General features: G+C 38.5%; 1 protein-coding gene across 3 annotated transcripts; it reads left to right on the top strand.

The window, feature by feature from the left end:
- The first annotated feature begins 77,364 nt into the window (after positions 1-77,364).
- Positions 77,365-188,926, top strand: CCDC91 (coiled-coil domain containing 91). 3 transcript variants are annotated; one of them, XM_079303807.1, is made up of 14 exons: positions 77,365-77,682; positions 79,181-79,324; positions 99,755-99,797; positions 99,902-99,980; positions 104,581-104,735; positions 107,380-107,547; positions 109,516-109,620; positions 128,214-128,291; positions 137,944-138,051; positions 151,261-151,353; positions 151,530-151,598; positions 152,877-153,053; positions 164,825-164,938; positions 188,236-188,926. In XM_079303807.1, the coding sequence occupies exons 3-14, from the start codon at positions 99,768-99,770 to the stop codon at positions 188,353-188,355; spliced, it is 1,296 nt and encodes a 431-aa protein (XP_079159933.1). In that variant the 5' UTR covers positions 77,365-77,682; positions 79,181-79,324; positions 99,755-99,767; the 3' UTR covers positions 188,356-188,926. The 3 variants fall into 3 exon arrangements, with proteins under 3 accessions (XP_079159933.1, XP_079159932.1, XP_079159931.1); XM_079303806.1 differs by lacking the exon at positions 79,181-79,324 and having other exon boundaries at positions 77,365-77,731; XM_079303805.1 differs by lacking the exon at positions 79,181-79,324 and having other exon boundaries at positions 77,369-77,682.
- Positions 188,927-268,555: the final 79,629 nt, after the last annotated feature.

Below are 268,555 nucleotides of genomic sequence, written 5' to 3'. Positions count from 1 at the left end.
GATTTCTAGGGCTTGGTTTTGTTGGTTTTATTTTTTTCCTTTGGTGTTGCAAAAGTCACACAACCTCCTTTGCAGGGGGAAAGAAATGGGAATGTTGTCAAACACGGGTTACTTAAAGACAGGAAAACAGCATGTTTAAAACAATGTTGTGACTTTCTTTGTCTTGTTTCATCCCATTGGTGTAGGACAGAAATATTTTGCCAAGTGCAAAGTTCACAGGTAAGTCATTCTGCTGGAACTGTAACTCTTATATGAACCTCAATCAACTTCAGCTGGGTTACAACACAGCAGATTTGAGTCTTCCTGTTCCTGAACTTTCACCTTAGTATGAAAAGTAGGTATTTTCTCAGATTTTTTTTTTCCTTTCTTTCTTTCTTTTTTTTTTTCTTTTTTCTTTTTTTTTTTTTTTTTTTTTTCTAATCTCTCAAGTCTGTCATTGCCCTTTGTGGCTGCCTCTCTTTTGTAATAAATTACCTCCTACAGTCAGTTTATACCCTGATTCCCAAACTTTTCCATGTTGGCTTTTTTATTTTTCCGTACAGTCTGATCACACCCTTCTGTTATCAGAGCTGTTTTAGAAACATCTCAAGTTTTACATTACCTGCTGAAGTAATTCACACAGAAAGTACCAAGTCTTTCAAGTTTCTCCAAATAACCAAACCAGGTCACCCAGTCCACTGACCTGAAACCATTCTCTCAAATCCCATTTCAAGGTGATTGCTTAATCCACTCTCAGTACTGGTAGGTTCCCCAATAGTATTGGCATGGGGACATAGCTGAAGTTTTTTCTGAATTTCTCTCATGGTTTCCAGGGCCTTGCTGGAAGCACATTATAAATAATGCAATCACACCTTTAAGTCCCAAAATTTCTATGTACAAAGTTCCATGAAATCACTACTCTGTGAAGGAATACATTTTATTCAGCCTCTTTCACAGAAGTTTCACTACAGGTTTCATGATCTTCTGATGAGTCATGTGAATAGAGTGCTTGGTAATAAAAAAAAAATGTGAATTTGATGTATTTATATTATCTTGTTAATTTTGCTATCTTTTCCATGCTACTGTGCTTTTTGTTCTACTTCCACCACCACAGAACAGATAAGCTCCATCTTCAATGATGTGAGAAAGAGTGAATGAATGTTTACTGAAATGAGCAATAGCAGTGGAGCTGGCCTTATTGGAATAAAATATTCAATTATATTTTATGTGAAAGATCAACAAAACCAATCCAAATAGCAGTCTTTGCTTTACTTCAAAAGTTCTCTGTCTCCCCAAGTGTACTACAGCACAGACAGCATTGTTGTAGCTGTGTGATTTGAAACAGTTTCCCCCAAGACTTCTTTTGACTTTAGCAGTTGAAATCTGGTTTTATTTATCATCTATAAAAGCTCATTTCTGTAACGGAGGCTGTTTTAAAGCATCAAGCTGTGTATACTTAAATCCTGAAAGTTAAATAATTTAATTATTATTTATAACATTGTCAACAAGTTGATTATTTAATCAAAACAGCTATTTAGTAATGATAGGAAATATAGCAAGGGTCACAGTAAGGTACAGCAAATTCTTAGCTATAAAGAAAGAAGTCTATTGAGATGGTTTCTTTGATAATCAGGGGCATGCCAAATTTTCAGGCTCAGGAAGTTCATTTAGGTTGCAACAAGGCAACAGTATATGGATATATTGTTCAGTTTTCTTTTTTTTTTTTTTCCCACAAGCACTTACAGAATCCTCAGTCACAGTATGGCAGAATAGGAGGGAAGATGAGAGAAAATGATTGTACAAATGCCTGGAACCAGAAATCTATTTATTATTAGAATTTATGAGTTTAGAAGTTAAGGATATTTTTTTCTCTATGATTTCTATGTGACTACCCCTTTGCAAAGTAATGTAAAGTGTTTGGAGATGTATAGTTTGAGCTGCTGACATAATTAATGATTTCATTAAGAGCATGAAAGGAGGCTCTTGTATTTCTCTGGCATTAGCAAGCCAAGTTCGTGTCCCAACTCTAATAACCAAAGTTGCTTTTGCCGATTGAGACTGTTGGTCCTCTTGTTGCAAAATAAAAAAAAAATTGAAAGCCAAATATTATACTGGGCTGAGATACTTCCCAACATGTCAGGAGTGTGACATGTTTTAAATATGAGCATCTACTATGGATTTCAGGCTGGCATAACATCCCAACATTTAAAATAACAATGCAAATGGGAAGATGATAAACAAGATCTGCTTCTAGAAATTCTAAAAGAACTGATTTAAAAATTGCTGCTATCGCTCCCAGATTTCATATAGAATCCTTGCTTAGGTAGTCTGCACTCCAGAAATAATGTTGATCCTTGAAAATCTTCTACCCTAAGAAAACTGCAGTAGGATTTGTTAGGAATGAACCATGACTTTGGGACATTGGGGTGCCCTTTCTGTTCTGCCCTGAGTGGCTTTTCCTCCCTCGAGTCTCGGGCTAACGTCCTGTGTAAGATTACAGGAGTTCAGTTTCCTCACCTTGCTGCCTAATGAACAACAAAGATACAGGTGCTATGAAATCCATCCTTTGAAGGAAAGGAAAGAAGAGGAGCAAAAGCCAGATTTGTGCTCTGGACCCACCAAAAGCACACTGGGAGAAGAAGCATCCCAGGAGAGGGAGACCCACGTGCTCAAGGTAAGGACAGGCTGCTGAGCTCTTCTGGCTCAGAACCAAGCACAGCAGGGTTAAAATATTAAAAGGGCTGAAACCTGCCTAAGGATTGAAAGGTATTGCAGGACTGCATGGAAAACTTCTGAGGTTTGCCTGGCCTCAGACAGTGTTAGCTTCTTCAATGAACATTGAAATCACACAGTCCCTTCATTAGGCTTCATCATATATTCCTCAGTTTTATAAAACCACAACTTGTTGATGATGTTATGGTTATTAAATCCATGTGAGAAACCATGCTGAGATTATACCCTCAAAAACTCCTTTTAAGAAGAGCATTCACATGCTAAAACAGGAGCATGGGCTCAAAGCAAGCCAACAGTGAGACTGGGTAGAGATTAAGGAGAAAAACAACCCTGTCTCTTATGTATTTTGCTGGTTTCATGCTAACATGTATGCTCCCTTCATCTCTGCTTAGTACCAATTTGTGGGTATTGCATTTCTATGAAAATAAAAGGCAAATGTGGTAGTTCTCTGCATGTGCATTATTTTGTAGGACCTACACAGCCTTGACACTTAAAGTCTTCAGAAAGCCCTATTAAATCAAAATCAAGGTGCAGCACTAAGGTGCAGCTACCCCCTTGGATTTCCTGTGGCAGGAGCCAACAGCAGACACAGACATTAATATAACCTGAGTCATCTCCCAATTAAATTCTCCTGTGTCTCAATAATTGCTGATTTAGAGAGGGATTGGTGGATGCATTGCACCATCAATAAAGCTTATTCTTCTTGACTTTTTACTTCAAACATTTTCTGGACTTGGTTAAAGTGCTGGCCTCCACAACATCCTGTGGTTGACTTCCACAGTTTAATTACGTAGTGCGAAAAAGTACTTCCTTTTGTTTGTTTTTCATACAGAGGGAACTGAATTCTCCCTCATTTTTTATGTCATGAGAAAAAGGAAACAGTAATTTCCTGCTCATCTTCTCTTTGCCATTCAGAATTTTGAACATGCTATTATATTTCTCTTCTGTCATCTCTTTTCTCCAACAGGGAAGTTGTAGTCCTTTTCCTTTCTCTTCCTTCTTTGATTTAAGTTGTTTTCCTCAGCAGAGTTATGCCCTGCACCTTTCCACTTCTACTCTGTCAAAATTAACAAAGGATAATTGAAATTAGGAAACTATTCAAAAGAGTGCAAATACACCTTGAAAGAACATGCAGAACTCAGCTTGCTTTTCCTCACACTTTTACAGGATTTCTTTTCTGTGGCAATGTCCAACTACTTGCTGCTGTTCTGCAGGTTTTGTGTGCAGCTTTCTGTGCTTCTGGTCCCACATGGTTTTTACATATCCTGTCCTGTGGGTGTATTTATAAAGAAAATCTCAAATTGCTTTTCCCCTCTGAGCTATCAAAAGAGAAGAAAAAATATGGATTTTTTACTTATTTGCCTGTTAGATCTAAAGAAGAGAAGGTAGAGAAAATGGAAAAGTGGAAAATATGCCTGCAAAATCTTAATGAAATTTTCAAAGCTCTAGAAGGACCATTGTCAGGCATTCCCTTTATGAGGAACTTAGACTCCAGAATCTGTGTTTACTAACTTTTCCTTGGAAACCCTGTTTTTAAAAGTCTATCTTTCAGTTTTTTCTTGGGTGTGTGGTTGCCTGTATATATATGTGCATGTGTGTGTGTGAGCTCATTCGCTTTGTGCTGGGGTTAATAAAATATGAGGTCATTCTTCCTTGAGAAAGAGTTTTGTGGTCTGGCTAGAGGGAAAAAAAAAGCCATGTTCAGCATTTTAATCTGTCTCTTGCTGGGGGAAGCTCAGCTTTCTTGAAAAGCTCACTTATCACAAGAGAGATCTGGGCATGGAATGGAATCCCCTGCTTCATGGTGTTCAGTCCCAATCTTCTGCATTTATGGGACTGTTACATAGGAAAAGAAAATGTGATTTGTCATATATATGTGGGTCTGGATGGGCTGTGCTTTAAAAGTAACAGAAAAAAAAAGTTTATTGTGTGTTTTCCATGTATAAAGTATATATGGGGATATGTGTACATATGTTTATAATTGTTACATACATTATATATACGTTATATATATTTATATATAGATCTATCTATCTATATATATATCTAGATCTAAACAATAGTAAGTCTTGGATGAAACAGGAAACTCTTCTGTCTAGGAACGCCCTCTTGGAGGTAAACAATCAAGGTAGGGTGTTTATGCTCACTTCACTTCTGAGAATCTGACAGAATTTCACATATTGCTCAATTCATGTTATGCTTGCATTCCCAGCTTCTGTCTCCTTAGGGTGAATATCAGTTACACCACCTCTGTGAGAAGCCCTTTGAGATCTGTAGCTATAATTGCAGCAATAATGTTATTATTTGATGCCATTATTCACATCAGCAGGAGACTCAGGACCCTTTCCACAGGTCCACATGCAAAAGGTGCAGCTTGGGTTGTGATTTTGAACTGTGTGAGTGCAAGACCTTCCTCAGAACAGATGGGAGGTGTATGAGTTCAGAGATACACATAAATAAGATTTGCTCAGATTGGAACCCAGCTAGAGAGGAAATTCTCTAGTGGTAGAAAGTGGGCACAGAGTGATTCTTCCTGAAGTGGATGGTTTGGGAAAGTTTTAAGCAACTGGAAGTTGAAGATTAAAAATGTGTAGAGAAGAAGAGGGCACAGGACTGATCTGGTTAGTGAGAAAGGGCTGGCAAAGAGTTATGAAACCTCATGTCTGGGACTGCATCTTGTGGTAAGGAAACATTTACCACAGCAACCAATGTGTACTGGAGGTAGCTGGAAGTCCTTTCTCTCAGTCAATCCACTTGAAGGGAACTTTTATGATGCGAAATGCTAAACTGTACTTGTGTAAACTGCACGTCTGCACCTAGAAGGCATCTATTGTGAGGTTTTCCTGGTTTGTCCCAGGGTACCACACACCTAGCAGTGCACTGCACTGGTGAGTGAGAAGATCGGCAGGTGTGACTGTAATGCAGGATTAAATAATAAAACCTTAAACCAAACCGGCGCTTAATGGCGAAGCAGACTGATAGAAAAATAAATCTATTTTTACCATATTTTTCTCAGCACCATCAGGCTCTGCCTACGTGCCTCTTTCCATTTGCTCTGGCTTCAGAGCTGGGCTGCAGTTGCAGCAGGCTTCTTTTCAGTTGACACATCCAAAAAGAAACACCTCATGCAACCACACGCTGAGTCAGTGCTAGCTTTAATGGGAAAATAGTAGTTGATGCCCTTTAGGTATTCAAACAATAGCTGAAGTATTAATCATTCTCCTTTTAATGCAGAGATGAACAAGCCCTTTCCTTAAATATATTTATTTGAGCATTATTTCCATGTTGTTACTGATTCAGTTTTCCCGCTACGCTCCAACTGCTAAATGGAAAGTAGGAAACTATTAATTTAAAATCATAAAAATTACTGTGTTGTTAGGTTGTCTGTGATTCATGGGTGTTTTAACAAAGTGTTTGCAGTTTTAAAAAAAATTTTTGTACACAATTCTACAAGAATTGTGTTATATATTCTGTTCTTGAAGAATAATTTATCCTGTAGGAACACCTTAGAATGACTTTTCTTCTTTATGGAACATCTTCCTTCTGGTGTCTTCCCAAACACCATACAGACTTCAAATATAACTTGGAGATCTTAACATGAGTTTGCTTTGAAGCCCAAGGAATTGCTTCCATTAGCTTTGATGGCTCTACATATGCCCCAGATTCTGTAACTTTATTCATTGTTGAAATGGGATGGTATCAAAAAGCATTTCAACACTGCCACTGTGTCAGTACTCAATATTATCTCATGGAAATGCACACAGGAAGGGAACATAATACCCTTCAAAAGCTGCAGCAAAACTAAATGCATACCTTGAGAAAAGTTTGAGTGGGATGTGAACATTATTATTTTGCCTAGTCCACTTACAGGAACTGTGGAATTTTGGTATCAGAAGAGCTTTCCTCTACCTCCTCAAATCTTTGTGTAGCCTTTTTTTGGCATATACTGACCAAAATTAGTTAAGGATGGTTATATTAACAGGGCTTCTTGGGAAAAAACTTTGGAACACTATCTTGAAATCATTAATCCATGGGCATTGCTAGAAAGTGAGTAATCCCAGAGTTAATCCTAATAGTCTCAGCCAGAATGGGAATTATTTATTTCCAGACCCTTCTTTGCAGAATTCTTCCCTTTTGTCAGATGGATCATGGAAGTTCAGAAGTCCTCACAAGATGGCCTTTGAATGTCTGGTGCTCCAACTTGGTGAGTTTGAGATTTTTACACAAACGGGTCTCGAGATGACACAGAAACCATGGGAATTGTGCTTTCCTTTCCCCTGCCAAAGCAGGCTGCTGTTACTCCTGCCTTGTTGGAATGTTTAGAGCTGAACAACTGCAAAACCTTGCTGTAACCATACCTCAGCAGCCCTGGCCAGGCTGGATGTAGCACTCAATTACTGCAGCTCCTGTTATATCAACTCTGCCGGCACAAACGCAGCTCGGGACCATAGCTGCCAAGGTTTGAGGAGAGCAGCAGACAAGCACCGTGTGCAAGAGAGCTGGGAGCACTCCCAGCACAATCACAGCCCTTGCTGGGATGCTGGAACACAGAGGATGCAGAAGTGCTCTCGGGCAGGAGGTGGGTGTGTGTCCCCAGGGCTGTGCTGGGATGCTCAGCCCAAAAGCAGCAGCTCTACCTAATCCAGAGCAGACCAGATTGCAACTCTGCTTCCCATGTCCTTAAGCACAGGCTTTCCTTCATCATGCCTTGTGAGTTCTTCCAGTAGCAACAGGGCCTCAGTTCACTGATTTCTCAGAATCTCAGTTCACTTCTTTTCGGTAACCTTGTGCTGCTCGCTTGCTTCCCATCACTCTCGTGCTGCTCTGAGGGCCTGCTTCAAGCACAAAAGTAAATTAAGGGAACTATACCATGTGCCTGACCTTAGGAGGTGTCTGGTTTTCCCCTCCTCTTCCATCTTTTTTTTTTTTTTTCCCAACACTTGGTGAATTAGGTCCAGATTGATTTGGTGTATTTATTTCAAGCTGTCAGATCTTCAGGGGGACCAGGAGCTGCCTCATTTTCCAGATCAACACAGGGTTCCTGTGACAACATAGTAATGTTTTCCTGCCACTGAGTTCTGCAATACATCAAAGGCAATTATGAATTTGTAGGTTCTCTACCTTTGTAAGCCTTGCAATGGAAACTAAACCAGGAGCCTTCTCTCATTAGCTATAAGTAAGCAATTTCATATTAGTTACAGACATTTAATTAATAGAGGTTACAAAAAGAAGGTCTAATCTAAACAGTCATTTTTAGTTCCTCTTTGATAACAATTGACCTCCAGGCCTAACAATGTGAGCAATTTTCAACTGTCAAGGGATAGAAAGAGGTTATTCAGTCCAGTGCAAAACATCATTCCCTTTGTGAACTGGACATTTGCAGGAGATGTACAGTGAGCTCTAATTCTTCATTTTGCTTTATTACATGTCTTTATTACATATTGCTTGTAATCCTCCCTCTTCCTTTCATTCAATTCTCTTTTCATTGTCAACAGCTCCTACACCCCAGATACTTCATCCCAATGACTCGTTCTTCCTTCCTTGTTTCCTGCCACCATTCCATGACCCCACACTGGCTGCTGTAATCCTGTGGCTATTACATCAAGTACCCTTAGTGGACTGGCAGAGGGGTTTTTCCTGTGCCAGCCCAAGGCGTTGCCATTCATGGAGATGTTCAGGGTGCAGCATGAAGGCAGACACATAAAATCTCTGGGGTTGTTTGCTACTTGGCAAAATAACTCTGGGTTCTGGAAAATACAGAGCAAAAATGATGATTTTCAACACCTCTGTTACTTGTCCAAATTTGAATTTATTAACAGTACCAGTGAAAGGCATGACACTGGCCCTCAGGCAATCCCCACTTCTGCCAGATTTCAAAGACAAACAATGGAGGTGTTAACGTTATTCAAAAATTGATTGAAAGAATCTAAGGATGGAAAGCATTAGGCAACTTCCATACAGGGGCTGGTGTAAGTTCCCACTACAATAACAGTCTCGTCTGTCTCACCATGCCCAGGCACTACAGGATCAGATTTGGGGCAAAGTGTCAACTGCAGCCTGACTTTGATTCCTTTTCAGCTTTTCTCACTCTCTCCCTTTGCTTAACCCAATGGTTTTGATCTCACAGAGGAGAGTGGGCAGTTGGGGGTGGGGACAGCTTCAGGTCAGCACCTCGGAGGGATGGGCACTAATGGGGGGTTGGGAAATAGGATCCCCTTGCAGAGAAAACAGCCTCAAAGGCTGTGTGGGCTGCATGGGGTTTCTCCTCATGGATGTTTTCTCCTCTCTGACACATTAGGGTCTCATTGCAATGGCACTAATTAGTCTCACTTCTGCTGTGGGGATGGATTCTCTTCCCATTTGTTTCAAAACCTGGCTGGTGTCTAGCAGGGCTTTCAGTCAGCCTGGGATGCAAATGGGATTAAGAGAAGAGATTAGGAAAAGCAATCCCACTCTACTTGAGCATCTCTAAAAGGCATAAGAAATGCCCCATAGCACATACAGTAAATTAATCCCTTCACAGCTTTTTTGGGGATGAGTTTCACTGGAGGGCTCAATTTGGCCAACTGTCTTTCAGTTTCTATTTAATAATCTCATCTAGTTTAATGACAGGAAATGACTAATGAAATTCAGCAGTGACAGGCTGCTTATTTAGGCCAAGTGATTAGCATCTGAACTGAAAGGGGCCCAAACCATTGCTTTACCATGAGATTTGCTCTGCTGATGGCTAATTCAAGCAATTTTAGAAAATTTTTAAAAAGCCATTTAATGACAAGTTTAAAGTATGAATGGGAGGCAATACTAGAGAGTGTTAGCTCTTTTGAGTCTCCCACAGTGGGTTCTGATGGCCATGTCCACTGCTAGTGGCAATGGGATGGTGTTTATAAGCTGGCCACAGTTTGCAGCAAGATGTGCAGAGGTGAGTTAGCAATATTTTACTACTTCTCATAAATTCCAAGAAAAACATGCACACCTGCTGGGGTAATGTCTAAAATGGTGATTTTCAGTTTGTTTCCATACTCCTTCATCTGTTGTATGTCATCTCCGAACTACAATGAGGGGGAAGGAGGAACAGAAGAAGCCAGATGAAGTGAGATATTTTTTTAATTTAAATGTGAAGGTATTGCCTGGAGGTATTTTCAGCTACAACCTGAGGTTTTGGAATAGAAGTTTAATTGATGTGATGTCATAAAATAAATAGAATAAATTTATGAATTGATGGTCTCTCAGTCTGGCTCTCAGTGGGTGGCAGGTATCTACATTAAAAAGACCATCAGGACTGGCACCTCTCTTGGCAGTGTCGGCCAGGAACCTAAGCATTAATTTGGCATGGGGATTACACTGTCCTTCAAGGTGGTCTGGCCAGGTGATGGCTTCAGCACCATGTTGCCTTCATGAGGGGAGGTCTGGGGGTGGCACAGGAGGCAGAAAGGGCTACCAGTGCCCCAGCAGGACCTGTGCATGCACCACTGAAAGCTGCGTCCTGTCAATCCAACATCTGTCACCACCACTAAGTGAGCTATTAAAATTTCAAGGAAATTGTTTGTTTGTTTGCTTTTAATGTTAGGGCTTTTTTTTTTTTTTTTTTTTTTTTTTTTTTTTTCCATTTTGAGTGCTGAAGGGCCCCTTGTTAAGGGAGTGCTGGTGAGATCAGAAGGGTTTGCTGTGCCATGTTAAACAGGGTCCCCGTGCTTCGGGACCGAGCTCTCTGCCGGTGCTGAGCACTGCGTTAGTGCTGGAGGGGTGGGGTGGTCCTTGGGGAGGGTACAAGGGGAACTGTCTGAGAACTCACAAGCAACTTGCTGAAGTTACAGTTAAGCCTTGAGGGGGACAGGAATTCATCTAGAAGGACCATTGCCAGAACATAATCTGGAAATGTAGGTCCTGCAGTTGTCTCCTAACACAAGGATACAGGTAACAGGGCTTATCCCCACTTTTGTAAGATGAAACTGGCCCTGTGTGGGTGGGGACAGATGTTGTGAAAGCTGAAGGGCTGTAACCAAACCCAAATAAGCATTTGCCTTTATGGTATTACATTATAACTCCAAATTAGGGTCTGCAATTCCAGCTGCTGTGAATGTAATAGCAGGCTACTGGAACTCTGCATCCCAATGAAGTTCCTGCCAAGATCCTCAATCCAGATGTACAGGGTGAAGCTGATTTTTAAAAAATTACTATATTTTAGATTTCATTTGGCAGAGAGTGAAATCTACACCTTCAAGCAGAGAGAAATTTTCCAGCACTACCCCTCAGTCTCCTGGGGCTTAGGTGAAACACTTAGGTAACAGATGGTGAGGAAGGGGAGGGACACCATTTCCAACTAACTCTTGGTGCCGTAATGAGGGTTTGTTAGAAAAATAACTATCTACACATGCCATCTTTCCTATGTTAAAAAAAAAGCAACTTTCAAGCAACACGTAGCACAAGAATTTCACGTAGCTCTGTTGCATTAAGGTACTTTGCCCAGGCAAGCATGATTGTAGGGAAAACTCTGTCTGCCCATGTTCATTCATGGATTCCTGTGACTATATACATTATTATTGCTAAATATAAACTGTGTCCTAACAGCAGTTTTGATTTAAAGAGGTGATGGAGACAGAGGAATTGTATGGTCTGGGACATTACTCACTGTTTAAAAAAAAAGAAGCCTCAAAATTAATACTTAACTGAAGTAGCAATTCTCATAATTATGCCAGGTCTGCATTATTATTTTACACCTCCTCAATACAATGTGGAATTATAGGATTCCAGTGAATGCTGCTACAACCATTTCATCACACAAGTACATCCCAGTTGTTATTTTTTGTTATTTTTGGTATGATCATTGCTCCCAACAGTTTGAAAAAAAGAAAATTAGTAGGAGTCAGAGAAAGCAAATCCTAGATTCAGTAGTAGAGCTCTCACTTCCCTGCCTTCTTCCTCTCATCTCATGTCTTTATATGGTTAATTTTTGAAGAATCCTCTTAAAATGCCAATTATAACATCCTTTGACATTTTCACAATTTAAATAAAATCTATCAAACTCTATTAACAGGAAAAGAAAAACAGCATGTGATAGTCTTGTTAAACCGTGCTAATGAATACATGCTGAGTCTTGGTTTCTGTTAAGGTATTTTTTATTTCAGAAGAGGTTTTGTGGTTTGGGGATTTTTAAGGAGGAGAAGGAGGAGGTGGAAATGGCCATGGTCTGCCTACATGAAAGTCTGAGAGAATTGTTTTATTAATTCCTTTTTGCCACACATCTTCTGAATTACATTTTTGTCTTCCCAGGTCTTAATCTTTGCATCAACTAATTACTCTTGAAACTCTGCTTTGTGGCCAGAATTAAGAATTTAAGAATTAATCAGAGTATTTCCTTTAATGCTTGGCATTTGCTAAAGCTATAAATGTGTGGGTATTAGCTTGTGTATATGAAGACAAATATGTGAAGGAAACCATTTTATAAACAATATATTTGAATAGCAGTGAATAGAATTGCTAGCACTGAGAAAAGAATTCCTATTTGTGCTAGAAGTCAGAATAGGGCTAATGCAACACCCAAGGCTCAGAATAATCTTAAGGTAGAATTCCTAAGATTTAGCAGTATAAATACAGAAAAAAAAAAAATCCAGACTGATTTCCTCCCTTGCAATGAGTTAGGCTGGACTAGTCAGAAATATTCTAAATTCTCTGGAAGGTTATCCAGCAGAAGCTCTGTCATCAAAATAATATCTTGTATTTGCAGCAGGAAGAATCCCTTGGTGACTGATAAGGACTCTGTGTTTCACTGTGATTCCCAGGCAGCGTAGTGCCTTAGTGTGTTTACTCATTTTGAAAGGATAAGAGACTGGTACACTACATGAAAGAGCAGTCAGAATCTCCAGATAGATAAACATAAACATTAAAATAGGTGAGACTTGAAACTATACAGATCCATGCTGTCTTGACCAGAATTCTGCTTGCATATTCACTTCCCCAGCCTTTCTCTCTCCCCCTTTTCCCCTCCTCTCCCCTTCTGTTCCCCTTTCACTTTTCTTCCTTTTTCTTGCTTTCCCCCCATTTTCTCTCCTACTTTTCCATTTCTGCCCTTTTCTCCCTTTTTCTCACCCTTCATCCCTATCCTCATGATTCTCCTCTGCCCTGATTATTTTTTTTTTTCCTTAAACCTTTTTAATATCCCTTTTCACATAACTTTTTTTTTAAGTTGAGCATGCCTTAAATGAGTTTGTGTCCCTCAAGTCCTCAGGAAACTGTGCCCAGGGTCCCCTTCCACTGATTTACTGAAGAGCATGGAATGTCAGAATTCAAAGGACAAGGACAGTGAACACATTCCTAAGGTGATGGAACCCACTCTGATTTACATGGCAGACTTGGCAAAAGTAACTATTTAACTCCCTGCCCCTGGGGAAGGGTGGAGCAGTTGTGTTATACTTAGTCCAGAGCATGTTCAAATACAAAACTGAGCATGTTGGAAGAGGGATGCTTCCCAGTTTTCATTGCTGTTCATCTCCAGTGTTGAAAAAGTGCCCAGGTATGTGTGGCCCATCTCATGAGAGAGTCCAAAACACCACATTGTGGAGCAGGTCCTCCTGAGTGCCACCACACAACACACACAGGACAACCAGGTGACCAGCCCCAGCTGGCCTGGGGTTATAAAAACCTGCTCTGATCCCATTCTGTGGCAAGATGTTCCACTGAGTGGATGAGGGAAATGTGGATGTTGCTTACCTGGACTTTGGTAAACCTTTGACACTATCTCCCACAGAACTCTCCTGGCTGCTCATGGCTGGGATGGGCCACTGGTGCTCCCAGGGCCCTTTCTGCTTAATGTCTTCATCCATTATCAGGATCCTGGATGGGCTCTGATGACCTTCTCCAACCCAAATGATTCTATTCTATTCCATTAGAAAGTAAAGGCCTTGGAAATGAGGAGTATTTGATAGCCCCAGAACCTGTTGGATAGCCAGGAGCAGAGTTCCTGAGGGTGGGAAGGGAGCTGTCCACCATCCTTTAAAGTCCTTATCCACAATGTGCCCATGGTAAGTGATAGAAATTCAGAATGACATTGAGCTGGCCTCCAGATGAGGTCTGCATTCATTTTGAGAGGTTTGCTTTTAATGGCAATTAAGAAACTTCGGTGAAATATGTATGAGGGAAGTGCTGGAGGTCACCTACAACTGCCCTTCATTGTTTGCACTTGAAAAAGCCCTAGAAATTTCAATATAGTGGTGACCACTATCTGTAGTGAATTCTTAATGGATATTTTTCCATTCTTGAAGGGCTTTATTAGTTGTCACTGAACCAGTTTTGTTAATTAAATTCTCAAATATTTCAAAGTAATGTCTTTTTCCTTCACCTCCCATGTTTCTCTTCATGAGATTCCACAGACACACTCGATTTCACTGATTTAACTTAAAGACATGACAGAAAAAAAAACTCTTTTTTTTATATCCTACTATGACAATGGAAATGAGGACAAATATTTTGTGTGTAGGCAAGCCCAAGTGCACTTTCTCTCCTCTATTAAATCTTTCTGGAGGGGTGTAAGCAGGCATGGTGTTCCCTTTGTGACCCTACAGTGGTGCAGAGACCCTTGTGAAATATTTATTTCCTGCAGCTGAAAGAACCAATGAGGTCAACTGAATTAGAGATGGCAGTAATAAAAATAATGAAATCTGGTCCTTGCTGATCACACTAAAAGTGTTTTGGAGAAAAAAGGGAAGGGGAACACCTGGGCAAAAACTATATTTGCTCATCCCAGTCATGTTTATGTGTCCTCTGATGGTCTGTTGTAGTAATCCCTGTTTCAGCCCCCATATAGAGGGCTCATTAAGTAAAGGTATCTTTTCTGTTCGTACTGAATTTAAATATTTAATAGAACTTAGATGCATTGTGTTGGTGCATTGCACAGGCACACATCACACCTAAGCATTTTTGGATCATTTTTGCTAAACTGGAGTATAATTTGAAGGATATTTCCCAGATTTCTAGAGCCAGTGGTGTTAATTTGGCTCTGTGACATGAAAAAACATCATTGCTGTGTTACAGATGCATGATCAGGTTTGGCTCTCAGACACATAAGGGCTAACTAAAAATAACATCCAAAGCATCAGTTTTGCTGCACGTGGCTGAGAAGAGCTCTGCTCTTATCAAGCATTCCAGCAACAACGAGCTGTGCTCATGGCAGTGACATGAGTGTGGTCCTTTTGAACTCCAGAAGCTGGTATCAAAACAAGTGTTACTTTGCAAAGAGGGGCTTGGGTCAGTGCTGCCTCCATGGGAAGGCTCCAGTCACACTTCCATTGGAGCTCCACTGGCTGAGCTGCACTGTCTACTACAATAGACACTTTCCCAGGGATTAAATGTGTTTACATTTGTGGTTGCTTTGAAAGCACTGTGAAGCCTTTTTATTTAATTAAATTAACATGTATTCTCTTTAGTGAAACATAATGTGCATTCTCCCTTTATATTAATTCTTCACCTTAGGCAATTTGGATAACATTGTTGGGTTGTTAGCAGAGATTAGCTTCACATAGGATTGTGCTGGCTTTGCGAAATGTATTCTTTCAGATCTTTTCAACTCTTGGGTTTGTTTGGTAGTGAATGAATAATATGTATCATCCTTTAGGCTAGAACTCACCTAATTGCCATCTATCATATTTCAAGGGAGCTCAACCAAATAAGTTATTTCCTTACACATTAAATATATTGCTTAATCTTTTAATTCCTTAAAACAAAAGAAGTATCCTGACAGTTCTTTGTGGTACAAAGTAGACAATTTATTTTTCTTGCATGGCCCCTATGTTTGTTATTTTCTCCCTTTTATAAAATAATAGTGTTCAGACTTCATCAAGCTGATACAAGGTGAGTTCAAATGACTGCAAGGAATTAAAAACATTGCTTATTGGGTATTTATAATAGGCAGAGTTCATAACTGTCCTGATTTATTGCAGGTTTATTATCATTTTTGCATTTTATATGTCTGTTTCTCTCCATATAAAATATAGACTTGCAGTATGGGTTTGCTCTCACTGTTTTACTTCATCTCAGTCAGAGCAGATAGAGATGCCATTTCCTTGAATGAATAAAAGGACATTAATTATGCTTCACATGATGTTTCATTAAGAACACCTCTGTGCAGTATCAAGGGAGAAACCAGTTGTAAGAACCAAAAAAAAACTTAGAGCACCTCTTTTTTTTTCTCTCCCCCTGTAGTACAAGAATTAACAAGAAAGGGAACTGAGAAACCAATGTATGGGCATTTCCTAGGGATTGATAACTAAAAAACACAAAAAAAACTGTGGCCAAACATGAGGAACTTTATTTGGAAAATGAAGGCTTAAAAACTGCTTTTATTTTCCAGTTTGTCCAGTGCTCAAGTGGCTGCCATACAGATTGAAGGGGTAGCGTTTTTTGAAGTAACGCAGTTTCCCTTTAAATTTGTCACAGTGAAAGCGGTTTTCAAGAAGGTCTTGCCAATTTTTAAAACATCATGATGGCTATTTTTCAAGAAATGGCTGATGTCATTGCTATTCTGAGTGATTACAGGACAGTGGTATGGGAAATCTCACAACTGACTCAACGTCAGTTTAGGTACTTGTAAGAAATGGGATTTCTAGGTGATACATTTCTGGTACTATTAGCTAAACCCTGCTGGGAACTGGATGAATATAATCCCAAGGATTTGGTGTCCTTGCCAGATTTCCTTCTATTCTTCCTTCTCTGACACTGTCACTGCCTCTTGCCAGCCTGCCCATCAAAAAACCCAAACAAACCCACTTTTGTTCACCTGCATGTTCACCATTTGTTGCTACTTCCTCTTTCTGCACGGCACTTGCAGGAAGAAGAAAAGAAGAGATGTTTCCTTGCAGCATTGTTTAAGGTTGAGGAGAAGGAACAAATGTGATCTGCTGGCTCATGGAGACACTGTTTATTCTAAGCTGTGGTTGATATTATTCAAGAGAATCAAGTACTTTGCTGCACACTTCCTTTCCACTCTCCTGCTTGGGCCAAATTCTGCTCCCATGCTCCAGTTAATTGTATGAACTAAACACAGATCTTCTCTCCCTGGAGTCACAGGGATAGGATATTTTATCCAGAAATAGATATCAGGAGAAATACTTACAGAGCTAGTGGAGAATTATCTGCCACTAGTTATTTTATTGTTTGTGGGAACTGCTGACCTGCTGAAGTGATTCTTTCTGTGGAACTACATTTGTTGCGAGGAAATTAGAGTCGGGAACAAATTCTCGGAAACTGAAAGAAGAATAGCAAAAGGGATTGAAAGAATGAGATGCCTTGGCCTACGTGGCTCACTTTAAATTTGACACAGATGATGCAGGCTCCAAAGATTCATCTGAAGGAGGCAAAGCAGGGATCTGCTCAGGGGTCCTGCAGTGTCTGTGTGAAAGTTGCAGTTTCTGAGCAAAGCAGTTTTCCAAACATATTGGAGCAATTCCTGGCTCTATCCTACTGAAACCTGGAATAAGAAACAAAGCAAAGGAGAGAAGAAGGGCAAGAAGGAAGATTGACTGATTTTCAGGACATATTAGATGTTTCCTATACTACTTATTTTCTATGCAGGTGTCTCTCAGTAAGGGTTTAAACTTGGAGTCATAACAGGTATGACAGGTCTGTGTGCAAGTAAAGTTAATTAATTCCCATTTCTCTCACCTTCCAAATCATCTTCTGATGTCAGATCTCTGTCAGTAAAGGAAACACAGTATGTGCCAGGATTGACAGAAGTAAGGTAGCACATTTCTTTCCATCTGAGAGGTTTCTGGAGATGTCTTTGAGCAACTGTTGGTTACACCTGATCTACTGCAATGAATTCTTTCTTTTACTGACCCTAAATGTTCTTTGTACTCAAAAGAGCAAACTGTTATAGAGCTCATATTGTAGTACTGTTCCAAAACACTGTTAAAGACAGAAGAGCTGATTTGCATCTCGGTATCCATCAAGGATCAGATGAATTATCCTCATAGTTGTTTGTGTTTTTCTATTTTCACCTTTCTTTGAAAGCAAACTCAAAAGAAAAAGCCAAACTAGGAGTTTTTCTAATCTTTGGAAGAGAGTACTGAACAGAAAGACTTTAATAACTTCAGTGCTGCTGCTCAGGCTGAGGAAGTGGAGACCTCAGAACTAAGAGAAGTCACTGCACAGATACTTCGATTTAGTCTGTGCTTTCAAAAGCCAGATGTGCACTGTTCTAAACAAATCTTTTGCTGCTTAAAGAGCTTTTTAGTATCATTTAATATCTCAAACTAATTCAGGACATCTGGAAATTGTTAGTTTTGCTGTACAAATTGCTAACATTACCGTGGGAGGAAAGGGAGGTGGAAAGTAAAGACCTAAAATGTCACAGAGGTAGAGATCAGATCAGTACAAAGGTGGAAAGTTTCATTGTAATTGTTAATAACTTTTGTACCTGTATGAATAAGTAGTGCTCATGCAGAAGTGACCTAGACTACACTAAAAGCAATTTGAAGATGACATATCCCAAAAATGGGAAACATTTTATATCTAGTCTGGCATGAGACAGGTTAAAAAGACAATATAATTTAGTTGTAGGGCTTCCAGAAGATTCAGTCCACAAAGAAGTGCTACTTGAACTTGCACATGTTGAAAATTATTGGATTATGTTTTCAAAATGTTAATTCAGAAATTTTCACCCATAGCACATCAATTCCCTGTATCAACTGTATACCTGAATATAAAATATTTGCCTATATGTGGTGATCAAGTACATGGGTAAATCTAGGATTGGATCAGGAAGAATAAGCAATAGTAAATGTGGAGATAAAGTTAACTCAGATAAGTAAATAAAAAAATTGTAAATACATGCACAAATTACAAAAATTAATTATTAGAAAGCTTTGAAGTACCTTTTTCCTTCTGTTTTAAACATATAATATCCTATCTATTGTAAATACATGTGAAACTCAAGAGCAGAATAAAATAGTACAGACCTTCTAGGCTAGGCTATTTTAGGCTATTTTTTTACAAGAATTTTACTTACACTGGTCTTTGTGTTTAATTAGTTTTGTTTTGGGCTCTGACATAGCTAGAAGCAACAGTTCTGTGTTTCACTGGGATGCTGGGAAATTCTCTCTTCCAAATAATATAAAGTTCACTTATCTAATCCTTGAGGGCTTCAATTTATCAAACTTTAAGATAGTTACCTGTTTATATATATATTTGTACATGTAGGTACAAAACTGTGGTCTATGACAGAACCCTGCCCAAGCTGAGCCTTCTGCAAGAATATCAGATTTTTTGTGGTTTCCATCTCCTATATTAAAGAAGATGGATTATTGTGTTACAAGCAAATTATATGGCTGAAATTTAATTAGAATATATCTTGCAACCCTTTCTGAAACAAAGGAGAAAATTTTCAGAATGTCTTCTCAAGAAGGAGATAAAGTTGGCATTTGAAATTATCACAGAGGCACTATAGACAAGAGGTTACAAACTGAAAATAAGTCAATAATAATTCAATTTCAAAAAGGTCAAAATTGCTACTAGGCTGTGTGAACCATTTCCAACTCTGATTTTTCACAGGCTGAAAAAGTCAGCAGGACAGCAGCAAAAATGATTGGAGACTTAAGAAAAAGATAATGTAGAGAAAAATTGAATGAAATATGGATGAATAATCTGCAGAAAAAAAAGGAGGCAGCTGACTTTGATAGATACAACAGTTGCTATAAACACAAAGAGAATAACTTATTTCCTTATGTCTTTTCTGGATAGGACTAAAAGTAATAGGGCAAACTGGATGGGGGAGTGTTTAATCTGGATACTTGGAAAAAACATTCCTAATGTTAGGAGGAATTGCTTCTGGAGGTTACTAACTGTGAGATGTCTAAGATGAGTTGAAGTTGCTTGGTCCTGTTTGGGCAGCAGGATATACTCCACAACCCACCCAGGCCTCTTCCAGGACTCTTTAGTATGACTTTACTGGCATTTTGACATGTAAATTCCTGACAGTTTTTCCATAAAGGGTTTTGCAGTGATTTGGTCCCAGGTAGTGAGATTATGCAGACTCACTCTTTTATGACCCATTTTTAGTATTCCAGAGATATGAAAATTAATACTCACACCCCTGTTGTATTTTCTTCACAGAAGGTTCTGTGTCCATTAAGACAATATAAAGTGAGTTTAATATCTGTGCTTATGCAGAGCACAAAAACAGGAGGAGAGGTCAGTTAAGATGCTGTCTTAATAATAAAACTTTGGCTGAAGTGTTTGGCCAGATAGTTTATAGCTGTGACATGGAGTTCCAGTTCATCTAACCATATGTAAGTGCTTCCACTGGCTTCACTGATGTTCCCTAAGCTTAAGGTGAGTTAAGCTTTGTGATTTGACTCCATAAATGCATCTCCATGCTTGCATGGTTTTGTTAGCTCTTAGGAATTTGATAGGAACATGCTCTTTTTTCCTTGCCTGCCGGACATAAATATTGTCCCTACAGTTCAAGACATAGTCATACCTGCTTCTTGGCCCCAGTGAGACTCATGATTATGAGTTTCCTTGAGCTGGAATGACATAAAGACATAAATGAGAAATATTGCCTTTTCATTTTATTTAATGGAAAACATCCAGAAGTGGTCCTTTGGGAGACAGCAGTGAAATGGCTAATTTTACCTAGTCAGTTTCTAGGACTGAAAAATAAGTGTGTACAGCTCCAACTCTTGTAACTCTGGGAGGAAAAAGAGATGCTAAAACCTCTTTCTTTCCTAATTTTTTACCTCCTTCTGGTATCATTCCTTAACAAAGTCCCAGGTTACTTTCAGTTGTGAGCATAAATAGGCTGCGCAATTGAGATGCAGGCAGAAAAAATAGTTCCTGATTCCCTGAGAGTCCTCAGATGTGCATGCTGGAGTGTTTTAAGTGTAGTCAATAACAGGAAATACATGACTGCTGGAGCAGGACAGAGCTCAGACCGAGGGACTTGGTGTGCATCTTACCTGCTAAATGGAGAGTGGGGTGGCATGTGAAGACTCTGCTCTTCCATCCCTAAACACACATATTTCTTGCCTCCTTTGAAAGCTACTCTGGGTTTATTTACATGGTACTTTCCAGGCTGATGAGAGTCTGTTTGGGCTGCTGAATGAGCCACCATGGATCTTCCATGAGCTCGTCTGGAAGAGAAGTGTTGTTATCTTTGGCACAGCAGCCCGAGCTGCGCTCAGCACTGGCCACACTCTGGTCACTGGCTGCCTCTGCTCTGGGCAGCTGGGAGAGCCAGCAGGATGGGCTGGCAGCTGCTCAAGGCACATGCAATCCTGGCTCTGGCCTGCAGACCAAATGGCATGTCGGCATTCCCACCATGCTAGGTTAGGACACTGGGAAAAGAAAAAAAAACAACAAAAGAACTAGGCTGTTCAAAGGCTTCAAGAAGCAGCTGAGTGTATGTGACACTGCTGTGAAAAGGCACAGGAGGTGAATGCATGGTTTCACAGGCTGAGTAATGGTTTACTGAGGTGTACGTAAAAGGTAGGGTGGATTTGTGTAACTACAAGCTTACCTTTCAGATCTTGTCCTCCTTCACTTGAGATTTCCTCAGCTCAGTACAAAAGCAATTGTTCATTGTGTGGTTTCTGTATTGTCTGTTGGCATGGAGCAGAGCCAAGCTTCCTCAGGTTTGCTGGGCAACCAACCACAATTCTATTGTTCTTTCACCAGTCAAGGAGGATTTTCATAACCCTTGGTGTGTTAGATATCTATGTGTGAAATCTGATTTTAATCTGTCTCTATAAACACACCAATATATCTCTCATGGCCCTCGGGGTGTTAATGCCTGAGGTAACGTCTGGATTCAGTGCTCCTCCCCTCCACTGCTCACTGCTTCCTCTTTCACACAAAAGCTTCTTGGCTCAGAGGCTTTGGTCCCTCATCCTCACCACATTCTTAGGCAATTTCTCTTTGCTTACACGTGGTGAATGCTGCCCATGCACCTGCAGAAGGAGCAGATGGGAATTTTTCTGATGTGCCCTTGTGGACCCATGGCAGCACCTCTCACAGAGAAGGAAGAGCCTTTAGGGTCCTTGGCAAGATTCTGGCATACTGAGTTCCAGTGCCCTGGTGGCCAAAGCTGGTTTGGAAGCAGTCAGGAAAGAGTTGGTCACCCTCCTAAAAACAGTACCAATGTGCTGATTGGCATTCAGGAGTCAGAAGTTTGGCAAAGCTAACCACAGTGTGAAAAAAAAGAGCTTTACCACCTTAGGTCCTTAGGTCCTTAACCTAAAACTTCACTTGATGTTACCAACCCTATTAGAATCCCTTGAAGTATGAGAAACAACAAAGTTGCCTTGCTTGCCAACACATCTTATTTCAGCTGAAATACCTTCCAGTTTACTTTTTGTCTCTTGCTGAAAACAAAGACGAGCACATAGGTCCACTTACAGACAATAAAACAAAATGGATCTCTACTTTTGGTAGCTTTATGCTACAAATTTCCCTTTTGCCAATATGCAGGTGGTATGGCTGTGTTACACTCCCCAGCTTTCAATCCTGGATCTTTAATTAGTGCTGTACTTGCACAAGCATCACGTTCTGTAAATCTACGAGGTGGTGACTGAAACTTGGGCCCATCGTGCTAATTAACAACTCACTCCTCTGTTGGGGAGGGGCTAGATTGTTTCCAGTGAACCTGGTTAGTCCTTCTGTCGAAACAAGCAGTGCCCAGTCTTGCAGCCGTGTGTTGTAACACTTTATCATCACCCTCTCATTAGAGCAGGAGGGCACAGAATGCAGAGAGGTTTATCCCGCCTATTGTGTAACCCAGCGCTGACGGACGCCTCATCGTCCTCCCTTGGGGAGGGCAGCAGAGAGGAGCTCCTGCTGAGACACTGGAATTTGGGCCACCTCTCCAGAAATAAAGTCCCCTCTGTTTCACATCAGGCAGAGAATGAAGGTTTGGCTCTTTCAGTGAATAGCTCAGTGTTAGAGAAGAAATCAACAAAGGGCAGCACGTGCGAACCAAGAGTTAGATCATAATAAAAGACCTCAAAACTGCATTATGAGCCATGGAGGGGTTCAAATTTGCTTCAGGAGTAAAAATACAGTGAAGATAATTAACTAGGCACCTTTAAGTCCTCTGAGAAAGTCTTTCCTGCTTCGCTAAGGTTAAGAAAGTTGCAAGTTTGCAGATGTGTACAACTGAGAGAGATGATAGAACTCCTAGAGAGTTACCCTACACAAAGAAGCTTTTGCAGCTGATGGAGGTTCTAGCCTCTTTCTCATTGAACTTTCCAGAATTCCCCATTGATTTGAGTGGCAACAAAATTTGGCCCTAACTACTAAAGCAAGGCAGACATTTAAGAACCACAATGTCACTTGGTCTAAGCTACACTTTATTATAATAATTATTGTGTTGCTTAATGGCAAATGAATAGTATTGACTCTTACAAAATGTGTTTTTCTTTGGAAATGTTTATATTCTCATACAGAAAAAGGGTTGCAAAAAAGATCTGCCCTATAACTGTTGGTGTTTCTTAGGACTTAACAGCAGCTCAGGGCCTAAAGTTGAGCACAGCTGTATACATTATAAGGCAATGTAGAAAAACTTCATTGTACAATAGCAAAAGACATTTAATGGGGCCACTTTCATCACACCTTGTTTCAAATACATTTTAAGGAATGGTAACCCAGGTTGATCTAACCACACAATTGAAAATATTAATATATATCACTTTGCTTTCAAATAAGAAGCAAAGTTAATCAATATGCAAATTCTGTGTGACTGAGAACAGGATGAGAGAATCCTCTGGAATTATTTTATTATCTGGCAGTTATGTAAGATTCTACCTATCTTGTGGAATGTTAAACATAAGAGAAGACCATGGCTTTTCCTTCCCCTATCCATGGTTATGGCTACCAGGAAGGCATGTCTGAAAGAATTCCACCAGTATGATAGGAAGGAATTACACTGCTGGGATACCTGAATATTTTGGGTGTCAATGTGATGTGTTGTCAGGCACATTCTCTAAGCTGGGGATGGCAGTGAGAAGCAAAACCTTTTTCTCCAGTTTAATCCAAGTACTAAGAGACCAGGAGGGGACAAACATTCTTCAAAACATGAGTAATTTTGATGGAGTAAGCATGGAACTCTGGCATGAGCAGGGCAGCTGCTTCCCAACATTGTGGCAAGGGAGGATTGATTTTGGAGAAGCTTAGGTAAATTTGCAGGGGGGCAGGAGAAGGCAATAAAGGAGTCTGGAGGTGAGGCAGAACAAACTCACAGGGCTATGACACCAAGGTGGAATCAATCCCACCAGACACAGGTTTTGCTGTCTTGAGCAGAACCTCTAGCAGAGGAGACCAGACACAGCCCCTATGTCTGGGCCAGAAAATAAAAATGTTATGTTGATAAATCAGGTGTTTCCCAGAGGGAACATGAGAATAATAAATGGTAAACAGAGAGAAAAAGAATGACATGGAAAGACTTGTTAGCAGATTATATGGACCTAACTGGAAAGGAGATATACGCTAATAGAGAGAACAGGATCTTAATGTGATGAAGCTGAATATGAATGAATGAACCCTGGAAATGGAGTGTGAATTCTGGAAACGGTGTATCAGAGATTTCCATGGGTGGAATTGTGTAAATCATCAGATAACAATCAGTCAAAAACCCTTACAAAGACAGACAGAAAGGTGTAGATTGCTGTCTCATTCCTCATTTCACATGGCTATTTAAAACACCAATATTACAGCATTGCTTTTTTTATCAGCCTCTAAAGATTGATGTGAAGAAGTGGAAAATGCTTGCTAAACTTGTCTAAAGAGTTACATTCTCACTAGCTCCACAGAAGCTGTGCCACTATGAGGAAAATGCCTTTTCCAGATATGTTTTCCTTCAGCAATCCTGTGTAGGAAACACAGGTCTATACTCCAGAAAAATGGATAATTTATAGAAAAGGCTGATTGCTTTACAGTATGAAACTGAAAGCCACATTTCATTGAAACAAGCTGGCTGCTCTGGGAGTGGGGTGCTACAGTGATAAATCCTAAAGAGCTGTGGTAACTGGGGTCTGCTCTAACAGCTGTTAGGTTTTACTGTGTTTACAGGTAGCACTGGCCAGTGAATCAAACAGAGCCCTTTATGCTGCCAGCATTTTCACTGATCTGGTTGTTAACTCAATTTTTGGTTTGTCAGAGCTATTTCAGAAGGCTGAAAACAGTGAGGGAATATGTCACTAAACAAGGCATGAAAGGCTTTTCCATCAGAGTAACATTTATTAATCTTAAGAATGGTCCAAGCAGAATCAAAATATATTATCTTGTTCCACATAAGTGAGAGATGACATGAAACACATCGAAAAATTGTCTTGCTTTTGAGAAGAAGATAAGATCACATACTTGTATTCCTCAAAAAACATTTTCTTGGTCTGGAGAGCCTTGTTACCTTGAATGGCAAAGCCACTTTTTTTTTTCCCCATGGTTGCATTCTAGAAGCACTTGATCACCTGCAGAGACCTGATTGCAGGGCTAGGATCTTGGTTCAGCTACTTCTGTTTACACTCTACCAAAATGAAGCATTCCAGGTGATTCAAGCATACAACCAGTTAATAGGGATACCACCCTGTAATCACACAGGACCATTTGCAAGTCAAAGAAAAAAAAGCTTTTTTTTTTTTTTTCTTTTTTTTAGCAAGGAGGAAAGTAATATTTTCCTATAAAACTTCTGAGGAGTTATCATCTGGGACATAATCACAAATAAATGCTACTTTTCCCCTTGAGAATCTAAGTTGGTTATGCTGGCTCATGAAATTGAGTATAGAGAGTGTTATTGTTTGTGTTGTCTTATATGGAGAGGATTATACATTATATACTGCACATTGTATAGGATTCTATTATGTATTTCTTTTGTCCCAGATGTCCTTAAAGCAGAGGAAAGAACCACAGCCTTTTCAGGTATTTAATCTGTGCCAGGCAATCTATTGATCTTTCAATCTTTACACTTCTTGCTCATCAGCAATTTGCACTGGGCCGAGTTGTGGTTGATATAGATGGCAGTCATTACACACCCAGTTTAATAGAAAGGAAAAAATCCATACAGATTGAAAGGAATCCCATAGCAATTAAATCTAAGCAATACACAAATAAATACTGCACAATCTTTTCCCTTTGACCCATTATCAATTCAGATTGCCTCCCTATGTGAGTTTGTATTTGTCCCAAATAAACAAAATTCATGCCATATGCAATAAACATGCTGAAGAAAACCTACCTCAACTGGAGGAAACTGAGAATATGATATTCCGCTAAATAAACAAAGTCTCAATTATGGCTATTCACTTCAAAGGAGAAAGCCATTTCTAGACAATTTAAAACAATCCTAACACCTTCCCTGGCATTGTTTTGGAAGGAAAGCAAGGAAAGCAAGCAGCACCTTTGCAAAAGAGATTTAGTGTACAATTAGAGACAAAAAATAATTGAAAGTAGCTTTTAAAGACATTTGATTATGTATCAGAAAAAATGTGTTTGTGATGCATCTGGGTCTATTTCTGCTCTTTTGCAAGTAGACATCAAAGATAGTGTCTCTTCATCCATTGAGCAAGAATGGTAAAACCTTTATAAGGTTTAGATAACATTCCCTGAAGACCATTGGCTTCATCATGTATTGTCACTAAAACTAAACAAGAATATTTCAGCATCTAGAGTCTTTACAAAATACAGGAGTGAATTTCTAAATTACAGGTTTATCTCCCTCTCTATTCTGTTCAAATTCATACTGCTTGTCTCCTTTTCTTCTCTTTATCTTTCATTTTACCTCTGATCTGCTCTCAAGGTCCACAGGAATTTAAATGGGGTGGGGGGGAGAAAAATGGTTCCTCTGCCCAACAGATGAGTGCATACAAGCAAACTGAATGAGCCTTCCTTACCCCAAAGTTATGGAACAAAGGGATTGAAAATTGCCATGTGGTCAGGATTTCTAGCCAGGAACTTTTGAAATGCTAGGCAAACAAATGCAATATCTAATGTCAGAGCTGATGTTGCATCACAAGTCATTGAGATGACATTTAGTGCTCTTTTCCCCACTGTGTTTGTTGCTAGAAGAGTGGTATTTACTGTTGCACCTTCATGCCTGCAAACACACATAAACTCATCCCTTTTTTATTATCCTAATATTTCTATCACTCAAAGTATGATTGAAAATTTCCTGGAAGGATAAATCCCGACTTAGGGAGGTGCCTTTTGTGGCTTCCAAAAATGTCAGTTTACATTTGGTTGATCCATAATTGTGGAACAGGCATTTCTCAGCCCACAATTTGAATAGTATAGGAGGTTAGGGTTGGGGTTTTTTTAGGGGAGGCATTGGAAACAGGTCAAAACCCTACAGTCAGTAGCACAAAGCATTGTGGTGTTTCACATCCACGACTTAGCAGAGTCCAGACTCTGTGGCTACATGAAAAGCAGTCCCTCCATTTCCTTCTGTGTGTGTGTGCTGTGGAGTGCTGACAAGCATCCAGCAGAGGGGATGACACTTAGACCCCATCCCAGGGTGAGACGTGGGCTATGCTGGCACTTGGGCTCAGGAGCCCCTGCAGAGGGTGGTGCCACCTGCCTGTCCCACCTCAGCGAGCCCAGAGGCAAAAATCCCAATTTTACAGATGTATCTTCTGAAAAAACAAAAAACCCACCGTGGTTTTCTCTGTGGGTTACCCAGAGAGGAGAGAACAGCTGTTGGAAGGTGCTGAGAAGTATGGAATGGTAGAAATAGTCCCAGAAGAGGGAGGTGAGCAGGGAAAAGCCAGATGAGGTTTACAGAAGCACATAATAAATTGTGAAGCCATGTTATAAATATTATGTAGTGCATGGTTCTTCACTTTATCTAGCTGGGGGGATAACACCACCCATACATTCATGCATAGGCTGTATATAACATTTACAGGGACACATAAAACACTCCTGTAATTAGGACCCTTTTTATAGATACATGTCCTGCTGTGTTTTGAAGTGCTCCTGGCTTTTTCTTTTTCTTAGTAATTTGGTATTGTATTTATTAGTATAAAGATAATATTGGAATGAATAAACGTTCCTCAGCACTGGAATAGCTCCATCCTTGGCTGTTTACAACTTTTGCACACTTGTATAAACCAAAGGGTATCAAGTTCAAGAGGAATCATATCAGTGACTGAGAAAAATAAAAACAGATGCTCATTACATTTGTCTAAGACAAAATTAACTGAAGCTGTCATATTTTGTGGGCAATCCTAACATCTGCAGAACAAAGCAAATACACTTAATTCACTACAGCCTTTAGTTTATAGGTCAGATATGGCCTCTCAGGGCTACTGTGTTTGTGTTCAAAAAGCTTAGAGTTAAGTTTGAAAACAATAAAGCTGGAAATGTTTATTTTTGTGGCCTGAGATAATCATTCTTCCTGAGTTTCAATTGTCTAATTCAAGGTTTACTCTTGGATGGAATAACCAGACTCAGCACAAATAATTCATATGGGGAAACAGAACTCATGAAGGATATTGATGAATTTAACTGTTGCCTCCTGATCCTGAAAATGAACCTCTGTCTTAAACAGACTTGTTCCAGGAGAAAGACATGTGTCTCCAGAAAAAGCAATCCTCTTTGTTGCTGTACAGTTTTACTTGATTGGAGAAATTGCTCTTTCTGCCCTGAAAGATAAAGGTGTGTTGACAGGTCTGTGGCAGTGGTTTTAGTTCTTCATGCCTCAAATTTTCCAAGCAATGCAACAACCCAAATGTTTATCTCTTATCAGGTATCTCACCATTGCCTGCCACCCCCACATCAAATTTGGGGTGGTACCCCTGTGGCTGAAGTCCTTGAGATGACGAAATGCAAACACATCCAGGGATGTATGAGCAAGAGTGTTTCCAGTGGGTGATTCCTCCCTTCTGCCCAGGCCTTGTGAGGTGACTTCTGCACTACTGGGTCCAGTTTTGGGCTTCCCATGCAAGAAAAATATTGGCATATTGTAGTCAGTACCTGGAGCACATGATGTGTGAAAGGGGCTGTGAGAGTTGGATTTGTTCACCTTGAAGAAGAAAAGGATCAATTGAGGAGGGGATGGTTTTTTTCATTTTGTCTTTGATTACCTAGAGAAGGATTGTAGAGAACACAGAACTATTCTCAAACTTGGGCAGTGAAATGCAATATATTTCAGGAGGTCCTGCTTAGACATAAGAAAAAAGTACTTGAGAGAGGCAGAACACTGGAAAAGGTACCCACAGAAGTTGTTAGGATTCCTTAAATATTTAAAACTCAGTCAGACAAGTCTCTGAGCAACTGAATCTATTTATAAAACAGGTAGCAGGAAGCTAGAGACTTCCAGAGGCTGTCCTGTGACCCTTTGGAAGTGGCCCTGGGTTACTGTCACACAGTTCTTTGGGAATTTCCCGTCTTCCTCTTATTTATCTTTACTTCTTCTAAATTGGGAATATTCCTCTCTCCAATGAAAAAAACCTCACATTCAGAGATTTCAAGTCTAAGAAATTAGAAACCAGGTATTTCATACACCACTCAGATCCTAGAAACAGCAGCTACATCTTTGACCTTTTTTTACAAATTTCTGACTATTCATAGACTGTTACCACATCACTGTTTTACCCAGTTCTACAATCCACATAGTTAAAAAAAAAACAAAAACAACTTTCATGACTTTTTTTTTAATCTTTCAAAAATGCACCAGATTGTGCTTCATTGTTTTGAGCAATGGAAGAAGGTGACTGAGATGAATATACTCAGTGTAAGACTGCTTTGCAAGAACTTTCTATCCTTGGGGAAAAGCCAGAGAGGGTCAGAAGAGAGGTGGTTCTGACCTTTAAGTACTTATATTTTGAAAGAAAAATCAGGGATTTAAAAAAAAAAATTATTCTGCATGAGCTGGATTCTTAATATGAAATCATTCTTTAAGTACAATCTATACAAGGTATGGGATATTGTGCCATTTTTATGGCACTCAGTTTTAAAGCAGAATGGTTGGGGTTTATTAGACACACAGGCCTTCAGGGCTCTTTTCTGGTAATTAGACACATAAGTTAAATCCATAAAAGTGCTTTCTTGGAACCACTGCAGCTAAAGGGTGACACAATTTACTTTTGTGTTTGGCACGAGTGCTTGAAGCAATATATACTGTTTTATTTCAGGATGTGTAAACTACACATTGTCTACAGTAGAAGCAATTATAACTAGACTTGCTTATTCATGCTAACTCATAATATCATTATAGAATGATTTGAGGTTTAAGGTGAAAACACCAAAAAGGTACTTTTTATTTTTATACAAAAATCCATAAAAAATACTGCCACAAAAATATCTGCAGAGAACCAATGGCAAGATTTAATAAGGAGGGTAAAATTTCTGTGTGCAATCAGAAATAAGAGGTTTGTCCTATACTGTGATTTGAGAGGAAATGGAAGAGCATGAGTCAGTTATGAGAGAGAAAAGGACACCTCCAGCTTACAAAGCTGTTGTTAGTCCCACCAGAGCTTTTAGAGGTACATCTGAACCCTGAATTTGCCCTCCTGGAATGAACAACAGTAATAATTTTTCAAGGACCAGTGTGCCTCATTTCCCTGTGAAGGCACATGGCTGTGAGATCACATTTCAAAATAAAGCAAGGAAAGACACTGCCCTTTTGAACCAGCATCTTTATAAACTCTGAAGTGTTCCTTGTAAATAGCAGCACTCATGTTCATGTCACATCCATGTGCAGAAAGATCTCGACTTCTAACCAGCTGCAGATCACTTAAACAAGTGCTTGGCCATTACTTACTTATTGTAAACAACTTGACTTTTCTTTTTTAGGACCTATAAATAGAGACAGGCTCCAGGTTCAAATCAATTTTCCAGAAGCTCACACAACCTTTGCAAAGATGCTGAGCACTGCACTCTTAAGTTAGCTGAACCATTTCAGATTCAGACCATCCAACTAAGATGTCAATCCAATTTAATAATCAGCAGTGGGATTGCAAATTCAAGGAGGAAAGGTATCTAAAACAGCATTTTAGATTTTACATATTAGAAAATGATGGAATATTATGTCTATCAAAAACAGTGCTTTCAGCTCTGTTTTGATAATTCCTTTCTCATGCCAAATACTTCCCAACCATTTGGAAACCTGTAAGAATTTATTCAAGTTGTAGTAGAAGTCTATCTGTACCATTAATAAAATGATCCATGCTAGTTTTACCTCAGGTAGCTTCAGAGAAAACAATGATTTAATGAATGAGAGGAATAAATTACTCTTTTACTCTTTGGATAAGGTTTTTCAGGGCAAATTTCAGCTGTACTGTCAAAATAAAGTTGAGAGAATGTATATTTCTGCTTCCCGTGTCACACAGTTCCTGTGAACATCCAGAGATGGTCACTCTTGGGATTTCCTAGATTGTCCTTTCACTGGGAATTAGATTAATTTTTCTCCTGCAAGACCCATTGGAATATCAGTGCTCAAATTGCCAATCTCTGTTCCCTGAAGTGGATAGTACTGCTGAAAGATTCTCCCTAAGGCAATCTGAGTTCTGCTCAGGGAGCAGTAGAGAGCAATTAAGGTCACTCCTGAGCCTCTTTTTACCCAGGCTGAGCCCCCACAGCTCCCTCAGCTGCTCTTCAAAGGACTTGTGCTCCAGAGCCTCCACCAGATCCATTGCTCTTCTTTGGAAGTGGAACAGATGAAGCAGGGATCATAAAGCATCTGAGCCTGGTGTCACAAGCCAGAGTCTGAAAGTACAGGAGGAGCCAAAAGCTAAGGATGAAGGCTTGAAGCACCAGCTAGCTGGGGAACAATGTGGTCTGCTTCAAAGTTTACCTGTGGTTAGGTTGTGGTTCCCAAAGCTCAGGCTGGAAAGAGCAGTCCTTTGATCCTTGCTAATGAACCCCAGACAGTGGGAAGTGAGGCCAGACCCAGAGACCTCAAAGCAAGCCACAGCAGAACAAGCTCCTGGTTTGTTTAAGGGCATATCTGAATGCAGCTGAGGTGAGCTGCAGGGTTTGGAGGCTGGCAGTGGCACACTTGCTCTGTGCTAGGTGCAGTATTTTGTTCAAGTATTTTGCTATTATTCTGTTTCTCCAGTAAGAACAGATATTGGAGAGGATGTAAATATGGGTACAGTACTCCCCATCCAGCAAGTCATGGAAAGGATTTTGTTCCTTTCCATGGAGTTTGGATCAAGTTCATGAAGTCTTTAGGAGCTCATTCAGTGTGATCATGAATCATTTTCGTCCTTCTGCTACAGGTACTCTGCTTTGGCAGATTGGCTGCTGCTGTTTTCCAACAACCTTGAGAAACAGAATGACAGGAAGTATTAGACAGGGTAATTTTCATGTGATGAATTAGGGTGGGGCATTCATTTGTTCCTTTGAGAAATCTTTGATCTGCTTTTATATCTCCACTGTCCTTGCTGGGAAACAAAAACTGAGGCTGTGTCAGGTAGTCACGAGTGGCTTGATGCCCGTGCCTTAAGTCTTGCCTCCTCCCAGAAGGCTTCATGATCATCTGGCTCCCTCAGACTCCTGACAACTCCTATAGTAGCCATAAGGGAGGGAAAGCAGGAAAAAAGCAGTCTAGGTCAGCATTTTAGCCATGTTATAAACTGTGCGGTAATTTGGACTGCTGCATTTACAGCTCAGTTCTACCAGATGACACATAGAGAATGAATCATAACATGCCTGAATCTGCACACCCTTCTCACTGCAGCAAGCCCAGGGCAAGAAGGGACAAAGAGATTAACTACTCTGTTGTCTCATTCCCCAGGATGCCAATTCAAAGACCTGCTTTCTGCTCTTTGCATCTGCTTTTTGCCTTGCCACAGCTCACTTCAGTCCAGAAGCCCATTATCAAAGGGTTTATACATATTTACTTATATATTACATATATTTAGACACACACTGAGTCCAACAATACACACACACTGATTTCCATGGTTTCAGCATGGTTTGCTTAGGTCAGATGTGTGACCAGTGTTAGAAGGATCATCAGCCATATGAGGGAGTGAGCTGGAATTGCAACAAGCTGGTGAAAGTTGCTTCTTCACCTCCCAAAAGCATATGGCCCAAAATGATGGAAAGAGAAAGCTCAGGAGACTTTTCCTTAGATTTTTCTGAAATGACACTGTTTCCCTTTCTCTGACTTCTGCTGTTCTTGAGGAACTGGCAGTGCCTATTAGGAAACAGGGCATGCATGTTGCACCCAAAAATCTCTCACAGACACCTGTCCATCGTGGCTCCTTAGCAGGAAAATGCACTTGGTTTTCTAACCTTATCACTTGGGTCTGGCTTGGTGAAAACAGAACATGGTTCAGTCCAGAACATCTCCCATCGGATCTTTTTTCCTTTTTTCTCTTTGTAAAATGTTACCCAGAAAGGTCTTCCATGAGTAAATGCTTCCAGCATTCCGACAGTCTCATTCAGCTTTTTTCTGTAGGTCTTGTTGAGACAGGAAGGTGAAAATAAGCACACCTCTGGTGAATGAATGGGTGGCTTGGAAATATGTAGTAGGAGGTAATAGATTTATTTTTTCTTTTCCCCTGTTTTCAGTCCTGGCTAGACTTCTGTTGCATTTATAGCAATTGCCTTCTGCATAACAAGGTGGCATCAGCATCCAGGAGTAATTTTTTCTTTCACAGGCTACAGAGTGCACTTCAAATATTATTTTGAAAACAAAAACTTTGTCTTTGAATTATACGAAACACAAGAGTGAACCTGCAAGCAATGAAGTTTTGTTCTCTTCAGCTGAAAGTGCACTGGGATGAAAAGTTGAAGTCTTGATCTTGGCAAAAGTACCTGATGGATGCTTTGAAGGAGCTCCTTTCTTATCCTGCTCTTCCCACAGCTCCCACCAGCTGCCCTCAGATGGTGATTGCAATGGGCAATTTCTCCCATAGAGAGAGAAAGGGTATTGAGGGAATTCAGTGAGCTCACTTAATACCCTCATATACTCCCAGTAAAGCCTGCCTGAGGCCATTTTGGAAGGACTCAGTCTAGCCCAGTGACAGCTGTTTCTTTCATGATCTGCTTTTTAGGTTGCATTTCTATTCAACATTGCTGTCTGTTAGGTCTAATCACTCTTCTTTTGAGGAGAAGCTTTCTGAGAGGGGCTGAAGAATTTATTTCTTAAAAATGCTGCATTGGAAAAGACCTAGAGAGAAGCTTTTTACCCTGAGAGAAAAGTTTTGGTTTGGTTTTAGTGCCTGAAAATGTGTTTGCAGAAATGGAGGTGAACACCTTGTTGGAATTAGTCATTTACTATTTCTCTACTTCCCCTCTTACAAGAAGACAGGGAGCTTGGGGCAAGTCCCTGGCAGTAATTGCTAAGCTGGGTGGGGATTCCCTTCCACAGCAGAAAAAGTGGATATTCTCTATCACTGCTTGATCCTTTCAGCTGTCCTTGGACATGTATTTTACAACTCATTTTCTCTCCAATGGCAAGAAGCAGTCCTGCTATTCTTTCCTCCTGTCCATTCCTCTGAAAGCCACCAAGTCTCAAACACAGAGGATCATCACCTAATAAGGATGGAACAATTATAAAAATAACAATTAAAAAAGCTAATTTGTATTAAATTCAAAAATAAAGACTTGAAATTTCAAGTCAGTGTTTGAGCAAATTGAATTCATAGATGAGACTTCCCAGCCATTCAATACAATTTAATTCTACACCAACAGAAATTATACTCAATTTTTGTACTGAGAGAAAACCAGGGAGGTTGAGGAGAAAAATAGGAGGCCAGGAAATCTGAAGAGAGAATTCAGCAGGAATGGAGGTAGTTAACAAGAAGATAAGAATCTAGGGCAAGGTTTTGCTAAGGTTTGATATATTGGTTTTATTTGTAAAGGCAGGCTAATTTTGTGTCAGAATGACCCAGAATTACAGAAACTTTTCCATCTATGTACTAAGGGGCCATATTTCATGCAACTTTCATGCATTAGAATACTTGTATCTCATTTTAGTACCAACTTCTGCATAAAATAAACTTTATACAAAGAAATGGTTGATATTTCTGTATTGCTCTGCCTTTTCGCAGGTCTGACAGTGCCCTAATCATGAAAAGAAGGTAATGATCTTCCACCAGTTTTTTGCACCATCATTAAGAAAGAATCCCAGCAAATTTCACAGATCTGAGCTAATTAAAACCAGCAACAAACACACCTCTTCAGTTTTGATTTTAAAGCCAAATTGGATTCTGATTTCCTCTATATAAAAAGAAATCGGATTCTGATTTTCTTGATATAAACAAGAGGCTGATTCCATAGCTGTGCAGCACAAATACAGCAGGCTCCAGCTACCAAACATTTTCAATTTTTATTTAGGGCAAGTTAATAAATCAGGCTCTGACCTCAGAGCACAGCTGGAAACATCAAATGAAAGGCAGTTGTAAGGGTATTGTGGAAAATGTGAAGAACTGGGTAGGTAAACATAAATACTTTAAAATACTGTTGTGAGCTGAGGAAAGGTTTTCAGGTCTGAGGTGTTTTATTCCAAGACTTCTCCAGACTTCTTTTTGCTTTACAGCAAAGCAGCTGTGCTTATGCAATCTAGCATTGTGTCAGGAAATGAACTGAAGCTGTTTGCAGGGTACCAGTTGTGGGAGTGCTTCCAAACCAGCTCACAAACATCTGGGATCTCAAAGCTCCTGATTGTGCCTGTCCTGAGTGGTGCAAACTGCAGCCAAAGGTCTGTCCCAGCAGTGCCAACATGAGGATTGCAGGGTGGTCCTTCATGGATGGCATCTCCTGTGGTCTCCACACATCCTACATCAGAAATAGATTTTTAATCCATTATTTAGGAATTAATTTCCAATCTTAGCTGAGGCATGCAGAGTACCTTCAGACCAAACTCCCTTATGATCATTCTTGTATCTCAGGCATGGAATTCACCCTTGTTTTTCTATTGTTCACTGACAATGCAAAAAGCCCTGCTAACTTACTTCATTTTTCCTTTACAGTTCTCCAAAGGGAAGAAGGAGTTTCTTGCCAAACACTGCTGTCAGTCTGACATAACTGTGGGCTTGATCACATGAAAATTGAAAGTGTTTCTCTTTTCAATTGATTAAATGACTGAGTACAGACTTCTTTAATAGAACAGTCAGCATAACTCACCCATAAACTCAGCATGGAGCCCTGTGTTCACCATGTTCTAAATTGCTGACAAACAGTTTATGGTTTGTCACATTTGGCAATCTCTGTACAGGAAAAGGGCCAGTCTTCAGCTGAAATAAAAATAGGTGCTTTGACCAGAACTTGGAAACAACTAGTAGGAAGAGAGGTCGTGCAAATATATATAAAAATGTTCAGCTTTTTGTTTCCACTTTACCAGCTTCAACTTTCTACATCATCATAACTGTCCTTTTCAGTCACCTTCCCACTTGTAAATAATGCAATGTAAATAATGGTAAGATTTTGCATTTTGCAATTAGATATAATTTCTAGCATATTCAGTAAATGCTGGGTGTTAGCGAAATAGAATGGCAGCTAAAGGAGCAAGGAAGGTGAATTTCAAACACATCTTTATTATTTTGCTGTCATAAATTTTGTAGCAGGTGACACAGACTTTAGGAGGTTTGGGCTGTTTCTTCCTGCTCTCTTCCTTCTGGCAATGTTTTGAAAGTCAAAAATTGTTTTTTGGTATTTTTTTAAAGAGTTTTGTTTTGGCTTTTTGCAAACATCTAGTATAAGGGAGAAAAAAAGTCATGCCTGATAATTTTAACAGGTTTTTGGAGAGGTAAATGGTTCCATTTCTGTAACACTATAACTCTGTCACAGCAGGGCACATGGAACCATCCACTCAAAGCAGTTCATGGCACCATAATCCAAATGGCAGCAAGCAGCAAAAAACAAAGTGCAGAAAAACCTAGGGGAAATATGGGTCAGATGGATATATTTTTGTATAAGCTGTATAGTTTTGCTTTACAATGTAAGAAAGAGTCATCTGAGAATCCACAGCTGGTATTGGCCTCTTCAATAGCAGCTGATTTATTTGTTGGTTAAAATTACAATGATTTAGCAAAGCCATATGGGGATTAAATATTAGAATAGCAGAAGTGTCACAGATCAGAATTCAGCAGCTTCTTTAAAAAGCTCAGACATTCTTGACCTAATTTCATCTGATCTCCAAAAAGCACTCAAAGTCTGCATGGCCTGCAACTGCCCCACAAATAATGTTCCTGCAAAGACTTGTCTCCACTTAAGTAGAATATAAATTCAGGGCAGGATTGCTGATTTTATTTCTCTGTGTTTATTTAAAGCAATCACAGCAGAGGTTATTTTAAACACTGACATTCAGTTTCTGACCTGGATGAAGAAGAGGTTCCTCCCTAGGAGATGGTTGGCACTGCATGTGGGGAGCCATCAGGGACACAAGGAGATCACAGGCTGGGTGAAGTACTTCACCCACATATTTACTGCCGGCTCAAGGATCAAGATGACAGATGAGGAAGTCAGGAGCAAAGTCAAGACAAAGAAAGGTCTTCACCAATTTCTCCTCTCCTCTTTTCTACCTTTAAATCTGAAGAATATCTTTTGCATGCACGACTGCCCTCTAAGCTTCTAGAGATACCAGAAAGTTGTGGATCTCCAATGATAAAGGGTCTAAAAAATCCTTCCTTTTCTGCCTCCTGTTTTACCTTTTATGCAGCAGTAGCCATACAACAGAAATTTCTGTGTTGGGAATATACAACTGAACATCTAGCAGGCTGCAATGTTTCAAGAAGCTGAATGGTACAGGAATATTTGCAAAATGCTTAGTCTTTCAGAAGATCCTATGATTCTCAAATGTGCCATAATACAAAATCAAATGTCATAATTAACCTAATTTTGCTATTTTTTTGTACTGAACCAGACTGTATTTATACCATTTAGTGCAACTTGTCCATCCAGTCACAAATAAACCACTTTCTGTACTGTAATCCCTGATTTGAGAACAGTACAACTCCTTTGCTTTTTAAAACCTTTGTTCCATCTGCTCCCACATATGCTAATAAAACACTTCCCAACACAGAAATACATTCTTTGCTTCTGACACAAAGTATGAGAAGGAAAAACTCCATAACTGACAATTTTCCTGACATCATTTATTTTTAAAGCATTTTATACATGCTAATAAAGTGTTATGGGTGTCATCCAAATTTCAGTGACATAAGGGAAAAAACTCCCACACTTCAGTGACTTCAGTGAGCTGTGGATGTTACAAGAGTAACAATCATTGCAAAGATCTGGACAGATATCATTCTGGCAGGATTCTTGGATTTCAAACTCTACTTTTTTTTTTTTTTTTCCAATAATCTTTTTTGTAGTTTGTTTCTATTTCACACAGAATTTTGACATGGTTTAGTTTCAAATCAGAATGAAGTCAAAAAGCTTCGATAATTTTACAATACTGGTAATTTTGTCAGTGTGATGTAAAGAACTACCACACATCAGGAAACCAAGGTCATCCAAGACACAGACACTGGAAAGATTGAAATGATGACTCATTAAATAAATTACTGCATTAAAATGTAGAAAATACAAACACATCAACACTCAACCTATTAATATTAATTCAAATTTGCTTAATTTGTTAATCCCTTATTGAAGAGTTATTAGAGATTCAAAAAAGGTCAAACCCACAGATGATGAAAAGAGTCTAGACTAATTTTGAAGTTAACCAGCTTTATTTAAATGAAATAAATACCTGTTTGCTAAAGAGTTTTCAAATAGTGTTCATGGTAAAAGATATTCTAACAAGCATTGTGCCTCATTTGCAGATTCTTCTCACTTGTTAGACATCCCTGAATAACAGAGAGTGACAAGAAAAAATATTTGGTTTAAAATGTTCCTGGGCCAGGCCATCCTCTGGATAGTGAATTTAAAGAGTTCAGAAAGTGTTTATGACGTTTGAGGAGAGCCTTTAATAAATAAAGAACCAGAGGCATATTCTGTTTAATCAGGTTTTCAGCCATAAATCTTTGGGCAATCTAAGGAAGTTAGTAGATAATAATACCCCTGAGAAATGGGAATTATTTTTGTAAATGGAGATATGAATTAATTTAATTCTTTATATTTATGATTCTGCATTCTCTATTCACTTTCTAGAATAGCTACAGAAATCTTGAAGAAGGAAATTACATACAAAAGCATTGTCATACAATTATGAATAATTGCAAGTGAAAACAAAAACACATTTTGAATATCCTTCCATGGAAGTTGATGGAGACATGTTGGGTTTTTTTTTTTAATGTGCCACCTTGTAATCAGTTAATTTTATAGAAATACAGACTTCAAGGTAGTCCAGGTAAAAGAAGCCTAACATGGTTGTCAGCACATCATGCTGTGAACAGAAATCTTGAAGGAGTCATGGATCACAATCATACAGGGTATGTAGGACAGATGGGAATGGTTGGGAATGGATGGGAATGGGTGGGAATTAACAACTGTTAAAGGCTGACACCAGAAATTACATCTAAATGCCTTCAGGGTACTGGACCTCCAACAACAGCTCCAGTGCCATGGACATATCCAGCATCCAGAAGGTCTGAAAGGAGAGAATATTGTGATTCCTGTGAATACTTTCTCAGCACTACAAATGCTTTGGAAACACTGGTCATAGAAAGGCTTCAGCATTGACAGCTGAAGTGGAGCTTCAGAAGGATCAACTTTCATTCCATATACTGGATTTCATACACAGTTTGCTTTTTGTTGTTGTTGTTGTTTTTAACATAATAATTCTGAGCCAAAACTTTCTTCAAATTTGGCATTGCTGCTTCCATATGTGATGTATGTAGATGGCAGAATGGCACATGGAGCTGAAGAGCATTTCTACATCTCCTTCACTTGCTTTGCAAATGAGCACTCCCAAGCAGTGAGTACTTAGCTCTTGGCAGGTGACTGTATAGTTGTGCCTCAAGGCTTTCCCTTTCATCCAACAACTGAAGCACAAGGACACAAATCACAAAGGTGAAGTTTTATTCAGACTTTGTCATTTTTCTGCTTTATTTGCTATTTTTATAGTATTCCTATTCAAAATCCTCAGCAGGTTTTACATGTTGAGCTTTTTGTTCCAGATTTGCTTTGTGGGCACTATATCATGAGCTTCCTCTCTTTATTTATTAGGATTCAGTATTCCTAGAGAGGAAGGAAGCTAAAGGACATGAGATGAAGAAGGGAGGGGCAAAATAAGAATGTGTATCACTGTGGTGGGTTCTCTCCCTCCCTATCTCCAAGGTGGAAAAGCTTATGGGTTGAGGTAAATACAGAGAGCACTTCCCAGTCGCTGACAGTAGGTAAAACAGACTCAACAGAGAAAATCAATTTATTGCAGGAAACAGACAAAAAATTAAACACCGCGACTTCCCTTTTTTCTACACTTTAATCTCAACTTCTGTCCTTCAGCCCCAGTTTCTCTATATCCTTCCCCTTAGCCCCTGGGTGGTGAAAGGGGGCATGGCATCCTCCATGAGCAGCAGCATGGAAATCTGCTCCAACACAGTCCTTTCCATCAGCTGTGGGGATTATCTGCTCCACTGTGGTCTCTTTCCCAGTCTTCAGAAGAATCTCTTGTCTGCTGCCTAAAGCACCACCTCTTTCTCCTCCTCCTCCTCCTCCTCCTCTTCCCCCTCCTTCATCTCCAACATCGATTACTCATTGATAAATAGGAAAGTGAGAAAAAGCAGTTGAAAATCCCATAAAAATAAAAAAAATCTGATGATAAGGACAGCATGAATTCACTATCTGCCCACGTGACTTTCCTAATATATCTCCAAAGAAAAATCAGCCACATGAGACCTGAATGTTTCTGACTCTCTCCAAGCAGAAATACACAGAGCTGCTTTCCACAGACTCATCTTAGTCTTCTGTAGACATTTAAAGCACCCAGGTAAGAATATAATTTTGTTTTCCTGTATGGAGTTAAAGACAGCATACAACAGCTGTGGCAAGACATTTTTGTGCATCCTCTTACCTGATTTCAGGCATTTCTTCTCACCATGCCCATCTCCTCCTGCTTCTTCTCAGCTCTGGCTCTCCAGGAGGCTTTCCTCATCTCTTCACTTTACTGCCTGGTCCAGCTATGTCTTTGTGCTGCCCTTGTTATGTGTGCTGGCTCCTGTACAGGCATTTCTGTTCTCTTGCTCCTATTTGACTGTTTTCTGGCAAGTCTTTTGCCTTTTCTAGCTCTTATCACTGTGCCTTCCAGCCTGCACTACCTGCTAGCCTTGGCAGAGGCAGTGGCAGCAGCACAAGATGGAAAACAGGCATCAGACATTCTTACCCCTATATGGCATCCCTGGTGGGATGGTCAGTGTGTTTATCCCAGCCTTGCTGTGGACTGGTCAGCATATGTGTTTACCCTGGCCACTTGGTGTAAAAATAAAGCAAAAACAAACCTCAGGGACTGTAAATTAGATTAATACAATAGGAGTGCTCCTGACCTTGTTTATGTCAGTTGTACCAAGCTGACGTAAGTGTGATCCCCCCTGCTTTACCTGGTTGTTTGTGCAATTTCAGCAAATTGCTGTCAAAATGAACTGTCATGGAAGGATAAGGTGAATTTTGGCTTAACTGCCAGCTCCAGTATTACACCAGTAAAATGCTTCAGAAATCAGTGGCATTGCTCTAACATAAAACTGCAATAAGCTGCAGGGAATTAAATCCTGTTTTCTTGCCTCTGAGAATTTTCAGAGTCTGCCTGATACGGCATGAGTCAAAAATATTTTGTTATTCACTGCTTTTTCTAATTATCAGATTTGTCTCCAGTCCATTTTGTGGTGTTGGCCAGGCACTTGATCTGAGTCAAATTTTCCATACAATCCACACTGCTTTATGTTTCAGTTTTTTTTTTTCTTTTGCCCTAAAACCAGAACAGAAGAGCTAGCTAAGCATGTACAAACCTGCCTTAAGAAAAGACTTGTTTTTCCTTTTCCCTCACCTCTTCTTTTCTATTTAATGTTAGTACAAAGACAAAACACAGATGGAGTAGCACAATGGTTAGAATTTTGATTAGCAGATTCTCAATCTGTTCACTTGTCAGTGGACCACTTTATCCACATAAGCCATCCCCATTGAAGAATCCAGCCTCTTGGAGGTAACATTAAATTTTGTAAGGATCTGTTTTACAATAAGGAGCTGACACTGTTTTGAGAACACTTCTTCCAGCATTCTTTTACAGCTGGGGTTTTCCCATTGAGAGTTATTCAGGTTGAAAACCACCTCTAGTTACATAAAAACTTATGAGAAACACAAAAAATTGAATGAATAGCCACAAATCCTCTCATTCCTCATCACTGAGGGGTCTCATCACTTGGCCCAAGATCCTGCTATTATTCTTCCCATTATGAACATGATGCTGGCATTACTTTTCCCAGCCATTTCTCCAGCTGGATGGAGGCTGTTCATTGCTGAGATTTAAATGAAATTTAATGTGTAAGTTGCTTGCTGTCAGTTTTACAGTCTGAATCTGTGACAGACATTTTGGTGGAAGAAAGGGATTATTTTGTCTGGGTAATATGATAGTTTCACTCAATTTTCTTAGCATGGAGTAGACCTTAGAGGCATCACTGCAAATATTGATTCAGACAAATCTATTTCCTGCTGAAGAGCTCAGCCACAGTGGCTCCCAGGCCTGTTATGTTGACTTGCTTAGTGAAAATATGCATAAAAACCTACTTTGGTTTACAAGTCATGGCTGAAGGAGCTCCACAGATGAAACTGTAGCTTTTGGACAAAAAGAAAATAGTTTCTTGTTTATATATTACACTAAAAAATTTCAGCGTTGTTGGCTTTGCTGGAAAAATCCCACTGGCATTGACTTTGGACATCAGAGATTATCAGAATCCTGGCTGAAAACCTCCTGTTCTAAACTCGCTTTTCCTGAAATTTCCAGCTCACCAGGAATAAAAATTTTTAAAAAAATTAAAAATTAAAAAAAAAAAAAAAAAGCCAATAGCTTCTGTTGCACTTCAGTTCCTCCTATTTTTCTGAGTGTCTTTAGGTGTGTGTTGCCTTTGTCTAGCCCAGGGTCAAAGACATCCAAACAAAATAAATGTTTCTGAAGATGAAAAAAGCAATAAGCTTTTGGTCCAGGTGGAACATCTTTTTTTTTTTTTTCACAACACCAAATAGATATGGGCGTTACATCCGGCCTTGATTCTCTGTTTTAGCTTTACACTTTTGAACTAATATCTTTTTCTTACTCTGACTGATGTCAGCTGAAGGAAAGTTCCAAGTAAAACGCCCTTTACAGTGCTATTTTAGGGCTGAGGCCATTCTTTCTCTCTTCTCTTCATCTTTCCATTTTCCTGATGCAATCCTCAGTCTGGCCTTGGGCTCACCTCACAGACATTAAAAATCTAAACCAAAAACATGTACGACCAGAGGGACCCCTCAAACCTCAAAATTTTGCTTTCAGAATGGGCTTAGAAGTTAGTGATTAGCTTTTCTGATTCCCCAGTTTGGAAAATTGGGATCATCAAAAGGCCTGGTGGCAGATATGTATCTTTTCCTCTTTTTTTTCATTGAGCCTATAACTCAATCTGGCAATGAAGTCTAGAAAAGAAACAGTGCAGAGAGAGGAAGTAGCTCTGCAAGGCTTGGCAAACACTTCCAAAGAATAACTGTTTTTCCAAGTTTGATCACTACAGACACAAGCAAACACAAAGTGATATATTACTTTATCTAGGATTTCTCTGATGAGCAGGAGGGGTGCTTTGGGGGTACTATCCTGCCATACTGACTCAGATCTCTTTGCAGCAATTAATCCTCTCTGTTTGGTTTTTACACTGCTTTACACTTGGCCTCACCACAGTGCCAAGAGGTCAGTTTGCTTGTCCAAGGTCACCAAATGACTCAGTAGATTAAGTGAAAACTGAACTCAGAGGACCACCCTGCCTTTTAGCTTTTGTTTTTGAGACTCAATCTACACAGCTTCTCTGCTATTTCATACATTCCATTAATCCCACTGGCTACCAGCCACAAAGATACAGCAGAAAGATTGAATACATGTAAATGTGCATAGTGATATACAGCTTCAAGCTGATGGAAAATACATTGGACAAGCATGGTTATGTTCCTCTGCATTAAAAATACCCTTTAGGCCCATGGCTCAAAAACAAAAGATGAGAATACTATTTGTGGCTTTCCCTGCATTTATTAAGATGAATAAGATTAACCTTTCATCTTATTTCACTCTTGCACTAACCACACATACTCAAAATCCCATGTTTTTGCATCCAGCTTCTCAACTTACTCCTATCTGAAAATGAAATTAGTAGCTTGACTGTTATGACTAGTCTCCTGTTGATGTTCTCTGGATGCAGAATAGATAAATTCCAAGTTTCAGGATAAGATATTTGTTTATAGTTTTCCCATTTGTGGAAAACTGAGAGCTGAAGATTCAATGAAGTTCTCAGTGCATAAGTAGAGGAGGTGAGGCAAACTTTCACATGAGAACTTGCTCCCTAGCCAATAGTGAAAATCTTGAAAAAGTGAGAAATTGCCTCATTTTAAAGGCCATTGTACTCTGAAGACATTGTATCTGGAAATGGAAGAATTAGTGAGCAGCTACTTGTTATTTCTTTAGGGAGCTACAGTAGGACCTGACCCTTTGTGAAACTGGGCAAGTGCATAAAGCCCTGTGCTGCTACAGCAAGGGCCCAACGATGTCCCACAGCATTGCAAGGTGGATCACCAGCAAGAAAAGCAGCTTGTTATCACTTCCTTCTTTAGGACAGCATCCTTTGACTTCTTATCTTAAACACTAAATGCCTCCCTGACCCATTGGTTTGCATAAACTTCAAAGAATCTTTTGAATTAAAGAAATCTGTCAGCTGTCTGAGGTTCTCTGTGTGTCACTTCTCATATTCCTCTGCAAAACCAAGTCTGACATCATTGGTAAGAAGCCTCTTCCCTTCAGAACTTTGGTAAGAGTCTCCCAAGACTGGATTTTCTGCTGTCATTAACAGTATTTTAAGCCTTTTTACTTTAGGTTCTGAGGGAGTTACTAGAAAAGGTACAGGTCATTTCATGTTTTCTGATACAGTTTGGTGCTTCTTTCCTTCTGTAAAAATACTCCCATCAGCCAATGGTGGTTATCAGCTTTTGAAGACCTTTCAGTGAGTTTTTCTTACCTTCAGGTGTCCTTGCTGAATGATGAGAGGGCAAGGAAAACAGTACAAAAAGCATTTCAAATATTTGGAAGGGAGTGAAGGTAGTTACCTGTTAGCCAGAAAAGGGAGTCTCTACGTGCTGCATGACCAGCCTATGACTATCAAATGGAATAGATAAGTTCCTACAGGGCAGTAGTCAGGACTGCAATCAGAGTTCCCAATTCCCACAGTACTCTTGAAACACCTGTAAATTGTTTCCTTCAATTTATGTCAGCTCTGTTTTTCTGGAAACCCCACATCTCCATAAGGAAACACTGCCATTTTCCCTTCCCTGAAATCTCCTCCTGTACTCCCCAGCCCCATCTGTAAGTCAGATGTGCCCAGGGAGCACAGGAATATCTCCTGGGAGGATCAGACTTGCATAAAACTCTGCTGTGAAGTTGTGTGATTTTCCTTACTGATGGATCAGAACATCTGTGCAGAAGTGCTGCAGGAACGTGGTGTGCAGTGAAAGCCGTCCTGTCAAAAGTTCACAGGGACTTGTATGATTTACCAGGAAACATTTCACCCTTCAGAGCTCTTGTAAGAGGTCAGGGAGTACAGCCCTGTTCCATGTGATGTCAGCCAGCTAAAGGGGGAACATTCCAGTGTAGTTTCTTCCATGGAGTTCACAAGGTGGGGGCAGAAACTCAATCTTCATTACTATAGATCCTAACTCTCTGCTCCATCCATTCCCTCTGCCCAGTTTTACCCCTTCTTTTATTTTGTTCCATCTGCTAGGTGGCTTGGAAGACACTTGCATAATTGTCTGCTTGGTACAAGCATTTATTTTTAAATGGAGCCAGTTGCAAGACCAAAAGGTGAGTTACAGTGATTTTATTGAGCAAGTAACACTTGCTTGGAGATGGTTTTCCCAAAAAGCTAAGTAATAGCTTGTTAGAAATACCGTGACTAAAAACCAGCCATGTTAGAACTGGGCTCACCTGCATGTGGGGGTTTCAAGGTTTACTGTGAAAGAGTCCCACAGAATTTGTCCATTCATGGCTTTACTGGACTTGTTTAGATTTTATTTCTTGGTAGCTCTGGAAAAATGCTTTAGTAGCCAAAAAATCTGCACTTAATTAGACACACAAAACCAGCAGACAGGAAGTCTATTTCCTCACAGAGATACTGTGGTTTATACATTCTGCCCTAATATGAACAAGTCTACTATTATTTTCTGTTGTCCCCCTTGTTTAAGGTGCTCTGAGTAACATGAAAGCTCTATTTTTGCACACCAATCATGAAAGATGCTTGTCAAGATCCAGGCATGGCAGCCATGGCAGATTTGGATGGTTCCTGATTTCACTTGGAAAAGAAAAAAAAATGTTCCTGTCAGATTTTATTTTCTAGAAATTAGTATCATTTGAGATTATTTAAATGTAACTGTGGATGTGTGTGCAGGCTTGGGGCAAAATCTGATAATGACTCTGTACCAGTGCTCCCACCCTGAATTTTTTCAGGGTTATAAGTGGTGGTTTTATTTCCTTGTTACTTGGGGTTAGTCCAAATATCCAGTGATTGGAAGCTGTTCAGGACAAGGGCTCTGTGTTCTTGAAGTGTGTCTCACAGAAAGGGCCATCAGAAAACTGCTGTAACATAATAAGCAATGAAAAATAATAATATCTGCAGCCAAAAAAGGAGCTGAGGTCTTACCAGGGATGTTGATTATCCTCACTTAAATTTAGAAATTGTGTGGGAAAAGTAAAGTTTGTACCCAAGAAAAGTGTTTTAGTTTACCTTAGAACTCAAAGCAGGTGTCAGAAAATCCATTAATTTCACTATTATTTTTGATACTGTTCAAAAAGAATTCAGATCTTAAGTGATGAGTGGCTATACAACATTGAAGTAATGGAGGAAATTGTGGGTTAGAAACCAGCACTATTTCTTAAATATTAAATGCAAACTAAGGTATGCAGCATGACTAACATGGCAGGACAGCTATAAATAACCTACTCTCTCTGTTATTTGTCCAGGTTTTCTGGAGGGAGGATGGGGTTGTTTTGGTTTTGGTATTGTTTGTTGGGTTTGTTTTCCTTAGGATAATTATTAGTATATAATTACTTTAGTCTTTGAATATTTCAAACTTCTTGATTTTTGAAATCCTTTCTTGTGAACCCACAGAATTCCCACTCCACTGTGAAAGTTTCTTGAATCCAACATTTGCTCTACTTTTCCTCCTCACTCTACAGATTCCATCTTTGTTTCCATATCACTCCAGTCTTCACTGTTCTGATTTTATCTTCCTCCCACAGAGCGAGTAGTATATTCCATGATCATCATGAAGGCACAAAGAGGATTAAAAAAACCTTGAAGGTGGTGCCAATGTTGACCATGCTGGAACAGGAACTTATGAAAATCGGATCAAAGCTGGGAGATGTGGAAACAAAGGGGAGTCTCTCAGTAAGATTTTATCTCACTCCATGACTCTTATGAACATATCTGAACTAGAACTGGAGTTAAAAATAAAAACATTGAAGGTAACCAATCAGATTAGAGCAAATAGTGAAGCAGATAAAGTCTTGTGTCTTCTTTCCTCTTACCTCTGCCTGATGTGGCCATCTGTGGTGAGATCCCCACCAGACACAGGGTAGGAAGGATGTGCATGTGGAAGAGTGCAGGTCTCTCAATGTCTCTGCTCAAACCCTTTTGGGGTAGGCACCAAAAGCTCTCAGAGAAACTTTTTCCTAATAACTTCTCCAGGTAGGAAAAAATTCATTAAGCCCATTTATCCAGCAACATTCCCATCCATGTGTAATGGTAACTAATGACTTCAGAAGAAAGCCAAGCCCTCACTTACTAATGGTGAGACCTCTCTGCAAGGCAGCAGACAGACTGATAATGTTTGGACTGTATAATCCCCTTTCTTCATGTGTTTAGATCCAGCATGTCTGAGGAGACTTTTAGTATTGCAAAAGTATTCAAATTTTCTTGACATCTCCAATATTCACCATCTCTCTTTTTCCAGAAAAAGCCCTAATGCTTATTAATGGCATATGAAAATATATCCCTACCTTGCCTGACCACTCATGATCCCCCAGTTCTCTTTTATCATACGAGAGGGAGAGATGGGAAAAAGGTGGAACTTTTTTTCATGTTTTTTTGGACAAAGGATGAAAAAATATAGCTGTCAAAACACCAGTAGGCTCTACAGTTCTTAACTTCATCGAGGCAACACAGAAGAGGGATGTTTTTCTCCAAAAAAGAAGCATGCTCTGAGGAAGTCCCTCCAGATTATTTTGTGATTTAGTGCAGTGCAAGCTGCTCTGAGAGACCTACCTCTGTGGTATGTCTAAATTCTAGTGTATTCTTTGCTACAGGCAAGATAAGTGATGTGGAAAAACCAGACCCAGTGGTAACATTATTGGAAAGCAGATTCCTGTTCAAACAAGATCCAGATTAGTAAAATAGATTTCTAGTGACGAGACTCATCCCTGGCTTTTGTCTTCCTGCAGTGTGAAATAGAAGACAGATAGTTTGATAGAGGAAAGTCTGGCAAAGGTAAATGGCTATGATGGAGCAAAGGAGTCATAACATTCTCCTGACAAAGCCTGGGTGTCTGAATAGTGAAGCACAGAGGGAAGATGATTGAGGGACTGCCAGGCTCCCCACAGGCTGCCTGCAGTAGCTGCAGAGCCCTCCCAAAGGCATCACAGCAAAGCCAGGTCAGACCTTCCTTTTCTCCCCCCAGACTTCTGTGAAATGCAAATACCCTCTCTCACAGGAGGCTGTATGAACATCACCTGCTTCCCTGCATTTTGCAAAGCATATTACTTGTTGTGCCTACTTCTTGAGGCTGAAGCTTTCGGTAGCAATTTTCACATTTCAGAGTCCTCTTGGGGAATTTAAATCTATCTTTTAATGAAAATGCCATGCCCTGGCGTTACAATTAAAAAAGCAATAATTCCAGCTTCTCTCTGACTGTGCAACAAAAAATAATATCACAAATTGTGTAATATATTTTTAAAATAAATACTAGATTGCTTCTTTCCAATTAGAAATAATATTTGGTAATTGCAGGAATAAAGACAGCAGAATTGTCTTTCCTAAGGATATCTTCAGGTACAGAGGTAAAGCCCTAAAAGATGCACAGCACTAGTTCACTGTTTTACAAAGTCAAGCTGTACAACTTTTACTGCTAGAAAGAAAACAGATCTAAAATCTATAAATGCATTTTTTGAGAAAACAAAATGTGCATCTAATATTGGAGAGACTGCCAAAACAGCATAGAAAGAGATAATGATCCAATAACCCAGAATTCTTTTCCAATGGTAAAAAAAAAATTTAAAAAATCAATACACTTGGAACATCTTGACTTGATCTTTAAATTACTTATTAAGTAACCTTTTCTTTCTCTTGTTGGTAACCATTGGTGATGTGAACAGGAGAATAGTTCCCTACCCAAGTCATTTACATGAACATAAAGGATATCCTGAGCCATAGATTAGACTGAACCAGGGCTAATATGGGTTAAAAAAGGATGTTTCTTCCTAGGCCTATGGTAGCCATTTTCTTTCTAAAACAGGCAATTTTGTTACTTGTGGCAACTATTTTAATGCACTCAAATAGCAAAAGAGAAAAATATGGAGAATATTCCTTTTAGACTGGGTCTTGCTCACCAAATGAGGGTTCAAATGAACACAATTGCTTCCTATTAAGCAGAAGCACAGAATGGCAGAAGCTGTTAACTTTTCATTCAGAACCTCTGAGTTCAAATTTGAATCCTGCTTGTAAGAGCCACAGCAAATGATGTTGCCTCTGTGAATATCAAATCACACCTTAGGAAGGCTGCAAAGGGATCCACAGCTCCCAACATCCTCCAAAATGCCTTGAATGTTATTTGGTTGTGGGAAAATAAAATTCCTGCCCTGCAAATATTTTTTTAGTTTTTAAATAAACCTCTGAGTTGCATCATCTGGGACCAGGTAACATAAATGAATCAACTTATGTGCTCACAGCTGAGCATCTGCAGAAACATTACAGCCCCAAAATCTAAGGTGTCAGTGTTTTCTTTTAAGTGGTTTAGTTACCCCAAATTTCTAGAGTGAGACTCTGAGTACTAAAGGGACTGAGGTGCCTAACTTCCACTGAATCAAAGTGCTGGGATGCCTCTAAAAAATGGGAAACTTCCTGGTACCCTTTCATTAACCCTGAGCAGGACCTAATTTTTCAATAGCTCCTCCAAGTTGTCAATACCAGGGTTATAGAACACGGCCTAGGGATGTCAAAGGTCCTCTCCAGAACATCAGAAGAGGAAGAAAAAGGACTGAGACTTATACATTGACCTCTGCAATAATATCTCTTCTGGAAGAATTCTCTTGCATTATTAAAACTGTTCAGTATTGAAAGGTTTGGTAGTTTATGTTCAGGAAAGTACTTAAGCAAGTACACATTGCCCAGATTTCTTGAGCATGTAGTTTTTAAAATTTAAGGGGGGGGGGGGGGGGGGGGGGGAAATCCACATGATTTCCTCCCTGAGCTCTTTCAGTGTGTATCAGTACTTCTGCTTCTAATACTAGATGAAAGCAGGAAGCACAGATGCTTGCAAAACCAGGGATCAACAGAGAAATGAGGAAATTAATTGCTCAGAGCTTGTAGGTGAACTGAGGCTGTGCTCAACCCCATGACAATTGGTTGATATTTAAATCTCAAGTGTAACACACATATGGTTCTTGGGATTCTTTTCCACTGGAGTAACAGCAGGAGTGCACCCAAAGGGCAGTTTAAACTTGGGTGCCATTATTAAGAGAAAGCTCTTCAATAAAAATCAAGCAACTTTGTAAGGTATTCATAAGAATTACATTAATTTCACTAAAGGTTTATAATTTGACCTTAGCCTGCAGTCACCAGCATGGCTTCTATTCAGATGTGCATCTTGCACTTCCCAAACACTTTCAATAAGGTGAGAGGCAAGCTAACCTGGGAAGAGAGGAGAAACAGAAAACTTTGCTCATAAAATAAAATTAAAACAACATTTGAAACAAGTTTAAGTATATGCAAGTTGCAACAGTTTCCCTTAGGCACATAAAACCTGTGTGCTTACAAGAGATAACTCAAGCTGATGATCAATTTGCCAGTTTATTGCAATGGTGATATTTTGACTTGTATTAAAGAGTCTTGACTGATGACCTCTCTAATTCGTTGGGTGCAAACATTTTCTTTCAACATCAGATACTAATTTTTCTTTTTTTTTACCAACTATTTATTTGAGAATCAAATCTATCATGGCCTGTGGAGACAATCCAGCTTTTTAATTGTGTTTAAGGGGTTTTGGAATCTGCTAGACAATGCCTGAAAGTATTTGGTGATTTGATCCATTGATTAACCTGGAAACATGCTTGTTTCCCAGGCTTGGTTCTAAAGAGTTTTTGGCTCTTCTTTCAATTAGGATTTGCCAAAAAGCAATTACTAGGAAGAGGCAGAAAAACTTGCCTTATGGATCTTAAATTCACTTTCTCCTTTAACATATCTGAGCATGCTGCCTCCTGCTTCTTATCAGTTAAGTATTTGCAGTGACACCAGAAAAAGCAACTGTGAATTCTGCAATTCTAGTTCATTAGAAGTCATCATATGGGGAGCATCTCTAAAAGCAAATGGTGCCAAGCCAGCTTTTAAAACTATTCATCAACTCAGGATTTAATAACTACCTTACTTATATTCCACATGCTAGAAAAAATACAGTAATTGGGATGGATTGTATAAAACATGAGTAATTGATGGAATAATTGAAAAAAACCCACCAGTCTGCTTTGCTTCTAAGATATTTGTTTGAGACTTGTTGATTCGGTGGTAACAATGGAATACCATCAGTGTCCAATTCCTTTTGCATTTCTAGGTGACATTAGTGTTCAGGAGAGAGCTTTTTAATGGAGGACAGTGCTGGAGTATATTCCCCTCTGTCCCCTCTGTAGGTGACAAGGGGCATGTCCAGCTTGCTTCAGGACTTTGTCCCTGAGTGCCCATCCCAGAGGCTGGTTGCAGCAGGGCAGCTCAGAACACATGCACCCCATCCCCTGAAACTCTCTGAGAGCATCTGTGCAGCAAAGCAGGGCAGAAGGGTGATGCCCTGACTTCCTTTCACCCTGCCTGGGCTTTGCAGGTTAAGGAAATGATGTGTCCCTGACTGCCAGTGAGCCATCTTCTGTCAGCACTAATCAGCCCCAAAACAAAGGGGAATTCAATGTGTTAAGACTTGCAGGTATCTGATGCAATCTGAAAGGGAGGCAGACCTGCTGCATTACCTAACATGTTTAAATGAATGTCCCATAACCCATATTTTTGTGCTGGGGAGCTGCTGATTGCAGCAGCTGTTCATTACTTACACCTCTACACCTCCAGATCATAATCTAGCAAGTGAAGGCCTTTCTAATCTGACATATTTAATACACATGCTTCATGTTTAAGGACATCAAGAACATTGAGAGGTTTTCCAGCAAAGGGGGACTTGTCCTGAAGTTCAAAGGTTGAACTTCAGCTGTGCAGGGAGAAACCTTGCACCATCAGGTTCCTCCTTTGTCTTGCAAAAGGTCGCATGAAGATTTTCAGTACAAACAAGAGCCATATCCTCATTCTGAGTAGCAGCAAAATATTATTTTACAACCTAAAATAAAACTAATTAAAACAAACACATTACACACTTTAATTGTTTTCTTGGTTATTTTTCATTTTTATCTTAAAGAGAAGAATGGAAATAGCTGATTTAAATAAAGACATAAATAAACAAATGAATAGATAAAGAAAAAGCTCACCTCCACAAAAAACGAACAGCAAAACAAAACAACCAAAAAAACAAGAACCCTCCACCCACCCACCCCCCAAAAAAACAAAACAAAAAAACCCAACCCAAATCAATCAAATCAAACAAAAAAAAAAAAAAAAACAAAAACAAAAACAAAAACAAAAACAAAAAAACAAACCAAAAACAACCAGAAAACCCAAATCTCACATGTGGAGATACATGGCTATGCAATAAAACACTTAAAACATTCACTGACCTCCCTTATTAATATGCTTATCAAAACCCTACATTTTGTAATGTAGCTATCTGGAATCAAGTCTTCACTTTTTGTTGTAGGCAGAGTATTAAAAAAAAAAGCCCAACAAATTAGATATTTGATCCTGGAGACAAAATAGCAGAGAAAGTAGTGTGTGTGCACATTACAATTATATTATCAAGGCTTTCTGCAATGTTATTATAGGCTGTTCCAAGTTACCATGTATGAAAACAAACCACACTGATTCCAAGCCCCAAAATGAGAGAAGTTAGAGAAATATAATCAGTGCAGCTGTGGCAACAATGCTATTGTTAAAGTACAGGGAGATTTTATAAACAGTGAGTAAGAAGTCAAGAAGGAAATAGTTGCAGACAAAATCATTGCTAGAAAACATGAAAGCAACTCTTTCTTTCCCATCCCATCCCATCCCATCCCATCCCATCCCATCCCATCCCATCCCATCCCATCCCATCCCATCCCATCCCATCCCATCCCATCCCATCCCATCCCATCCCATCCCCTCTCCACCCTGTGAAAAGATTATCCATGGAAGGGGAAAAAAGGGTGAGGTTGTGGGTGGTGTCCCACAGAAGGCCATAACACACAAAAAGTATGTGTACTTTTTTTCTCTTGGAAGAAGATGAGGGGAAAAAAAGAGCTTGGAATTTCTTTTGGAACACATACTGTACTTTCAGGTGCCATCTGTGGACTATGAAAAAAAGTCAATGTTAAAACAAGAATAAAAGAGATAAAGCACAATCCATCACAGCCATTGCCTGCAGCAGGACAGGGATCTTCCCAAGCAGGTTTGGAACAGCTCTGCTGTGAGCACTGGTGGCACTTCAGCTTCTCTGCCAGCAATGTGTAGCATAGGGAAGCAAATATTTCAACAAACACTAATTTATCTTCCCCCTTATTGACAAAACTGCAGATGCCTTAGCAAAAAAAACCCAAATGCCACTGAGTCAACAGCTGTGCTTTGCAGTGGTTTCCATCCACTTTGCTTTGGCACTGTGTGAAGAACCTCAGTGGCATTGCTCCTGCTTTACATCACTGCACAAGAACCACTCAAAGCCTGACCCTTTGATAAATCACATTTCAAAAGAAATTGATGGTGCAACTCCCCTCAGCATGAGAGACCAGGCTTTAACCCCCAAATTTTTAAGTGCTTCCAAGAGACTTTGGTGGAGTGATGGAAGAAATCAGAGAGATGAAACTTGACTAGTACATCATCTAAATATACATTACAAAAGAGAGAGCTTTCTCTCTGTAGGAAAATTTACTTCATAAGAACTGCCAATATATTAAATGTGAGAGCAGTGTTTCCTGATATCACCAAAAGTACAGGTATATGGAAGGAGCTTTCCAGTCTAGACAATTTTCACCTTCCAGTCTTTAGCAGTGTTTGGGTCATGCACTCGTTTTAAAGCAGTTCTAGATTGTAGCTGGGGAGTATGGCAGTGCTGCCTTTCTTCTCTGCCAAGATAAAAGATTTTCACCATTTCTTTTGAAGTTTAGAGTCCATTAAGCAGCAACATAACATTCACATTCTGGAAAACCGGTTCTTGTGAACTGGCAGGAAGCATAACATGACTTCCTGGTAATTATTTCCATGATATTAAGTTATTCCCTTTTGAGGTTTGCTTAGAATATATGTATTTGGTGGAGCTAGGAAAGTTTATTGAGCAAATGTGCATGCTGATGAGTGACAATGAAATTTTCAAAGAGCTGAGACTGTTTCTTGAGACCACTTTGATATGATGCAGATATTTGAGGCCGGACCTTTCAGGGGAGATGTGCAATGTGAATTCATCTCTGGAAATGGAAAGGCTCAGTGGAACTCAGTCCCATAGACATTAGGAATTGTCCCTAAAGACTAATGTATCTCTTAGCAACAAAGGTAATACCATCATTCCTATCTCACATCTTATTTTTTTCAGAACCAGGTTACTTTCCCTTAGCCCCCCTCACCAGTTTAAAAACTCCCCAAAAATCATTTCATCCCTTTTTGACTGCACTTTCTCTGTAGTACCTTCAGCATGTTCTCTGTCTTCTCCCTGCCAAAAACTCTTCCTGTCCCCCAGACACAGAGAGCTGCCAGTGAGCAGGTTGGGTCAGCTGTGAGAGCTTTCCATGGAAGCAATTAAGGTTTCCTGGCAGTGGGAAGGCAGACACCGTGGGATGTGATGGGATTCTCTTCACACAGAGTTTTGACTTCATCCAGTCTCTGCAAATGCTCCTTGACCTCCAGCCCAGCATCTCCACTGCTGCTACTGCCCAGAACACAGAGTTCCCAGACAGACCAGGTGTGCAGTGAGAGTTCTGTGCCTCCCTCTGGTACCGGAAATTGTTTGGGATTCAGCGGAATCCCAGAGCTACAATTAGTGCTACTAATTTTTCTGACAGGAATCTAAATGGCTTAGAGCCAGTCACAGCATCAATAGAGTTGCTGCCAACTACTAAAAACAAGCAAGTCAACCATAATTTACTAGCATTCCTGACTCTTTTTCTGAATTAGATTAATGCATTTTGAGAGTTTTCAGAGAACATTTGAAAGAATTCAGCTGGATGAGGAACAAGAATTGTTTCACTGACATAATTTATTGGGATTTTTAAAGCACTTTTGACAATATACCTCACAAGAGGCTAGTAAGGAAACAGAGAGGTTTTGAAGTGGGAGTTGTAGTTGTGTGTTGATCACAAGCTAGCTAGAAGAGAACAGCATGGAATGAAAAGCTCAGTTTTCAATATGGCAGAGGTTAGCAGCAGAGCACTAACAGAACTTCAACATGGTGGCATGATTTGCCATGGAAGTGTTTTGTTAAACAAGGAACAATTATTTAACTGAGTAGTTATTTAAGTTAGTCAAGACAAACCTAGGCAATTAGGCAGCACAATGGCAGAGGAAGTCACAATGGAAAATTCAAAATAAGGTGTGTTGGAAGGATATTACTAACGCACATTGTTGAGTTTTGAATTAACAGTAACCACCCAAGAAAATGACCTGTGTGTCACCTTGGAGAGCTTAATAAAAACATCTGCTTAATGTGGAAAGGCAATCAAAAGCAAATGAAATGTTACCACGAACAGAGAAAAGGGTGGGGTCCCCCTGAACCTGCTCTGGCCAAGACTGCCCAGGATGTGCAGTAAATGGGGACGTGTTCTCACTCTGCTGAGCAATTTCAGGGATGAGCTGGCTGCTCCCCCAGAGGAGAGGAAAACACTGAGTACCTTTGACTCTCTTCCCCTTCTCTGTCCCCTGCTCTCTCCAAAGGGCCTTCCTGTGGCAGCAGAGCAGCTGCTCCCAGGCTTTTTTTGCTGTTGGAAAGAAGCTGAGTTCATAAAGCAAGATCAACGAAATGCAGTCATTTAACAACATAGAGGATTTCAAAAGAGATTAATAACCCCATTCACTTCAAAACAATAACGGAAAAAATCAAGTAAGCAGAGTTTTTCAATGCAGTTGTATTTAAAATGGGTATAAAGGCAAGGGCTAATGCTCCCAATTATAGAGACCAAGATTTCTTTTGTTTTAATTCCATAACTCAGTAGTCTGTAGGCTCAAAGCTGTGAATACTTACTGTGTTGTGAGGAAGAAAGATGTCCACCATAGGGCAGCAGGGCTCATGAATTTCTGAAAGCCCAAATTAAAAACATCAAGCACCCACAATACCTAATTAATCACCAGGTTCTGTCTGTGGGAGTTCTTTGCACCTCCTCATAAGTGTAATCCCATAATGGCAAAACATTCAATTGCCTCAAACTTGCACAGTATTATTCTGCATGTAAAATCTTATTCTCTTTGCAGTGAAAGTGGGGACTAGAACGACTGATAGAACCAGTCCTACTCAAACTTAGAGCATGAGGCAGAAATCAGACTTTGATTATATCTAGTTGAGAATGCATTTTTACTCCACTTCACAGCACACTAAGTGTTCTGAAAACAGATAAGCCAAAATACTGCTGACTGGAGGTAAAATAAGAAAGCAGCTGATCAAAATGCATAGAGGGGAAAAAAACAACAATCAAACAACCCAAAACCTAGAATTATCTATTTACAGAAAATGTGAGAAACGGGGATGTACTGGAATGAGAACCAGTGGCCACATTCATTTGCCAGGATTGCTTTGTGCTAGTCATATAGGCCAGGTTTAGGTAACCTGGAGGTTACATTTCAAAATAGTTTGTCCTTTTAGCCAGGAAAGGCAGGAAGAGAGAAGGAGGATGCTTGAATACATGGTGAGGAGAAGAAGAGGGGTTAAGTTGTGAAAGACTGGAGGAGGGAGTAAGACTAGCCTTTGACAGGAAGGAAAGACCGTGGGAGATATTGGTAGGTCTGGGATCAGGAGAGGAAGGGATTGATTAGCAGTCATTCCCATCAACCTGGAACTGGAACTGAAGTTCCAACTAAAGGAAAACTGGGCCTAGACATTCCCATTGTGCTGGATGTAGACAAGCAAGAGGGAGAGGAGGAAAAGCTGGACAACTGTCCAGTGAGTATCTGCTGGCTCTCTCAGTATCTGTACAAGGAAAGTCCATCTGGATCAAAAACAAAAAAAAATCCCTGAGGGAGGCAAAGAGACTGGTCCTGAATAGAATCAGGATTTATCAGGCATCATGTTCTTACTTTGGTAGAAAAAAAATGTATTCTTTCTGTTTATGCTGGTTCACCTAGACAATGGTTAGTCATCTTGCAATCAATCACTCTGTCAGTTCATGTAGGGCTAAGCAGTACAGTGGACTTGGGTTCCAATCCTGCTGACATTTCACATGCTGCCAGAATACAGTACTTTTTTCCAGTTCATTTCTTAAAAATTTAAGAAGAACTAAAACATTACATGGCAATTATGCACTAGGGTTACAATGTCGACTGTTAACATTTATGAAAAGCTCAAAGTAGAATAATTTATGCAACCTTCATTTGGCCACCATATACAGGGCTGCAATATCATATTTAATTACATAGTTGAATAGTTATTTATACACAAGATCCCAGGTTTTTTTTCAGTATAATGAAGGAAACTTTAGCTAAAGCAGAAGTCCAAGTCAAAAGGAGTTATAAGGCAGAGAAAGATTAAGAGAATATCTTAATGACTATCAGATACCAACCTGGAGGATTCTCTTCTAGACTCTGGTACTTCCCATGTAATATCAGACAGCTGATTCAAATTTGTTTTTCCCAAATGATCTGCAGGTTTGTTCTCCATTTTTTAGGTGTCTGCTTGGTTATAGAAATGCCTGCAGCTCAAGATCTCATTGGGTATGTATGGGACTTGCGCTTTAAGCACATGAAGTGGTAGATCTGAAAAGATCTATTTTTAGGCATGCAAGATCCAACCCACACAATCAGTGAAAACTTCTGACCTTGAGACCTTTGTGCTTCTCTTCTCCACCTGTAATACTGTGTTCCATTAGACTGTCTTGTGAAATTTATACCAGAAATATTTGTGAAGAATTTATAAAATGTAGGCATGAATGTTAAACATAATAGGCCAGGGAAAAATGAACAATTCCAGGTTTACATCAGGGATCCAAGGGCTTGCAATAAACAGGGCACTAAATCACATGCTGAAGAAAACCCTGTATTAAAGATGCCTGTTCACTAACCGAAATCTCTCCACCCTCTGCCAAAATGAGACACAGATTCCCTGGAGAAAACAAAAAGCAATATGGTCTTTAATCTCACAATCTCAATGGATGTATACAAAAGGTGACACAAAATTCTGACAGTCTAAGTACTTTATGATTTCACCATACTATAAAAACTTTGAAGGCTTTAAAGTCAATTTTACCTGTGTGTGATAATATGCAATAACTGTTTTTTCGTAACAAAGAAAGATGCACACAGTTTTGAGTGACTTGATTAACTATCAACCTAATATTTGTATTCTGACATTAAAATCACATCAAAACCCATGGGAAAGAAAATTCCCAAAGATCTTACCTCAGATTCCCTTGATCCTTCTCAGTTCCTTTATTTGGTGGGTATGGGATGGAAATTGCATTGGTTCCATCAGTCTGAGATTGAATTATGACTTCATGGCTATGGCAACACTACAAGGCTTCTCTTCCACATTTCAATAACTTTCATACTACACAACAGTGGTGAACATTGCTTTTGAATTGCTACTTTTTCTCCTAATTTGTTTTTCCAGGAACATCTCATGCAAAATCCATTTCCTTCACCTGAAGGCTCTCTGAGGAGGGACTACACTGGAGATCTGCATTGCCATCTTTCCTGTCCAATGTGTATGTGAGGCTGCTGGGTGAGAGGGAGATACCCAGGATCCAGGTATTGTTTCTAGGGTGTTATCACAATTTTATCACTCCTCCAACATCAGAGCAGTGGTGCCTTGCCAAAAGTATGGGCAAAATGCAGAAGGGTGAAATCTGCTGATTCATCCAGTGCAACAGGGATTAAATTGATGGCACAGTTGGGCATTGCAGCTGAACTATAAAACCCTAAATCTTTAATTGTTTTACTCTTCCTTACTTAACATTTGCAAACCTTTGGTTTTGTTGGATACCAGCTGTTCTCTGATCATGGAACAGAAGCTACCAAAATGCTGTATTGCCTGTGCTTGAAACATTGCCTTTGACTGTAGAATTTCCTGTTAGGATCCTTGCTTTCACACTTCAGGACTGATTACCTCAAAGTAAACTACATTGAGTGCAATCCAAAATCTTACAAAACACAGCACCAGAAAGAGATGGGCTGCTGGTAGCTGCAACAGGTGCCCCTGGTGCTCCTTGCTGTGGAATGAATCCTAGCTGGAATATAAGAAATGGATTTTGGCTGTGAGGTTGATTATGAGTACCAAGGACCTGGGTTCTCATGGCCTGAGTAAACACATTGTGCACTCTCCTCCTCTCTCCTCTCCTCTCCTTCTCCTCTCCTCTCCTCTCCTCTCCTCTCCTCTCCTACTCCTCTCCTCCTCCTCTCCTCTCCTCTCCTATCTCCTCTCCTCTCCTCTCCATCCTCTCTCCTCTCCTCTCCATCTCCTCTCCTCTCCTTCCTCTCCTCTCCTCTCCTCCTCTCCTCTCCTCTCCTCTCCTCTCCTCTCCTCTCCTCTCCTCTCCTGCTCCTCCCTCTCCTCTCCTCTCCTCTCCTCTCCTCTCCTCTCCTCTCTCTCCTCTTCTCCTCTCCTCTCCTCTCCTCTCCTCCCTCTCCTCCTCCTCTCCTCCCTCTTCCTCTCCTCTCCTCTCCTCTCCTCTCCTCTCCTCTCCTCCCCCAGAAATACTCCACTGACTGCCACAGGAATGGGATTTTGAGGGAGATTTGGGATGATATTCCTATGATATATCTGGCAGGGATAGCCAGAGGATTTCCAGCCTTCCTCTTGTGCCACTACATGAGCATCCTCAGGCTATGGGAGATGAAAAACCAGTTTCAGATTGCAACTCCACAAATGTAAAAGAGTAAATAAATAAAGGTGAAAGAAATCCTTCTATAGGGAGAGAACACCATCACAGAGATGTTTTTTATTTCTGTCATTCCTTCCTTTGGACCAATAAAACCCTGCAAACTTATGAGAATCTGCACTTGTTATTTCATCACTTATGAGCAATGTAGCAATTCCAAACTCATGTTTATAGAACTGTTACATCCTTTCAACATCTGTTTCCAATATATGTGAGAGCTGGGCTTATCTTTGTTGTCTGCTGCAGTCTGGCAGTTTTATTTGGGATTAAAATCCCCTTTGAATGCGCCGTTCTGTTGACCTGGAATTTTTGATCAATCCAAAAAACCTCACCTGGAAATGATATATCCTTGTGCTTCAAAAATGTCTTTCTGAACTTTTAAAAATTCATTACACTGATGGACCAGAATATTTAATTATTGTCCTTCCTATCACTTTTTTCTTTTGCTGTTTCCCTCTATTACGATTATAGAGTCAGAATGCATTTTTGATGGCTGAGGAAGCACTCTTGGCTATATTTCACACAACCCTATGAACCATCTAGTTTACCCCTAAGTCTTTCACTTCCTATGGATAATATGTGGTAAAAATTAATGCAGGGTGAATGATTTGAGGTAAATTGAACAGGTCTGATAATGTGAAATTTTACACTACTGGAAGTTAAAACATAAAAGGCAGTTTTTTTCTTCAAATACTGACAGTTTTCATCACACTGATAGCTATTATTTCCAAAAATGTTAAAAAATTACATTAATTTTGGTTTTAATTTTAGTTTTCCCTACCCCAAGTAAAGTTTCTATACAACATATTCATAAGGGTGTATTCTTCCTTTTCTATCCCCATCCTTTCCTTTTTTTTCTTACTAGCCACACTGTTACTATGTTTGCCAGATTGACTGTGCTTATAATCTTTATGGGACAAATAAGGAGAAAGGAAATAGAGTTTGCTTCAACATGACTTGTGCCTGCCAGCACAAATATAGGCCTGATATTGGAAAGACAATTTATTTCTTTTTTTTTTTTTTTAAATCAGTCAAACACGGCCAACATATGAATTGATGGAAGTTGCATGAGAAGCTCCAAAAAGGGGATGATCAGAGACAAAAGGAATAAGAGTGAATTTGATTTAAATTACTGTAATACACTGACACAACTACTTTTGTAACCACCTGGGATGAGTTCTGACAGCTTTTCCTAGTTTTTATTCACTCATTATTCAGGCAAAACTCCCACTGACTTCTCTCCCACGGTCTAATTTCTGACTAATATTTATGTTCATTATTTCTATGTCACTTTGTTATGGATCACACAAATCTTACTCATTTAGCTTCAGGAGACAAGTATTTCACACTCTGAGACAGGCAGAGCTGTTACAGCCTAAACATGAAAAAGGATTAGAAACATCATAACACCCATTACTGCTTCTCTGTGCAGCTTTATGCTCCCTTACATAAAAACCTTTCTTTTCAGATGCAGAACTGCTTTCATTGTACCATTCTGACAAGTAAGTATGTAGCCATGTGATGGCAGCAATATGCTTAAATATGTGGATTCCAACATTTAGTATGTTCTACTTGTCCAAAAAAGGAAGATACAACTCAAACCAGTGTTCTGGAGAGCAAGACACAGCAGTCAAACATCACATTCAGGCTGAAACTGTCACAGTTTTTGACTACAAAATAAAGTTTGGCTACAATTTTCACTGCTGAGTACAATTCCAATGAATCCAGTCATTCGTTCCAAGGCCATTTAAACCTCTTTAAATGCAGAAGAATCATTTGGGAATACAATTTGCCTTATCACAGTACTGGATGATATGGAACTGCCTATGAACTCATCACTCCACTGTAACCAAAGGAAGATTAAAAACTGCAATAGTATCAAAATGGGATCTAGAGGGAAGATGCTGGAAATTAAAACTTTCACTGGTTGATCTAAATTTTTCCAAATCTTTTAGCAGGTGATGAAATCAAATGAACAGTAAATACAAGCCAAAATTGAAAAGAGAATTTATAAAAGTGCCATGCATGATAAATCATTCAAATTATTTCCCAAAGAATTCTTAAATTCCCCAAAAGATGGTGTTAAAGTAGTGGTATGCAAAAACTGCTTGGACATACAATCATGCCTATAAAGCTTGGATGAATAATTACATTATTGACAAAGAAAAACTTTGTCATTTCCTGGGTTTTCTCATGTTGTGATCATTGGCTTCCTCAGGAGATCATGGTAGCTAACCTGTACAAGAGAGCTCTTTTAAGACTAAAAGTACAAAAAATAATGGAGGTAGGATCTGGAAGGATAAGGGGACACTGGAAATATATTCTCTTAGCCCTCTGATTACAATTAGCAATTTACACTGATTTTTCCCAAGGACAGCTCCACTGAAAATTGATTGAACACATATTTCCATCCAGTGAATTTGAACTCCTCTGATTCCAGAGGGAGAAATGTTTCATGGAAAGGAAGTGGCATGCCTACAGCTTGGACACTAAGAGACTCTTCAGATAAATACAGATAAATTCAAACAAAACTTGAACCCCTTCTAGACTTTACTTCAGAATAACGGTTAGAGCAAATCAGAAGTTGAGGGGTCAGTCCCCTCTAGTACCTGCTCTGTCTATTTTATGCCCTTTAGGGGCACAAAGGACATTGGGTTACACAACTTTACACCTCTTCCTTTTTTTTATTTTAATTGCTCTCTCAACTTTTTTTTTTTCTCCAAATCCTTTACTAGTGTGTGCTGTTATTAAACAAGGAAGATTATTCACAAACAAATAAAATGTATTTTCACTAATTTGATTTCTTGATAGTGGAAAGAAGCATTTTTTAATTCACAGATTAAACACATTACAATAGATTTTAGTATTTCAAGAAAGTTAAAGCACAATCTCCCATCAAGAGATCCAGATAATTTCTGGAAACAGCTTTATGGTAGGACATGTCACATGGAGAAGATTAAGGTGTTTTAAAAAACAATAAATATCCATTTGGTTTGTTTGTGTCTGTGAATTAAGAACACAAAACACAATCCTTCTTATTAACAGATGGTTTCTCAGATCATTTTGAGGGTCCACCTGTATTGTCTACTTTCATGGCCATGAAAAAAAATGTATTTCCTAAAGAAATGGAGAACAGGAAAACTTTATAGCTTAATAGAAATAATTGAAATACAAAAAGGTCCTGAAAACCCTACTGTGCCATGTTCAAACATGCTTTTATTAATCAGCAACTGAGCTCTGGTATCTACCGAATGCTAAAGATCAACTCATTGACTGACAGATTTCACCAAATTAAAAAAACTAAAGTAATGTGATTAAAAAAAATAATAATAATAATTTGTAGCAACATTCAGAGTATAGAAATTCTTTTCAGTGAACCTTTCAAAATGTAAGTATTTGTACAGGTTTTACAAATTAATGTTTACTGTCCATGTGAGTTCACAGGCAAACAGAAAATCAGTTAAGTCCAGTAAAAGTTCTTGTTCCATTAACCTCTCCCACATTAATATTCTTTTATATAAGAAAGGGAGGTATGTCATATCTTTCATCTCCCATTCTTGCACTATTTAGTGGTTTGATCCTGCAAGCTGCAGCTCCAATGATCAGATCGTTCTGAATGAGCTACATTTATACAGAAAAATATCTTGAAAGAAATGTGGCCTTGTAGATTCATTCCCCAGTTATCCCTAAACCTCACCTATGAGCATCCTCACCATGTTTTCAGGCTAAAACAAACCAAAACAAACCAAACCAAACCAAAACAAAAACTGTAATCTGCATTTAGGGAATTTCCTGTAATTTTCACAGTCCTGTTTTATTCATAACTCAGGGCTACCAGCAGGAGCAGTGTCTGATCAACCAGTGCTTTATCAGAGAACACTTTGAACCAAAGCTGAAAACAGGACTGGAGAACCTGCAGGGAACCCAGGTGTCTGTAGTCGAGCCTCACTGCCAGTCATCCTTGGTGTATAAATAATACTCTCGGCTTCTCCAAATCTTCCTTTGGCCATTGGAAACCACAGAAACAGCCCATGGACATTGTTGGCCTTTGGATCACATCTCAAATATATAGGAAATCTGTTTAAACAGGTGCCAGTAGTACCATGAGAGCTGAAAAATACCTATTTAACAAGGTATAGCAATTGTATTTATATGTTACCAAATGTATGCTTCCACACTTAACCAAGACTTAATGGGTGCTTCCACTATATTAAAATTTACCCTGTGTGTTTTGACCTTTTCTCCTCAGAATATTGCTTCTAATTTTCAGTCATTTGCCGTCTGAGATGAAATCCGCACACAGTTCATAGAAGGCTCAAACAGAGTTTCTGCTGCTTCTGTTTTCATTTTATTTAGGTTTATTTTTCTAAACCACATGTTACCTTATACCTTGCCAATGTAACTGGTTTGGAAATAACGTATTAATTCAAACAATGTTTGTTTGGAGGAACTCTCTGATAGCTTTCAGCTGGCTAAACACACTTAGATAGCATCCTGTTGGTTTCTGAGACAGAAGTGAAAGGCTGATCTGCTTACCAAGCGACAGCTTTGATGCAATATCCTCACAATATACGAGCACTTACACTTTTATATTCCTGGTGCTAGCTTTTTCTCAGGAGTCCTTCAAGTGCCAAAGTTCATGCAGTTCATGTTTATATTCAATTAAAACCCCAACTAAAATATTTGCAGACAAATGCTGCATTCTCAAGCTCTACGGAAGCCATTCAGACACATCTTCTACACAGATAACAGCGTGGGCTAAGTAGATAATTCCATGACAAATCACCTCTACTGCTGTTTATTTTGGTAGAAAGTAGTTGCTAAATTTGTTTTCATGCATCCAAAATGAAATAAACTTGATAACACTCCCACTGAAAATACAAAATGGGTTCATAAAAGGCAATTGCAATTCAGATTTGTTTTAAAACATTTCACAAACTGCCTGATTATTTTGTTTTCCAGGGGAAACAAAATTCTAAATGTGCCATGTGGAAAACTGAATGAAATTCAATGTGTTTCTAGAATGAACTTGAAATACTAGTAGTTAAATATAATGATCCATAACCATGTTTTGATAGTGTTTTTCTCTTTTATTGCTCTCTGAAAGCCTCGTAGAAGCAATCAAGGAAAGCAATTATAAACAAATAATGTTAAATACAGTATGAATAACAGTATGCCTCTTTTTAGTATATGTCTCAATTGAAAAAAAAATGAAGCTATTTTACTAGTGTTGTGGCAACATATTTTATTATCTACTATAATTAAGCTCAAAACCCCTGAACTATACTTAGAGAATTGTCCAACAATATAAAATATCTTTATTATGGCACACCCATACCACACATTAAATGTTTCCTTTTCTAGCTGTCTATGAGAATGGCATTGACTTCAAAGTAATTTGTAAGGGAAAGATACAGTAAATAAATGTTGTGAACTGTAGGTAGATATAATCATTATTATAACAGCACCATGTTATTTACTGCTAAACCATTGATAGTTCAGGTTGATCAGGGCAGCATAATCAAGTGATCACTAATTAATCATAATTATATTATCCAAGTTCCATGCTGATAAGACAAAGCAAGTATAGAAAAAGAGCAGCTGCCACTTGCCTGTCTCACAAATGCCTTGCTCTATTTATTGGCTTTACTTAGAATAAGAGCATCTTTTGTGGGATTATGGGCAGGATATTTGCATTTCTATAAAGGGAAAGGCCTCTTTCAACTACCCAGCTTCAAAAAACAGAAACAAAAAAGGGGAAAAAAGAAATAAAATTAAATATAAATAAAAATACAGAACACAAATAATTTGAAGATTCTCCAGTTTCAGTAGAGTAAGATTATTACACATTTCTGGAACCCATAAGTACTTTCCCACTAAAACCCCTGCATTTCAATATCTGGGGATGTCCATAGTATGACAATCATAATTTGATAATTCCCTTCCTTTCAAATCCTTGATAAGAACCCATGACTGCCACTGCCAGCCTGTCACAACCATGTAGACACTGTCTATATATCATTCATGGGGGTTTTCTTCTCTCATTTCATATTTGCTGCACAAAAGAATCATAACTGGCAGTGTTGATGTAAGTCTTAACATTTGTTTCAAAAGAATGTACTTAATGAATCTGCTTTAAAGAAAAAAAAAAAAAAAAAGAGAGTAAATTTTTACTTCAGTCAAACCTCAGGATATTTGTTGGAGCAAAGCCAAAACCGACCCACCCTTAACAAAATGGAATCCCTGAGAATGAATCCCTTCCCAAAACTAAGAACAGGTTTAGTCCTGTGTTCCTGAAGCTGGATAGATTCTATCACTACCACATAATTACTCTCATGGCTTCTTACAATGCCTGCTAGAACAAAGCAGTAGACCTGAAATGTGTCAGTGGACTTCAGAATGAGAGCCATGCCCTCAATAAAGGATGTTTTCTGTCAGCAGGACCTATACCAGAGCATAAACTTTCCTGGTTCCTTGGGATACACCTTCACTGTCATGTGTGCACAATCCTAAGCTTAAAATGTAGTTTATGTAACAGCTTTATTGTCTGGGTGTAAATGCATGTTCAGACTCAGCTTCGGCATATACCACCAGCTCAGTGGCAGGGAACCTCTGTGCTGGAGAAGGAACATGAACAGAGGATTGGGATCTGATTTATGGTTCAGCTCTATTGTTACAGAAGGCAACGGGCATGGCTGAAATAATTTGCCCTGGCTCCAGTCCTCCAAAAACCATATAATCTTGCCATGTCCTTCCACCATGACTCAAGAGCAACATAATCTCAGAGTTCTACTAAAAATCTGTGAGGCATGAAACACACTTGTGCCTCCTGAGGGAGTCTTTATGGGATTACGTAGCTCTTACATGAAGCGGGTTAGTGAATTCCAATATAGAAGAGAATTATGTGAGCCTAGGAGAAAAATAAAATTTCTGGAAATATTTAAAGGAAGAAAACGTTTTCCTCTAACCGCCAAACAAAGAAGACCACAGAGGGAATATGACTCTGATCTGGAAGCAACAGAAGAACACAATACAAGATTAAAAAGTGAAGAATTTAATATTTGCTCGTACAGATCCTCAACATCAATCAGCCCTGCAGGGACACACATGCCTGTTCCATGGAAAGCAGTGTGGATTTAACATACATGATGTAACTTTTGAGCCCCTGTAATTCACTGCCAGGACCACAAGTGAAATAGGTAAGTTAGGCCATATCCCCCACGATGGACTCAGGGTGTGAGACCAAAGGGCCCAACCTAACAAGCAGGACCCTAACAAGAAGGAATATTTTGGAAATCCCACTGCCACAGCTGTGGGGATCCTACACACACTTCAGTTGCAGACCATCACTGCAGGTCCTGTAGAGCAAACCCTGTTGACTGCACAGGTGTGATGCAGATGTTTGCAGTGGTGAGCACAAGTGTGGGGTCTGCCATGAAAAGTGCAGCACACATGGAAAAACTGGGAAATCCAAAATTCTACTGTGAAAATTTCCTAAGTGTTTGAGGTCAGGATGAGTAAACATAAGCTATGGGGGCAGCCTGTGCACAACCCCAGGGCCTGAACCTTTCAGGTCTTTCATATCTCTGTGAAACATAAAAATATGGACACACTAGAAGGTCAAAGTACAAGAGAATAGGTATCATACTATAGAAACCAGGTATTTAAACAATTATCTGGTGAAAATCCTTATCCTACATGCATGCCCTAACTTCCTTGGCATGACTGAAAATGAATTCTCTATAAACCTAGTTAGAATTCTCTATAAACCTAGTTAGAATACCATGATAAACTGAAAACCATCACAAAGTAAACCTGAGCGAATAGAAAATGTACATCAACTGAGATATCACATATTGCTCTATAAATAGGTGTACAAGCTATATAAAAGAACAGTACTAATGATAAATTTTAAAAAGCACAGGCACTTTTATGAGCATGAACTGTGTTTATCCCTTCAGTGTCTATGGAAAGTGAAGGGTTAGGTGGTGGCAAGCCCTACAGCCTGTGGGGCCAATCTTGCCCCTAGACACATGCAAGTGTCATTTATGCACCACAGTGCTCGCCAACACTTGCTGATTTCAGAAAGTATGTGCACAAAACCATGGGCAAGACTGAACAGCCACTTTTCAAACTGAAGTTTGTTCACAGAAATGCAAACACTTTTTGCAATCTGATTCTAATTAACAATAGAGTCATTCATTCATTCTCTAACAAATGAGCAGAAATCCCCTTCCTTTAGCAATACACAGACATTTGATAGTAACTGAGTATTTGAGGTGATTATGTGTTACAAGATCTGATTCTCTTGTATTTAAGACTGAAGTCTTGTTTCCATCTCAGCTATAGGCCACAAAACCACTATGCTGGATTATTTGCTTAGGGGCATTGGAAGAAGAAATCTTCCCCACACAGCTGCAAAGAAAGTAGTGTTTTGACACACTGAAGGGAGCTTCAGGATTGTCCCTCCTAATACTTAGCTCATAATTCACAAACAGAAAAGTACCTGCTGTGTCAGCAGGAGCAGCCAGCACAGTCCTTTTTCAAGGTCTGAGGTCTAACATGAAACTTCCCAGTGAATCCATTGATCCCAACTAATAAAACCAGATCAGTGAGGAAGCATTCCTCAAGCTGCTGGCAATACCCAGTTGCTAGTGAGCAGTTGATGCAGCTATCAAGCTATTGCCACTCCAAAAAGCAAACAAAACAAAACAAAACAAACAAACAACAACAACAACAAAAAAACAAAACAAAACCAAAACAAAAAACAAAAACAAAGGAAAAACCCCAAACCTTGGACCACTAAGTATTTTAACTGCAAAAGAAAAAGTAAGATGTTTGCTACACTAGAAACTAAGGTTCTTGCCATCAGAGCCTACTGTTGGCTTATGTTCAACTTGTTGTCCACCAGAACTCCTAGGTCTTTTCTAGCACAACTGCTTCTCCAAAACTCTTGTTTAAATGATGAAATCTTCAAGTTTGGAAACACATTTTTGCTTTCTTCACTCATGCAAACAATATACTGGTGTGATATTCCATTATAATATGCTAATAAATAATGTTGTTTCTAATGCACATAGTGTACTAAAATGTGGATCAATGGATTAAGATCAAAATTCTCCTGAGCAATTTTGCGAGCATTTATCTAATTTTTTTAACATGTGGACACATTTCTTAATACATATTTTCAAAAAGACAGATGTTTCCACTATTTTAAAGGATTATTTACCTTTAGAGCAACTGAAAAATGCAAATTTTGTCTATATGCATAAGTTGTTTCACAAATATCTTGCAAGTAAACTGAGAGATTGCAACATTTCAGGCTATGCCAGGTGTTCAGTACTTTCTCATAAATTCCTTGACTGACCAAAGTAATTCTATGCAACTAATACTGCCCAAGGCAGAGGGTTTGGAAATAAATGATCTTTAAGGTCCTTTCCAACCCAAACCACTCTGTGACTCTATTACCTTAATGGGTATGAAAACACAAAACATTGGGACCCAAATTTCTGGTGCTATGAATACATCTGCAGTGTTCCTAGCAGGAATATTCCTTTGCTCATTGCGAAATGAAAATGTTGGTTCATGAAAACCACCAACTGTAGTGGCCCACAATTTGCCTACTGAAATATCTCACCAGAAAGCCAATAATATATTTTTAAAATTGATTGTTTTGGTAAAAATAATTGCCGAGCCTTTCAAGTACCACTGGTAGATCATGAGTAGAGGTTCATTTCTAATGTTATGATGGCATTTTCTGAGGATTAAATGCAAGAATCTTAGTTTATAGCACAGTAAATTTTTAATTTTTCTTTTGTAATTAAAATACCTGCTAAATGTTTAACAGGGTTTTATGCGGGATGCTTTTTTTTTTTGAAATTGCAGTATCTTGATAGCTGCATCAACAGAAGTTTTTCCCTCTAAAACTAGTAAGAGTTGGTAGCACTTATAACCTGATTAGTATTTTCTGGGTTTGCCCAATGAGCTTTTTTCTATTTCAAAGGAACCATTAGGAGTATCTTTTTCACTCATTTTTCCAGTGTGATGATGTAATTTAAGAGGATCAAAAGTCTCCAATGCTACTGATAATTCTTTGCTTGACAGGAACTTTCTCTGATTCACTTGCACATAAGCAAACATTTACCTATTTTCAATAAAAACAGCTAGTCAAACTATCTTTTTATAGTTTTGATTAAATTTTTGCATAGTAGCTGAATTACTTGGAAATGTTTTAAACAGCAAAACAAGCCTCTAGTATATGAATGAATAATCAGGATCAGAACAGCAACCACCTATTTCCTTGACAGTTATTACTATGATGTTATCCCTCCAAAAAGCACAGTGTGGTTAGTAATTCTCCCTAAAATTTAGCATGAAGAGGTGGCAAAAATATTCCTTCATTCAGGAAAGAGGAGTGGAACAGGAATACGAGTTCCTTTTAGTTCTGTAATTTCAAGCTTGGTCTTTGACTATATGTAGACAGGGGTATGACATTCCCGGTGGTGCAATGGCCTGGCACCATGATTGGATTACTGCTGGAGAAAGGAATGGTCAATCCCCTCTGACTGCCAGTGGAAGGAATGCCATTCCCTGGCTAAGTGCTGTCCAACAGTGATGGCTGCAGCCACCGCTGCTGACAAAGTCCAGGTCTCCAAAAAGGTGCATGCTTTCTACAACGAGAACTAATGGAGGATATTTTTTCTTTCAGACTCTTTCTGTCTGTTTGCCTGCATCTGTCTCAAACATAACAAATTCATAGGCAGATATAAATAACTCCAGGACAGCTTTCAGACACTCAGTCTGAAGATTTTTAGGTCTTACTGCAAGCTATTTTTAACAGAGGCTATAAAGACATTCATGAGGAATTACAAGCTAATATACTGAACAATCTGAGGCACTACCTGGTTCCAGCAAGTTTGGTCAGAGAGGATTCCAGGACTGAATAATGTGGCACTGCATCTGGTGCAACTACTGTACTGGAGTCATGCTTTGCACAGTAGGACACACAATTCCAAGAAGCTGTTCCAAAACAATAGTATTTGTCCTTCTTTGGAGTTCCAGCTTGTCCCCTGAGTAACTGGAGTAGTTGCTCATCCAAGTTCTCTGGAAAATTTTACACCCACCATTTTAGCTGTTGGATCATTTAGCTGACATCTCTGAGATCCTAGAAATTCTGAGATTCAGCTCTGGATTTCCATACCTTGGAGGAAATAGTGCCAGTTCCTGCTTAAGGGCAGTTCAGGATGGAGTGAATGACTTCCTAGATTACCTAATGTCTGTCAAATCATTACTATTCATACAGCAAACTTATTATGAAATAATAATAAACAACCAAAATTCTTATGATCAAGCTCTATCTTTCAAATATAGGTACTCTGGGTAGAGGTACTAAATGTAAGGAAGTGGAATGATTTAATTCTCACTCATTTCTTGTCATTCTTCTCCACAAAACTGCATCATTGGGATAAATCCAGTAGTGCTGCAAAACCTGTCATTTTCTTTTCAAGGGTGTATTAAAAATTAAAAGAAATGCAGAAAAACAACAATACAGGAAAAACTTAGAAAGCAGACTAAAAGCCTTAGGAAAACTTTTGGCCCATTGAATTTCTCTGCTACTGGACATTGACCCACAACATGTAATCATGTACTAACCTCATGTATTTCTGCAACATGGTGGAGAAGATGCTAATGATGTCAGAAATAAAGTTGTGTTTCAGTGCAATCCATAGAAGCCTTGAAGATTGAAGCTCTAAGAAAGCCAAGTGTGAAAACAGAATTGCTTTCAAGTGGCAATAATTTTGTCCTCCAAAAGTATTTCTTCTGGGTAAAGTGCAGAGTTCTTACCCTCAATGTTGAAAGAATTTATGGATTTTGTTTGTCCACTCTTTCAAATGCCCACAAAATGTGTGTACATGAGCTGCCAGCTGATGAATCCTGCCCTAGGTCTTGTTGGTGAGGCTTGGCTGATTTTAAGTGCCCCAGTATGTTCATAATGGCTTTAAAAAGAACTGCTTGGACATTTCCCTCACAGCTAAACCATTCTCCCAGCACTTGGGCAGTTTTCTGTGATTAACTAGGTGACTTCTTTGTGCAATATTGTTTACTCCAGAATTTCTGTGAACTCAAATATTTATTTATTTTGACATTAAATAAAGAAAGCTAAAATACTGTAGGAAAATACTACTTCAAGTAAGAGCACCGTTCATAAATTGCTCTTGCAGATTCAAACAAAAGCTGCTTTTAAAAAAATTGTGCTTGTGAATCAAAAATCTGTCTTAAACCTTTTAATGTCATTTCACAAAGATATCTCCAGTGTAGCATTGCTGCTTATACAAATGGACTTAACATATAAATCAATTAAACCAGGAAAAAAAGGTAGCCAAAAAATAGATCACTGATTACAAATTCAAAAGTACTTCCACAGGATTAAAAAACCAGCAGGATCCAATATTTAAAACAAAAACATGCAACACAGAAAAAACCAAGCCACCTAGTACATTATTTAGCTGCACAAAAGCTGTGATAATTAGAAAAGGCTATTTAGGCAGATACTACTGATTGACTGGAAGGACAGGACTGCATGACTACAGATGGCAGGAATAGTTCAACATTTTAGCAGAATGGTTCTTGGTGAAGCTGCAGAAACCTTGGCATTTCTGCCAATAAACAGATTCTATAAATGGGGGGGAAAAACAATTTAGAATGTGGCCTCTGGGTTCTGCTACTGTCATCTAATGGAGAAATATATTATAATAGGTAGAGGGGAAATGTTACTCTATAGTGGTTTTTGTTTTACAGCAGAAGTTTTAACTGTCTACTTTTAGTAAATTTTCTTGAAAGGAAATTACAATGATTTCTATACTATGTTTTTTTCCTATACAACCCTAAAAGGCAAACAAGCTATATAGCATGCCTTGACTGGGTTTTTTAGTGGGTAGAAAAGGGTGGTAGAATTATTCTAAGATGGATTATGGTCTAGCATCAAATACATTTTTTGCTTTATTGCCAGTTGTGAGGACTGAAGTAGGTAGGTACCTCAATAGGGAAAAAATCAGACATTTAAGTTGAAACAGACTAAATTATCCCACACATGATGACTACTTTCACAGTTAACACAGCATTTTCTTCTCCTGCCCTTTCAAACTGGCTGGACCTTGCTCCTAATAGTGACCAATCTCTAAGAATGAGAGAAGATGTTGGTTCTTGTCATGGAAATGGTAGTTTGGCAACAAGATTAATTTGATCCATTCTTCCCTGCTGATCATCAAACAATGGATCATAAAGACTTTAGATTCCCTAAGCCTTGGATATATTTGGAAAAAAAAAATAAGGTGGTTATCTTTCATATAAAGAATCTCACTGTCCCATGCCACATTGTCTCCATCTGCTCCAGGGGGAAGAAAAGTAAATATTCATTTTGTTGTGTTCTGTCACCAACTTTCCTCAGTAAAGAAGTCAGCCCTGTAGGTTAATGATGGCATTTAATAGTGGTAAATCAATCCATATCTGCTTTATAAATCATGCTTGTTCAGCAGTTTTGATTATTTCTCTACTAGGATTTTTAAAAGCCTCCAGTCCAACAGCATTACAAACATTGTTTCCTTTGAAAGACCCACAAATATGACTGGCTTCATACCACACAAAAATGCTCAAATGAGGGGGGTATCACCCACCTATTTATAACCATCCAGTGTTACCATGTAAGGCTGAATGAATTTAAAAAAAAAAAAAGTTCCAGAACTGACAGGAATCTCTATAAACTTTGCTCTCTAGGAGACAAAACAATAACATTCAGTCCAAATTAAGATGCTTTTTGGTCTTAGATTGGTTCAAACTATTTTGGGTGCAATTATACTGAACCTAATATTTTTCAGTATTATGAAAGGTCTTTTCCATATTTCATGAAGCTCTAGAGAGGAACATAGTTTCAACATGAGTTCAGCTAAAAAAATATAAACAATCAACATTTTGCTATTTACTACATGCAACCTTAAGCCAAAACACAGCTTCTTCTTCCTGATCCCTTTTAAAAGCTATAATCACTGCATAGTTTGCAATGTGTTTCCTCCTCTTGCTTGCTTTTCCCTACTTTCTGAATTTATGCTTATTAAATTGTCCACTTCAAGGAATGAGTCTGAGGCTGAGACAAATTGATTTGCTCGTTTCTGTTTTGCTTGTTTGCCCTTCAGTTTTCCAAAATACAGGTGGCTGTTGAGAATCAATACTGATTTGGAAAAAAGGCCAACAATTTCTACTGATAGTCTGACCAAATTGGGGTATTCAATGAAATGCAGTCCTGGACAGTAAGAAAATTTTGGCTCCATTTCCTCAGAGTGCACTACAACAGGAAATACTCCTAAAATATAAGGGGCATTATGCAGGGAGATTTACAAAGTGAGCTTATGGGTGCCTTGAGACAGGTCAGATAAAGCAAAAGTAAAAGTAGATTCACCAAGAGTAGCTTGTTTCAAGGACTACAGTGTGGCAACTCAGTAGGGAAGATGGGAAGATGATTATCAAAACAAAACCACATCAGACCCCAAGAAAACCAAAAATACAGATATTTTGAAAATTATAGCCTTAAAAACCCCCAACAAACAAATAAACAAAAAACTCCAACCAGAAATAGAGGCCTGTGTTACAAAGATTTAAATTGTGTGGAAGAGATGTTGAAATGGACTTTTGGACAAGCTAAGTATAATCATACACAAAAAACCTTAATATCTGAATTCTCTTTTGGAACAATTCTAGTATACTAGGCACACTTCCCTCTTGTATTGCTGGTATATAAATTAAGGATAGAAGATACAAAATTAATGCAGCTGCTTCAGTGGAAAATCAAACAAAATTACTTTTATTTTTCCCATCTACCAAATTCTGACATGGAAAAAAAGTAAGAGAAATCTGATAATGGCCATTATAAATGATTGACTAAACTCAGGAATAATAGTAATAGATTGTAACAAGGAATAAATTTACTTCTACTAAATTTCAAAATGGAGAAAATCAGCTCATTAGAGGAGTCTACATTTTGAGGGGACATTTTTCTTCAGATAAGGAAAGTGTAAAGTTATGTGTACCAAATACTAATTCTCACAACCCAAAAGACACAGCTGTACTTTATAGACACAGTGAAACTGTAATTATCTAATTTGGCTTGGAAAGAGTTACTTTTTCTTGGCTTTTTGCCCAGAATACATTTATTCCTTCTGCAAAAATAGTACAGCAAATTCTAAAACAAAAAAGGAACATGCTACAGAGATGCAATACAAGAACACACTGATGATAAATGTAACATACTTAAGGATTAGTGCCTTCAGTAATCCAAATTTACATCAATCTCTACAAAGAAAATAATAGCTTTATAGTAAAAACAAGTGAAATCTTCAGTTTATTGACAAAACAGGAGCAGGCACTCCAGGCCTCACAGCAGGTTTGAACACCATTCTGGAAACAACCTCCTGAAGTTCTGAGAATCTCAATGTTCACTTTTAGCATTACAGAAACCAAACAAATAACTACTGATTAAAAGCTACGAAACCTATTGAATGTACCAACATTAATGTAGAATACTGAGAAGGCTTTTCCAGGGAAATTTTTTTCCTCTTTACATGCAAGAAGAAATTCTACCATCTGACTGACTTATATAATGGTCTTTAGCTAGGACAATACTGCAGTAGAAGATTAACTAATGCAGAAAACAAGCCCTTAATTACTGGTTTTGTCTGCTGAGTATGCATGTATCAGAAACTTCCATCAAACTGTCCAATTTCATAGTGCTCAGTCACACAGGCAGAAGCATTTTATTTTTTCTCCATGGTATATCTTAGAAGACTGATAAAGATGCATGCTATTTACCCCCCAAAAATCATGTTCTATAGCTACCTTTGGGAACACTGCAGTCAGATACAATGGGACACAAAACCTACACCATAATATCTCTTCAATTTTTAATAATATTTTGGTGATGCCTTGGCACAGGTTGCCCAGAGAAGTTGTGGTTGCCCCATCCCTGGAAATATCCAAGGCCAGGTTGGACAGGTTTGGAGCAATCTGGGGTAGTGGAAAGGTGTCCCTGCCTAGGGCAGAGGTGGAACTGAATGAACTTTAAGATCCTTTGCAAGCCAAAACAGTCAGTAATTCTATCATATTATGTTTCTTCATGTAGTGTGGAACAGGAAAACTGCTGCAAGGTACCGTTCCAGTGGCATAATGTTACATCTTTTTCATTGTATGACTTCTAATGTACTGTTCATTAAGTATCTATCTACTAGATACTGATACTGCTGTATTCACAAAAGAGGTTGGGTAGTGAAATTAACCTGTTTTTTTCCCAGTTCATCATAATGTGTCATTCACAACTCGGCTGCTTGCCAGTACTTTAGCCTCCTTATGCCATGTCCTCAGAGAGTGGCACAAAGGAGCACTTGTCTCCTGGTACCCAGGCCAGGGCTGGTGTGATCCTCAGTGTCCTGACAGTTCCTGATTCATTTCCATACTTTCAGCACAAGAAGGACAAGGAGCTAGTGGAGAAGGGCCACAAAGGTGATGAGTGTGGAGCAGGTCTCTGATGAGAGACTGCAGGAGCTGGGGCTGTTTATTCTGGAGAAAGAGGACTGAGAGGGGACCTCATTAATGAGGATAAATATCTCAAAGGAGTGCCAAAAGTAAGGACCGGAGTCTTTCCAGTGGTACCCATCGACAGTATGATGAGCAATGGCCATAAACTAAAACACGAGAAGTTTTATGTCAACACGAAGAACTTCGTTCCCATTGATGATGGCAGAGCACTGGAACAGCTGCTCAGGGGGGTGTGGATCTCTCTGAAGCCATTCCTAACCCACCTCTGTGCCATCTCTCTGCACGACCCTGAGGTTGGACTGGATGATTTCCAGAGGCCCTTCCAAGCCTCAGGACCCTGCGATTCTGGGGTGACACCGAAGGGACGCCGCTGGTCTCTGCCACGCACCGAGCCTGCGCTCGGGCTGGGTGAGCGAAAACGGACCGGGACCCGCAGGGCAAGGGGCAGAGGCTCCATGGAGGGCCGGGGCTGCTCCGACACGGACTGCGGGGTGATCCCGGGGTGATCCAGCGGTGATTCCAGCGGCTCCCGGAGGGACAGAGAGCGGGGGCGGCCCCAGCCCGGCCGGGACAAGCAGCAGCGCTCGGCACTGCGGGGGCTCTTCCCGGCTTTGGGAGCTCCCCAAACACTGACAGAGCGGTTTAGAAACTTTACAGAATAATTTCTGCTTATTCTCTAAAGGGCGCACGGCAGGACTTTCCACAAGCCACGCTCAGGTGGTAACAATTTATAAAGCAAAATTCACATGGACCCGCCTATCTAATCCACGCTCTCCGCCTACCTAATGCATATTTATCCGGTGATGCAATCTTACGCCATGCTCCAAACACAAGGTTGTTTCCTTCATTAAGCAACTCGTATTGTAGAAGTTATCTGACGCCATCAGTTGCGTTTACACAAGGTGAGACAACCCAGCCTGGGGACAGACAATTCCTCTCGGAGGCATCAAGGTGACTCGGCCGCGGGGAGGGGGAGGCGGCCGGATCCGCATCCGGGTGAGGCCGCGCCGGCGGGCGGGGAGCGGGGCCGGGCCGGGCAGGCCGGAGCGGGATGGATCGCTGCTGTGCCAGGCGGGATCACGGCCCTGCCATCCCCGGGTCACGGCCCTGCCATCCCCGGGTCACGGCCCTGCCATCCCCGGGTCACGGCCCTGCCAGTCCGAGTCAGAGCCCCGCCGGCCCCGGGTCAGGGCCCTGGCAGGTAGAATCATGGCCCTGGCAGCCCAGCCCTGCCAGCGAGGATCAGAGCCCTGCCCCCCGGGTCCCATCCAGGAGCTGCTCTGACCGAGCGGGTGGCACAGCCCGGCTATGGCTTGGCTGAGTGCAGGACCTCTTTGAGGTCCAACTCCACCTCCCGCCATTCTCCTGCCTCCACCTGTTCGCAGCTTCACCTCTTTCCTCCTGCCACCACCTGCTTCACCTGCCTTCACTTACTCTCACCTGCCTTTTCCTGCCTGCACCTGCTTGCACCTGCCTTCTCCTTCCTTCATCTCTCCCCTCACCTGCCTGACCCTCCCTGTGCCGCAGCACTGGCAGTGGTGAGTGGCGCTGGTGATGTCCTTGATGATGGGGCATAAGGAGATTTTAGAACTAGTTCAGAGGAGTAGCAGGAGCTGCACCTTTATTCCCTGCATCAAATTGGTGTCCCTGCCAATGGGAGAACCCTTGGTCCAGTTCTCTAGCCCAAGCCTTTGGAAATCCTGGCTGAGAGTTCTTTGTTCTTCTGCTTCTGAGGCCAAACTGTACATGGCCAAATTTTCAAACATAGTCCAGAATCTTTTAGTTGTGATATTTCCTGTGTGATTTTTCAGAGTTGCGTGGCTGCCTAGTATCTGTTACTATAAACAGAGTTAGGTGTTGAAGTATTCCTGAAAATCTCTCAGAATCTTCATGCATCTAAATCACTTTCTATAATTCTGGTCTTTAAACATTTTAGGAGCTCTGATCTCTGTAATAGGGTTGATTGTGTCCTCCTGATACCTCAGTGCCTGAGCCCACCCTGCTTTTTTTGGGATATTGTCATGATGAACTCTGCCTGCAGCTTTGGTTTTTGTCAGGAGACTCTAGTTTCATAAGCAGTTTTTCTTTTATATTTTAGTAATTCTTTTGCTGATCAATTGCACACTGTGAATGCATCTTTTGCCACCTTACTGCAGAATTTTAGTGAAACTTTGGGTAGTTTTTGTCACAGTGTTTGAACACCTGTTTCTGTAGACCTGCTTAATAGTTTTTGTTCTCAGCACTTCCTGGCTGTTTGCCTTGCTGTTCTTCAGATTTTGCTATTTCACATACCTTATTTGAATATATGACCATGGTCTGAGTGCCCCCACATCCATGGCTTGACTGTCTGAAGTAAATGTTGATGCAAGTGTTGTAATTACTTCCTTCTTTTTCATTCAGGGTCTCTCAGTTTCTCACTCCATAATACTGGAAGCAGACTGCTGAGCATCCTCAAACACAGAGTGCAGGGCAGACAGTGAGTGCAGTAGTGATCCTCATGCTGATAGGATCTGAAAGAAGAAAATCCCAGTAGTGTTCAAACAGGTGATGCTTGGATGCTCAATGAGGGGTAGCCTCTTAAAGAGATTCTTAAGAGTGTTTTTAAAGAAGTCAAATACAGGAGATAAATTCATGTGCTCTGTGCCTCAGTGTGTCTGTGTGAATAGTTCCACCACTAACCAGTTTCTGCTGTTAGTCTGGGACATTGAGATGGTGTTTTACTGTAGCTCAGCTGAAGTGGTGGCTGGATCATGTGAACACCAGATTGAGGCAATTGACATTAAAATAGGGTCTGTTTGGATTTGTTTTTATCCAAATCTTTCTCTGACCTCTGCTGTAAAAAAATTTAAGGTTTCCTACCAGTTTGACTCTACCAGGAATGGTTGAAAACTGAGCATACTAGGTGACACATTTGCTTCTGTCATGTTCACACAGAAACCTTCATGAGGATTTGGAAACACAGTGATCAAATCGTGCCTCACTAGAGCTCCAAGTGCAGTTTCCATCCTTTCGCAATAAATTAGGAGCTCCTTAACTGTATGTCTTTGAAGACCATGGGGTGTTGGGTCAGCTCCTTAACATTTCTTTACAAGTGACACCACTACTGCCAGAGCTTGGTGAAGAGCATCTGCTGCGTAGGGATTGTTATCTGCTTCTGTGGTGTCAGGCTGATGACAGCCACACAGATTTAGAGGTATCAAGATGCAGCTATGAAGCATATTTCTGGTCCAGAGGAGCAACTGGATTGCAGTCTTAAGGGCAATAACTCCCCAAATCTTTACAGAATTGTTCTGAGGTAGATATCTAAGTGTGGTGTTGTTGGGGGTTGAGTGTTTTTTCTATTACTGTGTCAATTGAAAGAATTTTTCCCATTATCATGCCAATGGAGCTGGCCGGGTTACACCCAGGGTCTCTGATGACTCCAGACAAAAGGTGTCAATTGCAGCGGCTCCCAGAGAGGCCTCTGAGGCTTCCGGGAGGGCACTCGCGTTTCCGGCGAGCTGGGAGGAGGACGCCTGGGATCGTTCAGCCCACGCAGCCGGAGCACAGGAGAGCCAGACCCTCTGTGATCACCTGCCCTGCATCTGCCCCGTTCCAGCCTCCTGCCTCTGCGGACACAGCTGATCACCCAGACACACACGGTGAGCGAGGAGCCGCCGCTCCAGCCCGTTCCCACCGAGACCGGCGTGGCCGCTGCCGTGCCCCCCCCCCTCTGCCCTTGGCAGCTCCGGGCTGTGGACTAAGCACAGAAACAGCGTGCTTGCATCTAAAGGGACTGACACCGAGTTATCTGTTCTGTGAGCAATTTTAACAACTGCTGTTGTTTTCTGCTTGTACAGTTAGATATATTAGTAAAAGAGCTGTTATTCCCACCCCCTTATCTCTGCCTCAGAGTCCTTGATTCAAACAATTATAATACTTGGGGGGAGTGGAACCAAAGTCTCTGATTCAAAGAGAAACTTCTGCCCTTACTGGCAGACACCTGTCCTTTCAAACCAGGACAGGTGTCTCTGAGCACTTGGCTGGCTTCCTACTGAAAAGCCAACTCAGGAAAGCTTGTAACATCAAATGGAAAAAAAATTATGTTATGATGGAAACACACTTTCTGTCAGTCCTTAAATGTAAAGTTCATAGCACCTTCCTGTGCATGTTCAGGTACATGAGGAGTGGTTTGTGTGTGCCTGATATCCTCATGAGTGGTGTAATGCTGCTGTCCATTTGTGCAGTGCTTCATGCCCAAGTGCCCTTACAGAGGACTCCTTTCTGCTCATGGAAAACTAATTTGGTCATGATAATGAAGAAGAAAAACTCTTGTTAAACCAGTCTTGATACTCACAATTTTTCAGCTGAATTTTTCAGGTTGGTTTTTGTTTGTTTGCTTGTTTCTTTGTAGGCCCTTCCCACTCCAAGTCTCAGGCTACTAAATTTTAAGTTATGTGGACTAAATCTACTTTTAAGTGCTGTGTAACTGACAGATCATCTAAAAAGTGTTTCAAGGTGTCCTTCAGACACTGTATTTTAATAGTGTTATGCTTCATTACTTTGTTCCTTTGTAAATGTAGGAATGCATCAGAAATTCAAAGTGCAGGACTTGGTTGGTTTTGTTCCTACATTATTCTTCTGAAGACTTATGCGGAAGTAACCCATGCTAGTGTTAGTAAAAAAAGAAAGTTGGATTTATTTGAGAGTTGGATTTATCTTTTTTGCTAAGGCTTCTCACAACCCTCATGATTTTGCATCCTTTAAGCAAAGGTACCTGCACTCTAGACCTGAGTCTCCAGATGTAGCACTATTTTGACAGATAAAAATTAAGGGATTTGTTATTTTTTTAAATGTAGAATTATATTATCTAAACTTACTTAGCATACAATAGGATTTGTATTACTTTGTCGTGAAAAGTTTGGGATTGACCAATGTGAAAAACTTTGCTTTTCTGACATAGCAGGCTTTTTTTCCTTTTCATTGTTCACTTGGCAGATTTATTTTAGGTGTGACTGAAATGAATTTTGGGGGGTTTGTCCACTCTTTCAATTAAACCATTAAAAATGTAAATTCCATTCTAGGGAGTGGTTGGAGAAAAAGAATTACGTGCCCATAAATTTCTTTCTAACTAATCACAGAGGACTTTCTGAATTAACAAAAAAGTGAATTAAGTTTTTTACTTGCATGTACTAGTGGCAATGGATGTTCTTCAAGAGGTTTATATGGATGTAATTTTTATAGAGTTCTGTAGTTTTCCAGCAGCTTTGTGTGACATCTGTGTCTGCCTTAAGTTAGTTGGTGTACATGAGGCTAAAATTTCCTGTGATCACCTTGTTACAGACACTGCCTAGTAAACTTTCCCATCCTTTGAGTCACAGCTACAAGAATGGACTTTATAATAATTTTTATATATTTATTTATATTTATATATTTATATTGTTATAATCATTTATAATTTATAATATTTATAAAGTCATTTTGCGTCCTCAGAAAGAAAAATATTTATCATACCTATATATAATGCCCATAAGAGAAAAGTAGGTTTTTCTGTTTGGCATTAGAATGATAAAAGTTCAGGTTTTGAATTTCTTTCAGAGAAGAATTTGGAAATTGAATTAGCTTAAAATATGTCTTGTGTTATATATGCAAAAGTTCAAAGTTTTAGTTTTAAGAAAATCAAGCATATCTAAACTATAGTGCTAATTTAGTACCAAAAAAAGACCTAAATCTCAGGCAGTTTGTGGAAGTCTTTAAAAACCTCCACTTAGTGAAAATTATAAAGAGCTAAATCCTGATTTTTGGAGTTCCCACAAACAACTGTGGTAAGTTTTAGAAAGTAGAGTTTTCACCTATTCAGCACTTTTCTTGATTAAGGAACCAAACTTGAACCTCCTTATCTGATAATATATGGCATCATAATACTCAAATATTAAATAGGAAAGTTTTCACTTGCAGTGAAACTTAAGTCAGGTTTAGACCCATTCCTCCATAGACCCATTTTTCCACAGACCCATTCAGATCCATTCTTCCGTAGACTTCAGGAATATTCCTGTCATTTTAGTTCAACCCTGGAAAAGACAGCAAATTTTTGTGCACATACATAAATTGATCTTTGGTGACTGTGCAACAGTAATCGTTGGGGCTGTTTGTTTGCTTTTGGAAAAAGTAATTAAAATAATTAATGCTGATAGCAGAGGTGGTTCCAAATTGAAAATTCATCTTTCCTCTGGATTATAAGGCTGTATCAGATGTGTACAGGGAAAAGCAATCTCTGCTGGAGGGTAGGTTGCTTGTAGGAATACAGTTGGAATCTGGCACTAAGGGCAGACAGTATTTAAAACTTGGTATCTTTGGAAATGAAGGATTTAGGGTGTGCAAGCACATCTTGAGGTGCAAAACATCCAAACAAATTATTCCAGTATGAAAACTAGTAATTTCAAGCCTGTAGCCTTGGATCTGTTTCTAGAGCTGTTGCTTTTCCTTCAACAAAGGGCTTAAAAAGGGATTTAATGTGCTGTGTTATTTATAGAAAAGTTCACAGGGACATTGCTATCAGTGTTTGAGCATGATGGCTGATTGTGTCTCAGGTTTTGTGTATACTGGAGAATTGCTCTCTGGCTATGAACCGTTGCATTCATGAGAGCTCTCCTTTGGCTGCACAGCCACACCAAGGCACTGCATCTTTGGATGAAGATGAAAATTCACAAATGGCAATCATCTCTTCTAAGTGATGATGACTGTGTGTGAAAATGGAGTGGAAATACCATACTTCAGTCTGGATTTCCTGTGAGGAGAAGCTGAGGATTTTGGGTTTGTCCAGTTTGGAGGGAGGGAGGCTGAGGGGTGCCCTCCATGAGGGTGGCCAGGCAGGGCAGAGGCTTCCAGCTCCGTGGTTGGTGGCACAGGAGGTGTCCATGCCTTGGAGGCACTTGGACAATGCCCTTCCTAATGTGCTCCAAATTTTGGTGAGGGCTCAGGCTGTTGGACCAGATGATTGTTGTAGGTCTGTTGTAGCTGGAGCTGTTCTGTTCTGTGAGCACTCTGGGGAGGGGATGCAGCTGTTGGAGAGGATATTGAATAAGTATGAGCTGAAAGGGATGACAGATGCTTGCTCTAAGCTATGGACTTTTCAAGGAAATCACTGCTGTAGACGTCCTTGCTGTTGCACATGTGCTTTTGGGCACATCAGCTGGAGGCAGAAGAAATCTGGAAGAAGGTGAGCAGGTTTAGAGGTGCTTCATCCCTTAATAACCATGCTCACAAAAAGAGAATACAGTCTCCTGCAGTGAAACAAGGCTGCTTAACCTAGCCCTGAAAGCAGTTTAACATTTAAAAACCCAGCTGAACAAACCCCCTTCATCTGGGAAGCAGAAACTAACAATCCATTGCATGAATTCATAAGCAGTTTGATCTCATTGTACAAGATTGTAAAAGGATTCTTTGTAACAACCCTACAAGCCTTAAAATTAGAAGCTCCTAGTAATTTTTCTGTCTCCTTCCCAGGTGTTTATATTCAAATGAAACAATTCCACGTAAAATTTGAAGATTTGAAAATGCAAAACTCTCAAAGGTTTAGAAATTATTTTTTCTAATAAACTTCCGTTAGATTGTAAATAAATAAATGTAGTAAATATTGAAAGTTCATTCTGTGTTTCCTTAATGTTTATTCTGTGTCTCCTTAAGGTTTCTGAATAAAGTGAATGCAGGTAAAAGCTATCCAATATTCTGTGTGTTGTTAACAAAACTTGGTCTTGTAATTCTTTATTCCTCATCAAATACTTTGCCACAACCCACTTGCTAGAATTTTTATCTTGAGGCGGGTTTACAGAAAGATGGAATTGCTTTACTTAGAATTTGTTTTAGTGCCCTTTATATTAAATACCTCTGTTTTCATTTAAGTATCTTCTATTTATTGCAGAACACAATGATGTTTGGGATTTTTTTAAATTTCTGAGGAGGAGAGACCTACAGTCAAGTTCTTTGTGCTAGGCTTGCTTTTTTCAAAACTTCAACAACACTTTACTATGTTACCGTTCTTGATCAACCATAGACTGAAGAAAAGTTGTACTTAGTTTAAAATCTTGGAATTGTTAAGGTTGGAAAAGACCAAGATGGCCGGGTCCAACCACTGACCTCACACTGCCAAGTTCACCACTAACCCATGTCCCCAGGTGCCACACCCACACGTCTTTTAAATGCCTCCAGGGTTGGTGGCTCCACCATGCCCTGGGCAGCCTTTTCCAGTGCTTGACCACCCTTTTGGGAAGATTATTTTTTCCCCAGCGTTCCATCTAAGCCTCTTCTGGCACAGCTTGAGGCTGTTTCCCCTTTGCTTGTCTCTTGTTCTCTGGGAGCAGAGCCTGACCCCCACCTGACTACTCCTCCTCTCAGGGAGTTGTGGAGAGCCAGAAGGTTCCCCCCAAGCTTCCTTTTCTCCAGACCAAAGATTCCCAGTCACTCCCTCCCAGCTCTTTGGGCCTGTTCAAGCACATGTTCAAGCCAGGAGCAGCCATTTCCCCAGATGAAGACATTGGAAAAATACAAGTTTTCCTAAAGTCCAGGTAAAAAACAGCCAAAGCCTTTCCCCCATCCAAAACACAGGTTACCTTGTCACAGATCAGATCAGATCCTCCTTCCCTCTCTGTAGAAGGGAGGAATACTTGCTAATGTCCAGCCAGCTGGGACCTCCCTAAATAGCCAGGACTGCTGTTAAATGATTGCAAGTGGCTCTGTGGGCTCTCTCAGCAGTTGGCTCAGCACCCTCAGGTGGATCTCAGTCAGCCCTGTAGATCCTGTGTGTGTCTGAGAGGCACAGCAGCATCTTCTGGAATGTGGGGGCACATTCTGCTGCCTCTCCCTCTCTTCCACTCAGGGCTGGGTACCCTGGGGACACCTGGTCCTGCTACTGAAGAGGCAAAGACAGCAGCAATAGCTCATCCTTTTCCTCATTCTTTCTCACTGGTATTTTCTGTTGCATCCACTAAGGATGGAGATTCAGCCCTCCTTTTCTTGCTGTCGTATTTATAAAATCATTTTTGTATTGTCTTTTATGGTGGTAGCTAGGTTAAGTTTCATTTGGGCTTGGGCCCTCCTAAATTCCTCCCTGCAGAACCTCATGCCATCCTTGCAGTCCTCTTTCCCTTCTGCTGTGTTGTATTTCCAGCAGACACCCAGTAAAAGGGCCAGCAATTCTGAGACTTCTCCCAGTCCTTTAGAGGATATTTCATCTCTCTCTCTTCATCCTGGCTGGGTGGGCTGTAACATGCTCCCACCAGTAGAGCTGCCTTGTTCACCTTTCCTCTGATTTTAACCAAAACACTTTCTGCCCCAACACCTTGTTTTGGTTTTTTTTCTTTTTTTTTTTTTTTTTCCCACTGGACAAATTCCTGCTCATTTGGTTAGCACCGATGGACAATAGCATTGTAAACTGACTCTAAAGGGATCTCAAAGATGACTTTGAAGTCACTTTTGTTTAATCCACTTAAAAATGAATCTTATAGAAATTTAGGATTAATCACAGTGTGATGAATGATAAAATGAGATACTGATATTCCAGGACCAGATTAATTTTATTATTAGGAGCTAAAAGATAGGTTCTGCATTAGGACCTTCATAGATACTTTTTCTATTTAAAAAAATACTTTAAAAGTGTGTGATACAGCTATTTAACTTCCATCAATATTTAACATACCTGGGATTTAATTAAATTATCCTTACAAATGCACTTATGAACTGCCTTTAATGTTTACAAAGAGGCCTGACTTGCCCTCTCATCAAGGTTGAAAGAACAATATTGGTTTAAGAATCTTTAAGGGGAGAAGAGATGAGAATTAATGTGCTTGAAAATTTCAAAAACTGAGGCAAATTATGCTTATGTTTGGAAACTATTTCATTTAAATTGACTGTGTGCCCTAAAGACTTTGCTATATATAGATCCTTTTGGTATCACTGTCTGAAAAGAAGTGTGTTCTTTGACTTTCTTTTTATATATGTATATACACATACATATATACACCCCTGTGTTGCTCAGTGAGCAAATTTCATACTTGTTTTTTTGGGTTTTGTTTTGTGTTTATTTTTTTCTTTTTTTATTATAGCAAGCAGAAATAATGTAGTATAAATCCCTAGTACTTTCAGATCATACTTTTAGGAGTTAACCACATTTGTCATTCCTTTATAAGGGACCAAGGTAATACTGTTAGAAAATTAATTTATCAGTAAAAGGTTTCAAAATATTTTTACAAATTAATTTATCAGTAAAAGGGTTAAAAATGCTTGCAAAATTGCCTTACTGTATTCTAGATTGCATTTTTTTGTTTGTTTGTTTTGTTTTAAGTGGTTTTCTTCCATCTATGCTAAAATCTTTCCAATTTCCTCATGGTGTAGAATACACCATGATCTGATTAAAGTTTCTAGTTAATAAATAAGAGTTTTTAGGGATTTATTTTAAGATTTTTAAATGTAAAATTTTATGTCAACATTGAATCCCATAGAAAAATTATTGTATTAAAATATTAAGTGTATTTAACCTGGTTTAATTCTACATGACTGCAGAATATGTGGAGTTGGTAAAGCTAACAAAGGATGGAACACTGACAGTGTCTTTGGTACAGCAGGGGCTAATGATTAATTTTTACTTATTACTCCAGTCTTGGTTCCTCCATGGGGTTTGAATTATAAACCCACACACCAAATAAAAAAATGAGAGAAGGCTGAAAGGAGACTAACATTCTCAGAGTTGAGTTTAGTTCTAGTCTTAGGCAGATTAGAGCAGGCAGGCTCCTGGTCAGAATTCGGGTGCCAGGCAGCCTCAACCTCCCTCCTCAGCAGCTGCTCCCATGAAATGCACTGGGTTTGAATTTCTTAAAATTATTTTGGCATTTTGGATTAAAATAAAAGGGTTTTTTCTTTATTCCTATTTAGTGAAATGTTTTACAGTATTAATTTTCTGTATAAGTTGTGCAGTCAGCAATATTTGCCCTGGGGAAAGAATCATTTGAGTATAGGAATAACCTAACATTCTATTCATTATAAGTGAAGGAAGATATTTGTCAGTTTTTCTGTTTTTTTTTTTTTTACCATCATGCATTTTAGAAGATGACTGGATTAGCTTGAAGTTGGCCATTCACATACAATTTTTTGTCAAAGCCTCTACAGAAAATTATAGTTATCACCTGAAACTTTTAATTGCTAAATACGTTTTTTTTTTTAATTACTATTGAGTGTAAGGCATTAATGGTTATTGTTCAGATATTCAAGTTTTTTCTTGCTGACTTTAGTCAAGCAGAACTTGTTTTCATTGGGAATTTTGCTGACTGAAGACTATGTAATTGCCCAGTAATTAATGTGGTTAAAAGATATCACTCTACGTGTAGTTTGCACTTTGGAACCCGAACATTCTGCCGGTTTTCGCAGCATTGCCAGAAGGGATAGTTTTGCGTAGTAATTTCTGAGTAAATTTGAGTAGTTCTCTTTAAACAGTGCTGGTTAAAAGCCATTAAGCTCTGTGAATATGTAAGGCCCTTGTTACCTTAAATAATTCCATGAATTCTCAAGTATATATTTCTAATTTCATTGTGTGCTTGTATAAATGAGTGTCCACTACAGCCTGTTACTATTTTGTTTTTGTACATCTATTCTAGGTGCGTGGAAGTTTTATACTTCAGGATGAATACCTGTAATATGCATTTATTTCCAGTTTAGCATAGGTCTTGGAGGACTTATAAAATTGTAGTTTAAAAATAAATTGCATGAGCGAAGGAACAATTGGGGTTTTTTTAAACAAGGAAGATGTGGAGCATTTTGGTTTTGTCTGTTTGGGGTTGGGGAGGAGTTGAACTCTTATTGAATGAGAAAAAATGTTTGCTTAATTGTTAACTGATGTCTGATATTCTTGATGCCAGTGCCCTCCTCACATATTTGGTCCTTAAATGTCCTGGTAATGTGCTGAGTATGGAACCTCTTAGGAAATGTCTCTCTCTTTCTGAGAAGGACCTGGTAGTTCTGACAAATCTTTCTCAAAAGCTTTGAACCTAGAGAAAAACTGTATTTTAGAAATGCAAAGTAGGCATATAGAATCAACCTGAAGTAATAAATTATTTTAAAATACTGTGATCTGATTAAAAGAAAAGCGTTTAAGTGTTAGCTCAAATCCTGTTTTCGCACTGGTCTGATCTGGAATCTCTGCAGCTCACTCAGTGTATTGCAAAGACAGCAATGGTAATCAGCCTTTTCTGTGAGAAATATTTTTTTGATTGCAACAGAGAACATACAATTATGATGATATCCATTTGGTCAAAGGTTATGTGATGAAAAGTGTTGTGTTGCATGCTTAGGAGCAGACCAAAAACAAAGATGAAAAAAAGAAAGATAATGTGCACAGACATTCTGGCAGCAGTGTTTTCTGTTGGAAAGCACATTAGCATTTTCATTTTACTTGTTTATGAGTTGGGAGTTGGACACTGTGAAACCTCTCCAGTTAGCTTCGTAAGAGTCATATGAAAACGAATTTTAAGTCACATCTTGAGTTGCTTCTTCATGAACCAGACCATCCCTTTAGGACAGTATGGAAAATCAATCTGCTTAATATGTGAACAAAAAGTCATCAAGTCTTCTTTTTAAGTATTATTAAAGGGAGAAAAGGTGCAATAATGTGTTACTTTTTATTAAGAGAAAAATCCTCATTTCAAGTGCATAAAAAAATTATCTCCAGAATTTTTATACATTTTTCCCTTCTATCTTTTTTACTTTAAAGATTCTTCTGGTAAAGGAGTGTTGGTTTTTAGAATAAGTGATTCACTCAGCACCAGACTTTCCTAGGCAGTGCATTGTGCCAAAACCTGGTATTACTCTGGGTTTGGTTTTGTTTAGTTGGTTTTTTTTCCTTTTTATTTTCCTGTAAAGCATATATTCCTTCTTAATGTGAAACGTCTTGAGCACTCTTTCATGACATTAATGACATTTATTAGTGCAAGTTACCACACATCCATATAAGCATGCATTCAAAGACTTAGATGTTTGTTTGACATGTTGTTACATTAAATTGTGTTGCTATGATGCTCTTACTGTTGCTAAGATTGTGTCAAATCTTCTATTTTCACATAACTGTTCCGTGACAAAGTTTGCTTTAGGCACAACTTGGTGCCTTTTACTCTTGGAAAGCTTTTCCCTTGTGCAGACACCTCTTTTTAAGTTCTGTTAAAGCACATCACTGGGATCTGCAGGTAAAAAGAATTTATTGCATTTGCTAATGCTGCTTAGTGACATGGAAAAGCAGGAGAATTTCAGTTGTCAGTCTGAGTTCTTGAAACTCAATAATATTTTTAGTGGAAATGCATTTGAAATGTGTGATCCTTGTATTTTGCTAGTAAATCCTCTGTTTCTGAAGTTTATCAGACAGGAACTGTAGAATAAAGGCCAGGATTTGTTATAGCATTCCCAATCCCTTAACAGGAGGTGTTTCTGTATCTTTTATTTGCTTCTAAGAAAAAAGATTGTGTTCCTAAAGCAGTGCTGTATAAAATTCAAGCATGTAGTTGGAGTGCCTGATTGCATGAACTTCTTGGAACTGATATCAGCTCCTCCTTTGAGAGGGAAGCCCTGAATTACAATGCACTGTGTCTGTTAAGACTAAGAGGAAGATAAAATGTGAGACTACTGAACCTGTCTCAAAGAGCCATTGATTCATTAGGAAGCTTTTCTTTTTGAGAGAAAGAGTTGTTATTTGTAAATGTCTTACCATGTTCATGATCAAATAGTAGAATCTAATGATTCCCAGGAAAGATTTTGAATTATTTAATGAATTAACAAAGTGATTTATTACTTCCAAAGAGGAAGCATCCCCACCAGTTTTGCTTTCTTGTTGAGATTTTTTTTTCTTAATGTCAGAAACTAAACCTTTTTCAAGAAACATTTTTGTTGAGTACAAAGATTTATGCAAGAATTTTTTTCTTTGAATTCATGATGAAAATATTTCATAGACCTGTGGAATCATAGAATGGTTAGGGTTGGAAGGTAAAAGCTTATTCATTTCCATCCCCCTGCCATGGGCAGGGACACCTTCCACTATCCAGGTTGCTCAGAGCCCCATCCAGCCTGGCCTGGGACACTGCCAGGGATGGGGCAGCCAAAGCTGCTCTGGGAAACCTGTGCCAGGGCCTCAGCACCCTCACAGGGAACAATTCCTTGCCAATATCCAATCTAACCCTGCTCTGTGTCAGTGTGAAGCCACTGCCCCTTGTCCTGTCACTCCAGGCCCTTGTCAAGAGTCTCGCTCCATCTTTCCTCTGGCTCCCTTCAGGTACATTCATTAGACTTTCACTCCTTTTATTCCTCCTGCAGCAATTAAGGTTCTAGAGCTTCTATTCCCCTTTCATGCTCCTCTGTTGAGGTTGGTTCTGTCCTCAGCAAACCCAGTCATAAATGATCTTGGAGAGATGTTGGTAGTTATGAGTATGGTTCAGATGAAAAGCCATGTCAACAGTGGATTAACTTTTTCTTTTATGATACTGTTGTGGATCAAAATGAATACATTGAACCATAGACCATCCATGGAAAGGGCATTTGGAGGTTTTCTAATCCAAACCACTGTGTAAAGCAGATCTGGTTAGAACTTGTGGCTCAGGGCTCTGTCCAGTTAAATTATTTGCAATTATCATCAGGAATTACAAGTTCACCATGTCTGTGGACAGCCTGTTCCAATATCTGGTCACAATTTTCACTATTCTGACATCTGTCCTAAGGGCTTTGTCCTAATCCCAGTGCAGCTCTGAGAACAGCCTGGCACTGTCTTTTAGAGTCCTGTGTCTAATTTATGGGTTTCAATAAAATAAGAATACTTTGAGAGTTTTTAGTCTACCATGGTCACTTTTTCTCAGACATTTGTGGGACTCAACGATGTCTGATCTTTGTGACCTAATTAGCAGATGAGAAGTCAAAATTATTATTATTTTTTTTAATGCAAACTACGTTCCAGACCTTCTGATTATCATTAGTCTGAATTAGGTTTTCAGAGGTTGTAGTTCTGGACTTGATGTTGATTAATTATAGGTATTGCCTGGCTGTACTTAACATGAATGTTTAATTTCAGTTTAATTCAAGCTGCTTTCTGAGATTTTTTTGGAGATGGATGAGGAGACGGCTTCATGAAAGGAAAGGGATTTCCTCCAAAGCACAGTGTGTTTGAATTTGTAGCCACTTTGCCAGAATTCTCACAGAAGTTTATGTGCATCCTGTAAAAATGTGTGGCTTTTGAAAGAAAAGTATATTTGTGATAAAGAAAGCTTAGAGACAGCCATTCAAGAAATGTAAAAAATAGTTAACTGTATGATTCCTTATTTTTATAAAGCAAAAACCAGCCTTTCCATGTTCACAAGAAACCAATTATGGTGAAGACTGAAGATCTAACCCTTGAGTTCCTGAAATTGTTCGGATTAAGTCTTGGGAAACATAGGTTCTGCAGATACTGAAATATGCTGAATAATACCATAATCTAATACTTCTGTAGTAGGTAATGTATTATTTGAAATCATCTTTTAGTATCTAGAGAGAAGAAGTTGGTGTTTTTTAAGTAGATGATTGTCAAAGTTGGGGGAAATTTCTTAGAACATGGGTTTCCCAGTTTTCTGTTAGTTTCTTCTAGGATATGGCTGAGGAATTGATATGTTCTAATATGTTCTGCACACTAGGCTGTGATGCTGTGGGTTGTTTTTGTTTTTTCCCCCTCCTATGTTATAACTGAATTTGACTTGCCCTCTCTGTAAGAGTTCTCAGAGCTCATTTTCCTCCTGTGGGTAAAAATGGAAGTCTTGCTTTCTTTTTTGTGTTGTTGTGTTTGAACTATGGAAGTGAAAAGGGCTTTGAATTTGTGCTTCATTGTTTTTTCCTGCTTTGCTCACAGTTTCAAAAAGCCAAGAGGTATATGCCGAAGAAGAGTGCCCTCAAGTTCTAAACCACAAATTTTTGTGGAGTTGATTTTGTAGATTATCTTAATACCAGTTTTTGTGGAGTTTCTGAGGTTTTTTCTCATCCTAGTTCAGTCCCCTGAAGATGAGAATATTGTTCCTAACGATAATTTATATTTCCTTAATAAAAGCTATATGAAGCTGAAGTGTTTATTTGTATAATATGGTTCTTTTTCCTTCTAAAAATGCTTTTAACATTGGGGAAGGCAGTTATGGAAGTCATATGTTGTGTAAGATGGTCTTGCTACATGAAGATGATACAAATGCTACAAATTTTTCTGGTACTGTTCTGTTACTTGCAGCATTGGCATGTAAAAGTAGAGTTATTTCAAAATTGCTGGTGATGCTAGATGTGGAACATCACATCATAGGATATGGAATCTTATATGCTTCTTGCAGGATCTGGATCTTTTGGTTCAGGAGTCTCTTTCTCTCTTTCTCTCTTTCTTTCTCTATTTCTCTTTCATTCTCTCTCTCTCTTTCTCTCTCTCTCACTCTTTCTCTCTCTCTTTCTCTCTTTCTCTCTCTCTAAAATTCACTGAAGGAACTGATAGGATTTTAGATATTGTAATTTGGTTTACAAATTCTCTTTGACTTATATTGTCACATTCCTTAATGTGCTGTCATCATCTCTAAGCATTGAAACCTTCTGGAAACTCTTCAGAATAAATGGATCAAAGGGTAGACCCAAAAGGTGAAAAGTAAATTCTCTGGGTGTTTGCTCCAGTGCCTGACTGCTACTGCTTCTTAGACCAAAGTCTCAGTCCCTGCAGATATTCTAAACTTGACTCTGTGTGGTTTTAGGCAGTGCCTGAGCTGGCCTTGCTTTCAGGTTAGGTTGCATGAGTTGTCCTGAGAAGCTTTGCAAACTAAATTGTGATTCCTTTAATGTTGTGCTGCTTTATTTAGGCTGTGGAAGAAAATTCCTTACAATGGGCCAGGCTTTCATTTTTCTTAAAAGTACCATAGGCTTGAGTAGAATCAATTGTAATATAAGCAACTACAACTGTAAAATAGGTGGGTCTGCAATTGCTGACTTTTTTGGTTTTTGGGGTTTTTTTTCTCTATTAGAAAAGTTTTAATATTATTATAATGTACTAAGTGTTTATTGAGTCAGTACTGGCAGTGAAATCATAGAATAATTTAGATTAGAAAAGCCCTTTAGGATCATGTAGTCCAACCATTAACTTCTGACTGCCAAGTCCACCTCTGAGCCACATCCCCAGGTGCCACAACTATGTCTTGTAAATAACTTTATGTGATTTAACCACATCCCTGGGCAGCCTGTTCCAATGTCTGGCAACACTTTTGGTGAAGAAATTTTCCCTAATATCCAATCTAAACCTCCCCTGGCACAACTTGAGGCCATCTCCTCTTCTCCTATCACTTTGTACATTGGAGAAGAGCCTGACCCTCCTCTGGCTGCACCCTCCTGTCAGGGAGTGATGTCCCCCTGAGCCTCTTTTTCTCTGGGCTAAATGAACCAACCTCAGTTCCCAGAGAAATTGCTGTGACGTCTTCTATGTTGTTTTCTTATTCCCCATAACTTTGAAGTTGTCTTAATTCACTGTGTCTGGGCAGGCTCCTGTCCCCTGTTAAAATAAAGGTGCTAACAGCCCTGTCACTCTGGGAGCTGACCAGCACTCTGCTTCCTGCCAGGGGAAATTTCCCACATGTCCCATTTTGTGATGGATTCCACACTGGAATGTCATGGAGAGCACTGGTATTTTGGTGTTGCCTGGTTTTCACTGTCTTACAATGGGGTAGAACATGCAGCATGCAGAATTGTTAGGTGGATTTTCTTCTTTAGGAAATTTTACAAATGCTCTGAATATATTTTTGTTTCCATTATGCTGTACATTCATATTCTGGTCTTTCTTGAGCTAAGTGTTCTTTTGTAGATGTGTCTTGTGTTATTATTTTTTCCAATTAATGGCTTAGTAGCTCTTAGAAGTCTTTAAGATGCCAAATGCTTATCCTGCAGCTGTAATTGGTATAGATCAGGAGAAAAGCCTGAATCAGCTAGGCAAAATAAGAAAGTTTGTTCCTGCTTTAAAATTTCTAAGAATACTTGGAGTTTTGGTGAAAGAGCCATGGGGAAAAGTGCATGTGGGCTGGTTAGATCTTGGTGATACAGAAGTTTATCATCATCTGCCCTGCTCTTTATCATAGAGGTATTGCCAGTGTGCATGCTTTCTAAATTGCAACATTTTTTAGTTTTATTGGGATATTTTTTATTGTTTTTGTTTTTAATCTCATACTTATCCTGGGTAGACTTTTTGGAACCTGCAGTTTCAGCCAAAAATTTATTCTTCAAATGTTGTGGTCTATGTTATGTCCAGTGAAGGAACAGCTAATAAACCTGTCCTGGACTAAACACAGTGGAAGAGGCATTTAGGAAACATAAGAATGAAAGTAAAACTGATAGGTTGTCATAGACAGGAATTACCCACTCCTGGGGTTTGCCAGAAATACAAGTGCAGCAGCCCCACCCTCAGGCAGCTCCTCACACACTATATAAACAGCTGTATACTCTGTCAGTTGTTCTGTTAAAATGTACAAAATTCAGCCTCAAACTTACAGGCCAGGTTATGCAGAAGTCACTTGATTGTACCAGAAGAATCAGTTCTCTATTACTTAGAAAAATTTGGATTATCAAGTAATGGATCAGGGCTTGATTAATTTGAATTCTCACTAACCAGAGGTGGATGTGAATGGGGAATTCTTCGTATTCACCATTTGGTCTTTCCATCACTTTTGCCTTTTGGATGTGAAGAACACCAGGATTTCTGGTAAGATTACAACATCCTTTCTCCCCCTAACTGTTGGAATTGAGAAGAGGGGCTTTTTTTTCCCAGCTTACATTTTTCTGCCATATTTCTTGGGAATGGCTCTTGATCTTCCTGTGTATAAAACCAAGATTTTGGCGTGTCTGTTGGGTAAGCACGTTTCACAAAGTTCTCATGACCTGCTTTAAGCTACTGACCAGGCTTTGGTGACTGTAATTGGCACAGGAAAGCTTGTGAGCTTCTCAGGTATGCACATCATTCTGAGTAATTTCATCATGCAGCCTTACCAGCTGGAGAAAGTCTTTAGCAACCTCAACTGAAACGCAATGTTGGCCCTGCTTTGAGCAGGAGCTTGGGTTGGATGACTTACTTGTCTGAATTTTGGCAGAAGTTATTGTTCCATTTGGTGGATACAACCTTGTTGATAAAACCTACTCAAAATTCAGTGGCTTGTGTGTTCGTTGTCCATGGAAAGTTTCCTTCTTTTCACAGCGTGTGACTGGAGAGCTTCTCAAGCCTTTTAGGACATGACTGTCTGAGAATTGTAATGTTTTGGAAATGACCTGGGCTGGATGACCTACTGTGTCTTTTCCAACCATAATTTCTATGACTCTGTAATTTTGAGGTTGATTTCTTGTTGCCCAATTTTACAGTTACTTAATTCCAGTATCGGGCATATTTCAAGAGACCACATTTAGTCATGGTAAGACTGTGTGGGTTGTTTTGTCTTTTTCTGTTATTTTTCAAATCCTGAAGATTGTCAGCACTTAATGTATTCTTTCCTATTCTGGTGCCACAAATAATGTTTCTACCCTGTGAGCAAAGAAAAGTCTGATTTCCTATTTTGGAATAAATGATTGGAATAGGTTGATTAAAAGAACTTGCTCCCAAATTTGTTGTAGGTCTAAGGAGAGTGTTAGACTACTTCTGTTATTTATTTGTACTAGAAATGCATTTCCATCATGAAAATAAGGGATAGGATTGAGAAATTATGTGTTTGGGCATATTTTCAGCATTGTTGTCAGTTAAATATATAATGAATTATTAATACATTTTTTGAGCTAAATGCACATGTCATTTGAGGACTGTGAATGTCTCCTGCTTCTTTCTTTAAACAGTTCCTGTAACACTGGTGTGGCCCTTTTCCCTGCAGAAGGCTCCCTTTTTATGCAAAAAGAGATCACATTTTGGGAAAGACATCTCCTAATAAGAGCTCTTGCACCAACACTCTTTGAAGAGAACCTCAGTGTCTGAGTTTTTGAAGTACCTTATATCAGCATCCCTCAGGATTTATTCCATGCTTTCTATTCCAATCTTCTGCTGCATATTTGTGACACACACTGAGTTTGCCAATTTCTGATATTTTTAGATTTATTTTTTTTTGTCTGCAGCAAACACCACATGAAACAAATCAGGATTTAATTTTGAAACAGAGGTGCATGGATGTGTATGAATATAAATTATATGCACCCAAAGAGCAAACAGACCTAGAACTCTGTCACCTGGGGGAGAATCTCTTAGTGGGGTCTCTGAAGAACTGGAAATTGGAGGATTAACAGCTAGATGTGAAAACACCATTGATATTACAGGGACTTGCTTGGATGGAAATTGGAGGATTAACAGCTGGATGTGAAAACACCATTGATACTACAGAGACTTGCTTGGACTTTGTTTATCTTTTATTCAATTGGAGTGATACGTGGAATAATTCATAAATTAATCACACTGTAAGCCACAAAATGTCTGTGTTTCAAATTTGTGGGGTAAAGGTAATCTTAGGTCAGCATAATCCCAGGATTGTTACCAGACTTAAAAAAAAACTATATGTGAAATGCAATAAAAAAGATGATGGATTCAATAACAGGTTACTCTCCAGTTTTTCTTCTGCCCTACATTCTTTTTCTCTATCAAAACTTCTGTTTTATTTATGCATAGTTTCTTATAAATGATCTTGAAGGAGAAATGGAAATCCTCACATGTTTTCTTTACAGGGCCTTCTGTCTTTACTGCCTCAGGTCAGTGTTGTATTTGAAGAGAAATCAAAGTAGTTAATCACTTCTTAGAACATGATTTTACATATTTTCTATTTTTGTTTGCCTTTTATTTTTTTAGAGCCTCTCCATTTTAGCATGCCTTTCCAAAATTGCTTTAATTCCTGTTGAACTCCTCTGAACTTGTTCCAGTATGTGTTTTTAAAATGCAGTGTGCTGAATGTACTTTCCCTGGTTGAGACATAACCAGTTCTGAGATGATGGGAATAACGTCTCATGCACTTTGTGGGGAAAATCTGCTTTGAAGGAACTTTGTGTAGAGCCTGTAAGACCTGTTGATGTGATACAGAGCGTGTAGATAAAATACCTGTTTGCCTTTCACCTTCTCCAGCTGGCTGCTCTGCCTGCTACCTGAACATTGCATTCTGCTGTGGTTGTGTCGATCCCCAGTCTGGTTTGGATGGTCTTTCCTGAAATGTGGCATGAATACAGTGACATTCTCAGTTTGTGCTGTCTCCATCTGCAGTCCTGTGCTGTACACACTGTCTCCAACCATCGTTTGTGCACACACTTGCACACACTCCAGAGCTATGTGTTAAAGCTCTGAATGCTGATAGAGTGCATGAGTGTTTGACCAATTAACCTTAACACTGATGGGAAAAATACCCACCTACCTTCTTCCTCTCTTGAAAAATAAGCCAGCACAAAACTCAACCCACACAAAGCCAACAAAATGCCTTGCAGTCCCTAAGAAGATACTTAGTTCTTATACCACATGAGTCTGTTGAGCAATACTTCAATTTAAACAAATATTTCTACTTACACTGTGATAATGGTGATTTATCATTGAATCACTTAAAGGTCATTTCCCTGCCATGGGCAGGGACACTTTCCACTATCCCAGGTTGCTCACAGCCCCATCCAGCCTGGCCTGGAACACTTCCAGGGATGGGGCAGCCACAGCTGCTCTGGGAAACCTGTGCCAGGGCCTCAGCACTCTCAAAGGGGAGAATTTCTTCCTATCATCCAATCTAACCCTGCTCTCATGTAAACAGTCCCTTTCCATCTTTTCTGCGGTAGTAAAAGCTTATCCAGCCTATAGATTGTTTTAACTGAAGTCAATTAGCTTTACAAACATTTTAACATCCTATAAAAACTGTAAGGGTTTTCTTGATCATCCTTCATTTGCATGTCAGAATTATAGATTTATATATTTTGTTAATGCATAATACATTTCTTTCAACAGCTTTGTATATCTTGAGTTACTTTCATTAGCTGAGTAACTTAGCCTGCTTTTTTTAAAAGGAACTGCAGTTTAACTATAAATACATCCAAATGCCACAGAATTCAGGGCTACAAGTCAAAAATGCTGATCAGTTTGTAAAATCTTAATCAGCTCCTCCATGAAACCTAGGGACGGACCTCTGTGGTATCAGAAATATTTCCAGAAATTCACCACAGTCTTTTTCCAAGCTGCAGTTTGTTCTGATGTTGCCAGACAGCTAAGAAGAGATGGGAAAAGCAGGAAATCTTTTTGGATTTAATCACAGTGCTGATTTAAAAAAGCAACTTAACAATGGAAAATATTTTTTATGCTTTAAATCATAAACACAAAACTATACAAGGTCCATGGTAGATCATGATTGCATTAAGATAGATTGTTTTCCTCACAAGTGAAGATAGCCCTTCATTTTGGAATCTGGTGGTCAGAAATCCTATTTTCTGGACATATTTATGTTGTTGTGTTTTTTGGTCATATATATATATATATGTGTCCAGACCTAGATTATTTGATGGTTGTAGTATCATTTGTTGAAGTAATGGGGACCTGTTTGCTATATCTGAAATCTTTAGATATAACTTTTAGGTAACATCTTCCTATTTTCCTCTATGAGAAAGCTTTTCCTGGATTTTTGCTTTCAAAAGATGTTGGACTATGTTGGTGGGCAGTGCTTATGTTTTCCCCTGTAGTTTTTCAAATTCTATTGTAAAATACCCAATTTTCTGTATTTAACTCTATCAATACAAAAGTGCTTCTTAAGAGAGATCTTGCAGTTCTTGGCCTTGCATCCTCTGTGTGAAAAATTTCTTATTTAGGCCCCTTAATCTGTTTTAGGACTTAAAAATTATGGATATTTTAGGTAGGCTGTGGAGATGAGACTAGAGAAAAGGACTAAATGCTCATTTCTGAGCAAGCAGGGGATGAGGTTATAAAAATGTTTTAAAATCAAGATTTCTTTTGTGTTCTAGTGCCTGCTGAAAGATGGATGATGATGACTTTGGAGGATTTGAGGTATGCTGTTTGGATAACTTTGTTTTGAAATTTAACTTTTTAAACTATTTTATGGACATTTGTAGCATTTTGTAAAATATGTAACAGTTTCTTCTTGTTTCCAGGCAGCAGAGAGTTATGAGTTTGGAAATGGTGAAAAGCATACCACGTCTCCTGCTATTGCTTGGGCAGCATTTCCTACAGGTATTGAAAGAATCACTGTAAAAATTTAATATTCTATCCCTGTCCTTATATATTCACTATAAAAATTAGTGCTTAGAAGGGTGTATACAATAAAATAATGCACAATAGAAAACAGCCAGCAGTCAAAATTTTAGCATAAGAATGTTCCTGAGCAATTATTTTGGGTAACGGCACTTCTCAAAGTTAAATTTTATTGAGGAATGAAAGAGAAAATCAGTATATACAGTAGAAGAGGAATGGAACTTCATCATTCATGGGATATTCTTTACTTTTGAGTGTGGAAGATCTTTTGCAAATCGTAGGAAAACAGAAAAAGTAGGGTTAAAAATAGGATTGTGAGGAAGTCTTTTACTTGGGAGGTATGAGAGTGATTTTTTTTACTTAAGCTATTTATGTAGTTGAAAAATATATTACATGTTCTTTCTCTCAAGCAGAAGCAGAAACGTTAGGGAACTATTTTATTAATTTACACAGGTACCAGGTGCCTGTTTGGATTTTAAGAAATTGATAGAAGTTTATTAAATGTATACTATCAGAAGAACCAAAAGATTATGGAGATGTTACTGATTTTTTTGTAGTCTTTGTAGTAAAATCTGTAGATTTTACTGTTTTCATAAAACAAAAAAGCACTTTTGCAGCGTCAGAGGACAAAAAGAACCAACAACCCACACTGTATTGTTATGCAAAATAAATTATGCAAAACAAGGCAGGGATTTTTCTCAACATGAACTCTCTATAAATCATGTTCTTAGAATGTTTTTATTAATTTATTTCTGGCTTTCATCTATTACAGAAGAATTAGTTTTGTCATTGAAACAGAGGAAAACAAATACTAAGGAAATGATATTTTTCCAAATAACTTTATTATTCTTCTCGTCATTTTGATGGATATTTAAAATTACTGCTTAAATTCAGTAGTCTGTCTTATTGTGTTTAATAAATTAAATCAAATAGAGCTGTGCAGTGTCTGTCAGCGAAGTCCAATTAAAATCCTGTAAAGTGTGTAGAATTGAAATTATTTGTACATAATACGTATTTTTTTAAAATTATTTTAACTGACCCAGAAGTCCTAGGGTAAGTTATACCAAGGTATGTTAAGTGTTTCAAAATTAAAAGAAACTCCTGTATTCTGGATGTTTTGCTACTGTAAAATCTTTACATGACTTTTTAATGCAAATATTGCTGTGAATAAATTAGTTTATTGCAATAGGCAAGGTTTTAATAATATTGGTCAAAGGCTTCTTGGGCATCAACTTGTAGGTAAATGTTTTTAGTAACAGAAATAACTGAATTGTTTGCCCAATGTTATCTATACATAAAGATGTTCTTGCCTTACCCTAGAAATTTCTCAGTAAGGCTTGCTGAAATATTCAAATGTGTTATGGTGCTATTGAGGTGATTTTGCTAAATTTGGGGGGTGATAGCATTGCTTACAACCAAGATTTGATGGACTTTCCAGAGGAGCAGTTGCTCATCTTGTGAATTTCCTACATATTTGATGTTTGGGAAGTCATGAAACAAACCACTGAAGCCTGTGGCTGTATTTTTCAGTGTGTAGGGAGAATTCAGAAATTATTTCTAAGGCCTCAATAGTGATTTCAGTGTAATTTTGTCCTTGGAATTGGGCTTCTTGCTATCTTTTTGGTAGCATGTACCACGTGGATGTAGATTTAAAATGCTAGGATGGTAGATGTAATAACTTTCCTTCTGGAATATTTTGGCTTTGGAAGAATAAAATGTGGGGAAGAACTTTGTGCTGTGAGTTATCAGAAATCAACTTGAGAATGCATCAGATTGGTTTTTCCCATTGTAGACACAAGACTAGTTTTAAACTCAAACTTTCTACCTGTATGTTATTTTTCACTGAAAATGTTCAGGCATAGAGTTTTCAGTGTATACAGTATAACTGGGAGTGTTCTTGAATTGTAATATCAAGACAAGAGGAGTTGAGGAAGGAAATTTAATTTTGTTTCTTAGGTTTGTTTTTTTTTTAACAGCTGAAACCTATATGTAGGGAAACTGTGCTACAAGTAGCTTGCAGCATTCTACAAAAATATGTAAAATAATTATTATATGGTCTTTTGCTCAGAATATTCTTAATATTGGGAAGCCAGTGTTTCAGAAATTATTAGATACTTTTAAAGTACAATCCTGTCTGTATCTTATTTCAGTCTTTTTGGGTGTATGACTTTTGAGTGCCTGTGATTGAGTGCATGCTTCTGTTCTCTATAGTGCTGCAGCTCTGATCAATGATCAATAAATTTATTTGGAAATTCATCAGGGCTATCAGACTTAGCCTGTTGGAGTCAGGTCAGGTAGCTCCAAGAGAGGAGAGTTTTGGTTTCAGGGGTTGTGAAACTTTTCCATTATGGTAACTAAGGCATGGTTCAGGAATGATTTAGGGGTTCTCTTTATAAGCAAATTTTGAGCTGAACTAAAATGCAATTTCACCAGTATATACACAAGAGGAATGAATTAAGAGAGCTTGAATTACAGACATATCACATGTAATTCTAGGAATGTCTAATTTTTGAATCTTTAGCATTGCTGAAAAGTGAAAAGAAGGTTTTGTAAAAAAGATGTTTGATACCTTGGAGAGTTGCCACCTTTTCTTGTCTTCTGCAAGGTCATGTGTTTAGTCAAAAATTTTAAACCACAGTGTTCAAAGTGCTCACCAGTTGTTGCTCTTCATTTCCTAGGTTTCATTTTGACAACTTAAAGAGTGGAGATTTTGTTTCTGGTTTGTTTTTTTCTCCACTTCAAGATGCTAAGCATTCATTACTGTAATGAGAGCTACTGAAAGCTCCACCTGATTGTAGTAGATTTCACATAAAAGTCTACTGCCTGAAAAATGAAGTTTTATCTCTAGGATTAGACACCTAAAGTATGTGAATACCTAGAGCTCTAACCTCAGCAAGTCTACATTCCTCATATGTGCCCAGTCTCCATGGCTGTTTTTACTTTTGTGATAAATTATTTATATGTGAACTATGACTATGCTATGGTAATCCTCACCAAAGGTTGAACACACTCATCACAAGGATCATGCTCAGTTTTTCCATGTGAATTGACAGTTTTAGTCAGAGAACCATCTTGCCTACTCAGTCAGAAGTTGCCTGGTAGATTATTTTAGCTGTTTTTCCATCAGATGGAAATTGATTTAAAACTGAGACTCAGGGTGTTAAGTGATATAATAAAGCTGAGATTTAAATGTTTGTTTAGATACAAAAAGATCATCTATATCACTTCACTGCCACTTGAATTAACAGAGTAGGTAATTGTTATAGGAAGCTGCCTTTGAAAGAAGGCATTTGGAATGGGAGAGGAGTTTTACCTTAAGATGCATAAAAGAAAGCCAAAAAAGTCCTGTTTCCAGTTTTGGGGAAGAGATAACTATTAAAATGCAGTTGCCTAAACTGGTTCCTGTTCTGTTTGCTGAAGTGCACTCCTCTAGGCTTTTCAGCCAAATTTCCATCTTCTGCTGAGCTGTGATTTTTCTTTTTCCTATGTTTTTGACGCATCCAAATCTACTATCATTGCAGTTACCCTACTGACACTTTGCTGCCTGATGGTCTATTTTCTGTCCTCCGTTCATTCAATGAGGTTTGCATGTTCCTGTGTGTTATATCTGAATCCTAGAACTGGGAGCTGAAGAAGATGGGACAGAGAGTGCCTGGATTCAAGGATTAGTGTGTCCTTTGGAATGCCTTGAGGCCAGTTGTACACACTGGTTTGTGCTGAGTACTTGCGCAGTATTCAACAGTGATATCCAGAGCCTGAGCCTTGCTCCAGGCTAGAAGCATCTTTTACATGTTGCCAGAGTTATAATATATAATGGGAGCTGCTTCTTATGAAACAAAGGGATGTGCTTTCTTGCCTATTGAAAAGACACACCTGGAGCTGATCATGTCATTTGCAGGACTTTGCTGTTAAATTAAAAATGTAGACAAAACTTTATGTTTTTCTTTCTTTTTATGTAGTTTGTTTAGTTTATGTGTTTTTTAAAAGCAAGATTTTCTGTTGTACCAGGTTGGTAATGCTGATGCACTGTTCAGGGTTTTTATGACCTGACTGGAATTTGGTATGGAAGATCTCTCAGTCTAGTGGTAATTCCATTTAAATTTTATTAGCTAGAGAGTTATTTACTTTGTTGTCTTTTTATGTCATATAAAATATAAAGCTCTTGTATCCTGTGTCTTGACAAGCTGTTTGTATGTGGCTTCTAGGACAGTTGTAGATTTTTTTAACTTTAAAATGTATAAAACTTGGGAAATTATAATTTTGTTGACTGAAACGGATTAAAGATCATGCTGAAGCTGAAAGGCTGTGTGAATCAAAAGAGACAGAGTTAAAACTGATCCTTTTGAGAGCTGTTGTCTTGTAAAATAGAAGTCTCAATTTATTGCGACTACAGCTTTGAATGTCCTTAACTCAATACTACTGAAAAACACAGGAATTACTTTTCAGTGCAACTGAATTATAAGAGGTAACAAGCTTGCATTGGTATGACTTAACTTGTGATGGGTTTTACCAGGCATGAACTGCAGAAACAGAGCTAATTTTGGGGTAGTTCTTCATACTGTGTGTTTTCTGTTTCCAGTACCTGAGGTCCATAGATCTGATGTTCCCCTGGAGCACTCTGTGCCTTCTTCCCACCTGCTTCCTTCTGACTCTTTCATTTTATCAAGTGATAATGTGGCAACAGCTATTCCAACAGGGAAGAGTGTGATAAATCCAGCTGTTCCTGAAGAACAGGTAAACCCACAATTTTTGTGCTTCAATGTGGGAACTTAATGTATTAAATATCAATGTTGCATTTTTTCTGTGCACACTTAGGCTGAAATGCTTTTTAAGGGCAAAAGGTCCTTGGATTTCTGTGATGCAGACTTTGAAGTAAAATGATTTTTAAATTGTCTATGAAGCCTATAACTGATAGAAACCATACTACTTTGATTGTTTTTAGAGTTATTAAAAGTTGAAGACAGGCTGATAGTGCTGGGCATGCATGAAGGAAACATCAGCAGGAAGGTTCTCTCAAAAAGCTGGCTACTGTTCAAACCTGATCATACTTGTTTGTTTTCTCAAGAGGTTTTAGTACTAGGTTTTTAGGATTTTCAAGGATGGGACTCTGAGCAACCTGGTCCAGTGAAAGGGATTCCCATTCCTGCCCATGACTTGGCATTGGAACAAGATGATCTTCAAGGTCCCTTTCCAACCCAAACCATTCTATGACTAGATAATTAACATTTAATCTTTACTTAATTATAATCAAATTAATTTTAGGGAGGTTAAATTTTACTTTGCTTTACTTTATTTTTCCCCATTATTTTAATGTTGATTTTTTTTTTTGTCTTTGTGGTCTAGTTTTGGGTTCTTAATCTCTCCTGTGGTTACAATGCTGCTCAGAACTGATCTTCGTTTCTTTCTGGGTGTGAAAATGTTTAGTTTTTAACTAAACAACTAGGTGAGGAAGGAAGGGAAAAGCCTTTCTGCCTGGAGATTATCACAATTTCATCAAAATCACCAGAGCTGCTGCAGTTGAGACTTAAATAGATTTACCTTTCTGAGTTTTTTGTTGCCATAATTGCAATGACCCCCATTTGAACATGTTAATTCATTGTAAACTTTCTTGTTTCGGGATGTGGGATAATGTGTACTTGAATTAGAAAAGGGTCTTGTCTCACTGTGAAGCAATCAATGTTTTGGACTAATTGTCAACCATCCTGATTTTAGCACTTTCTTGGTTTTTTTTTTTTTTTCTTCAGGTAGACTCATGAAGTCTCAAGGTTGCTCCTGGTGAAAGCTGAGTTTCATTATTAAGTCAGATTTTAATTTTCTGATCATTTAAAAGCATTTCTTTAGAGCTATTTACAATAACATTCACAAAATACAAGTTTTGGTTTAAATGAGTCTTATCTTTTTCCTTTGAAGGGCAATTGTATTTTCACACTTCCAGAAGGACTGTGGCACCAATTTTGATTTAATTAATTGGTCACCACTTTGTGTTTGTTCCCAGGATAATGTTCTGGGGAAAGCCTATAAAAAGTGAAGAAGAGATGTGCCCAGATGTGCAAATGATATAAAAGAAATTTATAAGTCCAAAAGTTATGGGGTGTTTTTTAAAAATTTTTTTATTTTTTTCTTGAGAGGGAAAGGTGTTTGTTTTCTTTTTTTGACTGATGCCAGCCAGGGTAATTTTCTGTATTGAAGGCTCTTCATCTGGCTGTCTGACAAAGTTTTGATAAGTAAATTTCTTTTACTGGCAGGATGATCAAAAAGCGATTTTCTTCAGCCACTACAGATCCTGCCTTTTTTAATTTTGCCTAGGAGTGAATAACCTTCAACCTTTTTTGTTTCAGCTAGGCCAGCAATTTTGGCTTTTGTATTCTCTGGAAAGAGCACTTGGGTTATTCCAGAACACTGAGGCCTAGGGGTATTTTTTAAAACTATAAAGTCATTTAGTTAGGTAATCTTACAGAAAAATAGAAAACATATTTTGTTACTTCAGACTAAGAGTGTGTGCAAATTCTAGTTGTAGTCCATGTTTCACTTTTTCTCATCTTGTTCTGTTCAGCTACTGACAGACTCATCATTCCATAAATTCTCTGTAATGCAGAAAATAGTACAAATTTTAAAACTTGATTAGCAAGTCCTGCTGAAGAGAGTTGAGAACAGGTCCTTCAACATTATTTTGAAATGGAGATGACTTTGCACTAAGGAGTAAACTAAAGGAAAGTGATGGACATAAAACCAAAATAAAATATTCGTACACTTATTGGAGGGTGGTATTAGTAGAACTGTATTCTTATATAATTCTAGTTCCAGAGCCTCTTGAGGTTTCAGGTAGAAACATCCTTCCCTATTATAGGTTCCATACACACAGTTTCTGGTGGTGCCAGACTCTAATCTTGAGTAGTACTCAGAAGTGGAATTGGCACATATGGCTTCTCTTTGCTTCTTACAGGAGAATTAATTTACCAGCTTTTTCCTTGAAGTTCTTTTCCAGCAAAAAGAGCAAGTCTTTGCCCTCTCCTTAATTTTTTTAAAAGGGATAAATAAAGCTTTGACTTTTGTTATTTATACCACAAAATGTTTTAAACATCACCTAATTTATTTGTGTTCTTTTCTGCAAGTGTGGGCTTGCCATCAATGTTTCACCCGTTTTCACAGTGTACTGAAACAGCAATCACTACATGTTTAGAGATGTCTGAATTACTTTTATTCTCTTAGACTAGCCTAAGGATGAGATATTTATTTTAGAACAAAGCCTTTGTATTCCCCTTCTGTGACCACTGCAGTGTGCACTGGGTGAAAACATGGAATGACTAATCCAAGGAGAGTTTGTTTCCCTGATGCATTGAGAGAGATGACTCAATTCCACTTTTCTCCTATGAATTAGACTCAAGCAGATATTCCAGTTGCCTCTTCAAATGTAATTGAAGACAAGACTTTAGCTGATGTTGAGACAAAGAGAAAAATTAAAACTAAGAGCTGCCTTCAACAAGCTGTTGCCAACCTCGAAATCAAGCTTTGCAGTGCTGAAGAAGAAAAACTAAAAATAAAAAAGGTATGAGTAGTCATTTTGGAGGAAAACATTTGGAATTTATATAGGAATTAAATATAGGTGGAGCCAGTAGAGGTTTGAAATTTGTTTGAAGTTCATTTTTTTTCATAGAAATCAGCCAAATTCCAGAGAAACTGACCAAATTTAGAATCAATAAGGTTGGAAAAGACTTTAAAGACCACTGAGTTCAACCTGTGCCAGATCCTCCTCTTGTCACCGACCCAGGGCATTAAGTGCCATATCCCGGCATTCTTTGGACACCTCCAGGGATGGGGACTCCAACACCTCCCTGGGCAGCCCCTTCTGATGCCTGACCACCCTTGCAGTGAAGAAATTCCTCTTGAGGTCCAACCTGGATCTCTCCTGGAACAGCTTGAGGCTGTTTCCTCTTGTCCTGTCCCTTGCTTCCTGGGAGCAGAGCCTGACCCCCACCTGGCTACAAGAGATAAGATCCCCTTGAACCTCTGTTTTTTCTCCAGGCTGAGCCTCCACTGCTCCCTCAGCCTCTTGTCATCAGTTTTGTGCTCCAAACCCTTCCCCATCTCTATTGTCCTTTTCTGGATGCTCTCCAGGGACTGGCCAGAACTGGGCACATCAAACGATTTAGCTGGAATACATTTTTTTTTTTTTTTTTTTTATGTCTAGTGTCTATTTTAGGCTGAATTTTTCTAAGTTTCAGACAAAAAAAGAAAAAAATTACAAGCTTTCTCAGTATGAGCTTTGTTTTTTTTTTTTTGAGGGGGTGGGAGCTCTAGTAGCTAAATTCTTCATACTCCTTCTGACCTGAACACAATAAGAGCACCAAGCAGGGCTGTGCCTGCAGTTACACATCAGAGTTAGCAAAAGGTCACTGAGGCATGGGAGAGTGAGTTTAACTTCTGTTATTCTTAATACTGTTTCTTGGGAGGGCTCAAGTCATGCTGGGGAAGGAGCAAACAGTTTGTTGGAAATGAGAATGAGGGTGAATAACTGGAGCCAAGGATGAGGAGGTCTGCAATTTGCCTAGTGTGAAGGAAAGGTTGGAAGAGGAGGCAGGTTGACAGAGAATCTTTAGATTGGTGTTCCACAGTCTGTTTCTATCTCACCAGGGGAATCTCTCAAACTGTTTTGACTACTTTGTCCAAAAGCAGGGTTGAACTAAAACCTGCTCCTTGTGTCCTCCCCATGACCCTCTCAGTTGTGCCTTTGTTTGAATAGCTGTGCAGTGACCTGGCAGGCCATTTGTTTCTATACTGGCTTCCTGCATCGCTTGGAGAAATCCTTGCTCTTGAGCAACTGAAAGGGTGCCAGCAGCTTATGTGCAATAGCAATGGCTGCATTAAGGAAAAATAAAAAAATTAGCTCTTTGTGCAGCAAATAATTTTGAAATTTATTGTCAGAGGTGTTATTCTCTTCCTTTCTATTGGACAGGCTTCCAGAGTGGCTTTCTGTAAGATCCCAGAATATTTTAAGATTTCACTCATTTTGGAGATGTAGGTAGAGATCATTGTATACATGCACCTATGTCATATGTCCTGCCTATTCAGTGAAAGCATTTGCTGACAGTACATTTAATATGCTGCTTTTGGAGTGCAGAAAGGCAGAGCAAGATACTAACAATATGAAAATAACTGGAACAGAATAGAATAATTCCTGTCGGAAGGGACCTTTAATAACATGCCCAACTGCCTGAACCCTTCAGGGTTCAGAAGTTAGAGGATGCAATTAATGGCACCTTGGCCACCTCACATAGATCATTCCTTATACATGGGACATGCCTTGGGTTTTAAATACCTCACACTTGAAAATACTGTCTCAATTTAACAACTGCAGTCAGATTTTTCTTGCACAACCCTTTATCTCTGTGATAATTAAGACACCAAATATCACAGTTATCAGAAATTAAATTAGTTTGAATGGTTGATTGAATCAGTATTTTCACAATTCACAAATATTTGTAATTTCATGTGTTTTATTTTACAAACTTTATAGGAATTGGAACATTTGCTGGAAAAACATAGTGTGCTAGAAATGGATTTCTTGAAGGAAAAAAAAGAAAAAGTGCTTCCACATCAAGATCATTACAAGACACTCCAGGTAATTTGTTTCTTGTAGTATCTTTGTTTTTCAGTAGGGTTTTGTATAGAGTATATTTATGTCCAAAAAATATTCTTTTAGGCATCTGTGGGTCTGCTCCAAAGCCTTTTGAATTAAAAGAAGTTCTAAAGTTTTTAGATCACAGCCTAATTTTTTACATTAGCAGGAATATAAGTTTAATATGCCACTTGCCTAACTACATTTTTGTAACTCAGATCACTCTTCCTTGTTAGGATCTATTTCATAAAACAGATGAAAAGAAAACCACTTTGCTCAGTAGTTGTGTGTAATAGCATGACTTAGCATGTTCTAGAGTGCTATGGCCAATTGTTTGTGCTGTCTTACCTAACTTCAATACAGAATTATTTATGCTGCATAATTAAAATTTGTAAAGTGTCATTAGATGATAGAAAATGGAATTAGAATTCTTTCCATTGTAAAAGTTAACAACTTCCATTAAATACATGTGTAAAATTTCACACCCCAGAGAAAATTTTCATTGAAGTTTTCAGTCATCTTCCAGTGTTAGAGCAAAGCAAACTGTGTTTCAGCATTTCAGAAGTTTGTGTCTGTAATTCAGCTTCACTTAATTTTTTTAGCTGCTGTGAATGGTGTTTAATAGCTGTTGCATTGTTTCCCATTTGTACTTAAAGGGTTGCTGTAATAATTTGTTTTGAATTTCTGACAGCAGTACATTCTGGAATTTACTGTAATATAATTATCTAATACTGGGTTTTTTTCCTTTTTTGTGTGTAACACTTTACTCAGTAAAAGAAATGTTTACATAACCATGATATAAAGGGAAGTACAACTTAAAACCCTCATGATTTATGGAGTACTATAGTGGCTAAAGTTATTGGTTATCCTAAACAATAGAATGGGTGGATTTAATGTTGTTAATACTTACTTCTGCTTGAAAAGCATTGTAAATTTGAATAGTGGAAAGGCTACTGAGGTTTGCAACTATCAGTCTGGGTCATAACTTTTACCTTACTTTGTAGAAGTGCTCATGTTCCTCTTCTTGGGTACAGCCAGAATCAAACTAGAGAAGGAAAGTGAGTCATGCATAAGAGCTGCTTGTTGAAGTTACTTTAATGAGACTTCAGTTGTGGATGCTTTCTGTTACTACAGCTTTTAGTTTCTTTTGTCTTTCTCCTCTGGCTCCTGCAACACCACCTGTGGCCACACACTGAGCAGAGCTGCCAGCTCCCAGGACAGATCTCTGTCCCACTGGCTCTGCCTTTTCCAGTAGAAGCAGCTAGTTATTAGTGCTGCTGACTGAAAAGCTTTAAAGCAGACTGCAATGGTGCCTCTGGCACAGCTTTGGGAACTCTCAGATGAGGTTTCCAACGGAACTGATGCCAGCATCCAAAGCTGTAGGTGTGCATTAATTCCTTTAAAATGAAATTGCTGTGTTAATGTTTGAGTAAAAAGTATAAAACCAGTGCCTTAGGAGATTTTTCTAACTGCCTTTTATATGAACATGCACTGTTCCGTGCACCTTTATATTTACTAACTAACTGGCTTCTGGCACTTGTGACAGAGAATTCTGCTCTAGATACAGCAAAGCCAGTCAGTTAATTAGATTTTTAACAAGGTGACATTTAGATAAGATCCTTTTATTTTTTTTTTAAGAAGTTACTGTGTTTAGTTCTGAGAGAGGATTTCATTGATCTTTGTCAATTAAGCCAGTAATCTATTGTTTTTACATGTTCCTGTTGGTTTCGGCCTCAGTCAAGGGTGACAGTTATGTTAATCACAGTTTTGTTCTCACAAAATTGCATCAATAAAATATGCTTTAGGGTTTTTTTGATGTAGAAAAAGTAACTTTGAAAGGCAAGGTAAGAAAATAAAAATATTTTCTCTGAGCTGTTACCATTCTAATGAAACAAGTTTTGTTCTGGACTAGTCACAAACTCTTTTCATCATAGATGTTAAAAAAAGCCTTAAACTGAATTTGGTAGTTCCGAAAATTGAAGAATTGAAGGGTAGTGATAATCATTATTTCTAAGCATGGGAGGCAGAATTCCAAATCTTTGGTATAGTGTTAACATTTAACCAGTAGATGACAACAGAGTGTTGCTACATTTATCATTGTGTAAAACCAAAAGGTCTGTGTTTCATCTAAATAAAATCAGCTTTAAAATAATCAAGATTGAACAGACCATGTAGTTTTTTCACATTCTTATTATTTCCATATGTATCTGCAACAACCAGAGACAGTAAAGGGCCAGCAGTGGGTTCATAAACAATAAACAAATTGCTATTAACTAGTATTATAGAGTTGTTCGGATATTTAATGCAATGGTCTCTTTGAGTTTTGAATTCATACAAGTTACTAAAATTAGAGTATGATAAAATTCCCACACTCCTGCTTCTGTGTTTGTAATATTTAAGAGGCAGAATAAGATAGTGTAGTTCTAACTTCTTTATTTGCAAATTGGAACTGAGTTCCAATTGGAAGTGTAATTTTAGGGGTTTTGACTTACATACAGTGTTGAAACCATAAAATTACAATCTTAGCCTTATAGTTCCTTGATTATTTTAGACAGGAGATAAACATGTGCAAATGTATGTCTGATTTTTATATTTTCTTGGTTGGTATGTCAATTTTATTTTTCTCCCTTTTTTTTTTTTGATCAGGGTATGTATATTAACCTCAACTTTTAACACTTTGGCTCTTCCTTTGATGTGAGTTAATACATTTTTAATTAATGAGTTGCTTACATTTGGGGCTAGTAAGTCATACAAGGTTTTGAAGATAATACAAACTTAGTGGTCACTTAATCCTAGAAATCTAAAATTTTGTTGTAGCCACATTACAGTATATTGTGGAAATAAGCAATGGCTGCATCTTAAAGCTACCAAACTCCAGTTTGTAATACAGTGAAAACGATCAATAGCAAAATTAAGATTCCTGTTCAGTAGGTGATGTTCTCTTGTTTGTAAATCAGTGAGAGAACACTAAATTTGAGAAGGGAAAGTAATGCCTGGTTTCAACTGCTCTGAGCAGGAACGTAATTCTTCAGTCAGATTGTTCAGCTGATAAGGCCCCTGATGTTTGGTCTATCTACAGACAACTGGTTGTGATGATTCACTAAGAGCTGGATTGTACTTTTCTCTGCTATTTGGTTGATTTACCACACTGTCACATTTGAAGAAGTGCTGCTTTGCCACTGGAAAATTCTAGTTGTGGTTATACACATTTTTTCCCATCATCATCTCTTTCTGGAAGTTAAACAGGCTGTTTTTCTGAAGAACAATATAGTTGCTGTGGTGTGACCCTTCTTTTTGAAATAAACTTCTTTTTTATCTTTTGACAACGGACTTCTGTTCCAACTTAACAAATCCATAGTTGTTATGAAAACACCAACTTTTTTTTTTTCTTTTGGAAACCATTGTTTCTGTTCCACCTTTCTTTACGGAGCATCTTTAAAAATTTATTTTAAAAGAGGCTTTAATATGCTTATTTTATATAGCAGTGTTACTGTTATTGCAAAGAATCATGACTGGAAATTAATTGGCTGGAAGTGTGACTTCACTTTACATAACATTTTCGTGTGTAAGAAAGCAGATCAGATAGGCTCCTTATTTGAGTGGTGTTTCAGAAAGGCGGGAGAGGAAGATTATCCTGAGGAAAACAGTGACAGAACAGTACAGAATGATCCAAAGGAAGTTTGGATCATTCAGTAGGTCATGCAGTAACACCTAACTGGGATAAAAGGTAACAATAATCTAAGTTCAGTCATTTCTGGTGTTAGATGTTGTTTCGATTATGTATTTCCATAGCTGTCGATGTTTTAGGGAATTTTTCATTTGAGTACCTGTACAAATGTCACATTTAAATTATATGACTTCAACTTATGAGGAACTCTTTAAATACAGTTATATAAAGATAGGAAATGGTAAACCTGAGATTTTGGGCCAGTTTGTTCTCCCTTAATTCTGAGGCATGACTTTATTTTTATTTTGATTAATGTAGCCCTTTGTTTTGGAGGTTTTTATATATTAGACTTCTGCATCTCACAAATTCATATAAACCAGGATGCATATTTGGCCGTGTCTGGTTCCTTATTTTTGAAGTTAGTGCTTCCACTTCCCTTTTATGTCAGAGTTTAGTGGTGTTCATCCATGCAGGCCTCCTGCTGCCTGTGCTTGACTTCCCACTTGTCCCTTTGGGTTTGGAGGAGATAATTCCTGAGCAAGAACCAGATCTTTTGGAGCTTTCTCTGTAGGGCTGTGTCCCATGTCCCAGGCAGGTTCCAAAGAGGCCAAAGCCTTCTTCCTTCATTGTTGTGACCCTTGGTTTTGCCCTTCTTTTATCCACAGAAGTCTTACATATTCATATAATTACCCAGTGCACATGTACATATGCATTGCCTAACCCTGCCTACCCTCACTTCCTATTAAAATTAAAAGTATTAAAATTAAAAGTCCTTTTATGCTCAAGCGTTTCCTTCCTTCAGATGGGTCAGTGGGTGTTTGAAATGGGTCAGTGGCCTCCTAATAATGAAGTCAGGGAGTCTTCCTCACCTTCAACTTTTCACCTTTGTTTTGTTGCTAGGTTCCTGGTAGTTCAAGCTCCCAGCTTGGTTCTGGCTGGTTTCAGGGTTCAGTTACAATTCCTTCACTTTGACAATATCCCAACCACCCATCTTGTCACAACAAAGCCAAGTTGGCTCAGCCACTTTCTACATTGCTTCTACTATGTTCATTATATGTATAATAGCTTCTGTCCCTCAGCTAAGCTCCTAACCCTTTGATTTTTGCTTCATGAGGGCTGTTATCCATGTGCCCCAGGAATCTCCTGGATCGCTGCTTTGTCCCACTGGCAGATTCTGGGTTTGGGAACATTCCTCCTGAGGAATCACACGAGGCTCCCTCCTGTTGTCTGGAGAAGGTCTCACCTGCCTCATCCCTCAGGAGACTGTCTAGCACAGCAATTCCCACTTTGCTGTCCTGCCTGCTAATGCTGACCCCCAAATCCTTCACGGATCTCCCACCCCAAAACAGAGCTCTACACATCCCACCTCCTCCCTCGCACATGAGGCGACTCCCTGTCATCACCTTCCTGGCCTTTCCTTCCAGGAGAGTGCATTTATGATCCTAGAAAAGGTGTTTTGCAGGAGGCTGGAAACAGGTCTTGGAGGTAGGTGGTTTTTATGGCTGGAGTACTAGAAAATATATGTTTTCTTGCAAAACTAATATATGACTTACATCCTGTTAAACACCATCTTCTAAGAAAATATTTAGGTTGGTTTTAGGTGCAGACATAGAGGAGACAGAATGTTAATAACAAAAAAAAAAATAGGTGTGAAAAAAAAGTTTATGTACTGTACCTGCAAACAAATTTATAAATGAGATTCCAGGAAATTTCATGGGTCACAGCAGGGTTTAAAATTATGAAAAAGGGGAAATTTCAGAAAAGACACTTTAATAGATAGCAGTGCATCTTTTTGCTGAACTGCTAAAGGTATTTATGGATATGGCAACAATCCCTTGCCCACCTCTTTTTCAAGTGAGTGCCAAATACCTCACGTTTATTTATTCATGTTTAATATTTTTAATGTTACTCTCTGTACTCTTCTTTCAGACACTAATTTTTATTCAAAGCCTTTATTTATTAATAATTTCAGAGCTGTTTACATTTTGGCCTGTTTCCCCCTGCCCTCATCCCCTTCCCCCCAGTTTTGATGTCTTCTTTCCTCTAAATTATTTTTCCATTCATGAGGAAAAATAACTTTTTTTCTATTACCAAAACATTCTGCTCTTTTGCCTTATATTTTCCACTTACACTTCAATTCTTTTATTAATTGTTTTGTTTTCTTGTTTCAGAATTATTAATTAGAAGAGTGGATTTAAGACTAAGCATTCTAATTTTGTTGTAAAAATCTACCTCTGTTGTGCTGTTATTTAACAGCTTTGACATGCCTGGCTTCCTTTATAATCTGATCTTCAGTTACAGACATAGGGCATTCCAAGCATTTATTTTTTTACCCTTATTTGCCTCCTTTGCCTCCCTGATTTTAGAAGTATATTTAAAATTGTGCTTAGATAAGTTTCATTTTCTTAGTGTGCAAGTAGGTGCTAGCAAAACAGTTTTGTTTAAACCAAGTTTTGTGTCCTGAGTGCTTTGTTCGTGTCCTGATCTGTTTTATGCCAGTGCATTCTGGATTTATTTGAGTGCATTTACTGATAGATGTTCAGTGTGTTACAAGTCTGTGACAGCTACTGCACTTCTTCATTTACACATTCACAGCAAGTGCATTCAGTGGGATTAATCTTTTACTTTTTTTTCTACTTAATATGGAAGTTCTACTTGTCATGAAATGCCCAGATATATTTAGCACTGATTGGCTAGAGTACTTTACCACCAGTCTTGTCTCATCAAGATTTTCACATGAAGGTTTTTCTAGCTTTTGTAGGAGTAGTATCTTGTTGGATTTTTGAGGGGATAATGAAAATGTGCAAATATTGTCTAAGAAGAAACCTGTGTAGAAATGAATTAGGTAACTGTATAGCTAAGACAATACTGAAAAGACCAGTTATCTGTTACATCAATAAAATTTAATAGAGATTGAAAAAGTAAGTTTAAAAGTGCAGCAGGTTAATGAGCAATAAAATTTTCAGCAATCTGCAGCCATTCATAGTTTCTTAATGAGCTGTGGACAGATGATTTAAGAGTTGAAGGGAAATGTTGCAATGCTTGCTGGACAGTTATCTGATATTTGGCATGTACCTCCTTAAAAGATGTGGGGAATGGTGGCAAAGCATCTCCATGTCCTGTTTGTGTTTAGTATAAGGCATCTGAAACAGGGTAATTATTGTGAGTACCTGAGCGTTGCACATCACCAAAATAGTAAATCTTAGCCAATATAAGCCAAAATTAGTCAATACTTTTAAAAGAATTTGTGCTTCTTGTTTATACATATGGAGGCATAGGATGCACAACAAATATGAGAATTATGTTTTGGGAAGAAATTTGAAGAATTCTCCCTCATTGCTCTTTATCTGTTAAATTGTCTTATTTGGTTTATAATTCAGTAATAAACTATGAATGACGGCAGAATAAAGCTTAATATATTACTGAAACTTCTATTGCTTAATTAACCTGCTACACCTTCACATTTGCTTTTTCAATCTGTATTAAATTTTATTTATATATAGTATATACTCGGTGTTGAAACACAGTTTACTTGTGTTTCTAAATCCAGCTGAAATGTATAATTTGCCAAGTATTAAGCAAATTTATTTGTATAAATGTACTCTAATCTAATTTACACACTGGAAGTTATTACATAGCCAAGAAACTCTTGTGATTTACATATTAAAGTTTAACTTATTCATCCCTTCTCAGTTACCTGGGAAACTTCCTAATTAATTATGCCTTTGCTTTTTTTTTTTATTTGAGTGAACTGCCAAAATGTTAATATGTAGGCAAAGTGTCAACAAATTACTTATATTTTAAACTACTGCAAAGGTGTGTAAGAGGCCGCTTCTATATAACTCCTGATATTGAGAAAGTAGTTCCAGAGATAAAGTACTGTTACTTTTTTGTTGCTGCTCTTTAGTAAATAATGTTTTGCTGCTGAGACTTGTATAAGGCATTTTCTCATTAAAGGCTTAGAAGGTCCAGAAGGGAATGTGACATTTAAAATAATCATGTACTTAAACTACTGAGAACTTTTTTACTATTCTTGGCAAAAGTTTTATCACTGAAAGAAAGCTGATACTAATAAAAACTAGAACATCTGTTCTTAAACCTGGAGGATATTGAGATAAAACAGATTTTCTCGGTTCTATGTAATTCCTTATAAATAAACCTATTACTTGAATGTACTGATAAACACATGCAGTGTTTTGGTTTTGGATATGCATTACAAATTAAAGCATTCTCAGGCAAATAATTGGTTAGGATGATCAACATTAATTTCCAGAAGTGAGTCCCATAATGACAAAATTAAATTATGAAAAAGAAGGTCTGATTAATGCTTAAAAAATAATGTAAGGCATTGCGATAAAGGACTGAGAGAAATTCTGAGTTTCTTCAGTTATTGCAATATTTTTTTTATATCTTAAGAGTAATTTCAGCCAGTAAGTCTGTGCTTAATGTATTTCCTCTTTCTGTAGGGAGAATGTTAATTTTCTGTGCTAGGTTTTCAAAAGGGTGAGTTTGTCAGACTTTTGAGATAAGTAAGAAATTAGTGTCATTGAAAGGCAAATTTCCATTGACATGCTAGGCAGAGTATTTGCAATAAGTCTTGATAACTTCAGGGAAGCTCAGAAGGAAAACAAGTTTGAGCTCATATGCAGCAAAGAATGGCAAATGTTCTGAAGCTCCCTTATATACAAACTTTATAACTGGAAAGGTACTTTTTATTCTTGAAGAGCTTTCTTGGTAGTGATAAGCAGAAGAGGAGATATTTTTCCATCTTTTAGAGCTAAAACCTAATTCCAGACAGTGTGTGGTGCCTGCTTTTGTGAAAACAGTTCGTGAAATACTTTTGCAAAATACTTTGTTTAAAATGCTAAATACAGCAAAGAAAATAAAACCTGAGAAAGGTCAGTAGAGGGAACAATTCAGGGGTTTCATATGGAGTGTGATTACATCTCTGCCCCTTGGGAGTTCCACTACCTGCACAGAATCCCCAGTGGGAAAACAGCTGCATTCAGCTGGGCTGGTGGGGGGGTTCCCTGAATCTCTGGGACTTGGACTCACTGCTTTTAAAGATTCATTTCAACTCTGTGCCACTTTAACACATCCAGTGCTGTTGTTTTAAGGTAGTCTTAGATATCCTCTGCTGTTATTTTCTATAAATGTGGTGACAGTTGTCAACTGAGGAAAATTATTCAGGGCTTGATGGAATTCAGCCAAAAAATGTGGACATCTCCCATGCAGGAAGAAAGGGGATATTGTAGCTAACAAAGACTACAGGAATAGTCTAAAGATATCTCATATTTCCCATAATATTTTCATTAGAGAATTCTCTCACGAATGGGGGTCTAGTGGCACTTACTCTCCTGCTTACATCAAATTTGTCTGTCTTTACTTTCACATTTTTTTGAGAAATTATTATTTGTTGAATAAAAATAGCAGCTCGTTGAGTTGTGCTGCAACTGCTATGACAATATTTTATCACCTTTCAACACAGTCCCATTCTGTCACCACCAATTAAATTATCTTACACCAATCACTGACATAGCTGATGAATCTTCCATTGCACTACAGAAATGCAGTAGTATTTTTAAGAAGAATAAAATTTTTATTCATGTTTATGATATTTTATTTTTTTAACTGGTCCTGCACTGCTATACATTTTAAAATGTGGCCTCCAGTCCTTTAAATACCTTTACATATGCTTAATAAATCTGCATGCATCCAGTTGAGAAGGCATGTTCCAGCAGGATTTGCTTTCCCTTTTTGCAAACACTTTTAGCCAAGAGCCTTACTGTAAGCAATGTTTGTGCCCCTCTGAAGAGAGGAGCTGCTCAGAACAAGAACGTGTCTTAATCATGATTTTTCTCATCTGGGTAAGCCAATTTGTGGGAGGTCTGACGTAGTGTAAAATACCAAGAAGTTTCAAACCAAGCTAAAACACAGCTCAAGCTTTCTGTCAAATTCAGTCCTAATGCTACAGCCTTTAAAAATGTATTTACATTTTAATCTCTCACATACAACAAAGGAAGAGTGAGCTTGTTTTTGCCTCCTTGCCAGCTGGCTTGGGGAAAGGAACCGAGGGACTTTGAAAGGGGCGGCGTTTGTAGGGTTTGGGTTTGTAGAGTTAGAGGAAACAATATTTGTGTCCAAATTAGAATCCCTCTGCTTCTCCCTCTCACTCTTTCAGCAGCAACAGGGTTCTTGCTGTGGAGGGAAAATTTGGCTGCTGTGGGATATTTGGTGGGTTTTTTTGCTTTTGGGGTTCTTCAAGGGAGGGAAGGGGAAGATTGTCTTTTTGTTTTTAAGTGCAGCATATTGAATAAAGAGGGAGCTGTGGAATTACTGTTGTTCAAAATAAAAAATTTCAGATATGAGAATTGTGGTTTTAACATCTTTGGAGGGAAAGGCAGGGTGAGGAGTGGAAGTGAGGGGTGTTCTAGAAACAATGAAAAGGCAATAGGGAAAAGATCTGGAGAGTGAATGAGTGTCAGGTACAGTAATGGGAAAGTCAGTCCCTGCCTCATATTTATGCATTTATCAAAGATTTATTTCAATTTTGTTTAAGTGTTAATGTCATCAAGATGAGGAAGTAAATGGAGTGTATAAAGATGTAAAGAATCTTGAGTTGTAATACTCTTGGACTATATTTTGAAAAGGACAGGTATATATTTATTTTTGTTATTTTTACTGTAACTCTAGAATTCTGCATATTTATCTGTATGAATCTATTTGCTTTTTGTGGTCAATAGTAGTAGTACATTTTTAAAATATATTAGTTGACATAGCTTAATGATCTATAGTTTTTAAAATATAATAGGTTTGTGTTTTTCAAATCACAGTTTAATTAAAAAAACCCAAAACACTAAAAAACAATTAAAACACAACATATCTTTTAGTTACCTCTAAGTAACTTAAGGTGACATCAATCATTGCTGACTCTCTCTAAATGTTGCCTCTGATGTTTTCTGGTTTAACTTTGGAAAAAAAAAAAAAAAGGCTTTGTTTTAGTGATTTTAGTGAGACTGCTTTGCTTCGAGGAAGAGATTCGGTTAAATTTATCTTTTTTTTTTTTTTTTTTTAAGAGATTATTTAGATTTTCCACTTGTCCCACACCCTCAAACATAACTTTTCTCCTCTGGAGTAACAGGTTTTGCTATTAGTTCAGTACCATCAGTGTTTCACAGGAATCAAAACAGATAAATTAATAAATGCATGTTATGGTTTTCACCTGGGATTGCTCTTTAGATTCCCAGGTTTATATCTAGACTCCAAAGTACAAGGGGGTTTTATGGGGGAGGTTGGAGAATTGGAATTTCATTGATGTCAGGCAATTTGATGATGTCAGGATCAAATCGTGTTGTCATCATCTTTACTAATCAAGCCCAAGCTCTTTAACACATTCTTGAGAATTAGATACTGTCATCTTGATTTGTCCATCTTTTGTGTGTTGCTTGTAAAAGCAAGACTTTCTTTCTCCTCCCACGTGTGAATTTGGCATCTATTTGTAAAAAGTGGGGGTTTAGTCACCTCAGAGGTGGGAGGTGGTGAAAGGAATAACCCAAAGCAGGCTCTCATGCATCAACCAGCACAACAATTGAGTGGATTCTGGGGACCCATGCCAAATGTGCACATACAAATACGTGGTGTCTGGGAAGCAAGCAGAGCCAGGACTTCACCAGCTCAGCTGAAAGGAATGGGAGAGAAGAGGTGTTGTGTGTAAAAACGAGCAGCTTCAGACCACAGAGCTCAGGAGTGATGATAGAGTTGTCTGTCACTATGAGAGAGTTCTGCATCAACTCAGAGACTGGGGGAAGCTGCTTATTATTGGAAAGAGGCAAGAAGGATGATGGATGGATGCATACAGGAACACCAGCCTCTTGGTCTTTGGGAATTTCATCATGTGGGTGCTCTTGGCAGCTGTTTCTGGGCACATGAACAAGGTAATTGGAAATGGCCAACATGGATTTACCAAAAGACAAATTGTGTCTGACCAACCTGATTGGCTTCTGTGATGAATCTCAGATGATGAGAGGATTGCAGTGTACACTGACTCAGTCTGGAGAAGAGAAGGCTTAGAGGAAACCTAATAGCAGATGGTCAATACTTACAAAGTTGTCAGAAAAATGGAGTCAGGCAGGTTCTGCAGAGGTGAAGCAGGAAATGGCAATAGATTGAAACATGGGAAGTTGCAAATTATTATAAGGAAAAAGTCTTTTATGATGAAGATAAGCATTGGGATGTCTTAGCCAGTGGGGTTGTGAAATCCCCATCTTCAGAGTTTTTCAAGATCTCACTGGACAAGGATCTGAACAATCTGGTTTGAATTCAGTGTTGATCTTTCTTTCAGCAGGAGGTTAAGCTAGATGACCTCCAGAGATTCCTTCCAACCTGAATGATTGTGTGATTTTGTGATTTAATACTTTGGTCATAAACTGAGAAAAATAAATAGCCTACTCCCAGTCACTAAAGTTATAACTCCAGTCCAGGGGATATTCCCCAGGCTGAATTATTTGGAATATTTTACTCCAATCTGGCCTACCTCATTGCCAATTAAGGGCAGGGTCAGGAATGCCTGAACCAAAAATCTGATTAATGCAGTATTTGAAATGGTAAACTAGTCAAAATACCAGTTACTGTAAACTTAAATAATTGTTGTATGGAATATAACATTTTTGGTGGTTTTCAGTATATCTGCCATGTTAGAATAGGAACTTGTACTATGAAACCTATCCATGTTCAGTGTGAGGTTTTACAGGAAGCAAAACAGAGTAATTCAGAATGTGGAGCTGCCTTACTAGTTCCCTAAGATACATTGGAAGTGAGAAGGATTTCTTATAAAATCTGTGTATCTGTGATTTGGATACCTTTTTCTGGTCTGTGGCAGATGCTTCCTTCCAGCTGGAATTTTTCTGAGGTTAGACAAAAATCCCTTTCTTGCAGAATCTATAGCAGTATCTTAAAATAAGTGAGCAGTAGTTAGTTCTCCTGTTTTCTTTATATATTTATTTGTTTTCTCTGGCAAAGGTGTAACTCCTATCTCTTTGGATTTTTTTTTCCTCTTCATGCTTAGACTATTTATGACTTTTTTCAGGAAGTAAAACAAATAACCAACAAGTTAATCTTGAGGTTTACAGCTTGATAGCAGTTCTCTGATGGAGGAAAATTTTGGGAGTTCAATTGCAAATGATGTTTGCATTCTGGTTTAGACAATATGGTCAAACTGACAAGCCTTTGATTTTATTTCATATCACTCTTCTCTGAAACAGCAAGGTCAAGAGAAGCTTTTCATGCAGAACTTCAGCTAAGAAAGAATTTAAAAGGCTGTGTTGTCATCTTCTTCAGTGCCTGTTTTTCTTGGTATTTACTTTATCCCAAACTCTTTGAATTGATGCTCAGTTTGCCAAGCTGATGGATATTTTATTTACTGATCTCAATTCTTGTCAATTTTCTTATCAAACAAATACAGCAACTTGATGCAAAGGTGGATACTTGTGTCTCTGGTTGTCCAGGGAATTCTCTGAGTTTTGTTCAACTTGCACACCATCACTTGTCTTCAGGAAACTGACAAACAAAAATGCATTTGTAGCCTTGATGAGCATGGCAACAATTTGTGTGGAAGGTGCTTTGCTTGTACTTTGATGGAAAATAGCTGTTGATTAGCTAGTTTTCATATAGTATGTCTGCTTTGGAATGCTTTTATGGTTCCAAAGTAGATTTACAAATCAGAAAAGGAGTTAAGATTGAAAGAAGAAATAAGTACATCACTATTGTTTGCTCCTGTAATTTTAATTTAAGAGCCAAAGAAAATAGTTCACATACTAAAAATGAAAAGGAGATTCAAATGTAAAGATGTAACTTTTCTTTCTGTTGATTTTGTGCTAAGTATGATTATTTATGTTATAATGAAACTTATTTTCTATACTTCAAAAACAAAGATTATAATTCGTGTTTTTATTGCATTGTAAAAATTTCAAAGATATATTACAGTTTAATAATATAATTATTAGAGTATTTGCATATAATGATGCTATGAGCTCTTTTTTTATATCTTTTAGAAGTAAATCTTGGAAAGTTTTTTTCATGCTTAAGTGAAATTTATTCCTACATGATTTTGAAACTGCTTGACTCAGTGTCAAGTTTCTTTATAGTTGTCTTGAGTTTTTAAACATCCATGAAAAGACTGAAGGTATCCTCTAGGAATGTGCTGTGCACATCATCATGTGTTACAAATAGTACAACTCCATGAAAATTCAATATACATTCTTTCAATCAGTTGTATTTCTAAAGCATATGTTGATTCCTTCTCAAAGTTAACAGAGCTGCAGATGGAAATGTTACCAATTTTGGTGCATAAGGTATCTCTAGTTAAAGTTTATTGATATGAGTTGTGGGTTTGGTTACTATTAGTTTTGACATTTGATGTTTCATATGTTTGAAACTGGTAATAAAAGATTGTATCCAGAATAAATACATACGTACTGTAGTGAAGTGTATGCAGAGGGTCCTTTGGAAGGCCTCACTGGGATAAATATGCAATCCTCCACTGATGCTTGCTTTGTAAGATCTTTTTTAGTACTTTCTGTGGAAAAGTTTTGAGAAAAACCAAGTAGCCTCAGGATGAAAACCTAGTGTGTCCAGCCTATTACCTAACACCACCTTATCAACTAAACTGAGTACCACATCCAGTCTTTCTTCAAATGCCTCCAGGGACAGTGACTCCACCACATCCCTGGGCAGCCCATTGCAGAACCTGACTGTTCTTTTTGTACCATCCCTTCAGGTGTTTATATACATTGATGAGATCCCCCTGAGCCTTCTCTTCTCCAGACTTTACAGTCCCAGCTCTCTGAGTCTCTCTTTATGTGAAAGATGATACAGACCCATCATCATCTTTGTGTCCCTTTGTTGGTCTCTCTCCAGTATGTCCATGTGGTTTTCATGCTGGGGAGCCCAGAACTGGACACAGTCCTCCAGGAATGACCCTAACAATGCTGAATGGAGGGGGTAGGATCACCTCTGATGATCTGGGGGCAATATTTAGCCTAATGCAGTCCAGGATTTTGGCCTCATGCTCAGTTTGTCCACTGAGACCTTTTGGGTGTGGCAGTTCAGCCAATTTTCAGGCCACTTCACTTTGACCTTCCCCTGACCACACTTGGGCAGCTTCATCATGAGAATTTTAGGGAAGTGCCAAAAGCCAGCAGTAACTAAAATACCCCATGAGCTATCAATACCTTTTCCAGCACAAATCCAAAACATGGCCCCCTACTGTGAAAAGCTTCACTCTGTCCCAGGAAAAACCAGCACAATTACCTTCCCAGGTACTGAGCTGGGGCTACCTAGCCTGTAGCTCCTTGTGGTTTTTTGTCATTTCTTGAAGACAGAAATTACATTTACTACCTCCAGTTCTCAGACACTTCTCCAAGTCATTGTGATCAGCCTGCAGGTATTGAGTAGAGCCTCACAATTACATCTGCCAGCCGCCTCAGCACTTGTGGGCTCATCCTGGGCTTAATTATGTCCAGCTTGCTTAAGCATTTCCTAACATGATCCTCTTTCCCTAAGCCATCCTTTTTCCAGACTCTTGCAGTGTACAGGTCAGTCTCCTATCTATAGGAAGAAGGAAAACTGTCCTAGTATAGCTTTTTCATACATATATATATGTATAATGAAATGTACTACAGTAAAAAAATACATAAATACTGATTTATTTTTAAATGCATGAGCTATTGAAAGTGGTGTTGTGTTATAGCCAGATTCAGTATTCATAGCATTTCATGACAGCTGGCAGCCCTTTCCCAATTAATATTTTGTTCTTTATGGGCAATGGTGGAATTTAACTTGATCTGAAGACTGATGCTTTTGAGATAAGACATAAAAATATCTTAATGAAGCTCAGAATATCTTTCATTATTTCTGTGTTGCTTAATGGAAATGTTCTCTTGTCAGCTTCCCTGGCATTGTTCTCCTGTTCACCCCTTCTTCCTTGCTTCCTCTTGTTATCCTGTCCCACCATTTAGATTATGCGGGGAAGTGGCAAAGTATCCAGGACATAAATTGCCCTGTCACATTTGTAGCTTCATCCCAAAGAAGCAACTATCTGTGTAATATTTTAAAAACCTCAAGGCAGCCAGAGAAGGCTTTAGCTTTAGCACTTCTTTTTATTGTTCAATGTCCTCTTCAGTGGAGGGTTTCTGTATTCACATCCTGTAGGGGGAAAAATGTTATATACTGCAAATACTCAGAGAATGGTGTGGGAACTGTAATTATGTTTCAGTTTAGGGCATGTGCAGGCTCTTCCATACTATTTCCTTTGCATAGTTTTTCACATTTAATCAGTCATAATATTCCCAGCAGGCTGCTCTGTTCACACTCACTCAGCTCTGGCTCAACTCATTTCTAACTCAGCAGGAAATGTCCTCACCACCAAGATGTTAGGCAGTTGCTTGTGAAAGTTTGTTTGCTACCTCACTTCATTATTCACCTCAAAGTCTTCCATTGTTATGCTCCAGGTACAGATGATATTTACTTGTATGAAATAAATCAGTGTGTCTCCTTGCTTCCTGTGGTAAGCTTAAGATTGTGCATAATGTGGGAGGTTTGGTTATCTTGGGATATCTGAAATCTTTCTCTTCTCCCTGTAGTTTTCCTTATCTTTAGGTTCTTAGGTCTATCTTTCACTAGGATGTTGATGATCAGGCCAAAGTGAAAATACTTGCTAGACACCTGGATATGCTCACATTCTTATTTCACATGAACAGAAATAGTGACCAATCTATTTTATACACAATAGCACACTCTAGTGTGTATATTAATTAGCCATTATGGACTGATTCTCATCATGTTTAACTCAATTTCTCGTTGATTTTGTTCCATTGCATTCAGTATTACTATTTTTTCTCTGCACTTGGGTGAATTGAACATAATATTTGTATCTTCAAATAATAAATTTGTATCTTCAGTTTCTTAACAGAATCATTATGATGCTAAATGTTATTTGTAATTTTTTTAAATTATGCTCTTTAAGGAGAGTTGGTTTTCTGGAGACAAAAATCTCAGTGCAATGGAGTCCCCTATGAAGAGTATTAATGATGTAATTGCGTAAAACAAAGCTGTGTAAGATGGATTTGAAATTTGTCTTCTACTTCATTTAGCTGCAGAGAGCTATAGTTCTTGCATGAGTACAGAAATGAAGAGGGAAGAGAGTGCATTACTTTTGGGGATCCTGGCTCAGAGTGGTGCCACAGCCTTACACAGGACAGGCACTCAGCAGCAACTCAGATAACTGCCTCAAACATTTCCTACAGGGACAGAATTCTTTACAGGTGTCACAGGAATGCCTTGGTGTTGATCTTCAACTTGTGTTACCTGTTCACATTTAGGACATGACCTTGAACAAGTCACTGGTTCTGGAAAAACTTGAGGAATTAATTATAAGAGAACAAATGGCTTTTTTTCTCTGTTTTGGTTTCCTGGTAATGCAAATGAGACGCACTGTGCTTTCTACCAGAATGGAATGTCTTACTGCCTTAGTCAAAACAATTGGGTTTTTTCAACCTGTACCATATCAGAGTTTGAATGATTTGTGTTGTCAGTGATACATGTTTGCATCCCAGTGGCATTAAAATTATGTATCCACATGTTGTGTGGTGTTGTCTGATGTAGCATTTAATGTACACATCAAAATATTTCCATCTTCAGTTCTTCTTCTACTTAGCAGTTGTTCTTGCTGGGCTTCACAAAAGCTCACAGTTTTATTACAGATATCCAAATGCCTCATTATATTTGGGGCAGAGGTAAGAAGGTTGTGTAGCTGTAGTTGCCTACTTTTTGCTGAGATGACTCTTTCAGGAGAATGGAATTGAGTGACAGAGCAGAAATCTCTAGTTAAATACAGTTAGAGACTGATTAATTAATTTTTAATGGTCTTACATGCTTTGTTAGACACTAGGTTTTACTTACTCCAAACACACAGGTCTTAGGAAGCATAGAATTGTATTAATTAATTTCAACATTATTGTGACCCAAAATGCAAAAAAAAGTATAGTATAAGTTGTGTATGGTTTTGTCCTATGATCACTGTAAAGGAACATTTCTGATTAATGTATTTCTGCTTAATGCACCAAGAAAACCCAGTAATTTAAATCCAAGATGATTTAAAGCAACTACATCCTGCCATATGAGCTGATACAAGAAAAGACCCTGAAGCAAAGAACAAGGAGGGAGGGAATGTTTTTCATCTTCTTACTAATTGGTAATTGGAAAAAGTGGTGCTGCTTATTGATAAGTGGGAAATGCTGGTGAGAATCCAATGAGGTGTTCACATGGCAGACTTAGCAAACTATTAGGCAAAGGAAAAAATGCTAGAATATTTCTCTCCAGATTCATTTTACATTACATAACTGTGCAGAAAGTAAGAAAGTGAACAATGCAGCTTTGTTTGAAAAATCTGTTTAGGATTTCTTTTGTAAGAAGACTTTCCCCAGGAATCTTAAGAATAGAACAAAAGATAAAAGAGGAGCCATGTAATGAGTAGGAGAAAGGTGTGCATTTGTGAGGAAACTCAATCTGATACTACTTCATGTCAACAGTTTTATTGGTAGAGGCATTAAGTAACATTTACTAAGAAGGTGATTTGGAAGTCCTGCCATCCACAGGTATTCTAAGAAACAAAGAAGAAAATAAAAAGGAGATCCATTTAGAATCATCTGGCGTCTAGAATGCAAAATTAAGAATTAAAATAATTTTAATACTAGGATCTACTTGAATTTAGCATATATAAAAACAAATATATACACATATATGTTCATATACATTATATACAATATCTAAAGGATCAAGCTGTGTGCATTTCTTCACGAAAGATACCAAAACTGAGGAAAATTTTTTGTCAGCTACCTATGTTGTATATAATGTTTTCTGTATTATTGTACAGGAAAAGCATAAGAAGGAATTAGAAGACATGAGAAAAGCTGGACATGAAGCCTTAACAATTATTGTGGAAGAATTCAAGGTAAATGAGTTGCCAAGCTAACACAATTTCCAAATGGTGTTATTGTAATAGTGAATAGGATGACTGCTTGCAGTGCAGTTACTAGTGCTGCTTGTGCTGATTGCTTGACCTCTCTCACTGTCTTTTCTGTTGCTTTCAATTTAGATTGTTTGGTCTGAAATTTTGCATGACATGTTTTCCCAATCTGCACTTTGGAAAACTTCAGATAAAGTTGGTTAGCCATTTTCAGTAAGGAAACTTAAAACCAGAACACTCCAAGGTTCTCAGTCAGTTGTGGTAAACTTTGGGTTGGACTGTTTATCACAAATCCACATTTTGGACCTCTTCAGTCTCCAGAGCTGCACTTGCAGGAAAGCAGCATCAGAGTCATTCAGCAGGTTTTTATCTACACAGCACTAAGGGAGGGAGTTATGGGTGAAATGAAGCTGAATCTGTAGTTTTTCTTTCATGCTGTTTTAGTCCATGTCAACTTGTAAGTTGAAAGAATTGGATGTTACAATGAAGCACAGATTTGTGTCTTCTGTTCTGTAATGGAAACTATTGAGTAAGAAACGAACAAAGGACAAAAACTGAATCAAGTGAGGAGGAGAAGGTAAAGCTAGGAATTCTAATTAGAATAAAAATGGATCTGGCAGGAGGAAAACTGATAATGGGAAATGGAGATGAAGGCTGGTTTTTAAAATGAAAGGGAAACTTAAGAGCTGATAGGCAGCTGTGAGATGAGAACAAAATCTGACAATGTAGTTAGTGGAGTTTCAGATTTTAAGTGTTAGGTAGCAGTAATTTGTAACCAAAAAATGATCTGGCATGGAGGGCAGGAAGATTTAGTGGTGTACTTGGCAGTGCTGTGTTAGGGGTTTGACTCGATGATTTTAGAGATAATTTCCAATATTAATAATTTTATGAATATTAGAAAGCCTTTTAATAATTTTGCTAATAACAGTTAGTAGTGTTCTAGCTAATATTGAAATTGGGTCTCTGTAGAAATGTGTCTGTTTCCATCAATATGACTTATATTAATTTCATTCTGAACCTATACAGAAAAAAGTTTCAGAAGTTTCCATTTCTTAGGAAACTTAAACATGGCCACTGGTGGTGTCCCACTTCTCCATGGCTCCTTCGTTTCACTTCTGGGGGAGAATTATTATACTTCTCTTCCCTTACTTCTTTGAGGACCCCTTTGCCTTAGAAGTTCTCAAAAGGGAATTCTGTGTGGAGTGTGCACCTTTGGGTGTGGCACTGAACATCTTCAGTGGCAAGATGTTTCTGTTTTGCTCTAGATGTGTGTAAAATATCTGTTCCTGCGTGAACTTACATTTTGAAAAATTTTTTGAGCTTTTGGTAATTGCTGCACTTACGTTTCATTCTTTTTAGTTCTGAAAATACAAGCAAATTGTGAAATCAAACAATTTTATAGTATTGAATGGAAGTTTTTAATATTTTCAAGATGTAATTTTTCACCATTTTAATAGATTTGTGTGAACAAAAGGGGAGCGCTGCATGGATTATATTGGCCCTTTAAAGGAATAATTTTTCATGTGTAGTTAGGTAAAGGGATACATTTATCTGCCTTAATAATCTTTGAAAACTGTTTTACCAGCCAGCAGCAGCTAGGTAGATCTGATGTGCCTTCTGGAAAATAAGATTTATGCTTATCAGATTCAGAGATTTGGCACAAAAGATTAGGGAGTTAATTGAAACCTGTGTTTCATTGCTTATATTTAGCGTATTATTTCTCATAGAATGTTTATATCCTAATTTCATAAAGTCGCTCTTTAATACCAGGGAACCATGACATGAATATACCTCATACAAGCTTTCCTGTTGCCTCATGTAGTTAGTTGAACACTCTGATGAGAAATAGTATCAGATATGCCAGGCTCTGAGTAATTACTGCAATCAACCCTGTCTGCAAACATGAGGTGACTTATTCATCAGGTTAGCAAAAAAATCAGAAAAGATTGCTAGGTTTAAAAAACCCAAGCATTTTCTGGCTGGTTGTTTATACTGTAATACCTTTCTTGTAACTCTTTGCCATGTACTTGAAATAAAAAAGTAACACTAAATCATCAGGGAATTCATTGGAGGCAAAAACTGTTCTGTAACTTTGTTTGAGAAAATAATCTCATGGATTCTTTTAAAATGTTAATTCATTATTAATATTTCAATATGGATCAGGGCTAAGATTGTTATTTTTTTTTTCCCTTATGTAAATGAATCAAAAGTGGTTTTGTAATTATAAAAGTAGTTTCTTACATTCTTGGGGCTTTTTAACTGCTCAGATTCTTAGGAATTTATTATATTTTTCAGATAAGGTGGCAATTAGTTAGATAACCAAATAAGGGTTCCTACACATAGTATTTGTTTAGGAATGTAAAGTAAATCTGATTAGTCCTTTTAGTGAAAGACTAAATCTTGAGATTCATTAATTCTTTTAGTTTACTCATGATTAGCCAGACTTAATTTTGAGCTGAAATATGTCTTTAGGATTTAGACTGTGTTACTCTAATACATATTATTTATATGCAGAAGTAATTTCCACTTTCAATATATTTTTTATAAGTAGTATCTGATCAATCCCCAAATTACCTTGAGTGTGAAAATTCAGCTAAACAAGTCTATGAGTTGTTTAAAAGGCATGGGAAGGAAAATCTTGTTTGTGATTAGAACAGGCTTATTTTGCATTTCTGGAGATTTGATAAAGTGAACTGATGCAGGTTATTCCAATTGAGGGGTTGCTCAGGCCCTAACTAGATTGTGTGGCAGTAAGGAGTGTTGGAATTCTGACTAATCTTCTCTGAAACCAATGAATTATTATTTTGTGGTGCTGTTTCAAACAGAGCCATAGCACAGTTTATAATCCCAACATTGCTTGTTTAAGGACAGCTTGTAAAAATATGAGCAGTTCATCCTGAGCCCCAGGAAATAATCCCCAGAATGCCCCAAACCCAAAATCCTATAACTTAGGTATTAAAACCTTGAGTGGAACAACAGTGGAAGAAAGTTGACTGACTTGTCTTCTCTGTGTTCCTGGCCTAGATAGGTGTTAATGTTGGTGGATTTGTGAATGTGCCTTCCTTTTGATTTACAGAGGAAAAGAGACTTGCCATTTTGTGGCTTCTGTTTACAAGGCTGCCAAGCTGGTAACCAGAAAATCACAGTTTTCTTCCATTCAGAGCTAATTCCACTCCTTGCAGATGTACTGCAGCAGATCTCTGTTGCTGTAGATGTATCTTCTATACTTCCAAATGGCATACATTCTTTCTAGTCCCTTTCCTGTATTTTGGGGACTTATTTGTTGTAAAAGGGACAGTATTTCTCCACATGGATCTTTCACTGGTGTGGTATTCCTGGGCAGACCAGGTATTCAAATTTGAGGACAAACCCCCTCAATTCCTACTCTTCACTGGTCCTTCTTAATATGGCAGCAGCACTGAAAATGCAAGAAGTCAAATATTGAACGACCTGTTTTCAAGGGCCTGGAAATATCAAAGCCCTTAAAATTAAATTCAGTTGACTTTGGAATGTTCATTGTTGAATGTGTTGGGAAATCCATTAATAGAGACCATTAGATGCTTTGTAGCACAACCCTTTCAAAAGCCTTGGCCATTGTTAAGCATCTCACATACTAATCTTCCTTACAACAAATAAACCATCCACAACACAGTCATGAAATTTGTATTAAAAACCACAGGAAAGCAAATTAAAAATTAACTCAGTGTTCTGTGTAGGCCAAGTTTCCCCTTCTCATGTTTACCTAATTTTGTTTAATTTCTGTCTTTCATGTCATTGTTATTTTAAACTTTTATCCCTGGTAATTAACCATGGTAAAGAAAAGTAAATGTAGATCTTGGAAGTTACGCTTGTGGGATCACATCACATCTTAAGATATTTACCACAAGCAACATAAGAATTCCTTCTGTGCTTGTTTAGTCAAGCTTTTGTTCTGAAATTGTCACAGTTCTGTAAATAGATGAGTTAATAGTTTTAATCTGTTTTGTTTCTTGTCATGTAAAATATCGTCTAATGTAAGCTTTAAAGAATATGAGGTTACAGGTGTATTTATTTGATGGGTTTTATTTCCTTAGATTTTTTTATGCAATTAATAGTGTTCTGAAATCAGCCTACATGAATCAGATGTGTGTTCCCTTTATAGAAATGAACTTCAAGATGAAAAGTTCTTCCCAGCCAGTGCTGCAGTAAGAGTTTTGTCCATCAGTTTTCAATGAAAGGTGGTGGGATTTTTTCAGATTTTCCGAATGTAAAAACAGAGGGATTTTTAAAGCATAGAATATGTGGGGGTCCGTCAGGTTTTCCTTAAAAAATATTTGTGTCAATAATGCACCTCTGAACTGAAAGGTTGCCCTCTAATAAACAGAGGAAATTTTAAAGGATTTCATTACAAAAGAAGTTAATCTAGAATCAGGATATCTTTTTTTAGACATAGTTTATCCCTAGTGAGGAAAAGCTCTGAAATGTGGCCAGTTCTCAGCTCTTTAAAACATCAGCTTAGCTTATTAAGTTTCCAAGTTGACATCCTGGCTCAGAAAGTCCTGACACATGAATAAAAGGCCAAATCCAAAATTGTTGCAAGGGCTTGTATTTCACTTCCAGCTTCTATGCTTGTTCATGTGCAAATCACACTAGAATTCAAGTGAGTCTCGAAAATTAAACAACGTTGTTTTTTCTCATGGAGAGCTGATGGCTGGAAAAAAGGAGATTCCTTGGGATTTTACAGTGAAAGAGTAGTTCTGTGCAACAGTGATGCTACCATGGAAGTTTCTCTACAGAATTCTGATAAAAGCAAGGTACACTCAAGTCTCATACTTTCAGAGATCTGGCTATCAAAAATATGTTATCATTGATTAAATGGCCTTTACATTTTGAAAGCAATTATAAAAATTGCAAGGAATCTCTTCCTCCCCGTCTAGTAGGGATGAATTGTGCATGTGTTTCTGACCATAGAATAATAAATACAATGTTAAATATTATAAAAATAGGAAGGTTAATAGAAGATTAAGAGTTAGTTTGCAGTTTGTTTCTGGCAGGAGTCTCTGAGAACAGTTTTGTGGAAAACAAATCCTTTACACTTGCATACCAGTAAAACTGAGCTACCTAGATAAACCGAGCATAGTATTCCAGCTAAGTTGGTGATCCTTACTGGTATGGATCAACACAGTTTCAACTACTGCAGTTGAATATGAAACTGAATTTTTTATATCACTGCAAAAAATACATTAACCCTTCATTGAATTTAACCCCCCATATTCCATAGCACCTAAATGGATATGTTTCATTTTCACTAAAATAGCAGACTCACCTGGAAATAACCCAGTCATGGAAATGTGCAGTATTTTGGGCTGAAGTGAATAAGTGGAATTATTTTGAAAAAGGCATTTTCAGTAATCTTTTTAATAGTTTTATTTGCATCATCTCAGTCTTAGATAATAGCTGAATTAAACCACAACAAGTCAAATACTGCATTTTATTGAGTTAATATATCTTTTCCACGGGTCAGGAATGAATTTGCAATTGTGTCCTCTGCTCTGTTTTGTCATTCAGCAATTGGTTAATTGCATTTTACCCTTAAATTAAATAATAGGAAGTAATTAAATGGTGGAGATGGAATGCTGAATTAGATGAATCATTGTCTAATTTTATGAAGCTTAAAAATTCAAAAGTACTGTTGCTGTATTTAATACAGTTCACATGTTTGAAGCAGTGTGGTAGCTTCTCATTAGTAACTTTTATTTTTAAAGATGGCTTGTTTTGGTCATCCTGACTCAGCAGTTTTGAAGTAAAGAGGAGAGGTTTGATGTACAGGCTTCCATGTAGCTACTTGAACAAGCCAATGATGCTTGAGCAGGATATTCTTTTGGATTTACTGAGGCTTTTGATACACTACTTTTAAGAAACATTCTAAAACATAATCCAGCAACATGTACACCATGATTTGTATTTCATACTGATAAGAAGGTTTAACATTTTCAAAGAATGCTGTGCATCTTGGAATCCTGTGCTTTGCATGGGTCAGAATTTCTTTTAATTTTTTTTTTTCAGAGGAGCTAGGAGAGGATAATGACCTCTGCTTAGTTTTTCCTGGTGCCTCTATTCTGACTAGCTTTTTTCCTATAATAAAAAGAAGGAGTTGAAAGAAAGGGGTTTGGCAATTTGTTAATCTTAGAGAATTTGGGAAGAATTGGGGGTAACAGTCCCTATTTAATTCAAGAGGTTTTCTCCTAGATTCTAGCTTCTGGCTACACAATAAATTCTGTCTGGGCAAGTGGCTGTGGTTTCTATTGTCAGTAGGATGAACACATTAGGTTTGTATTAAAAATAGGCTGGGGTGTCTGTGTTACGCTTTTGGCAAAACCGTAGTTAGTGCACTTTTGCCTTTTGAGTATGAGGAGAAATGTTAGAGATAATCTGGTACTCAACACATAACACACTGTAGAAGTACAGGATGAAGTGTGGAGACCATTTGTGGTTTTAAGCTTGGGCACAGTGCAGTTTTTCAGGCCCTGCTCTGTACACAGGAAGGCTGTTCTCCAGGATTCCCACCACACAGGTACTATGCTGTCAGTTCCAGGATTACTGGAATATTCAGTGCTAAAACATGTAATAGATGTGTATTCCCTTAAGAACCCCCTAGGGTGATCATGCATCTTATTATGAAATTTGGATTTACTTTCAGTTCAAAGTCTTCTAAAATTATTCCAATCTATGAAACTTAAAGCTAAGGTTAGTTCTTTATCTCAGCTCAAACAGAGGTTCAGAGTAATTTACTTAGTTTACCTAGTTTAACTTAAGAATATTTTACAGTCTTTTAGATGTGTGAAGGTTTTTATAATGGTTTGAGGAAATAATGTTTTTTTCTGTGATTTTATGATGCATCATATATCAAACTAGAATGAAGATTCTATAGAGAACTTAAGAGGTTTCAGTCTCCTTGTTCTGTCAGAAGCCACCACGACATTTTAGTATTGAAGGAAAAGCAGGATCAATTCTCTGACAGTTGTTTTTGGTTAGTAGAGAGATCACAAAGTGGGAAAGAAGCCAGGTTGGATGGGGCACTGGGCCACCCTGTCTAATGGAAGGTGTCCCTGCCAAGCAGGGACTATGTGGTCTTGAAAGTCCCTTCCACTCTTAAAATCCTGTGATCCTGTGAGTCTATGATAACTCTTCCCAACCAGTGTCAAGGAAGTTCATTGTACAATATATAAAAGGAAAAATTAATTAACAAGAGCACTCACACTGAAATCCTACCCTTGGCTTCATGCAACAGATGCCATTGGCTCCATTCTTCTGTAACCTTACTTGAAATGGTTCCATTAAAAGGAGATTTTTTCAAGAATGCCTGCTTGGTATTAGATCACTGGCCATAGATTTATGGAATGTCAGCCCAGCAGCATAATTAATAACTCCTCTCTAACTAATTAAGGAAGAAAGTGATGTTTCAGCAGTGATAAGAGAGTTTGACCAGAATAGCAATTAATCAGAAGACTTTTAGTGGCATTGTAGTTGTAACTATAAGATTAGAGATACTGGTCATCAAGTAGCCAAATGTGTGTTTCAGTTTAGCAAATGAGCTAGTTGGTAAATGAAATTTTTGTAAATTATTTAATTTGAGTAGTTGATTATTTTGAAATTTATTAGAGCTTTGGATGGGTATCACACATCTGTGCTGTATTTCTGTAGTACTGTTCTACATAAGGAGATTTTTCTCTCTTTCTCCTTACTTGGCCAACTAGTGGAACAGTCAAATACAGCATCAGCCCTGTGGTACTATTTAAACTGGGTTAATAGTGTGTATGACAGAAGAGACAGGCTTTTGTTTCTGGAATTTTATGTATTTTCTAAAGAAAAATATTAATAATAAATTAATTACAAAAATTTAACAGCCTCTACATGCCATCCAATAAATAATAATTTTCTTGAAAACTGAAAATTCTTTATACCATTTAATATGATTTTAATAGTTGCCAGTGAAGTTTGCGAAGTGCATAAGGTGACTCAACCCTTGGCATGAGCAAGAAACTGTCTGAGAAATGCAATGGAAGCCTAATAACCATTCTGTTCCTGTGTTACCAAAGAACAGAATTATTTTTTCTTTTGTACCAGTTACATGAAACAATTATTGCTACAATAGTTTAGGCAAAAAAAAAAAAAAAAAAAAGGAACCCAAAACACAAGGTCCAGGTGTAATTTTTGCCAGTGATATGTGGCCATTCTAATTTATGCAGAGTATAAAGATTTGTGTACAGAAGTTACACTTCTTTGAGAGTTCAGTTTTTCTGAGTTCTTGAACTTCTATGAGTAAAATAATTTAATTTCGTTAGAAATAAATTGTCTTTTTTGAAAGTAAACTTACAGTTTGCTAAATTTCCTGCAAACACCAGTAAATGTATTCTTACACTTAAAGATTAAGCACAAGTTTTAACCTTTTTAATCACTGAACTTGTGCTGAGAACTGCTACTATGCTACAACATTACTGAAGAACAGCTATTTTGGCATAAGAGGAGAGTTAGTGGAAAATTTGGAAAGGTGATTCAAAAATTGTCTGAAGATTTTTATCTTTTTTATACATTCTTGGGTTCTTTAAAAAGTATTCCAAATTTTATTTGATGTGTGTGTTATGTTCCATGAAGTAAACATATATCTAAAATATAAAGATTGTTTGAAAGATGGAGTTTTTTTCGTTGTCTGCTTTTGGGCCAAAGGTCTGTTTTCTGTAAAAGTCATGTCTGTTTTAACTTACCCCGTCATTTTGACTACTTCAGTATATTGATTGCTATTTAAGAATAGTTTGGTACATTGTATATAAATAGCCCGATGAATATTTGGAAAGTGGCATAAAAGACTTTATACTATCAGGGAAAAAAGCTTAAATCACATGAGCCAAGTAAATGTTTAGATACCTCCATTGTTTAAGGAAACCTGAGCGTAATTCTCCAAATGATAACTTGGTTTTTTCACGTAAGTTCAAGTTTTTTATTTCTCTTTCTGCATTCAGGAGGTTCTACAGGGCTTAGCCAAGCATGTGTGAGTTCAGGCGTGTGCACAAACACACAACTCCTGCTCCCACCAGCTGCTTGCTACTGCCTTGGTACTTTGACTTTCCACACTTTGACTTCCACTGCTTTACATTTAAGTGTGAACATCCTGGGGGTGGGGGGGCATTCTTTTATGTTTTATGTTACTCAGAATTTCCATCTGCTTTTACTTGACTTGTGGTTGTGAAGATCATGCTTGGCCCATGGGATCTTACATAGTGCCGAGAGGATGTGGAGTTTTGTCAGCCAGGGAAATATGTCTGGCTTTTTTTTTTTTTTTTCTCCTCTTCAGCAGCTTTCATATTCTCCTCTTCTTGTGTGGTCTCACTAAACTGGGTATATTTAAGAGAAATTCTCTCTATCTTCTGTATGCTGCTGTCTTTTAGGCAGACTGTATAAGAAATCTGAGATCCAAAAAATGTTAGTCATGACTGAAAACACGGTAGTGTTACATAGAAAGGTACTTTAATCGTTGCACATTCCAAATTTATAGCAGCATTCCACATTCTGGTTGTAGATGAGTCTTAGTGGATCTGCAGTTACCAATAAATATCCCAGTTATATCTTTGTTGAGTATTTTGTGCCTTTTTTTTTGCAGGCACTGCTACAATCTACAGTTCAGCAGCAAGAAGCAGCTATTGAAAAGCAGTATATATTAACCATTGAAAAGCATTCTCACAAATGTGAAGAGCTCCTTGATGCTCAGGTATGAATGTGCACATGCAAGAATTTCCATGATTTTCTTATAGTTTCAATTCTTTCCTGTTTGAAAATAATATTGACATATATGATCCCCAAAGAAAATGATCCATCTCTCACCTTATTTCCTCAGCATACACAAGTATTTAAAAACTCTAAATAAATTAAGACTCTTCATCTGTTTGGATCAAAAATGTTCTGTAACACTGGAGCCTGCTCAAAACAGATTCAAGGAGAGTGTAGCACTGAGAAAAAGTCTCAGAGCAACTTAATACTTCTTAACAGCTGCCATTTTCTGTGGTCTTGGAGAAACCCTTCAATTATTTTTAATTTATGTAGTTAAATGCAGGATTTGATTGTGTGGGATTTGCATTAATTTTTGAGATGGTTCTTAGATGGTAGACAAAAAGATGTGTTGTCCACACCTATTTTTATTTCATAGAAATCTTACCTATAAATAAAAAGCTGTGAGGAGTTACATAATATCTATCTATCTATCTATCTATCTATCTATTTGGAGATAAATATATATATATGTGGATATAACTCCTCACAGCTTTTTATTTTTGAGCCAATTTATGTCATTAGTGTATTTATATGTACCTATATCTATATATCTCTATCTAGATATATACATTAATGACCTAAATTGGCTCATTTAGCATGACTTGAGTAAAAGTCACACACACACTGTATTTGAGATCAGAGCAATTAGTGATGACTATCTGAACAGTGTCAACCTGGTTTGTTATCAATAAGGTCTTGGTTTGACCGAAGTACAGCTCTTGAATCAAAATAATACTGACCATGAACGTGGAGGTTTAAAACCCACAAAGCTAATTTGTTAATAGCCCCCTGGAATCATTTATATTGCAACTAAGTTACCTTTTAAGTATTGTTAGCAACAATTCTGCAAAAAGTACAAAGTATAATATTTTTTTACATTTTTGTGGAGTATCTTAGACCTAAATACATCAAAGGTCCCCTTGAAGGACTCCAGCATTTCCAGAACTGTTTTATGACCATTTGGCTGCTCTGACCATATCAATTAACACCAAGTGCAAATGTGTGTTAAATATATCAGCATCTGTGTAAACACTATGAAGGAAAGATGTAATAATTTCGAGAAGTTGATTGCATCATGAGTGAGGTTATTGCACAGAATTGCAGTTATTTAATATTTGCTATAAAGCTCTAAGAGCAAGTAAAAGTAAATTTTTAAAAAAAAATGTGTTTTTGAAATGAATATGTAGTTTGGTAACTTGATATCACTTTCTGAATGTTAAAAAGAAATTAACATGAAATACAGAAATGTGAGAGGAACATTTTTGGAGATTATTCTTACAGACTGAGCAATAATTTGCACCTGTGATCTGTCAGATTTGCATCAGAGCCCCAAAAACGGGATAGAAATGTAGAAACATATTTAAGACATTTAGATTTCCCTGGGAAGAACCCAACAATGTAAAGAACTGCTCATAGGACAGGAGAGTGGGTATGACCAAACACAGTGCCCAGTTCACATCGTGTCTGCATTTAACACCCCCTTTGCATCCCAGAAAAAGTGTAAATTTTGTTCACTAACTTCCAAGTAATTTCTCATTCAATACAATCGAGGTTTTTCACCTCTAATTGTAATGTACAATTGGGGTTTTGTAGCCTAATCAAATAGACAAGTGTGGGTGCTTGTGGTTGAGCTATCAGGTTTAATTAAATATTATTTATACTGGCAGATTTTATTCACTCATGAAATTTTGTTGAAAGATCTGAGAAATGGGTGGTATGTTTTTATTCTCTTTGAACCCATTTATTCTTAAATGTATGGTTTTGTGTTTGTTTTCACACTTCTTTTCCTTCAAATGATTTTTTTAATGTGCTAACAGTTGAGTTTGATGAAATTACTGGTGATATTTATACACAGATTTCATTGCTGTTTTGTGTTATGGGATTGTACATGCATGGCCACCTTTACATGGAGATTTATGAGTGTTTGTATCACTGCAAAGAATTTTTTGGTGCAGCAGTAATCACACAGTGCAAGTATATACTCAACATAAAAATCACTTTTTTTTTGTCCCTTCTAATATTCTTGCCTTACAAGCAGTATTCTCCTTCAAAGTTTTAAGTGTAAAACTGTCAAACCACGTGGGGTTTTTGTGCTTGTTTGCCATTCCTTTTAAATTTTCTGCTGTTTTATTTCCAGTTCCACACAATCAAGATTTTCTCATGATAATCTTTCTCATGCTTTCTACTTACTCCCGTTTCCCCCTTAAATTCCCATGTCCCTCCCTCACAGTGTCTTTGAGGTGGAGGAAAAGCAGTTTTTTCTCTGTTTGTCTTTAACTTTTTGTAAGAGTTTATTGAAGTTTGTGATTTTGAAGCTTAGTTTTATCGGGCGGTGATGCAGGTTAAAATCCTGTCCAGAGAGCTGCCATCCTGCTGACAATGTTCAGTGTACAATGCTGACTTTTCCAGGATGGGGAAAGAAATGAAAGACCTCATTGCATAGTTCTATCTATTTCCAGCTGGAAAAAACCTGCAGTTGATATTTGATGGTCAGCAAACTGGCTGGCTGTAGGCACATGCTAGATGATGATCAGTGGAATGGTTTCTTCCCAGGTGACAGATTCTAGGGCTGCTGGTTTTTCCAAGGAAATACACTCCCATAGCCAGAGTGGTGTGGGGAGCAGGGGAGGGGGAGATTCTGCTCCTCTGCCCCTCTACTCAGGTGACACCTCACCTGCAGAGCTTCTCCAGCCCTGGGATCCCAGCACAGGAAGGACAGGGAGCTGCTGGAGCCAGGGGACACCAAGGGATCAGAGGGATGGAGCAGCTCTGCTGGGAGGAAAGGCTGAGGTAATTGGGATTGTTCAGCCTGGAAAAGGGATGGATTTGGTGTAACCTCACTGTGACCTTGCAGTGCCTGAAGGGAGCCAGAGGAAAGATGGAGAGAGACTCCTGACAAGGGCCTGGAGTGACAGGACAAGGGGCAGTGGCTTCACACTGACACAGAGCAGGGTTAGATTGGATATTGGCAAGGAATTGTTCCCTGTGAGGGTGGTGAGGCCCTGGCACAGGTTTCCCAGAGCAGCTGTGGCTGCCCCATCCCTGGCAGTGTCCAAGGCCAGGCTGGATGGGGCTCTGAGCAACCTGGGATAGTGGAAGGTGTCCCTGCCCATGGCAGGTGGATGGAACCAGATGACCTCCAAGGTCCCTTTCAACCCAAACCGTTCTGTGATTCCATGGTGTCAACATTCCAAAAATCAAACCAGACATTCTTGTGGCACATTCAGGGGTACCAATGTCATAGTGTCCTCCATCAATTAACAGGACAAAGAGAACTGGTTTTCTCTTTGCCAGAAATCAGTCATGTCCTCTACTGAATATTTAGAAAAATTATGCTTGTCAGTTTTACTTTTCTAGAATTTGATGATATCAGAAAATGCCAGTAGAAAAAGTATCAGTTCTTTACAAGTTGGAAAATCACAAATTTCATCCTTGTCTTTTTCTGAGACTCAAACCTTTGATGTTACCTTCTGAAAATGAATACCAGCTGTGATCTTGTGTTTTTACCCACGTGCTGTGTGAAAATACATACTGAAAAACATAATCAACAAACTTTTGAATAGATTTTTTAATACTCAGAATTACTGAATATTAAAATTACTCTGTAATTTTGCTATTCAATGGTAAGGCAATTCTATTACTTGAATTACTATTGCTATTTAATTAAATACTATTACTGTTCAATCAAAGCAGATGGTGTTAAAATGTGCCTATAGCAAGGTACACTCTTAAATTCTTCTTAAAACAGTCAATGATCTGTGTATTTAGCTACAATAAAATCTTAAATACCTACAGCAGTTATTTTTCATGATGATTTTATGTGTGTGAAACATTTCTGCCTCACATTTTTACATATACATACAAAATGTCTCACACTTTTGGATGCAACAGCATTTAAAACAACTAGAGTTCCCCCCATGTCTCTAATGGTTTTTCCACTCTATCATGATGTTTTCTGTCATTTGTATGATTAATAGTAGTCAGAAGTCTGTTGTATGAAATCTTTTGTCTCTTTGAGACTCAATGAAGTACTGGTTTATCTTCAGTATGAAAACAATTGCTGAAAGGTCAGTCAGAGTAAAAGTGCCATTGGCTGGAGCTCATCTTTAAAAGTTTGTGATGCTTTCAAGAACAGCCTGTGGACAAGCAGAAAACTGGTGGACAATAGTCATAACTTCTGGAATGTGATGGGTGTCTTATCTTCTCTGGTATTTGGATGGTTCATTTTGATGTGTTTTGCATAACTTCTAGTGAAAAGTACCAGTATGCCTCCTGACAACTGCTAGAATGTCCAGTGTGGGAAATCCTTTTCTTTTACAGCAATTATTTGTATGCCATGGAAAATGTTTACTTCAGATTCAGAATGAGAAACTTAATTTCACAGGAGATAAAATTTCCTTTGATTTCAAATAATTGTTTTTATATCTACTCAAAATGTGCCTCTAATAATGACTATTTTATGAACTTTGATTTTGTTTTTCTCCTCTTGTAAACAAAAGAGGCTCTGTGTTTTTCCCATCTGATGGTAGTAATAATGGAATATTTTTAATGCCTGATTTTGGAGGGACCATATGCAAAGTAGATTGTAGAGAGTCTCATGAATATTTGCATTTTTAGGAGACATTCACCAAATTTTTGCAGTGAGAGTAGTAGTCCTGAAGACTTGCAGACTGAAAATACAAACACTGTGGTGGGCATAACCTTTCTGGCTCAATAATTCCAACTGTGATAGGCTTGGAAATTATTTTGAGTACTTACCATGTTCCCTTCTTCGGGCATTTCCTCTCAATTCCCAGAAATCTTGTAGTTTGCTGCTGTAGAAATATTTGTTTATTCATTCCCTTCAAAACCAAGTACTTCCAATCAGTCCTTCCTGTTAGATTTTCATGTAATTCACCTTCACATAATTCATCTAGTTGTGTCTTTTCAGGTCTGCTGCTCTTTTGCCAAGAGCAAAGTTGCGCTTTCTCAGAACTTACAAAAAAAACACCAAGGATTGATTATAATCCTGTGGCAAATTTGGCAAATTTTTTTCCTGAATTCCTGATACCTACTTAATTTCCATGTATATAGAGAGAATCAAAATGAAAAGGGTGAGAATCAACTTTTCCTGTGCTGGGATGGTTTTGGTTTGTTTGCTTTCTTCTTTTTCCTGAATTCTGAATTTTTTTTTTAGGATTTATCCTGCTTGAGCAGGGAAGTAGAACCAGATGTGGTCCATTTGTGGGACCACTGTGGTCCCTTCCAGCTTGACCCATTCTGTGATTCTGCCATTCCATGAAAAAAGTCTGATAACAGAAATATCTGTCTGGTAGTGCTTTTTTTAAATATAAACCCTTACCAGAGTTCTCTAACCTGATTTCAATATGCCCACTCTCATATGCTGCTTGGAGGTTGATTTTGCAGTCCCTTTGCACTGTTAATTCAGCCAGGATACTTTTAGCATCTCCACTAAAAATCCTTTTAAGAAATTGCATTTGCTTCCTTGGATTTGTCAAGTGGCACTTGAAAGTAGCTCTTTAGAGTGATTTTTTTTTTTCCTTTCTCTCTTTTGCTTATATAATTTGTTATCTGCAAACCTTCACTACTTGTTAGGAGTTTATGCCCTCAACTCTTGTCAATAATCTCAACAGCTAAGTAATATAGAATGATTTTTCTCCTCAGTTATTTTTCTGTCAGCTGTAGTTGAAAAAAACCAATTGGGTTTGTTCTGTTTTTCTGTCTTCCACTACTGAATATTTTGCTGTTTACATTGGTCATATTTTAGGAGTTCATTTCCTTTATTTCTTCCTGATAAATGGAGCAATTTGTGGAGAACTCATATGGGTTGGGAAATGAATTAGATCACAAAAGAAAAGAAGTAATTGATACCTTTTTATTATTGTCACATTTTTATAAAGTTGCTTATCTCAGTATCCCCAGGAGTTGAAGTGTGTTGAGTTTTTAATGGTGTCTATTACTATGTATGCTTTCCAAGAAAAGTATTTTCATTATTAGATGCCTTTATAGATCTTCCTACTTTATTTATAAAAACAATGAAGTACTTATGCAGCAAAATTTTTTAAACCTAATTTCACCCTCTGATATGCCTCAAATAGTACTGCTTGTGCACTCACTGTATGCTTCTGAGTGGAGCCCTGAGTACAAGCTTATTTTATTACTGCTATTACAATTTTCCTTTTTTATTTACATTGTTTTAGCTTTTCTCATGTAATAATGTTTTGATGATTCCCAAGTTGTCTCTTGGAAAAGCTTTGCCCCTTTGTTAGACACTTGGACCTCAAACTGGCAAAAAGATACAGTTCAACCATGCAGTAATAAGTTATAATTTGAGGAAGTGGAAATATGTACCAGATGTTGGAATTCTGCAGACAGATTTTCCACCTTGAACTGCCAAACACTTGAGATGCCACAGATAGTGAGGACAGTGTAAGAAACCAGTTGCAACTACCAGTTCTTGTCATTTGACATAGGCAGAGCTTAGCAGTGCTGAAGAAAAGTTTCAGTATAAAAGAAAATGCTGTTAAATGTAGACAGCCTTGTTTAGAGGAGCAGAAAACCGTTATTAGTATTTTAATAAGGTCGCCTCTTTCCTCAGGATAATATTTTGAATGGGATGTAGAAATAGGAATATTTTGATAACATTACAAAGTCATGATGTATTTTTGTTATGTCACCTTCCTCTCACATAGATAATAATGTTTCCCATGACCTGTGTTATTTCTTCCTACTGTTAGAACCCTTCATGAGAGACAGAAATACAAGTAGAACTTTGTGAGTTAAGAAAGTTTATTTTAAAATAGGTGACCACATTTGAAGTGTTGAATTCTTAAAAATCCCCATACAGTGTTTTATTTTCTGTGCTGATGAACAAAGTGCTGAAACATTTACTAAATGTTCCTGAATTTTTCCCAAGTCTTGAGGGAGAAGGATGATTCTATGTCCATATATTATGAAGGTACAAAAAAGCCCCAGTATTGCAGATGACATTGTGGTTTTCTCTATTAAAAAATTAACTACAGTGCTGTTTCAGTAGGTTAAAAAACTCAGTAGATACTAAAGACCAGGAAAACTGATCTTTAACTGAGGGTGAATTAGACATATGAATGTCTCAAAATATTGTTTTTTTATAATGATGGCCTTAAAAGAAGCTTCCAAGTATCATTTCTTTATTTGAAGAATAATTCAGCTGTGACAATTGTGTGACAATTGTGTGACAATTGTTTTCTCAGATCAATGATCTGTGGAATAGGGAAATACCAATAACTTGTTGCAGTGATGATACAAGGCCTCTTTTTAGTGTTAGGATAGTCATATTAACTTTGGTGATGTTCTTTGCTGTTTTACTTTTGAATTATTATCTCACTACTTTTACATAAGCTATGAATAGCAGCTAACAGAATGAATTAATCCCTGCTAAATTTGGTGATCCATGCATGATGATTTACCCAATATTTGAGAAGGAACCAATCTGCAGAAACAAATTGGATGTCTATTGCTATAGCAAAAGAAATGCATTTTTATTTGTGGATGAAAACCTATACACATTTCCTTTTAAATGAAACAGTACAGGATTCAGAAAGAAACTATTTTTTTTAAAAAGCCTTTCAGTTCATGCAAGACATCCATTTTTTTTGTTTGACTTTAAATTTGGAGTTTAGGATTAATAGGAATATGCAAGGAATTATAATTGCACTAAGTAAGAATTAGCTATTGGTAGCTTTATTGCATCATTTTAGCTGTAAAGGAGCTCATTTCATGCATTATTTCATTCACCCCAAGGTTGGTGTAATATCTTCTATGTAATCCTTCAAATGATACTTACCTGAAAGAAAAAATTTACAGTTGTTCAGAAATAAATTTAATATATAAAAATAATAAGAAAGACTGACTAGTTGCTAATGTGATTGAATCTGTTTACAATGTCTTCTCTGACTCACATTCCAGGAAAAAAAGAAAGATTTTTTTGATTTCTTTTTTACAGGAATCAAGAAAAACCACAGGACCTCTGTATTTATATTTGAATCTACATCAAACGATTTTCATTTGGAACCATTGCCTAGAGAACTTCTTACAGGGAGGAAAACATTATAACCTATTTTTGAATGCCTTTTGTTTTAAGCTAATTTTCACAAGACTCTTCTTGACCCTCTCATGCTACTTTCCAGAGGGTAGGGTAGAAATACTAATGTTTCCCTCCACTGTGGAATACAACTTTTTAGAAAAGTTTGGGGGTTTTCTTCTATTTTTCTTGGAAATCTCTTTCCTATGTTTTACTGGGCCATCATGTCATGAGACAATTTGCAATTCAGAATTTCTACAACTCAGAATTTTGCACTCTTCACCCTATACTCAGTGTCTAAGGAATAGAAGGAGGTAAATTACAGCTTTGTTGGAAAGAAGTCTAAGTGAGAGTGCTAGGCTGTGAAGATCAGGTAAAGTGATGTATTAATGAGCTGTAGTATTCATATATATAGATCTGAATATCTCTACATAGTGTTCAACTCTCTGCTGTGCCTTCTAGATACACATACAGTGTGAATGTGCAGCCTAATTTACACTGGGTGAAAATTCCCCTCGTGCTCCAAAGTTCAGCTTTCACTGACATTTATTTTTGTCCCTTGCTGATTATGCAGCATATTTCCCGTTCTGTAGCTGACACTTTTTATCAGGTTCCATCTTTGCTCTTCTAGAAACTCAGTAAGGTGTTTTATATATATCAAACTGTTTATTAACATTGGATAATTGGATTCAAAGTTCCAACATATTTAGACTGGCTTTTTACCTGTTTTGTTCTTAGATTGTTGATTAATAAAAGAAACCATTGCTTCAACTTCTGTTTAAAAACCTCATGGGCCCTTGTAGGGGTTAATTGCTTTTTTCCAAATTTAAGGCTTCCTATGTCTGTTAAGTCACCATCCTAACTTTCACAGGAAACCTGGAAGACACCTGGTTACTTTTCAGAGGACCATTAAGTCTGATGAACTCATTATCCTACTTACAGGAGACAGATCACTCTGCCTTGAAGGCTTTTATTAAGTTTATTTTTCAAAGCCTGGGCAGTGAGCTCTTGGCAGGTACAATTTCTAGGGGTAAGTGGCCTCCCCGTTGCTTGGGAATTAGAGTTCAGTGTATATGTAGCTCAGAGGGGTACCTGAAGTCTCAAAACTCTTCCATTATTCCTTTAATACTCTCTGAGAGAGATGAACATGTTGATAATTTCTACCTGTGGAAACTGTGAATGCTAAATGAGTTTCATTCAACTTCCACCCTTTGTCTTTAAATCCTGGTGAGAAAGGATTTGTGACATAAAGCTGCTTAGCTGTAGCCATTTAACTCAAGAGATATGATCTTTAATTCTGCAGTGGTCTATTGTTCAGAGGCCTTTACTATAGCTGAAAAAAAATCTACAAGCTAAGATGAATTTAAAACTTCCTGTTATCTCCTGTTAGCTAAAAATACCAAGACACTTGAAGGCTCTCAAATGTGTAAGTGCTGAAGTGAAACTGTCACCTCCTGTTTGTTTTTGACGTTCAACTCCCTTTAATAAATTTGTCTGAGTGACCAACTGAGGAAGCACTGATTGTATGTAAAGTTCACTGTGAGCATTTAGTACCAGGCTCCAAAGTCATTCTGTATGTCTGGAAATTTAATGTACCAAATCTGAATTTCAAACCTAGATACCCAGACTAAAGAGTAGTTCCAAAAGGGTTAGAATAGCTGGTGATGCAGAGCCATTTAAACTAATAGCTTGGAATTCTGCTGATACAATCATTAATAACTTTATTTGAATTAATTCTTTGTTTTGTTGGTTTTTTTGGTTTTTTTTTTTTTTTTTTTTGTCCAAAGTCTGTCTGAATTCTGTCATTATACAGAAATAGCTAAAATTTCTTTTTTGACAGAAGTCTTTCCTATCTATAATTTCCCAGATTTTCTGCTCAAGTGACATGCATAACCAAGATCCCTGAATATGCCTTTGTAAGATCTGTGCTTCTGAAATAAGGAATTTGGTGCATTCAAATGCATTTTTTTTTTTTAGAAAATAGATTAATAATGCCACCAAGATCACTCTACACCATTTTAGTTAGCACAGCTTTCCGGGACTTTCTGTGCCTCTATATGAGGACTAACACTGCTGTGGGGCATAGTACTGTGGAAAAAAACAAGACATTCTTGTTTAGTAATTAAATTGAATGTTAATTACATGCAGAATGGAAGCTTTCATGTTGTACCTATACTAATTATGTCATATGGGTTTTCTGGACTCAAGACCTGTTTGAGGGAGAAGCAGTTCACAAAATATTTTATTCTGTTTTCTTTGTTGCCATTTACATATTTTTTCATAGAATTTATGTAATGTAATAGCTTAAGGTATGTTTCTCTCTGAAAAACAAGACTGACCAAATATGGATTCTGAAGCCAAAGAAACACTTCTCCAAGTTATTTGTCTGGGGCTAATACAAGAGAATTTGCTTTACTGGGTTGTATGGACAGCTGTTGCAACATTTGTGATGATAAATGATCTTTTGGAAGTTCAGAAATGAAGGTAATCATCTATGGGAGGATTATTGCACATGAAAAAGCATTTATATTACAACAAGAAAGGACATGCCAAACTATTCACAAGAGAATTACAGTATTGAAATTATAAATTCTGTATTTCCATGAGAAGTACTGATACTTTAATGTAAAATATGTTGCATTGAATTATGAAAGAAGTTGTTAGCTTATGCTATGAAAGCTAATGGGGCCTGTATTTGCATTTAGGGTTTTTATTTGTAAGAACATATAAACAGCATTCTAAACATCCTTACAAATAGTTACCTCTGGTATCTTGAAAAATATGAACTAGTATGTTTTTATAAACAGATGCAATTCTTCATTAAGTTCCTGCTGAATTTCTGTGAATTCCATGAAATTCCATATGCAATACCATATAGATTTTCTAGTCTACCAAGAAAATAGGAGAGCCTAACTCAATCAAAGTAATGACACTGCAGTCACAGCAGCCTTCAGGTTTTTTGGAATTGTTTATTTACTCAGCATCTTTTTTGTAGTTAGACGCATTTTTGTAGTTAAAGCTTTGGTTGTGATATCTGTATCTTTCAGAATTGCAGGTCCCTGACAGATTAATGAGAAGTTAAACCTCCTCTGCATGGAGGTTTAGATTATGTGAAGTGCTGTGGTTTTCAAACTGTTTCACCATTGAGAGGACTGACATTGATTTTCTCCACTGGCCATGTGTACATGCTCTATAATGTATTAGTTCAAATATCTGCATTCCTGGACTTCCAGGATGGGCTCGAATGTCTTGCTATATGTACGTGGAAAATAAAATTTTAAAACTCTTCTGAAGTTTGGAAACTGAATATTTTGGTCCCATTGAGAATGTACCAAAATATGTTTGGTAGATGGCCTGTTGTGGCAACTTGAAATGTGGATACAGGTAACCCAGAAATCTGATGGACAGTCTTCATATAAAACCTGAGAATCTGATGGTCAGAGTCAATCTGGAATTCACTGCCTGCCAGGCTTAAACTAGAAAGTATCATTTTACTAAACAAACTGACTTCCATTTTATTGCAGGTGCTTTCAAGATAGATGTGTTTTTCTCTTAGGAATTCTCCTTAGAATCTCCTGTGCTGATTCTTGACAAGCAAAATAAGGATTCAGTATTTTGCTTGATAGGATTAGTAAGCTTGGATTTGTGGCATATATCTGTGAAAATATTTGCATGTTTTTGTTTTTCTATTGTGTCATTGTGAAATAACATATTTGTAACCTTTGCACTTAGTCAAGTGAAGGGTCATGGAGATCCTTTAACTCATAAAATCCATTTATTGTTTCACCTTTGAGTTACTGGGAAAATGTAATTTCTGTAAGTGCCCTGATAGTTAAAGCTAATGTCTGAAAACACAAGAAAAGTAAGTTACACGTCATTAAGTATAAACATGATGTGAATTTTGCTACTCCTTCCACAGGTGTTTTCCAGTAGAATATGTCTGCCACATTCAGACCTATTTTAAGTAAATTCACAAGGAAATGCCTCTTTACGTGTTTATCCTGGAAGGGCAGATACATGTTTTACTTTATAAAGCTGTCTAAGAGTTTTCTATTCTTCAAAAGAAAAAATATTTTTCAGAACATATTATTGCAGTTTGGTAATGTATTTTTAGCTGCCATTAGAGACACTTCAAATTAAAACATAATAAAATTTGTGAAACAGAAATTACTCTTTCTTAGATATGCTGGTGAAAGGGGAATTTGCCTGCTTAATTGTTTGTGTAAAATTTTTACATTTGTTACATATACTTGTATTAATATAAAACTGTACTGTAAAACTTTCCTCTTGGTGATCTTGCAAAATGTTATTGCCCTGATAGTGCACTTTCAGGTTACAATAGATCATCTCTTCAATAACTTGTAAAAAATGTACTGACTTGCTAGCAATTATACCATGACAAATAGGTAGTATCAATAATTTCCAGCAGTAATTTTTGGTCTTGGGAAACAGCTTAGTTCTTAGTGACAAAACCCACATCCTGCAAATTCTTTACTAGGTACAGAGAAAAGAAATGGATTGTGATTATGAACAGTTCTATATCTGCATATAGAATATGTGACCACTTCAGAGTTCATTGTTTCCCTGAAAAAATGATTAGAATGACAAGAAATTGACAAGAAAACAGCATTCTCATTTGTTCACATTTCTTGGCTCTGGAGGGTCATGATATCATAAATGGTTGAAAGAAATACATTTGCTGTCTACTCTCTGTATATACAACTGAGGTAGTGCAAGACTGATTTAAATTCTGCAACTGTTTAAATGAAATAAAGTGTGGTGTTGCTTAGACCATCTTCATCAGTTCTGTGTTGCTTTTACATAGTCATTCATTTTTCAACTTTTTTCTCAATACTTTTTAGACTGGAAGGAAATAATAATTATCTAGGAGACTAAATATTTCTTATTATTGTAATTTTTTCCACGACATGAAATTACTTAAAGGAGTGCTGTGAGTGTAATTTAACTGAATCCACATTTTCAGTAATTTTGTGAGTAACTGACAAGTCTGAGTGTCTTGAATTAATTCTTTTTGTCTGTTTTACTTGCTGATGTTGATACCAAAATATGAATGTTTTCTCCCAATAGCATCAGCGACTTCTTGATATTTTGGAAGCAGAAAAGGAAGTGTTATCAGAAAAGATAGAAGAAGCTATGATGCAGCAGTCACAAAAGCACAAGGTATTGCTTTTGTTTACCAAAAGAGTAAGAGATCAGCATCATGCATTTTATTTGGAATGATCCTGTCGCAAATACTGACAGGAAGAGGAAGCTTTCTTTAGCAATTTGTCTGTTTGAAATGATTTTAGCAACTCCTGTATTGTCTATTGCAGTTTAATTTTTCATAACATTTGCAGGAAGTGCTGGACAAATGTTTGGATGAGGAAAGACAGAGAAGCAAGGAGGCTCTGGCAGCTGCTGCTAAGGTATCTCTCATTAATAAGTGGATATGCAATGTGGATTTCATGTGTGTCATTAGAAATGCCAAGTTCAGACACTCACTTTTGTTTCATAACTGTATTTATCAAGCTCTGTGTTCTCATCTGTGTTTAAAAGGAGGTGGTTCTACTGAAAATGAGCATATCTGCTATATCCCATGCCTTGATACAGAGATGTAGCTTCCTTCTCTTGGACAATAGCCTCTGAATTGTTTACAACAAGAAGTCACAATATAATAATATTGTAATTCAGTTGTTGCTGTTACCTAAAAATCTTTTTTTGTGGTGTTTTGACATTAGTGCATCTTGATTTGAAGAGCTGTGTAGCAGAGTCAACTGATGATCTTAATAAGACACTTAACATCGTGTCTTATTTAACTTTCATTGAATATGGTCATCTTCAATGAGGAGAGAAATATTCTTAAAATCATATACAAACAGAGACAGTTTAGCAGGTTTTGAATTATTTTATATAAGCTGATGTTTAGCTCAAAGTGACTATTCCATTTTAAATACGATTTCTCCTGTCTATTTCATTAGTAAGTGCATTGATGTTAGGGCAATAATTTTGTAAATGTCAAGCTGGAATTAATTTTTGATACTGATGTAGAATCAGTATTAAATTAATTTTGAACTTCAGTTTGCCATGATTTATTTGTAGATATTATGCAGTGGTTGTCCTGCTGATAAATATATTTATGTGGCTACACGTGTGGAGCTGTTGGCTTCAAATTCTCAGTGATTTCAGATAATGGTTGAATAAAATGATTGAGGGAAGAAACATAATCAGTACTTCTTGTAGCATGGCTAAGGAGCTTTGGGAGGGAAGACACACTTGTTTTAACTGTATATTGGCTAATTTTCTACAGAAAATGCTAGGACAGTTTTTGCACTTCAGATATTCATAGATAAGAGCAGGAATATCTCGTACATGGGAATATCAAGGGTGACCCATGGTGTGCATACTCTTGTATGGGTTTGCTGCATTTTGGTTTGGTTTGGTTTGGTTTTTTTTGGTGGTTTTGTTTTGTTTTGTTTTGTTTTGTTTTTTGTATGTATGTGTGTTCAGCAAAGTAGTCATTACCTAGAGGTAATACCTGCCTGGTAGCACCATTAGATAAATTGGCCTTCACAGTTAAGAAGAGAAAATGTTCACATCCCATATGTTGTCAGCTGGTAGACCTCATAAGAAGAAGGTGATATATATGAGTTAGTCATTCAGGTTGGGTGTGTTGCTCATCTAATCGTGCCTGTTTTGTTTCTCAGGCTGAAAAAGAAGTAATGCAGGAAGCTGTTCTGAAAGCAGTAGAGGAGGAGAGGAGAAATATGGAGAAGATTCACGCAGAAGAAAGAAAACTCTGGGAAGCAGAACGTGACAGTCACAGAGAGAAGATTGCCCAGGCTGTTTCAGAAGCCATGCAAGAGCAAAGAAAGCAGAATCAGGTTAGTATGTTTTACCCTTCCATGCCACCTGATTTGTATAATTTGTTTTTACTTTTGAATGTCTTCTGTTGTTGTGGTAGAATTTCCTGTGTGATCTGTCACTCAGTTGAGATTTGCAATGCACAGCAAGCAGTTTATCTTCCCCTAGATTGTGTGTATGGAGAGAAGCTGACACAGAACAAAATTCCTGTGACCTTTACAGGTACATGTATTGAAGTTATATGAATCATGACTGGTTTTGTTCTCAAAAAGACTTCACAAGGAGCCCAGGATGAGCAGCTCAGAGAGTGGCATTAACAATTTAGATGACTTCCATAGCTGTGGGTGACTAAAGATGTTACATTTGATCCTTCTAGAACAGGTACAAAATAAGGAGGGGGGTTCTAAAAACTGGAAACCTAAACCAGTAATGAACCAGAAACATTTCTAGAGTTTATCATTGGAGAGGTGCTTCTATAACAATAATTGTATGTCACTTAACATAAATTGAGAGGGAAAATCCCAACAGTGATTTTTTATTATGTTGTAATAGTAATTAAATTACTCTTCCAAAAGCTGAATTTTGTGGTCTGTGGTGATGGAAATATTTGGAGGAGCAGCCTGTGAATTCAGTGATTTCTTGGTGACATATTTGAATGTTACAGTCGTCAGAAATTTAAGGAGTATATATTTCATTGGTGCATCAGAATTTGATACTGGTGTATTTTTTTTTCATGTGCTGCATAAGTAAAAAAAAACACAAAACATAAGAATTAGAAATAAAATAAATGTACTCTTTGGAAACAGACGCCATTTCGCTTTCCAGTGTTAAAATTAATAACCTCATATGATACCTAATCAGCTACCAAAAAAAAGTTGGTGCTATGCCATTAGCATACTCTGTATTGCCTAAATTCCTAATGTAAATAGAATTATTCATTTTTTTAATATCTTCTTTATTTACTTTAAATGTTAAGTGTCAAATGGAGAAATGTCAATTCTCAAGACTGTCAGTGAGCCTTCAGGCAGACAAATTCTTCTTCAGAACAGAAGGATAAACAGCTGAGTTCAAAGCTGAATTCAAGCTGAGAACAACTGCTTGGCCTTTAGTTAGATAAAAATCAGACTGTCCAGAATGAGAACTAGTGATGTAGAGAATCTGTTCCTGGAAGGGAGAGTAGTAAAGTGCTTATTTATTGGAGTAAAGGCAGCAATTTTATAGCTTGTGGAACATGAAGAGATTAGTAGGAGGACGATGGTAACAAATTTTGAGAAGGGTTTTGATGGATCCTGAAGATTTTTGGTGAAAGAGTCCCATGGCTGGGTGCTGGAGTTCAGGCAGGGTTCTGTATTTATGGGTTTGGGGGAAACTGGGTGTCTCAGGTGTGGGAGAAATGTGCACTAAGCTGGGGTAGCAACTTGGGGCAGGTTTGCCTTCACTCTGCAGGCTACTGCTAACTCTCTTATGGCTGATGTTGCCTTTGAAGTTGTCACAAGACAGGATGACATTAGAAGTTGTTTACTATTGATGGATATATTCTTTGATAAAGTCCTAAACAACTGCCATGTCAGCATTTCCCTGAGGAAGCCTCTCCAAGGGACAAGTTTTTCTACTCAAACTTCTTTTAGATCAAGTAGTTCCCATTGTGATGTACTTGTGATAGTGAGTGGCATGGAGGTGTTGGAGGCTCTTGTAATTAATTCTGCTGTAAATACATTGCACTTTATGTTGTCCCTTAGTAGTGTCCTTAGTTAATTCCAATTTTTAAAATACCAAACAGCTCTGACAACTTTTATTGTAACAGGAATAATTGATCTTATTTGGTTATAACATGATTATTTCACCTTCATGTCAGGTTCATTTTTCAAATACCTAATCTATTTTTAATTAAGGAAAAATGCAGATTTTTCTTGAGATTTCCAAAATTCTACCACATATATCTATGGTACATATGAAGTTACATTCTTTATTCTCTAATTAATGAGTCCAAATTCCCTGGGGAGGATGGACTTTCATAGATAAATTGGTTTCTTGGAGAAATTTTTCTTTCTTCCTATGCCAAGAACCTGCATATCTCCTTTAGGCCATTGCAATTACAAGCATACACTAAAATTTTCTGTCAACAAAAGTCCTGCAGAGCTGATGTGCCAAATGATAACTTGTATGTGGTGTCAGATACAGCTTTGGTTTAACAATGAAAAACACTTGGGCCTACAAGGCACTTTGTGTGTGGGCATTATTTTTTTTTTTTTGTGTAGAGCCTTCCACACAGAGTTGTTTCTTATTTATGTTTTGTTTTCTGTAAGATTTGTCTTACAAAAGCTGTAACTGCACTCTTGACTCTAGTGCAGTTATTGTTTAGGCAATATATTAAGTCAGCTCCATAATGGCCAAAATGAAAACACAGACTCTTAACATTTTAGACTATGAAATGTAAAATGTCCTTGAATAAATTTTTTTTTTTGCTGTAAGTTATTTCAAAGGGATTTGCTTTATTGATTTGAACTAAAAAGAAATTTAAGCATAGTATTAAAGAGAAGGAGTTTTCCTTCGCTGATGTGGTGAGTCTGCGAAATGGGAATATCACAAAGGGTCATTCTAGTCTTCTGCAAATGGGGGAGGCAGAATGGCTTACAGCCAAAATGCCCACAAATAACCCTAGGTATAATGAATGGGAAAATTCAAAAACATTGAAAACTGTATTATTTTCTTTGGGATGCAAACCCATAGAGAAAAAAGCATTTTCACCTGCATGGTGTGAGAGTTGATAAAAGACGTATTTTAAAAGCTGTAGTACCACTGTGTGTCTGCAAAACATTTAAGTTATGAAAATGAGGGAAAATAAATTTCCATGTCAAAGTGGAATGAATTTTTTAGCTTTTCCTTTATCTTCTGGACCAGAGAAACATGATTAAGAGCTTTGATTCATTGGTTTAAAAGATTAATTTTTCATCCATTAATTTTCTTTATTAAAATAAAATATGTTGGTTTTTTCCACCAGTTTTTAAACTCATGCACTAGAAGTTATTTGGCTATGTATGAGAAAGAAAATGTAAAAAAACATTTAAGTACGGGTTGTTTACATTTCATTGGTAAGGCAGTTTTAGCAGAAGAAAAATAAGTGTTTGAAGATCACATTTGTGCTGAATTTGGCAGTGTAATTTTCCTTCATCACCTAAATAATTTGTTTAAAAGAAGAAAAGATTAGTATTTCCTTTGCAGGGATGATACAGGTATTGTTTCAGACTTTTTTGGTGGTGGTGTTGCAGAATGGCCAGGAAGGACACCCATAAGGGATGCAAATCTGGGAGGTTTATGCAGATGCCTTCTTCCTGTGAAATATTCATGCTTGACAAAACTTGGTCCAAAACCAAAAAGTTTGTCCTCAGTCAAATTGTCAAGTCTGCAGATAAGGAAATGCTATTTCCATTTAAAATTTGTTATACTAATTTAACACTGCCCAAGAAAAATTGGGAGACTTAGAGACAGTTTAATAAACAAATCATATTTAGTATCAAATATTTTGTTACCAAATATGAAATAGCAGAGTAAAGGTAAACTTACAATGAAAGTAGGAACTAAGACATACTGACTTAATATTTCAACTTGATGGAGCAACCTTGACATACCTCCTTCTTTGTTTTTTCTTTAAGAAATTAAAGGATTACAGTAACATGAATATTGGTTTTGGTTTTTTATAATGAAAGCTTTTCATAAAAGCTTTGACTGTTCCAGTGATTTGGGGTCTTAGAGACATGGTATTTGTACTTAAAATAAAGGTATTATTTTTTGGAGCCTTATAACTCTAAAGGGATAAATGAGATATTTTACATCACCAGGGAAGTGGAAAAATGTTTTTTTAGAGCCCTCTCTTGAGGCTGTGAAGTAGTATAAGTCCAGATGGCTTCCATTTTGGTTGAGACTGGCAGCATCTTCAGGTTTTATAACTGTTTTGTTCATGTGCTTTATGGTTTTATAAGAGTTTGTTTGTTTGGTTGGCTAGTTTGGGTTTTTTTATTTGTTTTTTGTTTTATTTTGGTTTTGTTTTTTTTTTTATTTAGAAGAGCATCCTCAGTTTGGAGAAAGAGCAGGCTTGCATTTTACATCAGGAAGACCAAGCTCTCCTTGAAAAAAAAACAAGTAGTCCTTTGATTAAAGATAATGTTCATTTGCACAGGAACCTTGTGATCCTTTTACAACACATTGAAAAGTCATCATAGATTAGGAACTCATCTATTCTGCAGACTAGATGTAGCTTGGCATGTCTCCAGTATTTTCTTTTCTGTTTTTTACACATTGTCTGGCGTTTTTTACAGTGGCATCTTTCCTGCAAAGAGAGTTTAATGTCTGGTAGTTGTCATTGTTGAGAGGTGAAATTCTGCACTAGAATTTTTATTTTCTGGAAAACCTATTAAATAAAAAGTGGATATCCTGTTGATAAGGAGAAAGTATAATAGGTAGTGTGGCTGAAGCAGAAGCTTTTTGCCCCAGAATTCAAAATTCCAGTAAAGTTCCTGGGGTACAACTCTAAACTGAAAAAAACAGCGGACAATTCTCTCTATCCTTCTTTACATTTATTTTTCACCATTGAAAAACTGAAGCCCAAAAATTCTTTGGGGCTATAGGATGATGATATCCATACAATTCTAAATAAATGCTGCTATATGAAATTCATAATTAGTGGGGAATGGAGGGTAGCTCCCATAGCTATAATGCACAGAGTTCTTTGCATGGCAGTTGTTATCATTTTATAGAGCTGAAAACTCAGCTACATAAAGAAGTTGAAATCTGTGGTAGTGTGGGAGAGAATTGGCAAAAAAAAAAAAAAAAAAAAAAAACTGAAGAGAATTTATGATCCACTATTTTTGTTTTAAAATAAATTCATTAAAAGTAAAATGAAAGCTGGCAGCAGCAGGATGAGCCCTGGAAATTTAAGTCCATCTCATAGCTTTAAATAAATAATTCTGCTAAGGTATTTGAAGCAAAGAATCACCTTTGTCATTTCCTGAAGGCTTAAATTTAACATACTGTGTATAATCTAGTGTAGTTTACCCTCATTCTCCAGGGAAAAAGAGCCTGAGTTCATCTCTGCGTATTCCACACAGCAAATCCATTAGAGGAAAGGGAGGGAAAAAAAAAAAAAAAAAAAAAGAAAAAGAAGAACCTTTAATTTATTAAAAGAACTAACATAAACTCTGCTTCCTCTTGGACATGAGGAAAAGCACTAAGGCAAAATTATCTTACCAATGGGAAAGTATTTCAGGAAAACTGAGGCTATGGTGTGTCTTTCAGCCAAGCCACAACTGAAATATACTGAGATATACAAAGAAAAAAATACTTTTGCAAAAAAAGTTAACTAAAACACTTATAAAAAAAAGAAAAAAAGGAACTTTCCAGTTGTCTTTGCTGGCAAATATTTAAGAATTAAAGAAAATTTAGTGTGTTCACATTTCTCTGCAGAACAATAAATTTGTTATGTATGGTCTTAGAAAGCATTAATACAATTTTAATGGCAAACATCTAGAAAGTTGAGAAAGAATTTATTATTGACATGGTGTTTAATGAATTTCTATGGATTTATGAGTATCAGCATATGCCATTTCTTAGAAGGTAAAAGAAAAATGTCTAGGACACCTGGTGCTAAGTCCTAAAGAGTGAAAGGCTCCTTACATTATCAAAACTTTTTTATTTCTCATCTACTTGAGGGAGTGCTTCTATTGATAGTTTGGCAAGCCTGAATGAATTTGGTATTGAAATTCTTAAGGTTTTCCACACCCAGCCATGTGTAAGGGAATAAAAGACATTAAAATGAAAACATGAAGCTGTTGCCTTTATTCCTAAGGAACTGGCTTTTGTTTCTTTTCTACAAGTGCTATAATTGGCTGTTAAATTTTTGTTGAAAATCACTGTTTGTCTAAATATTTTTCTCCACGGGCATGTATTTGAGAAGGTTGTAAGGACTAAGAAGGAGAAAAGGTTTTTCTAAAATTTTTACTTCCCACTCTAGCTTTTAGTCAGATTTATTAGCTATTAAATGGCCCTTTCTTAGCCCTATAATCTCTAAAAAAATGCTTTTTTCTCATGTATCAAATGAGTAGGTATTGAAGTAATTTTTTGGTGGAGAGTATAAGGGGGAAAGAGGAAATATATGAGGATTATGCATTTGTCTTGTTTTTTCCTTGTCCAGTAAATTTGTTCTGTGCAAGATTGCCTCTTGGTTCATATCAAACTTGGAAGTCTAACTCACTTTTTCCTCCATGGCCCCTTTGTGAGCCATTTCTGTATAATGATAAATCTCTGTGATATCTCTATAAATTCACTACTATCACTCAAAGGTTTCTTAGTCTTTCTTTTTTCCTTTCCCACTTCCCAAATACTTTCTGCACTCTCAAGACCAGCTCTGTTGCTTGTTACTCTGGACTATATAATGGTTTTGTTTCAGATCTAATTGTAAATTCAATTTTTTGTTTACAGCGTGCATTTGACATAATATCTGTAGGAGATAAAATATAATATCTAAAAACAAAGGTACAATTTCATACAGGCTCTCACTTTTCCTTTATTTTTATTAAGGCTTTTTTCCCTTTCCTTTGAAAATTCTGCCATAATTACTGATGCAACTTTCCAGCCCTTTAGTCCATCATTGTTTCTCTGTTAAATAGCCTAGAAACTGCTTTTTGCCTGTGTTTGGGGTTTGCTGTTGTCTCTTTTTCATCATTAATCACTCTATTTATAGTGTTTGTTACCTGAAGATCAAATTTTACCTGTATTGGCATTGCATGCGCTTCTTCAATTTTTTTTTCTTTTTTTTTTTACTAGGGAGGATTTTAATGCAGCACAATATTAATTTAATTTCCTTAAAATTTAATTTATTTGTCCTCAAAGCTCTTTGTATCTATCATACACAGAGCTGTGAGGGCATTGTCAGTTAAAGGAATACAAACTATCATGTTTATCAGTGTCTCTTTGTCCACTTGTTATTTTTTTCATCTTTTACAAGTGTATCCTGTAGAGGATTCAGATTTTAAAATATTCCCTTTATTCTATTTCTGAAGTACTACTTAGCAAAGTGGCATATTTTTTAATGTAATTTCAGAAATAACTTTTTATGAATGTAGGATTTTGACTGGGAGGGTCAGTGCTAATCTTGGGAAGAAAAAAAATGTTTTTTCAGTATCATGTTTGGACTGCTGTAACAATGCTCTTTATGTTCATTTGTATACAATAAGTTGTTGGGGTTTATTCCTCTATATCCCAATTCCCACCCAAATAGTCTGTTGATAATATGTACCACACAATGTGCTGGAGAAGAACTCCAAAGGACCTCTTCTCCTGTTTCTATTGCCTTTATTATTCAGTTTCCAGTGAGTATGCTTACATTTCTCTCAAAAAGGTAGCAAAACATTATTTTCAGTTTTACTTTCTTCTTGTTTTTCCACTGTCTTGCAGAAACATTAGCGTGGCCAGTGTTTGTAGAGACACATTAAAAGAAAATGTCGTGTAATCTTGAATGTGGGAGGAAGGACACAACTCAGTAGCACGGAGTAGAAAGAAATCCCTGCCATTAGATGAGTTTATTTTTAATATGCTTGCAAAGTCTGGAAAGGGAATAGTTCACTTCATACAGACCTTAACCATGTCTGAGTTCAGAAGTAGATTGTAGTAGTTCATAACCACAGACATTATAATTTGAGGGTTACTATTTTCTGAAAAACCACTAACATTGCAGTCTATGGTTGCATTTTCTAGATAAAGCTTAGTGCTGCCACCTGATCCTTGTGTGGAAATGAAAGAATTTTTCTATAAAATTGCAAATCAACTTATGTCTTGCTTTATTTTTTAAATACTGTCTGGAGTTCTCTGATGTATCAAGTATACTGCTTTTTCTTTCTGTCTTCCTAGAGATTTATATGTTGTGATTGTGTGGTTGTCATTTCTAACACATAGTTGACTGTGATTTGTCAATTGTTTGAATAACTGTATTTTATTTTTGATTAGGTATTCTTAATCTTCTAACTGGTGTCATGTCAAGCACATGTCTAGAGAGTCATGTAAAGAAGCCAACTTTGTGACTATAATTTGGTACTCCAGACACAGATCAAATATGTTAAAAAAAATAAAGGGAGGAGGGAGAAGAATTGCACCTCAAGTGCCATTTTTTGGACTGATCTTAGCTTTTTTACAGGAAACTGGGATTTTCCACTTTCTAGCACTGAGAAGCTCAGGCTCATCTGGGATTTTCCACTTTCTAGCACTGAGAAGCTCAGGCTCATCTTTATATTTAAAGATGAAATAATGGCCAACTTTTACCAAAATCTAAGTCAGGATAGAATCTAAAGGTAGATACAGCAAGAAGGAAAGAGCAAAGAGGTGAAGGAAAAGTAAACACATGTTGAAAGAATGTACCTGCAGCTAAGGCTTTGTTCAGTAATAGGTAATATCTGCATTTAAATACCTTTATATTAGTTGCTAATTTACTCTAATGTCAGTAATAGAGCAAAGACATACAGTGAGTGAGACTTAGTGGAAGGTTGTATAAAAGAAGTGAGGGTTCTTGTCACAGAAGGAAAAACTAATATCATTGATCAAAAGTATATGACTGAGTTGACTAAGGAACTATTGTGCAGTGTTTGCTTTTTGAAGGCTTCTGAGAACTGAGTGAAAGGGATAAAAGAGTTTTCTTTCCATTCACTGATATCACAGCAAAGCTGTATTTTGCTAGTATCGAGTGTCATTGTTTGACCAGATTCTGTGTTTGCTCATTTTGAGCTGCAGGTATGGGACAGTGCAAACCAAATCAGCCAATTCAGGAGCACTGTCAGAGGTTGTAAGGCCCAGTTTTTAAGACAGAACCTGTGAAGAAAGCTGTGTGATTTGTGGAACTGTTTCATTTCTCCTGAATCCAGTGAGCAGGGTAACATTTCAACTCAGAGGAGAAACAGCAATTCAGATCTCAGAGAAACAGATCCATGTGATTCATCCTAGGGTATGGGGGGTGAATAATCACAGAATAACCCCAACAATTCAAAAAGTGTTATGACAACTGCCAGCAGTTGGGATGAAGCCCACTGAAGCAGGAGTCTCTTTGAGCAGTCACTGAGGTTGTCCAGCCTGGTGGCTGCAGGGTCTGCCTGGTGACAGTAACTGCTGAGATGGTTTTCAGGTGGTAACAGGAGGTGATCAGTGTCTGAAACAGAGAACTGTTTATCAATTGGGAAGATACATCAGCACTTATTTTGGTTAACTAGAATGTGGTGGATGAATCATAGAATCACTCAGATTGGAAAGGACCCTTAAGATCATTGAGTCCCTGTTAACCTCACACTGCAAGGCCACCACTAATCCATGTCCCAAGTGCCACACCTACACATTTTTTAAATACATCAAGGGATGGTGATTTAACCACAACCCTGGGGACTTGTGCCAATACCAGGGGAAGTGAAAAAGAATTATTTCCAAATTTACTTTTTCTGTTTTAGTGTCAGTGTAATAAACTAGTGTTCCCTGGGGGAATTGCTAGTGGTTTCTGTTTGCTTGCATTTTATTAACAGACTTGTAGAATTTAATTGTGTTTTTATTTGGACTCTATAGTCCAAGTGCTTTTTTGGGCTATGTAGTGTTTCAAGTATAGTATCAAGAATACTTAATATTCTTTAATTGATTCCAAGTATTTTATGGGTGTAAAATTTTCTACATATTAAGACACAGCATCTTATTAGGTCTATAATTTACTTTGAAGAGTTTAATGGGATAGATTGTGGGATTTTTTTTCTGTTCTAACACAAGAAAGTATTTTGGGACTTTTTGACAAATTAAACTGGCATGAGAATATAATTATAAGAGCAGCATATTTCTGTAATATGTAATTTTCTGCTACTTTTTCTGTTAGTCTTGCCAGAGTTCTTTAGAGAGAGACCATTTTCTCAGGATTTTTCTTTGGTAAATTGAATTAAAATTGAAAAACAAATCGTAATCACTTTTCACAACTATGATTTTCATGTGCACTACATTCCAGAAGAGTGGGGACTACATAGTTGCACATTTTGAATTTGGAATTTTAGAGTTTTTTCTGCTGTAACAATAGCAAAAGTGTAGTTTTGCAGAAACTTTTCCATTTTGGCTGAAATGGAGCTTTCTTTTTCAGTTGAATAAATTCCACTGAAGGGACTTTAAAAAAAAAAAAGCTTAATTTAACTCGGTGGATTATTCATTTTGTGCACTAATAGCATATTGTAAAATACCACTCTTAAATATCCAGATGAATTATGCAGCTACATAAATATCTTCTAGTTCCAAAATCTTAGAATTCCACCTGTCCGCCTGCCAACCTTCCCCACTCCCCCAAATCCAAGTTGTAAACAACTATCATAAAATGTCTGTATTGCTCTGCAGTCAAGCAAACCTCTAAACAAATCTGTGGGCAATGCAGTGCTATGTCTGACCAGCGAAGAGTAATAAGGAATCCATTTATATTTATCTTTGATTTTCTGAAAGCTTTGATTTAAAAAAAAACAAAATAATTTGTGTATGTGAATAAATACACCAGAAGTCATGTTGTGTTCCTGTCCTGAGGGTTTTTTCCCATTTCCTGCTGAATCCTTCAGGTGCATCTTCCTCTTAATCTCCCTGACAAATCTTTTAGGATTGTGTGATGACTTTTACTGGGTTTTTGTTTTGGTTTGTTGTTTTCTTGGTTATTGGTTTTTGGGGTTTTTTTGTTTGTTTGGTGGGGTTTTTTTTTTGTTGTTGTTGTTGTTTTGGTTTTGTTTTTTTTTTTTTTTTGTTGTTGTTTTGTTTTGGTTTTGTTTTGTTTTTTGTTTAGTTTTTTTTTTCTTTCTGAAAATGTTACATTTTCAGGGTTTATAGGAATCTGAGGCTTGTCATTTTGTTCTCCTGAATCTTGGAAACAGAACACTTTGGGAAGCTGGGACTTCAGTTTTGGGACTGTGACTTTACCCAGCAATTTGTTGCCTTAAGTAAATACTGCAGGTGATAGAGATGTTTTAAGAAGTGGTTCCTGGCTTTCTCTACTGTAATGCATTTGATGTAGGGTAATTCTAATTTGAGTGGGTGAGTATCTTTTGCTGCTTTTTACTGCTGTGTACTGAATGTCCCTGGCAATTCCCGAAGTTTGGAGACAAATTCATGATTTTGAGAAGTTTTTGTGCAAGTTTACTAAAAAGTTTTGATAATTTGTATCACTGTTTAGCAACCCACTTTGGTGGTGTGGAAATGGCTCAAAACTACATCAGGGGAGGTTCAGATTGAACATCGTGAAGCTCTAATTTAAAAGAGGGAGGTCAGACACTGGGAGAGGCTTCCAGGAAGGAGGTCAATGCCCTAAGACTGTCAGTGTTTCAGAGGCTTTTGGGGAATCCCTTTAATTCTTGGGCAGCCCTGAAGGGCTCAGGCAGCTGGAGCAGATGAGCTTGTAGGTCTTTTCCAGCTGCAGTGGTCTGGCCTGATAACAGCAGCTGGTAATTCCTGCCATCCCTGCTCCTGATGGAAAGTAAAACTTGAATTGCTTTATTGTTTTCTGCTCTCAGGGAACACTGTATTTCTCTTAACACAGCTTTAAAGTGATTATTTCTCTCTTTACTTCTCTCTTATTTACCATTTAGTACTGAATTTATTGATTTTTATAAAGATACTGCATACATTGAGGACAGCTATTACTGAGAAAAGAGCGTGGAGGCAATAACAATTTAGTAGGAGGAGAAGGAATGACCTTTTATCACATTTGTGACTTTTTTTTTTTTAATATATACTTACTTGCTTTTCTTTTGGAAAGGAAATTGTCAAGGAAGCATTAATGGAGGAGCAGAAACGAAGTGAAAAGGCAATTGAAGAAGCAGTAGAAAGGACAAGAGAGGAACTGATGGAATATATTAAAGAGCAGAAGAGGGTGAGTTACCAGTGGATAATGGGTTTCATCATGAAGTGAGAAATTGGTAAAGTTTGCTACACCTCAAACCTCTCTTAAAATGCACAGGGAGACACAATCAGGAATTAGGTCTTCACGTTTTCTACTCACTTTTCCAAACAATTTATTATTGTGATACATTTCTTCATATATATTAGTATACTTTTAAGTCCATCATAAGCTGAAAAGCAGACATTAATAGTTCAGTTAAAATTTATAGCATTTCTTATTACATAAAGTAACATAAGGGGGGGCATAAACAAAGTCTATCTAGATTTAAATTGTGATCTGAGCTCAGATCATAGAAAACATTTCAGTATAAATAGTAGGTGCTATTTTAAATTCATAAATGAGCTTTATTGTGCAGTCTGTATTCACACAAAGGCCATTAATTTTTTCCTCTCAACACATATTATTGGAGAACCTGAATATTGTGCTGATGTTCTCTTAAGCGTGATTTATAGTCAGTGCATTGGTCTTGTTATGAAATGTTGCAAAGTTCTGAAAGTTGTTTTCAGTTGTTCTGTTAATGCTATATCCTGGCAGTTTAATGCTTGTGTATAAACTGTAAAATGTAGCTCAAGGAACTTTGATTTGCTTTCAGTAGGAAGAGAAAAAAAATAACACACTTCTCCCCTTTGAAGCTCTTTATAAAAATATAAGCAAAAAATAATTTTTAAAAACCTCATTCATATGGCAGTAGCAGCCTAAGATCAAATTTCAGTATTCTCAATAAACAAAATAACTCAGCTTGAATCTAATGGGGAATGTTGTCCTGAGAAGAAAGTATAAATGATTTTGGCCTCTGCTTCTATATTCCTTGCTTTTATGGGTTAAATAATAGTATGGGAAATAGGATTTACCTTCAGAAGTTTCACCCTGCTATTAATTAAGTTTGCAGTTGGGTGAACTCCTTCCTTTATGCTGTTTATGGAGACATTTCCTTTGTAGCAGGATTTGTTTGATTTGGAAAGACAATTTAAACAGAATCCAGTGCAAAACATGATCCATAAGGATGTCTGAGCATATCTGAAGTCAGTTGTTTATGAAGGGTGAGCTGTGGGGAAGGTGAAAGTAGGTCTACTATTAAAATAACTTCTCATAACTTCTCATAAGTGTCATAAGTAAACAGGTCAATAAGGGCTCCAGTGCAGATATATACAAAAACATCACCTTCAAAGAAACAAAATCTTATTTGGTTTATCCAGTAGGAGCATAAATTCCTTTCATTTCATAGAGCAAATTCATGTATTTCAGCCAACCTTTTTCTACTTTTGATCAGTTGACACATATCCATGAATTAAAAAAAAAAATCATACATAAGGAGAACTAGATTTTTCTGATACAAGATTTATAAAGACTGCCTGTATTCAAGTTGAAAGTGAAAGACTTGTTTAACTCCAAATCATGTAGCATAATAGCTTTTATATGATTACATAAGAGGCAGAGGAAATGGTCAAAGCTCATACATCTGTAAGAGTAATAAATATACTTTATGGACTGTGCTAAAAAGCAGCAGTTTATTTAAGGAGTTCTTAGAAAGAACTCAGGGAAAATGCCTTGTCTAGGATTCAGAGAGGTTTGGGATTTTTTTTTCTTTTTTTTTTTTTTTTATGTGACAGGGGCATTCCAGGTACAAACTTGCAAAGGTAGTGGACACTCTGCGTCATCATTGTTTTGAAAATGTGTTTGTAGAACCCTTCAAACCATGGGCACAGCAATAATTTGTACTGGGTTAGCAGGGGATTATTTGAATTAGTAGAAAGTTGCTTAACAAAAAGCAACAATTTAATAATGCTAAAATGCTGACAAGAATAAATGTAATTTCCTCTCTATTGAAGCCAAAAAGGTCACCAAAGCTAGGAAAGAATTTGTTGGCATGTCTTACTACCTTCAAAAAAAGAACACTAAAGCTAAAAGAAAACCCAAAAAACCTGTGATGGGAACAGGTATTTTCATAAAATAAATGAAGATGTGGCATGCATTGCAATTATGTCATAGGAAGCCAGGTTTTTACAGATATATAGCACTATATTGGCAGCAGCTCTAATTATATACAACAGTCTTGGTTTTATTTTCTCTGTTCTATATTAAATGAAGATTTTTATACTAGAAAAATAGGTTTTTTAATGTTGCCACAGCTAACACTTTTAAGAATGTGGATATCTAAGATGTGAAGGAAATTTCAATCAGGAATTTAACTCTTTTTTATGTCATGCTTATTTCATAACCACCACCATTCCAAAGCAGGCATCAAAACTGAACTAGTCCTTTCTGTTCAAAGACATCTTTCACAGCTACCAAACTCATAGAGATTTATTTAAACCTTTGTAACACCTTGAAGAATCAAATTTGAATTCTCATGCTTCAACTATTAGCCAGAATTGTTTTTACCAGCAAAGGTCCATCCACATTATGTCCAGAAAATTATGTTTATTGATTGCATGAAGGTATATTTGACTGTGTAGTCTTGCTTTGCCTGCATTTGCAATAAATATGAGGAAGGCAAAAACAATATTTCACCTTGTTGCTGGTGGGGTAGGAAATGAGAGGACAGTGGTGAGGGGTAGCACACAGATACAAAGGCACTGAAGTAGGGCTAAATGGCAAGCTAGTGCTTTCACTTCTGTCATACAAATAATTGTCATTTTTGGTTTGGATTCAATGCATATCATGTGCCATAGAGCTCTATCTGAGACACAGATATACAGGGAAGCAAAATCTTTCAGTTTGGTTAGAATTAAATAAAGAGTGAGTACTTGTCCTTGAGTATCCAAAGTCCCTCTGTTTTGATGTAAGCTCAAGATTCACAAACCTATTTGTCATTATTGTCTTTTGTTGCCTGATATTCACCATCCTGTAAGGTCCTGCGCTGTGGTTTCTGGTCCCCTGAGACTCTGGAGGCACCCAGCTCTGTGAGGAGCACATTAATTGCCCCAAGATGCACTAATTGACACATTCTAGCCCCTGAGGCTGTGCCTGTGTTAGTGAGTCCTGGGAAGTGTTTGCCAGCTTTTTGCATCAATTGTTTAAAAATTCTAGTGTTTTTTATACTGAATGATTGTGAAGGTGAGCTAGAACAGCTCTGTGGTTTTTAAAGGGTTAATAGTTTTATTTTGCTCAAACATCTTGCTGATGTGGTGGAATATGTGTACATGTCTGTACATAGGCTCTCACATGTGGGTGTATTAATCCACATTTGTGCTTGTTACCTGGAGATCAGACAAGGAATAAAGCCTATTGTCCTGTAAACCCTGGTTTAGGATTAGAGCTCTCAAAACCTGGGCTGCCAAACAGCGGCATTGCAGTGCCTTCCCTGAGCTGCCCAACTGCATTGCTTCTGTGGTATTTTTGTTAAAATCTGATTAATGGGTACGTGCTGCTCTGTTAGGAGTGTAAAGACTGGCTGGGCCTATCCCTGCCCCACTTTTTATGGACTTCAGGTGGGGCTTTGGTCCATTTTCCAAACAGTTTGCTTCAGTTAGCTGATGCTGAATTAAGTGCATATAAACAAAGCTTTTTCCCAAAGTGCTGTGAGGGTTCCAAGGAACTTTCCCATTTGTTGTTTGCACCTGAACACAATGCAGTTCCAAGGCTGACTGAAATTTTGGAGATGTGTTGCAAGGGTTCCAGATGTGTGAGCAAAGGAGAAGTGTGATCATTCCCTGTGTAAAGTGGGCTCCAGATCACAGCTTTTCCCTCATCCTTTGCTTGCTCTTTGTCTCCTCTCACTGGTCCAAGATGTGAAGAAAAGGAGGTGCTGCCTGCACCTGATGGTGCATGAAGCTGACAAGTGAAAGACAGCAATTGCTTTAAGGTAGTAAGGTGAATTTTCAGAACCCACTGGTCTGAGAGAAGCCAAGCCAGCTGACTTAAGGAAGTAATGCTTTTCTGAACTGAAAATAAGCTTGAAAATAAATAGTAAGAACAGATAAGCAGTATCTGAATAAAATAATGTCAGTATTGCATTATATTAATCTCCTGGCTTCTTAATCATCTTATTTTTAGGCTTTTGTTGGCATTCATAATGTGGACCTACAGATGTGCAGTTGAGTATAGCTCCTGCTTTTCTATTAAGACAATTCTTGTAAATATATTTACATTTTATATGACTGGCTGAGATTATTTTTTAAATTAATTTCCAGATTGGAATAGAGAAGAACCAATCAAACTTAATACAAATATTTTTTTTTAATAACTGAGTGAAAATACTGACTTCAGCAAGTATGTCTGTTTGTCATGGGACATCTATACAGACCAGAATGTCACCTAGAGAATTCTGGTGGAGTTTTATATTTCCAGGTGTCTCATAAAAATTCTGATGATCAAGGCAATTGATTGTTCGTTGATGTACTTCAAACTAAGATCTGTATCCAGTTATTTGTTATTAAACAGATCAGCAAATTATTTGCTCTGCTTCTTATTTTTTCCTAATTGGACAGTGTTCTGGCTTCTTGAACATAATCTGCAAATGTTACAAACTTTCAACAAAAGCTTTTGTTAAAAACTCAGCCTTGTTAATTCTAAGATCACACAAATGTTAGGAAGTCTTGTAGAACAGAGGTTTACAAAAGTGTTCTGTTGTAATATCCAGTTCTTTTGCCTGTGCTATAACTTGCAACATGTGGCAAGTTGTTTATAAATGTCATAGTTCAGTAATTTACTGCCTATTTATTCCAATTGAATGCTTAAAAATATTAATTCAATATGTTTTATTTATTTAATATGTGTTTATAGCAGACAAAACCCAATGATCTAATATTATCATGCCTACTTTTTCTGTACCTTTTAATTTTTGTGACCATTAGCTGTACAGAGATAAAAATTCTTGAAGTTGGAATACAAAAGTGAGAGATAATCACAAGAGGAGAAGTTTTCTGCCCAAGAAATCTTGTACTGAATAGGTTATTTAAAGAACTTTTCTAAATTACAAAGATTCACTTCATGAGGTGAGTAGATAGCCAACAAGCAAATTTTAATTTTTTTAAATTTACATTGGCATTCATCTCCCCTCAGGAAAATTTACTGCTTGTTTTCTGACAGTGAAGCTGAGGATATTAATCAGTCACCTTTTTTCTGTTAATTGTACACAGTTCTCATTGGCTTTAAAGGGCATATTTTGGCCTGCCAGGGAAAAACTAAGTGTTAGGGCTTGAGCAATCACAGGAATGACAGATTTGTTTTTAATGCAGCCCCTGTTTCCCTGAAGGTCATACACTTGTCATAAATGCACTCCCATACTGATTTAAGGGTTGGGTGCTGAGAGCAGAGATGTCACCATTACAACAAAACTCACTGTACTACTGTGTGTTCCCATATGATTTGTGCAGCTGTGCCTCATAACCTTTAGAAGAAAACAGAACTAAACATTTCTCTGACTAATACTTACCAAAATACTGCAGAATTGAGAATAGCCAAAGAGATGCTTTTGGGGGTTTTGTATTTAATAGATAATTTTTTCTGATATTACAGAAACTAACGGCCAATTTCCACCAGTATTTATATTTAAGAATCACTGGCAAGCTGGTATAAGCTGTGTCTGTCTCACAGGAAAGCAAAAAAAAAAGAAACAAAACCAAAAGACAAGTTTCTCTTCTGATTTAACATGGAGCAATTACCCTTTAGTTTGGTAATAATAGAGATGCTTTTGGAAAACAGAATTCCAGGCCCATCCCAGGGATGTATGGGATGTGCCAGCACAGGTAGCTTGCCACTTTGCCATGTAACCAGAAGAACCAGAGTTATTTTATACTTTTCTGAAAAAGACTTGGAATATTTGGAACATACTGTTTCACTCTGGTAAAACACCTTTATAGAAGGTCAGCTTATTCCAGGTAAGAGCAAGTCATACCTTCTCCCATTTTCAGTGGGATTATTCTGCAACAAATACTTACCTCTTGAAGGGGGAATTGTGCATCTCATTCTGAGAACAGATACAGTGTAGTCACAATGCTTTTTAAGGGAAGAAAAATAGTGATCAAGTTGTATCTAGGACAGCAGGACACATCTGACATAATATGACAGTAAATAACTAATTTCCACCATGGTTAGTCTTGTTTTTCAAGGTTATTTCTGATAATATACGGTATTTATGGAGTGCACTTTCTATGTTTATTTTGTCTGAAGGGAACAAGCAGACCTTTGTTTTCACCTTTTGAGTAGGTTTCTAACTGTTACACTGACTTTTGGGGTTGGTGATGGTACAAAATCCCATTTCAGGGTTTTTTTAAGTGGTATGTGCTATGTTTCATAATTAAATATATTCATACAGATCTGATCTATTATGAATGCACTTTTAAAACTTCTTGGGGGTTTAATGTATGATTTTGTAGTTTAGCAGCAAAGCCTGTATGAATCCATCTTGAAAGCATCTTTACCAATACAGATTGTGGAAGATGATCTTTTATAAAGTTGCTATAACCACTATTCTCTATGTCTTTTTTTTTTTTCTTAAAATGTGGAGTATTTTCCATCCAAGTTCCTCATTAATTGATATTTTAAGATATTAGTTTTCATCATAAAATCTTATCTTACATTTAGTTATTTAAGATAAGGGCTGAAAAAAGAGTGCATGAAGCTCAAGTTTAATTAGATTTATCCACCTTGTTGAGGAGAGGCTGCTACAAATTCCTTTGGGTTTTCAAATTCTCTGAGGAATTGTCTGTAATTCACTCCTGAAACCTTATGAGAAGGTATGTGCACCTCTACATAGTTACTCTGTTATTCACCCATCAGAACCATTACAGAAAATGGTCAATTTTTTTAAGTTTCCCTTAAACAAATCTGACTAAAACTTCTCCCTTAACATATCAAATGCTGCAGTTGAAATAACATTTTAGTTATTTACAATATTGGAATAAATATTGGCCTAAGTTATCGTATAAATCACATAGTCTTTATAAAGACTTTGTAATTTATAACCCCATTTGTACTAAGAATTAGATCAAACTAATCAGAAAGATCAGTACAGAAGAAGAGAAATAAGATGTCTGTCTGGTGGCTGAAACTGGCTATGATTGTAAAAAACATTATTAAAACAATATTGCTACAAAATTGCTACACCTTCAAACATCATTTTGATTGAAAATAACTCTGTCTTATTGGCCTCTCTTATAAGACAGAAAAAATGCCATGTTTTTTATTGCTATTGATCTTAAATTTTCTTCTTTCAAAGGTGACTTTATTACCGTCGAAAAATCTCTCTATGTAATTGGTGTTTCTGCCACTGAGGAAGTGTCATGAGGCTGGGCCCATTTTCATTTTACCCATACACCAATATTCACACTTACTGTCCTAACTGCAGTCAAAGCAAATTTTTAAAATTAAAAAGTGATTTAAAAAGCAGTTTGGCTTTCTGTCCACCTATGGATTTACATAGAGATAAACTACTGGTTATCTGTATTTTGTCTTTCCTGAAATTATTGAAATGGATGCTTTCTAGGCTTTTATTATGTGGGTAACATCTCTATTTAGCTGAGAAGTCCTTGACCTTCTGTTGATGGCTGCACCTTTGCTTTCCTCTCTGTGCTTCCCTATATGCATGATGGTAACTCCTTTAATGATGCATCTACTGACAGTAACCATTGCAACTCCACAAAATCTGCTCTTGAAATGTGAATCCTAATGTGGCTTTAAACCCAGAGCTCAGATTCTTCAGGTGCTAATAGCATTTAGATTAGAAATTGCTGCTTTTATTTTCTTTATATTGTCTAATTTTTTTTCAGTTGTGCACATCTAGTATTTGTTTTCTTTTAAGTAAATTTCCTCAATTATTTTATTTCTAATAAAGTAAATAGTTACACAACTGACATGGTGATGAATGGAAATAAAATAAGAAACCTCTATACCTGTTTTTCAGAAATGTACTCCATATGAATGTGAAATTATGTGCTTTGAAAGGCTTTTAAATTACCTACTAATGTCTTGAACAGAAAAGAACTGTTCTCATATAGTACTACTATAAACTTTAGTAACTAGACTGGTATTATAGTTACTGCAGGTTATTACATCTAATATTCAGGTTTTTTAAATTTATGGTTGACTTTAAGGTTGCAGCAGGAGTGCTGATGTGATTCATGTTGAGGATTGATGTGCTTGCACGGCTAAAAAATGTTTGCTACAACCATTTTTGGCTCTACTTAGAACAATCATAAGGATCCAGCACTCTGCCCTCTTTCTAATTCTTTACTCTGGGGGAGGCACAGCAAACACACAAATCTGCTGCTTTCAGACCTGAATTGTGGAATCCCAATGGCTTGGTCTGGAAGATCATGTTGGGTTCCAGCCCCATCACCATGGGCAGGGACACCTCCCACCTGTCCCATCAGGGCACCATCCAACCCTGCCTGAACACTTCCAGTCATGGAGCATCCACAGCTGCTCTGGACAACCTGCTCCAGGGTCTCACCACCCTCTGGTTAAAGAATCCATGGAGTCTGCAAATAACAGTGCAAGGTTTCTACACAGTGCTTATTGGTTAGGCCATGAATTGACACCTACTTGATCTCACTTTGTTATTCACATTGAGAGGCTGATTTTAAAGATAAAGCTTGGAATTCACCCCTTTTATATAATATCAGGCTAAAGTACGTTGTACCTTATATTCTTCAAGTTAACATTGTGTGGTAGTGATGGAACAAGTCCTGTATGAATTCCTGGTGCACCTTTCCCTCTCTCTCTCCTTAGTAAATTGGCAGCTTCTTCAAATTCCCTACACACTGCAGGTAAGTTATTGTTAATCCCTGGTTTGAGTCATGAGTGCAGTCTACTCTCTGAGTCAGATCAATTTTCACCCCAGATTCACATCAGGGATTGAGTGCCTCAGAGCAGTGTTTATATAAGAAAACCTATACAACCCATGTTAGATCCAGACTGCAATTTTTCCCATATCAGGGATAGTTCCTATGCATCGTGAAACATCACAGAAGCTGGGATTAGGATAGGCAGGGAAGGTATCCCCTTCTTGGGCAAGAGATCCCAATTCCCTACCTGGAACAGGGGCTGTATCTTGCATTGCATCCCTTACTCCAGATCCATCTACATGGAGAGATTACAGAAGGCTGGAGATTTGAGAGAGAGAGAGAGAGGAGAAAACTAACAGCTGGAGCAACACACTCTTAACTGGAACACAGTGTTTGGGGAAAGAATGTGGGAAAACAAGAGATAACTTAGATGCTGGTAGGAGGTGTTCCAGTAACAGGGTTGTGACATTAGTGCATTATATCCCTGTGAATAGGAAGGATCCCACCTAAGAAACTTACCTTACAAATGAGTGAGTTCCATTTATTGATCCATATGTGTTACATCATGTTCAAAATTGTGGGTGAAAAGCAGGAAATTTAGTTTTGAGCTCTTGTAGGTAAAGCTTATGCCTTTAGGCAGTTGTTATCAGAACCTTGATATGTGTTACTGTTTTGCAAGTGTGCTTCACTTCAAGACTAAAGCACAGCTTTCTTCTGAAAGTTTATTATTTGAAGACAAGTGCAAGTGGGAGAGGTTACAAAAATCAGTTTCTTTTAAGTTATTAATCTCAATTGAGTGATTTTTTCGCCTTTTTTTTTATAATACTCACTATATTTTAGTGTGCCTTAGAACAAAATAGGGTGTCATTACCATTCTTGTTCCTGAATGTTTGGTTTGGCATTTGATGCAAGGCCTCAATTGCAGGCTGACGTGCCAGCAGCTGAAGCTGAAAACAAGACTGCGGTGGGCAAACTCAAGATTTAATTTCAGAAAGAGTGTTTATATTTTCCCTGGGGCCCCATTAATGGGAGTCCAAACCCTAAATGTTACCACCAACACATTTTAACAGACCAGTTTCCCAGTTTTTAAAGTGTGGTGTCACCTTGAGTATTTTTCTTTCAACTTTTCCCCCTTCTTCTGACTTTTAAAGAAAAGCAAAATGAAGTTGTATCATTTCTGGCTGAATCCAGTGTCATGTTTGGGGAACACAAAAGTTCTGTGTAGTGCAACAAAGTGACATTCAGAAATATTTAATCCTATCTTATATGTCTGTATCAGCTATTTTAACAACTCAGCTTCTGCAATTTACCAGTGCAAAACTTGGTGTTAGTGCAGAACGTGCTGCCATCCACGGTGATATCCTGAACCCACCTGATGTCAGGACATCTGTGCCATGCCCAGGGTGAACTTGTGACCAACAGGGCAGTGCCAAGAGAGACAGTAGTGATGGGGTCACTGAGAGTTCCTTAGCTCAGTTTCCAGCTCCTTCAGCTGGCCCTGTTTTGTGGCTTTAATATAATTAAAGAAACATTTACATTGAGGCTTTAGGAGCATTTTCACACTGCTCCTTTACCCAACTCAAAGAGCAGCATAAATCCAAAGGATTAAGGCTGGGATTTATGGGAAGTTGTAGTGTAAAATGAGTTTGGTGCACCTGGCTCTCCTTTTCTCCTCTTTGGATAAGGATCCTGAAGCATTGTGATGTACCTCCATGAGATACAGAAGTGAACCTGCCATTTCTTTCTGAACTTTTAGGTCTCTATAAACTTTGAAATTATTGTTTCTAAATATGAAGAGGAAATTGTAGTCTCCTGTGAAGGAATATAGTATTTCTATCAATTGATCCTATTAGGAATTTTTCTTCAGAGAACAGTTTGACATTTTTCTGCCACTTTTCAATAGCGAAGCATCGTGCATTCAAGAGAATTTTTAATTTCCAGGAAAATATAGTGCTCCATCTCTAACAAATGGAAAGGGGGGAAAATACAATTATCTGTCACTTAGTTTCATTGAAATACAAAGGAAATTGTTAAATAACCAACATTATAATTTTCAAACTCTTTGAGTGATCATTTATGCTGATGAAAGCAATTTAGTTGAAACTACATACACAGCCTATTGTAGGGTTTTCTGCAATTACTTTAGCATAAAATTGCCAGAGTTTGAAATTCTTTACTGAAGTTAAAACTGTTTCATATATCCTTTTGTGCCACAGTGTATAAATCTTCAAAGAGTGAGATTATGCCTGTACTCTTTAGTCAGGCGAGATTCCATCTGAAACTGAAATCAAGTGGTATTATTACTGAGAAAATATTGTGCTATCAAAGCCAAAGAGAGGAAAAATAACAGGATAAATTATAATGTTCAGCAATGAGATGACTGATACTACACTATTTCAAAGCTACTCTTATGATTGAGATGTATTGTGTTTTTAATCCAATGTGTATCATCTTAATTACTGTAAGAGTAACTTTGGATTTGCTCCGCAAACACATAATTATTGAGCTGGCTCAGTGGGTATGGAGTATTCACAGGCATAAAGACTTGCAGTGTGCACTGTACTAATGTCACCCAAATCTATCAATGGAGAGTGGTGTGGTGTTCTCATCACCAGCTGAGGTCCAGGGAAAGGCAAGATCTGTCATCCAGGGTCCCTCTATTGTGCAAGTATTTGATAAGAAGGCAGAGGAGGCTCCCAAATGTCTCTGTTGCCCATGTGTGTGATGGGGGAAGTGAGGCATTCCTATACACCTCTGGCCCCCTGTAAGTGAAGCTCTCCTGTGTTACTCCTGATCTATCCCTCAGTGTTAGAATTTCATGCTGTGCTTCTGGAAATGTGAGAATTGTAACCAGACTGTTTGAAGATTGGTTTTGTGTTTTGTGTTCTGTATGGCGCTCACAAAATATGTTTTGATACTGAGCAGAGAAAAAAAATTCAAAGTTCTTGGTTAGATTTGTGAAATTAAGCATTTTTAGTGCAACTTGTGACTTTTGTCCATAGGCATTTTCAAGAGACCTTTTGATTAACCAAGAGTAGGTAATTTAAGAAAAAAAAAAAAAAAAAAAACAAAGCTCAGCATAGAAAAATCTATGCATCCATGTGTGCATATGAACATGAATACCCTTATCTTGCCATCCTAGTGAGAAAGCTAGGTCAGCTGAATTTTGAAGGTCAAACTTTTAATATTCTATTAGACTGAATAAATAAATGCTTTTAGGAGGAGGAGGAGGACTTTGGGGATTTTTTTGTCATTCCTATGAAAATAAAACCTCAATTGTTTGCTGTCTTTCTCTTTCAAATTCATCTATATGCTTGTAAGTAGATTTGTATTTCACTGTCTTTTCTTAATTCAGAATTTATGAGTATGTACAACTAGTTATATTTGTAACCTAACAGCAGTTATAAATTTGATCTTTAAGTTAGTGTAATCCACATTGCTTTGTACTAGATGGAAAGTTTAATCAGTTCAATATGATCACTTGGATTAATTAAAGCTAAGAATATCATCTGCAGTTTTATTTTCTTAGTCATAGGTCAACTTCTTGGCTTTTTCCAAGTCCCTGCTGTACCTCTTAGCACCAAAGGGATCCTGAAGTGTTTTAGAAAGTTAATGATGGCCGTGCTCAGCAAAGGCATTTTGGCATGCACCTGCAAGGCTGCCAGATTTCAAAAAAGAAGAGGCAATTGTTCCACTCTGATTGATTTTATTATGAGTTCCCAGTGCAGTTGTCAGAGGTTGGGTCACTGTCCCTTCCATCCCTAGATTTTTATACTATTTTAATTACACTGGAGTTGAGGCCCAAAGAGAAAGGGACAGAATATAGGAGGCCTTTTCCTCCATCATTTCCATGACATGCAGAGGCAGTTTTGTGGTCTCTGTGTTTTTGTTGTGAAGATCCAGAAATCCCAGTTGTTTTAATGAGGTGCTCTGTAGAATTTCTCTATCTATGTACCAGTATAAGATAAGCCCAGAGTAACTGCAGAGCCACCACAAAGTCACATTACTTGGCAGATTGTCTTGGCTGTGGAGTTTTGAGGGCAATTTTTTTTTGTCTTGTTCACTGCACGAATAAAATGAGTAGATAAGTTTGTGAATTAAGGATGGTTTATTCTGTTCTGAGTTGTGTTTTCCTACAGCTGAGGAACATTCATAGCTCAGGGTTTGTTTGGGTACTTTGTGCTGCTTCTCATTTACACCCAAGTCCTTTTATGTAGAGATGCTTGAACCTCAGTAGTTTTATCTACTTATTCTTTTAGCTGGGGAATTATCTGAGACTTTTCATAGTTGGTTATATGCAGGAAAATTCAAGGTATTTTTACTCCAAACCTTGCAACTTCTTTGCTTTTTTTTCCAGGTATGTCTTTTGCTGTTTTTGTCCTTTTGCTGAGCTCTGATTTGAAAAAAGTAAATGGCAAAGTTGGCCATACCATATGTGTTTTGATGAATCTTTCCTATGATTATTTCCTGCAGTTGGATTCCTTCAGCAAAGCCAGTGGGATCAGAGACTTAATTGAGTTGTCTATGAAGCTAGAGAAACATGTAAAGAAATAAATTTTCTTACCTACAGCAATAGCAAGATTAGATAGATGAAGCAGAGATGTGATTTCCTGTTTACTTTTTGCATTCAAATCTTCACCCATGTGTTAGAAATTCAGCAAGATGCTTCAATGACTTATAGTTAGCAAGTATATATGTTATTTTTCTGCTTTGGCTGCAGGCTACTGACTCATACAATTTGGTCAAGTATATTTTTCCCTCCCTTGCCCTTTCCCCTCACCCCACCCTGCTAAGCAACAGTTTCTTTGGGTTTTTGGGTTTGTTTGTGGGTTTTTTTCAGTAATATGTATAAAAGTATTGCCAGTGTAAAAAATTGGTGCTACTTTTGTGGTTGCAGATTCTGGGTGTGATTTCTCAACAAAGCCTTGACACAAATTTGCATCTGGAAAAGCAGCAGAATAGGCAGGCAGGTACCCAAAGGAATTTTTTGGGAATACACTCTATCCCAGGAGTCTCTGCTGCATGCCAGTTGCAGGAAGGATTTGGGGTTGTGTGGGGCAGATTGTTGTGTCCTGCTGGTGATTTCTCCCTCCTTTGGAATCTTCCTGCCTGGGTGTTGGAAGTGATGACCTGCAGAGAGCCGTGGGTGCTTAATCTCTGTCTTTGTCTTTGATGGAATTGTCACAGCTGCAGCTTTATGAGTTTGCTTTGCCAGCAGCTGCCCTGAATTTCGCTGCACTAGCTTGGCTTCAAACTCCAAACCAAGTTTTCCAGTAAAATGTTACTGTCAGTAAAAAAACATCTTCAATCTTCTCAATACTGAAGAAGTACAGTAGTAAATGTGAGCTCAAAAATTTCTTTCTGAATGGTAAGACAGTAACTTTGTATTCCTTGAATCTTAATATATAATTACTTACCTAAATGCATGTATATTGCCACAGATTTAATGCTAAAGTTATCGCTGATTTGCTGCAGGCTTTTTTTCCTCATTTAATTTCTTTGTGTGAATCCATCAACTGTAACCTACAATGCCAATTTTAGAAAAATACCTGTATTTCATATGATATCATCTTTGCCCATGACTTCTAGAATGTACTGTTTCGTCCTGCCACAACTTAAAATTTCATTTAAATGAAAACCTGGCTGTTAAATCAAGTGTTCCTCAAAACCAAGAGGTGGGATTTTCCTCCTGTTGCTTCTATTTACCAAACTCCAGTGTTTTGTTAGGGGACACTTCACTTTAGAGGTTGTGACAGATAGTGTCAAAGTTTCACAGTAACCTTCAGATAATCATGATGCTACTCCAGTCTCCTTGATATCTAGGTAGATTAATTACAGTCTGACTCGTTATGTTATTTGTAGCTTCAGCTTTCCATATAACACAGTTTTTTCACCTCCCAGCTGAATGCAGTCATTCTCTGTTGTGTGTGTTATCAATCACTTGTTACCCTTCTTAGAGGCAAGGAAGTTGTGCTCCTGCTGAGCCTTCTGTTCATGAAGGATCACATTAGATATAGATGTTTAGGAAGCACCCATGGCAGTGGAATAGCAGTCACACAACTGTGGTTTCACAGTCATGTGCATTATTAGGGCATTTTTTTCAATTTGTATACACTGCAAACATTTTTGATGCAATGATTATTTTGCCTACTTACTCATAGATAATGCAAAATACATGCTCACAGTAACAAAGAAAAGATTGTTCTCATCAATGTCTGTGTTTGCTGTTTGCTTTTCAGTTAGGCTTAATTAATTCAGTTCTGTAGATATTATCTGGGTACTGTAAGGCAGTTCTGTGAGCATGACTCAACATGAGCCCATCAGATATAATTTGCTTTATTTGGTTTGATAACAATAGCAATTTTTATGTGTAGGAAGATTGTTTCTGCTTTTAACCAAGCATGGTTACTGTGGATTAATGTGGAGCACGTTTGCATACTGACAAATGAAGCAGATCTTTGATACCAGATCTATCACCCAGCCCTGCACTCAGGGCTTTTCAGGAAGCATAGTCTGATAGTCTTCAGGCATTTTCCTGGAGAGGTGGCAATTTGGGTTTCTGAAGCTCCACAGGAGCCCTGTGTAATCTCTGTCAAGTCATTTGTAGCTGTATTAAATTAGGATATTATAGTGCCCAAGACTGACTTGGTTACTTAAAACAGTTGGAGATAGGAGAAAACTATTAAGTGCTTCTCTATGAGCACTCAGGGTCTGACAAGCCTGGATAGGAACCAATCTTGTGTCACTTACAAATCCTTTATTTGGTGCTGTTGTAAATTTCTAGGTCTCTATTTTCATATCAGAGGAAGTGATTTGATGAATTTGGCCATATTGTGGTTAGTGCCTGGCTTGTGCCTGCCTGATGGAGACTGTAATCCATTGTGTTTCAGAAGCAGTGCAGATATTTGCCAGGGCCAAATATTAACCATTTGTCAGTCAGAGATTTTGAAGATACTGTTTGCATGCTGTATGTTTGTTTTAAGAATCTTGAGTCTGTGACTTAAAACCACAAAAATCAGATTTCTGGACCAATCAGCAGTTATAGAAGCAATTGTGGTAACTCATTTTTAGTGCATGAGGATAGTCTATAGATAATTTGGTCAAGAAACCGCATGTTTGTAACCTGTTAAGTAGGTAGGTCAATGCAGAGATTTCTCATGTACTAATGCACATAAATATACATTATTATTATTATTATTATTATTATTATTATTATTATTATTGTGGGCTTAGAAAATGCCTATTTTTCACCTCCTACAGTAATCTGAACAGGTGCTGCAACTGTTTTTAGTTTTTTTGGCACTTGATCTAATTTCTTTGATTGAAAGCAAATTTCTTTCTTGTATTTATATAAAGAAAACCTAGTATTTTCTTACATTCCTGGGTCCAGCTGGAAGACAGTGGAGATTCTGAGAGGTTTGACAGGGTGTTTTACCACCACCTTCGGCAAATCTATTTTAAAGATGTGTCCAGCATATGGTATCATTTAATGATCAAATTCAGAGCATAAAATCCTTACGGTTTAGAAGTTGCAGCATTATTTACTTTAAGGGAAAAAAAAAAAAACATTTTCACATGGCAATATAATTTATTAAACATCACTCTTTCCTAGAGTCTTGAACACTGATGACTTTCTAATGAGCAGCAGATACTGTATAAATTACAGCCATGAAGAACCTTATTTTTATATACTTAGTGAGTGTTATCAATAGTAGAAATTCACAGGTGGACTGACAAAAATGTCCTGCCCTGGGATTAACTCTAAAATAAGCTCTGCTGCACATATGTACCATATGGATCTGTTTTCCTTCTCATCCATTATAGAAATGAGAGGAAGTAGTTCATTGTTTCCTCATCCTACTCTCAGATTTGCAGGTTCCTCAAGGTAATAATTTTTCTATATGGTCTATTTAATGTGCTAGGGAATTTTTTTAAAGTCTTCTGTTGAATTTGCGGGGAGAAGATGTTAGTGCACTGAGAAATAGTTCTGGACCCATAGTTTTACTAGAAAATATTAACATGTAGCTGAACTTCTACAGCTACAGAACCTTTCAGGATCATGTCAGGCTCGTTCACTGGAGTGAGTTAGTTGTGGAGGAGGGGGAAAACCCAAAGAAAACCTTTCTATATATCAACAATTGTACAAAGCAAACCTCTTGTCTCCTCGAGGAGGAGCATTGACCAATCAAGCTGTGAGAAGACACTGATGAGTGTTTAATTACACTGCAAGGGTCTGTTGGACTGGGTTTGTTGGCCAATATCCAGTGAAGTGGAATCCTAACCCGAAGTTGCAGCAGTGCTTTGCACCATCAATTGGGCCAGGAGGAGGCTGCAAAAGTTAATGTTTTGATCATACATTAAAAGCCATTATTATTCCAAAATACTTTGTCTCTAGAAGTATTTAGAAAGTATCACAGATTTAAATGCAGCCATTTAATCACTCAGAATTGAAGTTCAGACTATTGTTCAGAAAGACCATAATCATAATTTATAGCTCAGACTGATGACAAAATGATTAAAAAATAATTACCTATTTTTAGGTAATTATTGTTAGGTACAGATGTACACGTGATTAGAATAAACAAAAATACCTAAAGGCGAATTCAATTGCAACATCAATGGTTGAGTCTAAGCAAAAAGTTGTGTTATATTTGGATTCCCTGCTCCAGGAGCAGCCCAGTATATTTTTAACATGCTGTCATTGTCAAGCAAGTCCCCGCACAGAAAAGAGAGTGCCACTGGCAGAATATTTTAGTAAATTATTTATATGCATGAACAAATCAAGCATCACTCTATTTTCTTCCTTATACTGAAGTAATGTATATTCTTGATTCAACTGATTTCAAAGAGACTTAAATTTGTTCCTCTAGTCCTTAATAATTAAGTACAAAAGTGTTTAGAAAAGCAGTCTGTCATCAGCAGCACTTTTGGTTGGTGTTCTGCTCTCCATGGACACATCCATCTAAGTGCTGATCAAACAGTGCTAAGTTAGAACTTTAGAATAAAATGGAAAACGATTCCAGAGTCTTTTCAAGTAAAAATGGGAATTGTTAGTTTAATCTTAAATTCATTTTCTTCAGAACAGATATTTCACTCAAGTTATAAAAAAATTCAGTCTGAAGTATGCCTGTCATCATTCTTTACTTTGTATTTACTTTCTTTTATATAAAAGGGTTTTAGTTAGTAAATTTATATAATGCAAAACCATACAGAAAAATAGCTAATTGAAATCAATTAGTTTGCAAACAGGAAATAGACAAAGCTTTAGTATATTTATCACTAATAAAAATACATAGAAAAATTAAGACTAAATAAACCAGGGTAAAGTACTTACCAATTATTACAACAAAGCTTCAATTGTTTTTGTCTAAAACGTGTCAAAATATCCCCTTTCTATTTAACATTCCTCAGAGAGGAGACAGGAAATATATAAAAATACTGCAAGTCCTTTGAAAAATACGAAATCATGCCAGTTTGATGTCTATGAATAATTACCTGTGACCAGTCAATATTTAGCTTCAAAGCAATGCCTTGGTGATGAATCCTGTTCAACAGCCAACCAGCAGCTACCTGTAAACACTAAATAAATGGAAAGCCTTATTATCAGCTGCTTAAACCCACCTTCAGAACCCATTCTCTTCACACTTTGTGTTTTCAATTCCCCAAACCATTAATTTTGCATTTGAAATTTTCCTGTCTTTGCATGAACGTGATTTTCTTTTAGTAAATAGGATACTTTTAAGGATTTTAAGTCTTCCCCCATTGGCTCTTCATTCTATATGGATGAATATAAGCGTAAGGATCACTGCTGGAATATTTTCTTTCTGAACTTCTTTGCATTTTTCCTGGAAAAATAATGGGACTCAAAAACTTATTTCTGATTTTATCATCTTAGGGAAACTGCTCTGCTTCTTTACAATATAATGACATTATTTTTTATTTATTTTATATTTGATCAACAAAAATACCAGAAATAAATGTACAATTTTAAACGTTCTTCCTAACCATCTTTGCTCGTTTTTAATCTCTGTTCACTCTATTTATTGAATTTTATGATAAAAAAAGATTGCAGTTTTTACTCCTGTTAGTATTGCAGAGCCAGAGTAGTGAGCTGCACTGCTACTGAATATATTAATCCTCTAATTATCTTTTGAAATATAGGTAAATTTTTCAATATGAATTTGAATAAATGTAGCTACTATTTCTACAGCTGTATATGCATTTGGTATTGGGAAGTTGTATTATCTGAGAAATAATTTTGAAAAATATACTTTTAAACAGTTTTATATTTATGCAGACAGGAAAATTGAAGAGCCATATTTAACATTAATTTTGCTTTCTTCACTTTTCTGGGCAAACTTCAGACTGTGGTGAAATTAATAACAAAATACACCTTTACTTGGTGAGATCAGGATTTCATCTCATATCCTTCAGTGCTTAACCTAAAATTATATTTTTCATGTGCTTTTTTATTAGTTACTAGAAAGAAAGAGTATAATTCTGACATGCAGCAGTTAATTATGGAGTTCTGAATGCATTTCTCTCTAGTAATTCGAAGTATATTTAAAAGTTGGTGAATATTTTATAGAGGAAGATAAGCATGAATGCCATGAAAAAAAACCCTATTTGTAGGTAGATATTGCAAGGGGAAGATATGGAGGATGTGCATGCTCAGTTGTTTGTGTAAGAAACTAATTTCTATTGCAGGCTTCACTCATGTAGGTTTTCTTTCCATTTCACAGAAGATTTGAAAGGCAAGATAAGAAATCTAGGAAAATGTAGACCTAAGAATAGTGGGGTGGCAGCATTCTCCTGGTGCTAATACAGTGCCTCTTTATTTGTTGTTTGGTTTGGTTTGGGGTTTTTTTTTGGTTTTTTTTTCCATTTCCCAAGTCCATTCTTGCACCCACTCAGGAGTTCTGCTGGGGCTTGTGCCTTCAGGTTGTGCTTTGCATGGCTCAATGGCACATTATCCTGGGTGGATGTCCTGTGGATATGAGCAAGGTGAGACCCCACAGGGCATCCCATCCAGGCATCTTTGGCCAGAAGCTGTGTGAAAATGCACTTAGATCTGAGAAGTGGACTGAAGCTTTAAAGAGAGGGGAACAAACAGCACTGAATGCATTGGACAGTCCTGCAAGACTCTGCTTATTTTTTGGTAAATGAAATGTCTGAAGGATTGTGGGAATTTAAGGAGTAGAATTCAAGAAGTGATTTTTCCAAATCTCATATATCCAGTTTCTCTGCAGGATCCATACAAGTGTCTGGGGAGGCAACGTCTGGTTCTTAAAGAAAAAAAAAAAAAAAATCTGTACAGAGTTAGAAGATACTGTTGAGTAACTTAAAATAATGAAGTTCTGGAACATTAAAGTTTTGAGCAAATTAAAGCTCCACTAACTGGACGCAGTCTAAAGAATTGGAACTTTGAACTAATAGATTTCATAAAATGAATGAGAAACATTGACTAGCAATGACAACAGTGACAGTCTGGTGTAGAAAAATGCCCTTTCTTGGCAGATCTGAACCAATATGATGCATTTTTCAGCATCTATAGAATCAAAAAGTTGGGTTGGTTTGGTTGTGAGAATGTTCCAGCCCAAATATGTTATTCATACTGATTACATTTGCATATGAGTCACACTCATTTTTGAATTTGCCAGATGTCCATTTATGTTTGTTTAAATAATGAGATCATTCCATGAAGTGAACAGGACCCAAAAATATAGAGAGAAGACTGTTTGGAAAAGTGAGATTTAAAATATACATTTTCCCATTTTGTGGGAAAATCCTGTGCAAGCAGGAGCACAGCAATGTGGAGGCACTCTTCAAAAAAGCTGCCTCCATTACTAACAGTTCATTAAACAATATATTATATAACAAAGCTTCATTTATTTTATTTCCCAGTCAAGCCAATTTTCCCATTAACAAGCATGTTCTCCTCCTGAATACATTCAAGTGTACCATTTTCAAAGCCAGCATCATTTGTTGCTTCTCTTTTTGTGTTATGTGAAGATCCCAAGTCTTTCTGGATTGTTTTGTCATTTACTGTAGTGTGGAAGATTTTTAGAATGTCCTGCTCAAGGCAATGCATATTCATAAACTGAGCAAACAAGGGGGAACTGAATTCTCAAGTTTTATGTTATTGCATTTACATCAATTTTTAACAAGCAATAAGCTTTTTTAATGCACAAATGGAGACTACCAACTAACCACTTGAGTTCAACAAAGGCTCCTCAAATGTGTACTTAATTCATTTGAGACTTTTAAAATCTTGCTCAAGCCTGAAGAAATTCTGGTTTGTTCATGCTGCAGCCAATCACTGCACAGGTTAAACATTTACTTTAGTACTTGATGAAATAAATTTAATCCTATACAATGTGAGATTGCAGCCTTGGTAAAGAAAGTGAACAGCAGCATATCAGAACACACACCTGGTGAGCTACTCTGGTCTCTTTGAAGTAGAATTTGCAAGGAAAGGCTGCTAGAAAAGAAAATGGAGAGTTTAGCCAAAGCTCATGGTCAAAGCTCAACTGTCTAGAAGTATAATGATATAATATGCAGTAAAAGGAAACCACTAAAATTCAGTTTCATGCTGAGTTTCTCCAATTGATATACCTACCAGAAGCAAAAGAATCTGATGACATAATGTGAGAATTATATTAATTAGAGAAAGAGGTATCTCATGTCCTTTCTTAACATGCAATGGTTGGTATTATGTGAACTGTGCTATATCTTTCCATTCATTCCCCAAAGAAATATGGGTCTCAAGCACAAAAAAAATATCTTCACCCTTCCCCATGCAAAATGTTTGGGTCTAGAAGATACAAAGGAGGCAAGATTCTTTTGAAATCATAGAAAATGCACCAGCACAACAGAGTGAGGGGTTTTTGTTCATTTGTTCCATACACTTCTTTACATCTTCTTTAGAGATTACTTTGCTATTTCTTCCATTTTCTTGTCAGTAGTAGCTTTTACTTGAATATATCAAGAACAGATGTTTCTGACATTTATTTGAACTATATGTGCTTTAAAATCTGTTGCAAATCAGTGGGCTAGGTTCTCATCAGACTGTGTATGGAGCCCTAATACCCACTTTTGCAGAGAGATGCAAAATTTTGAACAGCTAAAAATTTGCAGAAGTAGAAACACAGGCAGACCGGGTGGGATGGGGCTCTGAGCAACCTGGGATAGTGGAAGGTGTCCCTGCCCAAGGCTGGGGGTTGAAATTGAATGATCTCTAAAGTCCCTTCCAACCCAAACCATCCTGTGATTCTATCCTTGTATTACTGAAAGAGAGTTTTGTGATTGTGTATGGTGTTTAGAAAATATGTGTGTGTGTTCTGCTGGTGACTAGATTTGATACATTCATCTCTGTTGAAATAAATTGCTAAAATATTCTAACTATGTGGTTTTGCATAAATTAGAGGAACTCATGGAGCAGAAAAGCTCCATAGGGTCATAAAAATGTTTCCCTTTGTATATTAAATCACGGTGCTGCCACTTTATCCTGAGTGCATTTTCAAGAGAAGTGAGAAGCTGTCACTATCCTTGTCTTGCATTCTGTGTTGATATTTTTAAAAATAGTCTATCTGTTATAAAACAAAATGGCATTCAAATGACTGTTAGAGCAATTAGCTGGACTTCTGGTTGATAAACAGATCAGATTTGTTGAAAGCTGTAATTAAAGCCATCAGTCTGAGATATATGAGTCAGGATATATTTTTTGAAAAACCTTCAATTTTCCATTGCATATGAACTTGTGCACAATAATCTGATAGAAATGCTGACTTCTTCAAAATTTCCATTACTTCCTTTCCCTTGAGTGGCATAACTTTTATGCCACATTAGCCTTGTACCACTGCCTTTCATTCTCACACTATGTCATCATTACAGGGGAATTTAGTTGAACTTGAGCTGATTAAAGGACAGATTGAAAATGTCTCTCACTTGTGATAATATTTGTTTGACATCTGAACTTCAACATTCAAATGGAAGGAATTTTGCAGTGCATTTTATTTATTAATTAATGTTTTAAAATTCAAATGCTTTTCAGTAACCCATATTTTTGTCATTTATAAGATATAACCTGCCAAATCTTGCTATGGTGTTCTTCTCTTTTTTGTTGGGGAAGATTGGCTATACTGCATGGATATAGTTTTATATATATAGTTCACACTGTTTGGCATTAAGGAATAAACTGTGGGAGCAAGCAAAATAAATAGCAAATATGTTGACTTTTTCCTCTGGGAACTGCTTAAAAATGTTGCCATTTAAATTACTAGTAGGCTTTGAATATTTTGAATATGCAGTCATATGTAGTGATCACTTTTAGCCTTGTGTACCTTTTATTTTATTTTGGAGAAACTCAAATACTCCATTGAAAAGATGTTATTAAATTATATACATTGAAATTACTTAGATTCTTCAGTTACTAAATTTCTGTTGTTGAATGTGGTTGGCTTTTTGCTGACAAACCCTGGACTTTGTTTTCAGGTTTTATTAAAGTTGACTGATGCTTTTTTTCTTTTATTTCAACAGCTTGATGAAGTTGTCCGTCAGAGAAATCTGCACAGTTTGGAACTTTTCCTTTCATGTGCACAGAAACAGCTAAATGTTTTATTAAAGGAAGAGCCAGCCCCAGAGGAAAACAGAGACTGACATTCTCAGTGCTGATGATACAGTGTGATTTGTGAAGCTGCAAATCTCCATCTAGCAAATGATGAATATATTCCAATCTTTTTGGGTTGTACCGTTGAATCAAGATTGATCTGAAATGTTTGATAGAAATGTTCATGGATGATGTTCTTTTATTTATTTATTTATTTTACTACTATTACCAGATAGAAAACATGAGAGAGAAAAAGATCCTTGGAAAAAAACCCTGTTTTATTTAGGATTTTTCTTTCATGATATTTTCTAATAGCCCATGGCTGAAGCTCTAGATAATTGCAGCGATGATGAAAATATTTCCATGTTATGTCTGTTTTAAATTTGGTGCCATGGATTAATTTGATTCACTGCTATTTTTGGCATTTTTAAAAATGAAGACGAACAATTATTTGGTTAGAGATACAAATTCATCTCCATTTCCAAGGAATCTGCCCTAGTCCATTGCCTCAGGTAAGCCTGAGTTGCTCAGTATTTCTTACTTCTTTTCATATATAACAGAAGAATCAGTACTGAAACATAAAAGTGTTTTCAGGCATTTCTTAAGTCATTTATAAACAAATGCAGCTCTAGGAAGAGAAAAATTTAAAAACTAAACAGTGCATCTGATTAGGGTAATGAAAAAACATTGCCATGACCAATGTATAGTGTGTATTTTATTTCTGTTTTACAGAGCTAGTTGAATTCCAAAAGTCATTTGCTCATGAAATTACAATTAATGTGACTGACCTCAGTTTCAGGAAGAAGATGTATGTAATTATGTGGAGACTGATACTGCACTGCCTCAGTGGAATTTCTGACAGAATAAGGAGTGCAGTTTGCTGACCTCACATGCCCTTTCTAAGTGCATGGAAGGAAATAGAAAAACTCCCCACTGACATTATTGGACTTGGATCATTCATAGGTCTTTCTAGGCTTGCTAGCAACAGATGGAGTGGAATTTCTGTGCCTACACTCTATTGATTGTAGAACTGGGGCCTTAGTTGTAGAAGAGCTCTGAATAAGGGAAAATAAGTGTTCATGCATAGGTATATAAATAAACTAAGAATGATCTCTCTTATGGTGAGCTTATGGGCATTTTTTAAGTGTGGTTCTTATTCTTTGGAGTTGTTTTGGGGTTTTTTGTTTAGCTGATTTTTTTTCATCAGCACTTTTCATAAATTGTTTTCCTATAGTAATAAGGAACACCAAATGGTTGCATATGTATTTGGAAGTATGAAATATGTATTGCAGAAAGTTAAGGTTTTTATTTAAATCTTTTTCCATACTTCATTTTTGTAATCAAGCCCAAAGGTTTTATCTTTTGTATACACAAAGGTTCATTGAAGAAGTCAACAGTGCTGGTTTTACTAGATGATGGCCTTACCCTGCAAATGGATTAAAATCCAGACTTCTATTTGATACTTGATTGACTGATCACTTTCCATTTTTTTCTGGCAGATAAGAAAATCCTTTAGTGTTAATGAGTTGCCTACTCATTTTCTGTTCCTAAACCAGTGAAACTTTATATCTGTAACTGCACCAAAGATGACACAGATGTCCTCATAGAATTTTTTTTAATGTTGAGGTACTGTAAAAGGAAATTGATTGTCTAGTGCTTTCTCACAATGCGTGTTTAATTGTGGAGATGTGGTATGAGCAGATTCCTAAATGAACTTTTTGGTCTTGTTCTAGGACTGTACATGAAACAATATTCCTTTTTTTTGCTAAAGATATCCAAATGTTTCCCTTCAAAGCCAGAGCCTTAGGTATCTATCAGCCTTCTCCTAATAAAGATTTGCATTCTGACTTGCAACAGTATGTAAAAGCATTTTTTGGAGAAGGTTATGATTGGAGTCAGTAAGATGAAGATGCCAGTTTCACTGGCAACTGTGATGTATCTTTCCCATTAGATCATGTGTTATTTAGTTTCATCTCTTAAGTATTGTGATGGTCACAGAGAACTGTACTTTTTTCCCCCTCACCTCCGACAATTTTATTACTTTGATTTTCCTCTCTACTCTGCAAGCAAAATTACAGACTAGACCACAGACGTGCAAGACCAGATTGGGAGCTACATTTGAAACTCCAAGTCTCAGAGAAGAAATCTACTTATACAGCAAAACCAGATCTATTCAGTAGGTGAGCTTTGCAGCGTGAAATAACTTCTACCTCCTCCATACTGCACCCAAAGCTTTAAAGCTTTGGGATATTTTTTATTATTTCTATCTAGCCATTTGGGAGAACGGAATCATAGAATTATAGAATGGCCTGGATTGGAAGAAGCCCTAAAGATCATCCAGTTCCACCCCCCTGCCATGGGCAGGGACACCTTCCACTATCCCAGGTTGCTCAGATCCCAATCCAGCCTGAGCTTGGACACTTCCAGCTTCTCTGGACAACCTGTGCCAGGGCCTCAACACCCTCACAGAAAGGAATTCTTTCCTAATATCAAATTGGAGCCCACTCTCTTTCAGTTCAAAGCCAGGGACAAGTTTGCATAACCCAGTCTGTCTCCTAGAAGTTAATATCACATTTTTTAAAATTATTTCTTTATTCCTACATACAAACTGGATAATGACATGAAAGAAAATAGCATGTTGTATGTCTGCAGGGTAGAACTTTATCTGCCTCTGAGGCCTGGCTGGTAGCATTAAATTTTGGCAAGACTGTACTGGGAGGAACAAGAAACCCTGGAACTAAACCTCAGAATCAAAATGCAAGAACTAGAACATCAACAAACCTCATATAAAAAACATTTTATCTATATGGTCATATACTTAATGTTTAAAATAAACCATAAATTTTGTTATCTAAAGACATGGGTTGGACAGTCTGTTGTGTGTATTAGAAGTGACTTTAAAAACAGAGCAACAGTAGACCCAGTGTTTAAAAGGCTGTCTTTCCTTGGTGTTAGTCAGACCCACTCTATTTTAACACTTTTGCTTCATGGTCTAGAACTGAGCAGTTCTAGACCATGTGATTTGTGTGATTTGCAGCCAGTCGTTTACACAGAGTTAATACTGAATATTGTGACATCATACAGTCCAACACATCTATGTTATATTTCTGTAGATTTCTGTTGTTTCCTTATCTGCTTCCACTACAGGATTCTAGACTGGCTCTGAGACCACATGTGTGCAAGTCATGCACAAAAGGGAATAATGGGCAACATGTTTTTGTATACTGACAATACTTAAGATATGGGGTTATTTTTAAATTTTTGCCTTGTGTAAGAATCTCATTGAAAAAAATACCCTTTAATTCCTTGAACCATTGAATTCCTTCACTGCATTATTAGGTGGCAGGACAAAGAAAAAGTAGTAGTCATTCCAGAGGTTGAGATCACTTTAGTATTTTGAATTTTTTGTGCATCTTTATGTTGGCTTCTGACCAGAAGTGTGTCATGTACTGCCAGCTCAGTAAATGGTGAGGCTAATTCCTGACTGTCTGAAATTATCCATGCAGACATAACCTTAGACAGCCTAATTCCTTTTCACACCAAAACTCCCCTACAATACTCAGACCCTGCTCTTCCTCTGTTTCCCATGCCCATGTTTGAGCTTACAGATTTTTCCCTACCCCTTGGACGAAGGGAATATGTGCTAAGATTTTGTCTTGTTTCCTGGAAGGAATTAGCCACCAATATATATATATATATATTTTTTTTTTTTTTTTATCAGGGGGACTCATATAATTCATAGTTACTGTCAGATCATGTAAGTGTCATTGCAGTTATCAAATTGACTTGGTTTAGGTACCCTAAGCTCCATTGCAGAAGTGACTTAATGTGTCGATGAGATTGTCTTAAGTTGGTTTTTTTTCACGTGGACATCCTGAATGATGTATAAAAAGATTTTATAACATCTGTGGAATTTTTTTTTCATCAATGGTCCATAAATGTGCCAAAGAAACACTCGACTGGAAAACACTTTTTACATGGGTACAATTCATGCCTTCTATTCAATTTAATGTTCTTGCAGGAACTGACAAAAAAAAATGTTTTCTTTTCTGTGCTCTGTCCAACAATATTGTTCTTCTGAGGCTTCAAGAAAATTCATCTGCTACCATTGTTTTCCTCATTTATTAATTTTAAAGCCCACATAAAACACCTAATAATCCTGCTGCTGAATTAGAGTCATATTTGAACAGTAGAACATCACCCAAAAAACCACCCAAGTTGCACTGTCAAGTTTTGTGTTTGCTGAGTTGCTCAGGTTTTGTATTTTTTCACCTTTCAGTGATACATATTCTTGTGATAATAACTATAATTATAGTTATTAACCTATGATAGTAGCAATAATAGTAACAATATTTTTTCTGTGGTAGATGTGATATTGATATTTTATCCAAGTAATTATAATCATTTTAATATGCATCAGAGATTCACATTTCCTTATTTTGCCTGTAATTCCTCACATTTCAAACTTACACAACCAGCATTTTTAGATGCTTTCCAGAATGAATAATACAATGCAAAAACTATTACTAAATGAACACTCAAACTATTCTTTCGTTTCAGATAACAATTTTAATCAGTGTAGCAGTGAACACTTGTAAAACAATGAGATGTTTATTAATACACATATTCTAAAAATATTATTCACAACAAAATGCTACAAATTTCTCCTTTTTTCACATTTGATAATGAGTCTGTATTAAGAGGTATAGAAAATTATCAGAAGTCAAATCACTGATATTTGTTCTCTTCCTTCAAGTTAAAATATTTTTTCTTTTCTCAAAAGCCAAAGTGAATGGCATTCTTTTTTCAGCAATGGTCCATTGATGGTCATCAAATGCCTCTCTGCACTTAAAAAGAAACTTATCTTAACTCACCCCCTCTACACAGTGCTGTAGGAGTCTCTTTAACCCAGGGAGAAACAGAACTGTTTTTGCTGAGTGAACTTTGAAGGATGTTCCAATTCTTACACTGCTACCAAATTAGGGCACTGTTTAAGTGTTCACATCTATCTTGCTGCATAAATTTTCCAGAAGATGACTGGTCATGGTGATACATGGTCAGTCTCTATTTTTGTGGCAGTAATTTTAAAAATTCCGTTACTTGAACATCCTAGTCTTTTATTATGATAATAGGTCACATATTTAGAGCATGATTGGGAAGTGCTGGCTCCCAGCAAGTCAGCAGGAATTCTGCTGTTGGCTATTTGCTTCTCAAAATGTCTTCCACATTTCTTGCATTTGTGACCATGATGAATATAACACACAGTTTTGTATTTGCATACCAAGAAATCAAGAGCAGATTTTGTGATCAGCTCTTTTGAAGAAAGTGTCAGCATTTGTTCTGCTGGTGGTGTCCTGGAGAAGGTGGATTGGCTGTTGTGGTGAGGGAAAAACTTGTGCCTCATTATTACTCTACTGCTGCTAAGAAGGTCTCATCTAAGAAAATAATATGACATGAGAATTTGTACTTCAAAATTACATCCAAAACCCAAAATAAAATTAAATTTTAATTAATTAAAATTAAATAAAATTTTTACATGTAAGTTGATGCTTTTTAAAACTTGGAGGCATTGCAAGGTTGGCGTGTTGACACCCAAATACATTTTTCTGACAAATGTCAGTGTTTCCTGAGCATCCTGAGCAGAATGTTTTAGGAGCTTCTCTGGGGCTTGTTGGGGATACGACTGAATCAGGATGATGAACATATTCCTGTTTGATTGCCACACTAGTATTAAAAACAAATATATTATATACACAATGGAGAGGTCTTTACGTGTCTGCCAAATAAAATGGAAGAGGATCCAGATGTTGTGTCCAAAGATAATGTATCATCTAATCATCTTCTTGGGAATCAGAAATGTGTTTGCTTCTCGGATTAAATAATTTTTCACTTGCAGAGATTGGAACTAAAATTCCTGTAAACTCCAGACAGCAAGTGCAGAAAGGACTGATGGTTGCACAGGAATGACAAGACTACTCAGAAGAACAGAGATTATCAGCAGCAGTGTGAGTTTCAAGTTGCACTCAATTTTGGCCATATCAATATGTGATATAAATGTCATAGTCACAGTGTGTGTGCACATTTTCAACACAATTTTTCTTCAACAAAATTTTTCAAAGAACAGGTGAGTTGAAAGCAGGGATGACACAGTCATTCTCCACAATATTTAAGAAAGATTCAAATGGATGATTGACTGTTTGACTGATTGACTGATTGTATGTTGGAACCAAATGTTAATATTTATTTTGAAACATAAGCATTCAGAGATTTGTGCTGGTTTTCACAGGGGAATCATACAGTTTTCTTTAGCAATTACATGGTTTGATCAAATTTTTCCTCTTGGTTAAACTGTTAAGTGGATTAAAGTCTTTTATGTCCCTCATATACTCTTGGTGTTATGCAAAATTTAATAACAACCATGTCCAGGACAAGCCAGTTAACAACTTTAAAAAAGGTTTTCTACATTATAGCAAGAGCTGATCCACTCTTTGAAGACTTTGTTGTTGAGCTCCTTGAAATGAATACATTTTTCCTTTAAAGAAGGAAATGAACTGGTTTGGTTTTATTAATCAAGAAAGTCTGTTGGTCAGTCATGTTTCTCATAGTCTGAAAAGAATACATACAGTTATGAAAGCATCCAGAAATCAACCAGAACAGATGTGTTTGCTGATTTTGCAAGTCAAAGTTTGCTAGTGGATTTTACTCCTGCTGTTAAATAGCAAGGCTGGGACTTTGCTCATTGTTTCTAGCTAATGCCTTGCCTTCTTCACAATGGAGCTTTGGGGGGCAGTCAGCTGTACCACCCTTAGAAAGGACTCTGATGAAGAAAAACACTGAAAAGTATTACAGTCTGGAGTCCAGCTGGAAACATGGTGCTTCCATCTGCAAAGACACCATCCTGTCAACTTCTCTAGCCAAATCTGCCATTGTACTCCAAATTTGCAGGGGGAACTCCCCTACTTTACATAGATTATGGTGTTCTGAGTCTTGGAGGGAAATATTTTAGCACACTTGCACAGTGAGGATACATCTGGTACTCAGCAGTGGTTCCTGACATGCTATGCTACTGTCTTGGCCTTTTAATGATGAATTTTCTGTAGCTGCCTCTTGTGCATTGTGTTAAATTCACTCCAGATACTATACTGAAAGAAAGTTTGGAAAGGTCTTGAATTTTCTGTTCTTTTTTATTAGTGAAATTTCTGATATGTCTTTGCATAGGGAAGGAGGTGGTTGTCAGTACTGCAAAACCTTTGGCATTCTTCTAGTGTTTGGTAGGGTGTGGATCTTACTGCACATCTTCAAACATGAATCCTTTGCCCTTAAAGCTTAAAATGGGCTGATCGGACACAATACTTCCTCCCCAGCTTAGGAATTTAGGGTTTTTGCAGAAATGGTAACATATATCATTCAATTTTAGGTTCAGATTTGGCAGCAATGTGGTGTGTAGTGTTCTTTTGACAGGTTTGAGAAATTGCCCATTTTCTACCTTGTATTTTCCTCTTATTAAATGGCCTGTGGCCCAATATATACATGCTTGACAATGCTAGAAAATCCTAGTCAAACATTATCATCAAATATACCAAGATCTTAATGTATTTTTAAAAGTCATAGAGTGGCTTTAGTCATTTCAATAATAAATAATCATGTTTTTTTATTGTGCTTTGTGATTTTGAACTCCTTAACATTCAAGCTTTCCACTGGAAATGCAAGTGCTGGAAAGTCTTTTTTCCTCTTTATGGGGAAAATTCCATACCAAGAGGCATGGTATTAAAGAAAACATCAAATATTATAAATTCCAGCCATGGCTACACCAAGGGTACTTCTGTCCTATGGTCATAACTTCACTTGCCCTTCAGGATGGGGACTTGGGGCTAATTGGCACAGTGACTTTTTACTAACAGGATCTTCATTTGGGATCCTACAGTCTGCGAATGAACCAATGAGATAACATAAGCATTGTGCCACTGCCAAGTTGTCCTATATCATATAACCTCAAAACTCTAGGTAAATACTTTTTTATTAAGATTGTACAGAGGAAAATGTCACAAATGTCACTGTTGTAGGATACACTAAAAAACAGAGAGACTTTGTGTAAAAATTTGACCAACTGCATCTCCCAGAGCAGTAGCCTCTGAGTTGTGAGTGTGGAGTCCTCACTAACTCCTGTTGACGGTTGGCCACAAATGTGAATAAAATCATGCAGACCCTGAATAAACCACTCCCACATTATTTAGCTCATTCCATGCAAAGCTGACAGGCTGCAAGTTAGCTTGGATGCAGATAAGACAAAGATGTGGGAGCTGACGTGTGCTCCACGTGTCAGATTTCTGTCAATGGTCCTGTTTACAGGAAGGTTTCTTCACATTGGAAGTTTCAACTCTTGCCTCATTCCAGTACACTATACAACAAGATAAAATGTCCAGAGAGTGGTCAAAACATCTATTTGCAGGATCTATGACTTAAATCTCAGCAATTGCATTTCTAAAATGATTGCCAATGAATAGAAGGAAAGCTTGGTACTGCTGAGGAAAAGCAGTAATCCTTTTCCCTGTTGGTTACCCTATGGATATCTAAACTAGGGTTAAAAATAAATAGCATAAATAAAATTGACTAACCACAGGTCCTCAGCAGACAAAGGAATTTTCAAAGCTTATTGTGTCCCCCTAAAGTTCATTAAAGCAAAGTCTTTGACCCATTAGAGCACACAGAGTGTGCAGTTCACACCCTGAATTTACTGGAAAAATAGTAGAAAATTACTGTTTCTCATTGTACAAATCAATACCAAAAGGTAGCTTATGTCTTTCAATAGAAAAAAAGGGAAAAAATGTGGAAGAACAATCATCCATCAGCAGTGTAAGAGGACTTAATTTAGTACTGTAAGTAAATAATGATTTAATACTGGACTAAGACCGAGTTAATAATGTGAAATATGAATATTCTTTTTTCCAATGCTGTAATATTTCACATGTAAGAGAATGGAAAACATGAATAAATAGCCTTGCTGGAGAGTAATTTTTATTGTCCTTTGAAGTAGGTCTGCTGCTATGCATTTCCCAAGGAGACCAGCACTGCACAGAGAAAAGAAAGGTGGAGCAAATGGCTCGTCATCATTAGCTTAGAGGAAAATTAAAAAACAACTAGATAAACTTGCTCAGAATAATCAGGGTTTTAGTGTTTCCTGGGAAAGGTGTTTAAACCACTTCCAGATGAAACCGTGATTGCTGTGATAATTCTGAGCCATGTGGGTTCTACTCATGTGTGAAGTCTGCTCATTTCAAAGTGAATTCATATCTGAGAGTTACCTGTCAAGCAAGAAAAAAGCAATTATTGCAAAAAAGTGATTTTGAGTTATCACCTACAGTGGCTATCAACTTTCAGGGCTAGTTAAAATTGTTTATTTCCCTAAAGAAAGTAGTATCAAATACTGAAGAGAAACTAAGAACATCCAAGAAAAATTTGCCTAAACATAACGACAGTGCAAGGCTAAAAAATGGCACAGGTGAAAATGGCACTAAGCATGAAATTAAAATAACAGGGCTATACATTTATAACTAAAATAAGAAACATACTGCTAGTCTCTGAAAAGAAACAAATATAAAACTCTTACTAATTTGCAATTCTAAAAATTCTCCTCAAACTTTTCAGCAACATGCAGAGGAATAGATCAGTGAATCCACCTGCAGAAGTTAGAGCTGATTCAGAACAAAAGGTGAACTTCTTGATGCTGGAACCTGGAGCTTTATAATAATAAAATAAATAATAAAATACATACTGTACTGGTGTTGATATCAAGGTTTTGGTGAAGGGGAGCTGCAGAGGCTGCCTTGTGCCAGACACAGCCTATGTGTCCCCACAGGCAAATTTGAGCCTGGGGGGAAAATAAAAACAGGCCAGGAAGAGAAGATTTTTTAACTTTTCATTTGTTTCTCACCATCCAACTCAATATTAATCATCATCAAATTAAATTCATTTTCCCCAAGATGAACCTGTTTTGTTGGTGGTAAGTTGAGCTCCCTATACCTTGACCCATGAGATTTTTCTTTTTGTTTTTCTCCCTCTGTTCTGTTGAGGAAGGACAGTGAGCAAACAGCTGGGTGGGGATCCAGATGCAGCCAAGGACAGCCCTGACACTGGAGCCTCAGTGACAGCTCCTCTAAGTGGATCCCCACTCCAGTGGTGTCAACAGGGCTGGAAAACGAATGCAAACTCTCCCACAGCTCTTTCCTCATCTCACACCGTTGTTCTACTGCCATCAGAAGCTAGGAGGATAAGAACAGGGGAAGGAGGGAGGAAGGGCATAGCCTGGAGGAAGAAGTTGGCATGCAGTGCCAGTGCCAGTGCCAGGGGAGAGCAATGCCACTGCTCCTTCTTCCCAAGTCCTTCCTTCCTCAGCACACATTTCCTGGTGAGGGTCCCAGTGAGAGAACAGCAAACAGAGAGTTGGGTGAACTCAGCCAACACTGAGACACTCTGTCCTCAAGGTCAGAAGACTGGATGAGAGAAGACAAAATAAGGGACCAACAAAGCTGCTCATAAGAAAGGGGCAGGCAGCACTAGGGGCTGGCACCAGAGGAGTCAGCAGAGCAGGGAGTGGACTGAACACAAGAGTGCAAGGCTGCCATGCTGAAGGTCACAGAAACCTTGGAGTGAGCAGTACCAGAAAGAATTAAAATGGTGGTTAGAGAGAAAGGCTTGACAAGACTAAGCAGAAAGGAAATACAAATAGTGACCACTGAGATACAGAACTCGTGTTGGGGTGTGGAGGGGGAGGCAGGAGACTAGGATGAACTTCTGTGTAATGTTTGCTTCCACACACGCACTATTAAAGCTGGAGAGTGGTGCTGAAAGGGATTTAAATAGAGTTGATTTCCTGAGCTTGTAATGAGTCCATGCACTTTGGGTTTGGCTGAATTATTTTCCATTTTTGTTCCTTTTTTTTTTTTTTTTTCCACAGGAAGAAGTAATAATATTTTCAAACCAACTATACTTCTGGTCCAAATCAGTTTTAAGATTCTAGTTTGGGAATGACAGGATCAAATTCTCACAAGCCTTCTCAGGAGATTATGGCACAGCAAAGATTACGATATTTCTGCTGTCTTGATCTGGATCCAGAAATTCTTTCCACTTCTGAGTCTGCTTTCCACTGAATGCTGCTAAGGTGTATTTGAATCAGAAAAGTCAACTCTGAGAAGTTGTTTTTCTCTCCCCTTTGTCCTCTTCTCTCCTCTCACATCCTAACCCCCAACACTCACAAAAGTTTCACTCCCTCCTGTTTCTACCTGGCTGCCAAAAAAAAAAGGAAAACAAAAACGTCACAGCTCACCCTTCTGTTTTTTTAACAAGATCAGATCTTGAGGCTTTGGTTTTGTCTCTTGTCTATATGAGGTAAAAACCACGCAGCTTTTTTTATTTTTCCTCCAGCCTTAAAACCTGATGTTGCTTTGCGTTTGTGGTAAAAGGGAGATTAATGTCCTTGTGAATTCTCAAAAAATATGCTCTTTTCTTTTGCATTCAGTTTTTTTGCATTCATTCTGTAGAATCACATGGCCTACTGGGCTGGATTGATAGCCATTCTTAAGCCAATATGTTTTTTTCCTATGCTGCTAAGTGTCCCTGCTGACTGCTGTTTTCTGATGTGTGTTTGGCTTGCCATGGTATGATGCTGTCAAGACAAATTGTCTGTTTGATTTTTTTTTTTCTTTTTCATATTGTCAAAATACTGCACAGGGTGGTCCTCAACTTTGCAGGCAGGAAGCACCAATATCCACACACACATGGAAATCCACACTTACCCATCACAGATGTTGTCACATTGAGCTAAGCATGTGTGTTTAAGATGCTGTAGTTGAAGACAGAGCAGGAGTTTTGCAAATCAAAGCTTGACTGCAGAGCTACTTAAGCAGTGACTCACTGAGTAGTAACTGTAAATAATTCAGTTTGTACCTCAGTTTACTGCACTGTAAAAACTAAGTGTCATTAAAGTGTCTAGAAGCTGAAATGCTATTCAGAGAACATGCTGAGGTGCTTTCTAATTCAGGTGAACATTGGTAAGTGATGTCCTGACTGTATCACCCCTGAGAAATAAACAAATTTGTACTTGGAAAGCTGGCATTCCCAGCAGCCATGCACTTAGAACATTCCTCCTTCTCCACCTCTCGCTTTGTTTGTAAGAGACTCTTCAGTTGTTTTCTTTACACTGGAAAATGTGAAACATAAAATAAGCATGAAGAAAAAATGCTAATGAGTACTAAGGAAGGCAAAACTGTTGGAATTTTATTTTTTTAGGAATTATTTCCTTCATGAAAAATCTGTGCCTTCTTTTTATGGGAGGAGGTAAAAAGCAGAGTTGGAAGCGAGGGTGGGGGGAAGGCTGCATGTAGCTCTAATGATTAAATGTTAGCTTAGCCCCTATTTTTTTGGCTTGCTAGGAGCTGTGTACCATGGTGATACATAAACAAGAAGTGACCAATTATTAATGTGAAAAAAAGGCTTCATGAATCACAGGGAAACAGTAAATTATGTGGAAAAGCACATTTCACACTCTTTTCAGGATCTAACTGTGACAACATGGAATCGGTATAACAACCATGCACATTCCTTTTAGTTAGACATGGGGGTGGGTAGGAAAAGGGGTTCTGATAGTGCTGGAATGATTTGCAACAAATCATTCTTCTCTTTTTGAGGAGAAAAAAAGCTTATTTTAGCTGCCTGCTCCAGTGTGGCCCATCAAAGTGTGTGCCAGGTGCATAAATGAAGCCCTGGCAGAGCTCGCCAGCCTGGAGAAGGTCAAGCCCTGATGAGTGTGTTGTTTGTTAGCACAACACCAAGGGGAAGGTGTGTGCAGTGCCACCAGCTAGCTGGAGGTGAAATAACTATTCCAGCAATACAGCATCTCTGTCCACTGATGCACAATTCTGCTTCTTTGGTGGCACTGAAAGGGAGGAGTTTTTCAACACTCTCCTCCTGTAGTCAACTTGCATTGCATGGGTTGCTCCTTGCTCCAGGGACTGGAGTTCCAGTTTTGTGTCCAGTGGCATAAAAACCCTCCCATGCTTGCAGCCTGACCCTGCAAACCTGAGGGCAGAGTTGTTCAAAGTCCCTTTGACTTCAATCTCTGGGATGGCACTTTTATCCACTGGCCCCAGACAAGGCTGTGCAGCAGGGGAGCTAAAGCTAGAAAAGAGCTTTTAGGTAGCAAGAAACAGTTCTTCCTTCTGCTTCCAATGAAGTCCCTTTTATCAAAGTCCATCCTTGCCTTCACTGTCCGGGGCTGCCAGGCTTCATGGCCAGCTCCAGAAACCCATCCCGTTTCATTCCATGTGTGCATCTGGCTGGTTGCAGCAGGGACCCTCACCCAACAGCTCCATCTCCAGCATTGCCAGACCTTGCTGGTTCTCAGGTGCTCTGCTGCTGTGGGATGTGTTAGCAAACATAGAGATTGCCATGCCTGCACAGATCCCTCTGTCACAGAATGCAGTCTCAGGAGCATCTGCCACCTGGAAAAACAGGCAGAAATCTAACATGACACAGTTTGTGGTTCTGAATGGTCACTCCACTGACTTGTTGAGAAAAAACTTATACCCCTTATCAAGGGCCTTAATATTACCTTTCAATTAGAATCCAAAGAATGAGGTCAGAATGGACATGGAGTATGTAGTGTTTGCGCCCCATAACTTGACTTAAAGTTGTAAAGAGAAAAGCAATTATTTTAAGCTTAAATCAGAATGCCAAGTGTTAGTAACACACATTTTCTGAACGTGGGAGCCCCTCACATTGAACAATTCATGTGCAGAGCTGCAGGCACAGAGTGGACAGGTTAATCAGAAAGGAGCCAAAGTACACAGGTGCTGCTTTCAGCCTGTCCTGAGACTGCACTTCTCCCTCTTTCTCTGAGCATTAGATGGCCAGCCATGGTTTTGAACAGCAGGGGTAAAGTTCCTGCTATCAAAGGGCGTTAACTGAGAGTTCACACTGATTTTATTTTTAGTGGCTTTGCCTGGGATGAAATGACTGCACAGGGTGACAGTGACAGCACTGACAATCAGTGCTGTGACATCCTTTGAGCTTAGAGAGGCTGAGAAGGAATGAGAGAAGAAGCTGGTTTATGCTGAAGGGGAAGAGTCCTGCTGCTGAAATACTCTTCACATCAGAGGTGTGGGCCAGTGCGTCATGCCACAAATAGGGTAAAAAAGAGCCAAGGTGCCCATAGTCCCTACTTTACTTTTTGTTCTTTATCACCATTCATCAGGTGCCATGTCAGATTTAACATTTTCCATTTGCTTTTGGCCAATATGGTCTGGTAGTGCTCAACAGCAGAAACCTGTTGATTCTGGACTGCTAACTACTACTGGCTGGCACACCCAGCTGTAGGGTGACTGAACTGTGGTGGAAGACAGACAGAATTGTTTCCAATGTACACCTAAGGAGGCCCTCAGTAAAGCAAACATTGATTTTGGAGAAGAGCTTTTTTATTTTTTTTTTTAATACCTATCTGCTGCCAGCAGGCTGTAAATAGGATCCCTATATTTTTCCCTGTTGATACTAACCCACGTTGGAGCTCATCAGCAGCCTGCAAGCCAGTAGAAGCTGCTGAGCACTGCTAGAAGCCACACACACCTCGGAGCAGATGAGGTCTGTCCCAGCTGTCACGGGCTGGTTACAAGCCCTGCAGCCCATGGGTGGCCTGGGACTGCTGGTTCATTGGGTTCATCTTGCCTCCATGGCCCAACTCCTGCTATTATAAATCATATAGGTACAAGTTTGTTCCTGGAGCAACTTGTTTGCTTTATTTATTTGGAAAATTTCAGTAACTGCGTTCACCACAGCTTCTTTTTCTGCTGCTGAATTTGCCATAACTGGGGCTCGCTCAAGAATGCTCTGTCTTAACAGTGTGTGATTTCCCCTCATGATTTCTGAGCCACATTCTGAATAAATGTGCTAGTAAAGTGTGGTAAATACATTTCCAGATAAAGTGATGGTATCTCAGAAACGACCTGCTTCTCTAGAGACAGAATGCCACAGATTTGAGGCACCCTCAGACTAAAAAAGATTTGGACGTCCTGTCCCCTTTTCCCTCCTCCCCCAATTTTAAGATCAGTGAAACATTTAGAAAAGAAAACAATTTATTTTTAGTACAATCACACGGTCACTTCTGGTTTTATTTATATTTAAATTAAAACCAGGTTTTAGTCCTTCAGCTAACCCAGAATGCTAATGTTATTTAAGAAAGGGGAAAAAGAAAGAAAAGAAACAAAATAAGAAAAAGTTTAAAATAGCTAAATAATTAGTTTTGACCTGACATCCCACACTGAGAGGAAACAACAGCACCCTGTGATGGCTAAAGGCTTTAGAAAGTTGGTGGAAAAACTAGTCAAATGTGCTGTGCATATGTAGAAGGGCACGGGTTGCAGGAGGCACGTGTATGCTGTGTGGCAAAGAAATAGTTAAAACACTGCTTGGGCTGAGTCAAATGCCCAGTGGTGCCTGTTTGGAACATTTTCCTTTGAGTCATTTTGTTTGAAATTTAATAAATGGCTGGTCAATCTGTTGTTAGAGCCTCTGTAGTTGTTGCCTGGAATATTATTCCAAAATGTTTACTCCACAGAGGTGTCTCATGAGTGGTACCTCTTACTCACATCTGTCACTTTTTTTAGGAGGGGTAACTTGAACTTTTTTTTTTCTTTTCATTCCCATCTCACAGATGTTCAGACCAGCACGGCTGTTTCCTTCAGTCACCCTCTCATTGCAAATATATTTCCAAGGGCAATTCAGGGACAGATTTAAAAGTGATTGAAGTAAGCAGAAAGACAACTTTAGGTCATAATTTAAAAATACTTCTAGTACAACCAAAGTGCTTGGGAAAAAGTGAAAAGATCAATGAGTGGTCATAGAGAGGTTTCAGAGAGGTCCAGACCTATTGCCTGAGATTTTGTGGAAGTCAGTGAGTGAAGAGCATTAACATAATAATAGCCAATACTCCTAAAATCCCGAATTCATGATGTGTGAGTGTGTTTTAGTGGATTTTTTGAAAAGTCTGGTATGTATGGGAGACAAAGGAAGCTCTATGTGATTTATCTTTATGCAGCCATCCACTGTGGTCCATAAACAGCTGATGTGCTCCTGCCACAGACTCCACACAGCCTGGAACCAAAGGGGAGCTGCAAGGAATGTGGGAATGATGTGTTTGACCTAAAACTTCAGGGTGTGCACACTGCCAAATCCTTTTGGTGGGGAACTGTGAACTGGGGTTTGTGCTGGTGCACAGTGCTGGTTTGAACTGAGAACTTCAGCAGCATGGCAGGCTTCAAAACATGGGGTGTGCTTTGGCATACACAGAGGTGGGAATTGTAGTGAGCTCACAGAATCAGAACTGGAGACTATTCTGTGTTGGAAGAGACCCACAAGGATCATCCATCCCAACTCCTGGTTCTGCACAGACACCCCAACAATCCCACCCTGTGCATCCCTGAGAGCGTTGTCCAAACTCTCCTGGAGCTCTGGCAGCCTTGGGGCTGTGACCATTCCCTGGGGAGCCTGTTCAGTGCCCAGCACCCTCTGGGGGAAGAACCTTTCCCTGTTATCCAGCCTAATCCTTCCCTGACCCAGCTCCAGCCATTCCCAGTCCTGTCCCTATCACACAGAGCAGGGATCAGAGCTGCCCCTGCTCTTTCCCTCGTGAGGAAGTTGCTGTGAGCTCTGCCCTCAGTCTCCTCCAGCTGAACAGACCAAGTGACCTCAGATACTCATCATATGGCTTCTCCTCTATGCCCTTCACCATCTTTTGGATGCTGGAATTGGCTGGTAGCTTCTGAAAGTCAGACTCCACCTGTGAGGAATAACATACACTCCTCACAGCTGCTGCAGTCCCTCCAGATCTCCCTCCTCTCTGCCCTCTGCAAGGCTGGATTCATGATCTCCTGTTCAATGCATGGACTTGGCTCTGAGAGCTGTTCTGGGAAAAAGGTGAATTGTCTGCAAAGGTGTGCATGGGACTCTGGAGGAAAGTACTGCATTGCTATCCCTCATGGCATATATAGCACTTTATTATTTTGATTTCTTAAAATCTCCTCAGCTTCATCCTTGCAGAGGCCACTATTGTGGAAAGAGTGAAGAACAATGCCATCTAAGCTCTCCTGCTCAAAGACACATGCTGAGCAATGACACTGCAGAGGCCTTTTCAAGATTACATGCTCTCAAAAGAAACTGGAGAGAAAACCCTTTGGCTTCACTACAGCATCCCACAAAATCTCATCTGGATGAGTTGATTAGGATCAGGTGGTCACCAAACTAGTTTGTACTATTTCCATTCACTTGCTGTCTTAAGCCATTTTCACTGAGAACTTATGTCTAGAATCAATCTGGTAATTTTTGCTTCAAGGAAGCTTTGATTTGCACTTTATAGCAGGAGTTGTGTTTGATTAACTGTATTTTTCAAATGGTAAAGCATTGGGGTGAAAGTTTCCCAGTGAACAGAATGTAATTTGCTGAGGAATTAATTTTTCTTGTTTTTCAAAAATGCTATTTTTTTCATGCTGTGTACTGGGGTCTCATCTTCATCTCTCAGACAATTTAAAACAGTGTGTCAGTGTGCAGATGTAGTGGATGCCAATATCACACTTCACCTGTCTGAAGTCTGTCAGAGATCTAGAGCAGGTGTGACAGGGGATATCATCTGCTTCAGCTGGTAAACATTCCCACAGCCTTCACTCCAAGGCCTGTGAGAGTTATGGGCTGTCTGCATCACAGGGGATCAAGAGTTAGTGTTAGTTTACACAGGGACTCAGGGGAATAAACAGAAGGTCCTCACATGGACAGATCATGGAAAGAATGAGTGGGAAAATGCTGGGATGTCTCCTGACATCCACCTGGAGAGTGATGGGGTACTACAGCCTTGCTGGGATGGGGAGAAGGGAGTATCCCAGGCTCACATCACAGGCTGTACTTGCAGCACAAGGCTGCAAAATTGTTCTGGCTCTGGGCAAAAATTGGGCATTATAGAAAAGTCTGATTCTGGGTGAGGAACTTGTGTGAAGCACAAAGGCTGTGCTGTGGAAAGCAGTGATGAGCACCCTGATATCCTGAAAGATCCATACTTGAAGTGAGACAGCTGTCTGCTTGGAGCTTGGAGTGGCTGAAATCTTCCTGTGCTGCAGGGATTGCTTGGGGGATGAACATCTCCCAACCTCCTGACCAGAGTCCCACAGCTTCACATCTCCCCAAACCCTTCCTTCCTTTAAAGCAATGGAAAGGACAACAGAAAGCACGTCTGCTGTCCGTTTTGAGTTTTAGGAAAATGTCTAGCAACCAACAGGAAGCACTTTGTGACCTCATCTGGAAACAAATAAAAGCCAGTTCTAAAAACAGCAATTAAAACAGTGACATTTAATTGGTATCTGTCAGAGAAGGACACACACAAACTTTGTGTAAGCATAACCTGATTGTCAGCATGGGGGAATTTGGAGATGTTTTGACATACTTGACATTATGTAATGAAAGTGTTGAATAGGAAATGAGAAGACACATTTAAAAAAAAAAAAAATTAACACTACAATAATGCCCTAGTCTTTTCCTTTTCATAGTTTTGTTCCACACCTCTGTTGTTTAAATTCCCAACAATTTGAGTGAGCTTATGGTTGAAATCATTACCTGATTGTCTTTTTTTTGTGTAAGAAGGAGAAATAAAATTGTCAGTTATAGATTTGTTAATGAAACATCTGAAACTCCCATGAGTCATTAGGAGGCAGGATGGATAGGTGTGTATCCTTAGGGAAAAATGTCAGAAAACGTGGCCAGCATCATTTAAATGTGACATTCTGGAAAAATATTCAATGGGGACAACTGCTTGGGGGTTGGCTGAGCTTTCCTCAGTGCTGGGCTTGGGTTGATAGAGTGGGAAGAAGATGGTTTTCCTTCATTATTATGTCCCTCTGGCTTTAACTGGTGCTTCCTTGGAGGTAGGAATGAGTTTGGGTGACATTTGTGCAGCTGAAATAAGTGAAATAAATTATTGACTCAAATTCTCTTTTGAACTGCAGTCTTCTCTGAGGGTAACCAGAGGGCAAAGCATTTTCAACACTCTTGTCTTCCTAGTCTCATCCACTGCTGTGTCCACATGACTCCAGTTAGGTGCAGGTTCTGTATTTAGGAAGGTCCTAACTTTCCTTAGAATTGCCACTGTTCATCTTGTCCCACAATGAATGAAAGTGCAAAGGGACTCCTCCTAAAATGTCACTTACAGAAAGGTTCAGGGTCTGGCATGCTGAGTTCTAAGGGTAAAGAGTCATAGTAAAAGCTTACTCAGTTTCCTTATTCAGCTCTATCTCACAATATCTCATAACTCATTGTGACACCACAAGAGGTTGTTTTGAGAGCTGGTGACAATCAGGGCATTCAGCATCCCTGTCCTTCCCATTGTCCATAATGTCAGGCCCTATTGTGGAAAGCAATGAAACTGGGCAGGAAACACATTCCCTCGGTAAATCCATTCCAGCTCCCTCCAGTTACTTTCTCATCCCTTATGTGTTTAAGAAAGAGCATTTGCTCCCAAATTTTCCCAAGGACTGAAGTTATGATGGCCAGCTACAAATACCCTGGATCCTTCTTATCCCTTTTTGGGGTCAGTGCAACACCTGCCTTTTGCCAGACATTAGGAATTTTCCCTCATTGCCAGAACCTGTCAAGGGGGATAGAAATGAGCTCCTCAGTGGCATCAGCCAGCTCCTTTAGCAGTCTCAGATGCGCCCTTCTGTGTTGGGAGGGACCTCTGTGCCTCAGCTGGGTGAGGGGATCCCCAGCTCTTCTTCCAGTGAGCACTGACAGACTGTAAAGGAGAATCAGAAACTCAGGAGGCCTGAGGGTAAATCTCATGTGAAATCTGAGCTGTGAATTACATCTTTTCCCCTGCAGCTTGTCACTAGGACCCTGGACCCACTGAGGAATGCATTCATGCTGTCTTTCCCCTTTCTTCCACCCATGTACACAAAACCTTCTGATTCTCACCTTCCTTGATAGTTTCAACTCCATCTGAGCTTTGGCTTTGTCCTGGCTGCATTCCTAATCACACAGTTCACACATGAGTAATCTTACCATTTGGCCATCCACCTTTTACAGTTTTTGCTGTTTACCCTGCCCGTGCTATCAAGCTGCACCAAGTTTCTAAAAAACATCCTGTGTGACTCAGTTAGTTCAGGGATGGTTAAATGGCAGCCCATATAAAACTGCAAATGAGTTTTGTTTGGTTTAGTCTGGTCTCCTCCCTCTCCAAAAAATGAATTTATTCACGTTCAAACCACACTGAGGGATTTTATTTGTATGATTGATGGTGAGGAATAATGTACAGATCCCAACTAGTGCTGCAGGAGTGCTTTAATTTACATGAAATGCTGTGAAAAATCCACTGCTGTGGCTTTACTCTACTGGCCTCTGAGCCACCCAGGCAAACCTGAAGTGCACCTGAGCATACAGAAGCTGATTACCTTTAACAAAATCCATCTCACACCTTGCATAATCCAGTGTCTTTTGGAATCTGGTTCAGACAAACAAAGAGGTTTTCCCTGTTGTGATGCAAATCCTGCTTTGAAACAGCTCAGGAAGGTCAAAGGAAAAGAGAGGGATTGACATGGTCTCTCTTGGAGAGAGTGAGCTGCTTACAGGACAAGGAACTGGCTTGGAAGAGCAGATGAAAGGACATTATGATGTGTCAGTAAGGCAATGGAGACCCCAGGCAGATCTGGTTTAGGCTCAGCTGTTAATCAAAAATTCTGGGGAAAATCCAAGCGTCTGGAGCTTGAACAGAAATAGAAAGGGCTGTTTCCTATTATTCAAGCACATAAAGCTGTGCTGAAGGGGAAATCCAGCAGGAAAAGGGCTTTTCTCCCTCTCCAGCTTGTGGATGGTGCTGGAGCACTGAGAGGCACAGAGTGCTGGGCCCTTCTCTGGAGCAGTGTAAACCCATGGCAAGATACAGAGACAGAAATACTCCACGGGTGTTCTGCTTGGACATCCCTTTCCATGCACTCTCTGAAGAGTGTCTATCAGTCCTGCTCAGGCCAGCTGTCACTTAAGACCTCTTCACATGCATGGGCCTCATCCAAAACCTGTCAAGATAAATATGCTTGTTGGCTTTAATGGGCTTTGAATCAAGCCTATAAAACAACCTGACATCTGCAGTAAATGCTCAGGCCTTAATGACTGATATCATTCCAGTATCTGGGAACCTTCCCTTTCCTGGTGTTTCCCATTTGGCAGAGGATTTTTAACAGATTAAAAGAATCAGCTGCAGGCCAATTGGTTCCTCACTTTCTGGGTTAGTTCAAATTCTGCTGCAAGTCAGAATGTCAAATAATTCTTGCACTTGGGCTGAGAACCTGGGATGGTCTAAGCAAGCAGTACTGGATATTCCATAGAATACAGAAAGTAAGGGGGAAAACACTGTCACCTGTCAAAGTGTAATTGCAGCTTCTCTCTTTGAACAAACAAGAAAAAGTCTGTGGCTGAGTCAATGGACCTGACACCAACCAAAGGGCTGAGATACTTTGGATGGCATAAACACTGCATGTCCTTTTTGGCTTTCATCCTTTTTCTTCTGCACTCTAGCAAGTCTGGGAATAGGAAACCGCCACTTTTGTCCACAAAAGCCTGACCACACATACTCACAGCAGGAATTTTACCAGGTTTGTCTTTCACTGCCTCCTTACGTAACAGCAGTATTGAAAGAGAAAAGAAAGGCGAATAAACCACTTGGACAAGCCAGGACAGAACCTCACAGACTGAAAGTGACCACTGAAACACAAAATGTCCACTGGGAGAAGAAGCTGGGAGGCTGAGGACATGGCTAGTAGCAGCAGAGTAGGGAGATGCAAAGAGAAAGAGACTTTGCCCAGCCCAAACCCTGGGGTAGTTAAAGCTGATGAGAATTGAATGGCAATTACAACAAAAGTTTAAAACGGGAAGAGGAGAATACCTATGCAGCCTTAATACCATGGTCTGTGTGCTACAAGCCTTTTGGTGAAGTGAGACTGGCTTGTTTTTTGGATTCAGTGGTGCTCACAAGATTTAAAAGGGAAATGGCTTACAGGTTGGAAAATGGGATCACTATCTTGAAATCCTGACCAGCCCCAAAATAATTGGTCCTTAAGTTTCCATTCATGGTCTCTAAGACAGCACTCAGGCCACAGCAAAAAAAAAAAAAAAAAAAAAAAAAAAAAAAAAAAAAAATTCTGAACTGTGGCTTACCACAAACACTCCTTGAAATCCCAGCTAGCAGTCTGGCACTTTCTCTAGCCCACTTCTCACGTCTCCAAGCCACTCATCTATCTGCTGATCATGTTAGACATGAACAGCAGCCAGCACTCTCTCCATCTGGATTCTTGCATATGATTTTTAGAAAGGCTCCAACACAGACTGTGTTTCTTTTCTTTGTTTTTGTTTCTGCTTTGTTATTTTTTCCATGTCCAGATTCAGAGCTTGAGTGTTACTGTGGTTGCCTTTCTCACAATGGCACTCTCCTAATTAATTGCTGCACTTCAGAAGCATCAATGCCTGGTTTGGGATACATGAAGATCTCAGATTTAGAGCATTTATATGCAAAACTGTGGCTGAAGTTTAAAGAGGCAGAGCAGAGTAGAAATCCCTGGCCTAAATTTCTCTTTATGCAGGGATTTGCACAGAGTGCCAAACCAGAATCAAATTTGTTTCTTTAAGACTTAGATTTTCCCATGTTTTCTGTTACTCAAAGGTCATGATGTTTTTTAAATGTCTCTGCTGTTCCTGGGTTAGATTCCTCTTCTGCAGCAACCAGTAGGGAAGTCATAATGCAGTGTTTATGATGACATCCCTTTCGTGCTGTGGAAAGAATTTTAATGTCATGAATTCCACCTTATGACTGGAGAGATGGACTTGAACTGGAATCTCACAATCACACAATCCGAAACTCAGTGGAATTTGAATCCCCAGCTGACCTTACATTTTAGGAGCCAAAAGTCTGTTTTCATCTCTCATCTTCCAGCCTTTGAAACAGTTTAGATCTGGAATTCTCTGGCTCAAGTGCCTAATGGTGCCTTCAGTGCCAGAAAAATGGGAAAGAGAAAATGGGAAACATGGAGATAAATAGAATGCTTGAGTGGAGAAAAGCTAATTAAAAACTTTATAAAATAACAATAAACAATGAGAGCCTAGTTTTCTATCTGTCCAGCTTGTCCAAGCTACAAAGTTCACTAGTAAATATTTTGTTGGGGGTTTTTTTGAGGGACTCGCTCCACCACTCTCTGTCCAAATGTCTATATGATGGCACCAACATTTAATGCTAAATGCTTTCCATATGATGTGCCCACTGACCCAGAATCACTGGGTTGTTTGGTTGTTTAGGACTTTTTAAAAAGAAAAATAAACTTAGAAAGACCCAGAAAATCATCAAATAATGTACTTACAGTCACACTCACTCTTCTGGGTACTTCTCCACATCTCTTCTGCTAAAGTTCAAATTCCTTACTCAACCATTACTGCAGAAAATTAAGTTCTGCAATTATTTAATTTGAATTTTAACACTGTTGGAAGAAAGAGAACCCATTCCTCACAGGAAGAATAGATCTTGCTTCTCACCATAAGAAGCACCAAGCAGTGCCTCTGGCCTGGGCCAGTGGTCTTCTCCCAGTGGTTGCCCCTCAGACCTGCAAACACAGGTAAGCCCTCAGGAAAAGTGTGTGTATTGGGAAGGCAGGACTGGCTGGGAAGACCAGGCAGAGGGCTGGAAAACATATGGGCATGAAATAGTTTACATCAGCCCCTTTTGTCCCTTTCTCCCTCATTTCCACTCTTCCTCCTTCCCAAACCACCTCTATTTCTCCCTTTCCCAGCTTTTGTTTCCTTCACAAAACACCCCAAAAATCTGATACAGACCCAAGATGCCCTTTCCCTACATCCTGTAAAGGGTCCCATTCCCCCAGGCTGTGACCTTCCATTTGTGAGGTGTCCTGGGGAGATGTTCTGTGCAATTTTATCTCTCTTGGTGTCACTGGTGGGTGCTGGGGCTGGCAATCCCCTTTGGCTGACCTTGGAGGGGCCAGCGTGAGGCTCCATTTCTCTGGGGAGGTTTTTTGGGTTCCCCCACTCTGTTCCTCCCATTGTGTGGAGATGAGCCACTGAGGGGTTGATGTCTCCTGGGATAGTATCCATGTCCGGGTTTTACCTGGGCTCCCCTCCTTTCCTTTTCTCCTTGTGCACCTCCGTGTGTCTGATGAGCTTTGATCACATATTAACATATCAATATTTTTTTAGTGTCACCACTCACTTTAATTGAGCTAATTGTCAAGGTGATCCACTCAGATTCTTGTTCTAACAAAGAAAACATGTTTAATGTACATTTTTCTTTTATTCCAGCTACTTCTTTTGCACTGGACACCTATTTGTCACTTCAAATTTTGCTCTCCCAGCAAACCTGCTGTTGTAATGTAGTTTTCTAATTCCTAGATACTAAAGATTGTTAAAAGAGGGGTTAATTTTCCATCATGTTCACATTGCAATGACTTTCATGTTGCTTTAGCTTTAAAATTTTCCCTTCCCTGTTATGTTTTTCTAAAAGATGTAATTCCTATAGGACTCAAGTGACCCTTTTTTTAATTTGCCCTTTTTTTTTTCTTCTGTAAAATATCACACACATTTCTCGTTTACTCAACTGTTTTTAGAAAAGTGATATATTCTGGTGTCCCTGGCATGTTACATAAGTTTCAGATCTGTGCACAAAGACTCCATTTTGCAAAAATAAATGCATTCTCTTTCAACTCACGTCCGTAGGGTATCCCAACCTTATGGCACCGTGTTTACTGTGCACTGGCATAATATGTAGCTGTGCAACCCATGGACATGTTAGCTAAATCCTTCCCACACGTCCTTGATGCATCAATTAACTTCATTAGGCTTGGCCCCTCGAATGATTGTGAGTTCTTGCTTGTACAGAATGTTCCTTGCCTGCCCTTGGAGAGGGAGGCCAGCCAGAGGAACTGCCTGTTTATTTTTGAACCCATGTAAAAGTAGACCAGGAGCAGACACCTCCTGCTGCAGGCTAGACCTGACAAAGAGGTCATCTTTGTTGCACATGGCTAAGGGATCACATCCCCTGCTGAAGATCAGGGCTATTTTTAGAAACAGGATAAAACTCCTCATTCTTAAAATTGTTTTAATTTCCATCCAAAGAGTCAGACTGCATGGCTAGGGAAAAAATATATATAAAAAAAAAATCTAGTAGGCTGCAGGGCCAGTGTGAGCCACAAGCCTGTGTAAAAAGAAACCTGATGGAATTGCTTCTTGTGGTGCTGACAGAATTTTGTCCTGGCAGCACCAATGTGCTAATCACTATAGGCTGACAAAGAGCCATTGCCCAAGAGCAGCCCATAATGGTCATGTAAATTTTACTTAAGTACATACAATTACAAGAAATTGCCCAGAATTTTAACACACATTGTGCTGCCCTGTTTATAGAACAGTATAGATTTACTGGCTCCATTTTTCTACTGTAAATCAAAAGCCTTAGGGCTTGGGAGGAGGGAAAGGGAGAGGAAAGGAAATGTTTTGGCTTCACAGTATATAACTGCCTACGGAACCATTTTAATGTATATTAAAACCTCATTCAGGTCTGCCACAGAAGTAGTGAGTTTAAACAATCCAGTGGGGCACATTCCTCATAAAACTCTTCCCCTTCTCTGGTTCTGCAGAGTGCACTTTAGTGGATGGCCACATCTCTCCTGAAGACACAGGAATTTTGCTCCTGTTTTCCACAAGAAGTAAATGAAGTTTTTCAGAGGTTTCAAATATGCACAGGAAAATTATAAATGGTACTGACTATAACATAGTACAGGCTACAGCACTTCTCCAAGAAATTTGTTTTAAGCCCAGAGCTCAGGCTGACTGAGGCCAAGTGTCCAGGCCTGGGCTGTATTTCAAGCTCTCAGCTGAAGAGACAAAGCACCATAATCCCAGTGGTTGAGTTGTCACCCTGTTAAAAAGGCAAATTTGTAGTCTGGATTATGTCTAACTGCAGGTCTCAGTCACTGAATCTTGTTTACATCCTGTCCTGCTGGATTAGAGAGCTATCTATTACATGAAATTGCCTTCAGGCTGTGGTATTTCTAAACCAGTATTTGTAATCTCAGGTCATTGTCACAGCTTTTTCTCAACACTTTCCAGTTTTTCTACGTTCTTTTGCCAGGGTAGACATCCAACTGAATAGATGACTCCCAAAAAGCTCTCCCTGGCGCCAGATGGAGGAGTAATATTCCATTTATTTTCCTGCTCAGTTGTCTGCTCCTTTTGTAACCAAAATTTATTTCAGTAAAGACGGTCTCAATACATCACTAGAACTCACAAATATCCATTTGTTAGAACCCCCATGATTTCCAGAGTTACTGATTTGCAGCATTAACTTGCCTATTTTAAAGTCATTATCACCTTTCTTTGTTCACAGAGTTTAGAATGCACCTGTTTTAGTAATCTCACTCTACCCTATGACCTCTGTTAATTTGTACCCAGGTTAATATGGCATCTCTTGCAGTGCCAACACCTGTTCATGCACATATTTTTTATTTTGCTTATAGTCTCTGAGATCTCTGATAAAAACACTGATAGCAGTCAGGCAGGAAAAGGAACCCATGGGATACCAGTATTAGCAGCAGTGGATGAAGATCCTATCTTTTACAAAAACTGCTGTAACTATCTCTAACCATCCAAAAGAAAGGAAATAATCAGAAAACAGCCACAAGCTTTTTAGAGCAGCATAATTTTCATCTTGATATTATAATTTTTTTATTCATTTTGGATAGTGTCACACAACAGCCTCTCTGTGATTTCAGCAAGATTAGTATCAGGCTCATCTTGTCTTGTCCCAAGTGAATTTTAAACTCTTCATGTTTTCTTATAAAATCTCTAGAGTTTCTTGGTGTCCCAGTTTCTCTTAAAAAACAATGTCAATCGGGCTTCTGAGATCTCCTTGGACAATTTTTTAAATATTCTTTAGTGCAAATTATCTACCCTGCATGTAAAAACTATGGTTTCCTTCAATCACCACAGTTTAATATCTGTTGTCTGAAGAAAGGATACCTATTTTATTTTCATTGAAAAAGAGCATAAGCCTGTTGCTTTCCTAATGAAGAAAACCTAAGTGCACTGTAAGAGCTGTGCACATCTGCTTTTTCTTCACCAGGCTTGATAATTTCCCGTTCAGGATTAGAATGTTTCAGTTTCATCTCCAAGTGACCCACAGTGCTGCAGACAAAATAACTGGGAATTATTTATTCCAAATGACCCTGCAATGGGACAGGAAGTGCCTTCCTATAGTTGTGTCAGAGTGCCTTGAAGAATTAGCAGGAGGGGGAAGAGGGGATTTGGGAGACAGACAGGACAGGAAGAGCAGGCAGAAGGGATAAGCTGGGACTGAGGCACACTGCAGAGGTAATAGCATATATGGTCAAAGATTTGGAGAGATATTAAGAGAAAGAATGGAAGGTTAGGCTTGGATGTAGCTCTGGGCTACCCTGGCCCAGCCTGGAGGGAGATGGTGCTCGCCAGCAAGCCCAGATCACTTTATGACTTTAAATGGACATCTCAGCCATCACTTCCACTGGCACCAGGCTGACACAGTTAAAAACAAGATCCAGACAAGCTATATGGCATCATCTACTATTTTAAGCTGGGTTCCTGTTTTGTCTTTGCTCAACGATGTGAGCTCAGGTCTTGTGCTGCCAGAAGGGAATCCTGAGGCCAGAGGATGTTTTGGAGTCAACAGCTTGACTGGTAAGCTCAGCAGAGGCAGCCTGGGTGGCTCCCTGTGCTTCTCAGGTGCAAGAACCTGCACCAGAATGCTAAGAAGGGAAGCTCAAAAATGTAAACAGTGCAAAAGGAAAAGGCAGAAAGAGCTCCCTAGGAAAATAGGGTTATTAAACAGCTAGTAGCAAAGAACTATGTGATTATTCTGCAGTTGCACAATCATTACAGAAAAAAAACGACTTTTCCCCCACTTTGTTCCTAGAATTTAAAGTGAAAGAATTACATTTGTCCTAAGTGCATTTCTGCAGAAGTTTCCTCGAAGTTTAAATTGATAATAAATCTCTACAGAAAGCTACAGACATTCAAAGCAGGAATAAGACTCCTAGCATCATGGGACAGAAACTCCTTTTGGTGTTGCAATGGGCTTTTGGATTGTGAATACTGCTATCTCCTAGGTTAAATTTTTAATTTGCTTTATGCTTTTATGTTATTAAAATATTATTTTAATATTTATTAATATTAACATTTATATTTGTTAAATCAATACCAGTACATAATTTTATATTTGTAATCGTTAATATTATAAATATAGCACTCAGAAATATCAAAGTGCTGTTGTGCTAGACATTAGACAGTATAAATGGTAAGATATTTCTTCTCAAATCACATGGTTGAAGAAAGATTCTAAAGTGAAATATGCCCTAAATGGATACCTTTAAAAAGATAATGGGTGAAAGCCAGCCTGGAAAGTGAAAGGAAATTAGAGGAAGCTACTTTTCATTTCCTAAAAGAACTTGTTTACCTTATGCAGCAGAAGCAGCTGATCCCTGGTGTCCTGGTAAAAGGATGCAACAGCTCATCAGTTTATGAGTTTTGATGTTCTTTCTCTGTGCAGACAAGTGACAAATAGGATTTTCTGGAGAACAAAAAGATTCTACAACACAGTGTCTTTTCAGGGTAGATTCTGATTTTATTTCATGTTTGTCACTTTCCTTCATTAATTAACTGAAGAAGAAATACAACTAAGTGATTAAACAGATTTTATTTCCATGAGGAATTTCAAGTGTATATGGAGTCAGTTGTATTTATGTATAAGAAAATGTCTTCTGCATAATTTAACGATTTTGGACATTCTTCATTCATCATGTTTTGTGGGGTTTTTTTCCTCTTAGGAAATGTCTACAGATGAAGTTGTGACTGGAGCAAATCAGAGTGAAAAATACAAAGATGCCTTAATCACTTTACCTGCAACTTAGGACAAGCTTTGAAACTGGCACCTACATGAGAGAAATAACATTTGGCTTTTCTCTTGTGTCCAAGTCATGTGTCCACTGCAAGGTGCTCCACAGTCAGTGGAGACAGGAGCTGCTAGAAAATTATTCATCACACTTATTTTAGAAACCTATCTCAGGAGGACTGAATCAGCACCAGGAAGGGTCCAGTCCTCCCCTTTGATTAGAGTGATCACAAGAGACAAAATTACTCATCTATGTACACCCAACAGATGATGTCTTGACAAAAGTGAGTTATTTGTAGTGATTAAACCCACTTGTTTTGGTTTTTCTGTCCTTCCTTTTCATTAATTTTGTATCAAGCCCTCTTTCCTTGCATTGGCCAAGATCATTACAGGCACATAAGACACTAACTGTTGCAATTGGCTCTTTGTGTGTTGTTTTGGAAGGTGCAACAATTATATTCCTAAAATAAAAGAGACAGGATTTATAAGCCAGAACACACAAGGGAAATCCACTTTCCTTGAAAGGCTTGGCTGCTGTCTAAATTGCCTCTGACACAGTTACATAAAAGACCTACTTTATTTTTCCACTTTCTGAGTCAGAAGAGCTTTGGATAAAATTTACTTTGACCCTACTAAATGTATGGAGCCGGACTCCCAATGAGACTTGAGGTACACCCAGAAATTTAAATTCTAACATAAAATTTGTTTTGCAGGGAAAAAAAAGAAGTGGCTAAAATAGTAGCCAAGGATTCAGGAGATGTGGATTCATTTCCTTGCTGTGCCACAGACTTCCTATATAACTTTGAGAGAGTAATTTAATATCACTTTTCTGTGGTAAAACATTCTGGATGTCTCTGAAGATAAGTATATTAAGACGGATGCTCTGAAACCAGAACCCTTAATGTCTACTGAGGAAAAGCAGACAGTTCCTAATCAAATGCTATATCTATATACAAATATTTGATTTATAGCAAATCAGTTGAAAAGTACATGTCTCCCAAACTGTCTATTCCATGTCTAAGATTAAGGATTAAAATCATGTCTCCCACACATCAATAATTCCAGCTGCTGTGGACACAAGAAATAAAGCATTTAAAACCATCCCTCTCCCACACCTTCACATCTTCCCCCCAGCAAAGACCCACTTACCTCACCTGTATCCTGTGAGCAATATCCCATCACCCTGAAATCATTCTTAAAAGACAGTTGTTGCAATAAATCCAGGAGACAGACGAACACTGAGTTGTTTAATCAAAAGGACCAAAGATTTCCCAAGGAAAACTGTCATTGCATAACTGTGTCACCACTTCCCTTTCTTCCGGGCCAATGAATCTCGCAGCTTGGAGATTATGCTGATTTTCACAGCTTGGGGATGTAACAGGAAGATGCTGTCTCTCCTATGGGGAAGGACAGGGTTGAACAGGATCATTTTAGCTCATTTTACTGGGCAGAAACCCTTGGATACAGCCCAAACTCTGGTCTACTGAAATGCTCCTTTAGTTGTCACTCTCTTTCAACTCATATATGAGGTGGACTTCCTATATTTTAACAATTTTTAAGATGTTTGAATATTTCACATGAGTTAGCTCTCCCTATCACAATATGCAATATTCCCTTTTTTTTTTTTTTTTTTTTTTCTTCAGAAGAGGAAATTACTATCTTTATCACTTATTTTTCCAAACATTACTAAAATATTACCCTCTACAGAATGAAACTGGTGATAATGCTTGAAGGTGAAAACAGTTGTTCTTCGCTAGACTTCCATATTACATACTTGTAAAAATAAATATGCATCTAAATCAGAGCTATGCTTTTGCACACCTGAAATCCACCTCTCTAAAATTAACTCCCTCCATACAAAAGCAGAGATCTCACTTATTTGGATGATTGACCTTATTGAAACAAAGTAGAACCATATCATGGTGTCAAGGGGTACTGATGAACAGACAACTTAACTCAGAAATCCTTTCTGAAAAGGTCTTCTAATTCAGACAGAAAACTCAAGCTTTCCAAATGACCTGGATTATGCAACTGAAGTTTTCACACTTCTAATTTCAAGTTTCCATTAACTTGAAGGTTAAACCACCTCTATTCCTCTCTTTCTACTGCAAGGTTGTTTTCATTGTCAGTAAAATGCAGAGATGGGAGTCATGAAGGGAAGATACAGAATGATCTGTGCCCTGGTAGAAAAGAAAAAGCTGTGGCAATCTTTGAAAAAAGGGGGGGGGGGGAAGAAATTTAAAAAAAAAAGAACAACCAGTACAAAAACCAGTACTAAGGATAAAGCAAATCTCTCAGGAGAAAATTGAAGGGTACACTCCCAAGGCAAGAGCATCTGATTAGATAATGATGAGAGTGGGGCAGGGTTGATTATTTCTAAATCAGTTGTGGTTTTGTACAACTGTTTGGACCAAACTGGATCTTCCAACAGCACATGGATAAACTTGGAGTTAAAATATTTGTCCAAAAACTGAGCAACTGGCTTCTGTTGCCTTATTTGTCTCAGATTCTGTGTGTAGTCTAGGGCATGTCATATGTCCATTTTATGCCATTTTATGGGCATTTTATGCATTTTCTAAAAATGAAAATATGTTCTCCTACTTTACAGAGATGTGACAATCTAAATCCATAAAACCCAAAGGAGTTCAGAGGAGCAACTAGATTAAAAACCAATATAATTAACCAATATTGCTAAATACCAGTGGGCGAAAAGCATTGGGGCACTACAAATTTAATTATGGTGTGGAATCCCAAGAGAAGAAACAAGGATTTTCTTAGCTAGGGTGTTAACCATTTGTCTCAGCTGATCTATAGGCTACAGGGTGGGTAAAAATTCCTCAGCTGGCAAACTGAGAGACGTAAGACATTTTAGCATTTCTTTATATATTGAACTGGCTTTACCTAATTCTGCCATTTATTAGACATGGGAGAATGGATTTGGATACAATAAGGACTGACCTTCCCATAATTTCCAGTGAATCCAAAGCCTTTTCAGAGAATTTTGGTTAACTGTTTCCCTTCCTCTTTTAATTTCCCATGCCTCTTGACTTCCAGGCTGCACTTGTGTCCGAAATCCAAAATGCCATGAGAAAAAGCTCTTCCTGTGGTAATTCTAACACTGCCAAGCAAAAGGCCTACAAACCACATGGGAAAACTCATTCACAGACAATCCACTGACCAAGAATGTCCAAAAAAGTTTGGGATAAGAATTCAACCTTTGGATATTAATACAAACTAAACTTCTCAAATATTTCAGAGTCAGCACTTTTAGTAGTTTTTATCCAAAAGTAGAAAGCACTTTCATTAACTATTTTAAATGTTTCTTTCAGATGACAAAACCAAGAATCAAATAATTTATTTGATTTATTCATTTGCTTAGTGTAGTTCAGAACATTAAGTTTTTAATCAGAATATTTTTACATATTTTGCACAGGGCTGTAGTAAACTAGTGAAGTTTCTTGATGCCAATCAGATTCTGCATCTGAGGAGTGTTCATGCATTAGTTCTGTTCAGTCTCAAGCCAAATCCCATGTGCACAAGCATTGTCTACACAGTCATGTTACATCTCTTTTTCCAGGGAATCCAAGTTGCATCTGGCTGCTCAAGAATGGCTGCACTAAGGGTCATTTGAAACCATCTAGCAAGGGAGTAGCCTCCAACAGTGGCCATAAACAGATGCTTAACAAACAAAGCCAAGATCAAATTGTACTATACTTTCTCCAAATGCTCTCCCAGTCCTAAGGTAACTTCTAAGCCTGATGCAATTTGTCCAGTTATTACAGAGCTCTTCTCCTCAGTACATTTCTTCAGTCCTCTTTTTAAGCAATGAACTTCAAGTTTGTTAGAGCTCTTTGCATCAGGGGCTGCCATGTGTCTATCACACCCAGTATGAGGAAAACAGTACAGACTCCACAGCCACTGGAGACATATCCATGTATTTATATATTTATCTATTTACAGAGTATCTCAGTGTAAATGACATATTTCCAGTCATATTCAAAGATGTGAGCACCTAAGGGAGCAGTTAACAACATTCACTTCAAAGCATGAGTGTAGATGCTCTTTAATTACCTGTAGTAACCATGTGTGCTGCTACCAGGGCACCTGCAATGGCCAGGATTGTAGCACAGGCTGGAAAAAAGTTTGAAAGGAAAACAAAACCTATTTTGAAATCTGCTGATAGCTCATCAGGGCTCTGATATGCCAGAACTACATCATGAGCTCTTCCCAAGCTGAGTAGTTACAACTACCTTGCAACCCTATCAGAAGCATTTCTGGTAGCACCCTCTCAGCAAATCTGCTCAGAAATAGTTGCTTTAAGCAAAACACTGAATTTTCTTGGGACCTGTTCCAAGCCAGCGAATTAATCATCACATGCACCAAAAATGGTGATCAACTTCACTGTGTCCTACTCCCAGTGCAAAGTTCCCTGCTTTCATCTTTCTTCTCTTGCAGCATTTGTGTATTGAAAATGAAAGGATGGAAAGCCCATGAGTTATTTCTGCTTTGTCTGTTCCCTGCTGGAGGAGCACTGAGCAATGCTTGCACAGGATGACCAGGGTGCCCAGGGTGGTGGTGAAGTCACCATCCCTGGAATTGTTCAAGAAACAAATGGACATGGCACTCAGTGCTATGGACTAATTGGCAAGGTGGTGTTCAGTCCAAGGCTGGACATGATGATTGTCCTGGTTTGTAGGACAGGTGTCTGCCAATAAACGGAGAGGATTCTCTTTGAAATGGAGAATTTAAATCCCCTCCCTCCAAATAATTATCATTTTGAAATTAAGAGGCTCTCAGGCAAAGATATGGGAATTAGGAATTAGAATTTTCCTTTACTAGGAAAATTAAAATAGAAATACAGTGTTACAAAGAACAATTCCAGAACACTGACAGAGTCAGAATACAACCTGACACCCTGTCAGTCAGTCAGGGTGTTGGCAGCAGTCCCATTCAATGGTTGCTGCATCCTCCTGCAGTGGCAGATGTGGTTCAGCTGGAGCAGTGCTCCTGGAGAAGGTGCAGTTTCCTCTGAAGGTCCAGTGATGATGTAGAAAGGTCCAGCTTTCCTCTGGAATCCAGTGGAAAGAAGGTACCTTGCTGTCCAAAATCTCAGTTTTTATCTAGGTAGGGAAGGTTTGGATCCTGCCCCTGGCTGGAGCATCTCTCAATGGGATGATGTAATTTCATCAGTCACACAGTGGGACTTAATGGCCCATGAACAGCAGATGAAATCTTCCTGGAGGGAGGATGGGTTGTGGAAAAGATAAAGATGATTGCCCCAGCTGGTTTAAATATGGCCCATTAGCAGATAATATGTGCCATGGAGATAAGGGTCACTGCCCCACCCAGCTTCAACAGATGGTGACAGAATACACATTGCTGGCTACATCCTAGATTGCAACCCAACACATGATCTTGGAGGTCTTTGCCAACCTTAGTGATCCTATGATTCTATCATATGAATCAATCTCAGATTTTTTTTTTCTTTTTAAGAAGCCTACAAAATGTACCATCAGTCTCAAGTTTCCCTACTCTTGAGTTCCTTCTTTGGTTGCATAAATACCAAAGGCTTCTATTCCACACAGATTCCCTGGATTTCTGTGCAGATGATTTGTTGTGTCCCAGTTTGAGACAGCATGTAGCTGTTCCAAGATGGTGACTAGTTTGGTAGAACTTCTAAAAGCATTGATGAGATACTCCCCTTCTTCTGCTGGGTGTGGCATGTCCTTCCTTCTTCTTCCCTGCATGCTTTTTTACCAAAGACATTCCATCTTTAGGATCATGAAGTTCTTATTCCAATTGCAATTCTAAGGATTTAAATTTAATTTTCTAGTTCTCTGTGATCATGCTTCTCATTCTGTGCCAAAGTCACTCCTTGGGAATGTCCAGAACATTGACTCCCACACTATTGCTTCATCAATGCAGTTTATTCTAGTTCAAATTTTCAAGCTTTTCACATTAATTTAAAAGTTGTATATCACATTCATATTGCTGGCCTCTTAATTTCCAGTCTGCTGGGAGCTTTCCACACGGAAAACATGTAAATTATTTGATCTCTACAATACTTATAAATGCTTTCACCCTCCTCTTTCCCTTCTCTCCACTACCACCTTGTGTCAGGTTTTGGTGTGTATGTGTGGCAGTGTAAGTGATCATCCCTATATAAAAAGGAATGTGTGTTAAGCAAAAAAAAAAAAAAAAAAAAAGTTCCCTGAATTGCTGAAATCAGTAGCCATAGACTAGGAGACGTGTCTGCAGATAGGAAGAGTGAGCTACATTTACTGTCCAAATGCAACAAAAAAAAAAATTTTTGTTTTTCTAACGAGTGTACCCCCAAAGTTTCATATTTGCAGTTTGAAAAGCAAAACAACAAAAAGTATTTGGCATAATGAAAGAATAAAAGGTCTGGGTTGGCTTTTTCCAGTTCAATACTTAATAGAAAAGGGGGCAGTACTCCTGGGATCCTGTGGTGATGAGCAGCCTCTTGTCTGGCTCTTGGGTTCTTGAATGAGAGGAACAATCTGATTAGGTGTGTGTATGTGTATATATATGTATATGTATGTATATATCTACCTCATTTAATTTTCCCAGTTCTTGCATTTATAGTCATCAGGGGCTTAGGATTGAGGGATAAGGTAGAAAAGTTAATTGTTGCAGCACTGACAGGTCCTTCCTGGGTTTTTGTTCAGTTTTGTTTTATTTTAGCTTTTTTTTTTTTTTTTTTTTTTATTAACACTACTTGGGGCTTTCTTTTTTAATCTACTTTCTAAAATGTCTAGTGCTGAGAGATGTATTTATCCATAATGATGAACACATGGTTTATGCTGCCTAGGTATTATATATCCCTGTACTTCACAGGGGCATATTGTTTTAGGTAAGTGATGCAACTTTTTTTTTTTTTTCCCCCCATTTTGGGTTGTTTCCTGAACTAAATACCCATGCCCCCAAGGGTTTCTGCTCATGGCTATATGAACTAAAAGAAGACCACATACCTAAAAGCATTCCTGGCTACTTGCCCTCTAATGGGATCATTGTGAGGGCTCCATTTGAAGTTAAATGTTTTATTAATATTTATTGATAGTGAGCCACCCTCTGTGACAGCCTTCATTCTGAACACATGCCAGGTTTTCCCTGCTCTACCTATAGGCCACTTTTCAGGGTTGCTAAAGGAGCCAGCCAGCATCTCACCTTATTTTCTAGTAAATTACTCTGGACTGATGAAATAAAAATGAGGGGTAACCCAGTTCAGTACCTTGCATGTTTTTTGAAGAACCCATCAAGAGTTTCAAGGGGACATTGTCTGAAAGGAAATATATCCTTTAAAACACTCTCTATTGTGTTCAGTTCTCATCAGCCAAACTGTGGATTTTTATGGTGACAAGTGGAGGAAAATTAAAATAATTTATAAATAGTAATGTGTATTCAGGCCAGAGAAATGTGAGGCCCCTTCACCCAAGTAAGAAGAAAAAACCAGTACTTCAATGAAATTAGCAGCCTTGATAAATTCAGTATGTACCAAATGGTTAAAAGTAGGGGAATTTTACTCTTCAGGGTTGTCAGGCCTGTTTCGAGAAGGTGTTAAGAAGGTATCATTCTAAATTACTTGGCAGCTGTCAAAAGTATTCTTGAATAATTTGGACTGGCGTCTAAAAAGGAGTGTTTTATTCTGTGTAGGTAAGCGTGGAAAAATAAATGAAAAGCTTAACAGTGACACCGCAGAGTATATCTCCAAACCCACATCAGAGGAGAGAAAGAACTGCTAAGGTGGGAAAAAAATCCACTATGGATGTTGCTGACTGTGATTTTTGTCATGTGTTTGAATGCTTAGAGCTGTAGAACAAGGCTGCAGTTGTCAGAGTACGAGGTCCTGCTGCTTCAGAGGTGTCAAATTATTACTCCTCAGCTGGAAGAAGCAGGGCCACAGTGCCAGAAGCCTGTAGACTTTGGCCCGTGTCTTATCCACTGCTGGCACGTGTGCTTTGTTGTTCTTAAAATAAAATAAAAACAAAAATAGACGTTTTAATTCTAGTTTAAAGAGGAGAGATTGTTGTTAATGCTGCTGATATCAAAGGGGTGAAAGCTGAACGGGATCACACAAGTTGTGAGACTGGCCATGAGGTGAGGAGCTGCTCACCTCTCATCTGCTTCAGGTAGCTCAGGTGAGGAAGCTGCTCCCACCTCACGGATGGGCTTGGCCTGCCATCTGTAAAATGTCTTCATTCAGATCATCAGCAAAACTACTGAAAGAAGAGAAGGATCGCACGAGTGTTTCCCTGCTTTGCCAGCCCTGCAGGTAAAAGGGGGCCTTGGCTGTCCAGCTCAGCAAGATGTGCATTCAAAATGAAGGAGCTGGAAATGTTACTGTCTCAACGAAGAATTCTGAACTGTTATCATTCATGAGTCAACCCCTGATGTCATCAAGATGCATGGCAATAACACCATTAATGACATCCATGGAAATCATTCCTAAATATTCTCAAACATCCTGAGACAGGTACATGTCTGATTTAAATTACTCCAGGTACTCAAAGCACTTCTCATCTTACGGTCTGTGAAATTTTGCTCATCACCTAACCTTACCTTGAATCAACAAAGAGCCCAAACAAAGTTTTACACACACAATTCATTCAATGACATTAAAAAAAAAAAGCTTTTAGGAACTTTGTGATTTGTATTGACCTCAGCTGGCAGTTTTAGCCTCCACCCTGTCTCTCTCACTCCTCCAAAGCAGGATGGAGGAGAGAATCAGAAGGAGGAAAGGAACTAACTCACACACACATATTGTGGGTCAAGAGAAAAGCAGGTTTTTTTAATAAAGCAGGAGGGAAAGGTGAACAAAGAAACAAGTGGTGCCAAAGCAGCCACCACCAACAGACTCACACCCAAAAAACTTGGAGCAACAGGAACTCCGGAAAAATGACCCCCAGTTTTATTGCTGAGCATTATGTTGTATAATATGGACAATTCCTTCTGCCAGCTTGGGTCACCTGTTTGTCTGTGTGTCCTTAGCCTCCTCATGGACATGGAGAACAAAGAGAGACTGTGCCTTGAGGCTGGGAAAGGGCTGGTCAGCAAGAACTAAAGCACTGATATGTTACCAACACTATGTGAGTGCCCCAGCCAAGCTGCAGCACCACAGAGGATGCCAGGAAGAAAACTAACCCCATCCCAACCTGCACACTTCTAAAAATATGTCCAGGAGCACCCTGAGTGGCAGGCTTGGGGTATTGCTGCCTCTCACCAGGCTTTCAGCAGGAAGAGCTTTCCAAAGAAGGGCTTTGCTGGGGAGTTTTGTCCCTTGGCTTCTTTCTTCAGCTTGGAAATTCAGAGATGGGACAAGGGATCTGAAGTCTGACTTTCAGGCTGAGGTTCAGGGCTGTACTCTCATACCCAAACTGATACACTCATTCTCAGCTACACTGAATAAACCACAATGTCTTTCTGTTAACCAAATCCAAGGCCCATTAGACAGCTGACTCCATGTAGCCTCTGCCATCCAGGCCTTTATGGCAAAGTTCCATTTTAAAAGTTGCTTTGTCACACCAGCTGCAGGAAGTACAGGGAATTATCCACTGCAATGCATTGGTTTTGCTGTAGGGAAGGTAAATTAATTTAAAATTTCTTTGAGGTAGGTCTGCTAAAGTCATGAAGCTAATATCCTTTCATTATAATGGAATTTTTGAGGCTTTTGCCTAAGCTTTACTCAGCATGCCCTGTTCCAGCTCTTACAGTCCTAGAATTGTCCAAGAGGGGCAATATTCCAGGAGTGAAGGTAAGGGGATTTTTTTATTGTTTGACCTCCTCTAAGCCAAAGTTTTACTTAGATAGTTTTCCCATCCTGGACTTGTCTTTGAAAATGTTTCAGTGAATGGGAATTTCTTCCCATTTATTTCATCACTTCCCTCCAACTTCCATTCTTAATGAGATTTGGGCTTGAAAACAGGTGTTCAGGTCATACTTCCAATTTCCAAATTTAGACTCCCTGTCTCTGACAGCTATGAATTCATTCCTCCTCACTAAGGAAATTCCTTGCTGCTTCCATTCATTTGTGCGTGTCTGAAAACTGGCCAGAGGCACCCCAATTGTTCTCATTTTTAGCATTCCAGAGCCAGAAGACAGACAAGTCCATTTGTAATGAAAAGGAGATTTTTCACATCCTGCCTGTGCCAGCACCATTTCATGCTCAGAATAAGCCATAAATCAGAGTGGAAGGCTTTTTTAGATAATAACCAACTGTGTTTTGTATTTTCTCAAAAATACTTTATTATTTTAAAAAAAGCTGGTTGAAGAAAGGTTGATAGTGGAGGCAGTGTTTCACTTGAATTTAGACAGGGCACAGCTTCCGCAGCTTCAAGTGATAGACTTATGGCTGCTAAAGTAACCTTAATAAGTAAAAAACACAGACAGGCTTATTAAAAATTACATCTTCCACTGTCTAAACATGAGTTTAATATGAGTGGATGGTGTTTTCACAGCTTGGTTCATAGCTTTACCATGGTGGTGGTCCATTAAGGAAAGGTATAAATAATTAACATGTCCCTCTAGGTTGCAAAAAAGAAGGTCTGCTTTGTGTCATTCCATGGCTCTGTGGCCAAGGAGAGAGGCCCCTTACAGTGTGTTCTGTGAGCAGGAACATCCAGCTATACAGCCCTGAATGCCTGCAAGGATGACTCTTTTGTCTCTACAAATATGATTACATTAGAAAAAACCCCTACAAAAATTTTTCAATGGGTTCATAGCCAAGATTTTGTTTTAATATAAACAACTTGAAAAAATGTCTCTGAAAAAAAATATATTTTTCACATTAGAACAATTCCAACTTGAAGTATGCATCTTGCTTCCAGACTGCATTGGCTGGTAGTTGAGCAAAGGATTGGGTAATTTGAAAAATTATTCTGTTTCTCAAGAGCAATTATACCAAAAGAGGGAGCACGGAGGATGAGAAGGAGGGTTCCAGGAATAATCTATATTTTTCCAAAGGTATAAGTAAAATTTGGAGGCTGCATACTGATGGTCAGTTTCCTAGGAGATCATGTAAGATATCCCAAACAAAACACTTAAAGGGTTGACTTAGTTCCCTAAGCATCCACTCCAAAATAAAACATTGCTTGGAAGATATAGGTGCCAATCCCACCAGTGCTGTCCCAGACTTTAATCTTTTATAGAGTGAGAGACAAAGTGCAAGAGTCAAAGCAATCCATTCAGTTGGCCACATCATCTGAGTAATTTTTTTTTGCTGAAATACAGAGAGCAAATATCTAACAGGAATCTATTCAAGAACTAAGGGGCTTGGTTCACCAACAATTTGTCCACAGTATCTGTGTCAGAAAACTTACCACCGAATAGAGGTAATCTCTCATTTCTTTAGTAGTTTATTTGTTGCTCTCCTCCCCCAAAAGCTGTTCCATTTTAGTTGACAATTATTGCATAGTTGCCAGTTGGAATAAGGAAACTTTAGCTCCTGTACCAAGGGTATCATTTCTACACATGAGTACCCAAGCAACCCCATTCACTTCTGATTCACAGTACCTGAAGCCTGCTGGGGGTGCTCCACAGCAGTGCAAACTCAATATTTAGAGCTAATTAAGTCATGGCAGTGATGACTTCAGAGAAGTTGTGTGCTGTGTAACATCCTTGCCCAGAGAGGATGCTGGCCTCCACGAAGAGGCAGAGACAGGGGGCTATGAACATCAAAATACAGAGGCTAATTTTGTTGAAGTGCTATCCCTCATGACTGATTCATTACTTCATTACAGCTGCCAATCTGTGCTTCCAAGAAAGAGCTAAAAAAGTGTGCTTGAACCACTGTTCACAGTCTTTTGGGGAGGTGCAGTACTGTTTGCCTGACCCCAAACTTTTAGGACACAGAAATAGCAGTTCTGCTGAATTACAGATATCTCCCACTTTCAGCAGACAACTGTCCTATCTTCCTCAGAGGCATGAAATGTGAACAACCCTGATCCAAGCTAGTCCATGTGTACTTGTAAGTGCAATCAGCACTTAGTTTCATGTCAGGAAAAATAAAAGATGCTTTTAATGAAAAATACATGCATAGGTTGACTCATTCTCTTACTTTTTTTTCCCCCGTTAAAAAAGATAGAATTTTATCTTATGTAAAATGCAAATGAGTAAGTGGCATTATAAATCTAAGTCATCAGAGCTTGGTTTGAGCAGAACATGACTGGAATGAGGTTCCATGTGCTGCTGTGGCTCAACCCATGCCTCCTTTCGTGTTCAAAGCCACTGAGGGAAACCAAAAAGCACTTCTGTTCATCAGAATAACTACTGAAATTAGCCAAAATGACCATCTGAAAGCCTGCTTACTTTTTTTAATTAACTGAGATTTTTCTTCTTTTTCGCATTTACATACATTTGAGTGGGAAAAAAAAAAAAATGACCCAATTAGTTTTGGGCAAGTTTGAAGTATTCCACCTTGATTTCTCAAAGGTCTGAATTTGAGATATTGGGAAGCAATTTATTATTTTTAAGCAGCTCTTGGAACAAAATTTAAATAGTGTAAGTGCTCTGTTAGGCTTTTTTTGAAAAAAGAAAATCTTATTTTAAAAACTTCTGGTCTTGGTCATATTTTCCAGCTGACAGTTTCCAGGTGTTCCAGCTGGGCCCATTGCCATCATGTCAGTCCACAATGAAACCTGAATGAATGGATATTGGTTCAAAAAAAATTGATCATTTATTTAATAGCTGTATTGATAGTTCTTGATATATCACTCTTCTATCTGCAAAAATACGCTAAGAAGGTGATGGGACTAAATTATTCTTATGAATACATGGAGCTCTACCAGAAATACACAGGGGATAAACTGCCTTCTTTGGAAAGAAGCTTCTTCAATAACCATGGCTTTCCAGACCATCAGACCAACCAAGAGAGTCCATAGTTGATACCAGTATTCCAGACTCTAACACCAGTTTGGAATTCCCAGTCTTCTGCACCTCAGGCACTGGCAATTGGCTCCCCAGACAAAAACCTTCATGGGTGGAAGAAGCAGAACTCAAGCTGCTCATCAGGTGGTTTTGGTGAGCCTTTTGTCCTCTATAACTCAGTGGGATACAGGAACAAACTCCACAGACAGATGGGAGAGGATCCTCCACAGAGAACCTGGAGGAACCAGGAGGACACCAAGTCCAGTCTTCTACAGCTGCAAGCCACAGGATAACAGGAAGAAACCCTCCCTCTCTTTCCACATTTTAAGGTCTACTTTTGACATTTATTTAGTCAGTTACCTCTGCTGTTCCTCCAGGCACATTTGTAAGAGAAATTGGGTGCCCAGTGGATTTGACTTTCCAACTCTAAGTACCTACTTGCTTCAGCTTGCACCATTATAATTACACAGACATACATGCTTGCTTGCTTTCCCATAATTAGCTAGCTCTAAGCATTTATCAAGGGGTACAGATTCCCTTCTGGCATCTGTGGCATTTTAGCAGCATAAGCTCCAGCCTGCAGAAAGATGCAGTATCCTATCCCAGTGTGTTATTCCTCATAACAACATACAGACACTCTTTCTTGGAATTGTCTAAGTCTAAATACCTGAAAGTTCAGAAGTCCATCCTCCCAGAATCACAGGAGAGACTTACAAATCATGAGATTGAAAAAGTATTTTAGCATTCTTTTACTTCTCTTTTAGCTCTTTGAACTTAAGAATTGATACCTTCAAACAACAGGGGAGGGGAGCAGGAGTAGGAATGCATTAATAAAAAAAAAAAAAAAAAGTAGAAATCTCCCATGGCTGCAGGACCTAAAGTGCATCATAAAAATCTGGCACCATCGTGTGCTCACCACCTTCAGCCACCAGTCAGAAATGTAAACTCTAAGGATGTATCTTCACACCTTCAACCCAATATTAAGGTGCAAAACCTAGCAAGACAATCACTTCGTTCCTGTGCTTAAAATCCACTTTAACACCCTGTCAACACTTAATACTGAGAAAACATGTAGAATCTGGACTGATAATTTGGTGGGCTCAAATTACACTGCTTTGGAAATCCATGCCTCAGTCTGAAGAGCCAGCACATGAAATCAGCCACTTGCACCCAGCACTGTGTTTTCAGAAGTTAAGCATGGAAATAATTTTTGTTGGGCAGTGTAAGTAGCAGGAGGCCATATCTCATTGTGTCCTCCTCTGTTTGTACAGTATGTTGCATAATGACATTCCCATCCTGGTTAGCTATATTTATATCCCATAATCAAAACATTAGCATTGCTTGTACTACTATTACCATTAATGAACACAATAAAGTATTAAACTGTGAGCTGCATCACCTGAGTGTTCAATTCCAGCCTTTCCAATATTAACTTTAGTACTTTAGGTTTCATTAATATTATAATTTTTTGGGTTGTTTGTTCATTTAAAGAAATTGGAACTTTGGCCAGCAATTTGTTGGACTCCAGTATTAAACTGTAAATTTTCAGTCCTTTGGTATTTCAGTCCTTTCTGTTTTATTTCTCCACCCTGTCAAATTGAGGGATTGGAGAAGTGATGAAAACCACAAATCCAATCCATCAGATTCCAAGTAAATAACAGCAGTGCTCTAGTCTCATAGGCATTGGTAGAGCTATTAGAGGCTTCTCATATCTGAGGAACAAAGATGTCAATTTTATAATTAGGTGTATGGAGCATGCTTTTTTCTCTGGAGTTTGCTCTTCTCTCAATCACCCTTCTGTAAAATTGCTGAAGAGCAGAGAAAACTCTAACAGTTTTAAGGTTTGCATCTACCTTGCATCTAATATTACATTTACTATGACCTCCATTTTAAAGAATATGTTGGGTGTTTCCTTGTTTTTGTCATCTTTTCATCCTTATTTCCAAGATACCTGAATTATATCATTCCCAGATATCTAAATGATAGTCACACAATTCAGAGGGAGGAATGCTGTTCACAGAATGTTTACATGTCTAAATGAGGATAATGTGTAGAAAATGACCCAAAGTTGAAATTATTTAACCCCTCAGAAAGAGAGTGTATCCTTAAGCCTTCTTCTCATAAATTAGACTTACTGTTAAATTATAAATAACCAGACAACAGTTATTGCACAGAACAAATTCAGTGTACTCAACCAATAGAGCTGTGATTTATAGCAATGGATAAGAATTTTAAGTTTCTCTGAAAGTTGTGGGATTTAAATCATCAAGAAGAGAGAGACTACAATAGAAATTAGAATTACATCTAAATAAATTACTTGGGTTTATATTTAGGAAATGAGTGCAAAAGAGGATAAAATACTCAGTATGTATCATTTTCTGGAGTATATACTAGATAAATAAAACTTACAAATTCCAAAAACAGTGTTGAAGCTTTTGGAATCTAAACACTATAGAAAATTATAACTATATATATATATATATATATATAGTTATATATGAAAAAAATTCAGGCAGACTATCAAGAAAATGTAAATTACTATAGGAAGTAAAAGTCTCCTAAAAGTGAGTTTTGTGCTCACTTCCCTGTCCTCATTGACTGCAAATTCCTGTTTGCCATCACTTTTGTTAAGATACATCCAAGCTGCACTAAACCCATGGATCTGGAGTTGTTAACATAGGCAGTATGACTGTAACACAATGAAAATACTTCTTTGATCTCTCTCAGTTTTCACCTTTGAAAATTTGATGGATACCAAATATCCTTCAGTGCAGTGCAGATTTTTATCTGACTTTTTTTGCTATAAAATGATCTGCTGTACTGAAAAAGATGAGCATAATTAGAATGACTTGGGATGTGAGAGGGCACTGCAAGTAGAGAAGGTATTACCTCATAATTAGAGAATTATCTCATAATTAGAGAAATGTATTGCACAGATATGCTGATCATTCTGCTTCTGTCTAGCAGATAGTTTTGAAAGGCACACTTTTTTTCAGTATTCTGGAAAAAAGTGTTTTTCAGTGTAATCTGTATTCTATACTAAATAACAAAAAACCTTAGCAAGCTCCTACTCCTTTGAAATAACCTGAATTGAAAGAAAGCTTGTCTGCATGGTCCAAATTCCAACCTTGCTTGTCTATGTTTAGCATTTTAGATTTTCCAGCCTTCTTCACATCTCTCCACAAGGCTCTTGTTTCTGAAAGGGCAGCAACCTGTCTGTTTCATTAACTGTAGCTGTTAAGCCATGTGCAATCAATGACACAGATAATCAGATATTTTCTTTTGGTGCCAGGTATTAAAATGCAGGGTAACCATCTAGTCACTCACCACAGACTTCTCCACAGCAACCATCTCTTTATTTATTTCATATGGATACTGGAACTTTTCACATGGATAGTGGAAAGCATGTAAAGAACCTGGAATTCCTGAGGGCCCTCAAATGGCAACTATACTTTAAACTTTCAGTTATTTAAGATATCCGTAACTGCTTCAAAGGAAGCCTTGAAATCCCATATAATTGTCTTACAACACTCACTACTAAAGCTAAGTGAAGTATTTTGCTTACAGACATAGTATTTGAAGATATGAAAGGGTTAATAGGCTCTGATAGTCTTGCACACAAACTGTTGTGATTTTATTGGTTCTGCTAAGCACTTTCACACTCAGATTTCCTGAGTTCAAAGTGGAGGTGAAAATATTCCTTCCTGATTCTACTGTGTTACACCCACTGATATCACTGGGGCTCTTGTATTAATCACAAATAAATGAGTTTCTCTCTCTTCCACTTTTGACCAGTGTTCCCTTGGCATTGCAGATTTCCAGCTCTTGTTGGAAAATGACTGGAAAAAGACTTAAATACAAAGAGGGTAACAGGAGGTTATGGTTTTAACTTTACTGCATCAGCTTGGAGAGGGCCCAGAGGTGTCTCTATGAACTGGAAGAGTCATCCTGAAAATGTATAAAAGTAGGTAAATGGTCTGCAATTCACAGTGCACTATTAACATTCCTCTGAAGGGAGGAGACCTGCATTCAGCACCCCAGAACCAGCTAAAACCTGGTTTGCTTCATTGGGAACTTTACCATACACTACAGTAAAGCCTTTCTGTTCCTGAGTGCAGAATATGAGGCCCAAGAAATGTTCCAATGTGGATTTTCAAATATACTTACTTTTCTGACTGATTTAAAAAAAACAAAGTCCTCCCATTTTTTTTCTCTGTTTGCCATGACAGTGGTACAAAAATGTTCCCTATAGGCTGTAGGGAGCTGGGGATTGGAGTTGATCAAGAGATGTGTTTCCTTAGCACAGACAAGACAGCAAAAAAGCAAAAGAGCCCTCACCTCCAGCTGAGATTAAATTCTCCTTTCCCTGGGGCCACTTGTCCTATCATACATAATTGTCAGCATCTTCATGTGACTCTCTTGCTGTTTTCAATCCAGTTCCCATAAATTTTTTTTCTTAAATGTGATGCAGTCCAGTTCCAGCACTACTGCACTCTTTAAAAGTAAATACGAATGCAAATTTAAAGCTTAAATAAATACAATTTTTCATTAAGAACAAGAATCTCATTGTCTAGGTTGGGAAATTTACCCGAAGCTGAGTTTTTGATCCTTAATTGAAAAACTGAGCCTCCAGTGGCCAAAACATACACTGAAATGCTAAAGACATTGGAGCATTAGCATCTTCAGGGACCCAGCAGTGGTTATTCCAGCCATGGGGATTTTTTTCTTGCTGAAAGCCTGCTTTTGATTTATTTCCATAATAAAGAGTGAATAGCTGTAGCATCATTATGATTTGAGATTTGTTTCTAGCTAACAGGGCCCTGGCAGCCTTATAAATTTGTTATGGAAGGACACATTGAGGAAAATGGAATCTGTCCAGCAGGATACCTGGCATTGGCTCTTGTAGGTGGTAGAAAACATGCCTCTAATCACCTCCATGAGCAGCACTGCTCCAGAGCTGCAATCCTGCAACCATTCCTTCATGCCTGCTCTTCTCCACACTTACAGGAAAGCCTGTGGAGGAATTCTGTGAGTTTCCATGTGGTAACACCCAGGCAGGCAACCTGGCTGTTTGGGGACAGCTCCATGGGAGGCTGAGAGGAAGAGGGAACACAGAGGTAAAGGAAGGGATTAACTGCCCTCCCAAGAAGCAACCAACCTAATGAATAACTATGAAAACTCTCCAGCCTGGAACATTAATGCTTAGAAATACTCAACAGAAATCAGCACTGTCTCTCTGAAGAGCAGTAGTATCTCATTCCCAGGCTTGTGGTGGTGCCAGCTCAGAATTCAGATCCATAAATTTACCATTTGAAATAACTATTTTTTATGCCTTTCTTTTTTTCTTTTTTTTTTTTTCAACTCTTTCTTAGAATGAATTATCCTTCTCAAAAAAAAAAAAATTAACTAACATGTGAAGGGTTCATGGATGATTGTGTGTCAGCAGAAAAGAGAACCATGTCAAGGAAATCAGAATTTATCCTGAGTTGGAGGGGACCCATCAGGACCATCAAGTCCAGCTCCTGGCCCTGTGCAGGACACCCCAAGTATCCCATGTGTCTGAGACCAGCTGAAGCCTGCCTGGGCCCACAGCATCCCTAGGAGGAATGTAATTTAAACCAGGTTTCTCCTATGCTGCACAGTTCAGTGGTGCATCCTAGACCACCTTCAAAAATGTGTGTGGCTATTTTCATCCAGTGGTTTCCCAGAGCAGCTGTGGCTGCCCCATCCCTGGCAGTGCTCCAAGCCAGGCTGGATGGGGCTCTTAAGTCACCTGGTCTAGTGGAAGGTTCTCCTGCCCATGGCAGACAGGTTTCAGCTGTGATTACTGGTGTTGTTTTAATCCAGATCAGAAATCATAAGCTAAGCACAGACATGGAGCCGCTCTTAACCATTGGAATTTTGCACCAAGTTTTCTGGCAATGGTTAGAAAGAGCCTTTCTGAGGGAAAGGGTGGGTTTTGAGCCCTTTCTTCTTTAGACACCAAGAAATTCAACTATGAGACACAAGGCTGCTGGAAGCCAGGCTTTCTTTCCATCACTCTGCATAATTCTACCTTTATCTCAGCCTCCAATTCCCTTATTTATCTGAATCAATGCCTTACTGTAAAGTGTTATATTATTCCTTTGTGAACAACCACTGTTCACCCAAATTACTCTCTCTTACATTTTGTGGCACACCCATGAGGATTTTTTAATGTTCTTCCATTCATCTTTTGCTTGATTATGCTGTAAAGCCACATCTATAAATGGCTTAGATAGCCACTCCCTATTTAAAATTGAAATTTAATCTTTGTTCTCCAGTTTCAGTTGGATGCATGAATCACATGGCATTGTTTGGTCTCGAGTAGGTCTGTGCTGAATGAGCATTCTGAATTCATTCAATCTGTCAGAATTAGGAGTTTGCTTCTTATGAATAGTCTCTTAGCGTTCCTCAGAATTTATTGAGAGTGTTCATGGCAGCAAATTGTGTTCATATGGTTGACTCCTGAAAGAAACAACAAATGGGCAGTGCCATACCCAACACAAATAATTTTAACTGCATACTACTTAATTCAGGTTTGAATTATCAGACTGTTTTATGATGATCCAAAAGCTGCTATTCCCTTCTACTGTACAATATTGGCACAAAGCTTTTTGTCCCAAAGGTGCTGCACACTCTGACACGTACCAAAAAACATTTCTGAAAGGTGTATCAGTTGTTTTGGGATGCATGTGTCTTTCATTTCAAAGTGATATCTACTGGTATTATAGAATAATTTATGTCCCAAGATGCGACATCTTTGCTGATGTCAGAACTCAGCCTTGAGGGTTTAAACTATTTTTTCCTCTTTCTGTAAATAAGATGGAATTGTAGATCATCACTGGAAATACACCTTGGAAAGCAATGCTGTGGGTTAGATTATTGGGAATATGGTGAACCAGGACAAAGAAAACCTGAGTAAGGGTCAAATTCAACAGCCAGTTTTTCCTACTCTAAGTCCATTTGTTTGTCTGGAAGAAGTAATGGATAAAATATTTGATGCAGCCAGAAGCGTGATTGGCTACAAGACTGTGCATTATCTTCCCATGGAAGTATTAAAAGTCAAAACAAAAAACTCATGAGGACTGTGGCTGTTGTGTCATTTCTTGTATGCATTTCACAGAATCACAAAATCCTGAGGTTGGAAGGGATCTCTGGAGCTCATCCATTGCACTCCCCTGCCCAGGCAGGGTCACCAAGGACAGGTGACACAGGAACACATCCAGGAGGGTTTGGAATGTCTCCAGAGGGGGAGAATCCACACACCCTCCCTGGGCAGCTGTTCCAGTGCTCTGCCACCCTCTATAGAAAGAAGTTCTTCCTTGTGCTGAGGTGGAATTTTCTGTGTTTGTATTTATGGCCACTATCAATAATGCAGGTTTTAAAAGTCCCAAGTTAATCCATTTCTGAGGCTTGCCATATTCTTCACAAATGCATAAGAATTATCTGAGGAAGTTGCTGAAGTGCATGAAAAGATTGATGGGAGCTCTAAAGCAAAGCTGATCCTCTTCTTGTGAAGATTATAGTTGTATATCAATTTTGGTGTTTTGGGGCCTGAGTTTTACAATTGTGTTGTGGCCACGAGAAGGAATGACTTATCTTGGCACCCACCAGGAGTGGCTCAGAATTGCTTATTTTGAAACAAAAGACAAAAAAAAAAAAAAAGGATTAATAAAGGCCCTCAGGTGGAGAGGTAGGTGTGGCCTGGGGTGTAATATCCTCATCTCAAATAACAGAATGTAGCACAGCTTCAGCTGCTGCTGAAACTCATTAGAAAGCAGAGGAAAACATAAACAGTGACCAAGCACCTAAAGTACCCCGTGAGCATCAGTAGGTGTTCCATTTTATGTCTTAACTCAGCCTCAGGAATGTGACCTGATCCCTCAACTCCTTCCTTCTATTACTGGATCCCACTCATTACAAAAAAAAAAAGGAAAGAAATTAAGTACTAAAATCATACTTCTAACCTTATTCTTCCAAACCACTTTATTTCACATAAAAGTGGTATCTCAATTCCAAGCAAGCCATAAAATTTTGGGGTTTAAACTGACATGCCAGCTTTTGTAATGGAGTATCATAAGATGAGGGAAAGGGAGAAAAAATTATTTAGATCTTCAGAATGGCAGTAGGCAAGCTGTTGTTCTTAGCTGGGAGCAGTGTGACTTTTGTTGTTCCTGTGTCACTATCCCACTATTCTTTAAATGCAAAATTGATGTTTTTCATACTGAAGCAAAATATGGGGTTGATTGTCAGGCTTTTCATTTTGGTATTTGGAACTTGAAAAACTTGTTTTCCTCCTCATTCTGCCAGGCTAGTAAAGAAGAAGAATGAGGTGATGCATAGTGTATATTTGTTGGCAGAAAAACCTCAAGAATAATAAATGAAACTTCCACTATTTTTTTTTTTCCTGAATAATTTGCCTCAACATGTAGAGCTCAGTGTGTTCAGACACAGCAATTTTGGAAGGTGGGCTGTTAGCCTGAGCATGGCTGCTAAAATTCTATCATGCTGCACAATCAAATTTCTGTCTCAGGTCTGCCCGTGAAATACATTTAGCTATCAAACCACACAGCCCCAAGTGAGCACAATTGTCAAACTTTTACACTGCAAGCATCATAGGTTACCAAATGTTTTCAGTAACAGTACGTCAGAGTAATTAAGGTTAATTATCTGCAGCTACAGAGGTCTGCTATTGGAACAACAATCAGCTTCCCTGACAACCTGAAATTCATTTGATCTTTCTGTGTTTTGAAAGCGTGGGTAATTTAGATTTTCTTATGCCCAGAACCAGTGGAGTAAAAGCTTTTACAGTTTTTAATTAAATTAAAACTGCGAATACCTGGTGGACTTACATCAGAAATCCTGCCTTTGGATGGCTGTGGCTCAAAAAACTTCCGCAGATGGTAAAATTATTATGATTTCTTATTGTAAGAAATTCTGTGGGTTTCCTGTTACTCTGCAGGACTAGTAATTAATTCTATTCCACTCAGGGGAGGGATAACAGCCAGTCTTTGGACTCTAGTCCAGGCATTCAGTAGAGGTACAAAATCCAACCAGCTGCAGCAACTGAAAAGGAAAGAGGGCAAAGAAATCATGGTCATTGTGTCTGGCAAGGTCACATCAGTACTTGAAGCAAAGCATGACAGTTCCAAAGTAAGATGGGGAAAAAAAACTCGACGGGGTAAAGGTGAAGTTGGGTAGAAGTGTCTTTCCTTACACTGGCAAATGCTTGTCATTTCCAAGGCATTCCTAAGAGACAAAAATCAATTTGTTTTCATTAGGTTTTGTGGCAGCACAATAGCACAGTGATCAAGGAGAGTAAAGAAACCCACAGGCAGGAAGGAGAATTCAGATCAAATACCAATTCCACTCTTAAATCCTGTGTGTGGCAGGTGCCTTGACTACCATAGTCTCAGATGTAATGGATGGAGAGTGGCACAATGTGTTTGTAATACTTTCTGGTCCTGTCAAAGGAATCATTGTGATATCAATGAACAAGCGGAAGGAGTCACACACGTAACTGACTGAAGTGCTAACCTGATGTAACCCATGCGTCACCAATTCTGCCATGTTTTATTTGCCCCAGCAGCTCCACCTAAAATTCTAGTTCCATCACATATCCAGGCCTGGCTGTTCCTGCTTGCTCCAGGACTTGGCTGAAGGACTCTACATGGATGCTGTAGGAGGCATTTTGTCCACTCCTGCTGCTGGCCTTGTCTTGCTGATTTTGCCTGGGGTTGGATCACAGAATCATGGAATCAGAGAATGGTCTGGTTGGAAGAGATCTTATAAATCCCTAGTGATCCCTGGGACCAAGAGCTCTGGCTGCTGGTGATATTTGGTGACAGAGGCAGAAGAGCACCCAGCTGCTGTCTGTCCATTTTTAAATTTTTATTTGGGGTGGGGAAGGAGATGTTTCCTCACTGTACACTACACAGAGAGCTCTATTGTTCATTTTATCAACATATCAACTTGGTCTTTTAGATCCTTTATGTTCTGAGACCATGTCAACATATGATCTCATCTTGTTATTAGGAGGGCGTATTTTAAATGTGCTCCTTGAAAACCCACTGGGCTTCTCCACTGCTCCTGACTGCTCAGCTCCATCAGCCCTACTGAGGCTGTGCCAACCTGTGTCATTCTAGAAGATCCAATGTAAGGACAAACTCCTTTCATGACAGCTCCATCTGTAAAGGATTCTTTCCAAGGGATAGCAGCAGATCCTGAAGGCCAGACTGTAAGGTTACCAGGTTGCCACAAGACACCCTCAGACTCTGAGCTTCTTTGTCCTATAGTTCTTGTAATAATTTCTACTCTATGCAGGACAGATGTAAAACAAAAACCACATGAGAATGTTTGTGTTCAAGGTTCCTTTTCCAACATAGCAAGAGAATGTGTCAGAGGGAGAGCGACTGAAGCTAGTAAAATCAATGCTAATATGCAAAAGGTTGGAGTAGACAATGATACAAGCAGGATCTGCTTTTGCAAATGATTAATCTGTTAGAAAAGAGTGATATAGGTCAGGAAAGAGTTTGTAAGCAGCTGAAGCTCCCACCCTTTTCTGAACAGACTCTACATGCTGCAGACTGAGAAACCCCCTCACTTCTGTCATTTCAATAGACTCAGCAAGGACAGAGACCAGCTATTCTTCTCAAGCTTAACTGTTCTTGGAGCTCTCTCTGGGGGATTCCTCTGCTGCAGCTGCAAATTTCCTCAGTCCCACAGCACACTCCAGACCCTCTTGGATCATGCTTGGCATAAATAAGACTTGTCTGCCAGCGTGGATCAGCAGTAAACACCATTCCTGGACAATTATACCAGCAACAGAGTGGAGGATGGCAAGCTACAAGCCCTCTCTATCTGTGCATAGGGTCCCAGAAACTGCCCTGTTCTTGGCAGTGTGATTAATTCCCAACAGTATCTGGAGTTTGTTATTGCTGGATTTCATTTGCTGTGTGCTTCTGGATTGAGAAACTGCCAAAACACTCTAAGCAGAGATACTTGTAGCACTTTTCTCATGAGATTTCCTCTTTGCTTCTCTGATCTCATGCAATTCCCCTCCCAGCTTTTCCATGCCCAAATGATCCAGATAACTGGATAAGAACTGACAGTTCTGAGATCTTATCTGGAACAACAGCACAATGTTTATCCTATTCATCTATTATTATATTATATTATATTATATTATATTATATTATATTATATTATATTATATTATATTATATTATATTATATTATATTGTATTATATTATATTATATGTATTATTATTATATCATATATATTTATGGACTTGAATGAATAAAACAAAACTTTATTGTCATGTAGCTATCCATTTAACTTCAAAAGTGCATTTCATGTCCCTCATTGTACACTTTTACTGAATGGTTGAAGTTTTCTAGCAGAATTCTCATGGAAAACACATTCTTTTTACTTTAGTTTGAATTCTGAACTGTCCACAGTAACGTTTCACTACATAGCCAAAAGCAATGTGACTTTTTAATTTTCCATTCAACCATGCAGCCTGCAGTGCCTTATTTTGTAAGTTTACATGGAAATTATCTATATTGCATACAATATTCTACAACAATACCAGTCTGTTGAGGATATTCACAAATGTTTTGAATTAAAGCAGAGATGAGAATTTTGTAAACGGTCCTCAAGCATCTTTTGATGATCCCTGTGGGTCCTCTCCAATTCAGGATGTTCTGTGATTCTGAGATATTCTGTAATGAAAAATGGAAAGAGGGAAAATGACTGTTTAAATTGTTTATTTCAATTTTCATACTGAGCTCATATCTATACTTACACTTCTGTGCCAAATGAGTAACATTTCTGATCCCCTTAAGAAAACAAGGACCTGTGACTTTATCTTGAAAATGGTGCCCAAACTTGCAAGCTTTGAAGTCAGTGATGTAGAACTGTGTCACATCACAGTTCTCCAGACATTTTTCTCATTGAGGAAATCAGTGGAAGCCACTCCATGCCCTTCCTTCCAACACCAGCTGCTCATTTCCATTCCCTGCCTATCGTTCTGGCAGCAATTACTTGTGGACTTCCTTGACTTATCCTTTTCAGTCAACTCATATTTTCCCTGATGGGTCATTTTCAATCCACAGCTTTTTCATAATTCAGTTTCATCATGATCCTGCAGCAGTGGGAGAGTGGGTTTGAGGTGCCAGCATAAGGGCAGACATAAAAAAGCCTGTGTGTGCTGCCAAGATGTGACCATGATTTAAGGCACTAAAGCTAATCCTTGGTTATCTGTTCCCACTCTTTGTGGGAAGACTATCTGCAAGTTAAGATTCATCTATCTAAGATCACTGCAAAAATTGCATTTTAAGTTTGGACACCATTTCCTAAGAGAGTGAAAAGCAGTGATGCCTTGAGTGGATTTTTTTTGTAGAAAAACCTAACCTCCAGCATGAATGCTTTGGATCTAACTCCAACAAAGCCTGCTCCTGACATGCAAGAAGTCTAACTCATGCCTTCTGCAAAAGGCTCCTGATACTTAAATCTTATCCAATCCTGCAGCTTGTGTCAAAATTTTAAATGACTGCTCTGGAATACAGGCAAGGATAAATTAAGAACTGCTGATGAGAACATGTTTCTCCATTCAACAGTTCTTAGTCAAGTCTATGGCAAAATTCCTTTTGGCTTTGATATTAAAGGAAACAGAATTAGTGCTTTTTGTTGCTGTCTGCTGAGTTTTGGTGAGGGTTTCTTTACAGCTCTTTTTTCTTCAGGGACTGCAGTCTTTCAGCTTTCCCTCATCTGACCCAGCCTTTAGAGCCCTGATCTATCTGCACAGAACAGAAGAATCTTCTAAAGAATTCCAGAGGACAAGTGAAATATTTCAAATTTACCTCGTAGAGGGATGGTGTGGATAGGAATATTTCCTCCAGGATGACAATATCTGTCTAATGTATCTGTCTAGCAGTTTGCTGGGTTGTGTATCTTTTCCTGATGACAGGTTAGGATTTCTATTGCATCAGTAGCATTCATTTATTAAAGGTCACAAAATTCCACACACTGTCATAGCTCATATTGGTCAAAATAGTCTGAAGAGGCAAGATGGGTGTGAGATCAAGCTAGAAAGTTAAATGTGTGGGATGGGGGCCAAAATTTGGAAGGTGTTAAATTGGGCAGTGATGTACCAGCAGCATAACTAATGTGAGCATCAAGGGGCTGAGCATAAAAGTGGTCTCTGAGAAGAGGAAGCTCCACATGGTCAGGCAGCTTTTGCTACAGAGCTGCTCCTTCACAACCATCTGAACCAGGGGATATTATGGATGGGCCATGTCCCAGATGGCCATGGACCCAGGCAGAAAACCTTTTCAAGATGGGGAGGTGTGCTCACAGATCTGATGCATGGTCTGCTGGAAGCTGTGACCTTCTCTTATGAAACCAAGAGATAAAACAGAGAGGAAAAAGCTTTCAGGTTCATCAGCTTCTCTGTCCAGGCAATGCACCTCGTGTCTCCTCATCTATCTTCTTCTTACACATGTGACTGAAGATGACAAAGCAAAATGTTTCCCACTGTCACAGAGTGAGAGCTGGCAGATTTAGAACTAAGAAACCCCACCATGGATGTTATGTCACTTATGGAATAGCATTTCAGTTCCTTAAGGATGGTTGAGACTATTTCAGCATATGGGTTTCATGATCGTATGAACATAATATTAAGACATTATGACATCTTGCAGAATTCTGTGTTGGAGCCTGCATTTTGATCAATAATCAAGAGATTGCTAATGCTCTAGAAACTTTTACATGTGAAAAGAATACAGAAAATCATTAATCTCTCCCTTTCTCAATTAAAAGGTGCAATCAATGGGGTACATGCCAGCTGCCTAGTTGAAAGATTTGTGTTTATGATGGGAGGAGAGACATAAAAATCTTCACAGACCTTGGCATAACTTCCATGTGGGTCTTGGCACCCAGGGCAATGCCATTCCACCCAGAAAACTGCTGTCTCTTTCAGTGTGTTAACCCTGCATAATAGCCAGGTATAATTTTGGAAAAAATCTTTACTTCTTTCTCTAAAAAAAAAAAAAAACAAACCAAAAAAAACCCAACAAAACAAAAAAACAGAAAGATTTTTGTTGCGGTCAAATTTTAAAAGTGAAGGATATTAGTTAATCAGTGTGAATTCTTTGAGAAGCACAGAGTTCTAATTGTTGAAGTGGAAAAATCAACTATTTAAGAAATGCAAAAACCCTTTTTATTTCAGGTTTGAAACACAGTGGTTCTCTGAGCCAGGACACACAAATTTTAGCTTTACCTTCTAGGGTTTGGCTTCTCATGTATCCTGGCAATTAGTTTGACCTCTACAGTAAAATCCTGGGCCTGAGCTTGATTAAGAGAACATTTATGAATAACATCCTCAGAAAAATTAAGGCCATAGCCAGGACCAGGCCACAGTGGCAGTGAAGTAGGTCCTGTGCTATGGCTAAGCTGCTCCATAAAACAGAAGAACCAGGCAACTCATAACTCTTTACATTGATAGCATCATCACTCTTCTTTCACAACTTTCAAGCCCAGTTGGAAATTCCTGAAATTTTCATTTAATTTCTCTCTGAGTACACTTGCCACATTCAGTGGAAAACAGCAGCCATGCAGGTATATTTATTATTATGATGCTCTTGATGTGATAGATGAATCATGGTTTTACATAGGAAGAGAAAGACCAACCTCTTCAATCCTCCTAAAAATACTGGGAATTAAAAAGGCTATTACCCACATAGGGACAGATTCTACAGCCCTACTACCACTGATATGACTGAGAATTAAAAAAGCCTATCAGTCCTGTAAGTACTGGGATCTTTTCAAACCTTGATAGCTGTCTACTGCTAATGTTTTTTTCCATCTGTTATTAAATCTTCACCAGTCTGGCTACAGGGCTATTCATGAGGTTTTACAAACCTTCCCCTACGTAAAGCTCGTCTGCCAGAGCCTTTTCCTCTCTTCAAGCATGCTCTTTTAGGCTTCAAATGGTTCTTGGAACCATTTGGAAATGGAAAATGAATGGTTTTCACTATACCAGGGTCAAATTCCAGTTACTTTTCTCACTGTCCTGCAACCTTGGTGGAAGAGTGAGAGGACACTTGTACCTCTCTGCACCTGTCAGTAAGGCAAAACTTGCTCAAAGCAGATGGAGTTTGGAGCTTTTTTTAGTAAGATGCAGCTCAGTCCTGGTTTTGTGACTCTAACTCTCTAGTGACTGCCAAAGCAAAGAGAGAGGTCTGCTTTGTTTCAGACGGAAGAACCAATGAAGCCAGGGCAGGCAGGGTGGGTGGCGTGTGTCAGAAATAAAGGACATTTCCAAGTGGTCTAGGAAGACAGACTTGCTAAGGGGCCCTATCCACAGCTCATTACTGGGCTGCCCAATAGCACTCCAAGGAGAATAACACAATCCTTGCATGCCATAAAACTGGTTAGGCAGAGTGAAGGAAGGCTCATTCCAGAGCGATATGAGCTCATAATGCACATCAAGGGAAAAATGGGCGAGTCGTGGTGTAAATCTTCTACTGAATACAATGGTACCAACATCCATTCCCACAGTGTGACATGGCTCTGAGCTTCTCATTAGGAATGTCACAAACACCAAGAAAATTATTGTGGTGTGTTGTCTGTCTGCATGCCAGGTACCTGCCAAAGCTGGTCCATCATTTCTCCCTCCTCAGCTGGGCAGAGGAGAGAAAACAATGAAGGGCTCATGGGCAGGGGAAGATGACATACAAATTAACATTACAGGCAAAACAGACTGGACCTGGAGAAAGAAAATAGTTTAATTTACTATCAATTGAATCAGAGTAGCACAATGAGCAATAAACCTGAATCTTAAAGCCATCTTCCTTTCACCCTTCCATTCTTCCCAGGCTCAACTTCACTCCCAATTTTCTCTACTTTTTCCTGCACAGTGATGCAGGAGGAGAGGGAAAGAGGGTTGTGGTCAGTCCATCACTCTTTGTCTCTGCCACTCCTCAGGGAAAGACTCTTCACACTCTCCTCCTGCTCCAGTGCAGGATGTCTCCCAAGGGAGGCAGTCCTCCAGGAACTCCTCCAAGGTGAGTCCTTCCCAATGGTTGCAGTTGTACACAAACTGTTCCAGAGTGGGTCCCTTCCACAGGGTCAGTCCTTCAGGAACAGACTACTCTAGAATGGGTCCCTCACAGGGTCACAGTCTTGCTACAAACTTGCTCCTGTGGTCCTCCCACAGGGTCACAGCATCCTTTGGGCATGCCCCTGCTCCAGTGGGTTCCTCCATGGTCTGTAGGTGGATCTCTGCACCCCTGTGCCCTCCATGGGCTGCAGGTGGATCTTTGCACCCCTGTGCCCCCCTTGGGCTGCAGGAGAGCCTCAGCTGCAGTACCTGGAGCTCCTCCTGCCCCTTCTTCTGCCCTGACCTGGGTGTCTGCAGGGCTGTTCCTCTCACATGGTTTCACTCCTCTCTCCAGCTGTAAAATGTGCTGTTTTATCATCCCTCCTTCTGAAATATGTTATCTCAGAGGCAGAGGAACAGCTACCATCCCTGTTGAGCTCAGCCTTGGTCAGCAATGGGTCCATCCTGAGCCAGCTGGAATTTGCTCTGCCAGACAGGGCTTCTAACAGCTTCCCAGAAAAGCCACCCCTATAAGCTCCTCACTACCAAAACCTTTCCCTGTAAGTCCAGTACAATGGTTCAAACATGAAAACCACTTCTCCATGTATGAAACCAAAAGTTTTTTACCCTTACTTGCTAATAAATTCTGGCTTTCACCTAATTAATCTCATTGTCAGCTGGGAAGATATTCTAGGACTCAAATGGCCTGGGCAGTGCAGTTAAAGGCATGTCATGCTCCTCAGAAGGGACATATTCTACACAGTCCATTGAGTCATCCTGCAAATCTTACAGTTTCATTATTTTCTCTTTCCTGTTTCTAAAACTTACATACAAGTCCTTCAGCAAATATCAAGTATTTTCTTCCGCCTTAGGTGTGATTTTCCAATGTATCAGATATTATACTAATTATGTGGCACTTTCAATAGGTATTCTTGTAATCTCTTTCTCCTTGGCACCCCAAGGCCATACCTCTCCACACTGGTTTGACTTTCAATATTCCATACCCAACAATGGGAACCAGGCCTGGAGTTCAAAGTCTGAATGCACTTTTCAAATACATTTAGTGCATTTTCTTGACAGACTTAATGCAATCTAATTAATCTAATACAATCTAATTAATGCAAGTTCTAAGCAGCTTGCAAACCCCATGCTCTGTTTGCACACACATGTAAGTGCAGAGGAATTTAATTTGAGAGAATTTTGACAGAAAGCTATTTTCTTGTAAAGAACTTCTAACTTTTTCAGAGCAAAGTTTGAGATCAAAGGTATTACATAACTCTATTGTTGCCTCCTATAAAAACTAAAGTTTAATACAACTCTGGTGTTGTATTAAAAGAAGTGGAGAATTTTTCCACCTAACTGGTAAGACTAGTCACTGAAGTTGTCTCACATAAAAGGTGTGTTTTCCAAAAACTCTTCCAAGCAAATGCTGTTTATGACTATTCATCAAAATATAAGCTGCTGATAAACTGAGTATTCAAAACACAACAAAAGTGTGATATTAGTAATTGAAAAAAAAAAAAATTTCTAGAATGTATGAGGTACATCAAGGTCCTAGTGGAAGCTGTCCCTGCCCATGGCAATGAGGTTGGAATGACATGATCTTCACAGTCCCAAACTATTACACAGTTCTATGATTGATTGAAAACAGGTTTAAATATTAAACAACAAGTATTTTCAAAAAATAGTGTTCTAAGTAGTACAAAATTAATTTCAAGACAAATGATGTATTTCCCTCCTTTTTTGATGTTGGATGGAAAGAGCTTTGGTCTCTGAAAGTGCAGTGTCAGACACTCAGGGAGTAGTTCCTGTTTTAGAGGAATTAGGCAAGAATGCTGCTTCCAGCATCATCTGTTCTATTGTTGTCTTTTTTAAGAGAAAATTATTTTTCAGTCAGGCTTGGGATTTAGGAATCTGGTTTAATAAACTTTGGTTTCAACAACAATGCCGTGGCACATTTATTTATATATTCATCTACATCATGGCAAGTACACTGGAGTGTTTCCTCCTCTCTGCATTAGTGCCCTGGATTTGTGGTGGTTTCTTTCCTCAGTTTACTTAATGGCAAAGTTAAAAATACCAGCTGAAGCTACAGAACATATGCAAAAAAGTGAAGAGGCAGGGAAAAAGCAGAAACATCGGCAAGCTTCATGTGGAGCATTGTTTCTCATATTCCAGAAGATCTGGGTCTGGTACACAAAAAACAGCCAGCATTCAATCCCTGCAGGATGTGATTTGTTGAGAACTCCCCTTAGATCCTAGTAAGCACTGAGGTTTCAGCAAATAATGATTTGTGGTATGTCTTCCCCCAGTCCCCTTTACATGAGCTATTTTAAAAGGCAGACACACAAAAAGATTAAGCCCTATTACTCCAAATTCATGTTTTGGCACTTCAGCCACACCTTTTATAAGTGTGTCCTGGTTTGTAGGACAGGTGTTTGCCAGTAAAGGCAGGAGCTTCTCTTTGAAATGGATAATTTAAATCCCCTCCCTCCAAATTATCATTTTAATTTTGAAATTAAGAGGCTCTCAGGCAAAGATACGGGAATTAGAAATAACAGTTCTTTGCTAGGAAGATTAAAATAGAAATACAGTGTTACAAAGAACAATCCCAAAACACTGACTGAGTCAGAAGACAGCCTGACACCCTGTCAGTCAGTCAGGGTGTTGGCTGCAGTCCCATTCAATGGTGGCTGCATCCTCCTGCAGTGGCAGATGTGGTTCAGCTGGAACAGTGCTCCTGTAGAAGGTGCAGTTTCCTCTGAAGGTCCAGTGATGATGTGGAAAGGTCTGGTTTTCCTCTGAAATCCAGTGGAAAGAAGGTATCTTGGTGTTTAAAATCTCAGTTTTTATCTAGGTAGGAAAGGTTTGGCTCCTCCCTCTGGTTGGAGCATCTCTCAGTGGGATGATGTAATTTTATCAGTCACACAGTGGGACTTAATGGCCCGTGAACAGCAGATGATATCTTCCTGGAGGGAGGATGGGTTGTGGAAAAGATAAAGATGATTGCCCCAGCTGGTTTTAGAGATGGCCCATTAGCAGATAATATGATGAAAATCACTATCCCACCCAGCTTCAACAGATGGTGATAGAATCCACACTTCTGTCCACATCCTGTATTGCAACCCAAGGAAAAGAGTTTCAGTCCTCCCCTCCTTAGCTTTGCAAGGGCCTTGCTCAGGCATTGGTGGCAATTCAGTGCTCTCCCCTCACCATGTTGACAATGTTCTCTTGGGACCAGAAATTTTGCAGCTCAAGTGTCTGGGTTTAGTGTGAGGGGATTGGGGTGACAATAAACGACACTATGCAGAAGTGCCTCTTGTGGTTTTTAAATTTTCCAGATATTTGAAAAGCTAATCATGTTTATCCATCTCTCCAATTCCAATAATTATACTGCTAATCCTTTCATCAATAAATAACAATGAGATGATTATTATTCATGTGTATATTTATATGTATAACTTGTTTGCATCTTGCTAATTTCTTTGTTTCTATCACATTGCTAAAATGTATTTGCTTTCACCATATATGTGACTCACCCTTTAACTTGCCTGAATGTGACTGTTCTCACTTTTTGAAACTGCTGTGATATTGTATAGCCTTTAGAGCCTTGCTATTCACTTCTTGTCTAAAATGAAGAAATCCTTTCTTTTTCACTAGTTTTTCAATTTCCTCTTTTTTTGAGGCAGAGCTGATTACAGATAAGACCACATGTGCTATAAGGGGCTTTATACCAATTTCTGCATTATTTATACCATGTGTTCTTAGGTTTCCCAGCTCCGTTGCCTAACAGCTAAAACAATACCCTCTCTTGCTCTGAGGGGGAAAAAAAAAGAAACCACAAAAAACCTCAAGTATTTCTCATGTACTCATTTAAAAACAGAGAAAAACATGAAATATTTGAGCAGCCTCAACCATTATGCTTCAGTGTCAGAACTTTTGGGTTGTCTTTCTCTGGGTGCACCCATGGTTTTAATGTCTTAAACTGTGGGCCTGCAGGCTCATGCCAACACATAAAGCAAGTGAAATATTGCTTCTTAAATTTAATTTATGATTTTTTTGTTTTCAGGGAGACTTTTGTTCCCTCCACTTCAAGCAGAGTTTGAAGATGCTTCCATCTGTACAGCATGTTGCCTCTCCTTCAGAAGATAGCATCACAGAAAAAGTCATATTCTAATGATGTTAATCTGGGGGTTTTATGGAGTCTTATAATCTGATTTTCATTAGACCAAAGTAACTTTTAAATAACGGGAGGAGCTGAGAAGGCAGAAAGAGATTTTGTCTTCACCAAGTTCACTTTACTTCATCTTATTCAAGATCTCTCAGATTTCCTAGGGTAATTTAAAGTGTCCTCAGAATACAGCTGGACTAAATGTTAACAAAGAACAGGAAAACTGTATGAGTAAAATTGGAACCTTTCTTTATTTTATCTCAATTCCTATATATTTTGGTTGAGGTTTTTGTTTTCACTCTCAGCTAATTGTTTTGTAATTCATTAAAGGATGGATGGAAGAGGATGAAACCAGGACATTCATGTGGGATCTGAGCTACATTCAACTCCTCTCTTTTCTATGATTTTCGCCTAGGTTGAGGCCCATACTGCTAATTTCTCAGATGTACATAAGTAATTAAATGTTCCTGAAAGCCAAAGAAATTGGTTGCTTTATGAGGATCCTGATCTTAAAAGTTTTTCAGCTCTTCCGCTGACAAACAGATATGAAAGTACTTTAATACTGTGGAGAGTAGAAAGCATGGTTTGTAAAAGAAGCTATAAAATATGTTGAACAGCTTGGAACCTGCAATTATGAAGAAATAAGGGCCCTGTGTGTGCATGTACACAATTCATATATGTGTACACATTAATGTATTTTTAGATGGAAAACACAAAGGAATCTAACCCCTCCCTCACTGGTCACCCTGGTGGCCACGTCAGAAGACTCAGAGTTTTGGTTCATTTGATACTGGTCTTAAAGGCTTCTGTGAAGGGGTTATTTTTGGGTTAGTTTCCTATAGATATAATGTTTCTGTGAGCATACAGTGTGTTCATCCACCCCTCGTAACTTCTGAGCTCACTACTCATTTCAGCTCAGTACAGCAGTGGCATGAAAGTGAAGATGGGTGCATGTGAATTTTCCTGAGAAGGGGTAGCAGAATGGAGAAAGAAGATTCAGAATTTCCTTAACTAAGGAAATGGCAATTCTAACTTAGTTCCTTGTGCATCTAAAAAAGCAGCCCTAAAATAGCTGGGACCATTGCCCCATCTTATTGCTAAGATATACAGTGTGCCACCAGGGAGAGGGGAAGCAGGAATGATGCTGTGGCTGGGATAAAGATGGTGGGAATGGGGGATTTGGGAACTGAGGGAAAACCCATAGGAAACCAGGAATCCAGAGATATTCTCCTTGTGCTTTTTTTTTTTTGGTGTTGTTTTCTCTGGAGCTGGTGCTATCAGGACCCTTTTTGATAAGGAGCAAGAAAATCATTTTAGCAGGTGCTAACTGGAAACTTATAAAACAGGGCAGCAGAGCCAAGACTGATGCCTGTGACTGAAGTCCTGGACAGATAGAAAGCAGCTGCCCTGCGAGCCTGTGAGTTGGAGGTCTGGTTGTGTGGGAATGGGAGGGAGGATATGGTGGCAAGCCTCCTATTTATTTTGTGGGAATTTGCTATATGTTTAGGGCCCACCAAAGAGCAGCCAGCATTATCTCTACTCTCTACTCTTTTCCTCAGGGGTGAAGTAAGGACAAGCTTTCAGCCAGACCTTACCCTGTTTCCCAGCTTTTGCGGGTTTCAGTCAGTCCCTTGTAGTTTAGTGGAAGAGATTTTTTTTTCGCTGTGGTTTGAATACTTAAGGAATATACTCTAGCATACCATTGTAATTTCAATTGGTTTGCATGTTAGCTTGATTATATAAACCTCTTGGTTTTGCCTTCCAAACACAAGGAAGTTGGTTGGACAGCATGGAAGATTCACCCCCTACGTCTCCTTTGTAGCCGTGGGGAGGGTGAGGGGAAAAAAAAAGCTATTGTGCAAAGAAATAAGAGATTCTCAGTGATGCATGCCACATTGTTGGAGGGAAGCAATGGGAGCCCTGCTCTGAAGCACATGGAAATCCTTGGATACACTCACAGGCACCCTTTGTTCACGTGGAGCCTGCATTGACAGCCTCTGCTCTGCAGGCTCCTGGCTTCGCGGGGCAGCTCCCAAGGGATATTTTTGAATTCCCAGGGCTTCAGGCCAGCTATTTGTTAATTGTGGATAGTCAGTCAGTCCCCCCTGCCAGGGCTCACTCCTCTCTGGTGTTAGCACACTGCTGCAGCTCCACTATGCAGTTGTGTCCATGCAGTGGGGCTGTTGCCCACTGCCCTTATGGGGCAAGTATTTTTGGGGCAGGACATACACTTTGTGTTGGTTTTGGCTGGGACAGACTCAATTTTCTTCATAGTAGCTGGTGTGGGGCTGTGTTTTGGGCTTGTGCTGGTAGCAGGGCTGGTAACTCAGGGATGTGTTCATTACTGATGAGCAGGGCTTTGTGCAGCATCAAGGCTTGTTCTGCATCTCATTCCGTGCCACCAGGGAGGAGGCTGAGGCTGCATGGGGAGCTGGGAGGGAACACAGCTGAGACAGCTGATCCCAGTGGCCCAGAGGGACATTCCAGACGATATGGCATTGTGCTCAGCATATAGAGCTGGGAGAAGAAGCAGATATGGGAGTACATGAGTAATGATGGAGTTTGTCTTCAAAGTCACTGTTGTGAGTTTTGGAACCCTCCTTTCCTGGGGATGGCTGAACATCTACCTGCCCATGGAAAGTGGGAAATTAATTCCTTGGTTTGCTTTGCTCGTGTGTGCAGCTTTTGCTTTACCTATTAAACTGCCTTTGTCTCAGCACAGGACTTCTCTCACTTTTGCTCTTCTGAGTGTGTCCCCCACCCCACCAGAGCAGGAGGGAGTGGGCAGCTGTGTGAAGCTGAGCTGCCAGTTGGGATTAAGCCACATCACCTGGTAGCACTGGTGATGAGAAGGGTGTGTAGCTCCAGCTGCTCCACAGCTTTGTGCAGATATACACCAGTGAAGCACCTAGCCCAGAAACAGCACCTTTCCTACACCTTTCCCAAACTATGGTGGCATAAAAGACCTTTTTGCTCTTCAATTTTAGGAAGAAACACTTCTCAGAATCCTCTTTCATTACAAAATAAAACATTCATTTTTCCATTAATCTGACGTATTTCTCTGTGGGAACTGCAGGGGAAGGAGCTAAGCCAAATATATTCTGCTTTTTCTTCTTTTTTAAACATATGTTGTCTTGAATCAATGAGAGGTCTCCTTTGCCCAAATATGATTAAACCCCATATAAGTTAAGTCTTTTTGAGCTGAGTGCATGTTATAAAAGCTGCTGTGAGTCAACAGTAATTTTACAGTCTTAGTTTTGTGTGGTCCTTGTTTGGAGAGCATTAGGCATAAAGTTGTCATACTGGAGCTCTAATGGGTGCACTCAGTAGGTGTGATTTATGGGATTTGTTGCCTTGTGAGAATGAAGTCATGTAGTGCATCAAGGTTGCCCTGCAAATGAAGCAATTAAATTCTGTTATCCTTCTTACAAAGGTGTCCTGACTGGGGGTGAGAACAAGCATGGGGGAATGTAAAATTGGGAGGGGGGCAGGGGGGAGGGATGTGGGAGGAGATGGGTGATTAGACTCCATCTGTGGATGAACACTTACAGCACTTTTTCTAAAGTCTTCAGTTGAATTTCATTTGCTGAGGTCTAGTGCCATGTCTGGAGGCAAACAGCACATCTTTTACTTGCCAGTTCTATTTATAAGCCTGTGAAGTAGATCATTGTAATGAATACAGATGGGCAATAACTACAAAGTTATTGCATAATTTTTCAAAATTTTATGATTGCCTTTCCTACTTCCTCTTAAAATAATGGCTCCACTGTACAGCCTGCAGACCATCCAGTATATCTTTCGTATATTTTACCACTTCAGCAGGATTTAATTTATTGGAGACACACTAAAAGTGGTAGGTAAACAATCTACAGAAAGAATCCAATTTATAGGACAAGGAAGACTTGAACCAGTATTAAGTTGCTTTGGAGATCACATGGTGAATGCAAGTATATATGATTTTTCGTCTTTCTGACTTGGCAGCAAAATGTGTGGGGAGGAAGTCAACTGAAAGCCACCCACCACCAACCCTACAGAATATAGAACAGGTCTGTAATAGGATGTCTTGTTGGATGGAAAGTGTTTCTGTTCAATTTGCAGGTTTAAACCTGCCCCAGGGAAAGTTTCAGGCCTGCCACGAGAAATCCAATTCGCTTTTTGGGGATGAAACAGGTTTGGGTTTGCCACCCTGGGGATAACTGGAGTAGTCTGGACCTGTGAGTGTCATTCTGCTTTCTCCCCCATTTTCAGCCTAATCCATTCTACTTCCACTTCTGAATTAATGAAGTGGCACACTTTTTCCTGAGCTGCAATTGTGAGTTAACTGACTGAGATCCATCTCCCATTTAAGTCAATGGAAGTCTTTGAGTTGATAAAATGACTATTGGATGCGTCCCTAAAATAACTGGGTTTGAATCCTGGCCACACTGAAGCTGATGGCAAAGAGAAATTGGATTTTCAGCTCGATGTCTATGCATCATCTGCTGTATTGGCAAAGACTATCACAAAGTCTGCTTCCCTTGAAGGCAGAGTTAAGTGCCTTGGAACCACAAGCAGCTTTTCTTAGTCTCACTTCTGAAACCACTCCCAACTCAAGACTGCAACCCTCAGGACCACCAATAATTTACTGTATAAATGCCAGCTGATCTGGTCTTTGGATCCTGCTTTGGGACTAGCTTTTGATTACATAATTGGTTCTCGAAGCCAAAGTCGTTTCCTTTGACCTGAGTATTCAGAAATGCTTTGCCTTTTGGGTGCCCAGCTGGAAATCTGTTGGACACACTTGATTTTTAGAAGGATCCTTCTAAAAATCTTGACTTCTCAAATTGCTTCACGGCATGTAATAAAAATTTGGTTGCCTCAACCACATTTGGTAACTGAAATATTCTTTCCTTTACCAACTTTTTATGGCACACAGCATAAATTAATGCTTATATTGTAGAAGTATAATTTGGGTTTGAGTTTCAAGTCATGTTTCTTTGGTTGATCTTTCTGAATAAAACTACCAGGACTGGTAACCTATTATGGTGGCAAAAGGGGTTCTGAAGCTTGTCTTGGCAGGGCAAAGAATATTAAATTCCTGACCAAGAATAAGGTCTTTTTATACTGTTGTCTGCTTTTCTATTCAAACATCAGATTGAAAAAAAAATTAAAATATTTTATTTTATTTTTTTTAAGAGGCAATTTCTCATTTGTTTGGGGCTTTTTTATCATTTTTTGGTATTTCATTTACTATTCAATATTATAATAAATTTGACCCTTGCTACACTTTCAATAGAGGGCATCTATTGTGTTTTGTTTGCCTTTCCCTGAAGCATAAGGTCTCCTTTGCTGCCAGAATTTTCTCATGGTACATAATACCATGCCAGCAACTTCATTATACTATTGTGAACAGAGCTAATTTTTTTAATGCGTTTTTTTGTTGGATTTTGGCTTTCTGGGGTTTTTTTGTTTGTTTGGGATTGTTTTGGTTGGTTGGTTCTTGGTTTTGGACAGGGTTTTGGGGTTTTTTCATTCTGATCAATGGATTAAAATTGGAAGAACTAAGGCTGGTAGTCTCACAGTATCTCAGTGGCCTCTGACTGGAATCTTTCAGCCTTTAACCTGAACTATGCCTAGAGCAGAGAAAAGTAAACCTGCTTAACATTGACCCTTCTCCAAACACTGGAATTTATATTATCAGCATTTCAAACCATAAATTTCCCTTTCAGATGCAGAAAACTGTTTTCTTCCTAGGAGGTCACAAGCATTTTAGATTCCTGATCTCCTAAAAAGATTTTACTCTTGCTTTCCCTCTTTCTATATTTGTTTAATACTTTGGCATAGTCCCTTCTTTCACCATATGGAACCACTTCTACCTCCTTATCCCCTGAACACACTTTCCCACTCAACATGATGACATGTGGCCATTCTACTCATAAACAGAAGTTAGGGAAACAGAGGTTAAACCACGGGCACCAAAAGTGGTTTTGAGAATGCAAATGTGGAAAAAGTGGGATAATCCACAAGCATGTGGTTTGTTGCCATCTGCCTCCTGCTCTGAATGTATAAGCACATTCACTCAGAGTTTACAATTGAAGGGATACTTTTTTTTTTGTTTGTTTGGTTGGTTTTTTTGCCTGGTAAAATACTGTACATTTTGGCTTGGAAGACACTCTTCCTTCCTTTCCCTTCCCATGGTGAGAGCACAGGTGCTGCATGCTGCTGTTATGGTCGATTTTTTCCAATAAAGATCCCACACAGGCCAGGATGCCAAACACACGACTTGATCCTGATGGATTTCCCATGATCCCACAGCTTTTTTCTTCCTCCTGGAGCCCCATCTGGTGGCTCCCCACATCTATCCATCTGCCATATTGCCCATCTCTGTTAACCCAAATATCCATATAACCCAAAATGGTACAAACCAACAGAAAAGGGGGATGGCTGATGCCCAAATAGGTCTGAAGCATGTGCACCTGGTTTCTGCTCTAAATGTTCCTCCGACAAATGAACATTCAAAGCTGAATGCTTCATTCTTAACTTTTCCTGCTATTTTTATTTCATTCATTTGGAGTCCACTGAGAACAGGCTTCAGGTGATTAAGCAAAGGAAGAAGGCTGGCTAAAATGATTGGAGAATGTAGAAAATAATGTAGCACCTGATGGGAGGTGTGTCAAAGGAAGGACTCAAAACCAGATAATGCACCATTGCCCACAAGATAACCACATCTTTTCACAGTTCTAAAGGTCTAATGGAACAGGGAAATGGTGAGCCAGGTAGGTTTGGGGCTCAGTTCTGCTGCTGACAGACTTCATCCAGGCCATTTCACCTTCTGTGTCATAGCATCCCACCTGCAGAAAACAGTGCTGATAATATTTAACCACCACATGGTACTAAATTGCAGCATAATTAATGGTTTGCAAACCACTTTGAAATGCTCCGTTGAAACAGGCAAGGGATAATTAACATCATGTATTTATTTAGTGAACTCTCCTTGCCAGGCACAATCTTCCTAAAATTCCCCTTGCAATAACTGTTTGCACTGCTCTAGGAAAAACAAGGCGGTTCAGCCAGTATGTTTTCTATGGGGAGACTTTTTGCTGCATGAATCAGAGGGTTGAGCTTGAAGAGAGTGGCTGCCAAGATGAGGGACAGGCAGGTTTCTGAATGGGGAGGAGGGGGAGAAGAACAGATGCACAAGTGTTCATGCTCCCTCCGAGCTGTCTGCATTGGCAACTTTAATGACACAGCTACAAGATTGTTGTTCACTGCTGTGCCTGGCCAAAACAAAGTCCCCATTCCTTTGTAGGACTGCTGCTCATGTCTGTCTTCTGCAGGAATTCTGTCTTGTACTTCTGAAGGAACTTTCATACCTCTCCTTCACTGTGCTTCACAATTTTTTCTAAATATGGAATGATGTCTTCAAGACCAGGACAGGAAAAACCTCGAGTCTGAGTTGCCATTGCCATCGTGAAGCTTGGAGCCCTGCCCAGGCAATGCCACAGATGCAGAAAGCTGCTCCACCCCAGCTGCACTTGCTGTTTTTGTGGTGGATGTGGCACCAGTGGTGCAAGGTGGGATGCAGTCCCACAGCAAATGAGGCAGCACACAAGGGAATGCATCCCACTGGGAATCTGGGGGGGTCCTGGTCTGAGTGACTTTGTACACAAGCACACAGTGATAGGATGACTGAGAACGGCCTTAAGCTGGAAGAGGAGAAATTCAGATTAGATATTAGGGAGAAATAGTTCCCTGTGAGAGTGGTGATGCCCTGGCACAGGTTTCCCAGAGCAGCTGTGGCTATCCCATCCCAGGAAGTGTCCAAAGCCAGGCTGGATGGGACTTGGAGCAATCTGTTCTGGTGGAAGTTGTTGTTGTGCCCATGGCAGTGGGGTGGAGACACATGGTCTCTAAGGTTCCTTCCATCCCAGGCCATTCTGTCATTCCATGGTTTCTGTGTGTAGCTGCTGTGTTAAGACAGAAGGCTGGGTGTTAAGAGTGGCTTGAATAATAAGCAAACTCTGGTAAGAAATGGTTTATTCTTGCAATTCCAGGTCTAAATACCATGAAGAGACAAGAGTCATTCACTCCAGAAGAGATCTTCTGCTGTTTTCAGAATGGCCCATCAATGTTCTTTGTTCACATTTGCAGAGAGATTGTGAGGAAATACTCAAACAGCTCCTACAACATTTCCCTGGCATTATGAGTGAAAAAGGGCAGGGTCAGAGCAAACTATATTTTGATGCCTGAACCAGACTTTGAAGCAGACTTTGCCCTGTTAGTCTGTACAATAACAAACACTGAAGGTTGCTCTTGAGGCATATTGTGAAATCCAGCCTTGCAATGGGGAGAGGGACTTCAAGTAAATTCACAGCTGCGTTTCCCCAGCAGTTTGGATTCAGGAGCTCAATTCCACAGGTCAGGCCTCAAAGAATGGTAAATAAACTCAAGAACTGGAAAATTAACTCCATGAGCCCTCTGTGCATGTGCTGATAATTTTGTATAACTCTTTCAAAGAGATCACATCACTAAAGAAAAGCATATTTTGAAAAAGTTGCTTAGAAGGTTTCCAATAAACTAGATCTATTTAATTATATTGATTTTTATTTGCTTTTGCCAGCATTGCTAACCTGAAACTTTCATACAACATGAATCAGCACCCTCAAAATGAGAAAATTGGCTTTAAAAAAAGTCATGGCACTTAAAAAAAATTTGAAACATACTTGAGTTGTCATTCTCCCTTCCAATGACCTTCTGATTTTTAGGTTTTTAGATCTCCTTTCCAGGTTTTTCTCTATAATCACCCAGATTGAAAAGAGGGTTTTGGTGGATTTTTTCGATTAGTTCAGGCAGAAATTATAATTGAATCACCTGCCTTTGTCAAAGAAATCTGTAAGAGCACCAGATGCTGAAAGACACCAAACCAGTGAAGCCCTGAGTGAGATCTCTGCACTGCAGGGGCACAGGCAGGATGGGAGCCCAGGTCGCAGCCTCACCTCCTGGACCTCTGACCTCATCAAACCCCAGCTCCCACCTTCCCTCAAAGCCTTAAGGAATGGACCAGCTTTGAAAGGATCAAAGAGTCTGCCTGCAGAACAAGTTATTAACCCCAGTAAGGCTGGAGCAGATCTCAGGTTGCCTCCAAATTCAGGAGTGTTTCAGCCAGAAAGGTCTGGCTTGCCCCTTTCTTGGGCTGAAACCTCCCACAATGCAGAACTTCTGATGTTGTTCATGAGACAGAAGGCCTGCATGCTCAAGCAAAGCTCTGATAGCTGCAGGTATATTTTTCTTGGGAAGCTAAATTGCTAGAGAAACAAAAGTTTTGGTTAGTTTAATTTGGCAGGACACAAATGCCGTCCTAGGGGAAGACTTTATTTAGAAACTTTATTTTTCCTGTGTTAATTTAGGTATTTTTATTGAAAAAAAAAGTTTTAAGGTTCAAAAGTTCACAAGAGATTCCTTTTCTGTTGTATTAAAATATATATATATTTTTGCATATAATTTCCCAGCTGGGCAGGGCTGTTGTTATGGAACTGTCAAACTCCAAAGTCATATTTCATGAGTTTTTCTGCTATAGTTTTAATTTTTTTTCTGTAAAACTGTTAGTCTCATACAAGATTCTTTAGTCCCAGAGGAAAAGGAAAAGGAAACTGCTTGCTTCTAACAAAAAAATCCTAGCTTTGCTAGCATGGCATGCAAATTCAATTCTACCTCAGTGAAATTAGGTCTAATGATTTTAATTGCTGAAATTTCCCTATTCTACTTGAGAAACACTCTTCCCCGTTGAAAGCCTGAGCATGACATGAATTATTCTTCTCCAGATAAAGCCAAGAATGCTCGGCCAATCCCAAGGTCAACTACTAGGTGACAACTGGCACTTGAAACCAGGAGGAAAAATAGTATACAGACTCCATGTGTCCAATGGGCAATGTGTCTGCAGGCTGGTTTAGGTGTGGGAAATATTTCACTATGGAGTAAAATATGATTCTGGCTTTTTTTTTTTTTTTCTGCACAGACTGAGTTCAAAGAAGCAAAACAATGGCTGCATGCAGGGCCCCTTAATATTATACTATAAAACAGGATTCTTCTACCAAATACAGTATATCACACTCTGGCTTTAGGAAAAGTACAACACAGGCTTTAGTAACAGAGAGATGACCCAGAAATTTCAAAAATAAGGTTCAATGATAGCCTTAGGAAAAGAAAGAAGCCATAGAGGAGCCACCATCATCTAACTACATATAACAGACAGACCTAAAAACAAACAAGGAATGAGAGCCTGGAGGGAAAAGAGCATAACAGAGGATAATTAACAGAAAATTACAAACAACACACACCACTTAGGATTCCATAAATATTGCCCTTTGTGCCTGCAAGAATGAATAAAAAAAACATATTTGAGCTTGCTGCTTCTGGCCTCCAGATGGTCAGCACAGAGAAGAGCAAGATAATCCATCAGAGCATCAAAATATATACCAGTGTGTTTCATTTATGCTATAGGAGAACAGTGAAAAGGATAATGCAACATAGTTCTTTGTGTAATGGAGAAGCAAAAGAGAACTTTGTTTAAAGAAACACTACACTTATATATAGGGTAGTTCCTGCAATACAAAATAAAAAAATTCATTGGTCCAAGAAGGCAACACCTCTTTGAAAACATGCTTTCTGCAAAACATCACATCTCTCACACACCCTGCAGATGCATAATCATTGTTATAATTTCTTGTCCTTGTGCAGCCTGAGAAACCCAAGGCTTCAAGGCTGCTTTTTCCCTGGTTCCCAGCAGTATCCAACGACACTCTGTATAAAAAAAATAGTGAGTACTTTGAAGGTCACTTTTGGGGAGTCCAGGATAAGAGTCCTGGCTCATTGCATGAATTGCAGGAATATCTGTGCCACCTTTTTGGATCCAAGCAGGCAAACAGCAGTAGGGGCTGTGGTTGTCACTGGGGGCACGGGAATCAGCTCTCTTGTGACTCAGGAGAGCCTGGAGCAGCCCACAGGGAGCCCTGACCTTCAGAGGGCAGCTGGGAAGCATTACTGTGGGTGGTTTATTAGTTTATATTTCCTCAGAGAATCGTCAGACACTTCAAGCAGCTACAGCCAGATTAGATGACTGGAGAGCCTTTTCAATTCCCACTGTATAGCAGGTGAAACAATAAAAAAATATCAAGTAAGGAACATTAATCTGTATTCAGAGTCTTTTAATAGATGATAAATAAATATATCTGCTTGGTTCCTTTGAATCCTACCCACTTGTGTTTAGCTATGTGTTTTTAGTGGCAACGCAGTCTCTGTGAGCTATAGGCCCAACAAAATCATGAGCTGTTTGAAAAAAAGTAAAAATAATCTGAGCAGGGATTTAAAATAGGGTGTGGTGGAACAGTGAGGGTGAAAAGTTTGACAGTGCATCAATAGGCTGTTGGGACCTCCTGGCAATCCCCTCATTTCCCCTTGAGTGAACACATGATTTTCACAGAGGCGAGGTTTTGCTGCCACATTTTTGCAGCTCCCCATTTCAACCCAAGTTTGTGCATTCCCCAGCAAGACATCAAAAGCAATCCCAATGCTACCACATTTTCATTCAGGAACTTTGGCTGAAGCAGACAGAATGCCACAGAATTTTAAATTTGTAAAATCTTAAATTTCCCTTTTGCTCTGTATTTAACTCCTCGTGGGACAGGGCTAGCAAGATATTTCCAAAATAGTTTATGGCCTGTGTGAAGCACAAACTGGAGGAGACACCATCAGGAGGGGAGAATAGTAGAGGAGATGGAAAATTATGGAAATTAAATAAAAAGAAAGAAAGCTTGAAGCAGGCATGATGTTGAGGGAGCAGAGGATAGACTATCCAGCTCTCCATGTGATGGGTAAGAGGGAATAAGAATTACCAACCAAACCCCGAAAAAAAGCAGTCTCAGAACATATGCTCCTTCCAGCTCAGCACAATCTGTGATTCTACAACAGATGGTCCCTTTCACTGCCTGTTTCCACCAAGCTCCATTGGATAAAGGAGGGATGAAAGCTGTGAGAGCTGTAGAGGACAGCACAACCAGAGTCAACATCCAGCACTCTGCCCATGGAGATTTACAAACCTGAGTGCACTGTCTTCCTGAGCACCATGTGCATGTGAAAATCTCTTTGCAAATAAGCACATTCAGTAAAAATGCAGGGTTTGGTACTTCGTTTTCTTGCAGTCTGTCTTCCTCCTCCTTGTCCTTACCCGTTTTTCAGTACCAGCTTTTCTTGGAGCCTTTTTAAGGATGTGGCCTCGCATCTTGTACACAACAGAGGCAGGAAGAGTGATTCATAGAAAGATGACATTTTATGAGTGAGAAAGAATTAAATGTTCATTTATATTTTGTTGTTGCTGTGGGGACATATTTTTATTTCTGGAGGATTTTCTAATGCAGTATTTTTGTGTTGGCTGGTGTTGGAATCAGTGAAATCCCCTGCTGTTGATTAAAATACTTTCATTATCATTTTTGTGTGTTTTGTGAATTGGGCATCAGTATAGTTTTAAGAAAAAAACTATAGTGGTTCCAGGCAGCTATTTTTCCTGAATTCCCTGTAGTGGATTCTTTTTCTCTAGGCAGGAAACTCTAACAACTCTAAGTGAATGGGCCAAAGGAAAGCAGTGGTTTTGTACACTTCCCTAACATTCATGTGGCTTGGGCTGTTCCAGAGGTTTGGAAGTCTTTCTTGGGGACTCTGAAACTTGCATTTTCAGAGTGCTCAACAGACATTTTGGATAGATGACAACTGCCTCTTTTCCCTGAAGTCCTTCATTCTAACTTTTCCATTAATATTTACTTTTTCCAGTCACCACATCTCACTGAAGGGTTGGGAATTTTCATTCACCTGTCAGTCAAAATTGCTATTTTTCTGGGTTGGTTGTTTCTTGTTGGTTTTTAAAAGTATTTTCTCAATACACAGAATTAAAAATTTAAAGAGTTAAAGTTGGTGACAAAGATCACATCATTCAAACACCGTGTTTTTCTTCTGTGCAGTGTCTCCAGTACTGATGTGTCCCCTTGAGGCAGTCAGGTCTTTCTTACTTCATCTTTTTTCATTGTTTCTTGACTTCCACATCAAATTAGAGATCACTGTTTTCTTTTGCATACCCCTGTGGCAGGTAAGTGCTAACATGCTTAAACCTGGAGTGAAGCACCAAACATCAGCAGCATGCTGGAAAGGAAGATCCTGGACTGGAAGGGTAGAACAAAATGAAAAAGAAGTCTTGGATACTGTTATTCAATACATCTGAATGCTATTGCAGCTCTCCCTCTCCTAATGTAAAATGTAATACATTCTTTCCCAGGTTCTCTCCTCATTCCTGTTGTCCTGCAAGCAACATTTCTTTCTTAAGAAACTGGCGATTTAAAGAAAATATGTTCTGAGAGCTAATTTTTTAAGGTTGCAAGCCAATTAAGGCAGCCTTCAAGCTTTCTTTCTTTTTTTTTTTTTTTTAATTTATTAAGTTGTGGTGGCCTGAAGAATATTGCTCTCAATTCAATTTAGATCATAATGAGAAAAAGAACACTGAGGACTGGGCCTTCAAGTAAATCAGAAACTTTTTCTTTCTCTGCGAAAAGTAAGGGCAATTTAGAAGTCTCAATTCATGAAGCCCTTCAAAAAATGTGACTAACACACCAAAATGATTAGTCTTAGTTCTGTTATGTTGTTTCACTCAACTGCACTTGTGTATGTCAGCTGGCACAGCATAACCTGTCTGAATCATGACCAGAAATCATTTGGGCACAGCAGTCAAGTCTGTCTGGGAGGTGACCCCACCTTTGTTTAATGTGCTAATCCCTGAAAGGCCAGAGGATTGTGTAAAAGACTGGAAAATCAAGGATCATCATAAGACCAGTCCACAAAAGTTACATTTTCATTGTCCAAGAAAGGACTTATCTCTCTGAACATTATTCTAGTGCAGATGTGTGGGAATACTTAAGCCCCATGTAGCATCTGGTGAAAATAAAGATTTATTTTGGCTGAACTGGCTGTGTTAGCAGATAGAGATCCGGCTTTGAACTAGATCTTAGTTCATAGCCTGCTGCTGCCTTGGGATTAATTTCAGAATTTCTGTTTGTTTTTATTATGGAGAAATTACTTGCAGCTGATTTTTTAATATCTTTGCATTCTTCAGACAGGCAAGCTACTGAAAAGAGATGGGAAAGTCAGAAAAGACTGGAAGTGACAGTAGATGTTAACTCATCTTGTGGAGGCCAGTGATGAGTGGTGTTCCTCAGGGGCTGGTGCTGGGGCTGATGGTGTTCCATGGCTCTGACAGTGATGTGGACAGTGGGATCAGTGCACCCCAGCACGTTCCCTGGTGACACTGAGCTGTGTGCTGCAGTCAGCACGTTGGAGGGAAGGGATGGATCCAGAGGGACCTGGACAGGCAGGGGATGTAGGTCTGTGTGAACCTCATGAAGTTGAACAAGGTGAAATTCAAGGTCCTACATCAGGTCAGAGCAATCCCCAGCATGCTGACAAGTTGGGCACAGGGTGATGGACAGCAGCCCTGGGACAAGGACTTGAGACTGATGGGTGATGGAAAACTCACCATGAGCTGGCCAGAAATCAGCTGTGCCCTGGGCTGAGCCCCCAGCATGGGCAGCAGGGGAGGAGACAGGGATTCTGCCCCTCTGCCCCACTCAGGTGAGAACCCCCTGCCCTGCAGAGCTCCTCCAGCCCTGGGATCCCAGCACAGGATGGACAGGGAGCTGCTGGAGCCAGAGCAGGGACACCAAGGGATCACAGGGATGGAGCAGCTCTGCTGGGAGGAAAGGTTGAGGGAATTGGGATTGTTCACCCTGGAGAAGTGTCCAGGGGGACTTTATAGCAGCCTTCCAGTATCTGAAGGGGACCAGCAGGGAAGCTGAAGAGGGATTCTCCATCAGGAACTGCAGTGATGGAAGGAAGAGTAATGGATGCAAGCTGAAAGGGGGGAAATTTAGGTTAGGTATTAGAAATAAATTGTTTACTGTGGGGTTAGTGAGGCACTGGAACAGGCTGCCCAGGGAGACTGTGGATGCCCCATCCCTGGCAGTGTTCAAAGTCAGGTTAGCTAAGGCCTTGAGAAACCTGGTTTAGTGGGAGGTGAACTTGCCCATGGGAGAGGATCAGGACTAGATGATCTTTAAGGCCTCTTTCATTTATTGACATTCTGTGACATCACCTGCAACATTTCTGTGTCAGTTTTAAGGAAGGGTGGTCCTAATCTTGCTTATGTTTTCTGGATAAGAGCTGGAGTTCTGTGCATTTATTCTCACCTTCACCAGAGAATGTTCTCTTGATTTGATGACATGTTTGGACTGCACCACTGCCTTCTGCTCACAAGTGTCACTGACAATGCACAAACACATTTTCAGTTCTGTGTCTGGCTGTCTTTTGCTGTGACTCTCCTTTCCCAAGACATTCTTTGGGCTTTTGGAACTTTTTTGCCTGACTTTGGGATGCAAAGTGAATGCTTGCAGAGGCAGACTGATGGGCAGTGAGATATCTAGTGTTGCCATTGATTGCTGCTGGTTTATTTCTGTTTTGAGAGTGTCTTGCTTTCAGTGGTGACATGGAAAGCACAGTGGGTGGTGGAGGAGGTTAGCAGGGGAATTTGCACACAGAGGAGGGGAGCAGAGCAGAGCTCCTTTGTTGGCACAATTCAAACACTGGACAAGTTTCAGTGATGAAGAATGAGACTTAAAAATCTCAGACTCTTGCTCTCATGCAAATAGGTCTGCACTTGCCCAAGTAGCACCTAGAATCTAGAACATCCTGAGTTAGAATGGACCCATAAGGATCATTGTAGTCCAGCTCCTGGCCCTGCACAGCACAGCCCCAAGAATCCCACCCACCTCTCACTCTGTGATATAGCTGGTTGTCTCTGTGACTTTCCTGCACTTGTACACAAAGTGACAAAGGAAGAATCCAATCTCCAAGCACAACCCCGCAGTGCTCCCTGTCCCCATGTGAAGTCTCCCTACTCCCAAACAACCCAATGCACATCCCTGGATTAAAAAGAAGCCCCAAGCTGAAAAGCTGTGAGAATCCCTTTGCATTTTGGGCACAGACAGTCACAGTTTCTGCTCCTCAAGGCTAGTGTCTTCTCAACACATCTGCTGTCATGCAAGAAAACAAGATGGAATACTGACATGCAGAAAGAAAAAAAGGAAATCTCTTTGCTTTTCCTTCCTTTGAAGGAGGGGCTTGAGGGTGGACAGATGAGGTGGGAAATGAAAGTTATTTCTATGTCTTGACTCCATGTATAATATTCACACTGCAGTTGTTTTTCTTCTGTGACTCAGGTCAAAGATTCCAAAATAGTTTATTATACATGAACTTCACTACAGAATCTCTTCAGATCTAGCAAATCAAGTGCATGTCACCATTTGACCTTTTAAGCAAACTACAACATCCAGTAGAGAGGTGGTACTCCCCACTATTGCCCCAGGAGTTATTAAGACAACAAAGCTTCCTGTTGGTTCCTTCCCTTGATTAAAAATGAAATATTTCAAGTACTGACCACAGTTTACAAAGTTTACACAGTTTACAAATCAAAGGGTCTGAGATCCCATTCTAATTGGAATTTTTCTGCCTAGAGCTCACTCGAAGTTTTAATTGAACATTGAATTTTCAGATATAGTTTTCTGTAGTGTACATAGTCCACTGAGCCCACTTTTGCACTGAAAAAGAAGAAAGAAAAAGAGAATAGAAGGAATCCTTTAAAATTCATTTGCATTTATGCCATAAAAAGAAACCCAGTAGAACAGCAAAATTTGACCTATACACAAAGTTTGTTTCCCCAGTCCAGCTCAGAGTCTACACTAGGCGATTTCACATGGAAGTGTGAACTCATGGAAATGGGGTGCCACAGCACCCCTCATAAGGAAAGGCAACGTGGGAAAGACAATGCAATCCACGACTGCCTCTTTCACGATTTTACATATTCCTTTCAGTTTCACAGCCAAAGGTAAGGGAATCTGCAGAGACAACAGTCAATTCAATACTTCAAGAAGTGAATTCTTATTGTTCTGGAAAAAGATATAATTATCATCTTTCAGACCTAAAGCCACCCCAACACAGACTCTTGTCTCTTCTTACACTCTTCTAGCTTCCATGGACTTATGAACCTGGTTTCTACTCTGTATTAGCTTCAAATAATTGAGAAAAATCAGTTTCTTCCCCCTCAGCTAAGAGTTGAGCTCTTAGCCCTGTGATTTTACCAGTCTACACAGCCTCAGCTGCCATGTAGCACACTTCACTTGTGAGATGCAGCCAGGTTGTGACTTAGGGCTACACACAGCTATGGCAAAGTTGTCTGATCCTTTTCAGGGCATATTCTCTGAGGGACAGAGGGACAGAAAGGGTAAATGGATTTATGTGAAAAATGCGAGATAAGGGGGATATATTCAGACTATCATTTCAGACAATTATCTTGAAATGTAAAAACTAGACTTGGTCTTGCTAGAGAACTGACATGCCTGTCCATCACTCCTGACTTGGCATCTTTCATCAATAATGTATCAATAGCACACTAAAATTAAAAATACTTTAAAGAAGGAAACTGGAAACTAAAGGGAAACAAGGCTCTGTTATTTACATGGCACTGTAGAGACAGATAAGGTGAAGAATGTCAGGGAAGGTCAGTTTTAGAAGGTCTGGGAAGAGTGGATTCTGTTCTGCCACTTTAGACTGTTGGCTGCTCTGCTGCCTACAAATTACTTCTAGATGGAGAGAAGCTTAAGTTCAGAAAGACAGAAAGCTGCCTTATTTAAATCTAAGTATGCAAAATAAGACATCTACCATGGTCTTTTTCCCACTGAAAGAAATCTCACTAACAAATACTCAAAACCATCATACAGACAAAAGAGTCTCTTCTCAGACTGAAAATCACAGTAGTTTATAATTTTTAAAACCAAGTGAGAAACAGCTATGGGACTTAACAATTTACTATTTTATTCTCACTCCTAAAATGCTGAATCCATTTCAATTGCAGCTGGGGACAAGGACAGCCAACAATAACACATCACTCCCAGCAGGATACCTTTTCAGGTCCTCTTCTGGGATGCATCAAATGTTGATGACCAAATTATGACCC

This window comes from Erithacus rubecula (genome assembly GCF_903797595.1).
Source record: "Erithacus rubecula genome assembly, chromosome: 4".
Taxonomy (NCBI): domain Eukaryota; kingdom Metazoa; phylum Chordata; class Aves; order Passeriformes; family Muscicapidae; genus Erithacus; species Erithacus rubecula.
The sequence above is the reverse complement of the archived record's forward strand: the minus strand, read 5'-3'. Positions and strand labels throughout refer to the sequence as shown.

Coding starts and splice junctions, on each gene's coding strand:
- CCDC91 (XM_079303807.1), top strand. CDS start 99,768: ATGGATGATGATGACTTTGGAGGATTTGAG. Junction 107,548..109,515: donor AAAAACTAAAAATAAAAAAG/GTATGAGTAGTC, acceptor CAAACTTTATAG/GAATTGGAACATTTGCTGGA. Junction 153,054..164,824: donor AGCAAAGAAAGCAGAATCAG/GTTAGTATGTTT, acceptor TCTTTTGGAAAG/GAAATTGTCAAGGAAGCATT.